The following is a 288,358-nucleotide window of genomic DNA, read 5'->3' as shown; positions in this document are numbered from 1 at the left end:
TCACAAGGACTAGGCTGTAGATTTCCTGAAAGTTTTCTATATAATAATGTGCAACTTAAAAATACTTGTTGCATATACTGTATAGGTGCTATACAAACATGCGTTTAATTATTAAACATTAATACATAAATTTAATCAATACAAATATGCATGCAAACATCATCAAATTAATAAAGCTAATTATGTAAGTACAATAATGCTGCACAATAAATAAAACTGAATATATTGTTTAAGAATGATAAACATATGAGCACTTAGCACATAGCGTATTAATATGTAAATTCACATTAACAAGCATATTTTTATTCAGGAGGTATCATAAGTCTTATAGTTTAACCAAATTTTACATTTTATATAATCCTGAATGAATTTTGTCATGGTTTGTATCTTGACTTACATGCAATAAAGATGAAAGTATAGTAAGCATATGTGAAATAATTTCAGGAAAATGTAGATGTTGTTAACTTTTTAAAAACTTGTATTTCATTGCCAAAACATTGATTTGTTCTTGGTGGTGCCAGAGATTAAAACTGTACCATGTGCTCTGTAGGTAAGCATGCCATCACTGAGCCATATGTCTCACAAAAAGCATTTTTTATTAATGTGCACTTATGACCACTCCACCGACAGAAATCTTCCCGGAGCTTGGTTCAGATTTTGAGTCTGATAATGCATAATGCCAAAGTGTTAAGATAATGGTCCATTTTATTTTTCATTTTTTTAAAATACAAATTTTCCTTACTATATTTTTCTTATCTCATCATGTAACTCAGATTGTATGTTTAATATCTTTCCCCTGTTGCTTTCCAGGGGATACATAAATCCATAGCAATTTTCAAACATATGTATCCAAGGTAATGATAAGTACAATGTAGGTACCAGATGAATATACAAAAGATTTGAGTCTAATTCATCAATGAGGTGAAATGAGGCAAGATAGATGAGTATAGGCATTGTTTAGGTCAGGTGCTTGAAAATTAAGTGTGTGGGTAACAAACATCAATAAGCAGAAAAATGAATTAAATCACCAACATTTCAACTACAATTTGGGACAAGGAGACGATCTCCCATGCCAAATGCCTGGAGACTTTTCTGCCACTTCATAGTGACAGAGTCCTCTCCAGACCCAGAGGATCATACATGAAAATGAAACTTGTCCCACATTTCTGTGACAGCTGACACCAATTTTCTCCCCTTGGGTTTGTCCACTTACAAAAATAGTATATTTTCTTTTAATAAGTGATTTATTAAGTTTGTGGGTATATTTTCCTTTTTCTCACACTATGGGTAAGAATCATTTAATCTTTTGCCTGTGGTAGGAGAATTTTCAGCTCTGAAGTAATGCTGTTACTTGTATTTTAAAAGTGAAACAGGACAAAGAATTTAAAGATTCATCTGGTCATTTCCTAGTAAGCAATTAAATCAGCATTCATGTTATCTAGGTGCAAAGATGAGTCTTCATCATGACACACTACAACAAGACTGGTTTTGCCCTTTATGTTCTTGATATTCTAGTTAATTTATTTGTTATCATTTTAATGGCTTTATTTATTTACTTATTTGATTCTTATTTATTTTGAGACAGTAACTATGTCAGCAAGTTTCCCAGACAAGCTTTGATCGTCTTTGCCATCTTTGTACTTGTGATTGCGATAGTATATTTACACTTTTATCATCCAAATTCCTATAAATAAATACTTTAATGAAATGTAGATGTTTTAATAAGTAAAACATCCTAGAAGCAAATTAGTGCAGGATGTTGTTGGACTTACTGAAGTAAGAATGGCTGACTTGTCGAGACAGAAGACAGATTCCCCTTAAAGCCAAAAGCAAGAATAAAATAATGCTAATTATTAAAATAACTGGACATTAGGTGTTTGAGCAACAAAGGAATTTGTCTGCCTTTTGTAAGTGCCCCAGCTCAAGCCAGGAGGAGGACCAGTCAGAAGCTTCTGAGATCCAGCAATGGTGGAACTTAGACATCTAAACATGAAAGCAATTCACCTACCCTCTTGGGAAGCACCCTGGCAGGAGCCAATAACAAAGCACTCAGCTTCTCCCATGAGCCTACCAGTGCACAGGATGAGAATCAAACATTCCATCCCTCTTCACCCTCGTTAACAACTGGGGACAGAGATCTGAGCATCTCTTGGGAGGATGCCCAAATGCAATGTAGTAAATAGGATGACTTCCTTCTATCTTCCCTTTGAAGGAAAATGTTGTTTTCACTGTTTTGTTTAGTTATGATTAGTGGTTTTTCTCAAATCAATATTCTCTTTTGATTGATATTCTAATGTTCTGTTTTTCATTTGATTTTGCTCTACCTAAATGACTGGAAAACTCTTGTGAAGATAATGAGATATACTATGGTACCTGTTACTGTTATCCTGGTATCCTGTTGTGAAGTTCTCTACCAATTTCACTGCATTGTCTCAATTGGCTTTGTTCTGTCTTGTTGTCTAAAATTAAAAAATAAAATAAAATAAAATAATTGAATAATATTCTGGCAATCTAATATATAGAACCCAAGATAGGATTAGAAAATAAGAGTAACAAATGAATTATTGATTATGGAATATTACACTTTACTAAGCAGACTTGAAAGACTTAATGTGCATCTAAAAGTTGTAGTAATATGTCCACTAAATTGAAATTGACTTGTATTGAGTCTAGAAGTGACATTGGAAATTTTAAAATAAGTTTTTGGATTTAGCTCAGCTGCATGAGCACTTGACTGGCAAGTGCAAAGTCATGAATTCAATCCCTGCTACCGAAAGAAAAAAAAAACTTGTTAAGGTATAATTTACATACTATGGAATTGAAACTTGCTCATTTTAAGTATATAGTTCAGTAACTGAGTACATTTACAGAATTGTAAACCCATTTCCTTGTTCTAATTTGAGAATATATCAGTCCATCCAAAACATGTTTTTTACAAAAAAAAAATGCATGTAATCTGTGACCAGAATCATGGAGAGCTAAATTCATTAACTGACAATGCCACTGTATATAAAGTCTCGTAAGGACTGAACCCAGGGCCCCACACCCCTTATTTCCAACTGCTTCCCTCTCTACACCCCAGCCCATTTTCATGTTTTATTTTGACACAGATTATTTCTGAATATTTTAATTTACACATGATGGGCTCAAATTTGTGATTCACTTGACTTAGATTCCCACAATACTTAGATTACAGGTGTGTGTTTTCATGCCTGGTGATATATTCTAGAATGTGGAAATGACTGTAAAAGTTTTCTTCAGCTTTCCTGATATACCACTCACACTGATGACACTGACTTTTCCTGAAAATGTTTCTTTTTGTGAACTTAAGAGAACTCTGTCAGTTAAGCATACAATATGAACTGCATTAGGGGAAAAACAGTCTTACATGGATTACTCATAGAGTTTGTGACTCCTACTTCTGGCCCTGGGTGATATCAGAACCAGGAAACATATGCCAAGGTAGGCCAGATCTAACTTACTCCTTTATTCATCAGTCCCAGAAAGTGACCGCAGGTCCACATGCTTGCAAGGCAGGTTCTAAGCCACTTTGTTAATCACTGACCTTAACTTACTTTTTCATCCAGCATCACCATCCCAAGAAAACAAAATAACAGCAAACCACAGGCACTATGGGCTGCAGTGTACCCAGAAGCCTAAGCAATTCATGACTCAGTGGTCAACAGATCCCAGTGGGAATTTGTTTTACTGAGAAAACCTTGAAAGTTTTGTGTCATGCTCCAGAAGCTTCATGGCTTCATTTGTTAACATGGTCATGGACTCCATCAAGTTGAATAGAGTCTGGTATAACTGTTGAAAATCCCTATATACATAGAAGCACAGCTCTTTCCCCACTGCTTCCAGCTTGCACCCTTGGCCTCATCTGGAGCTCATCAGCAGACTTGTGGTGGGCTGTGGAGCAAGGGAGTTAGTGATTGATCACTATGGCATCAAACATCATGAAATTGGAAATCCACTTGTCATCTCTTATGCTGAGGGCTCTTCTCACCTACAGAATTGCAATGGTGGCTTCTGTCTTTCTTTTTCCTCAGATTGATATAATGACACAGAAATGCGAGGTTTCGGCCCTAGTGGAAGTTCTGCTGAGGTTTCCATTGATGCATGGGAGGATCTTAGGAATGAAAAATGTCAGTCTTCAGGGGTGCAGCCTTACACAACCTCCAGAGATTTGGAGAGCAAAATGAATGATAGGGTGAATATCAGGGAGTGCTATGTATATGGCCTGAAGGTTTTCTCCACAGAAGGATGGACTGCAGATTTCTATCTGAACATGCCTAGAAGTTTCTGCCTCTTCTATACTTCACTGTCAAGCAGACATTTAGAAGTGAGTTGTATGGTCAGTTTGTACACAGGATTAACCATATTGCTCTAGCTTTGTGGCTGCCTATGTGCAAATGTGGTTATAAGGGTGTCATGCAAAATGACACAAGTGATTATTAGTTTAAATGTCACAGCTTTTCAGTGCCTTAGAGTATGTGGCTGTTTTTCTGAAAAAAACAAGATATTTTGCAAAAACAATGGATTTTCTTGAAATATGTGGAAAAAGATATTGTTGTTGGCATTTATATATGGGATTTGATAAATATTGTTAAATAAATATGGCGAGCTTAGAGAAAGGCAGGGGACAAATTCAGAATTAAAAGTGTTTTCATGCAATCATGAAAATTGAATTTTGCTGTGTACAAAACAGATGGCATTTTCTCAGGCAGGGTCCTATGTTATGAGTGGGTAGATTTTGAGAGAGGGTGACAGCTCACGTGTTAGCACTGAGAATACTACATTCTAGTGTGTGCAACTGACTGTTCAGTGAAAACTTCTCATCCCTACTTGGGGCAGTGAGCACATGAAGAACTGAACTTGTGTCTATACTGTGTATGTTCTTTAACATGCATAGGCAGTCCAACAATCAGCCAGTCAGCAGGGCAGCAAGAAGCCCCAGATTACCATGGAGAATCCATGTCTTTATGGTCCTCAGCAGACTCAAGCAACTCCTGAGAACACAGAGGAGATCAGCAGAGGAGACCTGTAAGGCCTAAAGTTCTTCCAACAGAATGGGAGGGAACCATGGTGAGTGGATGCTGCAGAGGGTATAGAATAGAAATAGGCCTTTTCCAACTGTGTGGGAATTTCATCATGGACCCCAATATCTGAACTGATAGTTCTCTCTGATCCAAGGCTCTGTTGCTTATGCTATTCTCCCCAGTTGACTGGACCATACAGAGATTTTGAAGATCAGTCTCCATCCTCATTTCATGTCATGTTAGGACTCACACTGGTTCCATACTCACACCCTTCTTTACCCTTGTTACCTTGGCACAACAAGGTTCTTTGTCCTTGAGTCTCCATCAGTTTGGTTCAGTGATGGGCCATAAGATCTTGAACTTCCTGGAAACTCATAGACCACAGGTCTAGCTTGTTCTGCCAATTGGATGTGCCAAAACCTGTGTTTTTGAAAAATTCTACTGAATGATTCTGACTCACTTAACAGCCCATCTCTTACCCACAGGTAAAATTCAAGAACTCTGGAGACCTCAGTCACACTGCAAGGAGAAGGAGGTGCCCAGTGAAGAACCAGGGTGGGATCCTTCCTTTCTGTCCTTGGTGCTCCACTATAGAGAATGAGAATATCAATCCAATAAAGCCTCAGCAGCTTTGGACTAATGGACTCACTGGCAATACAGAAAGAATGAAGAAACAAAATCTGAGGTGAGGAAACTGCAGAATCAGTGTGTTTGAGCCACTGGACCTGAGGACCTAGTGCTTGAACCTCTATTCTGTACAGGCATCAGCAGCACAGTAAGGGAACTTGCTCTGAGTAGACAGCAGCCTGACCTCTCAGGGCCCTCACTGGTTTTGGTGCTGAGAATCACAATGGGTAAGGGCTGTGCAATGTCTTGGAATGTTGTCCATATCTGGCTGTGCAACACTGGGGTTCAAATGGAAGTGTACAAGGCTCAGACCCCTGTATGAAAGACAGAATATAGTGGAGACAACAGCTGCCTCTGAGTTCAAGAAGCACAAAAAAAGACAGGCCAGACCCATGGGGGCTTGAATTCTTCCTTGGGTCCCTTGTGGGTGCTAAGACCTGGATTCAGCTTGTTGCTACTTCCTGTCATCAGCCTCTCCTGGAGGTCAAGCACTTCCTAATAAATAGCACCATCTACCCAACAGGAAGGAGGGGCTGTAGAGAGAAGCTGAGCTGCAGACCTTGCCTGGTTATTCTCTCAAGACACTGTCCAGAAAATAAAGGCAATTATGGGAATCCTCTGCTTTTCTGAGGGTGAGTGGCGTTGGACTTCTCTGCTGTGATTTTTTTTTTCCTGGATTCCATGAGGAACCCAAGTTTTGTGCCCCTCATGTGGGAACTGTCCCACAGCAGTTCTGTTCCACTTTGATACACCTTCACTGGAAAAATTTATGCTGTTTTTGAGCAGTTGGCCATCAAATGCTAGTGGAAATATTTTGGTGCCTTGTGAAACTTCATAACAAATATCTCATATCCTATAACCTCTAAGGCATATAGGTTATATCTCATATCCAAATATCTCATATCCATATCCTATAAGGCATGCAAACTTCCACATTTTCACTACCATTCCCACTTTCCCTTCAAAAAGTTATTGTAATTTACACATTTTAGGGAAATATCTTATTCTCTTTACCTGAATAGAAGATAATTTAATGAGACTTTTCATTGGTAAACAATATGGCAACATCTGATTGATACTCACATTATTAATAAAAAAAATCAGGTTAGTACTGTATTTTTTCCCCGTGGCCTCTACTGGAGTTGCAATTTCTCCTGATGTACTGTGACTTCTTGTTGTTAGTACTGGGGATTGAATCAGGGTCTCGTGCTGGGCTACATTCCCAGCCCTTTTTACATTTTTTATTTCATTTGAAGATAAGGTTATACAAGTTTCTAAGGTACCCAAGTTTTGATCAGTTTTGACCAAAGTTTGACCAAGTTTTGGTCACCATAGTCCTGCTTCAGCCTCCCAGAGCAGTGGAATTATAGGTAGGTGCCACAATGAGTTTTGTGAAATTTACATCCATGTGTACTTTCCCATTTTTACAGTTGCCCTTTTAGAAAATTCTATTTTGGATGAAATCTTGTGGTTATTTTTTGTTTGTTTGTGATATCTGTTTACCATTTTTTGCCTTATTCTGTTCTACAGTTGCTGTTTTACATTTACACTTAGATGAATCCATCAGCTCTGTATGAAGTGAGATCCGCTATTCAGGAGCTGACTAACAAGAGGATTCCTTTCCCACAGCAGGGCAATGGCTGACCATCTTTCAAAGAAGAGATTGACTTTGGGTCCTGTTCCCAAGGGGGTAGCCCCATCAAGACATTTGATTCAAGGTCATTCTATCCTACCACTCTTGTGAACAACCCAAGAAAGGCATTTGTTTTGTTTTGTTTTGTTTTGTTTTGTTTTTGTCTTTCTCAATTTTATCGGTACCAAGGATTGAACCCATGACCCCGTGCTTGCAAAGCAGGTACTTATGCCTCTGAGCTAAATCCCCAGCATGAGAAAGGCATTTGTGAACCAGATGAAGCACATGAGATGAATCACCCTGACTTTGCAAATTCTGCTTCAAAGAACATCTGATAGGATCCTATTTTGAGTCCAATGTTAATTGCCAATGCATGCATTAGGTTCTCTGGAGATCCCCTCAGCCTTCCAGAAACCTGCCTTGGGTCATGCCTCTGACACCACGCACATCAAGCAATCTCGTATGAATTGAAAACATGGTCTATAGTCCACAGAGCAAAAGCATAGCCAGGATTCCAGAATCAGAATCCAGGCATCAACCAAGACATCTTCCCAGATCCCATCCTGAATCATTCAGAGAAAACAAGACTCAGCTTTTCTCCAACTTCCCAGCTGAAGAGTCAGCTATCTGACTGGGGAATTGTGTAGCTTCTACCACTACCTAAAGGGCTCCAAGCTTACAGTACAGTGTGAGGCTGCAGCTTCTGCCCTACTCATATCACCTGAGTCTCCTCTATGCCCTGCACCCAGGGCTGTGTTGTGTTTTGCTGTCTGCCTTCCAGCCAAGATCTGGTTAAACCCAAGGAAACTGGCTCCATGAGATATGACAAGGGCTGGCAGAATTCCAGGAGTCAGAGATTTCCTACTCACAGCCTAAGTGTGAAGTATATCTCTATTGACCAGAGTCCTCATGCATTAAATAAAGGCCAATTCTAGGTGTCCTCTATGAGGAACTTCTGGTTTCTTCCTCATTTGGGCACCTGACAGGAAATAAGATCTCCTGAGCTGTGGGGGATATTCAGTGTTAAGCTTCATGTGACTTGAATGTGACCAAGAGACCAAGGAGTAACAGGGGCTGTCAACCAATGTTTTCCATGAATCACTGCTTCCCAGGTTATGATGTTTATAAATTGTGTAACTTCCTATAAAATTAGTGGTAAATGAACAGACACTGCCTTTTGAAATTTTGTGAATTGACTTTTGTTTAAATTGGGTCTTCTGAGACTGTCTTATAGAGTTCTCTGAACATTAGATATAATTATATGTGAAATTAGGTTGACATAAGAGAATAACATTACAGTTAATGTATATCAAAAGCTGTGAAGTTCATAAATTTCTGAAAAATGAGTAAAATTTGTATACTACTGGGGAAGGGCACATCTAAGCCAGAAGTAGTGGCAAAATTCTGCAATCCCATTTCTGGGGGATGATGTGACAGAAGGACCTCAAGTTTTAACCCATCCTGAGCAATGTAGACCTTAACAAAAGCCTGTATCAAAATAAAAATCAAAGATATCTAGAGATGGTTCTCAGTGTGAAGGTCTGGGACTTCATCCCCAGTAAGAAAAACCAATCCACCAACCAACAAGCCAGCCAACTGAGTTCCATCTATTGTCAGAAAACTTCAGAACTCTGCACAACTTGAATGGATTTTTCTTGGGAATCTAAAAATTTTTATTAAGTGGAAGTGTTTAAAATTTCATTATCTCATAACCTTGTAGATTTGAGGAAAATTTCTCTAGCATCTGCGATTTTTGTTGAGTTCATTGTAATACTTCTCTATAAGGGCCATGGTATAGGACCAACAATCTCCTGCTCAGGGGTATGAACACTGAGTAAAACGCAGACAGGATACCTATGTTTTAGTTCAAAGGAATACCTAGATGGTGCCCTTTGAATTAATATCAATCAAGTCCAAGGAGGGCTAAGACCTTGTGGTATCATGTCCCTGGCCTTTGTTAGGTGCACAGCTTGACTAGGGGGTGTGATGGTGTGGTGCAGGTAGTGATGGGGGTGAACTTCTTCTGATGCATGCAAGGCTCAAAGATTCAAAGAACTAAGCATTTTTGGAGAAGTAAACAATCACAGATTCTGGTTAAATATCAACTTGATTAACTGTTACCTGATACCACAGAGCTGATGGAATTTGGGCGAGTCAAAATCCTCAGCTATTGTAGTTCTCTTGCTTTGAGGAACCAAGACTTCACAGACTGTTTGCTGGTTTTTTACCTGGTCTTGACCTAGATACTAATTTGATCCCCATACCAGCCAAGGACCTTGCCATAAGACATGTATTCCTAGGACACTCCACTCAACCTAATTTTATGTCAGTTTATTAACTAATATCAATCACTGCCTGTGACACACCATATCTAGTTGGTTCTCAAAACTTACATTTCAGCTCCATACCCTGTGAAGGATTCCAAAGTCTAGAGAAATTTATTTAAACAGTCTCATTGAGTATTTAATTCCACAAAGATAAATATGTTTTCACTTAATTGTGTGTAGGGATAGCCTAAGGTTGGAGTTATCGTGAGGGTTAAATGAATTATGTAACCTTCTTAAATATTGAGTGGCACAAGGCAAATTTCATGTCTTTCATTATTATCATACACTAAATAAACAATGGATGTCTAAATTTTATGTAAAATTCAAATGATGGGGGGACATGGTTTTAGTATATTATTAAGAGTTAGTGTAGACTACCAACGCTGCCAGCCGGAAAGTGAGGACTGCTGAGCAGAGGCGTCTCTGGTCCGGCCCTGCCTGCCACCTCTCCCGCCTGGGGACCACACTACCACTGCTGCGGGCCTGAAGGAGAGGGCCCAGCCCAGCAGAGGGGACTCAAGTCTGCCCACTGCCTCCTCTGGCCAAGGAGCAAACCACAGCTGCTGGCCGGAAGGAGGGAGCTGGGCAAGGCGGCTGAAACCTGCTCTCACCTCGCCTGTGACCTTATGATCTGGAGAGCACTAGCACTACTGCCACTGCCTGGAGGAAGGAGCAGTCCTGATGAGGAGGTTTGAGACCTACTTAGGCCATAAAGGAACCCTCTATAAGCCTGGGGAGTTTTGCCATCCAAGGAGCTGGATTGTTAAAAAACTTCCAATCCCTGGGAGATTATGAGATCCTTGCTCTAGGGGGTTGGGGGCCCACTGGGCTTGCAGCCACACTGTACTGGGCTACACAGGATTTGGGATTGCCTGGACCACAGCAGGTGGCCTTCTATCCCTCAGGGGAGCTTTGATACCAGAAGGGGAAACTGTGCAAATTGAGGAGGCTTTAGGTCTACCTGAGAGGAACCTGGCAAGCCTCTTTTAATCCAGGGGCTCTGCTGCCCAAGGAGGGAGCTACTACCAGAGGAGTCCCAAGAGCCCAGGACATAAGAGTCAATTTACAACACGACCAGGGGAAACTCTGGAACAACACTTGAAACACAGTAATATAGGAAAATGACCAAATGAAAGACCAAAATGCAATCTCAAACATCCATCCAAGAAAGCCTAGGAGCCATGTACATAGAAGAAAATATATGCCATATACCTAAAATATCTGAAACAATAGTAACCGAAATAAAGAAGCAGCTCCAGGAAGCTTAAAAGGAATTCAAACTAGAAATAATCTATCAGGTAAAAGAAGAAATAATAAAAGAAATGAATGAGATGCTGAACATATCTAAAGAAGACACAGCTAAAAAACTGGAGGAACTAAACAAAAAGATAGAATCTCTGGATGACCACTATAAGAAATAAACAGAATATACAAAACAGATGCAAAGAGATATACAGGAAATCAAAAACTCCATTGAAAGCTGTAAAAACTGCCTGGATGAATGTGAAGATAGAATTTCAGACCTCGAAGAAAAGATTGCAGCCAGTGAACAGGAAAGGAAAGATCTTTAAAAAATAACAAGAAATCAAGAAACAGCAATTCAACACCTGCAATAACACAAAGCAAAAAAAAAAAAAACATAAGGTTGATAGGGATAAATGAAAAAGAAGGAGACAATACAAAGGATGTCAAGAGGATATTTAGAGAAGTAATTGCTGAAAACTTCCCAAACATGAAATTGGAAACTGATATCAGGATCAATGAGGCATATAGAACTCCAAATAGCCATAACCAAAGTAAAACTACACCCAAACATATAATAATCACCATTGCAGAAATCGAACAAAAGAATAGTATATTAAAAGCTGTCAGAGAGAAAAGACAGACCACCTATAAAGGAAAACCCATCAGAATCACAGCAGAGTTCTCAACACAAACAATAAAGGAAAGAAGAGCATGGAGTGAAGTATTTCAGACCCTAAAGAAAAATGATTTCCAACCTAGACTGATGTACCCTGAAAAACTTTCTTTCAAAATCAATGGAGAAATAAGATACTTCCATGACAAAGAACAGCTGAAGAAATTCACTATCACCAAGCCAATCCTGCACAGAATACTGAAAGACAATCTAGATACACTTAAGAAAAAAACACTTAACAAAGCAGACAATTGAATAGAACAGAAAGGTAAAGATGCAACAGCAGAAATATAAAATTTCACAAATAAACCAATATATAACAGTTATAAGCATTAACGTAAATGGTCTTAATGCACTAATTAAAAGAAATAGACTAGGGGCTGGGGGTTTAGCTCAGCGGCATAAGCACCTGCCTTGCAAGCAGGCAGTCGTGAATTCGATCCCTGGTACCAATAAAAAGGAAAAAGACAAAAAAAAAAAAAAAAGAAATAGACTGGCAGAATATATCAAGAAACAAAATCCAACCATATGCTGTCTACAAGAAACCCATCTAACCCAAAAGGGTACTCACAGACTGAAAGTCAAAGGATGGAAAACAATACTTCATGCAACAGGAACCCCCCCCCCAAAAAAAAGCGAGGGTAGCTATTTTGTTTGCAGACAATGTGAACTTCAAACCAATAATGATCAGAAGAGATAAAGCAGATCACTACATACCAGTTATGGGAAAACTTCAAGAGGAAGAGATAACAATCTTAAATATATATGCACCAAATTCCAAAGCACCCAGTTATATAAAACAAGTAATATCAAAAAAGAAAACCCAAATTAGCAGTAATACAATTATGATAGGAGATTTTAACACACCATTGACACCAATGGACAGATCAACAAGACAGAAAACCAGCAAAGAGATAACAGAACAGAATCACACTATGAACCAATGGAATTGATAGATATATACAGAGTATTCCACCCAACAACAACAGAATACACATTTTACTCAGCAGCACATGGATCATTCTCTAAAATAGACCATATATTAACTCACAGAACATATTTAAAGAAATGCAAAAGAGTTGAAATCATCCCCTGCATGTTATCAGATCATAGCGCTATGAAATTAGTAATTAATGATAAAAGATGCTGCAAAAATCCCACAAACACATGGAATCTGAATAACACACTCTTGAGTAATGAGTAGGTCACACAGGAAATTAAAGAAGAAATTAAACAATATCTACAAACAAATGAAAACACAAATACATCTTACCGGAATCTGTGGGATGCAATGAAAGCTGTCCTCAGAGGGAAATTTATTGCACTGAGTTCCTACATCAGGAAAACAGAACAAATACAAATAAATAACTTGATGCTACACATCAAACATCTAGAAAAAGAAGAGCAAGTCAAGCCCAAAGCCAAAAGAGGAGAGGAAATAATAAAAATCAGAGCAGAAATCAATGCAATAGAGACTAAGAAAACAATCCAAAGAATCAACGAATCAAAGAGTTGGTTCTTTGAAAGAATAAATAAAATCGATAAGCCCCTAACCAACTTTATTTTTAAAAGGGAAGAAAAAGCTCAAATTCATGTAATAAGGAATGAAAAAGGTGATATCACTAGAGACCAAATAGAAATACAGAAGATCATCAACACCTCTATCAAAAACCTCTACTCTCAAAGGTTTGATAACACAGAAGAAATAGACAGATCTCTAGAAGCATATGGAGTACCAAAGGTAGATCAAGAAGATGTAAAACTGCTGAATAACCCAATTTCTATTAATGAAGTTGAAAATGTAATTAAGTCATTACCTACAAAGAAGAGCCCAGGCCCAGACAGATTCACTGCAGAATTCTACAAGAAATACAAAGAAGACCTAATGCAGACACTCCTCAAACTTTTCAATGAAATTGAAAGGGAAGCAATCCTTCCCATGTCATTCCTGGAAGCAAATATTACTCTAGTACCAAAATCTGAGAAAGACCCAACTGAAAAAGAGAACTATAGACCAATCTCCCTAATGAACACAGATGCAAAAATCCTCAATAAAATATTGGCAAATAGGATGCAGCAAGTCATCAAGAAGATTATACAACATGACCAAGTGGGATTCATCCTAGGTATGCAGGGATGGTTCAATATACATAAATCAATCAATGTAATCCACCATATCAATAGAGTCAAAAGTAAGAATCACATGATCATTTCTACAGATGCATAAAAAGCTTTTGAGAAGGTGTAACATTCATTTATGATAAGAACCTTGCAGAAATTTGGAATAGATGGTCTTTACCTCAACATAATAAAGGCCATCTATGACAAACCAACAGCCAGTATCATACTAAATGGCCAAAAGTGGAAGGCCTTTACTTTAAAATCAGGCACAAGATAAGGATATCCCCTGTCACTGCTCCTCTTTAATATACTGGAAATACTACGCAGAGCTATTAGACATGAAAGAGAAATAAAAGGCATAAAGATAGGAAAACAAAAGTTAAATTATCACTATTTGCAGATGACATGATACTCTACATAGAAGACCCCCAAAACTCCATTGAAAGACTCCTAGATATAATAAATAAATTCAGCATTGTGGCTGGATACAAAATCAATACTCAAAAATCAATAGCATTCTTATACACTAACAACAAAATCACAGAGAGAGAAATAAAAGAAGCCACACCCTTCACACTAGCAACCAAGGAAATGAAATATTTAGGAATTCCTCTCACGAAAGAAGTGAAAAACCTATATAGGGAAAATTATAATACACTGAAAAAAGAAATTGAAGATGATCTCAGAAAATGGAAAGACATCCCTTGCTCATGGATAGGAAGAATAAATATTGTGAAAATGGCCATTCTTCCAAAACTGTTATACAGATTCAATGCAATCCCAATAAAAATACCATCAACATACCTCATAGATCTCGAGAAATCAATCCTAAAATTCATCTGGAGTGAGAAGACCTAGAATAGCAAGGACAGTTCTAAGTAGCAAAGGCAAGGCAGGAGGCATCACAATCCCTGACTTGAAGTTATACTACAAAGCAGCTGTGGTAAAATCAACATGGTACTGGAATCAAAACAGAGCTGAAGACCAATGGAATAGATTAGAAGATACAACCACAACTACAAACACACTCAACCACCTTACCTTTAATACAGGGGCCAAACAGGTTCACTGGAAAAACCATAGTCTTTTTAATAAATGGTGTTGGAAAAACTGGCTCTCCATTTGCCGAAAACTAAAACTAGACCCATGCCTGTCACCATATACTAAAATAAAATCTAGATGGATCAAAGATCTAAATATTAAAACAGAAACACTAAATCTATTGGAAGACAAATTGGGTAAAAACCTTGAAGACATAGGAGTAGGTAGAGAATTCATGAACAAGACTCAAACCACACGGGAAATACTTCCCAAAGTCATTAACTGGGATCACATCTTATTAAAAATTTTCTGCACATCAAGAGAAATCTCTAACATAGTGAAAAGAAAACCCACAAACTGGGAAAAAATCCTAGTGAGCTGCCCCTCAGACAAAGGACTTCTGTCTAAAACATACAAAGAATTAAAAAAAAAATCAGACGCCCAAAATTAAAAACCTCATCCAAAAATGGGCATCTGAGATGAATAAACAATTTTCAGATGAAGAAATACAAGTGGCAAATAAATATATGAAAAAATGTTCAGCATCACTAGTCATTAGAGAAATGCAAATTAAAACCACACTGAGATTTCATCTCACTCCTGAAAGAATGGCCAAGATCAAGAAAACCACCAACAACAAATGCTAGACAGGCTGTGGGGGAAAAGGAACTCTTCTGAACTGTTGGTGGAAGTGTAGACTTGTGCAACCATTGTGGAGGTCAGTCTGGAGATTTCTCAGAAAGCTGGGACTGAAAGCACCATTTGACCCAGCTATTCCACTTCTAGGCATATTCCCTGAAGAACTGAAAGCATCATACCACAGTGATATATGTGCATCCAAGTTTATAGCAGCACAATTTGTAATAGCCAGATCTTGGAAACAACCTAAGTGTCCATCAACTGAGGAATGGATAAAAAAGTTGTGGTATTTTTATACAATGGAGTACTACTCAGCTATAAAGAATGATCACATTGAGACATTTATAAATATATGGACGCAGCTCAAGACCATACTCGTAAGTGAAATAAATCAAACTCACCTGTATAATTACCGAATAGTTTCCCTAATATAAAAAACGATAAGAATACATGAAAGTACGTGGTAATAATGATTCCCAGTCACACTGGTTTGAAGCCATATAATGTTTTCACTCATTAATTGGAATGGTTTTGATTTGGGTTGTTTTATTTTATTATCTGTGATACTACAAATAACTATTTTGAAGAAAATAAGAGCGTAATAGCTAGCGCTGATTTAATATCATCCTGTTTTGAAGCCCCGTCAAGTTGTTGTTCATTTGTTTACATTGGTTTTAACATGTTGTATCTTATTATATCTTAATGTATGCAATAGTATAAGCAAATTTTTTATAGACAAAGAGATAATATAGAAATTGATGTTCAGTTTCTGCTAGCTGGTTCTAAATACCCTGCAATAATTTCATTCTCTTGAATGATTTCACACTGTCTTGATAAGTTTGATGCTATAGTATACGAAGTTAGACTCAAATATTTCAAGGAAAGAGTCACTATGGTAACTACTATTAACGTCAAGCTATCTGGGGGTGAAACAGAATGATGCTTAACTTTTTCAGTTTTGACCAGGGTTGTTCTATTGATATATTCTTTTTTTATCTCAATCTCCCCCCTTTTTCTTTCCTTTTTTTAAAAATTAATTTATTTCTTAGTATCTTTTAACCAAGGGAAAACTAAATTAAAAATAGTGCGATAGATTATAGTAACTTTTTTGTTTCCCTATTAACCTGATTTGAACCCCTGTATTGTTCTCCACATCTTGTTCTGACTGATTTTATTATGTTTTATATGTTTATATGTTTATATCTGTTTTGCTTAATAGTATCAAGTTTGAAGGTATAGGCAACCATTTAGAAGGCAGCCAGATATTCTATGATGCCCATTATTGTTTGACTATTATCTTCTTTGGAATCCTGTATGCTCTCCAATGTGGGTTTTATTGGTCTTCTGTACAGTTTTGTTCAACTCTTTTATACCAGCCAATATAGGCTACTCTTTTTAGGATAACAAGAGGCATAATGGTAACCATTGTTGATTACCTAGTAATCCTTTTTTTTTTTTTTTCCATTATATACTACGTCCATTCTCCTGCTCTAACTGACTCTGTTTTGCTTTGTCACATTGGGTTTTTCTTTGGTCCGTCTTGTTTTGTTTTTTTGTTTTTTGGCTTTTTTAATCTTTTTTTTTCCTCTTCAAAGAAAAAGTTATAAAAACTGTGGGAGTAATGGAAACTAAAATGTATGATTGTTAGCGTAAAAAAGAGAGGAAGGAAAGTGATCTAAAGGATATAACTGCAAGTATATTTAAATGTGTAGGATAGAGAACCATATTGCTGAGTTTTTCTTGGATCATTGAACAGAACTGACTGCAATCTCACTGTATTAATCTCCACTTTGTATGCTTTAATTTTGTAATCTGTCTAAGATGACAGTATGTGATCTATTAACTGGTAAATTCTTACTGTATATTTTTTCTCTTGAAATTCTGTATTACTTCTAGCCTTTTACTGTTTTGCTTCATTTAGTTTTGTTTTTCTCTTTAAATAAAAAAAAGAGTTAGTTTAAAATGACATTTGGTTAATTTCTCCAATTAGAAATGAAGTTCACTCAAGTATGACTTCTTTTGGTCTTTTTGTAGACAGAGTCTCACTATGCGGTTCAGGCTAGCTTAGAATTTGATTGTAGACAGACAGGGCTTAAACTCCCAGCATTCCTCCTGCCTCAGCTTTCCAACTATTGGGATTACAATTATGTGCCACCACTGCAAGATTGAACTACTACATTTTTTACAATTGATTTTGTTTCCAACCGACATTCCTTTTTTAAAAATAACATTACTAATGGGTCCAATTTTATTAATGACAGCTTGTGATAAAGTAATGTACACTCTTCTTTTAGTGACTTGAATAATGAGATTTTTCTCAGATTAAAAATCATGAGTATTTCAATGTTTTACTAAGTGTGAATGATATTTTCTGATGTCCACAAGAGTTGTGGTAGGACAATCCCCAGTGGCAGTAGAAACCATAGACAGTGGCTCTGCCTGCATTGTGCACAATGGCACCTGGGTGAGTGGTCACTTGTGGTTGCCCTCCTGGCTTCTTCCCTTGAAAAATGTTTGCCTTTCATGGATGTCTAGGTAACTAGACTGGGGCTTAGCATCACCCTTGTAATTCCAATATCTGCCTGCTGTCATTATCACAGATTTTGGGTAGTGTCCTGGTGGAGAGAACACTTGATATCATAATGTTGTGAACAGCAGATTATTCAGATTATATTTGGATAGAACCTAAGCTTACACACAGCTTCAGGGGCAAAAAGGTTCAGCACCACTTAGATAGATAGCAGGTTGCCTCCCTAATGTAAAAGCTAAATGAGTTAGTGGGACTCAAAATGTATAAAGCGTCCTGAGAAAGGGAAAGGGGGAGGAATTGTCTAAAAAAGCAAAACAGAGAACATTGTTAATAGTGTATCCGGATTTAAAAGCCACATCAGTCTTATCATTTTGTTTAGTTTGATTTTATTCTGTTCTAGTCTGTCTACTCATACTAGACTTGAGGGCACAGACAGCTATCCCATAAATAGCAGGATATACTATGGTAACTATCCTTAATTTCCTATTAACTTAAACTGAAGCCCTGTATTACATACGTTGTCTCACTATGACTGATTTTACTTGAAGCTGGTTTGTTAGACTGTTGTTTTGTCTTGACTGATTTTATTCAAATTTGATATGCTTGATAATATCAATAGAGGCAACTACTCTAAAGATGCAATAAGATACCTATTCTGGTTTGATTATTAACTGCTTTTGAAGTCCTACAATGTCTCTCCAAAGTTGTGTGTTTATTAAAATTGCTGTGTAATGCTATGCTCAATTATATTATGCCTGATGATGTAGAAAATTTTATTGAAAATAACAAGAGACAGCATAGTAGCTACTGTAGATCACCTAGTATTGTGGTTTTATATGTCTTTTCCATTTCATGTTTTTCTAGGAATTTTTTTGTTGTCTTGTTTTGATCTGTTTTTCCCTATAATACATAAAGGATAGGTATACATGTAGAGATTCACACATGTGTAAAATTTCTAAACAATTTACAGGAACAGATTATATAACGCATGATGCAATGAACAGATAGTCTGAAGAAGAAGGGACACTAAGATAACCAGTACTAATTCTGTAGCATTATGGAATAAAATCTAGCAATACTATTATTCACTGTTCAGAGTGATATTAGTCTAGTCTCATGTTTAGTTTCAACATATGTAAAGTTATGGACAGCTATTTTGAAGAAAGCAAGAGACATTATGGCAGCCATTATTGCCTTCCCTATTATCTGGTCTTGAAGACCTAAAATGCCTTCATCATCCTGTTCTGATTAGTTTAGTACTATATTGTTCAGTATTTATTCACTGTGTGTGAAGATAGGGGCAACTATTTGGAAGGAAACAAGAGACAATATGATAGACAGTGGAGATCTCTAGTGATCTTGCTTTGAAATCTGTGTTTATTAAGTGTTTCCTTATGATCTGTTTAGTTCTGTTTAATTTTATCCTCTTTAAAATAAAAAAAATTAAAAATGAATAAAGGCAATGCCAGGAGAACTGCTTAATGATTCAATGCCTGCAGGAGCTGAACCAAGCACAGTAATACCTGTTAAAGCATTTGTTAAATAATCATGTTGTGCACTAAAGTTTGGGATGAAACTCCAATACATTCTAAAAAAGTGTAGGATAGTGATAAACTGGTTATTCATTTAATGTCATTTACTCATTTGCTACTGTATCCCTGAGATAACTGAAACTATTAACAATGAGATGAGATCTGTGAACCAGAATACACAGATGAAAGATGGAAATGCAACATATAGAATTTATTTGTGAAATATTAAAGGAGTGGTTTTGGGTCTGTTTGGGGCTGTCACAGTGCAATGTATACTTTAACGCATTTTGTTGAAGATAGGCTTCTATTCAAATCTAATTTTAAGGGACAATTTAAGATGGGCTATAGACACATCTTCCATGACATTGCAATTCCAGGATGGCATGTTACAATTCATGAGAAGGTTTATAAATATGTGAAAATTAGATTATATATTACTGCCAGAAATTGACAGAAATAAACAATCATTATATTAGTTTTTATTGTATGTTTGTACCCTAAATTTCAGAGAGAAAATACTATATAAGACATTCAACATACTGAGTATTTTTAGAAGAGACATGGTTACTGTCTCCATGAATTACATGTTACACCCATAGTTAGTGAAAAATCTTTCTATTTGTCTAATTGATTGATTTATTTACTGTGCAGGATATGATTTATCTTGTGAATTCATTATATTTGGTTTAGATATGAATAAATCATAAGCTCAGTTTTTAATGCTGACAAGTGTATTCATGCTTTCCTAGACTGAACAGCAATTTTTAATCTTTTTCTTTTTAAGTAATGGTACATATAATTCCTTTTGTTACCTATTTTATATTGTGAAGAACGTATGCCAGTGCTTAAATGGAAAAAATTGTACACCTCAAAGTTAGACAGTATAATATTATATACGCACAGATTTTATACTAGTATCACAAATTCATCACACATCCATCGCACACATATTTGGCTTTTGTTTCTGTGTGTGCATGTCGGTGTGTATTGAAAAGATGTTTAAAACCTTATCCATTCATAAATTTTCAGGTAAATAATAGAGCCTTACTGACACAGTCCTTCTATATATTAGATTGCCTTGTTATTTCTAATTGTAATTGAAAGTTTATATCAATTAAAACTTGAATGAGAATATTAAATATCAGGCTGCACTGTGACATAGACCACACCACAAAATAATTCCAGTGCAGATCACATTAATTTTAGACACTATCAGGAATTAGTACAAGTTCTAGAAACCTCATTTCTTTTTATGCTCTGAGCCTATTACTCAGGAAAGTGTCCACTACCTATGTAGCATTGGCATTCAGTCAGGCTTAATCCAGAATCCCTTACTCCAGGGCTCTTAGCCACACTCTTCATATAGCAGAAAAATAGAATAGCAGAGATGAGGCAGAGCAGGTTGGCCCTAATCTCTAATATAGAGAGAGGGCCATTAACTTTGCCTTCCTGATTGCAATGAGAAACACTCACCAAGCTGTCCATCTTCCCAGGCTGGAGATAACAGTGTGACATTCTCCTCCTCTTTTCATGCCTGAGTTTAGTGCTGCAGGGAGGTGGCTGGTGCCTGATATATGGGTCTGTGATTCTGTGACTTTACCTCCCCTCAGACCTATAATTATTACTATATCTTGTAGCAGCAATGAGTGTGCTGGCTTGGGGAGTTGACATCCATTCTAACAGCTATTTTTCCCAGGTGATCATTGTCAACAACATTTACCATTTTTGTGATGGAATATCTTAAGAGAATACTAAACTTTTGGAGAGGCTATTACTTCTCCTGACAATTGCAGAGAGCCAGGTCCCTCATGAAGTGAAGCATGAAATGCCAAGTCCTGCATAAGAGAGACTGGAAGTGATCCAATCTCATTTTATTCACTGCTTTCCTTATTTTTTGTCCATATCTAGTCCCATCTTACTCTTTATCTCACTGCATGGTTCCAAAATTTATGTTATTAGAAGAGCAATGGAGGGAGACAAAAATATCAGGTAAGTATTTTAAGAGACACTAGTAAATATTAAAAACATAATTCTATAAATGTCAATACCCGTGGGTTAAGCTACACAAGTGTGTCCATCAATTTTAACTTTGTGATTTAGCCGAATGCCAACTAATATTGAAATTCTGTCAGGAAATATAACAAACTTCCACATATAATAATATGTTTTTGTAAATGGCTTCTAGGAGTTCACAGTCTACAAGTATTAAATTCTGGGTGTTTCTGAACCTGAGTGTACCTACTGTAGGCTTCATTTTGTGGAAAATAAAAATGAAATTGGACTCAAACTGGAGTAGCTCAACTCATGAAAACTGTGGCTTAGAGTAGGACTGGATGACTTATGGATTGGCTGAGGAATCTTCAGGATGGTTTCAGGAGAATTCATTGATCCTGAACCAGTCTGCCATGGAAGTACTAAGCAGGCTGGATGTTGCTTACCTTTCAAAATCAGATGAGATCAGGTATATTCAGAGTGGTGTGGCCATAGAGGCATGTCTGATGGCAAATTTCTGTAACAAAAAATATGGCCAGTCAGGAGAGGATGATGGTGAAAGATCTCAGACTATGGGTGTTATTGACAGTAGCCTACCCTTATCAAAACTGTCAGAGGCAATGGGAAGAGCAGATGCTTGATGTTGCAGAGGCTCCAATTGTGGTGGTACTGGTAGAAAGGAAGCCTCATTCACATCCTTCTGGAGTAACTATACTACCAGTATCTATAATCTGCTGATTAGCTTTGTATCTTTCAAACTAAAAAACTACATTAAGCTGATAATGACTCAGAGCTCCCAAGCAGTGCCTCCAGAGAAGAAACTGAAACCCAAATATGAGTGGAGCAGTCAGAAAGAGATCTTTATTCTTTTGATGGAGAATATTAGGTGCCCCAGTACAGGCTTCAGAGTCTTTAAAGTACTACACAAAAACAGTCTTAAAATACATGTGGAGATAGAAGGGATTGGAAATGACAAATTTTGAGCAAAATAAATGAACCTGTGGACACCACTCTTTTCAGTGTGCATAATACTTCAAATAGTGTGATGCTAGCATAAGCAGACAGATTCACAAGTAGGAGAGAGTAAAGAACTCATGTAAATCAACATATTTGAGTCACCTAATTTTAATAGAAGTTATTAAAGACACATTTTTAAGCTCTATATACCACATTTACCTGTGTTTTTATTTCTTTCCCTGCACTAGGGAAGTTTTCTGCTATTATTTCTGTCAAAAGAGTTTTTAATTTCATTTGTCATATCTTGTAATTTTTCACTAATTCCCATTAATTATATTCTATAATTTTACCTTTTTGTTTTAAAAAATTCTAAGATAAAAGAGGATGTAACAAAACAGGTCAGATCAGAACAATTTAAGCAACATAGTGTTTCACCACTAGACAACCTGACATAACAGTAGCTACCATAGTGTCTCTTTCCTTGAAATATTTGAGTATACTTTCCTACACTATAGTATCAAACATAACAAAACAGTATAAAACCATTCAAGAGAATGAAAGTATTACAGGGTATTCAGAACCAACTATCAGAAAGTGAACAATGGTTACTATATTATCTCTTTGCCCATAACAATTTATTCTATCATATACAATAAAATCCAATAAGATATAACATGATAAAACTGATGGAGACAGAAGAAGCAAAGCTTGGTAGGACTTCAAAACAAGATGATATCAAATCATCACTAGCTATTATAATGTCTTGTTTTCTTCAAAATAGCTGTTCATACCATCACAGACAATAAAATCAAATAACTCAGGATAAAACCATTTGAATTGATGAATGAAAACATTATAAGCCTTCAAAGCCATATAATGGTGAATCATGACTACCACATATTTTTGTATTCTTATCATTTCTTACACTATGGATAGTATTCATTATTTATATATGTGATTTTGATTTATTTCATTTATGAGTATGGTCTCGAGCTGTGTCCATTTGTTTATAAATATCTCAATGTGATCCTTCTTTATAACTGAGTAGTACTCGTATAAAAATATCACAACCTTTTTTGTTCAGTCCTCAGTTGATGGACACTTAGGTTGTTTACAAGATCTGGCTATTGCAAATTGTGCTGCTATAAACATGGGTGCACATAAATCACTGTGGTATGATGTTTTCAGTCCCTCTTGGAATATGCCTAGAAGTGGAGTAGTGGAAATAACTGGGACTTCCAATCCCAGCTTTTTGAGAAATCTCCACACTGACCTCCACAATCGTTGCACCAGTCTACACTCCCACCTACAGTGCAAGAGAGTTTGTTTTTCCCCACAACCTCTCCAGCATTTGTTGTGGGGTGGTTTTCTTGATCCTGGCCATTCTTTCAGGAGTGAGATGGAATCTCAGTGTGGTTTTAATTTGCATTTCTCTAATGAGTAATGATGATGAACATTTTTTCATGTATTTATATGCCATTTGTATTTCTTAATCTGAGAATTCTCTATTCATCTCAGGTGCTCACTTTTGGATTGGATCTTTGAATTTTGGGGGTCTGACTTCTTTGAATTCTTCATATGTTAGACAGAAGTTCTTTGTCTTAAGGACAGCTCACTAAGATTTCTTCCAAGTTTATAGGTATTCTTTTCACTATGCTGGAGATTTTTTTGACATGCTGAAAATTTTTAATAAAAGGTGATCACAGTTATTGATTCTGGGAAGTATTTCCCATGCAGTTGGATTCCTGTTCATGATTCTCTATTACCCTTAGTTCTTCAAGATTTTTATTCAATTTGTATTCCAATAAATGTAGTGCTTCTGTTTTAATATTCAGATCTTTGATCCATTTAGAGTTTAATTTAGTACATGATGATAGGCATGGGCCTAGTTTTAGTTTTTGGCATATGACCGGCGCAGCCCCACTGAAACAGGAGACAGGAGACGCTCTTGTGGATGACAGTTAACTGCTGGTTTATTTACGCGGGCTCTGGTTTATATATTTGGCCGTGACCAATCACAGGCTGCCACGAGGAAGCAGGGCGGGAATGGGACGCAGGCTCTGGCTACTATATCCAGCTGTGGCCAATCAGGAGTTGCCACAGAGTACGGAGTGAGCACGAAGTGCGCACGGGTTGGCTAATTTAAAGAGGGATGTAGCGCATTGCGGAAGCTGGCGTGGTCCTTAGTCCCGGGTGGGGTATGGTATGTTGAGCGCCTGTGCCCAACAGGCATATGAAGAGTCAATTTTCCAAACACCATTTATTAAAGAGACTGTTGTTCTTCCAGTGAACCTGTTTGGCCCTTTATCAAAGATAAGGTGGTTGAGTGTGTTTGTAGTTGTGGTTGTATCTTCTAATCTATTCCACTGATCTTTGGCTCTGTTTTGATTCCAGTACCATGTTGATTTTACCACGGTTGCTTTGTAGTATAACTTCAAGTCAGGGATTGTGATGCCTTCTGCATTGCCTTTGCTGCTTAGAACTTTCTTTGCTATTCTAGGTTTCTTCTTGCACCAAATGAATTTTAGAAGTGATTCCTCAAGATCTATGAGGTATGTTGATGGTATTTTGATTGGGATTGCATTGAATCTGTATAACAGTTTTGGAAGAATGGCCATTTTTACAATATTTATTCTTCCTATACATGAGGAAGAGATGTCTTTCCAACTTCTGAGATCCTCTTCAATTTCTGTTTTCAGGGTATTATAATTTTCCCTATATAGATCATTCACTTCTTTCATGAGAATAATTCATAATATTTCACTTTTTTGGTTGCTAGTGTGAAGGGTGTGGCTTCTCTTATTTCTTTCTCTGTAATTTATTGATAATGTATAGAAATGCTATTGATTTTTGAGTATTCATTTTGTATCCAACAACACTGCTGAATTTATTCATTATATCTAGAAGTCTTTCAATGGAGTTTTGGAGGTCTTCTATGTAGAGTATCATGTCATCCACAAATAATGATAATTTAACTTCTTCTTTTCCTATCTTTACCCCTTTTATTTCTCTTTTCTAATTGCTCTACCTAGTATTTCCAGTACTATATTAAAAAGGAGCAGTGATAAGAGACATCTTTGTCTTGTGCCTGATTTTAAGGTAAAGGCCTTCGGTTTTTGGCCACTTAGTATGATACTGGCTATTGGTTTGTCATAGATGGCCTTTATCATATTGAGGTAAAGACTATCTATTCCAATTTTCTGTAAAGCTTTTATCATAAATGAATGTTGGACCTTATCAAAAGCTTTTTCTGTGTCTATATAAATGATCCTATGATCCTTATTTTTGACTTTATTGATATGATGGATTACATTTATTGATGTAAGTACATAGAAAAATCCCTGCATGCCTGGGATAAATCCCACTTGGTCATGGTGTGTAATCTTCTTGATGATTTGCTGCATCCTATTTGCCAATATTTTATTGAGGATCTTTGTATCTGTGTTCATTAGGGAGATTGGGCTATAGTTCCCTTTTTGATGGGTCTTTCTCAGGTTTGGGTACTAGAGTAATATTGGCTTCCAGGAATGACTTAAGAAAGATTGCTTCTGTTTTGATTTCATTGAGGAGTTTCAGAAGTTTTGGCATTGTCTTCTTTTTATTTCTTGTAGAATTCCACAGTGAATCCTTCTGGGCCTGTGCCCTTCTTTGTAGGTAAGGACTTAATTACATTGTAAATTTCATTAGTAGAAATTGGGTTATTCAGCAGTATTACATCTTCTTGACCAAGCTTGGTACTTCATATGTTTCTAGGAATCTGTCAATCTCTTCTGTATTTTCAAACCTATGAGAGTAGATGTTTTCAAAATAGGTGTTGATGATCTTCTGAATTTCTATAGAATCTGTAGTGATTTCACCTTTTTCACTCCTTATTGCATGAATTTGAGCTTTTTCTTCTCTTTTTTAACAAGGTTGGCTAGGGGCTTATCAATTTTATTTATTCTTTCAAAGAACCAACTCTTAGATTCATTGATTCTTTGGATTGTTTTTTTAGTCTCTATTGCATTGATTTCTGCTCTGCTTTTTGTAATTTTCTCCCTTCTTTTGGCTTTGGGCTTGACTTGCTCTTCTGTTTCTAGATGTTTGAGGTGTAACATCAGGTTATTTATTTGTATTCGTTCTGTTTTCCTGATGTGGGAACTCAGTGCAATAAATTTTTCTCTGAGGACAGCTTTCATTGCACCCAACAGATTCCAGTAAGTTTTATTTGTATTTTTGTTTGCTTGTTAGTATTGTTTAATCTCTTCTTTAATTTCCCCTGAGACCCAATGATTACTCAAGAGTGTGTTATTCAGTTTCCACGTGTTTGTGGGAACTTTGCAGTATTTTTTTATAATTAATTTCTAGTTTCATGCTGAAATGATCTGATAACATACAAGTGATAATTTCAACTCTTTTGCATTTATTTAAGTATTTTCTGTGGAATAGTATATGGTCTGTTTTAAAGAATATCCCATGTATTGCTGAGAAGAATGTGTATTCTGATGTTGCTGGATGGAACACTCTATCATGTCCATTTGTTCACAGGTGTGATTCAGGACTGTTATTTCTTTGTTGATTATCTAACTGGTTGATCTGTCCCTTGGTCAAAGGTGTGTTAAAATCTCCTGTTACAATTGTGTTATTGCTAATTTGGTTTTTCATTTCTATTAATACTTGCTTTATAGAACTGGGTGCTCTGGAATTTGGTGCTTATATACTTAAGACTGTTATCTCTTCCTCTTGAAGGTTTCCCCTAACCACTATGTAATGACTTTCTTTATGTCTTCTGGTCATTATTGGTTTGATGTTCACATTGTCTGCAAACAGAACAGCTCCCCCCTCTTTTTTTGGGTTCCTGTTGCATGAAGTATTGTTTTCTATCCTTTGACTTTCAGTCTGTGAGTATCCTTTTGGGTTAGACGGGTTTCTTGTAAACAGCACATGGTTGGATGTTGTTTCTTGATCCAGTCTTCTGCCAGTCTGTTTCTTTTGTTTCAATGACACCATTTATATTAATGGTTATAACTGTTATATATTGGTTTATTGTTGACATGTTATCTTTCTGCTGTTTAATCTTTATCTTTCTGTTGTGTTTAATTGTCCTCTTTGCCTAGTTGTTTTTTCCTAATTTATCTAAACTGTCTTTCAGTGTTCTTTGTAGGGTTGGCTTGGTGATCATGAAGTTCTTCAGCTGTTCTTTATCATGGGAGTATCTTATTTCTCCATCAATTTTGAAGGAGTTTTACAGGGTAAATCAGTCTAGGTTGGAAATCATTTTCCTTTAGAATCTGAAATACTTCACTCCATGCTCTTCTTGATTTCACTCTTTGTGTTGAGAAATCTGCTGTGATTCTGATAGTTTTTCCTTTATAGATGATTTGTGTTTTCTCTCTGACAGCTTTTAATATTCTGTTCTTATGTTCACTTTCTGGGATGGTGATTATTATATGTCTGGGTGTAGTTTTATTTTGGCTATGGCTATTTGAAGTTCTATATGCCTCACTGATCCTGATGTTAGTTTCCATTCTCACGTTTGGGAAATTTTCAGCTATTACTTTTCTAAATATCCTCTTCACATCCTTCTTTTTCATTTATCCCTATCAATCTTATGTAGTTTTTCCTTGCATAATCTTGCAGCTATTGAATTGTTATTTCCTGATTCCTTGTTATTTTTAAAAGAACTTCCCTGTTCTCTAGCTGCAATCTTGTCTTCGAGGTCTGAAATTCTATCTTCGCTTTCATTGAGGTGGTTTTTACATCTTTCAGTGGAATTTTTGATTTCCTGTATATTTCTTTGCATCTGCTTCATGTATTCTGTATGTTTCTTATATTGTTCTTCCAGGGATTCTATCTTTTTGTTTAGTTCCTCCAACTTTTTAACTGTGTCTTCTTTAGATATGTTCACCATCTCTTTCATTTCTTTTAACATTTCTTCTTTTACCGGGAAGATTATGTCTAGTTTGAATTTTTTTTAAAGCTTCCTGGAGCTGCTTCTTTATTTCAGTTGCTATTATTTCAGGTATTTCAGGTGTATGGGATATGTCTTTTTCTATGTACATAGCTCCTAAGGTTCTTGGGATGGACTGGAGGCTTGAGATTGTATTTTGGTCTTTCATTTTGTCATTTCCTTATATTTCCGTGTTTCAAGTGTTCTTCCAAGGCTTCCCCTGGGCCTGCTGGAAATCCTCTTTGGTGCTCTCAGTTTCTGGGACTCTGGCTGCCCAGTTCCCCAGATTGAGAGAGGGTCACTTGTGGTGAGGCAGGCAGACCCAAGCCATGCTGAGCTGGTTCCTTATTTCATGTTATATTGGGACTCAGGTTGGTTCCATATTCAAAGTCTTCTTTACCCTTGTTATCTTTGCACATCAAAGTTCTTTGTCCTTGAATCTCTCTATAAATTTGACTCTGAGAAGGACCAGAAAATCATGAACTTCCTCACAACTCATAGACCATGGTCTAACTTATTCTGCCAATTGGATATAAAAGTTCCAAAATCTGTGTTTCTGAAAGATTCCACTGATTGCTGCTGATTGACTGAGCAGCCCGTCTCTAACACACATGTAAAATTCAAGAAGTCTGGAGCCTTCAACCACATAGCAAGGAGAAGGAGGTGCCTAATGAAGAACTAGAGTGGGATCCTTCCTTTCTATCGCTGGGGCTTCAATTTGGAGAATAAGAACGTAAGTCCAAGGAAGCTTCAGCAGCTTTAGACTCCTGGACTCACTGGCACTACAGAACAAAGAAATAAAACCTGAAGTGAGGATCCTGCAGCAGTAGAGCATGTATGAGTCCTAAAACCTGAGGATCTGGTGCCTCCCCCTCTTCTCTGTACAGGCATTGCCAGCAGAATGAGGAAAACTGTTTGCAGTAGACATCAGCCCGACGTCTCAGGGTCCTCACTGATTTTGGTGTAGAGAATCACTAATGGGTAATCACTAGTGGGTTATTGAAATGTCTTGGAATGCTGTCCTTGGCAGACCATGGAGTTGTGGAGTCCAAACAAAAGTATACAATGGTGAGACCTCTGTATGGAAGGATGAATGTCCTGGAAGAAGGGGCTGCTTCTGAGTCCTCGAAGCACAGAAAAAGGCCAGCCAGCCCCATAGGGGCTTGACCTCCTCCTTTCATTCCTTGTGAGTACTAAGACCTGGATTCAGCATTGTTGCTACTTCATGTCTTCTGGATATACAGGAGGTGGAACCCTTCCTAATAATTAGCACCATCCACACTCAGGAAGGAGAGGCTGTAGAGAGAAGCTGAACTGCAGACCTTGCCTGTCTATTCTCACAAGACAATGTCCAGAAGATGCAGGGAACTGTGGGAATCTTGTGCTTTTCTGAGGGTGAGTGGCTCTGGGCATCCCTGCTGGATATGACTAAGAGACTGAGGAGTAACAGGGGCTGTCTACAACTATTTCCCATAAATCTCTGCTTCCCAGCCTATGGTGTTTGTAAATTGTGGATAAAATTAGAGATAAATGAACAGGTACTGCCTACTGAAATTTCATGAATTGAGTTGTGTTTAAAATGGGTCTTGTGAGTCTGCTTATAGAGTTCTTTGGGCATTAGAAATAATTATATGTGAAACTGGGTTAACATGAGAAAATAACATTACAGTTAATGTAAATGGAAAGCTTTGAAGTTCATAAATTCCTGAGAAATGAGTAAGATTTGAATCCAACTGGGAAAAGGCACATCTAACCCAGGAGTAGCGGCAAAACTCTGCAATCCCGGTTATGGGGATGATGTGGCAGGAGCATCTCAAGTTTTAGCCCACCCTGATCAACGAAGCCCTTAACAAAAGCCTGTATCAAAATAAAAATGAAAGAGGTCTGGATGTGTTTCTCAATTTGAAGGCCTGGGACTGTATCCCCAATAAGAAAAACCAACGAATCAACCAGCCAGCCAAATGAGGTCCATCTATTGTCAGAAAATTTCAGAACTCTGCACATCTTGAACAAATTTTTCTTGGGAATCTAAAATTTTATTAAGCGGAAGTGTTTTAAATTTCATTATCTTGTAACCTTGTAGATGTGAGGAAAATTCCTCTAGCATCTGGACTTTTTTTGTGAGTTCATGAATTGGTGTAAACTACTGATCTCCTGCTCAGCGGTACAAGGACAGAATAAAACACAGACAGGATACATATGTTTTAGTTAGAAGGGACACCCAGATGGTGCCGCTTGGATTAATAACAATCAAAGTCCAAGGAAGGCTAAGACCTTGAAGCACCTTGTCCCTGCCCTTTATTAGGTGCACAGCTTGACTAAGGGTTGTGATGATGGGATGCAAGTAGTGATGGAGGCGAACTGCTGATGCAGGCAAGGCTCAGAGGTTCAAGACGAAAGCATTTTTGGAAAAGTATACACAAACAGTTCATGGTTGACTATCAACCTAATTATCTGTTATCTGACACCACTGAGCTGATGGAGTTGGGGTGAGTCAAAGTCCTCATCTGTAGGATTTCTCTTGCTTTGAGGAGCCAGGACTTGATGGATTGTTTGCTGGATTTGTCCCTGGCCTTTGGCCTGGGGATAATTTCATCCTCATGCCAGCCAGGGACTTTGCCACAAGTCACTTCATCCTAAGACACTCCATTCAACCTATTTTTCTCAGTTTATTAATTTGTATCAATCACTGCCTGCTCTGTACCATATCAAGTTGATCTTCAGAACTTACATTTTTCAGCTCTGTACCCTGGGAGTCATTCCAAAGTCAAGAAAAATTTATTTAAAGTGTCTCATTGAGCATTGAATTCCATGGAGATAAGTGTGTCTCCACTTTCTTGTGTGTAGGGATAGCAATATCCTAAGCTTGGAGTTATTGTCAGGGTTAAATGAATTATGTAACATGCTTAAATATTCAGTGGCACATGGCAAATTTCATGTGTTTCATTATTATCATACCATAAATAATCAATGGATATGTAAATTTTATGTAAAATTGAAATGATGGGATGTAGCTTTGGATATTGTTAAAAGTTAGTGTACAAAGACTTTTGATTAATTTCTCCAATTATGAATGAAGTTCCCTCAACTATGACCTTTTTTTCATCATTTTGTAGACAGAGTCTCACTATGCTGTTCAGGCTACCTTAGAACTCAGTTGCAGCCAGGCAGGTCTTAAACTCCCAATACTCCTCCTGCCTCATCTTTCCAAGTATTGGGATTACAAGTATGTGACACAACTCACAGCTTGAACTATCACATTTTTTACAATTGATTTTATTTTCCAAAAACATCCCTTTTTTAAAAATAAAATGGGTCTAATTTTATTAATGGCAATTTGTGATAGAGTAATGCACACTCTTTAGTACATTGATAAAGAGTTCTTTTCTAAGGTTAATGTTTTACTAAGTGTGGATGATATTTTCTGATATCCACAAGAGTTGTGATAGGAAAATACCTAGTGTCAGTAAAAACCATTGACAGTGGCTCTGCCTGCATTATGGAAATGGCACCTGGGTGAGTGTCCACTTGTGGTTGCCCTCCTGGCTTCTTGCCCTGAATAACGTTTGCTTTTCATGGCTGTCTAGGTCTCTAAGATTGGGGTTTAGCATCACCTTTGTGATCCCTATATCTGCTTTCTGTCATTATCACAGATTCTAGGCAGTGTCATGGTGGAGGGAACACTTGATCGCGTAGTGATGTGAGCAAGTGAGTCTTCAGATTATATTTTAATAGAACCTGAGCTTATTCACAGCTTCATTTCTTCCTCTTGCTTCTCATTTTCTCCATGCCACCTATTGCTGTGTTGTTCTGGGTCTATTTCAGTTACTCTGCCACTGTACCCATGTGGGCTCTGACTGCCCCTGTTGGCTAGTTTGGGGCTCTCTCTGAATGGTAATTTCTACTATACCATGGTGAAATATTTTTTGGTTTTTGCATAGAGCCGTTCTTGTTTCTCTATGTGACTTTTGGTTGCTTTATTTCCTTCTTTCTCTTTTCAATTTTTTTTTTACTTAATCGGAAACTGGACTTACAAATAGTATAAGAAAAATAGAATTCACGAAATCACCTTATCTTATCCCTCTCCAAATTGCAATTTTATTTCCTTGATTTTTGTTTGTACTTTGTAATGCATGTTTTCTACAAAACAAACAGAGGTGTACAAATGGTGATCAAAATGAGGTATAAAACTAAGGTCTTCTGAGGTCCTTACAGTGTTTTTTGTTTTTTTTTTTTTGAGTTGTTCATGCATAACCATGTTCTCAATTTCACTCCAGGTGCAAGTACTTTTAAATATTAGAGAGATTAAATGGCTCCCTGACAGGAGTGGTAAAGCAAGCGGAAATAAATAGTAAAAATGGAAAAGATAGTCACTGGTCTTTTAAATCACAGAAAAGAGGAGTGGCTTGTAATGGTGCCAGGAAGCTTCTAGATGTGTCTCTCAGGCTCTGGGATAATACTGCCAAGTCTCGAACGTCCAGTCAGAAGACAGTGTCCTAAGATTGAACCGCATATGTCTTGAGCCCATATGATTTTAGAAGATGTAAGGAGGCTGCTCCAGGAGCACTTACAGGTCACCTTGTGCCACCAAAAGATTACAGGCAGATGCTACAGTGCTAACAGCTACAAATGCCAGAAACTGACATTAGTTTACCCATCAATCTTTGTTTTGGAAGTTTCAGAACTTTAATGTGCTTCAGAGTTCCACAGTACTCATTGTAGACAGGTTCTGACTGTGTAGTTCTTGTCTCGGAGCTGAAAGAATCATCATGATTTCAGCTTCATAATCTTTCCTGATCCTCATCCACTGTAGAGGTTTAACATCAGAGCTGGTCTTGACTATATGGTTCACTGTCTCTGATAAGACAAAAGAATAAATAACAGATACAGTGAGCAGGAGACTTGTCATGAAATTCAAATCAGAGGAGAAGTGACATTAACCTGGGTTAGTCAGTGGACATTGAGAGGCAAAAGTAACCAAATGCGATGTTTTCAAAACAAATTGAAATGTATTACTAGCTTTAAAAGACAGGCTCAAATCACCACTAGAACCTAACAAGTTGATTACTAGTGGATTGTGGAGGAAAACTTTAGGGTACAGTTTGATGCCTTAAATAAAAATGAAAGACCATCTCAGAAGTCTTATATAAAAATTTTAATTAGCTCTAAAGGGGGAAAATTCAAATATACTTTGGGAAAAATCAGAACATCTCTTGAGCTGCAATTTACACAAGCCTTTTTGAAAACTGACATTCCACACAGCATACATGACCTTTATGTAAAAATGTTTAAAGACGCAGTAGACTAAGTTAATAGTCATCAGTATAAAGGAAATATATATATAGTGCCTTCCTATGATCCAGTGGCAGTCAGAGACCAGGTAAAGAACCAAGAGGCCATCATATGCCCTCCTATGAGCCAAGGGAGCCATGAGGGCCAGGAGGAGAATGAAGAAGACAAACTGTGGCCTCTCATTAGCCAGTGGCAGTTGTGGGTTTGGAAGGAAACCAAGAAGCCATGCTACACCTGCCTGTGAGCCATGAGCAGCCATACAGGCCAGGAGGACAAGCAAGAAACTGAACCACAACTTCCCATGAGCCAGTGGCAGTTATGGGCTGGTAGGAGAACCAAGAAGCCAAGCCATGCACTCCTGTCAGGCATCTGGGGTGTGGGCGGGGTGACAAGAAAAGCTCCCTGCCACCACCCATATAAACAACTAGCTGATTCAGAGGAACACAGTCTGAGATGATAGCAAGTGAAGTAAAAAAATCTTAATGCTAGAATTCTTTGATTGACATTACAGACCTAAAGGTGGTAATCTGAGCATCCATTTCGAGAATAAGCTACTATTAAGGATTTCCTCTGTTTTGTTTTCGAAATCCAACATTTTTCTCACTGTTTAGTTTTGTCCCACTTTTTTCAAATTCATTTTACTCCAAGATAAAAAAAAAACAGAAGAGGAAGAAAAAAAATACAAGAAAATTTCAAAGCACATCAGTCAAGGGCAACAACAGTACATACACTGTGCATTTTCATCCCCAAATCATTCACCCAGAGCACAAGACATCTGCATTTATTTGTCCAAACAATACCAGTGCTTTGTTCCATTTTATTGTTTTGTTTTATACTCTTAAAAACAAATTTTTTAAAAAGGAAAATACATGAGTATCCAATGTCATCATCATGTGAATGGTTAAAAAACATTAAAAGCATACACTGACTAACTTTAAAAAGAAGGAAAAAAAGCAGCTAGGAGTGTGTTTCAGTGTTAGAACACTTGCCAACATCCAGGAATGAGACCATGCATTTAATCTTCCTACAATGAAATGTAGCATTATGGAAATAAATTAACATAATAGAAATCAACAAAGAAAATGTAACCAGGGTTACAGTGACAACATATGTTTATGATAACTGCCCAAATAAGTCCATTGTTATATGACAATTTTAAAGGTTATTTTGGTTGCTAAAGTAAAATGATGTTTGAATAAATTTCCTGGATCTTTCTTACACCAGACATAGCTAAGATCCAAGCATAAAAGTAGGTAAATGAAAAATATGTGTTGTGTAATTTAATCAAGTTAATCACCTAGAATACAGGAATATCGAAAACATTTACTATATGTTAAACCAGCTTACTTTTATGTAACTAGTATTAGGTTTAACTATGAAGTATATGTTTGTTACAGAGGATTTTCTAAAATTATTTCTTCCTACATGATAAACAAAGAAGTGTACACACAAAAATATGTAACACACAAGTACAGTTTCATAAACCTTTATCCACATGTAATAAGAATGTGTAAGTATGAATAATTCTGTAGGATGATGGGGGAAAATTCCAATAAAGCAAAAAATTAAAAATTTACACATTTGTCACATAATGGGGGCTTTTCCATTCCTTATACAGGCAAAGCACAGTCTGGATACTCTGGATTCACACCTCAAGAGCAGTAGGGCGTTGAAGGCTGGGAAAAATCCCACAATTATTGCAGATATGTTCACCAGGAAAAAGGAGGGATTATAAGTAAGAGACAAACAAACTTGAAAGATGTAGGAGAGTGTGTAAAAACAGAGATAGGAACTGACCAGGAGAAGGATGTGTTTGGTTACTCTGGACTCAGGAGAAGATCTGGGGCTCATAGTAGTCCTGTGGATGTGTCTAATCTGCTTCCTATGCCTGTACAGGACAGAAAACATTGAGCTGCTGAGCAAAGCATGAGACCACAGACAAAGCATCAGGGAAGGACAACAGGGCTGTATACAATGACTGTGCAGTTTGGTCGTGACAAATACTGAAACAGTATCCATGATATTTTACGCCTGTGTGATTTTTCCTTGATCGAATTTCCAGTCATGTACATAACAAAAGTAACATTTACAAGGATGTACAGGAGCCAGATGAGGCACAAGTTGGAGCCAACATACTTGGACATTGTTGTAGTCAGAGGCTATACACAGAGAACTAGGATTAGGACATGGAGTTTATAATAGTTTTATAATGGTCACCGGAAGTTAACACAGGAAAATGCAGGAAATCTATCTGCAACACCAAAGACATAGATTATTTAGTCAAGAGCCTAAACCCCATGGCAATGTCCCACAGGAGTCCAGATAAAAACCCAGAGCTCAGGATAATGCCTCCTACGAGTCCAACTGGAGGTCCAGAGCCCACAAGAAGGACTCACGCCAGTCTCTTTTATGGATCCGTGCCAGGAAGACCCAAGGGTCAGTGGCGGAAGCCAGAAAGTCTATGCCAGCAGGACAAAGGAGTTATGCTAGTGAGATGAGGCTTCTACGCTGGAACCAAGAAGTCACACTCACAACAAAGATCAGGGCTATCCTGAAAGGCACCACAGTTGTCCTCAGCGACACGGAGACCTCGAGCTCCTCCAACCACAAGCACAGTCAGGTACATGCCAGGAAGCCAGCATGATGAGTTTATCCTGGAGACCAAGCACCACATGTCTTCCCCTCCAGAGCCAGGAAGCAATGCTCAATGTGAGGACCAAAGCTTCTCCAGGATGGAGTATGATAATTTTCATATTGGTTCTTCCTATCCATGAGCAAGGAATCTCTTTCCACTTTCTGAGATCCTCTTCAATCTCCTGTTTCAGAGAATGCTAATTTTCAATATGTAGATCTTTTACCTTCTTTGCTAGGTTGATTCCTAAGTATTTCAGTTCTATGGAAGTTATTGTGAAAGACGTTGCTTTCCTAATTTCTCTTTCAGTGACTGTTTTTGTGTTCAAGAATGCTATGGATTTTTGACTGCTGACTTTGTTATGTTGCTGAATTAATCTAGTAGAATTTTGGTGAAGTTCTTGGGGTCTTCTATGTAGAGTACCATGTCATTTGTAAATAATAATTTAACTTCTTCCTTTCCTATTCTTATTCCTTTTATTTTTGTCTTTTATCTAATTGTTCTGGCTAATGTTTCCAGAACTATATCGAATAGGAATGGTGATAATGGACATTCTTGTCTTGTTCTTGATTTTGGTGTGAAAACTTTTTTTTTTTGTCCATGTAGTATGATGTTGGCTGTTGGTCTGTCATACATTGTTTTTATCAGACCAAGATAAAGACCATCTACTCTGATTTTCTATAGGGTTTTATCATGAATGAGTGTTGGACTGTTGCAAAAGCTTTTTCTGCATCTAGAGATGATCACATGATTTTTGTATTTCACTCTGGTGATATGGTGTATTACATTTATTGATCATTTATTGAAACATCACTGCAACCCTGGGATGAATCCCATTTGATCATGGTGTACTTTCTTCTTGACAATTTTCTATGTTTTGTTTGCTAGTATTTTATTGAGAATTTCTGCATCTGAGCTCACTAGGGATACTGGCCTATAGTTCTATTTTTTGGTTGGGTCTTTTTCTGGTTTGGGTATCAGGGTAATGATTGCCTCTAGGGATGAGTTAGGGAAAATTGCTTCTTTTTCAATTTCATTGAGAGTTTGAGTGGTATCACCATTAAATCTCTAAATTTTTTGTAGAATTCAGCTACAAATCCTTCAGGACCTAGGTTTTTTTTTTTGTTGGTAAGTTTATTTTATTACATTTTCACTTTCACTAACTGATGTTGGGTAATTCATAATTTTTACATCTTGTCAGCTTTGGTAATTCACGTTTCTAGGAATCTGTTTATTTCTTCTGAATTACATACTATGCAAGTAAAAATTTGTGAAGCAGTTCTTGATGATCTGAATTTCCACAGCATCTGTACTGATTTTACCCTTTTTATTCCTCATTGCATGAATTAAGAGTATTTCTGGTCTTTTCTTGATAAGAATGGCTAGGAGTTTATCAATTCTGTTTCTTTCTTTCAAAGAAGCAATTCTTCAATAATTCTTTGTATTTGTATTGTTTGGTCTACACTGCATTAATTTCCACTGTGATCTTCATAATTTTTTTCCTTGTATGGCCTTTGTTATTGAATTGCTCTTCTTTTACTAGAAGCTAGGGATGTAACACTGGGTTGCTATTTGTGTTCACTCTGCTTTCCTCATATGAGGATTCACTGCTATAAGCTTTCCTCTTAGGACGGCTTTCATTGCATCCCACAAGTTATGATATATTCTGCTTGCATTTTCATTTGACTTTAGATATTGTTTAATTTCTTCTGTAATTTCACCTGTGACTGTGGTTCTTCAGGAGGATATTATTTAACTTCCAAGGGTTTATAGAGTTTTTGTGGTTTCTATCAACCTCCAGTTTCATTACCCAATGTCAGATAATATTCATGGGATAATTTGAATTCCTTAGAATTTACTTAAGCATATTCTGTGGGCTAGTATATGGCATATTTTAGAGAATGACCCATGTTCAACTGAGAAGAATGTGTATTCTGATGTTGGATAGAACTCTGTAAACATCTAGTACATCCATTTGTTCACAGGTTTGATTCATTTCTGTTATATCTTTGCTGATTTTTTGCCTAGTTGATATATCTTTTTGCAATAAAGAAGTATTAAGGTCCCCATTAAAAGTGTGTATTTGATATTTCATGTCTAATAGTATTTGTCTTATATAGTTGGGTGCCCTTGTATTTGGTGCATATATAGGTATGACCATTCTTTCTCTTGAATTTTCCCCCTAACATGTATGTAGTGACCTACTTTATCTCTTTTGATCACTTTTTGTTTGAAGTTCACATTGCCAGCAAACAGAACCCTTGCTTTTTTCTGGGTTCCTGTAATATGGAATATTATTTTCCACAATTGGATGTTCAGCTGGAGTTCCTTTCTGAGTTACATTTGTTTCTTGTAGACAGAAAATTGTTGGATCTTGCTTCTTGATCTAGTCTACCAATCTATTTCAATTGATAAATTGAGGCAATTTACATTGATGGTTAAAATTGGTATGGATTGCCTTAACTTTGCCATGTTATTGTCCTCTTGTTCTCCCATTTCAACTGTTATTAAATTGCCTCCCCTCCCTGCTAGTTTTGTCCCACTGTTGTTCTGGGAATTGTTTTCATTCTTATCTCTATCTAGTATGTCTTTCAGTAGTCTTCCTAGGATTGGTTTGGTGGACATTGATTTATTCATTTTTTCTTTGTCATGGAAGTATCTTATTTCTCCAATGACATTGAAAAGATAGTTTACAGGGTATATCAACTTGGGTTAGAAGTTGTTTTCTTTCAGGGCTTGACATATTTTACTCCAAGCTTGAGTTGAGGGTTTATTTTGAGAAGTTGGCTGAGGTGAGAAAAAGAGTTTGTTTTGCATTGCTTGTTAGAAACATCAAGAGATAACAAGCAAAATAAAACTCAATGGGAAATTAGTGAGCCAGAATGGGTTAATCTATGGCCCAAAAATAAGAAAAAATTAAGTTAAAAATCATATCAAAACGAATAAAAGGGACATTTAGAACCTTCTTTCACAGAACCAGAAAGCAATGGTTTAGTGCTAATAAGCAACACTTCCTTCTTTAAACATGACTGTTAATGTAAAAGGAAATACTTATTATGATGCTATTTCAAAACTAGAAGTATATTATAAGAAAGAGGAAAAGTGGCCAAAGTTGCCTTATGTTCAGCCTTTCTTTGCACTGAAGAAATAATCCTTCATTTTCAAATATACATGCAAGTTACTTGAAAACTAGACACCTCTCGACCTTAAGGCATCCACTATCACTGAGTCAGGGGCTGCTCCTCCTCCAAATCTGAAACCTGAGGACAAGGTTTCCAAGACAACCTCAATCAAAGCTTCATCCCAATTACAAAGTCTAAGACTCTCCCCACTTGCACTTTGGGTCCTGAAGGTGGCACTTCTAGGCCAGCATAATTAAAGCCTCAATAAATTTTATCTATCCTTAGTTGATTTTATTCATGATCTTTAAGGACAATATCCCTTACAGGAAGGAAGTCGGAAATTTAGAACTACCTAGAATTTTGTGTCTTTTTCTCTATGACTTAAAATAAATCAGGCATGATCTAAAAGTTTTCAGATGTTTCTAACAAGGTCTTTAGAGGAGTTACTCAGACATCTTAGCTAGGTTAGAGAGATGTAATGTTATGCTGAAAGCAAAACTGACTCCAATGAGACAATAAGTACAGACTTTAATCTGTTTATTCAAGGGATATTCTGTTTAAGTACATGAAGAGAAAAAAGGCTCTTAGAGAAATCTAAAAGAGTTTGAGATTACATGTAACATGAGCTGATAGCATTGGGAATTGGTTGATAGGCTAGAATAGATATGCTTTGGAACAGTTGAGAACAGCACAAAAACTTTGCTTACATGCTGGGATGCAAGACTATGGCCTTCCTCAAAGTCACACCACACTCCATCTGAAGTGTCTGCAGCTTACCTGTCAGGATGGCCATATTTAGCATTTTGCATCTAGGCTGCAAAGATATGGCCAATCTCTAAGCTATGCCACACTCTGCAAAGTCTTCAGATACTCTTCCCACATGGCCACATTTATAGCCCAGAACCTGATCTCATCTTTCTGCACCTGAGATGGTTAGGATTTAGTTCTTGTGCCATAATTGGAGTCACTCTTCTGTCCCTTCTCCATTGCTCTGCCCTTGAGAAATAACACAGTTCACAACAGTGTTTGACAGTAGGCAATTCTTTTCACCATGGCTGATAAATTGCAGAATAGTTTCCAAAATAGTGAGATTGAGAAGAACAAGTCACTAAGAATCAAGCCCTCCCTGCGAATCAGCACCACATGTGGGCCACTGGCAGGAGAGCCAGATATCAGCCTTTTCCCAGGAGTTAGTACCATTTGTGGACTGCAGTGGAAGAGAACAAGAAGTCACCAAGAAGCAAGCCTTCCCTATGACTCAGTGGTATGTGCAGGCCACTGGAAGGGGAGAGCAATTCTAGCCTTTTCCTGAGTCAGTTCCATTCAGACTGTGGAGTAAGAGAACAAGAAGTCACCAAGAAACAAGCTCTCCCTCCAAATTGGCACCATGTGTGGGCCACTGGGGGGAAGCTAGGTGCTAGCCTTTTCCCATGAATCAGTGCCATTCATGGACCACAGGGGAAGAAAACAAGTCACCAAGAAGCAAGCCCTCTCTATGAATCAGTGCCAAGTGCAGGCTGCTGAAAGAAAGCCAGATGCCAGCCCCTTCCAGCGCACAGGCTAGAAAGCAAGCAGAGCCAGCACTCCTCCACACACAGCATAAGCAGTCAGCTGATCCAGAGAAAACCAGGCTTCAATGATGGTTATTGAGGTGGAATACAAGATAATGCTTAATAGTGTTGTGTTTCACTGACTTTGCAAATCTAAAGCTGATTGCTCTGATCATCTATTCAGAGGATGGTAATATGCAGTGTAGCATCTATCGGAGCTCTCCTTTTGAGGCCACTGTTGATTCCCTACTGTCTTGTTTTGAAGTCTTGTATCATTTTCATTGCTTTGTTGGCTTGGTTTTATTCTGTTTTGTTTTGTTTGATTTTATTGTATCTGATGACATGGGCAGCTATTTTAAAGGTAACGAACTATATTACAGTAGCCATTTTGGATTTACTATTACCTTGTTTTGAAGCCCTTTATTATTTTATTTTTACTGGTTCTATTCTGTTGTTCTGATTTTTACTATGTCAAAGTATCTGCAGCTATTTTGAAGACAGCAAGAAGAATTATGGCAACCATTGTTGATTTCCTAATGTTTTGAAGTCCTGTGTCACTTAACACTCGCCGGTTTTGATTGACTTTGTCCTGTTTCATTTTACCTGGTTATATTCTCTTTAAAATAAAAGTTTAAAATACACAAACACAGAAACACAAAACAAACAAACAACTGAATGGTGAGATTTCCCACCCTTAGACCCAGAGTGAAAATGCTTTTCACTTATCTCTGAATATTTAAAATAAAATTGGTCTAGATTCAACCCTAGAACTCTCAAAAAAATAGATATACAAATTTTAGCCCAAGTTAATTTGTCTTTTGGTCTTTAGGCAGAATTGGAAACTAAGTTGTCTCTCCACTCAAGAATTATGTTGACTAGTTTTTATAGAACAGGGTCAAATGACTGATTTTTATAACAGATGATTTTATTGATAAAACAAAACATTCCCAGGGAACATTTTGAATATAACAATATTTTATGAGAACAAATAGGCACAGACCCAGTCCTCAGAGCTCTGCCTCACATCATGATTTCTCTTCAAAATATCTTGGACACCAGCAATTATCCTCAAAGATAATCTCTTTCTATACCCAAACTGGTCCTGTTCATCCTAGTAGAAATAGTTAAAAGTACCTTTACCAGTCTGTCCTATTAAGGAAAACTGTTGTATATGACTATCAAAATAGTTTTAACCATCAGGATTGACTGTCCAACTAACTGTATGGTTATCAAAGCAATGAGTGACCTGGCCAGGTAGCTAATTCTGATTAGATAAACTGTCAGTTTTCAAGGCCCATCTTAAAAGCTGTCTTTGCTTTCACAGCTGTACCAGATCTTATTCTTTTGATACTAGAGATTTAACTACAGTAAGTTTCAATGAATCTGTTTATAGTTACACAATTAAGAACTGTAAGAGTTAATACAGTTCAAATGGGCCAAATGTATTTGTGTGCTGACTTTAAAATTGCCTTATGTGTACTTGCTGGTCTAGTCTGTAAACAGCTGTTTTTAGTTCAATTTTTTTTTTCTTTTTGCAATTGTGGATTTTTAAACATTTGCCTGTAATATGTCAACTTATAAATAATTGTCATCAAAATTAAAGGCGCTTCCATGTAAGATGCCATCTCATCAAAATTGTCAAAATTGGTTTTACCAATGTAATAAATACTGTTTCTTGAGTACAATGACTCAAAAATCTTTCATTGGTTAAAAAAATGTTAATTAGTAGAGTCTGGTTCTCATAGGTCATGAAAAATTTGTTTAAAAGTTATACAGACATTCCTTAGGGTGGCAGAGCTGTTGGACTGGATTCCCCTCGGTGAATAAGAGGACTGCATAAAAAAATTTTGTGTGGCTCCCAGGAAAGGTGAATTGGCTTCTCCTTATACTCCTCCCAGACCCAGTATGGTTTCTGCCAACTCACAAAGAGTGAATTGGCTTGTCTCTTTTACTGGGCTCTGTATGGTGCAAGCCCCATAGGAAAGGCAAATTGGCTTCTTTTTGTACTCCTCCCAGACCAAGCATGAGTTATGCCAATTCATGGTAAGGGTGAACTGGCTTGCCCCTCTTCCTGGGTCCCCCATGGTTTGGGTGGTTCACAGGATGCAAAAAAAAAAAAACTCTTAAGACCTGGGGCATGTTGCTCAGTGCAAAAGCCCCATGTTTAATCCCCAGTAGAGTGGTGGGACAGAGAGAAACACAGATGATTTTAATCTTCTTGAGGCTTTATGTTTGCAGGAAGCGTGGGCCACAACTTTAATCCATTTGATTAATCTCTCTTCTCTCATTCTAAGGATAGCTCTAATTTTTCAGCAATCATGCTATATAATTACCATCATTCAACAGAAAGGTAACCACCATTCCTGTGCATTACCACAAATCAATCTAAGAGAATATACTATTCTCCTGTGGAACACCCACTCCTCTAATTGTAATCCCTAAGGTCTTGGTTGGCTTTTCCTCAGTTTGTAGAAGGTTCCTTACCTACATTCCATAGTGGTCTTATATGTGCAACAGTGTGGGTTGAACACAATAAGCAAATATAAGTACTCCAAACCTCAAACTTCATCTTTTGGTGGAGCAATGTTTAGATACCTGTATTGTGATGCCCTTTGTTTACCTTACAGCTCTACATTAAAGAAGGCTTGACAAATTTCACAATACTGCAGCCAACCAATCATTCACAGTTCTGTAAGTAATCCCTAATAAATAAACTCATTTACTTGTCAAGCTAGATTGTCTGAGACATTCTTTAGACTGTTATCACTCTCTCTACTGAGAGGAAGACACTTCTTTTATTGTCTGCCCTGGAAATTCATGGGTCATTTGGTACCTACTCAGGGCCCCAACAGACACAAGGATGAGGCAGAAAAATGTATCTGTAGGGGAAAACTCAGGGTGTTCATCCTTCATGTGGTATACAGTGGCATATTTTCTTAACTTTGATCTGTCTGGATAGGAGACCCTAAAGATGGAAAATAGACAAAGAAATACATGTGGTTTCTGAAAGTCTGTACCGGACTGCTGAAAAGCTACAGCCAGTATTGTATGAAGTCTATTATAGAAAATAAAATGTGTTATCAAGGCTAAATTTTTAACTTGGGAAATCTTGAGGCAGCCACCCTCCTCCAAGTGCTATTGAGTTGTTCAACTCATTTATGAGTCTAATTTTCTGTGTGCATTCAGGGATGTTCTCAAAACACCTAATAAACTAGACAAATACTGTAATCCCTTAAAGTCCATATGACATAGAATTCCAGAAGATATCCTGGGATGGCTATCTACCTCGAGAGGAGTGATAGTTACTATTATGGGTATCTGGGGGCACACACATGATCTCAGTAGTTGACAAAGTGGCACTAAACATGCTCCTCCTACCTCATTCTACCAACTGGCTGGAATATAGACATACACCATGACATCAAGTCCAAAAATTCTTTAGTGGAAACACTACTAAATTTTAAGTCACTGACCTTATTTCAAAGGGACATGTAGTATTCCCCACTTAATGAAATAAGGGCTTTCATTTTACTGATTCCTTTTTACAACCATGAAAATCCTGTGAGAATAGCATATCCACAGCTCAGAAAGTTCAGGTTAAAATTCAAATATACGGAGCTTTTTGAGAAAATTCTAAAAGGGCGGTTGTGGGTCAAGAGAACCACCAAGGAGACAACCTACCATGAACCAGTGGTGGTTATGGGACAGGACAACCAAAAAGACAATCTGCCCCTCCCATTAGCCAGCCATCATGTGGGAGGGGAGACAAGATCCTCCCATTAGGCAACTGGCTGATTTGGATGAACACTGGCTGGAATGACAAATTTAAGCTCAATCTAACAATATAAAATTTAAGTTATCTTCGTAGGATAACTTAAAATTTATATTGTTAGATTGAGTTTGCAGCCCTAAAGCCTAATAGTAGTCTGAGCATCTGTTTAAAGCACAGCAATATGCAATATAGCAACTATGGGTGATTTCCTTTGTTTTCGTTTTTGAAATCCAATAGTTTTGTTTCGTTCCATTTCGTTTTGCTTTATTCTCTTCAAAATTAAAAAAAGATTCTCAAAGAATGGAGATTATTTCATAACCTGAAAGTATATGGCAACTTACAGACGTCCTTCCATCTTTGACATATAACATTAACATAGTTTAACTTTTAATTAATTATTCTGCAGTATGCAAGGAAGACATTTATCCTTGGATACTTATTCTTCATATTATCATATGAAGTACATTGTAAGAATTAAATAATTTATGATAGCATTGCATGAGTTCTCTGCAGAATAAATTTTTTAAAGAGAATCCCAAGGACACATCTTTGAAGAATTAACTTTTTTGTGTTTGAGTCAGGGTCAATTCAATGTGGACTATAAAGCCAAGGTTAGCCTCAAACCTGTGGCTATCCTACCTTAGCTTCCTAAGTGTTGAGATTTACAGGTGTGAACCACCACAGCTGGCAAAATTTACTAAGTGCACCATTACTTTTCTGGTTTCACTCCAGAATAGATTCTTTTGTGACAACAAAATGAACATTTGATAATATTCAGAATTCTGATTATAATGTAAGGTTTCTCCTCAGTTCAGCAATTCGATAGATGTGATGCCTGGCTAACAACCTTAACATGCCTATTACCTTTCTATGGCTTCCTCAAAGATAAATCACTTGATGCCTAGTGAATTTTGATGCTTGGGAGTGTCTGTTGTGTATATATATACATTGTATTTTTAAATAACTGCTGCTCTGTGGTAGGGCTTGGGATGTTGATTATTGCTAGAATTTATGATGAAGTTTTAATCAACTTCATTGCTTCTGTGAATGATCACTCATGTAAAAATTCTACAGTGTTATGCAAGGTGTCAACTGCAACATACATAAGCAGCTGAAACCATCAGGCTTGTGTAAAGGCAACATGGTATGGAATTTAGAGGCAAGATCTTCTGCCCCAAACAAAGTGAAATGTGTCCCTTTTATAGGGATGGTGAGAAGGCAGGGAACATTATGAAGGAAGTTCATATGAAGGAAGATATGAAATATTTGTGGACAGTTTTCTAGCAATCTTGCATCTCAGTGAAACGTCTGATGCAAATTTTGGGGCATTTCCAGATGTTCCCAGGATCTGCCAAATTCCTTGTCCTATTTTATCTCTTTTCCTGTGCTTGTGAACGACGACCTCTGCAGGGTGCTGAATTAAATTCTCTGCAGAAAGCAGTGCTTTTGCTGGCTAGCAGGCTGGGCGACTGGGAGGATTAGGTCCAGCTGAAGACTTACATTCCCATCCTTAGTGAAAAGGGAAGGGACAGGACAGGAAAAGAGAAAGGAAAGGATAGGAAAAAGGAAAAGGAAAGGAAAAAAAGGGAAAGAAAAAGGAAAGAGAAAAGTAAAAGGAGAGGAAAGGAAGGGAAAAGGAAAGAGAGAAGAGGTAATGGGTGTCAGTCCTTATGGCTTTCTCCTGCACATCACATGAGCTGAGTGTGCAACCACGTGGGAGAAACATCTTGAAGAACAGGACTGTGTTGAAGAGAAGTTAGCACCAGTATCTATCTTGGTAATCGCTTGCTTGCAATCCTGTGAAAAACAAGAGAAAAGTCTGAGAAGGCATGGAAATCCAGATCTGGGGAGGAATTGGAATGGCTATATAAGTTGTTGCTGACATGGAAATGCAGAGGCAACAATCTTTGGATAGGGTAGGATTGTAGTAGTTTAGTAAAAAATGAATTAACATTGTTTTGGAAAGGTGTTTTGGATTGTGTGAAGCTGCCAGTCATAGGAATTGGGATAAAGGTTGTAGGTAAGAGGAAGGAAGTTGAATTTGGGTTGTAGTAAACCCAAGCAGGAGTGAAAGTATTTTATCCCTGAGGTAAAAGACAACTGCGCTGGAATTGCAGTAAAATTTGAGAGTAAGAGCTACAGAAAATGTATAATAAAATGGCCTATTATAAAGAGGGTAATGAGAAAGTCTAGAGAATTTTAGAATCTGATATGGTCCCAACTGATCATTTTAATATTGTGAATAGCCAGAGACATAAGGACTAGGAATGTATAGACAGCATTTAGCTTTTATAACAGCACAAGTATTCTTTCATGTTGTTACAATAACTAATGCCATTGATTTTGAAGTACATCTTGTCATTCATACATATATATATATATACACATATGCATATATACATATATATATATTTTAATTTAGAAGTGAGAGAAGAGTCACGATGTCTTTTACAGTGAAGAACTATTATTTTGGAGGGCCTACTGACAGATGACATGGGTTTTTTTTTTTTTTTTTTTTTTATGTCTTACATGCCTCTAAAAAGGAAAAGTGTAACGTGGCAGGAAAAGATCAGAAATGATATCAGACCAGGAAGGACACAAGGACACTCGGGCAGAATAGGCTCGACTTTTCCTCTTGAGTATATAGAGGAGGATCAGGCCTCTATTATATAGAGGAGATCTCTCAGTGAAATGTTCTCTAAGTTTTAAGAACAGGTACCAACCGGGTGCCATTTAACAGGTGAAAAAGAGTCCCATGGTTTATACATATATCTTGTTACTGTCTAAGATTAAAACCTACAGTAGTTACAACAATTTAATCAAGTCTTGATGTAACATATATAAAACAAAAATATAAAACCTTGACCACAAAAGCAAAATATCCTTTAAAGAAACATTATAAAGTGATTTATAAATGGCACAGTGACAAACAAGAATAATAATTATGATTATCTAATATATCAATTAAGGAATAAAAATGAACTCTTATCTCTTGTTAATTATTTGATATGAAAAAATTAAAGGCATCATGTTCTTATCACCAAGAGCAATTTGGGCTTCAGATCAGGCAGGAGAAAGAGATGTTTGAGCTTTTGCAGAAGGCAGGCTAACAGAGGCAGGAGGGTAGACAGTTTTCTATTTGAGAATAAAGAGGTTTGGGAGAAGGAAAAGAGAATTTTCCATCATAAGCAGAGACAGGTTATTGTCACACCTGGTGTGGCAAAATGAGCAGCTGCAGAACCTATACTGAATGTCTTCAGTTAAAGCCAAGGCCATCAGGGGACATGGGTGAGAGACCAAGAACAGGTGTCACTGCAGTCAACCACCAGGGGGAACCAGCTTCATAGGGGACTGTTGGCTAGTTTTCAGGGCACAGAAGAATTTTTTTTTTTTTTTTTTTTTTTTTTTTTTTTTTTTTGCCCCAAGGGATGAGAGACAAGAGAGCTGCAAAGCAGTCAACAGCAGAGAGGAAGGATTGCACATGCATGTGAAGGGGGAACTCTCAAAGGTGCAGAGCACATAATGCCCAGAAGGGCAATGAGCTTACCAGATCTGAAGCAGTCAGCATGACACGAGCTGGGGAGCTACCTGGGTTTAGATCATCTTGGAGGCAGAGTTAGGAAGAAAAAGGAGACTGGGGAGCTTACCTGATACGAAACACCCAGTGAGATCTGGCATGGCAGAAGCAGCAAGAGCTGAAGGAAGTGTGGTCTAAGGATACCACCAGATGGCCTTAGCTGGAGTACAGCTCCAAAAGAACGCCTTTCAAAGACAGTTTGTCTCCTTTCCGGGGTCTTGGCACCAAAACATAACATGTAAGCAGAAGAGATCAGGCTTGAGCAAAAACAGTATGATACGAAATTCACCGTGCCTGGGTTCAGGGAAAGGGCATGAGAAGACTTGTTCTGAAAAAAGAAGTGTGTCCCTTCTATAGGGGTGGAAGAAGGCAGGGGGCATTAGGAAAAAGGTTCCCAATGAACATCTGTGGTTAAAGTTTTCTGGCAATCTTGCACCTCTGGGCAGTCCTTTGAAGTGTACGATGTAAAATTTTGGGTATCTCCTGATATCCCCAGAACCTGCAAAATCTGTTGTCCTACATCATCTCCTTATCTGTACTTGTGGACGATAATCTCTGGCACTCAGCCGAGTTCCTTGCAGACAGTACTGCTTCTGCTAACAAGTAGGGGGCTGGGACAGTCAGGCCTGGCAAGACTTACATGATCATCATTCATCACATTTCCATGGTTTTACTGCAGTGTAGGTTATCTGATGTGTATGGAAGTGTGTGCCTTATTTTTCCAAACTGATTACACTTTTTAAGGTTTGAGGATATATTTTCTGATAGGTATTAAGGACTGAGTGAGTACTGTAAGATTTACCACTCTCATTCCATTTGTGAGGTTTCTCTCCAGTTTGAATTTTCAGCTGCATAGTAATGTCAGATTTTCACTTTAACAAACTGTTTTACCCAATACATCAGTAAGGTTTCTCTCCACTGTGAATTAGCTTATGGTTAGCAGCCTTAAATGATAACTCAAGGTTTGTCTTACTACACATGAAAATTATCTTTCCAGCAGGAACTGTCCAGTGTTTTCTAAGGTTCAAAAACAGACAAGATTTCTGCTGCATTCCTCATCTGTCTCCAGGATTCCTCAGTAGTCTCCAATGAATTCCAAGTTAAGAGCTGTCACAGAAGACAGCCTTATTTTTTTCCAGTATGGATTACATGCTTAGGCTTAAACACACACGAACAGCTTTGCTACACTCACTTTTTCCTCCTGGAGGTTGTGGTACACAAAATATCAAATTTGTTACATTTTTAAGGTTTCTCTCCAGTATGGATACTTTGATGCTTTGCTAGGGATGACCTATACCTGAAAACGCTGGCACATTCGTTGCATTTGTAAGGTTTCTCTCCAGTATGGATTCTCTGATGACTTGTTAAGTATGACTTCTGCCTGAAGACCTTACCACATTCATTACATTTGAAAGGTTTTTCTCCAGTATGAATTATTAGATGTCGTGTAAGGTAGCAGTTGTGACTAAATACCTTGCCACAGTCATTACATTTGAAAGGTTCCTCTCCACTGTGAATTGCTTGATGTTGGGCAAGGTGTAAAACTTCATCAAATACTTCCCCACAATGATTACATTTATAAGGTTTCTCTCCAGTGTGGATTCTCTGGTGCTTTGCTAGGTATGATCTGTGACTGAAGACCTTGCCACATTCATTACACCTGAAAGGTTTTTCTCCGGTATGAATTCGTCGATGCTGTGCAAGGTAACAATTTCGACTAAATCCTTTGCCACATTGATTACATTTGAAAGGTTTGTCTGTAGCATGAACTGTTTGATGCTGGTCAAGGTGTGAAATCTGATGGAATACTTTCCCACATTCATTGCATTTGTATGGCTTCTCTCCACTGTGAATTGTACAATGATTTACAAGATGTGATATCTGATTGAAGGCTTTGCCACATTCATTACATTTGTAAGCACTCTCTTTATTGTGAACTCTCCAATGACGTGCCAGAGAAGAGTTTAGACTGAACACTTTGCTACATTCATTACACTTGTAAGGTTTCTCTCCAGTATGAATTCTTCGATGACATATAAGGTATGAATTCTGATTGAAGACCTTTCCACATTCATTACATTTGTAGGGTTTCTCTCCAGTATGAATGCGATGATGACGTGCCAGGTGGGAACTACGACTGAACACCTTGCCACATTCATTACATTTGAAAGGTTTCTGTCCAGTATGAATTATCTGATGTTCTGCAAGGTGTGAGTTACAACTGAACACTTTACCACACTGATTACATTCATAAGGTTTCTCTCCAGTATGGATTCTTTGATGCCTTGCTAGGGATGTCCTGTGACTGAACACTTTACTACACTGATTACATTCATAAGGTTTCTCTCCGGTATGGATTCTCTGATGATTTGCCAGGTACGACCTGTGACTAAAGACCCTGCCACATTCATCACATTTGTAAGACTTTTCTCCAGTATGAATTGTCAGATGTTGTACAAGGTAGCGATTGTGACTAAAAGCCTTGTCACATTTATTGCATTGGAAAGGTTTTTCTCCAGAATGAATACCCTGATGATTTGCTAGGTGTGACTTACGAGTAAAGACCCTGCCACATTCATTACATTTATAAGATTTTTCTCCAGTATGAATTATCAGATGTTGTGCAAGGTAGCGAGTGTGACTAAAGACCTTGCCACATTTATTGCACTGAAACGGTTTTTCTCCAGGATGGTTTCTCTGATGATTTGCTAGGTGTGGATTTTGAGGAAAGACTTTGCCATATTCATTACATTTGAAATGTTTCTCTCCAGTATGCATTCTCCAGTGACTTACAAGGTGTGATCTCTGATTGAAGACCTTGCCACATATGTCACAAAGAAACTGATTCTCTCCAGCATGGACATTCTCATTCACAGTAAAGCATGAGCCATGGTTAGAAGATTTGCTACACTGATTCCATTTGTATGGTTTGGTATTAACGGACATTACTGGCTCTTGTGTGAAAAATAAAGAATCAAGAAAATCATTCTCATATTCATCAAAAGTATTTGTTTCAACAATAGGATTTCTTTGGTGGGATGAAACTGAGGAATTACTGTTGGTAGACTGTTTGGTGCAATTCCACTGATTAATATTCCTTTCAGTTTCAAATGGCTGTTGTTTAGGAAGATGTGACTGACAGTTTACTCCATGCCAATTTTTAGTATGTATCTTTCCTGTATCCCTTCTACTATATTCATTTCTATCAGTGAGATTTTCTTTGTGAGTCCCACATAACACTGTGTCAAGCCTTTTATCCTCTCTCCAGTGAGTCTTAAAGTCACGTATATTTTCCTGGATTTCATTGAAACATAATTCTTCAATGTGTTGGCCTTCACATTTTTCGAACACTACTGTCTGCAACACTTCTTCTGTATCACTTTTCTTTCTTGGTGGAAATTCCTTGATGACACATTGAGAAGTATCTATGAAATATAAGAAATCACTGAGTTCTGTTTAATTGTAGATGGCAAATAAATTCTGTTACTAAAACATGTAACAGTAATAAACCAAAAGCGATAACAATTGAACAAAATGTTAGGCTTTTCAGATTTTAGGAAAACAAAAGAAATAAGCGAAATTTGATTATACATAATTCAAATCACGTGGAGAAATGCTCAGCATGAAATAAAGTATGACCAAAGCACACACATTGCATAAACTTACTCAATGGGTACCTTGCTATTGCAATTATCAGTCCTCAGATTGGTAAGAAATACTATTTGTGAGTTAAGCATACTAGATTATGTTAGTTCTTTTTTTGTTTTTTGGTACCAGGGATCAAACTCATGACTTTGCTAGGCAGGAGCTGTGCCACTGAGCTATATCCTTGGCCCAGTCTGTTATTTCTAATGGAAGACGAAGGTAAATGAGACACGAAAAGGATCATCTCATCACAGAAAGTACAGAAGAGTGCTGTCTTACTAAACAAAAGAACTCTGAAACATTTACTATAATTAATTTTGTTCACCATTTCATAGCACTATTTTTAAAAATCCTTAAGGCAAGTTATCATTACTTCCAGTTAAGAACAGCATGTCAAGACATCTATGTTTCTAGTTCTGATTTATACACAGTACAAGTGAGAGAACAAGGATTTGACTCTTGGCCTACAGGCTCAAATATATTCTCAAAGATTCACAGGTGCAGTACATAAGAAAACAAGTCAGCAAATACAAGAAACATGGAAAGCACTATTTGCCATTGTTTTTGAGGATTGCATGTTGACTTTTCTGTTTTTTCTTTCTTTTCTTTAAAATAAAAAAATGTATACAATAGATATTGTGACTTGGAAGAAACTGTTCAAGGGAAGGGACAAACTGATGGGGAAAGAAAAATGGATAAAGGGAAAAAATATACATATATGCAGGATAGTTAAGGTAGTTATCCAACTAGCTTCTGTTACATCATATTACAGCAATATATGTGCACCCAGATTTATAGCAGGACAATTTGTAATAGCTAAATCTAGAAAACAACTCAAATGCTCATTGACTGCAGTGGATAAAAAAAGATGTGATATTTTTGTACAAAGGAATATTGTTTAGCTACAAAGAAGTATAATCTTGAGGCATTTATAGGCAAATGGAGGTAAATTGAGATCATACTCAAAGTGAAATAAATCAAACTCATGTTGGTAAATGTTATATTATCTCCCTAATGAAACAAAGACTGAAAGAATAATGGGATTCAAAATGTGCAAAGACATCATGATAATGAAAGGGAAAGAAAGTGCTCAAAAGGAAAGAATAGCTGGGATGGGGAAAGGAGAAAAGGAAGATGAGAAAAGATTATATGTATGTAGGTATATATGCATATCTATACAAGATAGATATCTATACTACTAATTTCTGTTAGTTCATCCAAAAGAACAGTTTGTGCTTTCATTGTCTGCTCATTTTTATGCCTAAATTTTGTAACCTTAACAACTTATTTCTAAAATAACAACATGCAATATATTAATCAGTGTTAATTTCCAATTTTTTAAAAATTCTGTATAATTTCTATCCTTTTTTCTGTTTTAGTTTTTAAAATAAAATAAAAATATTTTTAGTGGGAAAAAAGGACATTAAAGCAGATCATAAACTATGACCACATGAGACTTATTTCTGGAATATAAAGACAAGACAACATCAATTCATGTAATACACCCACATGGACAACATAAAAGGAAAAAATCACATAATCATTTTATATGATAGTAAAAATCATTTCAAAAAGTCAATACCAGGTGGTTGCTGTGATACACACATGTAAATCCAGCACCTGGGAGGCTGAGGCAGGATAATCACCATGAGTTTCAGGTCACATAAACCTCAATTCTGCTGGCTATGCACCTGCCATAATAAAAAGTTTTCTAGAAGAGGTTATTTGTAAACCCATGCTCACACCATTATTATTCACAGTAGTCAAGGGGAAGAAGCATCCCAAGATTAACAAAATATGATTATACATTTGCTGTGGCTTGTTCCCCAAGGGTTTGTCTCAGAAGCATGACCCTCCGTGCAGTGACGCTAGGAGGTGAAGGACCTAAAGATGTAGGGCCTAGTAGTAACCCACTAGCTCACTGGAAGTGCTGCCTGCAAAAGAGATAAACGCATGTCTGGCAGAGTGATTAAATTTGCATAAGAGTGTGCTGTTACAAAGTGCATTCATGATCCCAAATGCAGATGTCCTATCTCACCATATGATCTCTTCTGCACGTGATCCTGCCAAGATGCCCTACCCAGAGGATGAACAAATAGAGACACTTGATCATGGTCTTTCAGATACCAAAACTGTGAGTTAAATAACAGCCTTTTCTTTATGCATTTTTCAGCTTCAGTGATTTTCTTACAGCAGGAGACATCAGAGTAAAGTTCACATACCATGGAATATTAGTCCCTAGGAAGACAGAAACACTATTATATAAAATAAGATAAATCTGGAGGATATTATGCTAAATGAAGATGAAAGGAGAGTCATGAAAATACAACAAACAAGTCCATAGATATGAAACATCTAAGGTAGTCAGATTCATAGAACAAAAAGAAAAATGGAAGTTTCCAGTGGTAAAGGAAAGAATAAGATAGAGGAAAAGTGGAATTAAATACTCCTCCAAATGAACTGAATTAAATTCAAACAAGAAAAACACGGTACATTCAAATTCTACCAAGCTCATATAACACACAGTGGCACCTGGTTTCACAAACTTCATCTGTTTCATGATTTTGGGGAAGATGTCTTTGGTTTGGTTAAGTTTGTCATGTGATGTGAAGTATGTGAAGGGAAGCAAAATCTTGTCACATGATTTTGTTTGTGAATCAAATTGTGAACGGACTTCTAAATCATGGTATTTACTGTAATACAAAATTCACTAGACACAATTTTAAAAATATGTATTACAGGTAATATTAATGTATAAATTAATATACAGTTGTCAATATGAATGAATATAAACATGATCTTACCCAATATTAATATATTTGACTTCATAGATGTCACCAAAACAGAAGTAACCAATGAAGGAAATCAGTAAATGACCCATAGTGGAGATGGGTATGCCTAACACTACTATTAGTGACAGCAAAATGAGCAGAGAATAACAGGAGTAGCGAGTAAGAGCCAGAGAAGAACCAGGGACCAAGTGAACATTACAGGAAATTCAGATGGAAAGAAAGATGGGGAGGGCCAGGGATTTAGCTTTCTGGCTCAAGCACTTGCTTGGTAAATGCAAGGTTGTGAGTTCAAACACCAGTACCAAAAGAAAAAGAAAAAAAAAAAAATGGGGAACACAACAGATTTTATGTGCTGAACTTAAGAATGCAACTTCCAGAGCTTCAGACATTTTGTAGAAAAAGAAGGCAATACAAACAACAGTGGAGAAGAATTCCATGGAGTGCCAGAGATAGGATTACTTTAAAATACTATGAGATATTTACATATTAATCCAGTACAGTGATACCTGGATAGTCAAACAGCTCTACAGTTGGAACTGTTCACTACTCAAACAGCAAAGTTTAGAAAAAAACTACGTATAACTTTGCTCTGTAATCAAACCAAAAATCAATGTGAAGAAACACAGCCAAGAGTGAGTCATGGGTGACTTCTCACCAGGGGACATAAAGTGGTGACACTTTAGTGTAAGCACTGCTTTCACCGAGACAACAGACAGTTCTCATGTTAGTGCATTAAAGCATTCGTCACTGTCCTTGTTCTTTTGTGTTTTGTGTGAAATATCATAACCATGGCTCTAAAGAAAGTTAGTAACATCAACATTAAAGGTAACAGGAAAACTGTGAGAACAATACAAATCATTGCAAAATTTGTTAAAGACCTGGAAAAATGAATTTATAAGTGTAATTTTTGGACTATGTAACCAACTACTTGGCTTTCTATTATTTTTTATGGGAATCATACATTAATCTCTCGAATTGTGGTGTTCAAACATGAATTTCTAACAAAACTCATTTCACAAATGGAGGAATCACTGTATAACAAGATGGACACAACAAATTTATGTGGAGAAAACAATGATTAGAGCAAATCATTTGTTCAAAAAAAATGACAAATCACTAAAATGTAAATAAAACATAGCAGTTAAGTTTACTAAACTGATAACATACCATTGGGGGAAAAGATATTAAATAACAAAAAAAGGAATCTCTATCTAAAGATGTTTCTAAGACAGTAATTAAGAAGCCAAATATTGATAGTCAAGATATCAAAAGTTCCAAATTTAAAAACAATAAATTTAACACATAAAAGTATACTTTAGTAGTATATTCTATGTTAAATGGAACAAAGAAAATAATTAAAATTGTTCAAAAAATTCTGGAATAGTATAAATTTTATACAGATTCTTGGTGAGATATACTTACTTTGGTGAAGAAGAAAATCTTCTAAATATATAAAGCAATAGATAATACCTCTTAGAACAGTCTTATAAATTATAGATATAAAACAAAAAACATTACAAGTATTATAAAGAATATGGAACTGCTGATTATACGCATATAATTTATATTAAACACTCCATGGAACAATCTACAAGAAGCTACCAGGAACCTTAAAATGAATTACCACAACAACAACAACAAAAAAGACATGTCAGACCCTAGAAATTTGTACATCAAAGGTAAATTTTAGCTGTATATCAGCTACTTGGGAAGCTGAGGCAGGAAAACTGCATGTTTCATGTTAGCCTGGACAACTCATTAAGACCCTGGCAGAGAATAAAAATGAAAAGGGATAGGAATGTGGGTCAGTGATAGGGTAACCCTAGGTTCCATTCCCAGTATCACATAAAAAGTACTACAAATTTCACAAGCAAAATATGAAAGTTAAAGGGGGGGGTAACAAAGAGCCAAGGATTTTCTACACTTAAAGCCCAATAAGAGTACTAATACATAGTGCAGAAGGATTTGGGGCAATCTTGAGATGGAAATCTGTTCTGTCCACACACCTCATGCTAACAGTTTAATAAACTGATTATGTGATTCCCATACAGGACCACTGATCAAAAAAAGGACCTGTGTTTGGACTACCTTTCTGGCTCTGTGGAATAATAATCTCAGAAGACCTAACACGTTCCCATTAGAGTTCAATGCTGAATGCAAGGGCTGAATCACCACAGCAGGGAGAGACAGCAGAGACAGCTTTGTGTGGTTTCTGGGCATCCACACGTAAGAACAAGCAGCTGTGGTCTCCTGACTGGATCTTCCCAACACAGGGAATGGGGTTAAACACGGACACGGAACACGGTGTAGAGATCAGGATCATGGAGTCCACTGTTCTGAAGTTCATGGAGAGAACTGAGCAACAGATTGAATCAAGAATCTGAGAGTCAAAGCGGGGACAAGAAAAGAACCCTTCCCACATGACACCGAGTGAAGAATTAAGGATTTCCCAGAAACCAGTAACACAGGATCATCCATTTTGGCACACAAGCTGTCTTGCTCTCTGCGCTGCAGCAACACTGGCAGGTAAAAAAGAACTACAACCACTGAGTGACATGTAAAAACTGACAGCAGAGAAAACTCTAGTCTGTGAGTCACAGGAAGGAAATGTCTGTCCCACAGACCACTCTCTGAGGGCAAGCCCACAGAGCTGCAGCTTCTACTCTGCCCATATGAGTGCTTACCTGTGTTCACATCTCTGACATTTTCCCATCTGTCTGAGTTTCTGGATGCTTTCACTTGGCCATCCATGCTCCAAGGCTCTGCCTCTTGCTCCAACATGGAGAAAACACTTTGGTCAAAAGGAGAGATTCCTGTTGTAGAAAGAAAGGTAGGTGATGTGCTGTAGCTTTTCCACACTCTGGCCCCGTTTATTTGAGAAAGAGATTACACAATGATCTAGACAAGTATTTCACTGTTCTATGAATATATCTACCTCTCCTTCAAGGCCCAAAGATTCAAAACACAGGAATAAAAACAGAACTGGACATTCTAGGTCTGCTATAAGGCTTCATGCATATTTCCACTCTGAAACAACTACTGACATATCAAGCACAGCAGTGGGAGAACACCTGAAGAAAGAAGACAGCTAAAGTCCGTATATGGCACTGTGACGCTTCATATTTGAGAGGGAACTAGGCATCTGTCTCAATCACACAGTGCAGAGGATTCCACAGCGACACACAGGAAAATGCAAAGAGACACAGGGTAGACCTGACTTCTGAAAGGAAGTCATCCTCACCTAGGGAGACCAGGTTCATGTAGTTCTCCAACATCACCTCCCTGTACAGAGTTCTCTGAGCAGGGTCCAGGCATTTCCATTCCTCCTGGGAGAATTCTATGGCCACATCCCTGAATGTCAACAGATCCTGAAATAAAAAACATATATCACCATGGGGACATGGGGAAGAGCTATAATTTCCATGTATATAATGGAAAGGAGAGAAATACAATTGCTGATTCAATAGGTGCCTGAACTAGGTCCATGCTGAGGATGGATCCATACTTTGAATGTCTGGAGAGACAAAGTCAGTTTTACATGTTAATGAGGTAAGCAGTGCCACGTTGACTCTTAGGTTGCTTTGGGAGAGAATTGCTCATCATAAAGACATAGATAGTCATGACATTCACTCCCACTCCCAACCTCCAGGGAAAGGCAGGGATCTAAGGTTTCAATTGATCAGCAATGTCAACGATATAACCAATCATGCCTAGGAATGAAGCCTCCATAAAATCTCTAAGGTTCAGGGCTCAAAGCAGCAGTCGGATAAAAAAATGTCTGGAGGTCCAGAAGGTGAAGCATCCACAGAAGGCATGGATGTACCACAGTTCTTAACCCACAGCTTGCTCTGCACATCTTTTCCATCTGAATGTCCCATCTTTTTAACAATCTTTAGAAGAAATGCTAATGGCAAGTGTTTTGCTGATTCTCAAAAGCTGCTGAGGCAAATTATTGGAACCCAAGAATGGGATTATAGGAATGGGAATCCCCTTTTATGCGTGATCATTCAGAATCACAGGTTGAAGCTTGTGGGTGATACTCACACTTGGAATGGTCACACTCCAACTCTGCCCCTTCCTCCGACACGGAGCCAACACTCAGGTCAAAAGGAGACACTACTATCATTTGATACGGAGATACTTCTGTGGGAATGAGCCTACAACAGTGGAATCTAGGCTATTTTTACATAGACAGTATCAGAATTACACTGAATTAGAGAGAACTGCTTGCTTGGTGTGAAGAAAACTCCTCACATATCCAGAATGACAGCTTTTTGTGTAGCGTGTACAGGAGAAAATGAGTTTGCCTTTTAGTCCCTTTCTCTCCTTTACTAGGAGGAAGCATCTGGCCCATCACAACTGCACAAGATCTCTGGGCTGGGATCAGTAAAGAGGGAAAAAGAGGGCAGGGAAGACATAAAACAGCTGAGTTGGTTAAAATCTAACAGATACAATGACTACAACCTGGAAAACAAAAGTTACTTAAATACAGGAAGTAAAAAACAGTGAAAATAATCTTCCTCTCTTGGTAGCTTTCTTTAAACACACATATTCACGTGCACATATGCATGAAACATCTTACATTTCCATTAGTAAACATACCATGGCATTTAAGTAAAAGACACTGCCTGATCCATGAAAAGAAATTTGGCAACTGTTTTGAAGGACTGATGTTAGCAAGATAAAGGCGCGAAAAGCCCCAGATACTCCTTTCCTCATGGAAACAAGGATTCAATAACAACACAGCAACCAACTGCACACACTTAAGAGGCTGGAATCCTTCAGGCAAGCCCTGGATGAACAAAAATGAAGACGATGAAGGTTTTAAGGAACGTCTATAATGAGACACCATCATACGCATCTCAGAAGAGGAAGAAAGAGAGGGCCAATGAGAATTTAAGATTGCCCAAAATTTCTCGAATATGAGAAAGATGTACACACAAATTCAAGCAGCTTGGGGAAATTCAACTAGAATAAACGCAAGCAAACTACACCAAAACACGTAATGATGGTACAGTAGAAAGCCAGAGACACAGAAGAGTCTTGACAGCAGCAAGAGAAAAGGGGCTTCCCACCTGGGAGGGAGCCTCAAGGAGTATCTGAAGATCTCTCAGCAGGAACTTTTCCAGCTACAGCAGGGCACAGCAAATTCACAGCAATGATGGAAAACAATGCCAGTTACCAATCCTACACCAGGCAAAACTTTTCTTCAAAAACAGAGAAATTCAGAGTGGCCAGATAAAAATTAACAGTTCATTACCACTAAAACTTCCCTATAATAACATATTTTTTTTCTTCTCTCTCTCTCTTTTTTTGTAATGAGGTTCTTGCTGATTTGCCCAAGTTGGCCGCAAACCTGTTATCCTTCTACCATGGCCACCAGAACAGATGGGATTACCCCATGTGCAGCAGCTTGCCCAGCCCAAGAATTTATAAAGCTGAAATGAAAGAACAGAAAAACAAAGGATAAAGCATATAACACTGCAGATACATCACATAAGCCCTTTGTTATAAATGTGCCCAATATGAATGAGCTACATGACTGAATTAAGACATACAATGATTGAAGAGAGGAAAAAAGAAAACTAAGATTCAACTATATGTCATAAACAAGCTTCACTTTTGTTTAAAGGGTTCACATAGGCAAAAAGGGAAACGATGGAAAAGAAAATGCAAATAGAAACCCCAAGAGAGCAGGGTTGGCAACTATTTTTTATTTATTGATTTTTTACTCCTTTTTTATATCTGCCATAAAAGAGAAAAAGGACATTACATAACTATTAAAGGGGGCAGTTCTCCAGGAGATATGATTAATCACAAGCAGGTACCCAACATTAATCCTCTCCAATATATGAAGCAAATATTGACAGAATAAGACAGCACAATACTTGGGGGACATATCATGCTCCATATCACTATGGACAGCATAATCAGACAGAGGATCAAGAAATAAACAGGAGGCTTTGACAACACTATGGAGTACGCACCTCACAGACCTGTACAGAACGTTCTTCCCAACAGCAGCAGAAATTACTACCTCTAATACACACAAGGAACACTGACTTCTTAAGACTGTATGTTAGATGAAAACAAATGTTGACTAACTTTAAGAAACATAAAGACATTCAAATTTTCTTTGGTGCACAATGAAATGAATGTAAAAATTAATAGCTGGAGATACAAAATCCCTCAAATATGTGAAAATTTCAAATAATCAACAGGTAAACAGTATAAAAGATTTCAGAAATCATCTGTAACCAAAGAAAAATGAAAATATGTAAAAACTGATGAAGTGTAGTAAAAGCAACAGTAAGAAGTCTAAGGTAGTAAATTTCTATGTCCAGAACAAATGATAAACTCAAACCATTATATCTCAATCAAAAACAAAATATACTAAACTACTGTAAAAGCAAGTGAAAAATGAATACCAGAGCAGAGATAAATGACACAGCAGACACATTAAACCGTAAAACATGAACTTTCGAGAAATAGCAGCAAAAATGACAGGTACCTCCAGAAGCACAAACAATGGTGTCTCCTTATAGGACCCTGATACAGTGAGATGGGGTCTTAGGGCTTATGAGTGAGGCTGAATGTACCCATGGTTACAGGAAGTTAGTAATCCTGGGTCCAGCACTTCACAGAGGGAGACACAGAAAAACAAATGAGATCATTGCTTACCTGAATAAGAGCCATCTCTGACTCCTTTGTTTTCCTCTGCCTCCTCTTCCAGGCTACCCCTAAAGACAATTCTAACACATGTAATGTCAGCAATTGGGAACCTGAGGCAGATGAATCAAGGCCAGCCTGGGCTACAAAATGAGTTCAAGGTGACCAGGAACTGCATAGTGAGATCCTGTTTCAAAAAAAAAAAAAAAGTTAATCTTGAACATAGAAAACATACTGTTTAATGCTCACAATGAACACATTCCCCTTCAGGTGCACAGTCACACATTCAAAAGAGAACCTCACCATGTGGAATGATTGCCTACTGCACTGGTTGAGTCCAACCAGAGACTTCTTCCATATTTGTCAGAGTGTGCTTTCCCCTGGTAAAGCCCTAAGACCCAGCAGTAGTGTGGAAACTGACAGCAGTGAGTTCTCTTTCAGGAGATAGTCCCTGCCCTGACCAAACCCATGTATACCGTTTCCTCCTTATTCCTCCATGGAGCACTAACTGATCTCAGCTCTCAGAAATGCAAGGCACAGTCTAGATGCTCCGCACTGTGCACAGAATAAAATTAACCTCAAATATTACTAAGGCTGGGTCCCAGGCTGATCATGTGAATGGCACAAGAGACTTCTTTGCAAAACACCTCCCTCCGCCTGCCAATGGGAATCCTCCCTTGAACACCACCCAGCAGGGTAAGCCAAACCCACTTCCCACCTTCTGACTCAGCTCTCCCTTTGGAGCTTTGTTGTCCCCAGGATCCAGACTGGACTGGAAAGGATCAGAAAGAAACTGCAGAGCAGGCAACGTGGACCAGAGGTGGAGGAGGGTGTGATTAGGAAGTTAGCAGAAGGTGGAAAGGTCATAGAAGATGACCCTAGGAGACACTAGGCGACCTGGGAAGGCAGGTATCTGCCATCTGCCATCAACTAATGGGTGACTGAGCTGCAATGAGAGAGAGAACCAAGAGCCTATATTTAAAATATACGTGCAGTATCTAGCTAAGCCTCAGGAAGAGAATGGTCACCTCTACCTAAGATACTACTACAGAGGAAGCCGTCTTCAGAGGTCAGGAAGTCACATGGGGACGATGAAGGTAGAGATGCCTGCCACCTGTTGATGTCCCAGCAGAGTTGAGGTGATACAGGACATAGGATTCCAGGGCTCCTGGGGGAAGTCTGCAGTGTAGACGTAGACATAGTTATGGTGACAAAACCATGAAAAATGAAAAAGACTGTACAGAAAGGCTGTGGTAATGCCAAGAAGAGGTTCAGGGCAAGGCACAGCGTCACAGTCAGACCACCGGGCTTAGGAGATACAAGCAGAACACATCGCGTTGCTGTCTGACAGGGCTGTGAATCACCTCTCCTCTCCTCCAGCTCTAAGCTCCTCACTGTTCCTGCTCCTCTCCCTACTCTGCCGCCCTCATCTCCAGAGGGATCAACATTCTATCTTCTTTTTATTTTTCTCCCCTGATACTTTGTTGGCTTTTTCTTTCACTCCGTGGGAGTCCCTCAGCCATTCCCTACTTTGCCACCTGTTTCTGGGTCTCTCTCTCCTGACCCTTTTCCCGCTTCTCACAGGGAGAATGGGAAGCCGCCCCTGGAGGAACTCAGCTCCTTCTGAGATGCAAGAATCAGGACACAAGACAGGTCCAGGTCACCTCCCCTGGCCCGGCGGGGAGACTTCAAGGTGATGCCAGGGGAGCGATGCAGCCCCGTAGCCCCAGGAAGGGAGGCGCAAGCGAAGCCAGCGGTGAGGAGGACAGCGCCGGCCTCGAAGAGGGCAGCGGGCGACGCGGGCGCGGGGGGAGGCGTCCTCGGCCCTGGCGGGACGGACAGGTCCGGCCTTTAAGCGCCTCTGCCCACAGGGCCCACGACGCCCTCACAGCGCCGTCCGAATTTACCGAAGCGCAGGGGACAGAGAGGGGACCAGAACGTCCTTAAGAACCCAGAGCCTGACAGGGAGGAGCTGGGACCTGCGGAGCACAATCTGGCCAGAGGGAAACTCACACGCGACACAGCGACCTTCACTCCACCGGACGCACTTCCGGGTCTGCAGAAAACTGCGCGCGCAGCCGAGAAGCACGGACTGGGCGGGGAAGCGAGAGAGGTGGGCGGGGAAACACCAGCGGTGGGCGGAGAGACGCTGGCGGTGGGCGTGGCCTACAAGAGTGGTGGGCGGGAAGAAGCGGGTGGTTGGAGGGAAAACACCAGTGGTGGGCGGGGAAATGCGATCAGTGGGCGGGGGCGGGGGCGGGGCGGTGCCCCTGCTCCCTAGATGGGGTTCACAAAGTGCGGCTTCTTCTGTTGGGGTCCATCCCTCAGGGACGCTGGGTCCACTCCGCAGTGTGGACCCGGGATTTCCTTTAAGGAGGCCGCCTGGGGCTGGTACTGGTCGATTTTTGCTATTAAGATTAGTTAGACCGATTTAATTTAGAATGCCTGGCACTACCCGGCAGACTGGGAACTCGGGAAGTGGAAGCCGTGCCTGGGCTGACCTTGCACTTTCCCGCGGGAGCCAGGAAAATATCAGGCCCGGAGCGCGGGGCCGCGATCTTTAGTCGCCTCCCGCCGCGTCTGTCGGTCCCTGTCAGTCCGGTGAGTCCCGGCTGCTTGCTACTGGCTGGGTCCGCGCGTGTCCAGTGCTAGTGGCACATCGAGTCCTGCACCTAGACCCGCGGTCCTGCAGCCTGCGATGTAGACGGTGTAGAGGGTCTGGGCCTGGAAGCGGTTTTAGCAGAAGAGAGGTGTCTTCATGCCAACAGTTGGAAGTGCGGAGGGCGAACACACAGGAGAGAGAATGAGGGAAAAAACAAGACAGAGTGGGTGGGCTCAGAGGAGACACGGCATGATCTTGAAGATATGGACAAAAATGACTGTGGAATTAATTTAGTGCCTAGGTCATGGGCTGAATCCCTAAACGACCCCAAATGTTTTTGGGGGTTAAGGTTGTTGTTGTAGTTGTTTTTTCCCCAGACACAGTTTCTTGAAGCTTCACTAACTTGCCCAGGATGGACTTGAATTTGTGGTTCTCTTTGCCTCAGCTCCCACCCACCCCCAAAAGTACAAATGTGTGCTACCATGCTGGACTATTTTTTGTATTTTAACTTGTTAAATTAATATATAATATTGGTAGAGTTCCTTGTTTTGAATTATAATAAAGCCTGTTTATCTTTTGTTAATAGCTAAATCACTTTAAATGGGTAAACATAATTTGGCATACACTTATCAGCCCTGCAAAGACCTGTGATGCTATAGGCTGCTCTAAGCATAGAATATCACTTGGTATGTGGAACGTTATATCCCGTGTAGCACTTGTATCTAGAGGGCTTTGTTTTCATTTATATATTTCTTTCATTGTCCATAAAAATGTGAAATCCAGAGTGATTTGGTAGATTTTATATCCTCTGAAAGAAAATTTCATAAAACAGAGATTTATAAATCACCCTCAACTATCTTCCTTAGAATGATCTATCAGGATCCTCACAATAGTCAGATCGATCTTTTACCTTTCTCTCCTGCTCGCATTTTGTGTGCACGTAAGACCTGCCCTGTGTCCGATGGGTGAAATGCAGCTTTTGTTTTGTTTCGTCTCCACATTTAGGGATGTGGCCTTAGAATTCTTCCAGAAAGAGTGATGAGACTTAAGCAGTGATGGGAAGCCTAATTAGAAAGACACACATATTATAAGATATAAGAATCTCTCACTGCCTCAGAAATCAAAGTACCAGCGTGAAAATATTCAATTGCTGAAATAAACAATTTTAAAATCCTTAAGACAATGTAGCCTCTCTATCAGTCTCCAAGGCGTACCAAAGTTATCTACGTGACTTTATGTTGAGATACAGATTATGATCATGTAAGCAATCATATAGAATCTGATGAAAAAAATCAGTGCTTTGGTTCTTGCAGATTTCACCTGGGCTTACTATCTATTCTCTTGTGAGGGTTTTCGTGTCAACTGAGAAGTCAAATGTTCATTGGGCTCCTAGAGTTTGACAGGAGGGTTGCAGCAGCACATAGAAAACAAGCAGGAGGGAAGCCACTAGGGTTCCTGGGAACTCTGGCCTGATTTACTCTGAATAATTCAATGCCCCTGAAACAGTGGTTGTCTCTGGTTGTCTGGTAGTGATAATCGAATGATTTGGGGGGGGGGTGTTAAGTGACCAAATATATAAGAATACAGGGAGGTGGGATTTGGACATAATTAAAGGAAACTGACAGTCTTCTACCAGAGTCCTGCAAATGGTTCAAAGATAATTTTTTAAAAATACTCAATTATATTACCGTTGATTTGGGGCTTAAGGCTTCCCTGGCAGTAATTAGTGGTAGATAATAGATGCAGAGGTTTGGAAGGTGAATACAAGCCTTGTGTGGGTGTTAGATAAGAAGATAATGGGGACAGTGAGAAGTAATAGCTTCAGGTAACCAAATGAAATGGGGAAGATAAGAGAGTTGTATGAAGGACCCAGAAAGAGGTAAATTTGGGGATACGAAAGGGGACACAAAAGTGGGTGCCACCTCGTATATGAGGTCTGAAATTTTGAATGAGAAGCCAGAGAGATCATAGTATTGTGTTGAGGTCACTGCAATTAGACTTAATATGCATTAATTGGGGAAGAATATTTAGAGATGATGGAAAATGAAGACTACTGTGTCCACCTCAGCGTCTGACAGGGGGACAAAAGCATAATGGAAGTGAATATAGAAGTGAAGATAGCCTGGGTGAGATAATGATGGGCAGCAGAAAAGCAAAGGAAACATTTTTCACCATTCATTGAAATTCATTGCTGGCCTTAAAATAGACAAATTGCTACCAACATCTGAAACAGTGAGCTTAACAGATTTCTTGTGCTCCCTGAAGACTACAATGAACTGTTGAACATAAAGGTTATTGTGGAAAACTCAGGCATAGAGATGGGTCAGAAGTCATGGTGATCTAGTGTGGATTGTCTCTCTAACTTTTTTTTTTAACTTTTTGAGATTGAGTCTCACCATACAGTTCAGTTCAGGCTAGCCTTGAGCACACTTTGTAGCCCAGGCTGGTCTTGAACTTGCAGTGATCCTCTTGCCTCAGCTTCCCAAGTTCTGGGACTGCAGGGGTATTCCACCATGCCTGCTGTCTCCCTAACTTTTAAGTTGGTTTAAAATGCTTGTGGAGAGTTGGATAGTGGGAGCACGTTAAATTTGCACGAGTTGAACAATTTTTTTCATTAAGTTGGTATTCATTAATTATAACTTGAGAGGCTGAGGCAGAAAGATTGTAAGTTGTAGCCCATCATGGGCTTCTTAACAAGACTTGGTCTCAAAATGAAAAATTAAAAGGGGTTGGGATATATCTTCAAGTTATAGCACTTGTCCTCCATGCACAAGGCTCTAGGTTTAGACATCAGTAAGGATAAAAGCAAAAAAGTGGAACTTGTAATTTTTAAGTTTTTCATGCTTATATATGTTTTAAAAAACTCTGTAACATATGAATATGTTCAAAAATTCTTTTTTAAAAGTTAATTTTATTGGTACATTTTTGACATGCATAATGATCACATACATCATATATCTTAATTCTATTATTACCCATTCTCCTACCTTCTCTGCAGTCTTCCTTCTCCTATCCACTTATAACACTTTGTTTCTAATTTTTTCCTTCCCATATTTTGGACTTTTAATGCTTATTCCTTTCCTTCCCATCTCGCTTCTCTTGTTCCCCTTCTGTTTGAACATTTTCTTCTTACTTCTCCCAGCAATGGATTTCAACAAGTCAGCACTGGCTCATAAAATTCTTAAGGCAACCAATGAAAAGAGATCAGGCCTGGAATTTCTTCCAATACTGAATATCTTTTATCACCAACCAACCAACTTTTTAAAACTATTTTTAAATGTGCAGAGAACTAATGAAATACATGCTAAAAGTTAAAGTTAGTATATGGATAAGGTTGAAATAATAGAGAACATAAGTGTAAAAAGACATCAAGTAGAAATTCTACCTGCACAAGTACAATAATTGAAATAAAAATTCACTAGCAGAATAATCAGATTTGAGCAGACAGAAGAATAACCAGCAAACTTGAACACATAGCAATTTAAATTATGAAATCTGTGTTAAAAATAAAAATCATTAAAGTGAAGAGACCTGGCAGTCTTGCAAAACCAGATAAAGCAGGGTGTCATATGCATTGTGGATGTTCCAGACTGAGGAAAGGAAGATTATACTGGAAGAAATACTGATTGGAAGCTCCCCAAAGTGGATGTCAGAAGTGATTATAAACATGATGATTATAAACTTTAAGTGGTCAAAACCAGCTATGGTAAACCTACTTTCCACAGGCACCAGTGCCCCTGAACTGCTAATAATGTGACCATAGGCAGTCAGAAAATTTCAGTATTACCCAATTTGAGTGCTGTTTTTCATGACTTGAAGCACTGTTTGAGCCCCACTACAGAGGCAATGATGAAATTCTCTGTTTAGGGAGGTACACTTTAGTGCTAATTGTGCCTTTTAAATTGACCGGACCTAGGCATTTGAATAGAAACTTGTGTATATAAAATGATACAAATCCATCAATGAGTCAGCCAAGAAAATGTAATGAATACTGATAAAAGTACTTAAATCTACCTACATATATGTTTGCCTGTAAAGATAAGTGTGTATTGATGTTGAACAGAGTTGGCAGTTTTTAAATTTCATTAATAACCTTGGACTTATGTCATTTTATAAAATAATTTGGTAAACAAAGTCATCAGTGAGTTTAGAGAAGTTAGCTGAGCTAAATGCAATAATAGCAAACATAAGTCACCAGCTTAACAATGGATTAATGTTCATGAAAAGGTACCAAAAATATACAGGAGATTAAAGTTTCTATTAAAAATATGGGTGGCAAAATTGACCACGTCAGGGAAGAGTGTCAGAAGTACAAGACAGGCCTGATGTTGGTGAGCAGTAATTCAGAGATACCTTAAAAGCAACAGGAGAAGCACAAGGAGGCTGAGGCAGGAGAACTGCTGATAGTTTGAGGCCCACCTGAGCTACATAGTAAGTTCAAGGACAACCTGAACCGCATAGTGAAATCCTCTTTAAAAAAAACAAAAGTATATTATGTGAGATGAAACAAAAAGATGGAAAGGTATTCTGGCTTGATGAGTTAGAAGAATTAACAATGCTAAAATATACATAATACGGAAAAAAGCCTACAGGTGCTATACTATTCCAATTAAAACTCCAATGAAATTCTTTTAAGTTCTGGACAAAATAATCTTAAAATGTATATGGAACCAAAGAAGACTCTAAATAGCAAATTTTGATCAAAATGAAGAAAGCTGGACACGCCATACTATCTAACTTTAAATGACACTGCACATAATATTTAAAATATTGTGATATTGGCATAACAGGGATGCACAAGCAGTAGAGAATAAGGAACTCATATAAATCAACATATGTAGACTCACCTACTATTCACAGATGGTGTTTGAAACATATTCTTGAGTTGTAAGTACCTCATAGATCGGTATGCTTATTGCTTCCCTAAAGAGTTATTATTTTTGTCAACAGGTTTTTAAATGCCATTTTCTCTTCTGATTATTCACGAATTCCAGTTTATTTTAAATTAGTCTCATTTGCATTACTAAGCAGATGTTGGAGCCATCTGTCATGTTCTTTCATTGTTTTCAAGGTATCTCGGAGCATGTGATCACTGGGATCAGCCCTGTCTTCTTCCTATGACACTCTGTACTAATACCAGTCACTCCTACTGGCTATAATTTCAATAGCATTTTAATATCCTGAATTTCTATTTGGTACTCATTTAGGGAGTGGAATTCCCAACTAAACTGCTAAGTGAGTTGAAAATTCCTTTCTAACCTCAGGCTACCCTTACAACAACTTAAAAGTTGAAAATTCCTTTCTAACATCAGGCTACCCTTACAACAACTTAAAAAAAAAAGGCTAACTAACAAATTTCCTGTGGACCGGATGTTATGGCTGATACATTGTGTCAACTTGAGAAATTTAGAAATTTAACCAAAAGACTCAGCAGAAGCCAGCATCCCTACTTTGTAAATATCCTCAGCCTGTGTAAGAGGAGAGCACAGAGGTAGTGTGAGTGCTACACCCGCCCTGGAGGCAGGCGTAGTCAGCTTACAATATAATGGAGAAGAAGCTTGTTTTCCCCCATTTTTTCGTGGCTGATTTTGCTGGCTGCTGCCTTGAAATGTTGCTCTGGTGCCATGCCACCCTGCCTAAGAGCCAACTGATTATGAACTAAAACCTCCACAAACAGTGAGTGGAATAAACTTTTACTTCCTTCATTTTGGGTGTCAGGTATTTTGTTCTAGCAACAAGAGAAAAGTAGATAAGTAATTTCTTCTAACTATAAATCCACAAAGCCACCTGTTTTAAACAGATTTCCATGCTCTGCTTACGTATATAAGCACATTGGACTTATTATATTCACCAAAAGCTCTTTTAAAATTATTTATTTCCAATAAAGCATGTTCCTGAATTTCTTTTAGTCTTCAAATTTATTCTTCAATTTTATAATATAAATAACTTAGATTTGTATAAAATTCACTGGTTCCGTAACTAGTTCGATAGTTCATTAAAAATGGTAGAATCTTAGCATGCTTACACACGAAGGCAGGAGGATACTGAGTTCAAATCCAGTGTAGGGAAATAGGTGACATAGCAAAACTCTGTCCAAAAAAATGGTGGAATCTACTCATTCAATATTAAATACTGTCTTTCTTTCACATGGAAGCTGGTGTAAACTGGACCTTTGCTTGTATAGTTTAGCTTCTCACCTCTAAAGTAATTAATATATGAAAAGTAGATGGTCTTACAAAATTGCATGTCACCCATGTTGCCAAACTCTTTGGAATTCACTAGAACATATGACTCAGATGATTTTCATGTAAATTGTTAGCATAACATTTGACCTTTCCTTTAGAACTCTACGAAAATTTATCCCAAGGCACTGGCCTGACTCAGTATATTCTTACATATTAAATGATGTTGTAGACAAGTGGCCTAAAGTTTGAGAAAGCACTACATCTGAGTTCTGAGAACTTACCAGAGAAGAAAAGAATCTTGTGAAGCATTGGTGCTTTTTTTGACAGTCCCTCATGTTAGACTTGTGTTTCCCATTTTCTGCTAGTATTTTGGTTCAAGGGGTCAGGAAAATAGATATCTTTCCTAAAGACTTTGTGTTTCATAAAAGATTTCTAACTAGAAATATGTAACTAGTTTTCATAATTAGCAAGTGGGAAAAAAAGTTTTGAAAGACTATACTGTAAGTACACTGGTAGAGTGATAATTGTGTCTTATCGTAGGTGAGATTGCAAATTCATAAACATTTATCTCAGTTATGATTCCTTCTCCTACATATCCTGTGAACCAGAACTGATCACACATTGGCCGCCATCCCACCAAGTTCCTGTACATTTTATACTTTTTCAGTAATGCAGTCATTTAGAATCAGAATTTCCCCACAGGATTTGCTTTCTTGTGGGTTTCATTATGAAATGCTTTATCTTTTATTTTCTTAACACTTACTCATTTCTATTAGAATCTTTTTTTATTTCAAGAAATGTCTTTTCAGGAATATCATGAAATGCAGTGGTGATAACTGAAGGCAATAATGGGTCATGGTATTGGGGCACAAGTTAATAAATCTCTGCTGACTGCACAGGGCATTTTCACAGCTTTTTGCTCAGCTGAGCTTGTTTGCTTGGCCCAGATGCTCTTAATTTGGTGTAGTCCCAGCTTGGTGGTCTTAGAAATGGCTGGTCTTCACATTGTCCTCTATAGTCCCTTCTAACTGGTTATCAGTGCACCTCGCAAGATGAGCACACTTCTTCTGGAGAAACATGAGTCTCAGTTTCTCCTTTTGTATGCTCTTTCTCTTCTGCTCCCAGTATGGAGCATATATTAGCAGCTGCCAATGAACAGGCTGTCGTAGGTTGTACAATACGAAATCACAGACTTGCAGAAAGAAGTGCTTCAAAGAGTGGAAGTCTCACTGGAATCTGTCTTCCAGTGGGCTGGGTCCCTGGTGATCTTAAACTCGTTACAGCAGCAGGGAATCAAGCAGCTAAATTTTGGGACATAAAAGCTGGTGAGCTGACTAGAATATGCAAGGGTGTGAGTGCAGCCTCAAGCTGGTTGCCTTTTCCAAGTCTGAGAAAGCGATGTTCAGCACAGGTAGAAGAGACGGCAACATTATGGTAAGAGATGCCAGATGCAACCAAAAAAATGGGTTTTACAGGCAAGTGAATCAAACCAGTGGGGCTCATCATACCTCAGACCATTACCCTTTCAAATCTCAAGAAGAACTCACTTCTTTTGTAGATTTCCAGCAAAATTTTACTGTGGTTCTTTCAACATAATAATATATTAGCCTCAGGAGGAGCTATGGGTAGGATCATTAAAATATGGGAGGACTTACATAAGAATTATATTGCTTATGGATAAGAACCCAGAGCATCCAAGGCTTTCTTGAACCCAGGTAGCATCACTTGGATACTGCAGTCTGCTTTTTGATTCTACTGACTCCACTTTACTTGCTAAGTGCATAGATGACAACATCTACAAGTTGAATATGATTCAGTTAAAGACCTCTCCAGTGGCTGTCTTTGGAACTCTAAATTTCATGTAAAATCAAGTCTCAGTCCAGTTGACCACTTTCTACTCAGTAGCTCAAGCCATAAAGATGGCTACATCTGGAAGATTTCTGCACCCTGGTGTCCACCTACAGTGCTCTTGGGTCATTTTCCATCAGATCAGTCATGTCTGTGTACTGGTGTCCATCTCACTTCACAAAGATTGCTACCTGCTCTGATGACAACATATTAAAAATCTGGTGCTTGAGTAGAGGTTTAAAAGAATGATGAGAGATAATCATTCCATGGTAGGTTGGGCCTGCTAAAAGGAGAAAGACTCAAGAGATTGTGTAGTAGCATAACAAGCACCCAGAGCACGCCTGCCAAAGCTACCAAGCTAAAGAGCTTCCCAGCCTGGCCATTGCCTCCCCATCACGCACAGCCTGTGAACCGTGCTGGAGACCTCCTTCTTTAGATACTCCCACATTCTCCATTAAAACCCTTCCTGCCAAGGCTTGCTCTCCCATCTTCATTTGCTTCTGCAAATGAAGCACAATCTCCTCTTTCTCAGTCTATCTTTCCCAAGTCACTCTCATCATTCAAGATGCTACATAGAAAATGGGTGAACCAAATATCTTCTTCACCACTCATCAGTCCACCTGTTTCTGAGACCAGGATGATGTGTGCAAAAAAGCCCTTAATCCTGTGAGCCAGAAGTCATCCACAGCAGACTGTGGCTCTGAGTCTAGAAATAGAATTAAGAAGTGAGCAGATTCAATCTGTCTGGAGAGTATGAAACAAAAATGTGTGAAGAGTTATAACTGTGTGACTGAGCTTGTTGACCAAGTCAAAAGAACTTCACTTGGATCAGGGTTGCCTACTTGGTAACCAGCAAAACCTTTGTAAAGACTGGGTCAATCCAAACCAAGCAAGACCGAAGGAAATACCACATACTCTCAGAACCTCTCTGTCAGGTTAGTCTTTATGCTTCAGAAAGCTGTGCAATGCTGCCTCTTCCATTGGGACCATGTGAAGAAGGCACTGAGCTAGTGGGGAAAGAGAACAGCTCCGCAGAGAGTAAAACCTGGTTGTTGGCCAGATAGCCAAATGAAAGGCTGACAGCTCCAAGAAGCCCATCATACCAGACACCCAATCCTGGGAGACACAATGGAAAGACGTCACCAGGCCTGTTCACCATTCCTCCCAGCTCCATGAGGAAAATTGGTACATACTTTCGTAGAAGAATTTCTGTTAACCCAAACACTCGACAGAATTATATGATTCCTTAAGTACATTTATGCAATTACTTACCAAGTTCACATTTACCTTAATGGTGAAACAAATTATAAATGATCAATTTTTTCCATGTATTAATGGCATATAAGGAGGGTCTCCGAAGAAGTGACCTGCGAAGCAGATAAGTGGGTTTGAGGCATCTACATCCGCCTCCCCATTATGGCTGCGCTTGGAGAACTGTGGAGTTTCCAGCAAGTAGGCAGGCGCACACTATCCCTGGAGCCCAGCCTATTTGGGACTCCTGCACCTCACCATCGGTGTGCAGAGGAAGGGCTGGGGTGGCTCTTGGGTGCCTGCATCTGCCTCCCCGTGTATCTGGAGGACTGTGGATATCTCAGCAGGCAGGGGAGCATCACAGGTTCCAGAGGCTCCGCAGCCTGCAGTAAGTGCTCAGTACACTCTGCCCAAAGTCCAGACTGGTCAGGACCCTCCAGGCTTCTGGGTGCAGTGAAGTGAATACGTGGGTTTGAGGCATCTACATCCGCCTCCCCATCCCAGCTGCACTTGGAAAACTGAGGAGCTTCCAACAAGAGGTGGGTGCACAGTGTCCCTGAAGCCCAGCTTATCTGGAACTATGGAGTTCTAAACAGGCAGAAGAGGGCCATTGGTTCTACAGGCCCAGTGGCTTGGGGTAACTGGGTGGCAGAGTCTCAAGAGCTGCGAACATAGAAGGGGATTTCCAAAAGACCCTGAGGAAGCTTTCAAATAACACTTGAAACACAGAAACATAGGAAATGACAAAACAAAAGACCAAATTACAACCTCAAACCTCCAGCCCATCTCAAGAAACCCTAGGAGCGATGTATATAGAAGAAAATATATGCCATTCACCTCAAATATCGGACATAATAGCTACTGAAATTAACAATCAACTCCAGGAAGCTTTAAAGGAATTCAAACTTGAAATCAAGGTAAAAGAAGACATGATAAAAGAAATGAAAGAGATTCTGAATATATCTAAAGAAAACACAGTTTAAAAATTGGAGGAACTAAACAAAAAGATAGAATCCCTAGATGAGCAATATAAGAAACAAACAGAATACATAATGCAGATGCACAGAGATATACAGGAAATAAAAAACTCCACTGCAAGTTGTAAAAACTGCCTCAATGAAAGTGAAGACAGAATTTCAGACCTTGAAGGCAGGACTGCAGCTAGTGAACAGGAAAGGAAATAACTTTTAAAAATAACAAGGAATCAGGAAACAACAATTCAACAACTGTAAGACGATGCAAAGAAAAATAACATAAGAATGATAGGGATTAATGAAAAAGAAGGAGACAACATAAAGGATGTCAAGAGGATATTTAGAGAAGTAATAGCTGAAAATTTCCCAAGCATGAGATCAGAAACCGACATCAGGATCAGGGAAGCAAATAAGAACTCCAAATAGCCATAACCAAAATAAAACTACACCCAGACATATCACCATCCCAGAAATCCAATGCAAGAATAGATTACTGAAAGCTGTCAGAGAGAAAATACAGGTCACTTATAAAGGAAAACCTATCAGAATCACAGAAGACTTCTCAGCACAAACAATAAAGTCAAGAAGAGCATGGAGTGAAGTAATCTAGATCCTAAAGCAAAATGATTTCCAACCTAGACTGATGTATCCCGCAAAACTATCATTCAAACTTGATGGTGAAATACGATACTTTCATGACAAAGAACAGCTGAAGAACTTCATGAACACCAAACCAACCCTGCAAAAAATATTGAAAGACAGTTCAGATACACAAAGGAAAAAAACCGCTAAGCAAAGCAGATAATTAAACTGAACAAAAAGATAAAGATGCAACAGCAGAGAGATAACATGTCAACAATAAACCAGCATTTAACAGTAATAACCATTAATGTAAATGGTCTCAATGCACCAATCAAAAGAAACAGACTAGCAGAATGGATCAAGAAACAAAGTCCAACCATATGCTGTTTATAGGAAACCCATCTAACCCGGAAGGATACTCACAGACAAAGTCAAAAGATGGATAAAAAATACGTCATGCAGCAGGAATCCAAAAAAAAAAGCAGGAGTAGTCATTCTGTTTGCTGACAACATGAACTTTAAACCAAAAATGACCATAAAGGACAAAGAAGGTCACTACATACTCGTTAGGGGAAAACTCCAAGAGGAAGAGATAACTATCTTAAATATATATGCACCAAACTCCAGAGCACCCAGTTATATAAAACAACTATTAACAGAAATGAAACTCAAATTATCAGTAACACAATTGTAACAGGAGACCTTACTACGCCATTGACACCAAGGGACAGATCAACCAGAGAGAAAATGAGCAAAGAAATAACAGAACTGAATTACACCTGTGAACAAATGGATTTGATAGACATATACAGAATGTTCCACCCAAGAACATCAGAATACACATTCTTATCAGCAGTACATGGATCATTCTCTAAAATAGAACACATATTAGCTCACAGAACATATTTAAACAAATGCAAAAGAGTTGAAATCATCCCTTGCATGTTATCAGATCATAGCACTCTGAAATTAGAAATTAATGATAAAAGATACTGCAAAAATCCCACAAGCACATGGAAACTGAATAACACACTCTTGAGTAATCAGTGGGTCACAGAAGAAATTAAAGAAGAAATTAAACAATACCTAAAACAAAATGAAAATGCAGATACAACTTACCGGAATTTGTGGGATGCAATGAAAGCCGTCCTCAGAGGAAAATTTATTGCACTGAGTTCCCACATCAGGAAAACAGAATGAATACAAATAAATAACTTAATGCCACAGCTCAAACACCTAGAAAAAGAAGAGCAAGTCAAGCCCAAAGCCAAAAGAAGAGAGGAATGCATAAATATCACAGCAGAAATCAATGCAACAGAGACTAAGAAAACAATCCAAAGAATCAATGAATCAAAGAGTTGGTTCTTCGAAAGAATAAATAAAATCGATAAGCCCCTAGCCATCCTTATTTTAAAAAGGGAAGAAAAAAGTCAAATTCATGCAATAAGAAATGAAAAAGGTCTAATCATTACAGACCCAATAGAAATACAGAAGATCATCAACACCTTTTTTGAAAACCTCTACTCTCAAAGGTTTGATAACACAGAAGAAATAGACAGATTCTTAAAAACATATGAAGTACCAAAGCTAGATCAAGAGGATGTAAAACTGTTGAATAACCCAATCTCTGTTAATGAAATTGAAAATGTAATTAAGTCCTTACCTACAAAGAAGAGCCCAAGCACAGATGGATTCACTGCAGAATTCTACAAGAAATACAAAGAACACCTAATGCCGACACTCCTCGAACTATTTAATGAAATTGAAAGGGGAGCAATCCTTCCTAAGTCATTCCTGGAAGCAAATATTACTCTAGTACCAAAACCTGAGAAAGACCCAACTAAAAAAGGGAACTATAGACCGATCTCCCTAATGAACACAGATGCAAAAATCCTCAATAAAATATTGGCAAATAGGATGCAGCAAATCATCAAGAAGATTATACAACATGACCAAGTGGGATTCATCCCAGGAATGCAAGATGGTTCAACATACGTAAATCAATAAATGTAATTCACCATATCAATAAAGCCAAAAGTAAGAATCACATGATCATTTCTATAGATGCAGAAAAAGCCTTCAATAAGGTCCAACATTCATTCATTATAAGAACTTTACATAAAATTGGAATAGATGGTCTTTACCTCAATATAATAAAGGCCATCTATGACAAACCAACAGCAAGCATCATACTAGATGGCCAAAAACTGAAAGCCTTTACTTTAAAATGAGGCACAAGACAAGGATGTCCTCTACCCCACTCCTATTTAATATAGTACTGGTCATATTAGCCAGAGCAATTAGGCAAGAGAGAGAAATAAAAGGGGTAAAGATAGGAAAAGAAGAAGTTAAATTATCATTGTTTGCAGATGACATGATACTCTACATAGAAGACCCCCTAAACTCCATTGAAAGCTTCTTAGATATAATAAATAAATTCAGTGATGTAGCGGGATACAAAATCAATACTCAGAAATCAATAGCATTCCTATACACTAACAACAAAATCACAGAGAGGTAAATAAGAGAAACCACACTCTTCACATGAGCAAGCAAAAAAATGAAATATTTAGGAGTTACTCTTACGAAAGAAGTGAAAGACTTATACAGTGAAAATTATAATACACTGAAAAAGGAAATTGAAGATGATCTCAGAAAATGGAAAGAAATCCCTTGCTCATGGATAGGAAGAACAAACATTGTGAAGATGCCATTCTCCCAAAACTGTTATAGAGATTCAATGCAATCCCAATAGAAATACCATCAACATATAGATCTAGAGAAATCACTCCTAAATTTCATCTGGAACCAGAAGAGATCTAGAATCGCAAAGGCAATTCTAAGCAGCAAAGACAAAACAGGAGGCATCACAATCCCTGACTTGAAGTTATACTACAAAGCAACAGTAGTAAAATCAACATGGTATTGGAATCAAAACAGAGCCGAAGATCAATGGAACAGATTAGAAGATACAACCACAACTACCAACACACTCAACCACCTTATCTTTGATAAAGGAGCCAAGCAGGTTCATTGGAAGAACAACAGTCTCTTTAATAAATGGTGCTGGAAAAACTGGCTCTCCATTTGCCCAAAACTAAAGCTAGACCCATATCTATCACCATGTACTAAATTAAAATCTAAATGGGTCAAAGATCTGCATATTAAAACAGAAACACTAAATCTATTGGAAGACAAATTGGGTAGAAACTTTGGAGACATAGGGGTAGGTAGAGAATTCATGAACAGGACTCAAACCGCACGGGAAATACTTCCCAGAATCAATAACTGGGACCACTTCTTATTAAAAAGTTTCTGCATGTCAAAAGAAATCTCCAGCATAGTGAAAAGAAAACCCACAAACTGGGAAAAGATTTTAGTAAACTCTCCCTCAGACAAGGGACTCTTGTCTAAAACATACAAAGAATTAAAAAAAACTCAGACCTCCAAAATTCAAAGATCCAATCCACAAATGGGCATCTGAGATGAATACGCACTTCTCAGATGAAGAAATGCAAATGGCAAATAAATACATGAAAAAATGCTCATCACCATTGGTCATTAGAGAAATGCAAATTAAAACCACACCGAGATACCATCTCATTCCTGAAAGAATGGCCAGGATCAAGAAAACCAAAAACAAATGCTGGAGAGGCTGTGGGGAAAAAGGAACTCTCCTGCACTGTTGGTGGGAGTGTAGACTGGTACAGCTTTTGTGGAGGTCTGTCTGGAGATTTCTCAAAAAGTTGGGATTGGAAATCCCATTTATTCCAGCTATTCCACTTCTAGGCATATTCCCAAAAGAACTGAAAGCATCATACCACAGTGATTTATGTGCACCTATGGTTATAGCAGCACAATTTGTAATCGCCAGATCTTGGAAATAACCCAAGTGTCCATAAACTGAGGGATGGAAAAAAAAGCTGTGGTATTTCTATACAATGGAGTACTACTCAGCTATAAAGAAGGATCACATTGAGATATTTATGAATAAATGGGCACAGCTTGAGACCATAGTCATAAGACCATACTCATTTATTTAATCAATCTCACATGTGTGAATACCGAATAGTTTCCCTAATGTAAGTAATGATTCAAATATATAAAAGTATGTGGTAATCATGATTCCCCATTATGTGGCCTTGAAGCCTTATAAAGTTTTCACTTATTAATTGGAAAGGCTTTATTCTGGGCTTCTTGATATGGAAATATTTGAAGCTATAGTATATGAAGTTACATTCAAATATTTCAAGGAAAAAGATAGACACTATGGTAACTACTACTAAATCGGGTTATTTGGTGGTGAAGCACTAGGTTGCTGAAACAGTCATGCTTTGACCTGTATTGTTATGTTGTTATGTCCTCTTTTATGTCAATATCTCCTTTATTCACTAAAAAAATTATTTAGTTTTTTTATGGTTTTTTTAATTAAGGGGAAAATTTTAAAAAATTAGCAGGAGATATTATAGTAACTTTTTTTGATTTCCTATTAACTTGTTTTGAAGTCCTGTAATACTCCCACTATCTTGTTTTGACTGATTAGACTCTGTTTCATTCTGTATGATAGTATCAAGTTTGAGGGTATAGGCAACTACTTTGAAGGCAATAAGATTCACTAAGATGCCCATTCTGGTTTGACTATTATCTCCTTTGGAACTCCTGTAATGTTTACCATGCTTAAGTTTTATTGGTCTTGTTCTCTGCTGTTTTGTTCAACTTTATAATACCTAATGAGATAGACAATTCTTTTTAAGGAAGCAAGAAGCATTATGGTAACCATTGTTGATAACCTTGTACTCTGTTCTTACATCAAGTACTATGTCTATCCTTGGTTTTGACTGACAGCTTTGTTTTGCCATATTTGACTTTATTCTCTTCCAAAAATGTAATAAGAACTAAGGAGTAAGTAATAAAACCCAAAATGTGTAAATTTTGTTGTAAAAAAAAGAGAGGGGGAAAAATGCTTTAAAGGATACAACTACAATTGTGTTTATGGGTGTTAAATAGCTGACCATATTAATGTTTTTGGTTGGATCATTGAACACAACTGTTGGCAGTCTCACTGTTTGAATGTTCACTTTGTATACTTTGATACTGTGACTTGAGCAACTATCTCTAAGATGATAATGTGTAATCTATTAACTGGTGATTTCTTACTTTTTTTTTTTTTTGTCGTTCTGTATTACTAGTACTCTTGCACCGCTTTGTTTTGTTTTGTTTTTTCTTTTTCCTTTTAAATAAAATTTAAAAAAAAGAAGTGACCTGCATTCATTGTATATCAATCATGTTAGGTGTACTGTACTATAGAAGTTGATTTTTGACTCAAGGCCTTATTTTTCAATTCACAGTGGTACCATCACAGGTAAAAAGATAGCTACATAAAATTTTCATTAAAAGTTATTAGGGTGGGTTTGGGGATGCAGGCCTAAATTCCCAACATTCAAGAGACTGAGGCAGGAAGATCACCATGGGTTTGAGATCATCCTGGGCTACACGGTGGGTTCAAGGGGAACATAGAATAAAAGTGAGACCATCCTGTTTGAATAAAATATTTTTAAAAGGTACTAGGTCAGATGTTGAGCACAGAGAAACACTGGGGCCCCCTGCAGGTGCATATGGGCGATTTCATATGGACAGTCCATGGAACTATCCTTTATCTTCCACAGGGAAAACGGAACACCTTAGATGGGAAAAGCACTGATGGAGGCCAGCAGTGCTTTTCCCATCAGTGAAACAGGGAAGCAGTTTTTGAAGCTCTGTGGGATCCACAATGACATATAAGGGTGGGAGTTGAAGAAGTAAGGAGGTAGACTAAATGGTGTTAATACTGTGGCAGGTTCCCCTTCCTCGGCTTGGGGAGTACTTAATGCAACCTTAATACATGAGTGCCAACGAGTTAAAATGGGCATGATGCCCATCAGGATGGACAGAGTGGAGCACAATGGAAACAGCCTCTCTAATCTCCCGGAAGCACAGCATTCTCATCATTCTTTTCACTCCTCTCCATTTGCGCCATTTGGAGGTCATCTTTGTGGACTGCAGAGTGGAGCAATTCTTCATTTCTATGGCATGAAACAGTTCGAGAGTTTGGAAATCCATTTAACTTCTCTTATCTCAAGGCCTGTTTCCACAGATAGAACTCAAATTGTATCTCCATTCTCTTTTCTCTTTTTCTCAGAGAAAATGACAGGGAACTGAATAGTTGTTGCCTTTGTGGAAGTTCTGCTGTGATTTGATGCCAGAAGAGGATCCACTGTGTCTTAAATAAAAAATGTCAGCCTCTGAAGAAGCAGTTTCACAGAATCTCCAGATGACTCAGGGACAAAAAGAAATAGGATAAATATCATGGAGTAACGAGGTGTGGTGGATTGATGCCTGGTGGGCAACTTGTAACACTCAGCTGACTGAATCACCATGGTGCTGGATGTGGATGGCCCACCTGAGGATTGTTGCCAGCAACATTAAAAGGAGACCTAGAGAGGAAGAAGTAGTGTTGGTGGTTCTGCTGTTGCTGTTGGTTCTCCTGCAGGGACTTGTCAAGCTTCTTTCCTGATATGAACTTGCTTGTTCTCATCACCAGAAGAGCTTGGAACTTTGTTATCCCTGAGAATCTGCATTTCACTTTGGGGGAGCTCTGGTCTTTACTTGAGCATTGCTTCCTGGTTCTGGAGAGTTAGATGTGTGCTGCTCAATCTCGGAGAAAAGCTCGTCAAGCTCCTTTCCTGACCCGAACTTGGCTGATCTAATCATTGGAAGAGCTCAGGACCTCATTCTCATTGAGGATGGCTGAGGTGCTTTTCAGGGGAGCTCTGGTCTCTTCTTTGAGCATTGCTTCCTAGCTCTAGTGCAGGTCCCTTAGTGTACTGGCACAGATCTTGTATCCCACTGGCACAGATTTTCTGACTTCCACTGCTGACCTTTGGGCCTTTCTTGCACAGATCCATGAAACAGACTTGCATGAGTCATTTTCATGGGCTGTAGGTCTGCAGCAGGACTCATACAAGACATGGCTGTGGGATCCAGGCCCTCATCTGGATTCTTTGGAGTCTTTCGTGCATGGGCAGATTCCCTGAACTTTCTGTATTTGATTCTTTGTGTGACTATTATAAGATAATTCTATAAATTATGTATCCTGTATTAAATTGTTTCCCTTAAAAACCCTGATAACAACACATGGGTATGGCTTGCATGCTTTCTCTAGGTGAAGATGGTTGTAGACGATCAATACCTGTCTGGATGTCCCTGGAAGATTCTGTCTATTCTGTCCCTCACCGTGAAAGAGGCTTTTATTAGTAAGTTGCCTGGTTCTGGTTTCACACAGTGTTGTCCTCCACATGCACCCTGGTGGCTTCTCCTTGGTGTGGCTTTGTGTGTACTATTATAGAGGTCCCAGGTGACATATCACAAGTACTCACAAACTTAAGTGCAATCCCTTGTCAGAGGATGTGGTTTTTTGAATGAGATATTACTTTTAAATATAATGGGTTTAGCAGACTGGGATATAGCTTAATGACACAAGCACCTGCATGGCAAACGCAAGGTTCTGAGGTCAATTCCCAATACCAAAGGCAATAAATAATAAATGAAATGGGTTTAATGAAAGGACTTGTCAGATATAATTTTGGCTGTTTACATATTGGTTTTGATAAATATTATTAGAGGCTTTGTGTTTGGAACAGGTGGGCTGCAGTTGTAGTTCTTTTGATTAAACAGTCTTCTCTAGGAGGTGTTCTCCAATTCCAAAAATAGAACTAATTTTTTACCCATAGTGCTATATGAGTTATGGCCATTTAATGGAAAGATAACCACTATTTCTCCTGCATTGCTTCTACCACACAACCCATCCCAAACCACTTCAGTTTAAAATCCCAGTCCCTTAGGATCTTGGTCTGCTGTATCTCACAATTTGTAGAACATTCCGTACTTACATCCCATAATGGTTTTAATGTGAAGAGTGAATTGAACACATTACGCAGATTAGGGAGAGCAGTGCTCCAAACCTTAACCAAAGTAACTCCGTCTTTTCTTTTCGTGGAACACTGTTTAGTTACCTGATAGGTCCTGCCCTTTGTTCACCTCACACAGCTATATTAGAGATTTGGCAAATGTTTTAATACTGAAGCCCGCAAGTCAGCCACAGCTCAGTAACCAAGATGACCCCTAATAAATTATTTAATCACCTATTTTGACTCGTGACAGGGTGTTGGACACTTGCTGTACATCTCTCTAGGAAATTCATGGCTCATCGGGTGACTGGACAATGACCGAACTGATACAAAATCAGGCAGGAAACCGCATCTGTGGGGGAAACCTCAGCGTGTGCATCTTTCTCCATGTGGTATGGGTTGGCACGCTTTCTGGAGCCTACTTCGTGGGTACAAAGATGCCACAAAGATACTTTACTGAACCAGAAAGTATACTGCAGTTTCTGAAAGGCTGTATTGGATTACAGAAAATATGTAGCAGATACTGCATGGCCCATATACTGATGACAAGGCATGCAACTGAGGTTGTCATCTGACTGGGGGAATCCGTGGGGTAGCCACCCTTCTCCAAGTGGTACAGAGAGGTAAACCCACGCGTAAAGCTGTGATCTTCGCTCTGCAGAATGCACTTCCGGGTTTGCAGGCAACTGGACAGGTAGCCCAGAAGCACGGACAGGGAGGAGGGGACACCAGTGGTGGGCGGGGCCGGGGCGGGGCTTGCGCCCAGGTCTGGTTGCTACTGTGCAGCTCCTCATACTGGCATACTGGGGGTGGGACCAGTCCACGGAGCTGACCTGGAATCACCTTTGAGGCCGCGTGGTGTCAGTGCTGAGAGGTTCTTGATGTTAGCTACCTTGCACGCTTTGCCATTGGTTCACCCACATATCTACAGGAAAGTAGGCTTGGCAATTTTTGTAGTGCTACGGCCATAGTCATCCACAGCAGTGTAAGTAACTCCCAGTGATTTGATTTAGCCAAGCTAGACATGTCTGAGGCATTTGGGGGACATTAGCACCCACTCAACTGAGAGGCAGACAGACACTTCTTTTACATATTTTCTGGAAATTCATGGATTATCTGCTGCTAAAACAGCGACCCAATAGATACAAAGATGAGGCAGTAAAAACCATCAGTGGGGAAAGCCTCAGGGTGGTCATCCTCTTTCATACGGTATGCATTTGCACATTTTCTTAAGTCGTCTTCTCCCTAGGTTCAAGGATGCCCTAAAGATGCATCCTAGGAAATCTTCAATTTCTGAAAGCTGATTTGGATTATCAAATAGCTGTAGCAAGTATCACATGGACCTATTGAGTGATAAAGCAACTGAAGTAATCTACCCAGGGAAAATCTTGGTGTAGCTACCCTTCAACTTGTAGAGTTGCACATAACCTTAATGATTTTGCTGTGTGAGTGAAGGGATGCTCTGAAGACATCTAATGGACTAGATGTCATCTAATCACACATGGTAACCCCTGAAATTGTGGTGGCTAACACTGCATGGCCCCTGCTATGTGTGATAGTTAGGTGAGGCTGAGCTGTCAGACCAGCGTATGTGTGGGATGGCCATATACCTGGAGGAGAGTGGTAGTTACTATTATTATTGTGTACAAACCCCCCTCTAAATACAGATGTCCTGAGAAGAGCCTAAAGACAAGTGTATATTGACCAAAACATTGCCATTTGGTAATGTGCAATATGATGTAAAAGATGTACTGTGTAAGATCACAAGGTCATGGGTAAACCCTGCTTGCTGCTGCTGCAGCAGTGGCTGAGATCCAAGCCAAGTAAGAGTAGAAGAAACAGTACTGGGGTAAAACATTAAAGTACCAGTTCTGGGGTAGTACATGACCAGGAAAGTGGATGTGGTGGTGGTCCTATGTCACCATGAGCTCAAACTGGAGTTCACACCTAAACTGGTACAGGAATCAAGTCAGGCCACAAAGTTGGATGTCAGATAGGAGAAGCAACACTTTAGCCATTTGCAGGACACTCTATGAGTTCTGGTGCATAGTGCACAGGTGCTGACTTCTGTCCCCAGATATCAAGGAAGGGGCAATGAGCTTGTACAACATGGCAGGAAGAGGTCATGAGAAGCCCACTGTGGCACATCTGTCCTGGCAAGTTGTGGAGTCTGGTTTATTTTTTGGTCTAATTGGCATTAAAGCAGAAAAGCCCCTTTTATTCTATTTGTATTTTTCCAACCTGCCCCATATAATATGGCCTCCTCACTTGTTCGCTGATGCCCGCAATTCACTTCGTGGTTCTTCATCCAGACCTGCCACTGAAGAATCTGGGTATTGACACTCACGGGTAAAAAAAACTTATGGGATGTGTGTGTAAACAGAGGACAGGAGCATTCCCTGGGGGTATAAATGGTAAAGACATTGATACCATTTAGCCGTCTTGTGGGCCCTCCCCAGGTGGTGATGCTGCATGCTGGACTGCAACATAAAAACAGTCCCTAGAAGGATGGCGTTGATAGGGTACACAAACTAATCCCAAGTCCTTTTCTCTTGATTATTTTTTTTGGCTGATTACCATACAGCCTTATAAATTCAGTAGCTTAGCAAAGGTGATTAGAAATTTCAGGGATGCTGCACCATGCAAGTTGTCCTCTCCCCTGTAAATCAGACCTCATAAACTCAATTAATTGCCAAGCTGAAATTGTCTGGGTCATGTTTTGTACACTCAGTTTCTTTCTGGAAAATTCATGGAACAGCAGATAACTGGTATCGTAAATCACTCCCTTCCATATACATACATATATTTGTATTGGGATTAAACACAGGACACATGCAACAGAAATGCTTTACTGCTGAACTACATCCTCAGTCCCGTTTTAGTTTCATAGGGACTCACTAGTTGCTTGCTGCCACCAAATGTGCTCCTGCTGCTTAACTCTACCAAGCTGGGATTACAGACATATAGTAGAACATCAAGTGAAATTACTGTTAAGGTGAACAATGTTTAATAAAAGGCAGTATCCTGATTCTAAATGGAAATGGACAGGAGTATTCTTACTTCGTGAGGTAAGGCCTTTCATTTTATTGATGCCTTTTTAGAAACCACCATGAAAAAAGCTTGTAAGAAAAGTACATGAACACATTTCAAAGTTCAGACTGAAATTCAAATATAGGTTGTCTTTCAAAAAAAAATCTCAAATAATAGTGCATTTTACAACCTGAAAGTATCTGGCCATTTACAAACGTCCTTGCATCTTTGATGAATATCATGATGATAACTGTTTAACTTGGGATTACAGTATTCTGAAGTATGCAAGATACAACTTTCATGCCGGATACAGAATGACCTTTTCTTTATATACATTCTATGACATGGAGAACACTGAATTTTGTTAATTTACAACTGCATTACATTTGTAAGGATGAATTCTTTGCAGTATGAATTCTTTGGTGACAACTGAGGGCAAAGCTTTTGAGGCATGAATTTATAAAATGTCTTACCCCATTAGTGCTCTGGTGCATAAGGTCAAATTTGACTAAAAATTTTAATACACGCATTACATTACTAAGGTCTCCTTGCAGAATGAAGTTTCTGATGATGTGCTAGAGATGAATATAGACTGAATATTTTGCCACATTCTAAGGTTTCTTTCTAGTATGTCTTCTTTGATGACAGGCAAGGTATGATTTACATTTAAAGGCCTTTTCACATTCATTACATTTGTAAGGTTTCTCTCTAGTATGAATGCTGAGATGTTTCGTAAGATGTGAATTAGTACGGAAAATTTTACTGCACTCATTACATTTGTAAGGCTTTTCCCCAGTATGAATGCTGAGATGTTTTGTAAGATGTGAATTAGTACGGAAAACTTTACCACACTCACTACATTTGTAAGGTTTTTCTCCGGTATGAATGCTGAGATGTTTTGTAAGATGTGAATTAGTACGGAAAACTTTACCACACTCATTACATTTGTAAGGTTTCTCTCCAGTATGGATTCTCTGATGATTTGCTAAGTATGACTTCGCACTAAATACCTTGCCACACTGATTACACTTGTTTGTTTTTACTCCAGTATGAATTTTCTGATGACGTGTAAAGTTTGAACTTTGACTGAACAATCTGCCACATTCATTACATTTATAAGGTTTCTCTCCAGTGTGACTTCGCCGATGTCGTGAAAGTCGACAAATATGATTGAAGACTTTTCCACAATCATTACATTTGTAAGGTTTTTCTCCAGCATGTGTTCTCCAATGATTTCTAAGGTTTGGTTTTTAATTGAAGACTTTGCCACATATATCACATACAAATTGTTTCTTTCCAGAATGGACTAGCTGATGGATAGTAAAGTGTGAGTCTTGGTCAAAAGATTTACAAGGTTTTGCACTAATGGGCATCCCTAGTTCTTCTGTGAACAATAACGAATCAATAAAATCATTTTCATATTTATGAGAAGTGTCTGTTTTGACACTAGAAGGATTTCTTTGGTGTAATGAAACTGAGGAATCATTTTTGATAGACTGCTCAGTGTAATTCCACTGATTAACATTCTTTTCTCTACCAAATTCCTGCAGTTCAGGCAGATGTGATTGAAAGTTTACTCCAAGCCAATTTGTAATATGCTTCTGCCTTAGATCCCTTCTACCATGTTCATCTCGTCTATCTGTGAGATTTTTCTTATGAATTGCACAGAATCCTGTGTCAAGTCTTTTATCATCTCTCCAGTGACACTCAACATCAGGTGTATTTGTCTGAATTTCTTTAAAGCACAAGTCTTTGGTGTCATGATTCTCATGTCTTTCCAACATTACTGTCTGGAATATTTCTCCTGCATCACTGTTCTTTTGTGGTGGAAATTCCTTGATGACAAATTTAGGAGACATATCTATGAAATATAAGAAATCATTGGGTCCTGATGAATTACAGATAATCAATTCTGTTACTGAGACACATGCTATTTCACCAAAAGAAATCATTATAATTACTTTGTTATTCAAAGTCACTGCAGAAACCCTGTGAATTTTGTTCATTAAGTTATGTTGAAATAATCTTTGGTCAAAATCCTCATACTACATAAAATAATTCAATGAATATCTTGACAGTTCAATTATCACCCCAAGATTGGTAAGAAATAAATGTTTTTGGCTTAAGAATATTAGTTTATGTTATTTTTAATAGAAGATGGAGGTAAATAAAACATAAAAAGTATCCTCATAAGGAAAGAAGGCTGATCAATGTTATCAAAGGAAGGAACTTCACAATAAAATAGCTATGATTCTTAGCTTAAAGCACTACTTTGTAAAACACCTTGAGGGAAGCTATCAATAGTATTGAATTTAGGACAGCATGTCCAAACATTTGTTTCTAACCCTAATTTACAGAGACTATAAATAAGAGAAACAGGATTTCATTCTTGGTCTGCAATTCAAGACAACATGTTCAAAAAGCACATAATATAACAAGTTCCGATAAATACAAAAAGCACAGAAAATAGTATTTCAAAAGACAGAAGATGGAGTTGTGTGCTAATAGTGTCACTCAGTCATTGCTCACAGTGTTATCTTGGTGATCAACATGGCAGGTATTGACTAGGATGAGTCCATGTCTTTCTTTAAACTGCGCAGTTAGGGTAGGAGTCTTCTGCAAATTCTAGTATGTAAAAGAACAGATATACATCAACAAGCATCAGTGTAGTGCATCTAGATCAAAAAATCACATGTAAAAAAGCCAGCATGGAAAGAAAACCATGTAAGGAGTACTTTGTCCTCATAAATATATGGGACTAATTGCATTAGGGTTGGTAATATTCTTACTTTGTAAAGGAGAAACAGGCAAAGAAACTGACATGAAACTATCCCATTCTTAATTCTGGGAATGAAAAATCAGGTGTGGGAACAGAATGGAAGAGAGTTAGCAGGGTAGCAGTGGGATTGTGGAGAAAATTTACTCTCCTAAATTTAGGAGAAATTTACTCTCCTAAAATATCTTTAATGAAATTTATTAAATTGGGGGCTGGGGATTTAGCTCAGCGGCATAAGCACCTGCCTTGCAAGCAGGCAGTCGTGAGTTCAATTCTTGGTACTGGAAAAAAAAATTTATTAAATTGAACAACCTGTATGATCTAGGTAGATATTTAACATAATCTTAATCATATACTATAAAAGATTATGTGAAGAAATGTTCTAAGCAGGACATGAAAGCAAAAACTTTGATCTACTCAAGAGGAGAAGATGGTGAATTAATTCTGTTACACACAGAAAATGAATTTATCTTTCATCAAGAGTAAACTAAACTTGGAAAACAATGGATACAAAGTTATGATTCTGTGGCTAAGGAGATTGAGACAGCCTTCAAAACAAGCCTAGTGTGCAGTGTATACTTACAGTAGCAAAACTAAAAAACAACAAAAACAAAAATAAAAGATGAAAAAAACCCTTATCAGCTATTGAGGATTGCAAAGCCCTGCCATAGCACGGCTCAGTGATCAAGAACAACCCAAAGCTGATGATTTGCTTTATCACTTGTTGCCAGGAGGACAATAATGGCCCAACTTTAAGTCACAATACCCACGTCATTCACATCATAGATATTTCTCATCACAAGAAGGGTGAGATCAGGACAATAAAGTGTTTAAAAGACAAAAAGTCTGATCATCTATGTTTTATCATAGTTTATATTAGCAACACTGTTCTATTTTATTATTAGCTATTGTCTTTAATACTCTGCCTAATTGTAAGTACCACTTGATTTTAGTTCTGTATGGAGGGGAGAAGGCACAGTATATATAGGGTTTGGTATAGCTTACAGGTACAGTTCCTCACGTGGGGCCTTGGGATGTACGCAACACAATAATGGAAAATTCTGTAACCCACGATAGGGTTGAAATATACTAAATGCAAAATAGTACTAGAGAAAGTCCTAAAACTAAAAGGTTTTACATATAAAAGAGTTACAAAATTGATAAAACTCTTAACTAGATTAATTGAGAGAATGAGCAAAACGCAACTCAGTCATAAAGAGAGGAGGTTTCATAACCAGCAAGTTCTATGCACATAAAATAGTATTGCACAGCACATATGATGACCCACAAACAAGAGATGAAATTGTAGAATTACATGAGCATGAGTAAGTACAAAATCTAACCGAGACCACAAGCACTGAAATTGAATCAGTGACCAGGAACCTCCCAAAAAAGAGAAGAACTGGACCCAATGTCTTCAATGGAGAATTCAATGAAACATTTAAACAAGAACTACAGCAACATTCATCTAACTCTTCTAAAATATTGAGAAATAGGGAAGACCACCATACTTGTTCTATGAGGTAGCATTTCCTTGATAGAAAAGTCCTATCACAACAATAACAAAGAAATGAAAGAGCAGCAGTATCCCTGATAGAATTTGGCATGAAATCCTCAACAAAATACTATCAAAACACATTAAAATGGATCATAAACCGTGATCACCTGAGATTGATTCCTGGAAAATAAAGATAACACCAATTCATGCACTGCACCAAATGAGCAGAATGTAAGAAAAAAAAACCCACAGGATCATTTCAGTTGATAAGAGAAAAATTAGTTGAAAAAATCAGTACCAACTCGGTATCATAGCATAAACCTAGAACCTGAAGATGTAGGCAGGAAAATCACTGTGAGTTTCAGGCCATATGACCCAACTACTCTGCTAAGCATGTACCCCTGATAATGGAAAAGATATTGCAGAAGAGGTATTTGTATACCAACATTCATATTAGTATTATTCACAGTAGCCAAAGGGTGGAAGCATGCCAAGAGCATTAACAAAATATGGCTGTGGTTTTGTTGTGGTTTATTTCTCCAAAAGTTCATGTTTCAGAAGTTTGGTCCTCCGTGTGATGCTGGGAGGTAAAAGACCTTAAAGAGGAGGTGAATAGTTCACTGAGGATGCTGTCTGCAGAAGGGACTAATGCAAGTCTGATGGATGACTGAAATCTCTGAGAGTGTGCAGTTATAAAGTGTATATCTGACCTCAAATCCAGATACCACATTTCTTCTGCACATGACCCTGGTAAGATACCTTCACTAGAGAATGAAGAAATAGATACACCAAATCCTAGTCTTTCAGATCCCAAAATGTGAGCTAAACAAACTCTTCTTTATACGTTATTCAGCTTCAGTGATTTCACAATAGCAGAAAAAAAGGCATAAAGACCACATACACATCTTAAAAAGACAGAAATGCTGTTATATGAACATAGGTAAATCTGGAGGATATCACATTCACTGAATGCAAACTGAATAAGGAGAGTCATGAAAACACAAACATACCATTTCACATATATGAAATATGTAAGATAGTCAATTAATGGGAACAAAAAAGAAGAATGGCAGTTGCCAGTGGCAAATAAAGATGGAGGGATAAGTGGATTTAAATACTCATGAAAATGATGGGAATTCAATTCAAGCAACAAGAAAAATATAGTATGTTTTAATTATGCCAAGCTCATACAACATAGAAGTGGACAAAATTTTTAAAAGATATGATCCAGGCCCCTCCTGCGACTCCTGCTCTCTCCCCAGAACATCTCCAGGGACCCGGGAACTCCAGCCAGAGGCACGCACTGGGCTGGGCTAGACCTGGCCCCTCCTGCAACTCCCGCAATCTACACAGACAACCTCACAGGACCCAGGAACTCCAGCCAGAGGTGCGCACGGGGCCAACCCAGAAGCGGGCCACCCCCGTGTCCCACAGTCCTGGCCACCCACCTCAGGACCTAGGAACACCAACCACGAAACATGCCACCACAGTCCTACCACTGCCATCAGGGACCCCCCCCCCCAACACACACACACCTCCTGGACCTAGCATTGCTGTTGAACTTCAGCTCCCACATCTCCCCCCAGAACCTTGGACTGCAGTGGATTAACCATGCAGTATCAAGGGGAGACTCAGTAAGAAGAACTCAGTAGGCTTTCATCAGTGAGGTGAGTTTGCCCCTAAAATAGGAATGGAGTTTGCCACCTTCAGTGGTTAAACAGGAGCAACAGAGAAGTCCCCTCCAGAAGGAAGCCATAGGTGAGTTTGGCAAGTGGGTGGATGAGTGCTTCCTCCACACAGAAAATATCAGGTAGGTTGAGAAGAGTGCCAACAAGACCTCCCCCAACATGGAGAAAATTAAGTAACGTAAGGGACACCCAGAGACACATAGGGTCTCAGACGAGACAAACACTATAAACAGGGAGATCTGGTGACTCTGAACAACTGGAAGACATAAAAACAGCAGGCACTAGGGATAATTTCCATCAGTACTCCTAGGCTTGTAAGCCTACGTAAAACATAGGGCTCATCCAACAGGCCCTGCAGGGGGATTTAGGTGACTGGCCCCCCTCTTCATTGTGGGACCTAGCAATTGGATAAACATCAAACTTATAGTGGGACCCCAAGATACACACTACCAACAGTTGACACTAGTGGATTGAAGGACAAAATATTAACCCAAAAGGGGAAAATGGAAAAACGAAAAAGCAAAATGCAGTCTCAAACATCTAGTCCACCAGGAGCAAGTATAGGAGACATTGAAATAGAGGACTTGAAAAGTAACACACCAGATATCTCTGGAAAGATAGCAAGTGAAATAAAAAAAATTCATGAGGCTATAGAAGAAATCAAATTAGAAGTAATCTCATATAAAAACAGAAATAATAACTTTAGTAAAGGTATTACTCAGTGCAGCTAGAGAATAGATAAAAAAGTATAGAAGCAGAAGAAACAGATTGAAACCTTGAATGAACAATATAGAAAACAAGCAGAATTCATGAAACAAACTCAAAGAGACATCCAAGAAACAAAAAATTCTATTGAACGCTGGCAAAACTATATAAATGAAGCTGAGGATAAAATTTCAGGCCTTGAGGACAGGATCACAATTAGTGATCATGAAAGGATACAACTTTTAAAAATAACAAAGCAACATGAAATTACAATCCATCAGCTTCAAGATGATGCCAAGATAAACAACATCAGACTAATAGGCATTAGTGAAGATGCAGGATTCATTGCAAATGACATAACTAAAATATTCACAGAAGCAATTACAGAAAACTTCCCAAACATGGGGAAAAAATCTGATATGCAGATAAGTGAGGCATATAGAACACCAAACAATCACAACCAACAAAAATCAACACCCAGACATATAATAATTAAGATCCCAGACATGTAGCATAAAAACACAATAGTAAAAGATGCTAGAGAAAAGACACAACTCATCTATCAAGGAAAGCCCATTAGAATCATGACAGACTTCTCAGCACAAACCCTCAAGTCAAGACGAGATTGGAGTGAGATATTTCAAGTCCTAAAAGAAAACAACTTTCAACCCAGCCTGATGTCCCCAGAAAAACTTTCACTAAAATTTAATGGAGAAACAAGATACTTCCATGACAAAGAACAACTGAAGAAATTCATGTCCACCAAACCAACCCTAGAAAGAGTGTTGGAAGACATACTAGATAGAAATAAAAATGACCACAATCCTTAGAACAACAACAGAAAGAAACCAACAGGTAGGAGAAGCAGTTAAACAAAGAGGAAAAGTAGAAAATAACTGGAACATAACATGGCAAAGTTGAACCAGTACATATCACTTATATCCATAAATGTAAATGACCTCAAAGCACCTATCCAAAGGAATAGGTGGATAGAATGGATCAAGAAACATGATCCCACAATATGCTGTATACAAGAAACACAGCTGACCCAAAAGAAAACTCAAAGCTTAAAAGTAAAGGATGGAAAACAGTATTGCATGCAACAGGAACCCAGAAAAAAGCAGGGGAAACTATTCTATTTGCAGACAATGTGAACTTCAAACCTAGAATGATTAAAAGAGATAAAGAAGGTCACTACATACTTGTTAGTGGAAAAATTCAAGAGGAAGAACTAACAATTATAAATATATATATGCACCATATACAGGAGCACCCAACTATATAAGACACATACTAATGGACATGAAAAACCAAATACACAAAAATGTAATTATAACAGGGGACCTTAATACCCCATTGTCACAAAGAGATCGATCAACTAGACAAAAAGCAAAGAAATAATAGAACTGAATCATACTTGTGAGCAATTAGACTTAGTAGATGTTTACAGAGTATTCCACCCACCCACATCAGAATACACATTCTTCTCACCTGCACATGGGACATTCTCCAAAACAAACCATATATTATCGCATATATTATCCCAAAATTAAGTAAATGCAAAGGTATTGAAATTATCCCATGTGTAATATCTGACCATAGCGCACTGAAATGGGAAATTAATGGCAAAAGAAACTGCAAAACCTGCATAAATACATGGAAATTAAATGACAACCAGTGGACTACAGATGAAATTAAAAAAGAAATAAAGCAATACCTACAATTCAATGAAAATGTAGAAACAACATACTACAATCTGTGGGATGCAATGAAAGTAGTCTTAAGAGGGAAATATATGGCAATAAATTATCATATCAAGAAAACAGAATGAGCACAAATAAACAACCTAATGCTACATCTCAAGCTTCTAGAAAAGAAGATCAAGTTAAACCCAAAGCTCATAGAAGAGAGGAAGTTGTAAACATTAGAGCAGAAATCAATGAAATTGAAACTAAAAAAAAAAAAATACAAACAATTAATGAATGAATCAAAAAGCTGGTTTTTTGAGAGAATAAACAAAATTGACACTTCTAGCTACCCTTATCAAGAAAAAGCAAGAAAAAACTCAAAGTCATGCAATAAGGACTTGAAAAGGTGGAAATTACTACAAATCCAACGTAAATTCAAAAGGTCATGAATACCTATTTTGAAAATCTCTACTCACAGAGTGGAAAAACACTGAGGAAATAGACAAATTTCTAGAAACATATGAACTACCAAAGCTCAACCAAGAAGATATAGCAATTTTGTTTGTTTTATTATTTAAAAAAGAGAAAAGTCAGAAAAGAAAAGCAAAAAGCAAAAGGCATAAACAACAGCAGATTCAAAACAATAACAATAGAGGTCTTCAAGACAGAATGAAAGAAATTTAACAATGGTTGATATGTTGCATATTGTTCATTTTTTTCAAATATAGAGAAGAATATTAAAATACAAAAACAGAAAAGAAGTGTAGAACAACATTGAATTAAAAAATTATGATTGTAGAATCTCTAGTTGTTACATTTCTCATTGTCATCTTAAAAAAATAGTTGCCAAAGTCAAAATCGAAGAATAAATAGTGGCTAGATACTCAAACATTGATAGTACAAATCTTTCTGTTCAATGTTCCAACAGAGATTCGTAATATAGTCATCTATCTTACACACTATACATACCATTATACTCTTTAGAGCACTTCACTTCCCTTTTGCTTTCACAGTATCTATTATACTTTTTAGATCCCATTATTCTGTCAGTTTTTATTGTTTCTTACACTAGAGAGACAATGTGATACTTACTCATGTGAGTCTTATTTCAAAAATGATATTTTCAAGTTATATCCATTTACCTATAAAGGCCTCAAGATCAGCCTTTTTATAGCTGATTAGTATTCCATTGTATAAAAATACCACATTTTTTTCATCCTCCCTGCAGTTGATAGGTATTTTGGTGTTTCCAAGATTTAACTATCACAAATTGTGCTGCTATGAACATGGGTACACATATAACCCTGCTACATGACCTTTTCAATTTTTCTGGGGGAAATACCCAGGAGGGGAATAGCAAGATTGAATGGAACTTCCAATCCTAGCTTTTTGAGGAATCTCCATACTGATTTCCATATTGGTTACACCTGTCTGCACTCCCACCAATATTGGAGAAGAGTTTCTTTTTCCCGCATCCTCGCCAACATTTGTTATGTTTTCTTGATGGCAGCCATTCTTTCTGGGGTGAGATGAAATCTCAATGCTGTTTTAATTTACATTTCTTAAATTACCAGTGATGGTGAACAGTTCTTCATATATTTATTTGCCATTTGTATATTTTCATCTGAGAACTGTGTGTTCATCTCAAATGCCTATTTTTGGAGAGGGTCTTTGAATTTTGGAGGCTTGACGTTTTTCAGCTCTTTATATGTTCTGGATATAAGTCCTTTGTCTGAGGAACTGTTGGCTAAAATTCTTTTCCATTACGTGGGTCTTCTTTTCACTTTGTTGGTAATTTCTTTTGACATGCAAAAACTTTTTAGTAATGTGCGATCCCAGTTGTTGATCCTTTAAAAGTATTTCCCATATTGTTTGCATTTCATTCATGAATTCTCTCCCTATCCCTATGTCTTCAAGGTTTATACCTACTTTGTCTTCTGCTAGATTTAGTGTTTCTGTTTTAATATTTAGATCTTTGATCCATTTTTACTTTTGTTTAGTGTATGGTGATGAGCATGGGTCTATTTTCAGTCTTTGGCATGTGGAATGCCATTTTTTTCCAACACCATTTGTTAAAGAGGCTATCCTTCTTCCAGTGAACATGTTTGGTCCCTTTGTCAAATCAACAGAGCCAAAAATAAAAATCACATGATCATCTCAATAGACGCAGAAAAAGCTTTTCATAAAGTCCAACAACTGTCCATGATAAAAACCCTCAGAAACTCAGAATACATGGTGTCTACCTCAATCTCATAAAGGCCATCTATGACAAATCAGCAGCCAACATTATATGAAATGGACAAAACCAGAAAGCTTTTATACTAAAACCAGGAACAAGACAAGGATGTCTACTATCACCACTCCTCTTCAATATAGTTCTGCAAATACTACCCAGAGCAATCAGATGAGAGAGAGAAATAAAAGGAATAAAGATAGGAAAGGAAAAAGTTAACTATCACTATTTGCAGATTACATGATACTGTATAGAGAAGACCCAAAAACTCCATTAAAAGACTACTAGAGGTAATAAACAAATTTAGCAGTGTAGCTGGATACAAAGTCAATGCTCAAAAATCAATAGCATTCATGTATACAAACAAAAAACTCACCAAGAAAGAAATTAAGGAAATATCACCTTTAACAATAGCATCTTAAAAATGAAATAGTTAAGAATCAACTTAACCAAGAATGTAAAAAAACCTTTATGCCAAAAATTATGCTACTCTAAAAAGGAAGTTGAAGAGGATATTAGAAAATGGAAGGATATTCCTTGCTCTTGGCTAGGAATAACCAACACTGTGAAAATGGGCATAATCCCAAAACTATTACACAGATTTAATGCAATCCCAATCAAATACCATTGATATACCTCACAGATCTAAAGAAAACACTCCTAAATTTCATTTGGAAACAGAAGAGACTTAGAATAGAAAATGCAATTCTGGGCAACAAAGGCAAGGCAGGAGGCATCTCAATTCCTGACTTGAAACTGTACTAAAAAGCCACAGTGATAAAATCAGCATGGTACTGGCAAAGAAATAGACCTGCGGACCAGTGGAACAGATTAGAAGATGCAAACACAACTACAAAGACACTCAGCCACCTGATATTTGACAAAGGTGCTAAACATGTTCACTAGAAGAAGGATAGCCTCTTTAATAAATGGTGTCAGAAAAATTAGCTTTCCACATGCTGAAGACTGAAACTAGACCTATGCATATCACCATGCACAAAACTAAAGTCTAAGTGGATCAAAGATCTAAATATTAAAACAGAAACACTAAATCAACTGGAAGACAAGGTAGTAGTCTTGAAGACATAGGGGTAGAGGCAGAGAATTCATGAATAAAATGCAAACTGCATGGGAAACATTTCAAAGAATCAACAACTGGGATCTCATATTACTGACAAGTTTCTGCATTTCAAAAGAAATCACCAACAGAGTGAAAAGAAAACCCACAGAATGAGAAAGAGTTTTAGCCAACAACAACCCCTCAGAGGAAAGACTTATATCCAGAATACATAAAGAACTGAAAAACATCAAGGCCCCCAAATTCAAAGACCCTCTCCAAAAATGGGCATCTCAGAGGAACACACAGTTCTCAGATGAAGACATACAAGTGGAAAATAAATACATGAAGAAATGTTCACCATCACTGGTCATTCAAGAAATGCAAATTAAAACAGCGCTGAGATTTCATCTCACCCCAGAAAGAATAGCTGCCATCAAGAAAACAACTGATAGCAAATGCTGGCAAAGCTGTGTGGAAAAAGGAACAGTGCTCTGTTGTTGGTGGGAGTGTAGACTGGTGTGGCCACTACAGAAATCAGTATGGAGATTTCTCAAAAGACGAGGATTAGAAGTTTCATTCAACTCAGCTATTCCCCTCCTGGGTATTTTCCCAGAAAACCTGAATAGGTCATGTCACAATGATGTATGTGCACATATGTTCATAGCAGCACAATTTGTAATAGCTAAATCTTGGAAACCACCAAAATGCCCATCAACTGCAGAGTGGATAAAAAAGATGTGGTAGATTTATACAATGGAAAATTACTCAGCTATAAAAAGGATGGTCTTCAGGCCTTCATATTGAAATGGAGACAACTTGAGACAATCCTCATAAGTGAAATAAATAATCATATTTATAAATATCACATTGTGTCTCTAGTGTAAAAAAATAATAACTGTAGGAGTAGTAAAACCCAAAATGTGTAATTGCTATTATAAAACAGAGAGGAAAAGAAAGCGCTCTAAAGGATTTAATTGCATGTAAGTTTAAGTGTGTAAGATAGATGACCGTATTACTCAGTTTTTGTTGGATCATTGAACAGAACTGTTTGCAGTCTCACTGTTTGAATCTCCACTTTGTATGCTTTTGTAACTTAAAGCACTGTTTCTAAGATGACAGTATGTAATTTATCAACTAGTGATTTCTTATTGTTTTTTTTTTTTTTTGGAATTCTGTATTGTTGCTACCCTTCTTTCTGTTTTGCTTTTTTTTTCTCTTTAAATAAAATTTTATAAAAAGATGTGGTATTTTGTACAGTCACAAAGAAGGATAACCTGTACACTTTTATAGGTATATCAACACATCTTGAGATCATTCTTATAATTGAAATAAATCAGACACATATGTTTAAACATTATACTGTCTCACTAGTGTGAGAAGCTGTAAGAAACTATATATAATATATATATTCATATATATATATATCATAGTTAAATTAAGATAGTTATATTACTGATTTCTCTGAGTTCACTGAAGAGAAAAATTTGTGTCTGTATTGTCTGAACAATTGAATGCAGATGTTCTGTTCTAGAGATGACTGATTTGGGGATGGCAATGTGCAATGTGTGTACCATTGTTGCCTCCTGATTGTTGTGTTTTGACATTTTTCCCCCTTTGAAATAAAATGGATTTTTAAAAGTAGCAATAAAAATATCAAAAATAAATTCAGTCATTAGGCTCAAAATTGATCTTGTGGGGAAATTTGATTTGATTCTCATCAAATTTAGTTTTCAATCAGAATTGCAGAGAGAATTGAATTCGTGAACCAAGACGCCACTGTATTTTTACTGGGATTCCATTGTTTATATATCAGTTTTGGAAGTATGGCCATTTTGACAATGTTTGTTTTGCCTATTCAGGAATAGAGTATGTCTTTCCATTTTCTGATATTCTCTTCGTTATCCTTTTTATAGTTTTCAGTTCCTATATTGGATTTTAATTCTTAAATATGTATTTAATTTTTCTTGAAACTACAATAAATAGTATTGTTTTATTTAAAAATGTTTTATAGGTAATGTTAATGTATGTCAGTATACAGTTGTCAGTATGAATGAAGAGAAACACGTATCTACCCCAAATTAACATACTTAACTTAATGTTACCAGAAGGATACCGGTAACCAAATGGAGGAAATAAGTAAATAGCCCACAGTAGAGATGGGTTTACCTAACATCACCATACGTGACAGCAAAATGAGCAGAGAAGCAGTCAAAAATATAAGTAATGAATAGGAGCTAGAGAAGAGGACAACAATAGAGATGGGCTCTCAGGGACCAGGTGAACATCACAGGAAATACGGATAGAAGGAAAGCTGGAGAACACAACAATTTCATATGCTAGACTCAAAAATACATTTTTTCAGAACTTCAACAATTTCATACAAGATCAAGGTGACATAAACAACAGTGGAAAAGAATTCCATGAAGTGCAAGATGTGGGATTAGTGTGTTATAAAATATCATGAGTGTGGGATTAGTGTGTTATAAAATACCATGAGATGGCTGAATATTAATCTAGTATGCCAAAATACACAGAATAAATCTACAAAGAAAGAACAAAGAATTGAAATTAGCATTTTTTCTTCAAGAAAAAACAAACCAGTAAAATACAAATAAAACCCAGGACTTAAGTTTATATAATTGACAGTATTCAGTAGGGTAAAAAGTATTAAATAATGAAACAAAGGATGTCCTTGTAAAGACATTTCTAGAATTAAGGGAGGAATAAAACAAAATTATAGTGTGAAGATATTAAGGTTCTAAATTTAGAAACAATGATTTAACACACAAGTGTAATTTAACAGTATGTTCTAAGTTACATAAAGAAGTAAACAATTCAGCTTGTTGAAAAACTTCTATAATTATGTAAATTTTATACAGACTCTTGAATTACACTTTCTACAGTGAAGAAAATCCTCTAAATATAGAACTAATAGATAACCCCTGATAGAACAGATTCACAAACCACAAATAGGAACTAAAGAAAACAACAAATGCCATAAAAAATGTATAACTTCTGATTAAACACAAAAAAATGGTTCATTTATAATACATGGTGAGGCACAAGATAAATGCAGTTTTTTTAAAAAGTACAGTAGACTTTAAAAATGTAAGGCATCACCCAACTTCACAGTTTCTCAGTAAGATACCTGAAAACCATATTTTCTTAAGTTTGAACTCACACTACATTCAACAAAAGCCTGAGCAAATGTTTCTTGTTCTAAATGAATAATGGCACCCAAAAGGAATCAAGGGTGGCTTACTGCAAAGTCTCATGCATGTGAGAAAATGAACATGAGAAATGTGTTGCAAAGGAATTTTTCTATGCTTGCAAAGGAATTTTTCTAAACAAAACCAGTGCGGGCTCAGAGGAGATCACTGTCACCGTATGTGGCCAAAAGTGTCGCTGTGCCACAGAAAGACAATTTCGTGACAGAACTCAAAAACCAGAAAGCAGCTAGAAACAAGACTTGGTAAACAGTGTTTGTGGTATTTGTTTCTATTGCAGCAACTGAGTGAGGTTTCCAGGGGCAGGTGGCCAGTGGCAGAATGCTATTCAAGTATACCAGGGAAATCGTCCTCTCTCCTAAATTGTTATATAAATGCATTCCAGGGGACAGTTCACAAGAAGCTACCTGTAACCTCAAAGTGATTACCACAGCAGAAAAGGATGACAGGTCAGACCCTAGGAATCTGCATGTCAAAAGCAAACTTAATTGTGTGTCAACTATTTTGGAGATGGAGGCAGGAGGACAAGAACTTCAGTGCTAGCCTGGGAAACTTAGAAAAAGCCTGTCTGAGAATAAAAACAAAAGGGGCAGGGATATAGTTCAGTGGTAAGGTAACCCCTAGGTTACATCCTCGGTATCACCAAAATAAAGCAAGTAAGTTTCACAGGCAAAATAGCACAAACAATAAAAAGAAAAATGGTAAATCAGGAAGACCTCAAGTTTTTCTGCTATCACCTATTAGTAAGAATAGTGGAAAAGAAAAAAACACATTAATCCATAGAACAGAAGTATTCTTAGGAGACCTTAATATGGAAATCTGTTCTGTACCCACACTGAATGCTAAGAACCTGAAAGACCGAGTGTGTGCCTCCCACAGGGACTGCTAATCAAAGGCTGGACCTGCCTTTTGACTATCCTTATGGCTCTGAGGAATAACAATCTCAGAAGACCTAACTCGTCCCCATTATACAGAGCTGAGAAGTGTTCAAAGCTGAATGCAAGGGCTGAGTCACCATAACAGGGAGAGACAACAGGGACAGCTCAGTGTGATTTCTGGGTACCCACATGTAAGGACAAATAGCTGTGGTTTCCCATCTCCTGACTGGATCTTCGGAACACAGGGCATGGGGTCAAACATGGACATGGAACATGGTGTAGAGACCAAGACCATGGAGCCCTCTGCTCTGATATTTATGGAAACAAAGCAGCATCAGGTGGACTCAAGTATGCAAGGGTCTAATGGAGACTCAAACAGTCCTTGGACTCTGAGTGTAGCATGAAAGGCAAGTAAAAGAAACAATAGTGACACTTGTCATTTGGGTGACAGGTGACAACTGCTAGTAAAGAGTGTGAGTGCCAAGGGAGTAAGCTTCTTTTCCTACAGAACTGTACTAAAGTTTCCCAAATGCTGTTTAATGGTGCAGGTTCCATTCTGGCTGTCTGAGAACACTCTTACCTGTGTTTGTATCTTTGACACATTTCCACTCATGTGGATTTCTTGATACTATTACTTGGCCATCCACCCTCCAGGGCTCTCTTCCTTGCTCCAACATGGAAACAATATTCAGGTCAAAAAGAGATATTCCTGATTGTAAAAAGAAAGACATGTGATGTGTAGCTTTGCCAGACTCCAGTCCTATTACTGGAGAAAGAGATTTTAGAGTGATCTAGACAAATATTTCACTGTTCTACAAAAATATTTAGTACTCTTCCAAGCACCAATGATTCAAAAGCAGTGGTATAAGAACAAGGAACCATGTATTTTAAAAATCTGTTATAAGCCTTCATGTATATTTCCACTATGGAACCATGCGTGACATATTCATCATGAAGAGAATGGAACACTTGAAGAAAGAAGACAGTTAAGTTCAGATTCCACACTGTGAAGCCTCACAGTTCAGAGGCAACTGGGCATCTGTCTCTGTCAAACAATGCAGAAAATGCCATAAAGACCAAGGGGATATGAGGGTACAAAGTAGATCTGACTGCTGGATGGAAGTCATCCTCACCTACAGAGATCAGGTTACTGTAGTTCTCCAACATCACCTCTCTGTAAAAAGTTCTCTGAACAGGGTCCAAGAATTTCCATTCTTCCTGGGTGAATTCTATGGTCACATCCCCAAATGTCAACAGGTCCTAAAAAGAAATAAATATTTTACCACGAGGAAATGTGGAGAGTTATAATCTCCATATAAAATGAAAGATAGAGAAATGTAAGGGTTAATTCAATTGAAGTGAGTAAGTTAGATCCATGCTGTCATGTCAGGAGTTTCCAGATCAAGCTCATTTTGAAACTCCCAAGTGATATAGTGTTCTATGAGAATGAGCTAACTGGTGCTGGGAGGTTCCCAGGTCACTTCAGCAGATGTTGGTCATCATGAAGACCTAGGAAGAATTAGTAATGATATTCAGTTCCACCCCCAACCTCCAGGGAAGAGAGGACATCTAACCTTTGCACTGATTAGAATGTTAACGATATAACTAACCATGCCTATGGAATGAAGCTTCTATAAAAACTCTAAAATACAGGGTTCAAAGGAGCAGGCAGATGGGTGAATATCTGGAGGTTTCCAGAAAGTAAAGCAACCAGAGATGGCATAGATACACTATGTTTCTTATCCCGCAGCTCACCCTATGTGTCTTTTCCCCCTGGGTGTCCATCTTTTCAATAAACTTTAGAAGAAAAGCTAATGGTAAGTGTTTTTCTGAGGTCCTAAAGCAAATTATTTGAAACCAAGAATGGGGTTGTAGGGATGGGAGTCCTGATCTCTAGCTAATCATTACGAACCCAGACAGAAACTTGTGCTTGGAGCTGTCATCTGATGTGGGGTCACATTTGTGGATCTGAGTCCTATCTTGTGCCACTGTATGTTGGAAACTTTTCATTTGTAGAAGGACTCACAGCCAAGTTAGACTTAAATCTCAGAGGCTTTGGACTTGGACTTTGCAGTAATGCTGACACTGTTAGGACTCTAGCAACTCTTAGAGATGCACTAAATGTCTTTTGCATAAAGGAGGTGCATGTGTTTTGGGGGGATGAAAGGCAGAATGTTACAGTTTGTGTCTGGATGGCCTCCCAAAGCCTCATACAGTCATGGGGGTGAGCTTCTAGAGTTTGTGATGATTTATGGTCCAGTGCTGGGATTATGGTTGTGAATGCTACACCTACCCTAGGGTGGATGTAACCTACACACATTATAAGGAATGGAAACAGTCTTCTCTGTGCTCTTCCCTTTTTGCTCTTCTTGCTTTTGCTGTCTTTTGCCACCACGAACTGTTGCTCCTTGTCCATGCCACCCTACTTTGGAGCCAGCTGAGTATGGACTAAAATCTCCATAAACCATCAGCTAAATAAACCTTTTCTTCATTAACTTTGGATGTTGAATATTTTGTCTCAGCAATGAGAGAAAAGTAAACAAGACAGCATCTGGTAACAGAGAAGGGGGTTTATTGCTGTTACTAGACCAGACCATGTGGTTCAAGAGCCTTTGGGACTAACTTGTGGGAAAAATTTGGAAAATTTCTGAGATGTCACCTAAAAGTACAACATTGGAATGCCTTAAGTTATTCTGTATGGGAGATTCTGGTCAGAGCTCAGAAGATGATCAAACCAGTAAAGACCAGGCTCAGGAGGTTTCTGCTGGGAAAAGAACATTGGTTGCTAGAATCAAGACGATATATGTCATGGCTTGGCAGAAAGTTTGTCTGCATTTTGTTCATATCCAGAGACTTTGCCTGAGGCAAAGATTGAGGGGAGTGGAGTAATTAAACTGATGGAAGAAATTTCAAGGCAGTCAAATGTTGTGGCAGTGGTGTGGCTCTTGTTGGGGACTTTTAGTCAGATTTATGCTGCAAATCAAGAACAAAGAGTCCAGCAGATGATGTAAAATATTGTGAGTTTAGCTGATAAAGTAGCTCCAGTAAAGCTGTAGATTGCAAAGACAGAGCTGAGAAGACACTGACTGCTGAGAAGGAACAGGAGAATACAAAAGATGGTCTGAGGGCAATACAAGAAGTAACAAGTTGCAGCCACCCATGCAGCTCTTGAGGTTCTTGGAGTGAAGGACTGCGAGAGGATGAGAAAATAAAGAAGAGACAAAGCTGGGGTCAGGTGGAGCCCTTGCCCTCCTGATGGGAGGAAAGGAACTGGCCCCTTACTGTAGGGGTGTTTATTTACACCTTTTAGCAATTTAATGTCACATGACACCCTGTTGTCCTAGAAACCTCCTGTTCAGATTGTCTTGGGGCTAGGTATTCTCTGGGCTTACACAGTTTCTTCACATGGCTTATCCTGGGCTCTCTGTTCTTGAGGTGGTCATGCTCCAGCCTTGCACATATGGTCAATTTCCAGTTTCAACAGCTCCCAACAGCACATCTCCACCCTTTGCAGCTTCAAAACTGCAAAAGTTAAAGACTGCTTTGAAGAGAAAGCTGAAGAGCACCATGTTCCACAATGGCAGCAGCAGCCATACCAAATTCCAAAATGGTGGCAGCTGCACCAGTTGCAGAATGGTGGCAGCCTAGAGAATTTTTTCCTCAGAAGTGGATTATTAGGACCCTGCATTTCAGACCCTTGACCACTACAGCCAAGAGACAAGAAAGCTTGGATACTGCTTCAGCTGACTGTAGACACTGGCATTATCCATGTGGCATTGGTTTTAGATGCCTGCAGAATGCAAGAGTTCTTAGCTTCCACCCACATTTCAGAAGGCCTGGGAATCCAGGCAGTGTGCCCTCGATAGGGTAGTCTGTGAAGCTGTCAGGGTGAAGCCAAAGATGCAGTGGAGACCCCAGAAGTTTAGAGAAGCCAGGAACATGAATCATTTGATAAAATTTGCAAGGAGGGAGCAAAGTGAACCTAAGAGAAAATTTTGGGAGCCACAACCATCAGAAATGCCATAAAGGCAGAACCGTACAAACCCTTTGGAGCTCATAATTTTCCACATATTGCTTCAGATATTCTACATGGAACTACAGGACTTAATGTTTTCCCTGTTGGATGTTGGCCTTCTTTTGGTCCCATTCTGTTGTATCCCTGTTTATATCCTTTGGAATGGTAATATTTATCTTATGCCAATGAACACTGGAAGTGTTTAACTTTTCATTCATACAGGGGCTCATGGTTAAAAGTTTGCCTTAGATCTCAGAGGAGACTTCAGACTTGGACTTTTCAACAATGCTGAAACTCTTAGGACTCTACCAACTCTTGGAGATGCACTAAATGTGTTTTTCATAAAGGATATGCAAGAGACTGGGAGGCCAGGGGCAGAATGTTATGGTTTGTGTCTGGATGCCCCCTCCCTCCAAAGCCTCACACAGTCATGGGAGGACGCTTCTAGAGTTTGTAATTGATTATGGTTGTGAGTGCTAGACCTGCCCTAGGTTGGTTGTGACCTCCATACAATACAAGAAAGAGTCTTTTATCTATGCTTCTCTCTTTTTGCTCTTGTTGCTTTTGCTATTTTCTGCTACCATGGACTGTTGTTGTTGACCATGAGCCACCCTTCCTTGAAGCCAGTTGAGTATGGACTAAAACCTATACAAACTTCAGCTAAATAAACTTTTTCTTCCTTAACTTTGGGTGCTGAGCATTTTGTTTCAGCAACAAGGGATAAATGGAATCTAGGCTATACTTAGTGTCAGGGTTACATTGAATTAGAGGGCATTTCCATACAGAACTGCTTGCTCGGTATGCAGAGAAAAATCTTCATACACCTGGAGTGACAGGAGAAAGAGAGTTTGTCTTTCCTATGCAGGGATATGATTGTGTCTCATTATACTTTTATGTAAAAGGTTATAGTACTCTAAATCACGTATAGATTTCTCATTTTGTGGAAAATATAAGAAATGCACAAATAAAAGACCACAAACAGGTTTTTCTCTTATGAAATTGTTAAATATTATGTTCAATATTCTAATTAATATGCAGTATCTACATGAGCTAAAGGATGAGTCATGTATTCATACTATGAAATGACACAGTTCACAGTAGATTTAAAGAAAGATTAGAATCTAACAATCATGATAATGACAGCAATAGTAATGGCTAAAGCTTTTGGACACTTCTAGGTACTCTATATTATTATAGTTCCTTAACATATATAAATCATAGTAAAACATAATAGCCCACAACAGAAATCGTTCCTTCTTATCATGGGGAAAACTATGTTTACAGACACTAAAGGGCTTACTTCAGTTTGAAGAGCTAAAAATGGCAGAGGAAACAGCTGAAACTAAGTGCCCAGGAATCAATGTGAAAGCTAAAAAATTAACAGTTAAGTAGCAGATATAGCATCAAAAATACATCAATATTAGGTTTCCTAAATTAGATATCTGGAACCAAGTTCACGATAACATCATGGGTTAACATAACATCATGCACACACAGTCACCCATATTAAAAGTTTCACACTGCTACCAGTGCATTAACAGGATATGGTATAAATTTAAGAGAAAAAATTTTTATAATATAGTTCTTACCATTCAAAAACACGAACTTAGGGTTGGAATGTAGCTCAGTGGTAAAGCACAAGCTTAGCATGCAAGAGGCTCTATGTATGAATTTCAACAATGAAAAATATTCAAATAAATGAATATTTAAAATAGTGAACTTGATTTTTAAAAAATGGAACTGCATATCCACATACTCATGCACACACATTACACTTAAATTAACAAATAGGTGTCTCTCTCAAAGATTCTTTTGAGTGGTTTTTTATGAGAATAAAACCGAACAAAATAAAACAGAATAAAGCCAAACAACATAAAACAGTGAAAGCAATACAAGACTTCAAAACAAGGCAAGTGAGCTGTGGGCATGCCAGGGAGAGAAAGAGTCAGTGTCTCCTGAGAAATAGCCATGTTGGGGGAACTGACCAAGAAAGCATCCAGCCATCCTTTCTGGTAAACTGCAGTGAGAGAAAGCCTCAGGTGCACCAAGGAGAGAATAAGTCAGTGTCTCCTGTGAGCCTACCAGCAGGTTGGCTGAGAATCAAATGTCCCATCCTCCCCTCCCCATTAGTAACTGGGTGGTTTTGAGGACAGCCAGAGTTGATAACAATTAAAGCACATAAAACAACAAAATGCTTGTATTGTTTGGTTAATTACACTGACCTAGGACCAGAGCATCTCTTGGGAGGATGACAGTATGCAATATAGCAAATATGGGGGATTTCCTTCTATCTTGTCTTTGAAGGCCAATATTGTTTTGCTTTGTCCTGATTAATTGTTTTGCTCTATTAAATATTCTGTTTTGATTGTTTTTCTTTCTTTTTTGGTACTGGGGATTGTACTTATGACCTCACACTTGCCAGAGAGGTGCTTGTGCCACTGAGCCAAACCCTCGGCCCCTTGATCAGTTTTATAGTGTTCTGTTTTTGGTTTGATTTTGCTATACGTGATTGAATGGACAACTATTGTGAAGATAACAAGATATATTATGGTACCTATTATCGTTATGCCAGTATCCTGCTCTGAAGTTCTGTACCAATTTCACTGCATTGTCCTGATTGGCTTTGTTCTGTCTTGTTTTGTTGTGCTTTACTATCTTTGTGATAAAAAATGTTTTAAAAAAAATCAACAAAAATGACAAGTGCTTCATAGAACTATGACCAATGCAGCTTTCTCACATGACCCACCTCACAGGTCCCAGTGAGATGGACTCATAGTGATGAGGAGGCTGAGGGAGGCCCAGGTGAGTGTAAGGAAACACAGCAGGATACAGGATTACATGAAGTTCACTGTCCTGTGTCCAGCACTTTGCAAAGGAGATACAGAACAAGCAAATAAGATCCCATCACTTTACCTCAGTAACAGCCATTTGTGATTACTTTTCTTTCCTATTCCTTCTTTTCCAGGTTTCTTCCTTATGTTATATGAATATTTGAAGGTTAATCCTGAATGTCAAAAACATAACAGTTTAAGGCTGAGAAGGAACTACACATCTCCTTACTGGTAACAGAGCCACATACATGTAAAGAACTTCACAGTGTGGAAAGATGGGTCCTCTGCTGCCCACTGCACTGAGGTGAGGATGCAGTACCATGAAACTCCTATAGGAAGCCCAACCAGAGGAGCCAGGCTGCAGTGAGTTCTTCTTCAAGACATAGTCCCTGCCCAGACTGAATCCATGCATACCACTTGCCTCTCATTCCTGCACAGGTCAAAAGCTAATCTCAGAAAGAAATGCAGGATGATTCAGGGATGACAATGCACAATGTATGTACCATTGTTGCCCCCTAATTGACGTGTTTTGAAATTTTTTGTTTTACTTTTTTTTTCTTGTTTTTTTTTTTTCTCTTTGAAATAAAATGTATTTAGAAACAACAACAAAAAGGCAGAAAGACACAGAGACAGGCAGAGGTGGGGTGGGGGTGGGGGCAACACACAGTCCAGTGGCCAGTGCTATGCAGAGAACAGAATCAACTTTAAACATTACTACGGTGGTCTACCAGGCTGCCCTTGGGAATGAGAAGCTCTGGCAAGGGGCTACAGGAGACTTACTGGCACAACACCTCAACATTCCAATGGGAAGCCAGCGTTGAACACTATCAAGGGGGCAACCCAGCCCACCTCCTACCTTCTAGCTCTGCTCTTCCTTTGGCTACTTATTCTCCTGACCCCTCTTCCCGTTTCTCACAGGGAGGATGAGAAGCCGCCGCTGGAGGACCACAGCTCACCCTGGAACGCAAAACCCTGAGGTCATAGGACAGATCCAGGTCACCTCAACCGTCCTGGAGGGGAGAATTCGAGGAGAGGCCTGGGCCTGGGGCGGGGGAGGGGGACACGGAGACCCCAGAGGGGAGACTCAGAAGAGGCCGGATCCCCTTGCGGTGAGGACCGCGCCGGCCGCAGAGAGGGCAGCGGGCCAGGCGAGCACAGGAGGAGGAGGGAGGCGTCCGCGGCCCGCGCGGGATGGGCAGGACCGGCCTCCAGCACCTCCGCCCCGCAGGACCCATGTGGCCTTCACATCGCTGTCCGAATTTAGTAGGGTGCAGCGAGCGGGGCGGGGCCTTGAAATTCTCTAGGGACCTAGATCCTGACAGGGAGACGCTAGGGAACTCGGAGCTGACCACCTGAAGAGAGGGAAACCCAGACCCTGCAGTTCACCCTTTACTCCAGAGGACGCATTTGTAGGTCTGCAGGAAACCGCTTGAAGCCAGTAGGCACTGACGACCTGGCCGGTAGACGCGAGCGGTGGGCGTGGATACGTTAGCGGTGGGCGGGGAGACGCGAGCAATGGGCGGGGAAACTCGGGCGGTGGGCGGGGATACGTTAGCGGTGGGCTGGGAGACGCGAGCAATGGGCGGGGAAACTCGGGCGGTGGGCGGGGATACGTTAGCGGTGGGTGGGAAACGTGAATATTGGACGTGGCCGGGGTCCGCCCTCCCCTGTCCGGTTCTCACAGTGTAGTTTCTCCTACAAAGGTCCAACCTTTCAGGGATGCTGGATTCACTGTGCAGTGTGGACCCGGGATCTCCTTTAAGGAGGCCGCATGGCATAGGTACTGGGCGGTTCTTGTTATTAAAATTAATTGGGCCTATTTAATTGGAAATCTGTGGTATTGCCTGGGAAAAGTGCAAACTAGAGCCTAAACAGAAAATTGTGCTCTTTTCTTTCTAAAATTGCATGTCAACGTAAGCCAATGACAAAAATTATACAAGGAGACATGGTTGGTCGTGATCTTGTATTGTTGGGCATTGAGAAATGCATAGGCACATCTAGATGTACCATGGACTGTCTTCATACCAAAAGAAGATGTACTTGAAGATCATGTTTTAATGTGTACAAAAAATTGAATTCTGAAAAAGAAAAATACGAGGAATCCTGCTGTGTCTGATGGTATGATGAATGCAAAGCTAAGTAACACACTGGTGTATTTTCTGGTTTAAAACTGTTAAAGATTTAGAATAGAAAATAAATTCCTGAAACAGGCATGCGTGGTAAAGAATGTTTTATTCCATAACCGGTTTTCAAACATGGGAGTCAACTTAATATCTAACAAGAGGAAGTTGTTTAAAATCAGTACTCTGCGAGGTTTGGGCAGGAAGATCACAAGTTCCAGTCCAGCAAGATTTAACAAGATCCTATCTCAAAAAATGGACCGGAGAAGTAACTCAGTGTGAAGGCTCCAGTACTAAACAAAACAATAGATCCTGTTGTATTTTTAATGAAGAGAGTATTTCTTGCATTATCATTAAGATTCCCAGGCTGAATTTGTAGCCCTCCTGCCTCCTGTCTCTGCTCTCCACAATCAATCCCTCAGAGTAGTACTGACTTTAAAATGTGCTATGATGCTGGGCTAGTCTTTTAATCTGTTAAATTAATATAAAATGTTAGTTAATAGAACTGTGGGGCACCGGCGGCGGCTGAAAAGATAAGAAGTATGAAATATAAATGATCTTTATTTTGAGAATGTGGGGAGAGACACCCCCATCCCCTGGGGCGTGGCATCCCCCCTCCCCTTAGCGATCTCTCTGTGGAACACGTGGAGTGGAGGCTTATAAGTAGCCTAGGTTTGGGGTGGAACCTAAGGGGGCATTAGGGATGCACAGGTAGCCCATTGAGTTTGTTGCCATAGGTAAATTACTGGAGCTCCTTGGTTCCTCCTGAGGCTTTACCAGCTACAGTGTCCTGTCTGGGCCAAAACTCTTTCATTAGTAAATTTCCCCATTGAATCATTTTATTAGTGGAATAAAGTCCATTTGGCTTTCATTAATGGCTAAATATCTAACTTTAAATAAACTACAAAATTACAATTTCCATTATATATGGACATATCAGCCTGAGGAGACCCGTTACACTGTGACTAATGGCATATCAAACATTACTTCATGTTTAGATCATTATATGTAGCACTTGAATGTATATGGCTTTTTCATTTGTGTATTTCTTTGAATGCCCACAAAAATGTGAAATTCACAGTGAATAATTGGACTTTATATCTTCTGAAAGAAAGATTTCATAAAACAAAACTAGGGATAAATTTCCCAAAATTATCTTGCACATCCGTGAAATCAATCCTGAACATTTCCCTTCTGCTCACTTTTTTGTGCACAGGTAAACACTGTCCTTGGGTCCAATGGGTGAAATATCATTTTTGTTTAAGGGTCTGTTGACATACGTGTTCCTTGTGGCCATGGAACTCTTTCAGAAGTGGGAATGCCTGGACCCTGCACAGAGAACTGTATACAGTGATGTAATCTCAGGGAACTACAGGAACCTAGTTTCCCAGGGTAAAAATGACTTCCTTCCAGAAGCCAAATCTATTGTATTTCTTTGCATTTTTCTTTGTGTATTCATGGAATTCTCTGCATTAACTGAGACAGGTGCCTGTTGTCTCTGGAATATGAAGCTTCACTTACTCGTGTCTGGATTTTAACTGTCTTTCTTCAGGAATTCTGCCCCTTATGGTATTGTATTGGTTACTTTTCTCTTGTTGCAGAGATAAAACACCTGGTACCCAAAATGGAGGAAGGAAAGGTTTATTTAGCTCATAGTTTATGGAGGTTTCAGTCCAGACTTATCTGGCTCCAAGGCAGAGGAGCATATAGCAGAGGACAACAGTTCATGGTGGCAGAAGACACCAAAAGCAACAACTGCTAAAGGAGAGGAGTGCAAGAAGGAACATTCTTTCTGTCCTGTGTATTGTTTGTAGGCCTCTGGGTGTAGCACTCACAGCCGTAATCCCAGCATTGCACCATGAATCAGTCACAAACTCTAGAAGCCTGCCCCCATTACTGCATGAGGCTTTAGGGGGACATCCAGACACAAACCAGAATAGATAGACATATCAGTAATGATTCCAGAGCTGAAGTATAGGTGAAGGATTATGCAGATTTACAAAATATCCAGTTCCCTTGTGCTTTTGTATCATTGGTTTTGGAAGAGAGCGAGATATCTGCATAGAACTGTAAATATTTGTCCAGATCATCTTCCAGCTACCTGTGTTTTTGGTTGATTTTTTTTTTCTGAGAATCTCCAATATGACTTTTCCTTTATTCTGCCACATTGAACCCCCTGATGACTTTCTTTAAAATACTTTATACAATAAAGGCTGCCACTTTCTTCAGAGTATATAAATCATCATGTTTGACTTACTTCGCAGCTACAATGGCACCCATTGTTTTGAATAATTTTAGATAACATTCTCTACATCATTTGAATGCATTTCTTGCTGATCCTAAATAAGGTTCAATAAAGTGAGTATTTTTGAGTAATTTGCACCTGTGGCATTTCTTCATGAGTTAATAGTTCGTCGACAATCAATTCTCTAAATTTTAGCATAGAAATCTTATGAGTGTCCTATTGACGGTGTGTATAATGTACATTTACAACTGCGATCCCACAAATTAGCTATAGTACAAATTTTAAAATACCATTTTAAGTCTCCCTTAGGGAAATGTAATAGGATGGTGTCTAGTCTGCTTAATTAATACCATTCTTTACATTATTGTAATAAAAGCCAACATCAGTTTTATGTTTCCAGGTTTTCCTTTGACTGATGCATGTGTATGATTTTTACAAGTGATTAACATACACACAGTTCTTTTATGAATCCACTTGAAAGATTTTACATCAGAATGATTTTTGAAGTTTATGATTTTGTTGTGTTTTTACTGTCTCTGATTGAATTATAAAATTTTAAATTTGGCTATGTCATGCTGGAGAAATGTATTTGTTTCATCAAAGTGCTAAGGATTTATTCAAATAATAGCTATGCATATAATGTGTTGCTCAAATAATGTGCCAATAAATTTTCAAAGCAACACCATCCAGATTCTCATGGATTGAAGAGTTTGCATTTTTTTTGACATAAACATATACCATAGGTGTAACATTAGGTAAACATATTTTATATGGAGTACTTTTTCCCCTTATTTGTGCTGTTTTCATACTGGAGAAACCATGTGGTATTTACATGTGTGTCCAACTTATTTCACTTAAGAGTATGGCCTCAAGGTAGCTAGAAATTTAGCTAGAAATGTCTCAGTTTATCCTTATTTATAACACAGTAGTATTCTGTTGTACAAAAACTCCACATCTTCTTTATCCATTCATCAATTGATTAGAATTTGGGCTGTTTTCAAGATTTAGCAACTACAAACTGTGCCACTATAAACATGAAAGTGCATATATCACTGTGGTATGATGCTTTTAATTTTTTTCAGAAAGATACCAAGGAAAGTGGAATAGCTGTGTTGAATGGAACTTTTAGTCCTGAGTTTTTGTTTTTTGTAGTAATTGGTTTCAGGACCTCATGCTTGCCAGGCAGGTGCTGTGCTGCTGAGCTACATCAACCCTAGTCCTCATTGTTTATAAATTTCCAAACTGCTTTCCACAATAGTTGCACCAGTCTACACTCCCACCAACACTGGAGAAGGGTTCATTTTTCCCCAAACCCCTGCCAGCATTTGTTATTGGTTGACTTCCTGATAATAGTTATTCTTTCAGGGATGAGATGGAAATCTCAATGTTGTTTGACTTTGCATATCTTAAATAATCAATGATGTTGAACATATTTTCATATGTTTATTTACCTTTTCTACTACATTTGAGAAGTGTATAGTCACCTCAGATGCCTAGTTATGGATACGGTCCTTAAATTGGGGAGGTCCTTTTTTTAAGTTCTTTATATGTTCTAGATAACTGTCCTTTGCATACGGAAGAGCTGGCAAAAGTACTTTTTTCCTACACTGTGTGCTCTTTTCATTCTGTCGCTGGTTTCTCTTGCTCTTCGAAAGCTTTTAATAAGATGAAATCCCAGCTGCTGTTGATTTGTGATAGTTTCTGTGTGAGTCGGATTTTGTTCATGCCTACACTATTGTCTACAAGAGTTCTATTTATTCTATCTTCCAGCAGCTTTAATGTGTCTTTTAATATATAAATCTTTGATACATTTTGATTTTAGCTTAGTGCATGGTGCATGATATTGGTACAGCAACATTTATTAAAGAGTCTATGTTTCTTCCATTGAAGGTGTTTGACACATTGGTCAAAGAAAATGTGGTTAAGCATTTCTGGAGTTGTTTCTGTATCTTCGAATCTGTTCCATTGATCCTCAAATCTGTTTTGTTGTGTTTTATTTCCCAGTACTGTGCTGTTTTATCACAGTAGTTTTGGGGTATAATTGCAAGTCAGTGATTGTGATGCCTCCTGTTTTGACTTTGTTGCTCAGAATTGCCTTCACTATTTTAGGTTTCTTCTGGTTCCAAATAAGTTTTAAGATTTTTTTTTATTCTATGAGATAATGCTGTTGAAATTTTGATTGTGATTGAACTGAATCTGTATAGCAATTTTGGAAGTATGGTCATTTTCAGTATATTGGCTATTCCTACCCAAAGGTAAGGGAAATCTTTCCATTTTCTGATATCTTCTTCAATCTCCTTTTTTCAAACCACTGTAGCTTTTAAAGTAGGGGTCTTTTACTTCCTTTGTTAAATTGATTCCAATGTATTGTGAAAGGTGTTTTCCTTCTGTCTCAGTGAATTTGTAACTTTTGTACAGTAGAGATATTGGTTTTTGAGTGTTGAGTTTGTATCCAGCTATGCTAAGTGAGCTGGTTATTAAATGTAGAAGTCTTTTGGTAGAGTTTTGAGAGTCTTCCATGTAGAGTATCGTGTCATTCACAAGTAATAATAATTTAACTTCTTCCTTTCCTATCCTTATTCCATTTATTTTTTTCCTTTTCTAATTGTTTTGATAAGGTTTCCAGAGCTATATTGAATAAGAGTGGTGACAGTGCATATCCTTAGTTTGTTCCTAAGCTTTAGAATGAAAGCTCTAGTTTTTGTCTATTTAGTGTGATTCTGGCTATTGATTTATCATACATGTATTTTATCAAACTGAGGTAAACATCTATTCCAATTTTCTGTACGGTTGTTTTTTTAAAATCGTGAATAGGTATTGGACTTTGTCAAATACTTTTTCTGTATCTATTGAAATGATCATTTAACCATTTGTCCAGGCTCCAATTTATGATCATTTTGCCTCAGCCTCCCATCATGCTGAGGTTTACTACACCTGTCTTCCATTTTATTCTTATTTTTTCATTTTAGACGGTGTCTCACTGTGTAGTGCAGGCAGGCCTTGAATTCAATACATAGCCCAAGCTGGCCTCAAAACCATGAGGACCCTCCTGCCTCAGCCTTCTAGCACTGGGGTTACAAGCATGCACCACTAGACCTGTATGTACTACTACCTTTTAAAAAAATTGTTCTTCAAACTTGGGAATGTTGGATACCTTAGTGGTTAGTTATCCACAGCCCTTCTTTAAGAATTGGTAAATAACTTATTTTATGTTGGTAAATGACTTTATCTTACAGGTAACACAGCTGGAGCTCAGCAATGATTGCTCCACCATGTTCAATTCACCAACTAGACACAGACACAGGGATTAGAATCCTCTTTTTCTCTGCTTCTGAGAGTACCAGAGTGAGTGAGTGACCAGGAGGGCTAGGAAGCCAATAACCACAGCTTTTTTTTCTTCTTGGTAATTGCTTTTGTATCTATTTGCATGCTCTTCTCTATTCTTGATTATTGTTTTAGTGTTTTAAATAATCCTAGTATGTAGCAGTTTAACACCTCTAAACTAACCACTAAGTTTTTCCCAACTATGAGTCCCTACTTTTCATTGGTTATGACTCTAGAGTTCCCAGGCTCTGCATTGCATGAAAAGGAAATAATTTTTTAAGCCCCTAAACTTAGCTATATAAATTGTATCTTCTGCAACCTTGAAGGATAGTGTATGGCACAGTGTGTAGCGATTCCACTAAGCTCAAAACGAAACATTGGAGGGTACAGAGGGTTGTGGCCCACATTTCACACTGGACATATTAAGAGGATGTTGGCATTACCAGGACTTGTAGTCTCCACTGCAGTTTTTAGAACACCTGGGGACACAGTGACAGTCAAAACCACAGCCAACCATCTGGCTGCCTGAGATTTAGCAGATTGTGTGCCAATATGTAGGTGGATAGTGCTTCTGAGTTTTCAGTCTATGGGACTAAGGCTGTGGCCAATGGCGGGACTAGAGCCAGCCCTTCTCACTAACAGAAATTCAGCAGTATGCAGGCTATGCCAAGTGTGTGTATACTTGGCCTGGTGTGTTCTAAATATGCACACCGTTGCGTGCAGCAAAGGCCCAAGATTCAGCCTATATCTGAACAAGGGAAGCCAAAGAACATAGTAGGGAAAAATCAAAACACCAAATTTTATGCTGTTAAAATGTCACAGGAACTGAGTGATCTGTTAATCTTATTCCCGTTGTTTTCAGATAAGGCCTTCTGTGACCCCCCCCAGGAAAGGGCTGCTTTTCAGTGAGGTGGGTGAGATCCCTGAGTGCTATGCCCTCTCCCTGTCTCTATCACATCCTCATCCCTCTGCTGCATAAGCTTTTCTGGAGGTTTGTGCCAGACTTTCCTTGGGCCAGTGGGTGTGGTGGGTGACTCAAGTATCCTGCGCTGTGATTGTTTAGGGTTTTCAGATTTCCCAAGTAGTCACGTTCATAAAAACAGCTCCTAGTTAAAGAACTCAGGGGTTGTTAAAAAATTTTTATGGAAAAATGATAAAATTTCATAAGATGATAGGAAGTAGCAGTAGTTAATGCATTGCATACTATTACCTTTAAAGTAGTACTCAAAGTATAAGGAATGGGCATAAAACATTCTCCAATCAATATTAGTGCAAAGCTTCTTTTTCTGTGAACTAAGTATAACTTTCATTTTTTTCTCTTCCTTTCTTTCCCCTTTTCCCCATCCTAGCTCTTCTCCTTTAGAATTTCTTCTCATTTTACAATATCTATTGTACATTGTAGACATTATTTACTCTTTCAATTTTTCAGACTAGGGAGATAATGTGATATTTACACATGTGAGTCTTGTTTATTTCACTAAAGAGTATGATCTCCTGTTGTATCCATTTACCTATACAAGTCTCAAGTTTATCCTTTATGCTTTCTTTTATATGAGAAACCTAACATAAATAAAGTACAAAATAAAAGATGAACAATACAAAATAGATGACTATTTGTCATATGTGAAGGAAACAAGAGATGGGGTAAAGGATATGAGATAAAAAGAAGAGGATTAGGGGGCTGGAGGTTTAGCTCAGCGGCATAAGTGCCTGCCTTGCAAGCAGGCAGTCGTGAGTTCGATCCCCGGTACTGATAAAAAGGAAAAAGACAAAAAAAAAAAAAAAAAAAGAGGATTATGAAGTTTTGTGCATATGCACCATGCTCCTAAAAGAATATGATCATCATGTAGTACGAACATCCAAAAAAACCCTTTCTACATATATATGAAGTGTTCCAAGCAAGACAGGGAAGAGGAGGGAAGGGAAAGCAAGGACATGAAAAAATAAGGTATGTCATGTAGATGTACCAATTCCATACGATGAATGTATTAATTATGTACTATAAACATGTACCTGTAAAAACAGTATGTGTGTGGTTTTATAACTATGTAAAAATTATTAAGTCTCTCCTTCACTCTGCTCTCTGTATCTAGATTTAGGCATCCCCTCTTACCAACATGAAAGCTAACTTGAAAAGTAGCTCTGTGTGCATGTGTGTGTGTGAAGGTGGATCATATATAAAAGAGAAGGAACCAAATTAATAATTAGTCCCTTTAATTGACAAAAAGATTAGTTTGTATGATGTTATCTTACATTTCTTAATTAAAATAACTATTTAGAAAACATAAATTGTGGCTCAATAACACTATAGATTGAATGGAGTAGCACTGACTTATGTCTGACTCCAAAAGTATGATAAAATCTTGGTGGTATGTATCTGTAATTCTAGTACTTTGGGAGGCTGAGGCAAAAAGATGATGAGTTTGAGGCCAGCCTGTGTAATGTGATGATGTTAAGAAGACTATGTCTTGGGCTGGGGATTTAGCAGAGGCATAAGCACCTGCCTTGCAAGCAGACAGTCATGAGTTCGATCCCTGGTACCGATAAAAAATGAAAAAGGCCAAAAAAAAAAAAAAAAAAAAAAAAAGCAAGACAATGTCTAGGGGCTGGGGATTTAGATCAGTGGCATAAGCACCTGCCTTGCAAGCAGACAGTCATGAGTTTGATCCCTGGTACCGATAAAAATGAAAAAGACAAAAAAAAAGACTATGTCTAAAAAATGTGACTGGGGAAATAAGGAAAATATACTTTTAATAGTAGAATTTTAAGATTTCTCTGCTTACAACCTGGTCATGGTTCACTGCTTGTTGGATGAGTATTGCTTTTAACTTTTCACCACTAGGAGGAGTCAACATTGAAAACGCACAAATGTTAAGCCACCTACACAATTTTCACACACACACACAAAATTTTCTTTTTTTTATTTAAAGAAAAAAAAAAACAGTAAAAGGGTACAAGTAATACAGAATTCCAAAAAAATAAACAGTAAGAAATCACTACTTAATAGATTGCATATTGTCATCTTAGAAATAGTTGATCAAGGTACAAAATTAAGCATACAAAGTGGACATTCAAACAGTGAGACTGCAAACAGTTGTTTTCAATGAACCAAAAAAAAAAAAAAACTTAGTAATTGGCCATCTATCTTACACACCTAAACATACTTACAGGTCTGTCCTTTAGAGAACTTTCTTTTCCTCTCTTTTTTACAATAACATTTACACATTTTGGGTTTTATTACTAACCACAGTTCTTATTACTTTTTTTGGAAGAGAATAAAACCAAATGTGACAAAAGAAAGCAGAGTCGGTCTAAGCAAAGGATGGACGTAGTACATGATGTAAAAACCAAATACAAGGTAATCAACAATGATTACACTAATGTCCCTTGCTACCTTAAAAAGAATTGCCTATATCATCAGGTATAATAAAATTGAACTAAACAGTACAGAACAAAACCAATAATACCTAAACATTGGAGACATTACTGAAATTCAAAAGAAGATAATAGTCAAACCACAGTGGGCATAATGGTGAATCTTATTGCCTTCAAAGTAGTTGCCTATACCCTCAAAATTGATAATATCAAACAATAGAATAGAGTAAAATCAGTCAAAAAAAGATGGTGAGAGCAATAAGGGGCTTCAAATTGGTTAATAGGAAATCAAAAAAGTTACTATCCTGGTAATTTTTAAAAATTTTTTTCCCTTAATTAAAAAATACTAATAAGAAGATAAAAATTTTTTTAAAAAGGGATACTGAGATAAAAGAGGACATAACAACATAACAATACAGGTCAGAACAGAACAATTTAAGCAACATAGTGTTTTACCACAAGAAAACCCGACTTAATAGTAGTTACCATAGTGTCTCTTTCCTTGAAATATTTGAGTATAACTTCGTATACTATGCATCAAACATATCAAGACAGTGTGAAACTATTCAAGAGGATGAAAGTATTACAAGGTACTTAGAACCAGATAACAGAAAATGAACAATGGTTTCTATATTATCTCTTTGACTATAAAAAAAATTTGTTTATACTATCACATATAATAAAATTCCATAAGATACAACATGATAAAAGCATTGGAGACAGAAGAACAACAATTTGATGGGACTTCAAAACAAGATGATACTAAAGCAGCACTAGCTATTATGATCTTGTTTTCTTCAAAATTGCTGTTCATATCATCACAGACATTAATATCAAACAGCCTAGAATAAAACCATTCCAATTAATGACTGAAAATTTTATAAGGCTTCAAAACCATATATGGGGACTCATGATTACCACATACTTTTATGTGTTTGTATCATTTCTTACACTAGGGAAACTATTCGGTATTCATACATGTGAGTTTGATTTATTTCACTTATGAGTATGGTCTTACGCTGTGCCCATTTATTTATAAATATCTCAATGTTATCCTTCTTTATAGCTGAGTAGTACTCCATTGTATAAAAATATCACAAATTTTTATCCATTCCTCAGTTGTTGGACACTTAGGTTGTTTCCAAGATATGGCTATTAAAAATTGTGCTGCTATACACATGAGTGCACATATATCACTGTGGTATGATGTTTTCATTTCTTCTGGGAATATGCCTAGAAGTGATATAGCTGGAACACATGGGACTTCCAATCCCAGCTTTTTGTCTCCACACTGGCCTCCATAATGCTTGCACCAGTCTACACTCCCACCTAAAGTGAAGGACAGTTTCTTTTCCCCCACAGCCTCTCCAGCATGTTGGTGGTGGTTTTCTAGATCCTGGCCATTCTTTCAGGAGTGAGATGCAATCAGTGTGGTTTTAATTTGCATTTCTCTAATGAGTAATGATGATGAACATTTTTTCATGTATTTATTTGCCATTTGTATTTCTTCATCTGAGAAATGTGTATTCATCTCAGGTGCCTATTTTTGGATTGGATCTTTGAATTTTGGGGGCCTGAGTTTTTTAAATTCTTTGTGTGTTTTAGACAAAAGTCCTTTGTCTGAGGGACAGTTCACTAAGATTTTTTCCCAGTCTGTGAGTTTTCTTTTCACTATGCTGGAGATTTCTTTTGACATGTAGAAACATTTTAATAGGAAGTGATCGCAGTTATTGATTCTGGGAAGTATTTCCTGTGAAGTTTGGGTCCTGTTCATGAATTCTCTACTTACCCTATGTCTTCAGGGTTTTTACCCAATTTGTCTTTCAATAGATTTAGTGCTTCTGTTTTAATATTCAGATCTTTGATCCATTTAGATTTTAATTTAGTACATGGTGATAGCCATGGGTCTAGTTTTAGTTTTCGGCATATGGAGAGCCAGTTTTTCCAACACCTTTTGTTTAAGAGACTGTCCTTCTTACAGTGGACCTGTTTGGCCCTTTATCAAAGATGAAGGTGGTTGAGTGTGTTTGTAGTTGTGGTTGTATCTTCTAATCTTTTACATTGATCTTTGGCTCTGTTTTTATTCCACTACCATGTTGATTTTACTACAGTTGCTTTGTAGTATAACTTCAAGTCAGGGATTGTGATGCCTCCTGCCTTGCCTTTGCTGCTTGGAACTGTCTTTGCTCTTCTAGTTCTCTTCTCACCCCAGATGAATTTTACGAGTGATTTCTCGAGATCTATGAGGTACGTCGATGGTATATTTATTGGGATTGCATTGAACCTGTAAAACAGTTTTGGGAGAATGGCCATTTTCACAATATTTATTCTTCCTATCCATGAACAAGGGATGGCTTTCCATTTTCTGAGATCATCTTCAATTTCTTTTTTCAGTGTATTATAATTTTCCCTGTATAGGTTTTTCATTTCTTCTGCGAGAGTAGTTCCTAAATATTTCATTTTATTGGTTGCTAGTGCGAAGGGTGTGGCTTCTCTTATTTCTCTGTCAGCAATTTTGTTGTTAGTGTATAGGAATGCTATTGATTTTTTTGAATATTGATTTTGTATCCAGCTACATCACTGAATTTATTTATTATATTTAAGAGTCCTTCAATGGAGTTTTGGGGGTCTGCTATATAGAGTATCATGTCATCTGCAAACAATGATTATTTAACTTCTTTTCCTATCTTTACCCCTTTTATTTCTCTCCCTTGTCTAATTGCTCTGGCTCATATTTCCAGTACTATATTAATAGGAGCGGTGATAAGGGACATCCTTGTCTTCTACCTGATTTAAAGGAAAGGCCTTCAATTTTTGGCCATTTAATATGATACTGGCTGTTGGTTTGTTGTAAATGGCCTTTATTATATTGAGTTAAAGACCACCTATTCCTATTTTCGGTAAAGTTCTTATCATAAATGAAGGTTGGAACTTATCAAAGGCTTTTTCTATATTTATAGAAATGATCATGTGATTCTCACTTTTGGCTTTATTGATATGGTGGATTATGTTTATTGATTTATGTATGTTGAACCATTCCTGCATGCCTGGGATGAATCACACTTGGTCATGGTGTATAATCTTCTTGATGATTTGCTGCATTTGCTTCTTGATGATTTGCCAATATTTTATTGAGGATTTTTGCATCTATGTTCATTAGGGAGATTGGTCTGTAATTCTCTTTTTAGTTGGGTCTTTCTCAGATTTTGTTATTAGAGTAATATTTGCTTCCAGGAATGACTTAGTAGGATTGCTTCCCTTTCTTTCTTTTCCTTTTTTTTCTTTCATGGGTACCGGGGATCGAATTCACGACTGCCTGCTTGCAAGGCAGGTGCTTATGGCGCCGAGCTAAATCCCCAGCCCTGGATTGCTTCCCTTTCAATTTCATTGAAGAGTTTGAAGAGTGTCAGCATTAAGTCTTCTTTGTATTTTTTTTTACAATTCTGCAGTGAATCTGTCTGGGCCTGGGCTCTTCTTGGTAGGTAAGGACTTAATTACATTTTCAATTTCATTAATAGAGATTGGGTTGTTCAGCAGTTTTACATCTTCTTGACCTAGCTTTGGTACTTCATGTTTCTAGGAATCTGTCTGTTTCTTCTGTGTTATCAAACCTTTGAGAGTAGAGGTTTTTGAAATAGGTGTTGATGATCTTCTGTATTTCTATAGTCTGTGGTGATTTCGCCTTTTTCATTTCTTATTGCATGAATTTGACCTTTTTCTTCCCTTTTTTTATAAGGTTGGCTGGGGGTTATCAATTTTATTTATTCTTTCAAAGAACCAATTCTTTCATTCACTGATTTTTTGGACTGTTTTCTTAGTCTCTATTGCATTGATTTCTGCTCTCATTTTTATAATTTCCTCTCTTCTTTTGGCTTTGGTCTTGACTTGCTCTTCTTTTTGTTTGATGTTTGAGGTGTAACATCAGGTTATTTATTTGTATTTGTTCTGTTTTCCTGCTGTCAGAACTTGGTGCAATAAATTTTCCTCTGAGGACGGCTTTAATGCAACGCACACATTCTGGTTGTTGTAGTTGCATTTTTGTTTGCTTGTAGGTATTGTTTAATTTCATTTTTAATTTCCTCTGTGACCCACTGATTACTCAAGACTGTGTTATTCAGTTGTGTTTGTGGGACTTTTGCAGTATCTTTTATCATTAATTTCTAATTTCATAGTGCTACGATCCGATAACAGGCAAGGGATAATTTCAACTCCTTTGCATTTATTTAAACATGTTCTGTGAGCTAATATACGGTCTATTTTCGAGACTGACCCATGTACTGCTGAGGAGAATGTGTATTCTGACGTTGTTGGATGGAACACTCTGTATATATCGATCAAGTCCATTTGTTCACAGGTGTGATTCAGTTCTATTTCTTGGCTGATTTTCGTCTGGTTGATCTATCCTTTGGTGTCAATGGTGTGTTAAAGTTTACTGTTATAATTGTGTTACTGATAATTTGGTTTTTTATTTCTGTTAATTCTTGTTTTATACAATGGGGTGCTCTGGAATTTTGTGCATATATATTTAAGATAGTTATCTCTTCCTTTTGAAGTTTTCCCCTAACCACTATGTAGCGACCTTATTTATCTCTTCTGATCATCATTGGTTTAAAGTTCACACTGTCTGCAAACAGAATAGCTACTCCCACTTTTTTGCGGGGTGGGGGTGGAGGGTTCCTGTTGTGTGAGGTATTTTTTTCCATCCTTTAACTTTCAGTCTGTGAGTATCCTTTTGGGTTAGATGGGTTTCTTGTAGACAGCATATGGTTGGAATTTGTTTCTTAATCTATTCTGCCAGTCCATTTCTTTTAATTAGTGCATTGAGACCATTTACATTAATTCTTGTTATATGTTGGTTTATTGTTGACATGTTATCTTTCTGCTGTTGCATCTTTATCTTTCTGTTCTGTTGAACTATCTACTTTGCTTAGTGATTTTTTCCTAAGTGTGTTTAAACTGCAATCTTTGTAGGGGTGTCTTGGTGATCATGAAGTTCTTCAGCTGTTCTTTGTCATGGAAGTGTCTTATGTCTCCATCAATTTTGAAGGACAGTTTTGCAGGGTACATCATTGTAAGTTGGAAATCATTTTCCTTTAGGATCTCTAATACTTCACTCCATGCTCTTCTTTATTTTTTGTGCTGAGAAGTCTGCAGTGATTCTGATAGGTTTTCTTTTATAAATGATCTGTCTTTTCTCTCTGACAGCTTTAAATATTCTATTCTTATGTTGGATTTCTGGGATGGTGATTATTATATGTCTGGGTGTAGTTTTATTTTGGTTATGACTATTTGGAGTTCTGTATGTTTCACTGATCCTGATGTAGGTTTCCGATCTCATGTTTGGGAAATTTTCAGCTATTACTTCTCTAAATATCCTCTTGACATCCTTTATGTTGTCCACTTCTTTTGCATTTATCCCTATCAACCTTATGTTGTTTTTCTTTGTGTCATCTTGCAGTTGTTGAATTGTTATTTCCTGATTTCTTGTTATTTTTAAAAGATCTTTCCTTTCCTGTTTAGCAGCTGCAATCTTGTCTTCGAGGTCTGAAATTCTGTCTTCACTTTCATCGAGGTGGTTTTTACAGCTTTCAATGGAATTTTTGATTTCCTGTGTATCTCTGTGCAACTGCTTTATGTATTGTTATATTGTTCATTCAGTGATTGTTTTTATTTAGTTCCTCCAATTTTTTAACTGTGTCTTCTTTAGATATGTTCAGCATCTCTTTCATTTCTTCTTTTACCTGTGAGATTATTTCCAGTTTGAATTCCTTTAAAGCTTCTCAGAGTCACTTCTTTATTTCAGTTGCTATTATGTCTGCTATTTCAGGTGTATGGCATATATTTTCTTCTATGTACATCGCTCCTAAGGTCTCTGTGGTTGGGCTGGAAGTTTGAGATTGTAATTTGGTCTTTCATTCTGTCATTTTCCTATATTTCTGTGTTTCAAATTTTTCACCTGTTATTCCAAGGCTTCCCCAGGGCCTGTTGGAGATCCTTTTCTATGCCCTCTGCTCCTGGGACTGTGGCCACCCAGGTCCCCGGATCGAGAGAGGTTATCTCAGGGTGTGAGAGGCCAGCCCAAGCCCAGCACCCGGAACAGATTGTGCCCACTCACCCAGAACTCCAGAGTCTCCAAGCACAGCCAGGATTGGTGAGGCCACCCTCGGTCCGCCCAGGATCTGCCGGGCTGGTTCAGTGCACTGGGAAGCCACAAAGATCCCTCTCTTGGCTGAGCGAGGGTCCCAGACTAGCTGGACTTGGGGGAAAGTGCACGGGGCACTTACACCAGGCCGCCCAGCCTCTGGAACTGATGGCGCCCGATTGCCTGCTCAGAACTCCAGAGTCTGCCGAGCACTGCTGGGAGCTGGGAGGCTGCTGCAGGCCTGCCCAGGACGTGCCATGGTGGTGTGGCACACACCCAAAAACAATTTTCAAACCTACCAAATCTACATAGCTAAAATAATTTTTTGTGACCAGTTGTGCAAAGGATACAGGATTTTGTAAATGTAAATTATTAGCATCATGTTTTACCCTTCTTTTGAAGCTCTTGGAAAATTCCTGTCAAGAGTTTTAGTCTTTGTATTTGCTCATATATTAAATGATGGTGTAGCCAAGTAGCCTGAAGTTTTAGAAATGGACTTTTGTTTCTAAGACCGTGTCAGAGAAGCAGAGACTCATTTAAGGTATTGATGTTTTGCTGCCAGTTTCTCCACATACCAAACTTCAGTGTTTCTTGCTGTCTTTTAAATGAGATCTAACTTGTCTCCAGGTCATATAGAATAAAGGGGCTTTGCTAAAGACAACAACAGTGTCTTAGGTGATACTGGTTAGAAATTTGTCATTGGCTTTGGTAACTAACAACTAGAAAAAAGGTTTTTCAGGAACACTTGACTGTCCCAAAGACTGCAGTGTAAAGGTGCAGATGGGTGACAATTGTCTGTGTAGTGTGGTCATAGTATCACAAAGGCATATTCCAGGTCTGATCATCCTACCACCACCAGTGAGTGTCAGAATCATTTATCAGCCAAAGTTGTGGCCACTGGAAGACAAGTGTGTTATTTCAGTATTAAAGGCAGAATTGAAACGTAGGTAAATAGATCAGCAGTATGGGTAAGTGAACATCCTGGGAAAAGTGATTCTTCTGGGTTTGAAATGGGCCAGTACCAAAGATACATGAAAGAAAATTCCTGAAACTTAATTTCAGCTAGGATATTGGAGTGATCCTTTGTCCTACACTTTACAATCTCTTTTACTAATGCAGTTTAGTATAACCCACAGACTCTGACTGCTATTTTTTGATGCAAGTGATAATGAACCAGGGACTTTAAGTGATTAAGGACTGTAGCTTAACGATAAAACTTTTGACCAGCTACCTCACTGGAGTATTTATGACATGAAAAGAACTTGACTGTGATACTCCACGATATAATAGTGCAGAACAAATCTAGTGGTATACCTGAGTTACAGTATAGGATTCAATGTTGCTTTCCTTGCTGGGTTTTCGAAGTATATAATGGAGACAGTAAATATGCTGAACATGGTGGTGGTGGTGGTGGTGGCTAAGCTCTAATTCTGACAAGTATGTATAAAATAACTGGAATAAATCATTTAAAGTGCTATTGCTGGGGGAGGACACTGCTAGGAAGGTTCAGGTGGTGCAGGGTCTGTGCCATCATAACCTCCAATGTGTATTTTGAATGTACACTTGTATAAGAAACAAATTAGGGCACAAAGCTGGATGTCAGACAGAAGCCAGTCTCAGGACATGTGCAGCTTGCCCTGCATCTCGTAGAGTGAAGCTATGGCTGACTGCTGTCTCCAGATGTGAAGGGAGGGGCAATGAACCTTCCTCACAAAATAGGAGGAACTAATGAAGAGCTCATTCTGGCACATCTTTCCAGGTAACATTTGGAGTCCAGTGAGTTGAATGGTGTCTAGTTGGCATGCTTAACACAAGCCTTGCAGAGTTTCGGGATAGTTCTTTAACTGCAACTACAGGACTATGTTGTTCTCTGGCTGCTTTGTGTTTGTACTAGGATTATTTTACTGTTTGAAGTTACTTGGAAATCTGTGATTCCACTAGTTGTATGTGGAATGTAAGTATCTGTCAGCTAGCTCTTAGATCAAAGAGACAAATACCAGTGTCCTGACATCTGAGTCACCACAGGGCTTCAGAATCGGTAAGACAGAAAAACAAAAAGCAGATGTTAACCATGTTGAATGGGAGGATGCATTTCTGGTAAGAAAGTTTTGTATGGTTAAGCTCTTGTTCTACCCAGTTCAAAAAAGAAGAGAACAAAACCAGAGTTAAGTACAAAACACTGTGTGGAAGAACCTTATGAAAGTTTTTCGGTCTGTTTGTTTTTGCTATTCTTGGTTTTGCTACATCTGTGAGCTAATCTTTCTAAACCTTTGTTGTTCAAATATGGCTAGAAGGACAATGACATGACTTCTCAATCTCAATTTCCCCTCCAATGTGGGACCAGGTAAGACCAACAATCTGCATTCTACTGACAACTGAATAGAAATAATTATCAGTGATGTTTTTAGAGCAAATCTTATAAGGGAAGAATACACAGAAAGCACAGGAGAATCAATTTGACTCTTAACAGACTTGGCATTGGAGAATCTGGACTTTGACATTCATAGGTAGAGAATCTTACACTAGGGGTGTATTGCATAATCAGAGCACACCTTTCACAACACAAAGTTCACAAGGCTGCAAATGGTAAAGGGAGTGATACGTACTGTATCTTGTATCACTGTATAGTTGTTCATTGGTACAATTGGTACCCTCACTAGGTACCGAGACCGTGTGCCAGACTGCAGGACAAACGTTGTGCACTGACAGTGCTTGCTGAGACCAGCAGAGTTCCTCAGAAGGTTGGGATGGAAATGGAGCATGTGTCACGAAACTCATTACAAGGGCTTTTTCTCTTGCTTTAATGCTGATTGTCACAAAATCATATAAGTTCAGCAGCTTTGCAAAAGGGATAAGAAACTTCAAGAGTGCGCAGCATACAATCTGTCCTCCACTCTATTAACTACCCTTAAAAAACTCAGTTAGTTGTCAAGCTGTGCTTGTCTGAGTCATGTTTTGTATCCTCAATTTCAAGATGTTTATTTCACATCTTTGTGGCAAATTAGTGGAATAGTAGATGACTGACATCCAAAATCCCACTCAGCTCCATATATATGGATTAAACACAGGCATGCAACAGAAATGCTTTACCATTGAACTATGTCCCCAGAGTTTCTTTAGTTTCACTGGGTCTCATTAGTTGCCTAGTTGGCAATAAATGTGCTTCTGTTTCGCTCTACCAAGTAGCTGGGTTTATAGGTATGCACAGTGACATTAGGCTAAATTATTCTTTAATGCAAACAATATTTAATTATGTCCAAAGGAACATGGACAAGAGTTCACACTTCATGAGGTGAGGCCTTTCATTTTACTGATGCCTTTAGATATCACCATGAAAAGCCTGTAACAAAAGCATGTGAACACATTTCAAACTTCAGATTAAAGTTTAAATATAGGTCATCTTTCCAAAAAAAACTCAAGAGTATTTTATGACCTGAAAGTATCTGTACATTTACACATGTGCTTGCACCTTTTGACAAATATCATGAGTGTTAACACTGTTCAACTTGTAATTACACAAGTTTCACCTTGGACAGAGACTGACTTATTCTTCAAATTCCATAAAAAGCAATACATTTTAAGATTTGGTTAAATTTACCAGTGTTGTATCATTAAGATTTCTTTTCAGTACAAATTCTTTGGTGAATCCTAAGGACACATTCTTTAGGAATGAACTTTTTGTATTTTTTTTGAAACTGTAGCCCAGGCCAACCTCAGACTTATGGCTACCCTCCTGCCTTACCCTCTCAAGTGCTGGGGTTACAGGCATGTGCCACCATGCCTGACAACAATGACCCTTCTAAGGTCATTGTATGTCTGGTTTCACTCCAGAACAAATTCTTTTATGACAAAATTAACACTTGATGAAAGACTCACTGTATTCATTGTATCTGTAAGGCTGCTTTCCAGGTCACCTCTTCCATAGTTTTGATGCTTGGAAAAAAATCTTACTACATCCACTACCTTTGTACGACTTTCTCAAAGATAGAATACTTAATGGCTAGTGAATTTTGAGGCTTACAAGTCTCAGTGGTACATACATTATTGACTACTGTTCCTCTGTAGTATGAATTGGGATATTATTGCTTGACTTCATCATGGTTTTGCCACTTGCCTTGCATCTGTAAGGTATCACTCATGTACAAATTCTCCAGCGTTACATGTGATGTGTATTTGCACATTCATCTCATTTCCGTAGTCTCTCTTCCATATAGGTGATATGAAATGTGTTAAAGTGAGGACTGAAGACAAGATTTGCCAAACTGATTACATTTTTTTCAGGTTTTCCTTGAGAATTTACTGTATGATGTGGTCTGAAGCCTGAGTAAATAATAAAAGACCTGACACACTCTTGTTCCAGTTGTTAGGTTTGTTTCTGGCTTGAATTTTTTGAATACTAATGTTAAGATTTTCACCTGCAGGCACTGTTACACTGGTAAAGTTTCCCTCAACTATGCATTGTTAGTTATGTATTAAAAGACAACTCAAGGCTTGCCTTATTTATTCTATGTGGAAATTATTTTCCCAGCAGGAACTGTCCAATGTTTTTTAAGGATCAAACAGCGCCTGATGATTCCTGCCCATTTGCTTGTCAGATTTCTTTCCAGGTTGGTTATGTCCGATAAATTCCAAGTTAGGAACTGTTATAAAAGCCCTTGTCACTTTTTCCCAGTATGTGTTATTAGTCAGACTTATACACTAACACCTTCGCTAAACTCAGTGAATTTTAAGACTTTTCAACTCTTGGAATGCTTTGGTGCATAAGTGTAAAATTTGACTCAAGATCTTGGCAAATTCACTATTTTACTATGGTTTCTCTCAAGTATGACATCTCATATGACGTGCTAGGGATGAGTTTAGACTGAACACCTTGCTACATTCACTGCATTTATAAGGTTTCTCTCCAGTATGAATGCTATGATGACGCACAAGTTGGGGATTGCGACTGAACACCTTGCCACATTCATTACATTTGAAAGGTTTCTCTTCAGTGTGAATCATCAGGTGTTTTGCAAGATATGATTTACAACTGAACACTTTACCACATTCGTTACACTTGTAAAGTTTCTCTCCAGTGTGGATTGTTTGATGCTTTGCTAGAAATGACCTGCGACTAAACACTTTACCACATTCATTACATTTGTAAGGTTTCTCTCCTGTATGGATTCTCTGATGCTTTGCTAGAGAGGCTCTATGACGGAACATTTTACTACAGTAAATACATTTGTAAGGTTTCTCTCCAGTATGAATTCTCTGATGATTTGTGAGGTAGGACTTGTGCCTGAAGCCCTTGCCACATTCATTACACAAATAAGGCTTTTCTCCAGCATGTACTCTCAGATGTTGTACAAGGTAGCAATTGTGACTAAAGACTTTGCCACATTCATTACATTGGAAATGTTTCTCCCCAGAATGAATTCTATGGTGATTTGCAAGGTGTGACTTATGACTGAAGACCTTGCCACATTCATTACACTTGTAAGGTTTCTCTCCAGAATGCATTCTTTGATGATTTGCTAGGTTTGACTTTTGACTGAAGACCTTGCCACATTCATTGCATTTGTAACATTTCTCACCAGAATGGATTCTCTGATGATTTGCTAGGTAGGACTTCAGACTGAAGACCTTGCCACATGCATTACATCTGTAAGGTTTCTCACCAGTATGAATGGTCTGATGACGTATAAAGTTTGATTTCTGATTAAAGAACTTGCCACATTCATTACATTTGAAAGGTTTTTCTCCAGTATGGATTCTTTGATGGTTTGCTAAGTATGACTTTTTACTGAAAACTTTTTCACATTCACTACATTTGTAAGGCTTCTCTCCAGTATGCATTCTTTGATGATTTCTAAGGTTTGTTTTCTTATTGAAGACCTTGCCACACATATCACATAAAAATTGTTTTTCTCCAGCATGGACTACATGATGCACAGTAAAGCATGAACCTTGCTTAAAAGATTTGCCACACTCGTTCCATTTGTTTTTTTCTCTTTTAAATACCTCAATTTCAGGCAGATGTGACTGAAAGCTTACTCCAAGCCAATTTTTAGTATGTTTCTGTCCTAGATTCCTTCTACAATGTTCATCTCTTCTATCTGTGAGATTTTCATTGTGATTCACACAGAATGCTGTGTCAAGTTTTTCATCTTCTCTGCAATGACATTCAAAGTCATGTACATTTGTCTGGATTTCTCTGAAGCACAATTCTTGAATGTCATGGATTTTATGTGTTTCCAACCTTACTGTCTGAAACATTGCTCCTGTATGTCTTTTCCTTTCTGGTGGCATTTCTTTTATGACACATTTAGGAGAAGTATCTATGAAAGATAAGAAATCATTGGTTCTGATTAACTGTAGATGGTAAATGAATTCTGTTACTAACATACACATTATACCAAAAGAAATAATTACAATCGAGCAGTTATAGAACTCTATAGTTTTTACTTTTAGGAAAACAACTGGAGACATGCTCCAGTTGCAAAGTATGACAAAAACAATTACACTGCATAAATTAAGTGATCATGAAATTTTCATTGCACAAATTGGTAACATACACGTTTTTGTGATTATAGCACACTGGCCCATGGAATCTAATGGAAGATGGAGGCACGCAAATGAGACTTGAAATGAATCTTATCATAATAAGGACAACAGGTTATAGCGAAGGTACTTTTAAGTACTTACTATACAATAGTTACTCTTAACTATTTTGCACTATTTTGTAAAAAGCCTTGAAGATAACATTACTTTTCAATTAAGGATAACAGGGTAGTATCATTTATTTTCTAACCCTAATTTACATACAGTATGAGATAAACAGGATGTGATTGTTGGCGTGTAGGATCTGTCAACATGTTACCAACGATTCCTAGCCACACAGACAGTACATAACATAACAAGTCACAAGAGATACAAGAAGTATGGAAAGCAATATTTCAAAAGAAACAGAGGCGTTTCATTTCCCTTTGCTGTACCAGTGTCACTGAGCCATTCGTTGCTCAGAGACAACATTATCCAAATCATCAACACTGCACACATGGATTTAGGTGGTGTCCTGAGAACATCTAAAGGATGAGTATCTTTCATTACCCTGTGAGGTTAGTATGGGAGTCCTCTGCAAATTCAAGTGTACAGAAGAGATATAAACTAGAAGCAGCAGTACAATGAATCACATGAGGGAAGCCAGCCTGGGGAAAGACAGCAGCAGTTAACAGGTGAGACAGAACAGCCTGTGCTGGTGAGTCTATAGGGCTGTAATTGCACAAGTGAAAACCAAATGCAACAAGTGGCATAAGACTGTCCCATTCTTAAATACAGGAATGAGAGTTCAGGTGTGGGGGCAGAGCAGCAGAGAGTTAGCAGGTAGCAGTGGGATGGTGGGGAAGAAAGCAGATTTACATCTCCTAAAGTTCCTTTAATGAAACTTATCAAACTGAATGATTTGTATACTCTAGGTATATGTTTAACCAAATCATGTTTGTATATTATAAGAGATTATGGGCAAAAATATTCAAAGCAAGACCTGAAAGCAAAAACCTTGAAACAGCTAAGAGACAGTGTACTAGTTCTGTTTCCACTTAGAAATGCAATGTAACTTTTGTCTAGAGTACAGAAATCTAGGGAGAAAATAGCTACAAAGTGATGATTCTGTGGCTAACTAGACAGAGAAACCTTTGAAGAATCAAGTGTAGCATGAAGGTTATCCTTAGTCACATTAGCAAAACTGAAAAACAAAAGAAAAACACAAAAATAAAAATGAAAAAAGCTATTAACTATGGAGGATCCTCAGGCACTGCCATGGTATGGCTCAGTGATAGAGGACAACCCAAATCAGATAATTTGTCTTATCATTTGTTGCCAGAAGGCTAGTGATGGCCCAACTTTATGTCACAATGCATACATCATTCATAGTAGACAGGCATTTCTCACTGTAAGAAGAGTGAGAACAGGACAATAAAGTGTCTAAAAGACAAAGAGACTAATTGCCTATATTTAGCAGCAAGGTTTTGCTTTGCTGTTAACTATTGCCATTAATACCATACTGTACCTATTGTAAGTAAAAGTTTATCTTACTCATGTATGCACAGGAAAATGCACAATATATTAGGATTTGGTACTATTTGCAAGTACAGTTCCTCACCCGGGGTCTTGGGATGCATGCCACACAGTAATGAAAAATTATTGTAACCTATAATAGGGTAGAAAAATACTAAATGGAAAACAGTACTTGAGAAAATCCTGGAACTAAGGTTTTACATATGAAAGACTTAAAAAATGGATAAAATTCATAGCTAGATTAACTAAGAGAAAAACGGAAAACTCAGCTAATATCACAAAAAAGAGAAGGCACCTTATAAAAGTTGACTATGCAAAGGAATAGTAACAGAATTGTACAACACATACGATGACCAAGAAAAACATAAATGAAATTCTGTAATACAGAAACAGAAAACTCTGGAAGAGACCAGTAGCAAAGATATTCAATTTCAGTCACAAAAATCTCCCAAAAAAGAGAAAGACTGGACCCAGTGTTCTTAATAGAGAATCATTCCAAACATTTAAAGAACTAAAGCAATCTTCTTCTAACTTTTCTAAAATACTGAAAGCGGGAAGACACCACACTTGTTCTGTAAGACAGCATTATCTTAACAGAAAAGTCAGACCACGCCAGCAAACTAAAGACCAATACTATCTCTGCATACATTTGGTATAAAATTTTCAAAAGAATACTATTAAATGTACATTAAAATGGTTTATAAATCATGACCACGTTAGATGTAATCCTAGAATATAATGAACATTAATTTATGCAATGCATCACCATGAGCAGAATGAAAGAGTAAGAACCACATGATTGATCATTTTAGGTCACAGAGAAAAATTATTTCAAAAAGTCAATACCAGCTGCATCTGGTGGTATAAACCCAACACCTGGGAGGCTGAGGCAGAAGAATCACTGAGTTTTATTCAGGCCATATAACCCCACAATCTTGCGAGGCATGTACCCCCATAATGGAAAACATTCTTCAAGAGGTATTTGTAAACCCAAGCTCCTATCAGTGTTACTAAAAGTAGCCAAGGAATGGAAGCAAGTCAAGAGGATTCCTGAACTGCACTTGTGAACAAATGGACTTAATAGATATATACAGAGTATTCCACCCAACAACAACAGAATATACATTCTTCTCAGCAGTACATGGGTCATTCTCTAAAATAGACCATATATTAATTCACAGAACATATTTAAATAAGTGCAAAAGGGTTGAAATTACCCCTTGCATGTTATTGGACCATAGTGCCATGAAATTAGTAATCAACGACAAAAGATGTTGCAAAAATCCCACAAACACATGGAAACTGAATAACACACTCTTGAGTAATCAGTGGGTCACAGCGGAAATTAAAAAAGATATCAAGCAATACCTACAAACAAATGAAAATATAGATACAACTTACCGGAATCTATGGGATGCAATGAAAGCCGTCCTCAGAGGAAAATTTATTGCACTGAGCTCTCACATCAGGAAAACAGAACGAATACAAATAAATAACATGATGCTTCACCTCAAACAGCTAGAAAAAGAAGAGCAAGTCAAGCCCAAAGCCAAAAGAAGAGAGGAAATTATAAAAATCAGAGCAGAAATGAACGCAATAGAGACTAAGAAAACAATCCAAAGAATCAACGAATCAAAAAGTTGGTTCTTTGAACGAATAAATAAAATTGATAAGCCCCTAGCCAACCTTATTTAAAAAAAGGGAAGGAAGAGCTCAAATCCATGCAATAAGAAATGAAAAAGGTGAAGTCACTACAGACTCAATAGAAATACAGAAGATCATCAACACCTATTTCGAAAACCTCTACTCTCAAAGGTTTGAAAACACAGAAGAAATAGACAGATTCTTAGAAACATATGAAGTACCAAAGCTAGATCAAGAGGATGTAAAACTGCTGAATAACCCAATTTCTATCAATGAAATTGAACATGTAATTAATTCCTTACCTACAAAGAAGAGCCCAGGCCCAGATGGATTTACTGCAGAATTCTACAAGAAATACAAACAAGACCTAATACCGACACTCCTTAAACTTTTCAATGAAACTGAAAGGGAAGCAATTCTTCCCCAGTCATTCCTGGAAGCAAATATTACTCTAGAACCAAAACCCGGGAAAGACCCAACCGAAAAAGAGAACTACAGACCAATCTCCCTAATGAACACAGATGCAAAAATCCTCAATAAAATATTGGCAAACAGGATGCAGCAAATCATCAAGAAGATTATACACCATGACCAAGTGTGATTCATCCCAGGCATGCAGGGATGGTTCAACATACGTAAATCAATAAATGTAATCCATCATATCCATAAAGCCAAAAGTAAGAATCACATGATCATTTCCATAGATGCAGAAAAAGCCTTCGATAAGGTTCAACAATCTTTCATGATAAGAACTCTACAGAAAATTGGAATAGATGGTCTTTACCTCAATATAATAAAGGCTGTCTATGACAAACCAACAGTAAGTATCATACTAAATGGCCAAAAATTGAAAGCCTTTACTTTAAAATCAGGCACAAGACAAGGATGTCCTCTATCACCTCTCCTATTTAATATAGTATTGGAAGTACTAGCCAGAGCAATTAGACAAGAGAGAAAAATAAAAGGGGTAAAGATAGGAAAAGAAGTTAAATTGTCATTATTTGCAGATGACATGATACTCTACATGGAAGACCCCCTAAACTCCATTGAAAGACTCTTAGATATAATAAAAAAATTCAGTAATGTAGCTGGGTACAAAATCAATACTCAGAAATCAATAGCATTCTTATACACTAACAACAAAATCACAGAGAGAGAAATAAGAGAAGCCACACCCTTCACACTAGCAACCAAAAAAAATGAAATATTTAGGAATCACTCTTACAAAAGAAGTAAAAGACCTATACAGGGAAAATTATAATACACTGAAGGAAGAAATTGAAGATGATCTCAGAAAATGGAAAGACATCCCATGTTCATGGATAGGAAGAATAAACATTGTGAAAATGGCCTTTCTCCCAAAACTGTTATACAGATTCAATGCAATCCCAATAAAAGTACCATCAACATATCTTATATATATAGAGAAATCACTCCTAAGGTTCATCTGGAACCAGAAGAGACCTAGAATATCAAAAGCAATTTTAAGCAACAAAGGCAAGACAGGAGGCATCACAATCCCTGACTTGAAGTTACTACAAAGCAACTGTGGTAAAATCAACATGGTACTGGAATCAAAACAGAGGTGAAGACCAATGAAATAGATTAGAAGATACAAGCACTACTACAAACACACTCAACCAACTTACCTTTGATAAAGGGGCCAAGCAGGTTCACTGGAAGAATGACAGTCTTTTTAATAAATGGTGTTGGAAAAACTGGCTCTACATTTGCCAAAAACTAAAACTCGACCCAAGCCTATCACCATGTACTAAATTAAAATCTAAATGGATTAAAGATCTAATATTAAAACAGAAACACTAAATCTATTGGAAGACAAACTAGGTAAAAGCCTTGAAGACATAGGGGTAGGTAGAGAATTCATGAACAGGACTCAAACTGCATGGGAAATACTTACCAGAATCAATAATTGGGACTACCTGTTATTAAAAAGTTTTTGTAAGTAAAAAAAAATCTCCAGCATAGTGAAAAGAAAACCCACAAACTGGGAAAAGATCTTAGTGAACTCCCCCTCAGACAAAGGACTTTTGTCTAAAATATATAAAGAATTAAAAAAAATAAGACCCAATCCAAAAGGGCATCTGAGATGAATACACACTTCTCAGAGGAAGAAATACAAATGGCAAATAAATACATGAAAAAATGTTCATCATCATTGGTTATTAGGGAAATGCAAATTAAAACCACACTGTGATACCATCTCACTCCTGAAAGAATGGCCAGGATCAAGAAAACCAACAACAACAAATGCTGGAGAAGCTGTGGGGAAAAAGGAACTCTTCTACACTGTTGGTGGGAGTGTAGACTGGTACAACCTTTGTGGAGGTCAGTCTGGAGATTTCTCAAAAAGCTGGGATTGGAAGTCCCATTTGTTCCCGCTATTCCACTACTAGGCATCTTCCCAGAAGAACTGAAAGCATCATACCAAAGTGACATATGCACACCTAGGTTTATAGCAGCACAATTTGTAATTGCTAGATCATGGAAACAACCCAAATGTCCATCAACCGAGGAATGGATAAAAAAGCTGTGGTACTTCTATGTAGTGGAGTACTACTCAGCTATAAAGAAGGATCATATTGAGCTATTTATCAATAAATGGGTGCAGCTTGAAACCATACTCATAAGTGAACTAAATCAAGCTCGCATCTGTGAACTCCGAATAGTTTCCCTAGTGTAGGAAATGAATCAAATATATAAACGTATGTGATAACCATGATTCCCCATTATATGGCCTTGAAGCGTTATAAAATTGTCACTCATTACTTGGAATGGATTTATTCTGGGCTGTTGGATATCATGGTCGGTGACGCAATGAACAGCCACTTTGAAGAAAATAAGACATAATAACAGCTAGTGCTGATTTAATAACATCTTGTCTTAAAGCTGTACCAAACTATGGTTCTTTTGTCTCCATTGATTTTATTACGTTGTAACTTGCTGGACTTTATCATATGTGGTAGTATAACCAAAAATTGTTATAGGCAAAGAGATAATATTGAAACCATTGATCATTTTTTTCTGTTAGCTGGTTCTAAATACTCTACAATGCTTTCATCCACTTGAATGGTGTTACACAGTCTTGATATATTTGATGCTATAGCATATGAAGTTATATTCAAATATTTCAAAGAAAAAGATACTATGGTAACTACTATTAAGTCGGGTTATTTGGTGGTGAAGCACTAGGTTGCTGAAACTGTCATGCTTTAACCTGTATTGTTATGTTGTTATGCCCCCTTTTATCTCATCCTCTCCCTTATTCATTAAAAAATCATTTAATTTTTTTAAAAAAGTGTATCAACCAATAAAAAATGCTCCCGGTTCTGTAGGGAAAAAGAAACCCTTTACAACTGTTGGTTAGAGAGTAGATTAGTACAAACACTGTGGAAATCAGTGTAGAGATTCCTCAAAAAATTAAGATTAGAGATCCCATTCATCCTAGGTATTCCCCTTCTGTGTATCTTCCCAGAAGGATTGAAAAACATCACACCACAGTGACATATGTGAAACCATAAGGTTCAAAATATACAATAGTCACTGTGAAATGGAAGGAAACTGTTCAATAAAAAGAAGAAACTAAGATAGGGGAAAAGAGAAAGGATAGAAGGGAAAAGAAAAAAATGCAAGTTAGTTATAACATTAGTGTCACTTAGTTCACTGAACAGGAAAGATTGTGCTAATATTGATTGAAGTAATTTTTATGCCCATATTTTGTACTTGAGTGACTAAAGATAATGTTGTGTACTTTATCAACAATTATTACTTTTTCATTATTTTGTTGTGAAAATTTGTTTTACCTTTTCTCCTTAATATTAATAAATAAAGTAAAAAAAAAATAAAAAAAAAAAAAAAAAAGAGGATTCACAAAATATGGCTGTGGTTGTGTTGTGGCTCATTCCCCACGGTTTGTTTCAGAAGCCAGGCCCTTAGTGTGGTGATGCTGGGAAGAGAAGGACCCTGAAGAAGTAGAGCCTAGTGGGAAGTAGCTCACTGTAGGTGCTGCCCCCGGAAGTGACTAACGCAGGTCTGGTGGAGTAAGCAAATTCTTACGAAAGTGCACTGTTATACAGGGTCATGCCTGACCCTTAAGGCAGATATTGTGCCTCACTGCTTGATCTCTTCTGTACATGCTTCTGCCAAGATGCTCTCACTAGGGGATGAACAAATAGGGTGACCCTGGTCTTTTAGGGTCCAAAACTACGAGCTAAATAATCGTTTTATTGTCCATTATTCAGCTCCAGTAATTTAGTTATAGTAGTAGAAAACAGACTAAAGCCCATATATAATGGAATATTACTCAGCCTATGAAATGGCAGAAATCTTATTCTATAGAATACTATTCAAAAATCCAGAGGATATTATGCTAAATGAGAGTCATGAAAATAGAAATACTGTACAATTCCAAAATACATGTAGCACTAAGAGTCAAATTTATAGGAACAAAAGCAAGAATGGCAGTTGTTTGGGGCAAAAGAAAGAATAATATGGAGAGAAAAAGGGATTTAAATATTCATGGTAATCAAATGAATTAAATTCAAGCAACAATAAAAATATGGTATATTCTAATATTGGCAAGTTCATAAAAATATAAACCACTGGACTAAATATAATATTCACATATATACTAGCAGACTCACTCTGGACAGGAAAGGCTGATGCTCCAGTTCAAGTGCCTTTCTCATCCAGATGACATACAGCGCATATGTCAGAGTATTAAAACTTTTGTCATTGTGCTTTTATTTTTGCGCCTTATGCATAAAACAGCATAACCATGCCTTAAGAGAAAGTGATATCAGCAGTAAAAATTAAAACTGAGAACCGCGACAGGACGATATTTGTTAAAGTCATAAAAAAAAGAATTTAAGTGCAATTTTCAGGCCTCAGAACCAATTACTTGGCTGTCCATTGTTTTTTATGGGAAACATATAATCAGTTCTCCAACTTTTCATTGTTTGAACACAAATTTCTATGGAATTCAGTTCAACAACTGAAGTATCACTATATATCAAGATGAGCACAACGATTATAATATGGCAATTGTTGCTGGTGGGGCTGAGGCGAAAAAGGAAACCTAATCTACTAGGGTGGGAGTGTATAATGGTACAACCACTGTGGAAATCAGTATGGAGATTCCTTAAAAAACTAGAGGTTCCATTCAATCTTCTCCTTGGTATCTTTCTGAAAGAATTAAAAGCATACCACACTGATACATGCACATCTATGTTTATAGAAGCACAGTCTGTAATAGCTAAATCTTGGAAACAAATGTCGATCAATACATGAATGAATAAAGAAGATGTGCTCTTTTATATAATGGAATACTACTGTATCATAAAGAAGGATAAGTTTGAGACATTTCAAGCTAAATGTCATACTAAAAGCTTGAGGTCATACTAAAATGGAATAAATTGGACATGCATGTAAATACTACTAAGTACCAAAATGTATAATAGATATTGTGAAACAGGAAGAAAATGTTCAAATGGGAAGGGGAATAAGGAAGTGATCAGAGGAAAGAAAGGAAGGGAAAATTTTAAAAAATCATGAGAAAAAATGGAAACAAGAAGGAGAGGAGAGCTTAAAGGGAGGGTAGGGGAATGAGAAAAAAATCAGATGTGTCATGTACAGGCACATATTCCCTATAATGAATATGACCATTATGCATACCTAAAATGTACCAATAAATTTTTAATTATTAAAAAAAAAAGGAATAATGGAATTTGTTCCAGGGAATAACAAATCAGAAATATGTAAATAAAATCCAGCAAGTAAATTTTTAAAATTGAGAACATACTATAAGGGGAAAAACTGTTGAATAACAAAAGAAGGAATGCCTGTCTAAAGATAGCAAAAAATGATAGTTAGGGACATCAAGTTCCAAATTTGAAAACAATGAATTTAACACACAAAAGTGTACTTTAAAGGTATGTTCTAAGTTATATGAAACAAAACTAGAAACAGTAAGACTGTTCACAAAATTCTAGAACTGTGTAAATTTTGAGTTTTATTTTCTGCAGTGAAGAAAATCTTCTAATTAAGTAAATCAATAAGACCGTCCCCAACAGAATAGTCTTACAAATTGAAGATATAAAACAAAGAACATTACAAGTATCATAAAACATATAAAGCTGCTGATTATACACACAAAAAGGTTCATTTATACTATGTGGAAAGGTAGAGAAAGGAAGAACACTGTCTTAAGTGATAGTGCATGTTAAAAGGCATCATTCAACTTCATAAGGTGTCTAAGCAAGATGCAGGAAAAGCATATTTTTGTAAGTTTGAACTTCACTACAATGAACAAAGGCCTGGGCAAAGGTCTGCTGTTGAAAATAAAAAATGACCCACACAGGGAATAAAGGGTCTTTCACTGCAAAGCCTCATGCATACGAGGCCATGAAGTTGAGAAATGCGTTGCTAAGAGATTGCTCTATGCCACTGATTGCGGGCTCAAAGAAGTTGCTGTCACTGTATGCGTCAAGGTAAAAGTTAAAGTAATGACTGCAAAATACAGATGTTCACAGAAATGATCTTAGCTGCCATCTTTCTGTGAAGAAGCCAACTACTTATTAGGAAAGGAGCATACACGAAACCAATCACTCCCCGGCTCTGGCTGGTGTTAGGAATGCTCCCTTCCAGTCACGTAGGCCTGCAGGCTCCAAGTCACTTTTGTCTGAACACAGAAATTAAGAAACAAACCAACTGGATACAGCTTGATGTTTTCTCCCTCACCTGCCAAATGCCGTCTCATACAAGATCTTTCATTTTTGGTGATATTCTTGCTTCACCGTTTGGTGCATTACTGGACTATGCTCATTTCTGCTATACTTATATATCGTCTTACTTTCATCTTTTAAAAACCATTATGTGGCTCTTATTAGTTGGTGTGGATCTGAACCCCAAATGTCTGTGGCCTCAGTCTGTACGAGGTACCTCACTGTTACAATATGGCCAACATTTTCACAGTGCCACAAAAAGACAATTCTGTGACAGTCCTCAGAAACTAGAAAGCAGCTGGAAACAAGACCCAGTCAGCTGCTGACTGAATCTGTGGCGACAGCTCAGCATGCTTTCTAGAGTCTCAAATGTCCTGAGACATGCTGCTATAGTTTGTGTCTAGATGAACCCACAAAACTTCATGTGGTCATAAAGCTTTTACAGAGGTGTACAAATTTAGTGTGTGATGCTGGGATTAAGGGTGTATGATTAGTAAGTGATCCCACTGATTGGTTTGGCACAGTTCTTGCTAGGATTAAGGGTGTGAGTGCTACACTGCTCTAGGGAGAGAAGTCTGCATAAAATATAATGAATAGAAACAGTCTTGTCTCCTTCCCACTTGCTTGCTTTTGCCAGGTGACTACATACCTGTGGAAAAGCAAACCCTACTCCATGATAGTGGAGAAAGTAAATAATTTCCCACACACCTCTTGTCATGGTTTATGCCAGTGGCCCCCAAGCCTCGTGAATTATGGATTCGACCACATCTAGCATATGTGACTGGTTCATTGTCTAGCACTTGGATTAGTGGTGGGAGTGGTACACCCACCTAGGGGTGGAGTCAGAATATGACATAAGGGCAGGAAAAAGATGTCTCTCTCTTGGCAGTTTCTGCCTTGCTGTTTGCAACCACCATAAACCGCGGCCCAGCCACGCCACACTGCCTTGGAGCCAACTGAGTATGGGCTGAAACCTCTAAGAACTAAGAAATAAACCTTTCCTTTCCCAACTTTGGGCATCAGGTATTTGTCTCAGGGACAAGTAAAAAGTAACTAAGACACCTCTCCCACCACTGAAGTTTCCCAAACACAGTGTCATTGTGCAGCTTCCCCTCTGCCCATCTGAGCTCTCACCTGTGTTCACACCTCGGACACACTCCCACTCATTCTGGTTTCCGGATACTTTCACTTGGCCATCCACCCTCCAGGGCTCTCCCCCCTGCACCAACATGGAGACAACACTCAGATCAAAAGGAGAGATTCCTGCTTAGAAAAAGAAACGTATGTGACCTGTGGTGCCTTTTCCACACTCCAGTCCTGTTTACTTGAGATATGGACTGCAGAGGGACGCAGACAAATATTTCACTGTTAATTAGGGATATCTAATCTAATTCTATTCCAAGAACCAATGATCCAAAAGCACAGGAAAAAGAACAAGGAACTGGATGTCTAAAGGTCTGCAATAAGGCATATTTCTAGTCTGAACCAACAATGACATATCTATCACAAAAGGGACAGAACACCTGAAGAAAGAGAATAGTTAAAGCCTAGATGTTGCATTGTGAAGCTTCACATTTTAGAGGCAACAGGTTTCTGTCTCGGTCAAACAATGCAGAGGATTCCATGAAGACACAGGGGAAAATGCAGAGTCAAGAGCAAGTCTGACCTCTGGAAGGAAGACATCCTCACCCAGGCAGACCAGGTTCCTGTAGTTTTCCAACATCACTTCCCTGTACAGAGTCCTCTGAGCAGGGTCCAGGCATTTCCACTCCTCCATGGAGAATTCTATGGCCACATCCCTGAATGTCAACAGACCCTAAAATGAAAAACATAATTCACCACAGGGAAATGGAAGGAATTATGATCTCCACATAAAATGAAAAAGGAAATGTAAAGGCCAATTCAACTGAAGTGAATGAGCTAGATCTATGCTATGGACAGAGCCACAGTTTGACTCTCTAGAATGATAAACATGATTTTACATGCTAATGAAGTAAATGGTGCCAGAGGTTCCTAGCCAGCTTCAGGACAGGAGCTGGTCATTATGAAGACTGACCTAGGAGGTATTAGTCATTACATTTACTCCTACCCCAACCTACTGGGAAGGTAAGGGGTTTAAACTTTTGACTGATCGGCAATATTAGTGATAGAACCAATCATGCCTATGTAACAAAGCCTCTAGAAAAACTCTGAAGTACAGGATTCCAAGGAACAGAAAGATAGATGAATGTCTAGAGGTTTCTACAAGGTTAAGCATGCATAGAAGGCATGGACACACCATGTTATTTACTCCACAGCTTGCCTTATGCATCTTTTCCATTTGAGTGTCCATCTTTTAACAAGCTTCACAAGAAATATTAAGGGTGAGTGTTTCGCTGATTTTCACGAACTGCTGTCACAAATTCTTTGAACCCAGAACGGGACTGTGGGAATGGGAATGTCCATTTACACCTGATCATTCAGAACCGCAGGCTGCAACTTGCATCTGTTGCTGTCATGTGATGCGGGTGTACTTCTGCAGGTCTGAGCCTTCACAGCAGAACTGAGGTTATTTCTAACTGGATGGTGTCAGAAACAGAATAAATTAAGAGAGAATGCGCTTTAGGAATGCTTGTTCGGTATATGGAAAAAAATCCCCCTGAATCTGGAGTATTTTCTATGTGGTAAAGATAAAGATGAAGTGAGTTTTTCTTTCCAACATATTCATACACAGGAAGGTAGTTTCAAGCACACTATAACTCTGTAATTGTGTTCATTATACTTTTATAATGAACAGGTTGTAATACTCTAAATCAAGTGTATATTTCTCCTTTTGTGGACAAACAAGAAGTGCACAAAAAAAGGGTGCAGGCTTTTCTCTATGAAAATATTACATTATGTCCGACACACTAAGTCATATTCAGTATTTATATAAGCTAGAGGATAAGTCATGTGTTGAAAAATGAGAAGGTCCACAGTAGCTTTAAAGAAAGATCAGAATCTAAAAAGCATGATAATGACAGCAATAGTAATGGCTAAAGCTTCTGGACACTTCTAGGTACTGTGTATTATTCTACATGATTCATGCGTTTATTTCAAAGAAAAACAACAGTCCACAAGAAAAACATTTCCCCGTTACCATGGAGAAAGAAAACTGTTTACAGACACTAAGGGACCCCGCCTGATGTTGAAGAGCTAAAAATGGCAGTGCACATATGTGAACCAAAGTGCCTAGCAATCAGAATGAAAGCTAAAGAATTAAACAGTTCAGCAAAAATAAACTGACATTGTGTTTCCTAAGTGAGATAACTGGAAAAGGGCTCAGGAAAACATCATGAATCTGTAATAAAGTTTATTATTTCTGCAAGCACACATATGTGTGCATACTTTATCTTTCTCACATACCTTATCTTTCTGCACTGACAGGATAGTACAGTACACATTTAAGGCAAAGGAAAATACTGAAGATATAGTTTATAACATTAAAAAGCATAAACTTGGGGTTGGGACTGTAGCTCAGTGGTAGAAGATTTGCCTCTCATGCATGAGGCCCTAGCCACAAGATCCAGTACTGCAAAAGAAATTTAAATAAATGAAGAAATAATAATATGATCTTCATAAAAACCAGGGAACTAAATATCCATATATTCATATACACACACTACATTTAAATTAACAAAGTTTTAAGAAAAGTCTCTTTCAATGATTCTTTTTTATCACCACTTATGTGATTATATACGGACAATGAAAATGAAAAAAAATACATTATAAAACACTACGTTTATGAGGATGTTTAAAATGGCACAACATGAAAAATGTATGCAGTGGAACTTGAATTCCAAAGTGTACTAAATATTTATATCAAAATACATTTACAAGTTTATCAATTAGTTATTATCAAAATGCCAATGAAATTTACTAGTTTAATAAAACTCTAAGATTAGGATTGTTTTTGAAAATGTGTGGTGCTGAGATTAAATCTAGGGCTTCATGCAAGCCAGGGAAGAACTTTATCTCTGAGTTACATCCCAGCCCTGAAATTTTTAAATAAATATAATTAATTTAACAGATTAACAGAAAAACTTATGTATTGTAGAAATACATGCTGAAAAGAAGTGCTGAAAAATTTAAAAGTACCCCCAAAATATATGAAAACATAAAATCACCAAATCATTTAATAACATATTTTATCAGACATTGTGACTGGCAGTAAACACTGGATGTACTTCTTCCTAGGGAAGGAGAAAAGGGGGCTCATCTCTATTGCACAGGATGCCTGAGCAGGGATAGGTAAGGAGGGAAAAGGGGAAAACAAGAAGGCAGAAAAGACATGAAAGAGTTAAGTTCGCTAAAAATCTAACAGATAACATGGATACAACTTAGAAAAGGAATATTACTTAAAACAGCAAGTAAGCACAGTCAAAGTAATTTTGCCTTAGTGATTCTCATTGAACACACATACACATGACATATACACATGGAACATCTTATGTTTCCATAAGCAAACATATCATACCGCCTAAGGACGCTGCTTGATTCACGAGAAGAAATTATGCACCTGTTCTGAAGGACTGAGGTAAGCAAGATAGAGCAGCATGTAGCTCCAGATGTTACCCTCCTCATGGGAACAAGGATTTAATAGCAACACAGTAACCAAGTTTCTTGTAAGAAACTCAGAAAACATCTAAGCCCTGTAGAAACAAAAATGAAGACAAGCAAGGAACACCATCAGATGCAGTTCAGAAGAGGAAGAAAGAAAGGTATAGAGAGCCTATCTGATTTAAGATTGCCCCAAATTTCTCCAATGAGAAAGGCACACAAATCCAAGAAGCTTAGGAATATCCAAGAATAAATCTAAGAGATGTGCAGGGAACAATATCATAATGCAACCATGGAAAGCCAGAGACAAAAATGAATCTGGACAGTGGTAAGAGAAAGAGTGCACTGCCAGGAGAGCTAGGTGATCTCTTGTTGGAAACTCTGCCAGCTACATGCAGTGGATGGTACATTCACGGTGTGGAAGGAAAACATTGCTAGTTAACAATACTAACCAGGCAAAACTGCCCTTCAAAAACAGAACAACTGAGAGTGGCCAGATAAAAAAGGAGTTCATTACCACTAAACCTGCCTGAAATAAACTTATTATATCTTCTTCATTCTTTTTTTTTTTTTTTTGATAGGGTCTTGCTCATTTGCCCAGGCTGGCCTCACACCTGTGATCCTTTGCCTTTGCCTCCAGAGTAGATGGGACTGCTCTTATGCAACAGCTTGCCCAGCCCACGAATTTCTAGAGCGAGACCATGAGGCTGAAATGAAAGAAGAGCATAAAAATGCACAAAGCTCCAGGTAAAGATATGAAAGTCCTTCACTATGAATAACTGCGCCCAGTTTGAATGAAATAAATGCTGAATTAAAAAACGTACAATGTCGGATATGGTGGTGCACATCTGTAGTCCCAGCATTTGGGAGGCCAAGGAGGGAGGATTGCTGCAAGTTAGAGGTCAACCAGGGCTAAGAGAGTTCAAGGCCACCTGAACTACACCTGAATTTTCTTTAAAAAAAAAGACATGCAGTGACTGAAGAGAAGAAAAATGGAAACTGCAATTACACACTGTAAACAAGGATTCACTTCTGTTGAAAGGACTCACACAGGCTAAAAGTGAAAAGATGGGGAAAAAAATCCAAATGGAAATGCACAGAAAGCAGGGTGGCTACTTTTATATTTTAACACACAGCCTTTAAGATGCAAACTGTCATTAAGAGAAAAAGAACCATTTTCTATAACTACAAATGGGGCGGTTCCCCAGAAGACGTAATTACAAGCATGGACCTCACATTAACATTCCAAGATATGAAGGAAACACTGACAGAATTAGCAGCACAATACCTGGGGGACACTTTGTGCTCCACATCACTTACGGACAGAATAGCCAGATAGAGTATCAAGAAATAAACACCACCACACCAGCTATCTGGTAAACCTGTACAGAGCATTTTACCCAACACAGGGGAAACTACTAACCCTAACACACACCGGGAACATGTATTTGATACACCACAGGCTAGGTTTAAAAAAAAATCATTAATGAGTTTAGAAACTTCAAATTATTCTAAGTTTCTTCCTGTGTACGATAGAATGAATGCAGAAATCAACACTCGAGGAGATACAAACCCTACAAATATGTGAAAATTAAACTCCGTCTCAAATAACCAACATTTTAAAAGTGAGAAAAGATTCCAGAAAACATCTTTAGTAAAAGTAAAATGAAAACAAACATGCTGAAACTTACAGAATGTAGTAAAAACAACACTAAGAAGTGTATGTGTTTTATTCCCAGAACACAGGACAAACACACCAATAAACTTTACATTTTAATCAAAGAAAAAAATAATATAAAGGAAAAAGAAAATGAATAGAGATAAATAAGACACAGGGGACACATTAACCAACAAAACCTTAACTTTCTGAAAAGACAAAAAAAAAAGACAAGTAATTTCCACAATCATGGCCAATGAAACTTCTTGATATGAAACAACAGAACTTCCTGGGACCACGGACATGGAGTCTTAGTGGAGATGAGGGAGGCTGAGGACAGAAGAAAACACAGAAGGCTGCATGATTCCACTTAGCAGTCCTGTGTCAGGCACTTCAGAGAGGAGGGCCACACTGTCAAGCAAATGATACTTTACCTCCATAACAGCCATTTTCGAACCCTTTTCTCTCCCCTTTCAGGCTTCTTTCCTAGGTAACGAGAGTCAAAAGCACAGTTTAACGTGCAGAATGAACATATTCCCTACCAGTAACACAGCTATATACACAGAACGGAACCTCACCATGTGGAAAGATGGGTCTTGTGCTGCCCACAGTGCTGAGATGGAGATGCAGTGATATGAAACTCCTACAGGAAGCACAAGATACTTCCCTGACACTTGTTCAGAGCATGCTACCCTCCTGGTGAAGCCCCAACACCCAGCAGCAGTTGGGAGCCAGCTGCAATGAATTCGCAGTCAGGACAAAATCTCAGCCTGTACCAAATCCAGGGATAGCGCATCCTTCCCCTCCACGAATTGCAAGCTGACGCTAGCCCTCAAAAATGCAGGACAATCTGGGTGGCCAGTACTGTACACTAAATAAACTTTAAATATTACTAAGGCTGAGTCCTAGGCTGATCATGGAAACAGGACTCCTGGGAAAGGAAGAGTTGTTTGCAAAACACCTCAGCACTGCACCACTTGGGAGCAAGCCCAGGCCCGCTCCCATCTTCTAGCTCTCTCTTATGCTCTGGAGTCTTGTTGTCCCCAGGATGCAGAGTGGACTGTGAAGATCAGAAAGAAACTTGCAGGGAAGGCAACATGGTGAGGACGGCGCCAGCCGCGGGGAAAGCAACGGGCGACCCGGGTGCAGGGGGTAGGCCTCCGCGGCCCGAGCCGGGTGGGCAGGACTGGCCCAGAGCGCCTCCGCCCCGCAGGGCCCATGCGGCCCTTACAGCGCCATCCGAATTTACTGGGGAGCAGGGGGCGTGGCAGGGCCTTGAAGTTCTCCAGGGACCTAGATCCTGACAGGGAGAGGGGGGAACCACGTAGCGCGGACAACCTGGAGAGAGAGAAACTCACACGCCACACTTGGACCTTCATGCCACAGAACGCACTTCCGGGTCTGCAGGAAACTGCGCGCGCAGCCGATAAGCACGGACTGGGCGGGTAAACGAGGACGGTGGGCGGGGAAACATTAGGGGTGGGCGGAGAGGCACGAGCACTGGGCTGGGAAACACGAGCGCTGGGCGGAGAGACGGGAGTGGTGGGCGGGGAAACACGAACGATGGGCGGGCCCGGGGCGGGGCCCGCACTCCGGGATCAGGTTCACTTAGTGCAGCTTCTCCTGTTGGGGGTCCGATCCCTGAGGGACACTGGGTCCACTCCGCTGTGTGGACCCGGGATTTCCTTTAAGGAGGCCGCCTGGGGTAGGTACTGGTCATTTCTTGCTATTAAAATTAATTGGGCCGATTTAATTTAGAATGCCTGGCACTGCCTGGCAGACTGCCAACTCGGTCGCCGAAGTGGAAGCCGTGCCTGGGCTGACCTTGCGCTTTCCCACGAGAGCCAGGAAAACTTCACGCCCGGAGCGCGGGGCCACGACCTTCAGTCGCCTCGTCTGTTGCTCCTCTTCGGGTCCAGTGAGTCCTGGCTGTCTGCTGCTGGCCAGGTCTGCGCGTGCCCGCGCTAGTGGCGCGTCGGGTCCTGCGCGTGCACACCGGGACCCGCGGACCTGCAGCCTGCGGTGTAGATGGTGTAGAGGGCCTGGGCCTGGAAGCGGTTTTAGCAGAATAGAGGCGTCTTCATGCCAACAGCTGGGAGCGTGCAAGACGAGGAAGGCAGAGCGGACAGAGAGGAGAATGAGGGAAAAAATGAGGGACAAGTAAAGCGGGTGGGCTCAGAGGAGACACTGGGGAGGTGGAATTGGGGACACGGAAGACAGAGAGGCGTAGTGCTGGGAAAGAGGTAGCAGGTGACCAGGAGAGCAGTGGCCAGGCAGGGAGGCGACTTTCAGGGCTAGGAGACCAGAACTGAAGGGCGCTTCATTTAAAGCGTGCCTTATGCTTTCATAGGTAAGTGTTCCTCCCTAAAATCTCATGTGCTCACAAATGTGGATTAGAAACTTCGATGAAGAAGGAGGTGGCAGCGTTTTCTTCCTGATCTTTGACTCATTGCATGGGAGGGGCTGCTCGAAACTGTAGGTGCACTAGACTACTGGTGATCCCAGAGACCTCCATGGAGAAATACACCAGTGAAACACAGCAGTGAATACAGCAAACTTCAATGGCTGGTGAGTCATTTAGGTTCAGACATCTCTCAGGGGAGGGCAATTGACCAGAGCTATTTTGGAAAGGGACCAACTAAGCTCAGCACTCAGAGCAACTGCTGGCTCCATCTAGTGGTCAAACTGTCAGGAGGCGCGTGGATTGCTGCTGGCTGAACAGATATCCTTCCAGCCTAAACTTCAGTGGAAAGAAAGGTGAAGGCCTCCTGGGATTATCTACTTCCCCCACCATAAAGTTAATGTTGGCTTGCTGGGGTTAATCAGTGAGGATATGTATTCTGCTCCCATTGTCTACCAGTGACACTAGAGACACACTTTGAAGTGGGCATTTTCTTTTCTCTTTTTTGTTTTTTCTTCATTGTTTTTATTTTTGTAAGAGTGTGAATGTAGTTTCTAGTTTGTTGTTGTTGTTATGTTCTAGTTTGTTGTTGTTATGCTCTGTTCTTGTTTTTGTTTCTTCCTTCTCACTTTCCTTCCCGTCTTTTGCATCAGTTTCCTAAAGTTTGTGTGATCCACCTTTGTCTTCCAACCTTGTTTAATGCCTCTTTTTCTTCTATTTCTTTATTTTTTCCCATACTTCCTTTAAAATTTTCTCCCCAAACAGTAAAATTGCCATATTGAGGACTTACTGCATAAAAAGTTCTGGTTCATTCTAGATTTTGTTGTATAACCATAAATAAAATTTATATAGTTAAATGTAGAAAATTATTATTGCAAGTTTATATTTTCTAGGCCAGGTTTGTTCCTTTTAGTATTGCTGATTCTACCACTTTACCCAAAATGATAAAATTGTTCTAATCAGCTGTTCTTCCTGGTAAACCAAGAATGAGATTGCTTAAGGATCATAAAAAATACTAGAGACCAGTACCAAAGAATGAGATGCAAGTAGGTAGTAACTATTTACCTTCAATAAATTGAAGAGGTAGGATCTTGCAGCACACTCAAAATCCAAATCTGTTGAATCTGTTTTATGGTTTTCATTTCTTTTCTATGTTGAGCATTCATGGAATATCCTGGAAGACATCTCTGAAGAGTGGTCATTTCCTAAGGATTCTAAATACTAGCAGTAATGCTGCTCACCATAGGTAATTTACAAGCATCAACTTGGAACTAATGTAAAAAAAATGAAAGAAGAGTAAATGACAAGAAACTTAGGATGTGCCTCAGATGTCCAGCTCACAAAAGGCAAACACAGGAGGCACTGAGGTAGAACAATCTAAAAGCCACCCACTTGGACTCTAAGCTGGTAACAGCAGAAGTGACAAAGCAAATGAAACAGACTCTAGAAAAAATCAGATCAAAAATAATTCTAAGGTATCACAGAGATGGTGATCATAATAAAAGACAGAATTAGTAACTTTAAAACACATACTAATAAAAGAAAAATAGAGGACCTTATGAAAATGATAGAAACCATGAATGCTGAACATAGAAAATAAATAAAAACCATAAAAGAGATTCAACTGATATCCTGGAGATTAAAAACTCCATTGAAAATATATGTAGCAGAATTAGCCAATGTAAGGACAAAATCTCAGATTAGAAGCTGGGATTGCAGTTAGCAATGATGAAAAGATTTCTTAAAAGTAGCAAGAGAAATCAATCCAGCAGGTTCTAGACTATACAGAGAATAACATCAGACTGACTGGAGTCAATGAAAAATCAGGGATATTGCAAATGACATAAATAACCTGTTCAGATATGTCATGGTAGAATACTACCATGACAGGAAAAGAATTTGACACACAGATAAGGCATAAGTCATGATCAAATAGCCATGATCAAAAAAAATCTACAATAAGGCATATAATAATTAAGATTCCAGAAATTTGACAGAAGAACAGAATATTAAAAGCTGTTAGTAGAAGCAAATCACCAATAAAGAAAAAACCCCTGGCAACACAGTAAACTTCTTAGTGCAAACTCTCAAGTCTAGGAGAACTTGGAGTGAAGTACTTTAAGCCCCCCAAACAAAACAACCTACAACCCACATTAATGTGGCCTGCAATACTACCTTTCAAAGATTGATGGAGAAATAAAATACTTCCATGACAAAGAACACCTGAGCAAACTCAAGAACATCAAACAAGCACTCAAAAATGTTTTGAAGGACATTCTAGAAATAGATAACAAGGAATACAACTCCATGAACCCCAACAGAATTAATCCACCAGGCAAGGAAAACAAACAGAAGGGAAAAACAGGAAGCCAACAACAGGAAAATAACATGACAAGGATAAGTCAATGTATATCCGTTATAACCATGAATGGTAATTGTCTCAATTCAACTATCACAAAAACAGACTGGTAGAATGGATCAAGAAACAAAATTCAACAATATGCTGTACATAAGAAACACATTTAGTTCAAAAATAATTCATAGAGTGAAAGTCAAAGTATGGAAAATAATATTCCATGTGACAGGAACCCAGAATAAGGCCGGGGTAGCTATTCCATTTTCAGAAAAAGTGGATTTCAAGCCAAGATTGATTAAGTGTTACAAAGAAGCTTACTACATCTTTGTAAAGGGAACAATCAAAGAGGAAGCAACAACAGTCCTTAATATATATGTGCCAAATACTAGTTTACACAACTATACAAAACAAATATTAGTGGACATGAAATATCAAGCTCTAACACAATTGAAATGGGGGACCTCAATATCCCCTGTCACAAACACATCAACTAGAAAAAAAAATTAACAATGAAATATTAGAACCAAACCAAACTTAACAAATGGACTTAGTAGACATCTACAGAGTATTCCACCCCACAACATCAGAATACACATTCTTCTGTGTTGCATATGGAACATGGTCCAAAATAGACCACATACTAGCTCATAGAACATGCATATGTAAATACAAAGGAATTGAAATTATCCCATGTATTTTATCAGACCTTAGTTTAGTGAAATTGGAAATCAATGGCAAAGTAAATCATAAGAACTTCATAAACACCCTCCTGAACAAATCTTTGACATATGAAATTAAAGAAGAAATTAGGCAGTTTCTATAATGAAATAATGTCATTACAACATACCAAAACTTATAGGAAACAATGATAGCAGTCCTATGAAAGAACTGTATACTGGTGAATATTGATATCAGTAAAACAGCAAGCCCAAATAACAATTTAAGGTTCAAACTCAAGTTTCTAGAAAAAGAGCAAGTCAGCTTGTATGAGGGAGTAAATTTTTCAGATCAGAGCACAAATTAAAGCAATGGAGACTAAGAAAACAATATAAATAATTAAAGAGTTGGTTCTTTGAAAGATTACATAAAATCAACAAACCCTTAGTCAACCTTATTAACAAGGGAAAGAAATGATTGAAATTCATTCAGTTAGGAAAGAAAAGGGTAAAATCACAACAGATTCTGCACAAATGCAAAAAATCGTCTATACCTACTCTGAGATCTTGTATTTCAATAAGATGGAAAATGCAGAAGAAATGGAAGGATTTCTAGATACATATGTATTACCGAAGCCAAACCAAGAGTACATAAAAATCTAAATAAACTATTAATGAAATTGAAGATGTAATTACAAACCTACCAAAAAAGAATAGCCCAGATCCTGATGGATCCAATGCTGAGTTCTACAACAAATTTAGAGAAGACCTAATACTGCTACCTTTCAATTCTTTGAGATTTAAAGGGAAGTAATATTCTCAAATTCATTCCTGAAAGCAGGCATTACCCAAATACCAAAACCAGAGGATGTCCAAGAAAGAGAATTACATGCCATTCTCCCTAATGAATATAGATGCAAAAATTCTCAATAAGATACTGACAAACAGTGCAGCAAATCAAGAAGATTATACACCATGACCCAGTGAGATTCATCCCAGGAATGCTAGTATATTTCAACATATGCAAATCAATAAATATAACATACCATATTAACAGGCCATTAACAAAAACTATATGGTTATGTCAATAGATTCATAAAAGGTGTTTGACACTTATTTGTGATAAAATCCCTACAGAAAATTAAAATAAACCGTCTTTATCTCCTTCTGTGAAAGGCCAATTATGACAAACCAACAGCCAACAACATATCAAATGGACAAAAATTGAAATGTTACACTCTAAATTCAGGAACAAGACAAGGATGTCCATTGTTACCCTTATTCAGTATAGTTCTGGAAACCTTATCTAGAACAATTAGACAAGATAAAGAATAAGTATATGAAAGGAAGAAGTTAAATTATTATTTGTAAATGACATGATACTCTGCATAGAAGACCCCAAAAGCTCCACCAAAAGACTTCTAGATTAAATAGCCAAATTTAGCAGCATAACTGGATACAATGTCAACACTCAGAAAACTAGCTTTACTGTACATGAAAAATGAATTCACTGAGAGAGAAGTTAGGGAAAAAACACCTTTCAAAATGGCATCCAATGGAACCAGGGAGGTAACTTAGTGGCACAGTGCCTACCTGGCAAGCGCAAGGTCCTGAGTTCAATTTCATATATTTAAAAAATGGCACCCAAATAATGAAATATTTAGGACTCAGTCTAACAAAGAAAAGATCTCTATATTGAAAACTGCAGTAGTCAGAAAAAGGAGATTGAAGAAGATATCAGAAAATGAAACATATTCCTTGCTTTTGGGTAGGAAGAACAATATAGTGAAAATGGCTATAACTCCAAAAGTATTATATTGATTTAATGCAGTTCTGGTAAAAATTCCAACAGTGTATCTCACAGAATTAGAGAAGGTATTCCTAGAATTCATTTGGAACCATAAGAGATCTAGAATAGCAAAGGCAATTCTGGACAACAAAGACAAGGCATGAGGCATCACAATTCCTGACAGGAAATTATATTACGATGCTACTGTGATAAAACCAGCACAATCTGGCAAAAAACATACCCAGGTATCATAGAATAGATAAGATGATGAGAAAACAATTCCAGACATACTTAGCCACCATACTTTGAGAAATGTGCCAAATATCTTCACTGGAAGAAAGATGGCCTCTGTAATAAATGACATTGGAAAAACTGGCCTTTCACATACTGACGATTATATCTAGACCCATATGTTTCACCATGCACCAAACTAAAATAAAAAATGAATCAAATATCCAAATGTTAAAACAGAAACACTAATCTGCTGGAAGATAGAATAGGTGGAATTCTTGCAGACATTGGTGTAGGCAAAGACTTTATGAACAAAACCTTGATCACAGAGGACCTATAACAAAGAATTAGCAGCTGGAATGTAATCTTATTAGAAAGATTTTTACATCAAGAGAAACCTCTAACAGAGTTAAAAGAATAACACACATGTGGGAAAAATAATTTAGTCAGCTGTTCCTCAGACAAAGGAATAATATCTAGGATATATAAAGAACTCAAAAAATCAGACCCTCCCCCAATTTAAAGACCTAATCCAAAAATAGGCATCCAAAATAAATATACTCTTCTCAGATGAAGAAGTAGAAATAGCAAATAGATATATGAAAAGATGTTCAACACAATTGGTCATTTGAGAAATGCAAATTATAATAATGCTGAGATTCTATCCCACCCCAGAAAGAATGGTTATTATCAAGAAATCAACCAATTACAAATGTTATATTGACTATGCAGAAAAAGGAACATTTCTCTACTGTACATCTGGGTGTAGATTGGTGCAACCATTGTGGAAATCAGTGTGGATATTCTCCAAAGAACTAGGAAAAGAGTTTCCATTTGACTCAGCTATTCCCCTTCTTAATATCTTCTGGAAAGAATTAAGTCCATACTACAGTGATACATGTATACCCATGTTTATAGCAGCACTGTTTTTAACAGCTAAATCTTGGAAACAGCCCAAATGCCCTTCAATAGATGAATGGATAAACAAGATGTGGGTTTTTTTTAATACAATCTAGTACTACTCTTTTATAAAGAAGGATAATCTTGAGACATTTCTAAGTGAATCAATGTAACTATAATCTTAATTGAAATGAGTTTGGTATATATGTATAAATACTGAATTTCTTCTCTGGTATGAGAAAGCAAAAGTGTAAATAAGGACTAAAATATATAATAGATATTGTAAAATAGGAAGAATATGTTGAACTGGGAAGGGAAACTAAGGTAGGGAAAAGAAAAAAGTGATAAAAGGAAAAATCAAAACAAAGCTTTTGTAAATAAAAAAATCAAAACAAATAAACAAAGCTTAAATATCACATTGTTTTTCTGGTATGAGAAACTGAACGGATAAATAATAATCAAAATGTATGATAGACATTAAGAAATACACAATGTTCAAATGGGAACAGAAACGAAGGAGGTGGAAGAAATGAAGGATGGGAAAAGAAAGCAGAGTAAAAGGAAAAAGTACAAACAAAGCTTTTATAAATAAATAGAGGAAGAGTGATTGAGAGGAGTGGAAGAAAAGGAGAAAAAAATAAGAATGATCTGTCATGTATAGGTATTCTGTATGGTGAATGTGATCATTATGTGTATCTAAAATGTGCCAGTATATTTAATTAAAAATAAGTATGGCTTCACTCTGGAAAGATACTGGCAGTTAATAATCTACTCACCTGTGACTTCATCCCTTGCCTTTACACCTACAACACAGAGGGAGTGGGCCAAGGATAAATCATAATTAAACCTAGGCAGCATCTGGAAGCATTACATCTTCCATTATATTCAGCCAGTGAGGAGCCAGGGGAAGGCATCTGGGTTGTAGGGGATACACTGTTCACTGTAACTGCGTTGGCCATGACTTCCTGCCTGGTATGCTGGCCCTCACTCTTTCACGATGGTGAAATGAAGCTTTTGCTGCACTCTTGGTACTCAGTCTGATCTGTCCGTTGCCCATCATCAAAGGTGAAGGAGCTTGATCTTTACACTTTCAGACCATCATAATTTTAAGATGTTGGAAAGATGTTAAAATAAAAATCAAATAGTAAAATTCCAAAAATACATTTGCTCTCATTTTTCCCTGTGCTAGATTCTACACAGGCTATTAAATGTATTTTTTTTTCTCTTTATGTGTTGTATGATTCTGGAAAATGGAGCAGTAGAAAAATTACAAAGAAGATATGAGTTACTATTCTACTGAAGATTATGAAATGATAATGGTGTGATCTATATGGCATTAATATTGTTGCCTGAAGTTTCTTCTTTATCCTCTTAATCTGAGCCAATGGTGGTGGTGTTAAACCTATTGCCTGTATGCTCCAGTGGGCTGTTGGAACAATTAAGAGCTCTAGAAGTTTGCCATTACTGCTCTATAGTTTTCATCTTATGCAGACAAAATGAGTGGTGCTAAGATATTCGTAGCACTATTCTGTTTTCTCCAGATCTCCTGAGGCCAGAGCAACACAAGCATTCTCCTCTGGTAAAGATCTTTGCATCTTTTTACACCTTTTCTTCCATCTTTCACATCTGCATTGTTCTAGTTGTTAGTGAACACATCTGCCTTAATTTCTGAATGTTTTCTACCATCCCCTTTCTAGCAGTGAGGCAGGGTTTCTCTATAGCCTGAGTATGTTTGTCCGGTTAAGGAATACAAAATCTTCCAAACTTAAACAGATTTTTAAAATGTTTCTTCCCAACTTTCAGTAGTTTATTCTTCATTTCACTATAAGAGGCAACACAGAAACACAAATGCCCACATGTATTTCCTAGATATAGTAATGGCTGTTTCAGCTGATTGAATTTGGAGTCTGCATGGAAAGGCAGAGAGCCAACCTAGTTCTTGTACACTGTCCTGTTCTTGTCAGTCTGAATCAAAAGATGCTAGAGGTCAATGAAATGAATTTAGTACCTACTTACTGCATTTATTAATCATAATGTTTTATTAAGTCCTTTGCTCAAGGAAACATTTGCTAAAAGTGAACTCTGAAGAAATGAGTTGTAGACATTTCTCAAAGACAATTCTCTGTGTTTCCTGTGTTTTAGTGAGGTAGAGTAAAGATAAGTAATAATAAAGTAAAAAGCAAAAGAAAAAGTCTTAATTTTAAAATTGAACTTCTATTATTTAGTTCATTGAAAAAAATATATTAAAACTTGGTGGCTTGAGGACACAAACTCACTTAAAATAATTCTGAACTTTCTTAAGAACACAATAACTCTGAGCCTGTGCTTTTGATCTGTCAGTAGGCCATTTATTTCTTCTGTAAAAAGGTCTTTGAAAGTCATGCAGGAGAAAATAGAACTCCCAAATTGCTGAGTGTCATATATGTGAAGTTGTGTCCCCTGAAATCAAAGAATGAATTCCAAGGAGCAATGGAGATTAAGAGTGGGAATAATTTATTGAGAGAGAGAGCTCCTGAGAGACAGCAGAGGACCTAAGGTGGGGTTGCTATGGGGGTTGTTTGTTAGAGTAATTTATACAGCAAAGTCACAAAATGAATACAACATGAGTGAAACTACAGTTGTCCTATAGGCTTACAAGTATAGCTGTTTAGCTATTGCTCCAATAGGGAAATAGGTCATGAGTGCATGGAAAGGGTAGATGGGAAGAACATAGGCATTTTTGCTAATGGATGGGTTCAGACACAATGGACACCCACCCAGGCAACTGATACATAGCTGGACTTCCAGACCAGGTGTTGCTAATTACAGCACAATTTCAAATTACTGCTTATCCCTTAGTGCAACATGCAGGTCTGGCCATTCTGTCTTTATCTTGAGGACTCATCTTTTTCAGATGCACCTTCAGCCACAATTGTGATGTCTTTTTCTGCTGACTTCCTGGAGAGCCCAGACCCTCTCTAATTAACATCTATCTAACTTAGTAGCCTATAGTATTTCTACCTAGCTTAGCTGTCTATAATAAAAGGACCACTACCTTTCTTCTGTAAATTGAACTCTCATTCCGTAAATTCCAAAGTTTCATGGATCACCACCATCAGCACCACAACCACATAAATCTGTGAAAAGTTTTACAGATCACCACCACCACACAACCACAGAAGTGTACTCACCCTGCTAAGGCCCATCACACAACTCTCTCCCTCTTAAGGTCTCACATATCCAAAATATAGGGTCCTATGAATAATACAGTTCACTCATGTCACAACATGTCTAGCTTCTATGTGTTAGTCATTTTTCTATTGCTGAGACAATATCTGGCCTATGTGTCTCAAAGGAAGAAAGATTGATTTTGCCTCATGGTTTTTGAACTTTCAGACCTTAGCTGGCTCGCTCTAGGGCAGAAACATCATGGTGGAAATGCATAGGAGAGGAAAGCTGCTTCTGTCAGAACACCTAGTAGCAGAAAGTAAGAGAGCCAATGAGGAGACCAGGGACCAGACGCAACCCTCAAGGGCATGCTCCCAGGACACACTTTCTCCTACTATGTCCAATCTTTCAGTAGTTTATTAAGCATTAGATGAAATAATTGAAAGGTTAGTGTCCTCGTGATGCAAAAAGCCCCTTCTGCAGACTAAATATTTCCCTTCCCTCTAGGTTGTTTATCCTTTCTTTGCATGACAAACCAAGATGACCCCTGGGAAAAAGAGGAGGAGATAAAATAGACCTGGGAAAGAAAAAGAAGTCCCTAGGCTACCACAGTTGTTTTTCTGACAAGCTGTCATATCAGTGTCCTTTGGTTCAGTGTTTGTATTAATCTATCTGGCACCCACTAATTATAGAATTAATTATATATGCTATATATTTTTATTATTTGCATTTAGGTGCTGACAAAGTGGCTTCATCAACTGGTAAGATTGGCTTTTCCAGGGTGAGCAAGTTCTTAAAGAGAGGAGTTGGTTTCCTGGAATGTGTGATTCATATGAAATTTTACCTATATGCACTTGTAAATAAAAAAATGAAAGCAATAAAATTTAGAATAAACAAATCAGAAATTTTACTGTATGATATCCAGTACTGACTATATCCAATGAGGTATATCATAATTTTATTTTTTCTAAATGAGTAGATTATTACTGTTCTTACCACAGCAAGAAAATATGAGTAACTGTGAAATAAAGAATATGGTAATTTGTTTCATTCTAGTAGTTTATAGTGGATCTATATATAATGTTCTCATCATCATACTTTGAATACATACAGTAATATTAATTTAAATAATGGTGCGCTTCAGGTCTTTGAACATGAAGGATGAACTTGGTTTGCCAGAAAATATCTCAGAGAAGCAGAGAATCTGGTTAACATTTGTGCCTTTCTTCCAGTTCCCCAAGCTGAGTCCTCCACATTTGCTGCCCCCTCAAGACTTCAGAGATTATGCAATTGTAAGAGCCTCCTCTATACATTTCAGTAGTCTCTTTGGAGATAGAAGCTTTCATGAAGCTTAACTGCCTTTGGTAATTAGCACTGGGAGGAAAAATTCTCCAGAAACTACCCTGGTTCCCCAAGCCTTGTCTGTCATTGCCAATACAGGTGAAATGATAATTGCCATTCCAAGGAGAGCAGAGATCACTGATTCGCACACTCTTATACCAAGGTCTTGATTCCTCCTTGCCTGCAATGCTGACTGTTGTGTTACAAGTTGTCCCAAATATTTTTAATGACTTCATTTAGTCACATGTATGTGGGGAGAATGAAAGAAGCATCAGAATATCTAAGGGCACAGCTCGGTGGAATTTTACAAATGGAACACTGCTCTCTATGCATAGAGAAATAGAATTTTATCATTTAATCTGAAGCTTTCTTCTGTCTCATCTAGTATCCCCAGAGTTAGAGTTCTCTGGGACCTGTATGTAGAAATGGAATAAGTTAGATATGGGTTTACATCTATTTTACTATTTAAAGTATTTGATCAATTAACATCAGTGAAAAATGTTCACATTTGCTATTTACAATTGATGAGCTATTTGGGGGAATTTTTCTTTGTTATTTAACATTAATGATGATACAATTTTCCAATGATTATGGGGCTCTATTCATTAAATATCAAGCAATTAATTAAAATATTATGGTGTGAATGGGCATAAGGTTGGTTTTCAGTTGAGTTCTACTGTGAGTAATAAATAGTGCTATCTGTAGACTTACATGTAGTGGGTCTTTTGGTGATCCATGTATGAGTTTCTGTTGAGTAAATTAATAGAAATGAATTATTGCAAACATAAAATTATACCTTATACTTTTGATTTTGGTTGATATTGCTGAACAATTTTCCAAAATATCTGACTCATTTCGATATTGCTATATGTGTATATCATATTGGCTTATCCATGTTCTTACTAAAACTGATTATTTCTTGCCATGTTTATTTTAGCTCTCTGGATGATAAAGATGGCACCAATTAGTGATTTTTATTTCCTGATTAGTAATGTCATTGAATATATTCTGTGTGCTCATAACCCACTACTTATTTTTAAAATTTCATCTAAAATATTATTTCATTTTAATCCTCTTGTGTAATCTACTAGAGTCATTAATGGTGGATATACGTGTTTCCATATCTCTGTTTTGTATCTTTCTCTTTCTCTATCTCACTCTTCTCTCTCTGTCTATATGAATGCAATTATGAATGTGTCTTTTTATGAAAATGCCCATTAATTGTAACACAAGAGAAATTTCATCCATAGAATTACTTATTTTAAAGAATTATTTCTTAGCAGCACAATTTGTAATAGCTAAATTTTGGAAACAGCTAAAAGGCCCATAAACTGCAGAATGGATGAAAAAGATATGGTATTTTTATATAATGGAATATTACTCAGCTATATAAAGGGATGATCTTGAGACTTTTCTAGGCAAACGGAAGCAACTTGAGATTATACTCATAAGTGAAATAAATCAGATTAACATTGGTAAATATCATATTGTCTCCCTAGTGTAAAAAATAAATAATAATAAGCTGAAACAGTAATAAGATCCAAAATGTACAAGAGGTAATGTAATAATGAAAGGGAAAGAAAGTGCTCAAAAGGAAAGAACAACTTGTAGGGAACAGTATGTATGTATATTTAAGAGTGCACGATAGATAAGTTTTTGATAGTTCATCAAAAAGAATAGTTTGTGCTATCATTGTTGCACTGACTGTTCATTTTTATGTTTAGATTTCATAGCTTGAACAGCTACTTCAAAGATATTACACAATATGTTAACTAGTGTTGATTTCTTACTGTTAATTCTTGAAATTCTGTATTATTTCTACCTTTTTTCTGTTTTGCTTTTTAAAAATAGAAAAGAACTATTTCTTAGATGAAATAAGTAATTTTTGTAAAACACTTATATTTATCTTAAATATTTATAATTGAAATCCATTCAAAATTGACCTGCTATATGATGTTTAGAAGGAGTATGGATTTTTGTTCTTTCACTGTAATTAAGAAAAAATTCAGGATTGACTGAAAATTTTGGATTTTGCTTTCTTTCTGTATGCTGTCATTTCTCCTCCAGCTTAACACAGCCTTTTCCTTAATGATGGCTTTCTCCAGAATATGCTGAATATTGTCTTTGCCTACTTTTCTTTCTTGAGACTTGGCAATCCCACAAGAGCATACCACTAAAATTGTTCTGGTATCAAATCTCTACAGTAAGCCAAGTTGTTACTCAAAGAAGTGGATATTATAACAATTTAAATGAAATTTTAAAAGGAAATTACAAAATAACTTTGAAGCATTTGGCAATAGGCATTATCTTGTTTCAGATTATCATTGGTGTCCCGGACAATGTCTTCCTTCTTTACCATTATATTTTTCTTTTCCACAAAGAGAAGCAGAGTAAAGTCCACAAATGTGATTCTGAGGCACGTTGATAACCAACTTCTTAGTTCTTCCTAGAGAAGTTCCTCATACAATGGTAGCCTTTGGGCTGAAACAGTGCTTCAGTGTTTTGGCTTCAAATTTGTCTCATATGCTGACAGAATGGCAGGGATGTGTCAGTTGGTACCAACTGCACATTGAGCATCTTCTTCCAGAATATCACAGCCAGCCCCTTGGACTCTTGTTGGAAAGACTTTAAAGTAACAGCTAAAAAGAATGAGGACTTCTCTATTCACTTTTACTGGATCTTAAACAGTGGCCAATTTAATTATTCCTCTGTTCACATCATATTTTTCTGGAGAAGGTTTTCAGCAGAAACACTAGAAAGAAAATAAATGTGGGGTTCTGTTGTCTTGTTGACTATGGGATCATCATTAACTTTGTCTATATAGCATTAGTAATTTTTCTTTTTTATTAAATTTTATTTAAAGAAAGACTAAACAAAACAAAAAATAGGTAGAAATAATACATACGTTCAGAGAAAAAAATAAACAGTAAGAAATCACTAGTTGATGTTTACATATTGTCATTTTACAAAGAGTTGTTCAAGATACAAGAATGGAACATGTAAAGTGGGCATTCAAACAGTGAGACTGCAAACAGTTCTGTTCAACTGTCCAACAAAAACTTAGTAACATGGTTGTCAATCCTATACACTTAAACATACATGCAGTTATCCATATCTTCATTTATATTTAGCTTAAACAAACTAAAGCAGGTTAAAATCATTATGAAGAAAGAATAATGGTATTGCTGGATTTCACATCATGACACTCTATGATCAGCACTGGGTATTGTAGTATTTTTTTAAAATTTAATTTAAAGTAAGACTAAACAAAACAGAAAATGGGTAGAAATAATACATAATTTCAAATAAAAAAATAACAGTAAGAAATCACTAGTTGATGATTACAGATTGTCTTCTTACAGATAGTTTTTCAAGATACTAAAGTGGAGCATATAAAGTGAGGATTCAAACAGTGAGGTTGCAACCAGTTCTGTTCAACTATCCAACAAAAACTTAAAAATATGGTTATCCATCCTATACACTTAAACATACATGCAGTTATCCATATCTTCAATAATGTTGAGATTGAATAAACCCAAGCAGGCTAATATCACCCTGGACAAAGAATAATACTATTGCTGGGTTTCACATTATGACACTCCAGGATCAGCAATGGATATTTTAGTGTCTCTTTTTCTTCAAAGTATCTGTTCATTTCATCATGTGTTATATGATCAGCTCTCGAACTGTTTATAGATTCTTCACATGCATGAGTATTAACATGTATTTCTATCCCTTCTATATTACAGGGAGAAACAAAACAAAGCATGACAAAACAAAACATATTCCTATAAACACATGAAATGAAATAAACATACAAGACCGTTGTACCAATTGTTCTACCATAGTTTCTATGTTGTCTCTTGTTGTCTCCAATAGAATTGGCTATATCATCAGACATAGTATAATTGAATATATCAGTACATAACATTAATAAAAACACAACTTTGTATATAGTATAGAACTTCAAAAACCAGCAGTTATCCATCCAGAATGTGTATCGTTGAGTCCTGTCATCTTCAGTGTAGTTGCCTATACTCTCAGAATTGATACTATCAATCATATCAATTTTGAATAAAATATTCTCTGACTCATTTCTGTTATGCTCTTTTTTTGCCATCAGTTGTCTGCTTATCTTCTTCATTCTGTTTTCTGCTCTACTCATTGAGGCCTCTCTGCCATTGTTCCTAGAATCCTAGTACTTTTCTCTCTCTCTAGAATGCCCTGGAGTATTCTCTGTAGAGTTGGATTGGTGGTTGCAAATTTCCCAAGTTCCTCTTTGTCTTGGAAGCATCTTATTTCTCCATTAATTTCTAGAGACAGTTTAGCAGGGTATATCAATCTGGGATGGAAATTATTTTCTTTCATGGCTTGGAATATTTCACTTCAGGCTCTTCTTGACTTAATGGTTTGTGTTGAGAAGCCTGCCGTTATTCTGATGGGCCTTCCTCTGTAGGTTATCTGTTTCTTGTCTCTAACAGCTTTTAATATTCTGTTCTTATATTGAATTTCTGGGATCTTCATTATTATATGCCTGGGTGTAGCTCTGTTTTGGTTGTAGGTGGCTAGAGATCTGTATTCCTCATATATCAGAATATCATTTCCTTTTCCTATGTTTGGGAAGTTTTCCTTAGCTATTTCTGTGAATAGCCTTTGTAGTTCTTTTGTTTGTACCCCTGCTTCTTCATTCACATTCTTTATTCTAAAGTTGTAGATCCTCTTGTCATCTTCTAGCCTTTGTATTGTTACTGCTTGTTTCCTTGTTATTTTTAAAAAGTTTTCCCTTTTATACTCCCATGTTGCAAAATTGTCCTCCTGTTTGGATAACCTATCCTTAGTTTCTTTCAACCTGATTTGTCATCTTTCCATAGAGTTTTTAATTTCCTGGTGATCTCTTTGAATTTGCTTCATGTATTCTGTATTTTTATACCTGCTTCACCAAATAGTTCTCTCCTGTTGTTTGCATTTCTCCCTTCTTCTGTCTGTGTCTGCTTGGGGGTGCTTAGTATCTCTCTTATTAATATTCTTATATCTTGCTTCATTTGGCTAAATATTTCACTTTTGAACTCGTCTATGAGGTCCCCAGTATATCTCTTTATGTCCACTGGTGCTGTGTCTGATATTGCATGTTTGCTGTTCTCATTCTGCTTTGTATTTACCAGTCCTGGGTCAATGTTCTCAGGGTTGTGACCTGGGGTCTTTTTGTTATTCCTTCCTCTTCCCATCTTTTTTGCTTCTTCCAGGAGGCCCCAGTTTCTATCTTCATTTGTTACAATTCTTCTGAAGCGTGCTGGCTAGATCACCCTTCACACTGCAGTGTGCTAGTGAGTTGCAGACAGAGACAGCACATGCATGCCCCTCCCCTCCAGATCAGTCAAGCTGCTGTGGCCTGCACTACTGTTTCTTTATGCTGCCTCCCCTCCAGACCAGACAAACCTCTGGGACCCCATTGGGCCAGTGTGGTTTAGAATGGGACACCGCTGCAGGGACTTGACCTCGGATAACCTATTGGGTCTTAGCCAGGGCACGTAACTCAGGCCTAGTTCACTCCACCAATCCCATTGGTGGAGTTGACTGAAGTCACTGTTGCCCCTTATACTTGCCAGTCCTGCCTGGTTCCAGAATGTCATCCTCTGGAGCCCCCCTATTTATGGAATGGCTCCACTCCAGTCACCCACCACAGCTCTCTGCCCACTCAGCTCTCCGCTCGGCTCACTGACCCCCTAAACTCAATGTAACTGCACCTCCAGTGGGTCAAAATGGCGGGACCTTGGACAGCTTGGCAAGTCACAGCGGGACCGTGGCAAGTTGGGGTGCGACCCTAGGAAGTCATGGCACGACCCCAGCAAGTCATGGCATCAGCCAGTTGTGGCAGGACCTCTGATGGTGGGCAAGTCACCTTAATTTCTTCTTGGGATGAGAGAATTCATCTCCCTCTGTTTGGGGCTCCCCACTCTGTATTATGTTGAATTCTAAGTTGACTATCTCAGGGAGCTTCTCTAGCATTAGCAATTTTTCCTGAAGTTAATTTTTCTGTGATCATGATCTGGACCAGTGGCAGTATGACTTTCATCCTGTATACAAATAAGCAGGAGGTACAACACAAACGTATCACTAATGCTTACCTCAGATCCCCGAGTCCAGAGTTACCCAACACATTCTTGTGTTGGTGAGCACCGTCATATCTTTTTACACTCTCTCCACTATCTTTTAGACTTCTGTGGTATTGTGGTCAGGGGTTGTGTGGAGAACAAGCAGAATCAGGACATGGAGTTTATAATATTATTTTATAATTGTCACTGGGAGTTAACACAAGAAAATGCAGGAAACCTATCTGCAACCCCTACGACATAGAATATTTAGTCAAGATCCTACATCCCACAGCAATGTCCCACATGAGTCCAAATAAAAACCCAGAGCACAGGACAATGCCTTCCTTGAGTCCAACTGGAGGTCCAGAGCCCACAAGAAGGACTCATGCCAGTCTCTTTTACGGATCTGGGCCGGGAAGGCCCAAAGGTCAGCAGTGAAAACCAGAAAGTCCATGCCAGCAGGGTGAAGGAACTGTGCTCATGGGTTGAGGGTTCTATGCTGGAGCTGAGAAGTCATACTCACATCAAAGACCAGGGCTGTCCTGAAGGTGCCACAGCCATCCTCAGAGACACAGAGGTCTCAAGCTCCTCTGACAACAAGCACAGTTGGGTACATGCCAGGAAGCCAGCAGGACAAGTTCATCTTGGAGAACAAGCAGCACACATCTTCCCCTCAAGAGCCAGGAAGCAATGCTTGATGTGAAGACCAAAACTCCAGGAAAACCAATAGCTTAAACAGCAATTCATAGGAGAACCCACAATGCAACAATGCCTCAACACCTCAGTGTCCTCCTTCTCATTTTCCACCTATTTATGCTAGCAACTTTTCTCAGGTGGAGCATCTTCACTCAAGTGTCATGCTGATGTAATCCAGCTGGCATTAAGTTGACCACCAGTTCTTAATCCATAACATATGGCTGTCGTATATATTCTCAGTTCATGGTTGGAAAGCACTGGTGTAATTTCTGTGTGGTTTCAGACTATCAGTCCCTTTCTGATCATAAGCCAGAATTATTCTATATTAGGCACTACTTTACCTTGATAAAAAAAAGTACACAACCTCACTAATCTTTTCAGAAATATATGTATTGTATGTTTGGCAGTGCTTTCTTTTGTTTACTCCTTATTTTTTTTTAAATATCATCTAAAAGTACAAAGAGAAGCCACATAGTTCTCATTGGTCAATTAATGCGATTTCAACTCACTGAAATTAGTATTCATATGGGAACGATGGACATGGGAAATCAGGTTGACCAAATTCAGGTGTACACTGTTCTGTTCTTCATGACCGAATCAAACATTGCTTGAGGCAATTTAAATGGACATAATTCACTTTCTCAATTAATTAAAATATTTTCCTAAATCTCTTGCTTCTGGAAACAAGTGGCAAAAGAATACAACACTAAGAAATTCATACAAGACATTGTTCAAGGAGAATTATGTGTGGGTTTACTGTGTCTTACACCAGTTACCTAGGCTGGGTTTGCAAATTATCATTTGTTCATAGTTTCTTTCATGAATGAAACAAAGAATGGTAGAGGCAGTGTCAAGATATCAGGCAGAAATTAGATCTCCTTAATGTATACAGAAATGAAAATACATCAAAGGAACACTGATATGCGAGATGAGAAGATTGTTGGAATTCCACCGGGCTGGGTCTTCAGATACAGACAACACACCACGGCACAGGGTCTTCTGCTCCACCTGTGTCTGATGCAGTGGTCCTTTCCCTCCTCTTAGAAGGCAGGAGAGGGCCTCAGCTACTTAAGCTGAATTAAAGGACTCCTAGGAGTAAAGACGAAAGCCTTTAAAATAAAGTGAAGCCTTGGATCCTGAGTGGGCTGCAGGAAATGTGCCATGTACTCTTGCACTGTGAATGTTGTTTCCTAATGTTCTATGTGACTCACTTCTCTTATAACACTTTGTTCATAACTCAACGTGAAATCCAGGTTCTAATCTGTCTCCTTTCACTGATAATGCCAAAGATACCATGTCCTCCATTTTGTCTCCATCTCAGGCTCCATGTCTCGCTTGCTTGCTTTCACTCACAGTTTTTATCTCTTTTGGGCCACTGCCTAAATGCAGAACATCCCACACACATACACTCAAATCTCCTCACAACCATTTCATTAATGCCTTGTACACATACATTTTCCATGAATTTCACCCACCATGGGCATTAGCACATTTCTTACTCAATCTGTACTCCCATGAGCCACTTCTTTCCCATGAATTCATGATTAATTTTCTGCAGGCCAATTAGGTACTATGACTTAGCCACTCTCTTCATCATAGGGACAAAATATCTAACATCAGTGACATTAAAAAAAGAGGGAGATCTATTAGGCCCATAGTTTTTGAAGTTTCAGTTCATGTGGGTGGTATACAAACCAACAGTGTCATGAAAAAATGGTCCAGTACTCGTCAAGCAGAGAGAAATGAGAGGGGCTTTTGAGAGAGAGACATACCCTTCCAGGTCACTGCTCCAGTGAGCAGTCTGTAATCAGTATCTGCCTCATAACAGCAAGTCAGCTAGGAACTTATCAGTGGACTATTTCACTCATTACTATTGTGCCCCATGAGTCAGTTACTTTGTAGCTTTGGAGAGGAGGCATTCCAGATCTAAATCATAACAGCTTAAATCTTTACTATTCCTTAAAATCTTTCTTTTGTATGCTGAAATGTGGATATATGCTTTAACTCCTATGGATGTTTACAATCTTTGTCTTTTTTGCCTCTAACTTCTTGTTTATGCTGCTCTGACTTTCCTTGGCATTCTAGGTTCCACACCAACATCTCGTTCCTGTGTGCACTCTCTTCACTGTGTTCTCTTTTGTACTCTTGTGTTTCACATCTGTGTACCATCATTACCCCCAAACACTGCACTCTTACACCAGGTATTTGCCTAGGCTGGAGAGTTCAGGACAGTTTTTAAAACTTTCCTGGAAAATGTTGTCTTTGCAAGTGGTTGCAGGATTGCAGGGATTAGAATTAGGGAAAAAGGGCTCACCCTTTGAAGTCCTCACCTGAAGCTTTTGAATCAACATCAAGAGCGCAAGTATACCGATGGCTACATAAAGAGTAGATCTCTCTATGAAGACATATACACTCGCTGTGGTCATTTATGAGGGATCCTTTCAGAATGCTCGCTTTTGGACCATGCATGGACATTGTGTTTCTCACTGATGTTATTAGTAGAGGTTAATATTGGTAAAGGAGATTTTTTCTGTGAATTCACAATAATCCCTTTGTTCAAATGAGTGTCAATTAATATATATATATATATATATATATATTATATATATATATATATATCTGTGCAGAAACATTCAATGATTTCCAAAGTGAACTATGAACTTTCATTTCATTTCTGTACCTTTGAAAATGTATCACAGTTGTGTGGTCTCAATCTGTTTCCCTGATAGTAGCTCAGTGACAGTACTCAATGAAATGACTTGTGTGAAATAAGTAGATTGTGGTAAGAGACTTTTCGGGGAAGCCAGGAGGACAAGGAGACACACATGGCTCATTGTTATCCTCCTCTTGTCAGGCCTCAGCATTTTCTGACCCCACCTGTGAGATCTGTCTGCCCTCATGGATCATGGACAAGTAGGAGCCTCTCCTCACTGCACTGTTCTCTTCAGAGATGCTAGCAAGAAACTTGTAATTGTGGTTGACAGTTGTCACCTCGGGAAAACTTTTGCAAATCTCAGCTCCTTAGGCCTACACACCCATTGCTGCTATGGGTGAAAGAATGATTATCTGTCTGATAGGAGGGAGGTCACAGACTCAGTCTCAATTACTTTCTCTTTATGTGTATGACTATATGTGCATGCATATGTGTGTGTGTGTGTGTGTGTGTGCATATGTGTAGAGCAGGAACAACTTTGATGCCATGTCAGATATATCTTGAAACTGCAGAAGAAGAAAGATACATTTTATGATGATAATACTTAAAAGAAGGAAACAGGAGCAATAAGTGACTTTAAATGAAAAAATATTAGGGACTGATCATGTCCTTAATCACCTGTGTGAGGGTGCAATGAAAGATAAAAGAGATAGGGACTGTAATGTGGAATATCATGTATTTCAGAGGGTCAGAACATTTATTAGCCTAAGGTGAAGACTATCTGGACTTATATTTTTTAATTCAACATTGAGCTTTCTAGGGTACATATAAGGTGATCCAGGCAATGGTAGAGTGGAGGGCACTGATGTGAGCAGAAACAAAGCATTCTTATATGAATAAGCCATTGATTAATGGGAAACTTGTTTTTCCTTGGGTAAATATTTATTTCTATAGGATTTCTTTGTGAGAGTCAGAGAGTCCTCAGCTGAAATTCTGTCTTGCCTTCTGTGGCATCAGAATGCCATAGGTTATTGAAAGCTACACTGTGACCAGTGGCATAGGGAGGGCTGTTTCTGCATGTCTACTGCTGCCTCGTCAGGTAAGGCACGTAGGCCTAGGACACACTCAGACTTTTAATATAGAAAGCCAGTTTCTGGATTTGTAGTTCTCTCAGGGTGGTCTTCAGCAAAAAATTACTATTTATTTGATTTCAAATATTTTACAAATAAATTTCTTACATGCATTTGTTTTCCATGATTACCTTCAAACTATTACCACACAATACCAGCCAATTCACCCTTCCCATAAGCTGTGCAAACCAGGAAGGGCCCAAGAAGAGAGAAACCAGTTCACCCTCCCTGTGAGTCAGCAGAAACCATGCTGGTCTGGGAGAAGTACAACAAGAAACCAGTTAACCCTTCCTGTAAGCTATGTGAACCATGTAGGGCCCAAGCCAGTTCACCCTTCCTGTGAGCTGACTAGTGTGTGAGCTGAGAATCAAAAACTATCCCCTGACCCATAAGCAACCCACTGGTTAGGGGGACAGACTGAACTGATAGCAACTGATGTACCTACCCACCCAGCCCATAAGCAACCTGCTAGTTGGGGATAAGGCTGAGTTGATAGCAACTGAGGTACAAAAACAACTAAATGCTTGCATTGTTTGATTAACTTTGCAGGACTAAGACCAGTAGTCTCAGCATCTATTAGGAGAATAATTGTGTGCAATATAGCAAATATGGGGGATTTCCCCTGGTTTTTTTTTAATCCAGTATTGTTGTCACTGTTTTGTTCCAATTTATTGTTTTGTTTTATTTAATGTTCTGTTTCAATTGGTCTTATTCTGTTTCATTTTATTTGATTTTACTATGTCTGATGGTATGGACAACTAGTGTAAAGATAACAAGATACATTGTGATAGCTGTTGTCAATTTCCTATTATCTTGTTTTGAAGTTTTGTACCACTTACATTGTTTTGTTTTGATTGGTTTTATTCTGTTAGGTTTTATTCTCTTTAAAATAAAAAGTAATAGTATAAATATTTTAATACTAAATTTACTGAGACATGAGATTATTATATGCTACTTTTGCCTCTGCAGTTAAAAGAGGTGCTCAAAGTAGAGGCAGTTAGCTTCTGGCATTTATTATTTTTCTTTTCCTGAAGTTTATATACATTTCTTTGGCAGACTCTATATTCTTAGGAGTCTGAGAACAGAAACCTGATGGCTTGGGATGGTTTTCTGATTAGTATGTCACAAAGTACAAATCAAGCATCAGGCAGCCTGGCCTGTATTCACAAGATGGTGAGAAAGATTCAACTGCTTAGATCTGTGAGTTTGTTGGAATCAGTTATTGCCTTTGGAAAGATTCAAGGATGTTAATGTTTATTGATTTATTCACTTTAACACTGAAGTCCTATTATGAACAGTTAGGCAAGAGAAAGTAACGAAGTATATCATAACTGGGGAAGAGGAATTCAAAATGTCCCCATTCCACAGATGACATAATCATAGACTCCATCAGAAAGCTATAACTCATTAAAAATTCAGCAAAATTATCCACCATAAATCAATACACCTAAGGCAGTAGCATTGCACAACACGGATTATCTGAAAAAATCAGTGCAGGAAGTACTGCCTTTTCCAGTGTCTTAAAAAGTTATGCAGGAGTAAATGTAACCATGGAGCTAAAAGACCTCTACAAGGAGAAAATATTGATGAGCAAAATTTAACAGGACACAAAGCAGGGAGAGACATTCTGTGCTCCTCATTTGAAAGAATTGAAAAGAAAACCATCAACAAAGTAACTAGGCAAGCTACAGAATGGGAAAAGGCACTTTTAAGTACATATATGACCAGAAGTAAATGGAAAAAAACATCAAAGAAAACCAAACAGCTCAATAGTGAAATAAAACTATTTGTTAATAATTCAATTTAAAACAAGAGAGCTAAGTGGAAATGAACAAAGAACCAAAATGTGCATGAAAAGTGCCTCATCTCAGTAATCAACCAGGGAATTCAAGTCAAATCCACAGTGAATGGCACTTCTCTCAAACTTGCATGGTTATGATCAGAAAGACAAATGGTAGCACGTGCCTGTGAGGTGGCAGAGGAGATGGTTTTCATGCACAGAGTTGATGTCCTAATGTAAATTAGTACTAACCCTGGGGAAGTCTATATGGATGTTTCTCAAAAATGAAGATGAAAACTACCATTTCATGCAGCGATCTTATTATGGATTTTATATCCAAAGGAAATAAAGCCAATTACGTCAAAGAAACCCTTGAAATCCCGTGGTTATTGTCGTATTGTTCAGATGAGGATACAAATGTTAGCAAACCAAATTGTCCATCAACTAATGAGTGGTAAGCAAGATGTAATACCTATCCCTATGAAGGTAAAATCCTGTAATTTGTGACAACATGGATGGAAAAGGAGGGTGCTGTGTTTAGTAAGATGAATGATGCCCAAAAGAACATGGACCACAAGAGCGACTGCAGCACAGTCTGGTGAATCATGAAATCTCTTCTGTTGAGAACAAAAAGTTGGCTTACTAGTAGACCATAGTAGAATGTACCTAGATTCTGGTGCTGTACTGAGCTCACTTTTATAAAGCTCTCTCTTTCTCCTTATAGTGCATTTCTCTTTAGACGTCCCAGTAGCATGGGTATAACATTGGTAAATTATTTTCCTAAAATATTCCCATATCATCATTTCCTAGTGGATTTATATTTAGTGATACACTAATAGTCCACAATTTTTTACTCTCTTTTCCTCTGCACATGAAAGCTACAACAATGCTGTACTGTATGGATTTATAGGTGAAGAAGGAACTTGGTTGGCTCAGAAAACCTCGGGGAAGCAGAGAATATAGTCACCACGTGTGCCTTTCTGAGTCTTTCAGATTTGCTGCTCATTTCAAACTTCACAGATTATGCAAACAACAAAGTCCTTCATACATTTCAGTAGTCTCTTTGGAGATAACTTCTACAAAGTTTAATTGCCTTTGGTAATTAACACCTGGGGAAAAAGTTCTTCAGAAAAATGCTTGGTTCCCCAAGCCTCTCCTGTCATTGCCAATACAGGTAAGATGTTAATTGCCATTCCAAGAAGAGCAGAGGTCACTGATTTATAAACCCTTATATCAGGGTTCAGCTGCCTTCCTTGCCTGCAATGCCTGCAAGGGATTTTCATTTTGTATGAGACTTTCTCACCTTGTGGGGTCTTGGTTAAGGACAGTTCCTCCAGACTTTTTTAGAATTCAAATTGGACATGGACTCTGAATAACTGTTCAGATTTTTGCACTGTGTTACAGTTGTGAACTGGAAGAAGCAGTGACCTACATGAGGAATGAATTGATGCAACTTAATGTAAAGGACTGGCCTCCCACATCTGGAAAAGGAACGAGCATGCTTCTAACTCTTCATTCTGGTGGAAGCCTGGCACATCCTGGTGAGGTTTCAGGTTAGGCTATCAGTGCAGAGGTCTTTGTAACTGTCCAGTTTCTAAAGTGAGGAAGAGCAGTTCATTTCCTCTTCTTTTTCTTTTTTTTTCCTCTGTTGCATTTGTTAATATGATAGGAGTCAAATGCTATCTCAAGAGAAAAAGCAACTTAAACCACATTTAAAATGTGTTTTACAGAAATCTGAATTAAAGGTTCTGAACCCAAATTTATTAAATTATTAATATTTGACAACAAATTCTGTGGTTTCCTGGAGATAAAGGCCTGGGAACATGTGCCTGAAAACTGAGGCAGTCAATAGGTCCTGCAGAAGCTGTACATTGTGCTACCTGGTGTCTTTGCAGGGTTACCATTTGAACAAATGAAAGTTTCCTAATAATGCTTTGTTCTTCCCCTTCAGTTCCTTCTGAAAGCCCTCTTCTGTCTCCCATGCCTTTGGAGATCAAGAGAGGTGGCCAGAGGGAGGAGCTCTAAAATTCTAATACCATATGTCAATTGGACTTGAGAAAAAAATAGGAAAAGAAAAAGAAAAGAAAATAGGAGAGGAAAAGGAAAAATAGGCAAAAAAAGAAAAGAAAATCAGGGAAAAATAAAAGTTGAAAAAATGCTGGCAAAAATAAAAATGGAAACAGTAACAAAAGAAAATAAAATTAGGAACATTTAAAAAGGAGCAAAAGCTAACAACAACAAAATTCAAGGCAGCAAGTTAGTCTAAACTAGAATAAGCTTATCGGGAAAAAGGAATCTGCGTCAGTATTTTTTTATAAAGTCTCAAGCACACACATAGGTAAACTAAAACTACAATGCTTAAAGGAAATTCTCCAATCTGTCCCTTAGTTTCCTCACTTTTTCTCTTGCTCTTTCTCAGAAAGATTCTTTGATTAGTGGTTTAATTTTCTGTTTAACAATGTGATTGAAATCAGTGATAGTTCTTGTCTTTGGAGGTATGTCTTGCTAAAGATTCTGGCATGTGAGAGTTGGGATTTGGTTCTTATGCTGCAGGATGATTTCTTCTCTATAGCCACTGCATCCCAGGGCAGGGTTTCTGGGTTGGTGAGATTCTCCATCCTTGTCGCCCTTGAGAGTGAAGCTGACCTTTACTTCTCTGTGGGCTGTATTCTTAAAAACTGGTCTGGATTTGACCCTCAGATTCTTGAAGAAGAAATGTAAATGTTTTATTTCAAATTTAGTAGCCTTTGTACCCTTAGACAGAACTCAAAATGAACCATTTTTACTTCCTCCTCTCTTGTAGAATGCTGCTTAATGAGGCAAAGTGGCTGATTCTTATGGAATAGATAAAACAAAAATATACCTAGGGATTCTTTTGAATTTCTAAGTTTTAAACAGAAACAGGTCTTTTCCAATAAGATAAACTATCAAACTACATTCCTGCTCTTAATAACAGTCTTTGCTTTCATGGGTGTAAAAGGTTTTTTCCCCCTTCTGATTCTTATTATAAGACACCTCTACTAATTGATGATGTATAGGCAGAGTTCTTACTAATCTTCTCATAGTTACAAACCTAAAAACTATAAAAAGATTATTGTAGTTCAACATGGCCAATGTAGCTAAGACTGCACTCAGGCTTACAGATAACTGTTTTGTGGGTTTGTATGTTGGTCCATCTGTCTGTTTAATGTGTGCTAATTAAAGCACTTCAGCTGCATCATTTAGCATAAATAATTGACTTCAACAATGTTTTTTATTTTTACTTTTTTGGTTCTTTTTGAAATTTCCATGGAGAAACCATTTATATAGGCATTTGAGGAACTAAACTTATTTAAAACATTACCAGATGAAGACTGACAAGCTTGAGGCTTACCTAGGAGTAAAACACTTAAAGTTTGATAACATGAAGTTTACATATGGCTTAGATTAATATGTGTGTTTCTGTGGGTTAATTTTTAAATGTACATTATCTTCCAAAAGTTCTACTTAGCTTGGTTTACACATAAACACTCAAGACATCATCTTGTGTGCTTGTGGTTTATATTAGTTTAAATTAGCTTAAGAGTAGGCTTATTTAAATCCATTGATAAGAGTAAAAATGTCTTTAAAGTTAGAAACATATTTTCTTCAAGATACTGTTAAAAATCAGTTTTATAAGTGAAACCTCTATTATTGTCTGTGTACAATAACTTAAGGGTTTGTCTTGGTCAAAGATAATATATATGGTTTTCAATAAGTTATCTGTTATGATAGGTCATCTGAAGTAGTTGATTTTGGCTATAATCAAAAGACTACTTTTTCTCTTTAAAAAATCGTATGGCTTTCTAAAAATATTAAGATGCTCTTGAGTAAACTTGCAAAACTAAATTTAATTGCAAAGATTCTATATTTTACTAAAATAATTTTTGTTTTCATTTTTAAGCTTTTGGTTACTGAAAGGTGAGCTTTCTGAGAAAAAGAGCACTTAAAAATTAACCTATAAAATGTGTTCAATAATCAGTCTGTGGTTAATTAAATAAGAATTATTATCTAAATTTATGGCATAACATATATCAGGCATATATATGTATGCATCTAAAAACAAGCTTTGCTCTGTGTCTAAGCTTTAAAGTTAAGGTTGTAGAGATAAGGCTATGTAAGCTTAATACATACAAAATAACTACTAGATGCTTCCTTTTATACAATATTTGTTTATATTTTAACATATAACGTGATCAAAATTTGACATCTGTTTAAATTTGGTCCTGACATTTAAGTTCATTTGTGTCCATTGAGTTTGACTGCACAAGAATTATTGTTACCATAGAAATGAGGTACCTTTGTATATTGGGCAATAAGTTTATTTGTGGCCATTAACATTGTTTCCAAAACTCATCAGAGGTGTAAAGATGACTTCCATGTTTGTCAACATAGTTATACCTTATAAAACCGGTTAAAGAAATCTGAAACTTGTCATATGAGTAGAAACTAAATATATATATTTAGTTTATATATATATATATATATATATATATATATATATTTCTGCATAGTTGTGATACCAATTATTGCTAAACTCATGATATATTAAATTTTATATTTGTATTTCCCAAGTGTATGGGCTTTCAAAGATACAAAACTGAGAAAAAAGCTTCTTATTACACTCATGACTTATGTTGATAATTTTTTTTTTAGGTTCAGACATCTAGCTTTCCCTTATTGGTGTTTCAGCTATTTGTGGTGAAGTGGGCATGTCAGAATGAAATAGCCAGCTAGACGATGAGAACACTTTTTCATGCTGACATTTAGGTGATTGTTATGTAATTATGTTATAACAGTTAATGATACCCAAACATTAGGCAGTATAGGCAATGTCACTATAGAAATTAAAAACGTAGAGATTATTAACTTATAAAACACATCTCTAAACAAGTACATTCTATTTAAATGGCACTCTGGTAGCAGAAAAATAGTTAAACATAAATTAGGTCAAAGTTTACTTATGTCATTTAATGGTTTGTAATTAGATAAAGGTAACTGATGGAAAGGTTATTTTACACTAAAATGGAGAATAAAATATTTCAGATAGAACAATGCCATCATGATTGTTATGATGAAATATTGTTCTATGTAAAATATTATGTTATGGTAAACTACTATTGATGTCAAGTTTCACTGTGAAACTTAAGAATTGTTATCTGTTACTCTTCTATAAGGACTTGACTTCTAAGATAACCATTATTGATGAAGTCTACTCCTCAGGCAGGAGTCAATCCCATGTTTTAAAAGGCAATGAAATTTGGCAAATGGACTGACTCACTATAAATCTTTTGGCAAACTTAAATATGTTCCTCACTTGGTTGATAACTACTGTGCAGGACTTGGCAGCCCTAGAAACCCACACCAAAGCAGAGTCCCTTTAATCTGCATCAGTTAAGAGTGTCAAAGAGTCATCATACAGCCCTATGTTCCTGATCTAGAAGTCACCCACTGGGGCAAAGATTTATTATTTGTAACTCAGCTATTAAAATAATAAAAAAGAAAGGAATATGATGAGAGGCTTTATCCATGGTATAATTATGTAAAGCACTCTTTACATTTTTTAAAAACATGACTCAGCCTCACAGCAGTGACAAAACACTTTATCTGTCCCACAAGGGCTGGGCCCTGTATCAGTGCTCACATTGGAGAAGGGCTATGCTTCTGTTTATCACTAGCTGAGAAACAGCCCCATTTAGGGACACAGGAGATGGCACATCCTCTCTAAGGATGGGCAACAAGAAGAGAAGAGTGAATCTGTGACCCTCTACAGCATCATCCTAGAACCTGCCTGAGGACACATTAACAGTTTACCAGCCTTCTGAGCCCTGGGATTTAAGGCCTGTGCCACCATGCCCAGTCTGCTTCTATTTAATCACCTACCTGAAGTAAGTGTGATGATATATTGGGAACATAAACTCCTGTTTTCCATATAGTTACCTGGGGTGACTCTGAGCTTCCTCTCCTCCAGTGATATCTCTTGTACTAACGGAGCCTGGCTCTCCCCACCTGGCCTGTTGAGAAATTATATAGATCATGGTTGCATGGGGTACTGTATTGGTTGGCGTTTCCTACCTCATGAATGGTGGCACTGACCCCCAGTGCGCTGGCAGCTACTGTACTCACAGCCTCCACCATCCCAATTCATGCCATTCACACCGCCCAAGCCATGTATGGATATTTTCAAAATGTTACTTCTAAGGTCCTAATTCAAACCTATACTGACAAAGAAACTTTACAAAGACTTGTTGCCTTGAGGCAGCTGTTGGATGACTTTGCAAACATCAGCTAGCTCTTTGGACACATAATTGACTCAGCTTCCACTATGGCTACCATTCCTTGGGCATCACTCTAAATCCATTTAATCATTGGAAATCCTGGGGTGAAGACCAGCATATGCTCCACGGTGATTTTCATGCTCATGTTTATTGGGGCTCTGACCAAGATTCTCAACTGCCTGTATGAGGAATATGTTGGAGGATGAAGAAAGAACAGAAACAAATTTAGTAATGCATAAAGGGAGGTCTGGGAAGTCAGTGCCTCAATATGGGTAGAGACTATGACAATCCAAGATAGCCACTTTTTATGGGGTGCACACAGTAATTGAAAGGATTATCGGATGATTTACAGCAGGGTGATGATCTTAAACTGAGAGGATCTTGCTCTGGAGCATCTTTACTCTTAGTTTTAGTCTTAACAGTTTTAGTCTTAGTGTTACTGTTGGGAGAGGATGGCCCACCCCTAATGAGAGAATGAGAAATCTCAAAAGTGTGATACCAATAATCCTAACCCTCCATTCATCTCGTAGAGAATAATATAAAACTAGTCACTGTGAATTTGTGGTCCCCAACAGATCACCATGGAGCGATTTCCACTCTCTAATGCTGACTAGAAGTCTAATTGTATAAACTTCAACTGGAAGCTCATAGTATTACTTTAGATTATCTCAATGGCATAGCCTATTGGCTGAGTCCCCAAAGCTGATTTTTTGGTCTCAACCTTCACATTGCAGTTCTTATGGCAATTGTAATAATTGTCTTTCTGCTTTTTCTTGCAGTGCGAAGAGACCTCTCTACCCTATTTCAGTGAATACTGTGTGCTAAAGACGGGGTGACCAATCTCCATGAGCCCCTTTACACCTCCTGACTTTTGTGTGCCCTTCTTTCCCAAACTCATGTGTGAAACAGAAAAGCAGGATCTGTGAGAGTGTTGGCCAGAGATATCTATGAGAGGGATACACAGAGGTAAGGGATTTTTAGAGCCACATGCCCCAGACTTCATGGAATGCACGATTAGAGTTTAAAAGATAGCTGACAGGCCCATAAGTCTAAGTCGGAATTAAATGCATTACCTTAAGGAGTGAATTCTCTGTCCCTCAGCCTCCCATACTCTAATTTATTACTTAGACTGGCCCTTCGGTCAGTCAGCTAATAGAGCACTCTGACCTTCTCCTGTCCTTTCTCTTTCCCATGCAGAATACCTGCACTGATACTCTTTGCCTTTTATCCTTGCTTCTTTGTTCTGACACTAAGTCACCGAAGCTTTGATTGAGGGCTTTCCTCGTGAGGCCCTCTCAGCTGTGCATTCTCAGTTAAGCAAAGTATCTCTGGGTCTTCTTCAGGTTTAAATTGGACATTGAGTCTGAGTAATCTTTCATATTTTGTGCTGTGTCATGCACAAATTCTGTGAAATCTTTCATTTTTGGCATTGTATGGGAGTTTTTGGAGAACTTTCCTTTATTATTGAATACTACCAACAAGACTCCTAGCCATTGCTTTATAGGAGTTCCTTGCTTAAATATCAAACAATTATTTAAATAGTTTTTATATTGTTAATGTCATGGAGTAGGTTTTAAGTTAAGAACTCATCTGTGTAATAGATATTATTAATATATAGAGGTATGTTTTGTTTTCCTCCGTGATCCTTGTGTGAATTTCTGTATATATATATTATATATATATATATATTTTAAATTTTAAATAATTTAAACAATAAAACAAAACAATAGAAATGATAATAGGGTTTTAAAACAAGCTGATAGAAATTAGATATAGTCACTATATTGCACATTGTTATCTTCAAAATAGTTGCTCAGATTATAAGATATGGGCATGCAAAACGGGTCAAACAATATAGCCAATCACAGTTTCTTTCCCTGAACTAGCAGGTTCAATAGTACAGTTATCTTAGCAGTTATGTATATATAAATATTTTTAACCTTTCTTCTTTTCTTTTTCCCCTTTCCAGTTGTTTCCTTTTGAGAAATTTCATTTTTATTTCATAATATCTATTGTACCTTTTGGATCTATTTTAATCTTTCAATTTCTTACATGAGGGAGACAATAGAATGTTTACACATGTGAATCTGATTTATTTCACACATGATAATGGTTGTATCCATTTACCTATAAAAGCTTGTAGTTTATCCTTCTTTATAGCTGAGTAGTGTAAAAATACCACATCTTTTTTTATCCATTCTTTAGTTGATGGGTAAATTTCTGTTAAGTACATTCGAAGAAATGAAATTATTGCAACATAAAATTTTACTTACAAGTTTACATAGATCATAGCAAAGAGTCTTCTAAAATACAAGTAACCATTGCAAAACTCCAACAAATACACATGCTGTTAGTTTATCTGTGTTCTTACTGAGCTTGGTATTTCTTGCAATATTCATTTTAGCTTTCAGAATGATATATGATAGTAGTGGTTTCAGTTGAATTTTTCTGACTATTAATATCATTGAACTTATTTTATAGTTATAGCTACTTTTTGAAATTGCAGCTCAGATATTTTGCCATTTAATCCTATTGTGTAGTCTCCTGCAGTCCTTTATGATGGACATGTGGGTTTCTCTATGTGCTTCTTTTCCATCTTCCTTTCTGTCTCCTCATTATCCTCATTATCTAACTTGTCTGTGTATTTGTTTACAATTACGTGTTTTTTTGGAAAATAGCTATTATTGGTGTCTATATTTTATTTTGTTATACAATCTCTATAATGACTCATATTACTCAAAGGAATGATTGTTATAATAATTTAAATGAAAGTTTCTAAGGAAAGGACAAAATAGTTGCCAAGGATTTGGCACGAGGAATAATATTCTTGGCACAGACTATCATTGGTGTCACGGGCAATTTCTTTCTTTGTTACCATTACTGTTTTGTTTTCTACACAGAAAGGAGGTTAAGGTCCACAGATGTGGACCTGATTCTGAAGCACAAAAAAATCTGAAGATTTTTATAGCCAACTCCTTAGTTCTCCTTTCTGGTGGAATTCCTCAAGCAATAGCAGCCTTTGGGTTGAAGCATATTTTCAATGATATAGCATGTAAATGTCTCATGTATGTTGAGAGAGTGGGAAGGATTATGTCCATTGGTACCACCTGCCTCTTGAGTGTTTTCCAAAATGTAATCATCAGCCCCATGAACTCCCACTGGAAAGATTAAGACAAAGCTCAAAGGTATATTGAATTTTCCCTTGTCTTCTTCTGGATCCTAAATATGTTGACCAATTTAAACCTTCCTCTCTGTACATGGTATTTAGTTACAAAAGGGTATGACAGAGTCATCAAGAAGAAAATAGAGGATACTGTTGTCTTAATGATATGGGGTAGTCATTAGCTCAATCTATATAGCACTAGTAGTTTTCCCTGAAGTTTGTTTTTCTTTGCTTACTGTCTGGGCCAGTGGCTCTATGATTTTCATCCTGTATAGATACAAGCACCGGGTCCAACACATTCATACCACTAATGTTCCCTTAAGGTCCCCTGAGTCCAGAGCCACCCAGAACATCCTCCTACTAGTGACCACCTTCATATCTTTTCACACTCTCTCCACCATTGTTCAAATTTCTATTGCTTTAGCTCAGAATCTCAGTTCGTGGTTAGTGAGTGCTTGTGTTCTGATAACTCTATGTTTTCCAACTATCAGCCCATTTCTGATCATGAGCCAAGACTCCTCTATATTTAGGCACTGCTTTGTCTGGACAAAAAACACAAAACCTTTCTAATTTTTTCAGAACTGCACAAGTTATATGTTACGACATTACTTTCTGTGGTTTACTCTTCACTTCTTTTTATGAGTAATATAGAATATGAAGAGTTCAACTAATATATTTCCAGCTCACCAAAGGCAGGAACTCCATGGGAGTAATTAATGGATGTTAGCAGAGCAGATTGAATCCCTAGTGGTGCACTCTCCATATCCATCTGAATAAAGTGTTGCTTAAGGCTATCTAAGTGAATTTATTCTATTTTGTGGATAAATCAAAATATTTTGCTAAAATTTTTTTTTGTTTATGGTTGCTGTTGGCAAAAGTGAGTACAAGAATGTGATAGGGAAAAGATAATGTTTAAAGACAATTCTCTGTGTGTTTTCTGTGTCTTCTGGAGTGTTATTTGTACTGGTTTTGCCAATTACAGTTTTTTATATACTTGTTTGCATTAATAAAGAATCTTGGATGATAGACATAGTGTCAATGTTCAGGGCAGAAAATAAGAGTTTTGTAGTGTAAATGGAAATAAAACACCAGCTAAGGAACAGCAATACCAAAGGGGCCAAGAATTTTGTAGTTCTGGAGAAAATAGATTGGCTCCTTGGTGATTTTGTTATCGAATTGGAAAACAGGAAGGAAAGGAATACACAATGTTTTGGGCCCCGTCACTGTTTGGTACAGGGACAATATCCATCATCTTAGACTGGCTGAGAAGTTTCCAAATCCTCTGCCTAAATCACAAGCATTCCTAACAGTGAAGCTGAAATCCTTGGAAAGTTCAGTGGGGGCATGGATCATGTTTGTACTGCAGTAAAGGCAACATGTTCTGCTGCACTGAGAACATTGCGTCCTACTATTTAGGGTGACTTGTTGCTCTTCAAACCCCTTGTCCATGGCTCATTGTCAAAGCCAGCTTTGAATTTACCCCTTCCCACTGAGCATGCCTCAGATACCATAGCCTCCATGCCTAACTGCCTCAACCACAGACTGCATTTTTTAGACATGTGATGGTATCCAGGTACTGGATGTTCTAGGAAGGGAACACAGTGCACATGTGTTCATTAGGATGCCTGTCCCAAATCTTCAGGCTTCAAAGATAAGAGTATGAATGTTGCCCATACTCAAAGGAGACATGACCAAAAAGTCTGAAATGAGGATGCCATCCCAGGAAGAATGTGGAAATGGAACTTTCCAGTGTAGAGGGAGAGTATGTCTGCATCAGGCACAGTTGAGGCACAAAACTTTGTGTGCTTCCCTGTTTCCCACTTCCATAACAAAACTGCTGAGGCACTGAATGCTGCAGAGAAAATGCTTTCAATGATCTCGTTGCTGGGGAGTTTAAGAGCATGCCCCTAGAGCTGCTCAGCCCTTGTGAGGGTCACCTGTGTGTCACAATGGGAGAAGACAGAATGGCAAGAGGAAGAGATCACAAGTGAGAGAGAAGGCAATAGAGCAGGAAAGGTCTGCTGTTGTCCTCTTAAAACAGCTGCCTCAGGAGAATGAAGCAGGAGCTCATCAAGAATACTATGATCATTCCCCATGCCAGACCATTCCCATGACCAGTAACCTGCAATGAAGTTTCTCTTCCAAAACACCATAGCACATCTTCGTATCACCACACCACTAACCCGGCTCTTCTGTAGACATCTTTGCAAGATGAATCACATCCATACCAGACTTTTGGGAAAACCACCCACTCTGGTCACAAAGAGTGAAAGGCCTTATGACTGGATCTTTATATGAGAAGCACATATTAAAGGAGAAAGAATTTTGTTTGGCTTATAGCTCACAACATAGTCAAGGAAGAAATGTCACAGCCGAAATTCATGACAGAAAGGTGTTAGAGAAAGTTTTGGTGGAAGCAGGCTGCTCAGCTCTTAGTAGTGACAACACAGATAATGTGGAAAGCCTAATGGGGTGATGAGAGAACAGACCTAGTCAGGCTCTCCAGAGAACTACTTCCTGCTACTGGGCCCCAACTTTTATCAGTCCATTCAGCAGTGAACTTTTCAATGGGTTAGTGCTCTCTCATAATCCATTCAGTTCTACACCTATATCTTCATTCACTCAATATGAAGATCAACGTTAACCTTCATACCTTACAAAATAAAAAAAAAAAAAAGAGTGAGGGATAAGCACCCCAGAATTAACCATAGGAAAACCAGAAACATACGAAAATTCTGTTTTCAAAAAGGCAAATCAGTCTCAGACTTCACAAACCCTAAATCCACTTGAATCCGGAGCTTTCTTGATTGACACAAGACACTGAACCTCCAGAAGACAGGCAGTTTCTGGTCCAATCCTGGGAGTGAAATGAGGGTTTCCTATAGACTGCAAGCAGAAGATGAGATTTAACCAGGAGGTGGCGCGTCAGCAGTCAGAGCCAGTGGAGATACATTCCTGTGAGCACAGCTTCAGTCCTATCTAGAGAAAAGGGGATCAGTGAGTGCTGCATACAGCATCCAAACTCCCACCTATGCAAGCATAGGCTTCCCTTTCTCTGTTGTTTTTTCACCCTCTCATGAAAAATTGTGACCTCATCGGAACCTGGGATCACATGAAGCCAGTTTATTCAAAGATCTGTGAGAGAGAAGAAATGAAACAATTTTTTAAATGAGAAAAGACGTCCTATGCAATGTTAAGTGTTTTCTCTGACAAACTTTGTGCTAACAGTATGGATACTGATTGGCAATTTCACTTGATGTTCAAAATTTTTAACAATGTATAACAATAGCAGAGATGTTATCATTGATCTCCTTCAAAATTTGTCCCTTTGCTTCCAACACACTTTCCTCATGTGTTTTACTCATTTCTAAAGCAATACTGGGCATATGCTTTCATAAGAGTTTTCATGAGATTGGCCAAAAGTTCGTTGACTATAGCTGCTTGGTGAAATCCAATGAAAAGTTAGATTCACAAAACCATGCAGTGTGTACATATCCATTTTCCTCCCTGGGTTGGGCACCATGCCACTTCTCATTCTTCCCCACAGTCAAAGTGAACACAAAGGGTAAACAGATTGAACTGATTCAGCACATTGAGGCAGGCATGGTATTACAAGTAAAGATACTTTATTAGATGTGATAGTATAAACAAAATGTTTTATGGACAAGGAGATAATATAATAACCATTGTTCATTTTGTGTTAGTTGGTTCTGAATACCCTGTAATACTTTCATTCTCTTGAGTGGTTTTACATTGTCTTGTTATGTTTGAGTCTATAGTGTATGAAGATATACTCAAATATTTCAAGACACTATGGGAGCTACTATTATGTCAGGTTGTCTTGTGGTAAAACACTATGTTGCTTAAAATGTTCTGTTCTGGAAAAAAAACAAGTAACGATACTTACAGAGAGGGATTCCAGAAGGGCTGCAGAAAGCATCAAATCCATTGTATAAGCATCTTCATAATGCAGGATATTATTAGTGGGATGAATGGGACTATGTCTTTTATCCTAATAAAATTTCTAAAATAATTAAAATATTCACTGTATTTTTCATCATAAGTTATACCCCCATGTGGTTTAGTATTTGTCTGATTTAATCACAGGTGTAGAGCTAGGTGTAGTGGCACATGTCTGTATAGTTCCAGCACTGGGGAGGTTGTGACAAGAGGTTTGACAAGAGTCTGGCTACTCATTATGTAGCCATAATGAGTTCAAGGTCCACTGGGACTACATAGTGAGACCCTGTGTCAAAATACCTAAATACATAACACTTTTTTACAAATGTACACACATACATCAGATTACATGACTTATTATATATTTGCTATATATTATTATTTGCATTTTCATGCTGACATGAGACCTTCACCAACTGGAAAGATTGTGTATCATAAGCAGTAGTAAATTCTTCACTTTTTTTTTTTGTGTGTGTGTGGATGTGATAGGATTTCACTACATAGTTCAGGCTGGCCTTCAGCTCACTGTGTAGCTCAAGCTGGCCTCGAACTTGTAGAGATCCTCCTACCTCAGCCACCACAATGCTGGAATTAGAGGTGTGTGCCAAGGAAATTCTTAAAGGTAGAAGTTGGTTTTTTAAGAATATAATCTTTATATGAACATTTTCCTATCTACAGTATAGTTTAAAAGTTACAAAATAGCAAATATGTAGGACAGACATTTCAGAAAATCTAATGTACAAGCAGAATACTATAAATAATAATGTATCATAGTTAGGAGTTTAGCTGTATGAGTAGATTACAGTTCCTCTTACTACAGTCTTTTTTTATTTTGAAGGTAGTAAAATAAAACAGAACAAAGCCAATTGAGACAGTGTAGTGAAATTGGTACAGAATTTCACAGCAGGTTCCTCGGATAACAGCAATAGGTATCACAGTATTTCTTGTTATCATCACATTAGTTGTTCTTTCAATCACGTATAGCAAAATAAAATGAAGTACAGAACATTATAGAACTTATCAAAACAGAATATTGACTAGAACAGTACCATTAATCAGAATAAAGCAAAACTGTAGTAAAAATGTTTGCCTTTAAAAAGATGGTAGAAGGAAATTCCTCTTATTTGCTATATTGCATATCATCAACCTCCCAAGAGATATTCAGATCTCTGGTTCCCATTTGATAAAGGAGGGCAGGGGAAGTGGGATGTTTGATTCTAAGCCCATGCACTGGTAGGCTCACTGTTGCTTAACAGGGAGACAGGCTGATTGCTTGGTTTCCCAGCATTATAAATTCCAGCATGGTGCGGATCTCAGGAGATGCTGGTGGTTCTCCCCCTGGAGAGGCTGTAGCTGGCCACAACACAGCTGCTTACTAGAGAGGTGAGCTGGTTGCTTGGTTTCCCAGCATCCTAAGTTCCAACATGGTGTGGATCTCAGGAGATGCTGGTGGTTCTCCCCCTGGGGTGGCTGCAGCCTGCCACACCACAGCCACTTACCAGGGAGGTGAGCTGCTTGCTTGGTTTCCCAGTGTCCTAAGTTACAACATGACACAGATCTCAGGAGATGCTGGTGGTTCTCCCCCCACACCCGGGGTGGCTGCAGCCTGCCACACCACAGCTGCTTACCAGGGAGGCGAGCTGCTTCCTTGGTTTCCCAGCGTCCTAAGTTCCAACATGGCCCTTACTACATTCTTACCACAGTGGGGAACATGGGTAACTATGATACTTAAAGATCTCTAGAGTGGCACCATAAAATGATGACTAGAGAAATAGAATAGGAAACAAAGCAAGGAAAGAGATTCTGTGTTCACTGATTGAAAGAATAAAAGAACCTAAGTAAACCATGAACAAACTGAACAGACAACCTATAGAGTGGGAGAAAGTATTTTTTAGTTTAATAAAGGAAAGTAGATATTAATTAAAAGAGATAAAGGGCATTCTTCTATGAAAAAATAAAATAAAATTTCATGACAAAATAATTAGAGAATCTCAATAATGATTACATTGTAGCATGTTCTTAAGAGAATGGCTGAACTGTTAAACAGAGTTGAACTCATAAACAAAAGTGACTTCCTTGTACAAAGAAGGAATAAGCAAATAAAAAGACATAGCTTTCTTTTCCTTGAACAAATGCAAACTAGTAGTATAAATGAAACAAGTTAGCATGCATGTTGTTATTACTGAAAACATGGTACAGATAATTTGAGAAATTACTCAGATTTTTTCTATTTATGTATCTTTTATTTTGCCTTCTCCTCCTCCTCCTCTGTTTCTGTCTCTGCCTCTGTCTCTTTCTCTCTCAATACACTTATATAAATGTGTATCTTGAGTTTCTTTAAAAAACATTCTATGCAAAATTTAAGCTTGTGTGTCTGACTTATTTCACTTAATATTATATTTTAAAATTGCACTGATTTGCTTATCCATGCCTCAATTTTCTTGCTTTATTGCAGAGTAGTAGTGCTGTATTGTGTGGAAATTCCTTTTCTTTATACATTCATCTTTTGGATAGACATAAAGGCTGTTCCCAAGGTGGGTATTATGGATTGTGCTGCTATAAACACTTTAATATGTTATAACCCTTATGTTGACCTTAACACTTATGGGAAGCTGCCTAGGAAGGAGATAGCCGTGTCAAATGGAATTTCTACTTTTACATTTGTGAAGAATTTCCACACTGATTTCTGTGCTGATTGTACTACTTTATATTCCCACCAACAATGTAAAAGAGTTCTTCCTATCCTTGCTAGCTTTCTTATTTGATTTTTAATGATAGTCAATTTTCCTGAGAATATATTATCTGAGAAGTTTCAATTTGTATTTCTCTAGTGGACTGAGATGTTGACCATTGCCTATTTTTGATTGGAATTTTTAGTTTGGGGGAGCTACAGTTTTGAGGTCTTTGCATATTCTACATGTTAGTCATCTGACTGAGGAAAAGCTGAAACAAATTTTCTCCAGTATTTAGTTCTCTTTTCACTACGTTTGGGTTTTTTTTTTCTATGAAGAAACTTTTAAAAATGTAACATTTTATTTCTTGGATTGTTTCTTCTGCTACTAGTGTTTTCTTCAGAAGGTACTTGTTTACACCTACATCTTCAATTTTTTTACTGATTTTATCTTCTAGCAGGTTAAACATTTCTGTTTTGACATTTAGATCTTTGATCCATTTTGATTTTAATTTAGTACATGGTAAGTTATGAGTCTATACTCAATCGTCTGCATGTAGATATCCAATTTTTTTAGCATCATTTATTAGAGGATATCTTTCCTCCAGGGTGCTTTTGTCCCTTGGTCAATGATCAAATAGCTGGATGTATCTGGTGTTGTTTCTGCTTCCTCTATTCTGTTCCATTGCTCAATGTGACTATTTTTATGCAAGTACAATGATATTTTAAACACAGTTAGCTTTGCAGAATAAATTCAAATTTGGGGTGGTGATATCTTCTCCTTTGCATTTGTTACCCAGGATTGGATTTGCTATTCTTAATCTTTTCTGGTTCCACATGATTTATTGGTTTGTTTTCTAAACTGTGAGAAATAACGTGGGTATTTTGACTGGAACTGTTAAATCTGTAAATCAGTTTTGAAAGAATAAAGGCATTTTGATTTTGTCAGTTCTGGACTATCCAAGACCAGTGGTGGTCTTTCCATTTTTCAGTATTGTCCTAAATTTCCCTCTTCAGAGTGATGTAATTTTCATGGTGGAAATCTTTGACTTCATGTATTTTGTTAATTTCCAAGTACTTAATTTCTCATGATGCTATTGTAAATGGCATTGTTTTCCTCATTTCTTTCTCAGTAGTTAATTATTACTGTATAAGAATGCTTTGTTTTGTTGTATCCTGCTACATTGTTAAATGTGGCTACTAATTGTAGAAATCTTTTATTAAAACTTTTTATAAGTTGTAAGTAGAGGATTGTGTCATCTTCAAGGAATGACATTTCGACTTTGTCCTTGCCTATCAACATCCATTTTATTTCTTTCTCTGGCTTGATTGCTCTGGCAGAGGTTTTGAAGACTACCCTGAACAGGAGTAACAGTGGTGTAAATCCTTGACTTCTTCCTGTTTTTAGAGAGAGTTTCCAGATTACCTGCTCCTATTTAATATGATCTTGCCAAGGATTTGTCCATAAGTGGCTTTTGCTAAATAATGATTTTCCTTTCATTCATGTAAAGTTATGGGGGAAAAGCTACATTTAACTCCTGCCATCTCTAAGCATATAAAGTCTCATTTTATTATAATTGTGATGATTCACTGACAATCATCCTCAGTGATAAGATTCCAGGGAAAAGACCCCTGAGACAATCCCAGAGGTAAGGTCCTTCTATATCTATTTACTTCGTGTTTTTAATCATTAATGGATTTGATTTTGTCAAAAGTTTTCTATGTTTCCATTGAGATGATTATGTGGTCTGTATCCTTGTCTCTACTTATGTGATGAATTACATTTATTGATTTGCATATGTAGAACCAAACGTGCATCACTATGATAAAGCCTACTTCATCATGGTGCACAATCTTTTTGAAAACTTGTTGCACTCTGTTTGCCAGCACTTTGTTGACGGTTTTTGCATCTATATTTACGAGAAGGTTTGACCTGTAGTTCTCATTTTGTTGGGATTAGGTCCTGACTTTGGAATCAGGGTAGTGCTCACTTCCAAGAATGATTTTGGGAATACTCCTTCCCTCCATATTTTACTAAAGGGTTTGTGGAATTTTGGTGTTAGTCCCTCCTTAATGCTGTAGAATTTTCCAGAGCCTATCTCAGAGAGGCAGAGAGTTGAGTAAATGTATCTTTCTGCCAGTTCCCCAAGATGAGTCCTCCACATTCGTGCTCACTCCAAACTTTACAGAATATGAAAATGTAAGCGCCTTCTCCCTTCATTTCAGTAGTCTCTTCGGAGATAATTTCCAGAAAGTTGTAATTGCCTTTGGCAATTACAGCTTTGGTAATTATCACCTGGGAGGAAAAGTTCTTCAGAAACCCCCCTGGTTTCTCAAGTCTCCCCTGTCATTGCCAATACAGGTAAGATGATAACTGCCCTTCCAAGGAGAAGAGATCATTGATTCACAAACCCTCATATCAGGGGCAAGCTGCCTCCCTTGCCTGCATTGCTGGCTGTTGTAATCGTCACTCTGAAGCCACCATCCTACAGAAGGAAGAATTCAGGCGAGTGTTTTACATTGAAAGGCAGAATCAGTGAGGAAAGGAAATCCCAGCAAGTGCTTATGTTTGGAATGGGATCTGAGGTAGAAACATACCCAGTGAGAAGATGGGTCATGGAGAGGAAAATTCCTTAGATTGACCTAAGCCACCAAAGACACGAGAATCACAAGTCTGTGCTATTTTTTTTTAACAGTTTCTAATGTAGTTTAGTGAAATTTGTGCTGAGGACGAGTATCGGTGACACATCAGGATTATAATGAAAAGTTTTACATGCTTCAGGATGGTAGAATTTGCATGTTACTATTGTTCTCATAACCTTACATGAATGAAAGGCCAATTAAGCAATTATTAGTGATTCTTATCATCCACTCATGCTTATGAAAAAGATTCAAACAGTGTTACAAGTGTTACTTAATTATGTACTGAAGAGTGTATATCTCAAGTGATTTCTGGACTAAAAATAAATACCTAAAGCTCTAACTTTGTTATATATGTACTTAGCAAAAAGAGTAATCATCATCCACAGAAAACACCTGTGTCTGGATGATTACGGTGAGAGTGCTTTCCCTCATCAGTTTACAAAAGCTACATTTAAGCAAGAAGCAAATTTGGTTATCATGTTTTACAGACAACAACTTTTGGGGTCAAATAACTTTTGTATTAATTTTGAGATTTGAAAATGTTCTATATGCAGCTGAGTTAGAGGATATGGCTCAGCAGTACGGCATTTGCATCGCATATGTGATGCCCTAGGTTTGATCCTCAAAGGTGTCAAAAAGGTCAGAGTTATAGAGTCTTTTTTTCAATGAGATGATCCAGCCTGGAGCCTCGCACATGCCACAGAAGCACCCTAGCAGTGGGCTACATCCTCAACCTTGATATAAATGTTTTTCTGTATTGTGTTGTCACAGTAAGTCTCATGAGATATATCCCCTACAAATTTTCAATGTATAATAAAATGTTAGCTCTATAGGTAGCATCCTAGGGAACTCTGAAAGCTTTACATCTCACACACAGAGGACTTTGTGGTTGGTTTTTTTTATTTAAAGAGAAAAAAAGGAAATAAAAATTTTTTAAAAAGCAGTAAAAGGGTACAAATAATACAGAATTTCAAGGAAAAATACAGTAAGATATCACTAGTTAATAGGTTACATATTGTCATCTTTGAAATAGTTGTCCAAATTATAAAATTAAAGCATGTAAAGTGAACATTCATACAATGAGACTGCAGACAATGCCGATCAATGCTCCAACAAAAGTTCAGTAATATGGATTTTCATCCTACACACTCAAAATACATGCAGTTATATTCCTTAGACCACCTTCCTTTCCTCTCTTTTTAATAACAATTACACTTTTTGGGTTTTCTTACTCCCACAATTCTTATTATTTTTTGGAGAGAATAAAACCTAACGTGGCTAAACAAAAGAGAGTCAGTTAGAACAAAAGGATGGGCATAGTACATGATGTAAAAATAGAATATCAGGTGATCTAAAATGGTTACCATTGTTCCTTTTGCTATTTTTTTTAAAAAAGTTGCCTATATCGTCAGGTATAATAGAATTGACCAAAACAGTACAAAACAAGACCAATAAAACCTACAGTGGAGAACTTACAGGATTTCAAAAGAAGATAATAATCAAACCATAATGGGCATCTTAGTGAATCTTATTGCCTTCAAAGTGGTTGCCTATACCCTCAAACTTGATAATATCAAACAAAATAGAATATAGTAAAATCTGACAGAACAAGATGGGAAGAGCAATACTGGGGATCATATCAGGTTAATAGGAAAACAAAAAAGTTACTATAATATATCCCGCTATTTTTTAATTTAGTTTTCCCTTAATTGAAAAAAAAGTAAGAAAAAAATAGATTAATTTTTAAAAAGGGTGAGATTGAGGTAAAAGAGGACGTTGTATTAGAACAACACAGGTCAGAACCGAACAATTTAAGCATCATCGTGTTTCACCCCCAGATAATCTAACATAATACTAGTCACCATAGTGCCTCCTTCCTTGAATTATTTGAGTATAACTTCGTATACTATAGCATCAAGCATATCAAGTCAGTCTGAAGCTATTCAAGAGAATGAAGAAATTACAGGTTATTTAGAACCAGTTAACAGAAAACGAACAATGGTTTCTGTATTATCTCTTTACCTATAAAAAACTTTACTTATACTATCACATATAGTAAAATATAGTAAGATACCACATGTTAAAACCAGTGGAAACAGGTGTACAACAGCTTGATGGGACTTCAAAACAAGATGATATTAAATCAGCACTATCTTTTATGATTTGTTGTTTTCTTCAGAATAGCTATTTGTACTATCACCGATACTAAAATCGAACAACCCAGGTTAAAACCATTGCAATTAATGAGTGATAACATTATATGGATTCAAGCCAATATGATTGGGAATCATGATTACCACATACTTTCATGTATTCTTATCATTTCTTACACTAGGGAAACTATTTGGTATTTATATGTGTGAGTTTGATTTATTTCACTTATGAGCATGGTCTCAAGCTGAGACCAATTTATTTATAAATATCTCAACGTGATCATTCTTTACAGCTGAGTAGTACTCCATTGTATAAAAATACCACAACTTTTTTATCCATTCCTCAGTTGATGGACATTTAGGTTGTTTCCAAGATCTGGCTATTACAAATTGTGCTGCTATAAACATGGGTACACATATATCACTGTGGTATGATGCCTTCAGTTCTTCTGGGAATATGCCTAGAAGTGGAATAGCTGGGTCAAGTGGGACTTCCGGTCCCAGCTTTTTGAGAAATCTCCAGACTGACCTCCACAATGATTGTACTAGTCTACACTCCCACCAACAGTGTAGGAGAGTTCCTTTTTCCCCACAGCCTCTCCAGCATTTGTTGGTGGTGGTTTTCTTGATCTTGGTCATTCTTTCATCCTTTTTTTTTTGTCTTTTTCTTTTTTATCAGTATTAGAGATCAAACTCACGACCACACACTTCCAAGGCAGTGGCTTATGGCACTGAGCTAAATCCCCAACCCTGACTTTGTGGTTATTATTTGAGAACTCCTATTGTCCTTTCCATCAATCTTCTGAAACCACCTTTGCACCCTTGGTTTCTGTGTCATTGGATGTGGTAGACCCCACATACTAGTAAGAGCAATGACTATTTGTTCTCCTTTGCCTGCCTCATTTTTTTAGTCTGCATAATATTCTTAAGCTGCATCTAGATTATCACCTGTTTACAATTGCACTCTTTGTTTTTCTGTATGTACAAAGGATGGATCATATTTCTTGTATGTACACACAAATTATCTTTGTCTATTTATACCTCATGGGTAAGGTAGAATGCTTCCTCATCTTAGGTATTGTGTTTAGTGCTGGAATCGACATGGTGGGTCTAATATCTCTTAGCTTTTATTTCAACATGTTTTGTATAAATACCTAGAAGAATAACTGCTTGTCAACATGGAATGACTATCTTCTTTGTGAAATATCCATGCAGTTTTCCACAGTCCCCACTCTTTCTCATTCTTATTGACCATATATAAGGTTCCAAATTCCCTATACTACAGGCACACTTGTATTTTTATTGTATTTTTATTGTTCTTTCTAGTACCTATTGTGACACATGTGAGTTCTTAGGCCACAGTGTGGATTGGGTTTGGATTTACGTACTCATTCCTGATGATGAGCATAGTTTTGTATATGTGTGGATCATCAGTGTGTGTATTTGAGACATGTCTACACAAGCTTTGTGGCTCATATCATCACTGGAATATTAATTTCATGTTTCCTGATCACTTTTTGTAGTTGAATTGTTGTTCATTTTCATTCATCTGTGATTTCAACATCTACAATACTTAAGAGTTTAGTTTCTCAAGATTATATCCCATTTGTGTCTTGTATTTCAAAATTCTTCAACTTTTTTCCTTACTGACAATTTTACGACATTCAAACAATAAGAAATTAATGTGGACATGAAAAGACGAAGATAAAATTTACTTTTGATCTACTACTATTTTATTACATACTAATACTTCATTCCTAATAGGTTTATAGCACAGTAATATTACACTTAATTGCTAGAGCATTGAATGGCCTAAAAGTTTTATTCTTGCAATATCAAGAAATGAATCTTTCTATTACTAAATAATGTTGATACACACTTATACATACTTAATTGCCTATGGCTCATTTTTGGGGATGAAACTGTAACTAAGGCTTTCTGCCCAGCCTCTGAAGATTCAAGTCTTCATTCTTTCCCTAGATAGGTTGAAAACTTAGAGGCATAATTTAACTTTCTGAATCTAAACAATGTGTGTCTTTATAAGATCTATGCCTGAGTATATAAAATAACATTATGAAAATTATAGAAAGTATACTTTGTAGGACATTGTGGCAGTGAAGCATTTTGAAAGTGATACTTAAAGTTTATGCATTCAAATTTATTTATTTATTTTTATTTTTATTTTTTTGGTATCTGGGATCGAATTCATGACCTTTTGCCTGCCAGGCAAGTGCTTATGTTACTGAGCTAAATCCCCAGCCCCTTATGCATTCAAATTTAGAAAGCACAATTATCTAAGTTAACATCTCAGGGACACAGTTATCTAAGTTAACATTTCAGGGAGCACACGTTAGCTTCCTGTGGATAAGATCACTGCAGCTCACAGCTCACATTCCCAGTGGGATACTCAGGCCTAAATATAAATGTCAGTCAATGGAAATGAGCAAAATACGTTCCAAGAATTTGCAACTGAAATGATTTTCATAATTCACAATGTGATTGGAAATCTAGGCAATTTCTATCATCTTTAGCATTTGGTCCACTTCATAATATTTCTGTCAGAAAATTTCCACAGATGAGATCCTCAATCCTCATTAATCTCCAATAGTCACTCTGTTTTTTAGTGGCTCCAACACAACTCTATTCAGCACCAAGGAACTAACTGATACAGGTTGAAGCATTTCATTAAGGACTTTGAATGCAAACTTTTGCACTGGGGCCACTTCTGTCTTGAGGTTCTCATCGTCATGAACCATAGGTATTAGTACTCAAAGCCTCCCAATTACATTGGGTTGCTCATTTTAATTTATTAAACTCTGCATTATTTGAAAACACAATTTTCCTATATCTCTGGGTGATAAATCCAGGAAGACCACACAAATCCATGAAGATTTAAGGCACTATTTTGTTGGTTTCCGTGATGAAATCAAAGGGTCAGTAGACCTGAAATCACTGTTTTTCTGGGATGCTTCCCATGTGGGAGCTTCATCTTTGATGGTGGTTCTGTGACTTTCATCCTGTTCTGTAAACACTACATTCTACTGTCTTCAGTTCCCCCAGATATATTTTCTGACTTTACATAATAACACGTATGTGGGACAAATGAATGAATGAAGCATTACAATGTTAAAGACACAGCTCAGTGGAATTTCATAAATGGAACACTACTCTTGATGGAGCAGATAGAACAAGAATCAGTTTGTCTTTAACCTGCAGCCCACTTCTGTCTCATCTAGGTCACTATCCCTAAAGTTATAATTGTGTTGGGGATAAATATAGAAATTGAATAGGTACATTTGCAGTTACATGTATTCTAATATTTAAGATTTTAGAGCACTGATGCCTGCTTGGTGTTTCATAGAAATGATATTCATGAGTATTTTCACATATAGTATTTACATGCATTCTATGAAACTTTTGGGGGAAGTTTCCCTTGTAATTTAGCATTACTTGCAATATTCCTTGACAGGTAATAAAGTATTCTATTGCTTAAATATCATAGAAGTAATGAAGTTATTATTATAGTGTTAATGGGGATGGAGACTGTGGTCAGTTTAGGATTATTATGAATAGTGCTACTATATAGAGTCACATGTAGCTTGTCTTTTTGTGATGCATGTATGAATTTATGCAGAACAAATGCAATGAAGTGAAATTATTGTAACATAAGTATATAATTATATATATATATAGTAAGTTCAGTTAAGTACCACCAAACAATGTTCTGAATAATTGTACCATTTGAGATGTTCAAACAAAAATGCATATTCTTAGGATACTCATGTTTTTCTCAAACCTGATATATCTTGTCATATTCATTTTCAATTTCTGAATGATGTATGATGTTATCAGGTGGTAGTTTATTTCAAGTTCCTTATGAATAATGTCATTGAACATATTGGGTATATTCTTAACACACTAAAGAACTTATTATTGTCTTTCTCTGAAAATAACTTAGTTCTAATATAGCATGCAATTCCCCCCATAGTTAATTTTTCCTAAGAAATACTCTGTCTGATAGTAAGTTAATAATTTGTCCTCAGGCATTTTATGTATATCCAAAATATTTACATTTCAAATCCATTCAAATTGTTCAGGTGTATCATGTGGATAAACAGTGAGGTTTTCCTTTTTTCACAATGACTAAGACAAATTTCAGAATTTATTGATAACTTTGGCTTATGTATCCTTGTGTTTATGCTGTCTCTTGTCATTTCTCCCCCAGGTTAATATCACCTTACCCTTAATGAAGACTTCCCAATGAAATGCTTAAAATTCTCTTTATTTCCTTGTGCTTCTTCAGATTTTTGCAGCTCTACAAGAGTACAGCACCAAAATTGTTTTGGTGTCACATCTCTAATATGAGCCATTTAATGCCGAGGAATGAATGTCAACATAATGTAAATAAAATTTTTAGAAGGAAATGATGAAATGCATTCCGAGGATTTAGCAATAGGAATAATCTTCTTGTCTCAGGTGATCATGGGTATCATGGGCAATTTCTTCCTTCTTTACCATCACTTCTTCCTTCTCCACAAGGATAATATTTTAAGGTTCACAGATGTGATTTTGAAGCACTTATTTATAGCCAATCTCTTTATTCTTTTCTCTAAAGGAGTACCATACATTATGCTAGCCTTTGGGTCAAAGAATTCTTCAATGACTTTTTGTGCAAATTTCTTGCATTGGCTGAGAGAGTGGGCAGGACTATGTCAGTTGGTACCATCTTCATCTTGAGTGTTGTCCAGAACATTGTGATCAGCCCCATGAACTCCTGTTGGATAGATGTTAAAGGTAAAGTGTGAAAGTATGTTGGCTTCTCCATTAACTTCTGTTGGATCCTAAACATAATGTTTAATTTAACTATTCCTTTGTCTCTATGGTATATGTTTGAAACAGGTTACGGTGGAAACATCATAAAGAAAATCAGTGTAGGGTTCTGCTGTCTTGTTGACTATGGGATAGTCATTTGTTCAATCTGTATAGCCTTAGTAGTTTTACCTGAAGTTTCTGTTTCTTTGTTTACCCTGTGGGCCAGTGGCTCTATGATCTTCATCCTGTACAGACACAAGCAGCAGATTCAGCACATTCACACCAAGAATGTCTCTCTCAGATCTCCTGAGTCTAGAGTCACCCAAAGCATCCTTCTCCTGGTGATCACCTTCATATCTTTTCACACTCTCTCCACCACCTTTCGCATTTCCATGACTGTCATTCATAAGCTCAATTCATGGTTGTTGAGAACTTCTGAAGTAATTTCTTTGTGTTTTCCAGCAATCAGTCCCTTTCTGATCATGAGTCAAGATTCCTCTTCATTTAGGCACTATTTTTCTGCACAAGAAACACACAACATCTCTAATGATCTGATAGTACTTCCTGTTGCTCTCTCTTCATTTTGTAAGAAGGAATGCAGAAATACAAGGAGAGGTCATTGATCTTTCATATGTCAACTATTGGTGTTTAGCTCCTTGAATGCTCCTTGAATAATGGGAATGAGAAAGCCAAATCCAGGTTGTGGGACACAGTATTCTCTCCATAAGCCATCTGAATGAGGTCTTTCTTGAGGCAATTTAATTGAATTTAATTCACTTTATTGATTAATTAAAAATATTTCCCCAAATTTCTTGCTTCAGGAAATATTTGCAAATGTACATAAAATTAAGAAACTGGTAGAAGACACTACTCAAAGACAATTCTGTAGGGGTTTACTGTGTCTTATGCTAGCTGTCAGGGCTGGGTTTGCAAGTTACCCTTTGTACATGGTTTTTTTACTAGGGAAGAACATTGTATGACAGAGGCAGTGTCAACACTGATGGCAGAAAATAGATTTTCTTACTGTGTAAGGGAATACAGTATGATTCTAACCAAGGAATATTGAAAGCAAAATGAAATTAGATGTTCCAGTTCTATAAAATGGAATGGCTCTTCAAGAACTTTCTAAGAGAAATGGCAAACAGGAAAATGCCCAGGGTTATCTCCACCTGTGTCTAATGCAGTGACACTCCTCCTCATCTCAGAAAGCTCAAGAATTCATCAGACCTCAAGATAGTTGAGGGAAGTCTAGACAGTAAATCAGGAAGCCACTGAACATTAAGGAAAGGCCAGATCATGCACAGCCCACAGTACACATGCCATGTGCCCCTCCACTATGAATGTTCTTTGCTAATATTCTGGGTGACTTATTTAATTTAAAAGTTCTTGTTCATAACTCAAACTCAGAGCTAGCTTCCAAACTGTCTCTTATCACTGAGCATGTTATAAACATCATGTCCTCCACATGGAACTCCCTCAAACTCAGACTGCAATTATAATATGTGTGTGGTGTCCAGATGCTGGGGATTGGAAGGAATACAGAAAGAACACACATGTTTACTTGGTTCCCTGTGTCCCAAAGCAAGCTTCAAAACACCAGAAGAATGGCATCAAACTGAAAAGACAGATAACCAAAGTGACTGAAATCAGGAAGCCACCAAGGGAAGCATGTGGAAATGTGACTTCCCAATCCACAAAAATAATCTTCATCAAACAGTTGGAGTCTGTTTTCCATTTCTATGATGACATCTCTTGGGCTTTGTCTGCTGCAGAGAAAAAAAGTTTAATTTATTGTTTGAGAGTTTAAGAGCATGTGCTTATATCTGCTAAGTTCTTTTGAGGGTCTTATTGCAGAACATGGTAAGAGATGATATAATGGCAGAAGAAGAAATCATAGGTAAGATCAGACCCAAGCAAGGTCCAATTGTCTGGTGTTGCTGTCATATAAAACCTGCCTCACGATCAGTAACTAGGATCCCATAAGGACTACTGTGACCATTTCAAAGGCTAGACCACTCCCGTGACCTGTAACCTTGTCTTCATAAACATTATAGTACATCTTATCATCACTACACTAAACATCCACCTTTCAATAGACATACCTTTGCAAACTAAATCACATTGATTTTAAAAATTCTTGTTCATAACTCAAACTCAGAGCTAGCTTCCAAACTGTCTCATATCACTGAGCATGCTATAAACATCATGTCCTCTACATGGAACTCCCTCAAACTCAGACTGCAATTATAATATGTATAATATAAAAATCACAACAGATGATACTGTTGGATAAATTGTCTACTCTTATCAAGAAGAGGGCAATCCTTTATATCTCAATTTCTGTTACTAGGAAGAAATACCCAACAGACATATTTATTTTTTTATTTAAAGAGAAAACAAGTACCGATAAAAACGAAAAAGACAAAAAAAAATAAAGAGAAAACAAAACAAAACAAAACAAAACAGTAAAAGGGTACAAGTAATACAGAATTTCAAGAAAAAAATATACAGTAAGAAATCACTAATTAATAGATTACATATTATCATTTTAGAAACAGTTGTCCAAGTTACAAAATTAAAGCATACAAAGTGAACATTCATACAGTGAGATTGCAGACAGTTCTGTTCAATGATCCAACAAAAACTCACTAATATCGTTTTCTGTCCTACACACTTAAATATACATGCAGTTATATCCTTTAGATCATTTTCTTTTCCTCTGTTTTTTACAATAACAATTACACATTTTGGGTTTTATTACTCCCACACTTCTTATTACTTTTTTTTTGAAGAGAAAAAATAAAAAAAACCAAATGTGACAAAGCAAAATAGAGTCACTTAGAACAGAAGGATGGACATAGTGTATGATGCAAAAACAGAATACCAGGTGATCAACAATGGTTACCATTATGCCTCTTGCTATCTTAAAAAGAGTTGTCTATATCATCAGGTATAATAGAATTGAACAAAACAGTACAGAACAAGACCAATAAAACCTACATTGGAGACCTTACAGGACTTCAAAAGAAGATAATAGTCAAACCATAATGGGCATCATAGTAAATCTTATTGCCTTCAAAGTGGTTGCCTATACCCTCAAACTTGATACTAACAAACAAAACAGAATATAGTAAAATCAGTCAGAATAAGATGGCGAGACCCATACAGGGGTTCAAATCAGGTTAATAGGAAAACAAAAAAGTTACTATAATATATTCGCTATTTTTTTAAATTTAGTTTTCCCTTAATTAAAAAAAAAGAAAAAATAAATTAATTTTTTTGAAAAAAGTTTTAAAAAAGGGGGAGATTGAGATAAAAGAGGACATGGCAACAGAACAACACCAGTCAGAACCAAACAATTTAAGCATCATTGTGTTTCACCACCAGATAACCTGACATAATAGTAGTTACCATAGTGTCTCTTTCCTTGAAATATTTGAATATAACTTCATATACTATAGCATCAAACATATCAAGAGAATGAAAGTATTACAGGGTATTTAGAACCAGCTAACAGAAAACAAACAATGGTTTTTATCTTATCTCTTTGCCTATAAAAAATTTTGTTTATACTATCGCATATATTAAAATAAAATAAGATACAACATAACGGACACATTTAAGGAAGGAGCAATTTAGTTTGGCTCATGGTTATGGACCATGCTCATATAACTCCAAGATAGAAGTATTGTGCTGAAATATATGGCAGTAGGACATTCCAGAAAGGTGTTACGAAGAAAAGCTGCTGACCTCATAGATGCCACAAAACACGCAGTGTAAGAAAACTAGGGATGAAGGGACTAGGAACTAGCTGTATCATTCAGAATCGTGCTCCCAACTGATCTATTTCCTCCAATCTGACTTAAATTCCTAAGAGCCCTCTGAGCTATGAACTGGTCAATGGATTAGCCCATTGGTGAGGTTACCTTCATCATCACGATCTAGTTCTTGTAGAGCCATTCCTTAATGTAAGTTAATGAGTAACATGTATTTTCACACCTTACAAAAGTCAAATACAAATTAGCAGGGCAAAGACATCAATCAGTGTGCCTCTGCAAAGAAAGTAAGAAGTAAATTCCTAGTTAGAAAAACCAAAGCAGTGTCAGACTTGAAAAAAATCTAGACCCACTTTAAACCAGTGCTTTCAGAAGTCACCAAGAAGCAGGCCATCTTTGTGAATCAGTGCCATGCATGGGCCGGCGGGGGAAACACCCAGACCCCAGCCTTTTCCCAGGAGTCAGTGCCATTCACAACTGAGGGAGAAGAGAAGTCACCAAGAAGCAAACCCTCCCTGCAAATCAGCACCATGCACTGGCCACCAGGGGGAGAGTCAAACACCATCCTTTTCCTATGAGTCAGTGCCATTGATGGACTTTGCGGGGAAGAGAACAGGAAGTCACCAAGAAGCAGGCCCTCCCTGTGAATCATTGTTATGCACAGGCCAGGCCCTAGCCTCTTCTGGCATACAAGCTGGCAAACAATAAAAGCCAATGCTCTCCCCTACTCTGTAAGCAATCAGCTGATCCAGAGAAACAGAGGCTGAGATGATAGCTATTGAAATGAAATGAATGTGATGCTTATGATGTTTGGTGTATCACTGACTTTGTAGGTCTAGGGTGGTTGATCTGATCATCTGTTTAGAGTATAACAATATGCAGTGGGGCGTCTAAGGGGCATCTCCTTCTGAAGATGAGTGCCATTGTTAAGTCCCTATGATCTTATTTTGAAATCCTGTATCATTTTCCTTGTTTTGTTTGATTTTATTATATCTGATGGCATGGGCAGCTATTTCAAAGATAGCAGGCTACATTGTGGTAGCCATTTTGGATTTACTATTGTTTTGAAATCCTTTATTACATTTATCATTTTATTATTTTTGGTCCTATTCTGTTCTGTTTGTTTAATTTTTGCTATGTCTGAAGATATGGGCAACTATTTTTAAGACAAGAAGAACTATGGTAACCATTGTTGATTTCCTATTATTTTATTTTGAAGTCTTGTATAACTTACATTATTTTGTTTTGATTGACTTTGTTCTGTTTTATTTTGCTTGGTTTTATTCTCTTTAAAATACAAAAAATATCATTGTTCAAAATATGCTATGCTCACACCTCAATGTATGCTTGCTAAAAAACAAACAAAATACTCATTGCTTTCATGATTACCACAAAACGGTGAAATTTCAGAAGAAAACACATTCTCTGCCCCAATCTGCACATGAAATTAAAGTGTGACATAGACTGCAGTCATAGGAGCAGATTGATCAGAAGGGGCTTCTTGGGCAGGCAGAGCCATTGAAGAAACATTGCTGTGAACACAGACTCAGCATTACAGAGGTAAGGAGAGCAGTGAGCACTGTACCCAGCATCCCAAATCTCCCTCCACAGATCATAAGTTTCCCTTCCCTATAGGTTGGTCACTGTCCTTCTGATGACAAACCATGACCTCCCTGGGCACCTGAAAGCTCCGCATACAGAGAAGCGATAAAGTAACTTTGTAATGGATATAAGTGGTCTTTAAGTGTTTTCCTGAAAAACTCCATTCTAACAATGTAACTCGTTGTTGACATATATGTTGAATATTTTCATTTTAAAAAGTATTTTTTACAGTAAAAGCATACTGTTGTTAATCTCCCTCAAAATACACCCCCATTTCAATACACTCTGATCTTTTGCTTTCCCCAGATTCTAAAACAATTCTGGTTATCTTCTTTCATGAGTGTTTTTATGAGATTGATCAAAATAGAGTGAGTGCTGCTACCCAGGGAAATCCAGTGGAAAGTTTGGCTTAAAAATTATTATGGTGTGTCTGTGTCCCCTTTGCTCACTGCATATGGTATCCTACAATCTCTGACTGTTCCTCAAAGTCAAAATGACTGTGAGTGACAAATATTTTAACTTGGTTCAGGATACTGAGGTAGCCATGAGTGTGCAACTACAAACAATGAGAAAAGTCTTCCAGAAACGCTTCACATGGTGGCATAAACCATGGCATATATGTGTTGAAAGTGAGGGTATTTTTGGTAAAATTGATAGGAATGCACCTTCAACCGTAAGGGTTTTTTTTAATTTAAAGATTCAATGTATTTTTTATCCAGCCTCAAATATTCTTTCATTCTGTATTTGTCTGATTTCATCACAGGACTAGTCATATTTGCTATGTAAAACTATTTGCATTTTTTCATGCTGACATGAAGGTGTCACCAAGTGGGAAGATTGCCAGCCCCAAGATACAGCAAATAATTAGATGTAGAAGTAGGCTCCACAAAATGTGACTTTCATATCAACATTTTCCTACCTAAGGTGTTACCCAATCACAAATATGCAGGACAACCAAGTCAGAAAAGCTGATGCACGAGAGGAGGACTATAGTAATGAGAATGCATTGCACTAAATGGGTAGATTAGAACTCCTTTTCCCAGGGAGGAGTATGACTAAGTATGTTACATGATGCATATGTGAATTTGTTCTGTTCTAGTACTGTTTATGAAATGTAAGATATGTATCTTCTAATAGCATGTACATCTTGAACATATACAGCAAAGTCTTTATCTATAAACTGGGCAAGACCCTTGGATCAACAGATTCACAGAGACGTGTAACTGTTCAGCAGAGGCATTCTAAGGTATTCCCCAATCACTAATCATCACAGAACTGTTGAAGTAAAAGTGCACGAGAATGAGCAGTTCTTGAGATGTTAGAACAAAGACATACTTAATTAGGTACTAAATCTTGTTAACTAAGAGAACCATTTGATCGCTAAGATTGGCAGTTTATTGTCCTTGAATCCTTTGTGCGAGATTCATTTCCCAGCTGTTGCGGCATTCTCTTGTCTTCAAAGACTGGGGACATGATCTTTGCCAACATGGTCAGAGAGCACTGCAATCAGCAATTTCACCCTTCCACAGCCTGATCCCCAGCAGGGATCCATAGGGCGTGTCCATAGGGCTCTATGTCCCAGCCACTCCTTTATCACTAGAACAAAATACCTCACACCCACAAATTTTAAAAAAGAGAGGTTTACTGTGGCCCATAGTTTTAGAAGCTTCAGTCCATGGTCAGTGGGCTCCACCAACACAGAAACTGTATGGACAAATGGTCTGGTGCTCAGCAAGCAGATAGAGAACAGAAAAGCTAGGGAGAGAAATGTACTCTTCCATGAGACGCCCACAGTGAACAGTCTCAGACTAAGCCTAACGGCAAGTTATCTATAGATCCACCAGTGGACTAACCCACTCAGGAATATGGTGCCCCCATGAGCCAATCACCTTCCAAGCACAGCAAGCTGGAAAGTGGGGATATTCGTGTTCTAAACCGTAACACCTGAAATCTTTAACGTCTCTTAAAACATGCCTTGTGTAATCTCACACCTGGCTATGCACTGTAATTCCTCCTGGATGATAAGTGATTTTAGCCTTTTTTGTGGTTGTTGCTCATTTATTCTGTTGTCTCTTTCCTTGAGATTCTAGGATCTCCCCTAACATGTATGGTCCCTGTATGCCTTTTTTTACTGGGTCACCTTTTGCACTACTCTGTTTCATGCCTATGCAGGGTAATTACCCCCAAACCCTCCACTCCTATCCCAGGTCTTGTGTTTGTGCAAATAAATCTGATGATTTGCAAAGTGAACTACTAGCATTCTTTTTATTTGTACTCTGGTGTGGGGTGTCATTCCCTTTCTTTGCTAATAGCTTAATGACAGCGACTCTGTGAAATTGCTTATGGAAATAAGTACTTGTGTGGTAGGAAACCTCTCAGGGAAGCCAGGAAGACAAGGAGACACACATGTCTCATTAGTACTCCACTTGTTAGGCCTCAGCATTTCCTGTCCTTAAAGTATGAGATCTGTCAGCCCTCCAGGATCATAGACAAGTAAGAAACTCTCCACAATGCATTGTTCTCTTAAAAGATGTTAGCAGGAAACTTGTAACAGGAGTTTGCGTTGTCACCTGGAGAAAAAGTTTCAGAAGTGCTCTCAGATCCTTAACTCTGAGTACTCCTTACTACTATGGGTGAGATAATTGCAGGTCCGGAGGCAGCGGAAGTCACTTGTCCCTCACTTTTTTTCTTCTCGGTATCTCTGTGTGTGTGTGTGTGTGTGTGTGTGTGTGTGTGTGTGTGTGTGGCTATGTGTAGAGCAGGAATAAATTAGATACAATATAAAATATATCTTGAAAGTGCAAAAGAGCAGTTTTTGATGATAATTCTTTTCTTTCTTTTCTTCCTTTCTTTCTTTTTTCTTTTTTCTTTCTTTCTTTCTTTTTTTTTTTTTTTTTAGACAGCTTCTTGCCATGTAAACTAGGATGTTCGTGCATTCACTATGTAGTCCAGGCTAGCCTTGAACTCATGCCAATCCTCCAGCCTCAGCCTCTATGATGCGATTTCTTAACTGAAAAGAAGGAAACAGAAGCAATAATTGATTCTAAATGAAAAATTAGTTTTTATTTGACTTCAAGACACTTTACAAATAAGTCTCTTCTTACATATATTTCTTTTACATGGTTACCACAAATTGTCACTGCAGAATACTATTAAGATATAGAGAGTCTATATCAATGTTTTTGGATCATTGAACACAGCTGTTTGCAGTCTCCCTGTTTGAATGTCCACCTTGTATTCTTTGATACTGTGATTTGAGCAACTATTTTCAAGATGATAATATGTAATCTACTAACAGGTGATTTCTTACTGTTATTTTTTTTTTTTTTGTAGTTCTGTATTACGTGTACCCTTACACCACTTTGTTTTGTTTTGTGTTTTTCTCTTTTTCCTCTTAAATAAAAAAAAAAGATATAGAGAGTCTGCCAGAAAAATATATAGTCACATTTCAGGAAAAGAAAAAATTGCATAAATATTTTAATACTAAATTCAGTAATGTATCATGAGTTTACCACAAAGAGCCAAATGTGTATGAAACAATGCTTCATCTCAGTGATCAACCAGGACATTCAAACCAAACCTACCATGAATATCACTTCTCCTTGGTATGGTTCTTGTCAGAAAGATAGATAGTAGCACATGCAGGTGAGAATGTGGAAGAGACAAATTCCTTGTACAGAGTTCATTTTATAAATGGTAACAATTCCCACCATTGTGCAAGTCATTATGGACATTTCTCGAAAATGAGAACCAGCATTCAGTGCAGTGATCTCACTGTTAATTAAATCTCTAAAGGGAATCAAAGCAGAATATCAAAGAGAGCTTTGTACTTCTATGGTTATTGCAGGATTAATCAGAAGAGGGTAGAAATGTTAGCAAACCAAGTTGTCTATCAACTAATGAATGGAAAAAGAGAAGTGATACCTATTCCTATGAAGATAAAAATCCTGTCATTTTTGACATCGTGGATGGAAAAAGAAAGCACTGTGGTTAGTGAGATGAATGATGTCCAAGAGGATGTGGACCACATGAATCTATTTATATGGGAAAATTTTTTTTGTCTTTTTGAGTCAGACTCTCTCTATGCAGTTCAGGCTAGCCTTGAGCTCACTTTGTAGCCCAGGCTGGCCTCAAACTCACAAGAATCTCCCTGCCTTAACCTCCCCGAGTGCTGGGATTATACGCATGAGCCACCATGCCTGGCTTATATGGGAATTTAAATGCTTTATAGAAAGAATGTAGAGTGAAGGATACTACAGGCTTGGGAGAGTGACTATGAGAAATTGACAGAGAAAAATTAAGGAGAGAACATGAAGTTATGATCAGAAGAAATAATTCCTGGTGTTCTCCTCTAAAATGGGTCAGGTATAGACATGGGTATTATAGTGTATATTTTTCAAATACTGGAGGAAGCAGTTGTGAGGGTTTTACCATAAAGAAATGATCATTATTTAAGGAGATATGGTATATACCCTGATATGCACACAATCAAATGTACACATTGAATTGAAACATCACATGATCCTACAAAGATGTCAGACCTTTATATGTCACCTATAGATAAACAAATACAAACCTGCATTTCCTTCTTACATTTACCTTGTGTGTTCACACATGAGGTGTGATCAACTATGTGGAGAAGATTCAATAAAAGTGTTACATTAAGAGATGCTTTGCTTTTAATCAACTTGCACACATTCCCCCATGCTTTGAAAGCACTCATTCCATCTTTTTTTAATACCTCTTATTGCAAAAAGTTTCAATTTGAGCATTCACTATAACAATCACTCTTCATATAGAACACTTATTTCAGGAAAAATCTGAAGAAATTATCACCTTTCATAGATATCTTCTATGTATGGGTAGTATTATGACCTAAGTTGTATTCTCCTAGCAGGCTCCAAATATATAATATGTTATCATGAACACTAGTGACCATAGTGTATATGGGTCTCCAGAACTCACTCATGGTATAATAGAGCATTTGTGCCCTGCAATGAACCTACTGCTACTTTCCAAGCAATGTGACTTCCACTCACCGCCATTTTGCTCTCTGCTTCCATAATTGCATACAATACTTTTTATTGTTGTAGCTTTGTTATGTGCTTTGAAATTAGAATGTCTTGTTCCTAGCTTTCTTCATCTTTTTCAAGATGGCTAGGGCTATTGGAGTGTTTTAGTGGTTTCATATGAATTTTAGAATTGCTTTTTTTTTTTGCTGGTATAAAACACTATGGAGATTGCGATAGAAGTTAGATTCAAGCCCTGATCCCTTTGGTTAATATGGAACTTTTGATAATGTTGATTATCCTGACTCAGGCTTATAGGATCATTTACCATTTATTTATGCCTCCTTTAACTTCTTTCACCAATGTGTGATAATTTCTTGTATGTGAATCTTTCCCTTCCATTGAAAATTTAGTCCAAAATATTTTTTTATTTTTTATTTAAAAGAGAAAATGACAGAATTTCAAAGATAATAGGAGGTTAACAATGGTTAATACATTGTTTATTGATTTTGTAAAAGTAATTGTTCAGATTATATGCATGAAAACTTGATCAAATGATATAAACACAAACATTTCTTTTCAGTGAACTGATAGAAATTAGCAGTGTGATTCTTCTCAGCTGCACATGTTTTCTAAAATAGACCCTAGACTAGCCCACAGAACTTGATTAAGCAAATATAAAATAATTCAAACAATTCCATACATATTATCTGACCATAGAGCAAGGAAATTGGAAATTAATAGCAAAAGAAACCACAAAAACTCCTTAAATACGTGGGAATTAAATATCAGCCCCACCTAAACAACCAATGCATTGCAGATAAAATTTAAGGGAAGAAATTAAATATATCTACATTTAAAAGGGGATGTAGATACATCCTACTAAAATTTGTGGGATGGAATGAAGCAGTCCTATGAGGGAAATTTATAGCAGTGAATTCTCACATCAGGAAAACAGAATGAACACAAATAAACATGTTAATCTTGCACTTCAATCTTCTAGAGAAAGAAGAGTAAGACAAACCCAAAGTCCATACAAAGGAGGAAATTATAAAGATCAGAGCAGAAATTAATGCAATGGATAAAAAATACAAAGAATCAATGAATTGAACACTTGGTTCAACCCAGGTCCTGATGGATTCACTGCTGAGTTCTAGAAGAAATTTAGAGAAGATTTAATGCCAGTACTTGTCAGACTCTTTAATGAAGTTGAAAGGGAAGCTATACACCCTAACTCATTCCTGGAAGCAAATATTACCCTGATACCAAAACCAGAAAAAGACTCAATCTCTTTACTGAGCATTGATGCAAAGTCCTTCAGTAAAATACTGGCAAACAATGCAGCAAATCAAGAAGATTGTACACTATGACTGACCAAGTCAGATACATCCCAGGAATGTGGGAATGTTTTAACCTACACAAATCAATACATGTAATAATATCAATAAATATCAATAGGCCAAACACACAAAAAATAACATGATCATCTCAATAGATACAGAAAAATTTTGTTTGATAAAGTCCAGCACTCATTCATGATAAAAACCCCACAGATAATCATGGTCTTTATTTCAATCTGTAAAAGCTATATATAACAAACTCAACAGCCAACATCTTACTAAAAATAGACAAAAACAAAACTTTCACTCTAAAATCAAAAACAAGATGAGGATGTGAACTCTCACCACTCTTATTCATTGTTGTTCTGGAAGCATTAATGGGAGCAACTAGAAGAAAGGGAGAGAAATAAGAGGAATGAGAATAGGAAAAGAAGAACATCATAGCTACATAGAAGACCCCAAGATCTCCACCAATGGGCTCCTAGAGTTAGTAACAAATTCTGTAGCATAGCTGGATACAGAGACAAAGAAAGTGGTATGGTTGAAAGAGAATAGGAAAAAGAAAGAAAAAATGTACATATGCATGCACAAAGTAGTTAAGAAAGCTATACTACTCTTATTAGCTTATTTAAAATCAAGATTTGTGCCTATATTGTTTGAACAGTTTTTCATGCCTATGTCTTGTAAAATGAGCAATTACTTTGAAGATAACAATACTCAATGTACAAACCATTGGTACTCTACACCAATCTTGTTTTAAAATTTTTTGCCATTTTAAAATCATTGTTTTCTTTAAAACAAAAGAAGTAATTAGTAGTATAATTATCTCAGCTTTGTGTGTATGTGTGTGTGTGTACTTTTTTCTTTTGTATACCTTCTTGTCTCCTTTCCCCCATTTCCATTGTTCATTCCTTTTGAGCAGTATCTTCCAATTTCACAGTTTCTACTATATATTTTGGATCTTATTCATTGTTTCAATTTATTACAGTAGGGAGATAATACAATGTTTACATGTGTGAATCTGATTTATTTCACTTATGCATCCATTTAAAAGACCTATAAAAGTCTCAAGTTTATTCTTTGTACCTGAATAGTACTCCATTGTGTAAAAATACCACATCTTTTTTATCCATTCCATAGTTGATTGACGTTTGGGTTGTTTCCCAGATGTAGCTATTACAAACTGTGCTGCTATAAAAACGTGTGCACATACATTGCTGAGTTATGATGCTTTTAATTCTTCTGGGAAAATACCCAGAAAGGGGATAACTGCGTCAAATAAGAGTTCTAATCCTAGATTTTTGAGGTATCTTCACACTGATTTCCATAGTGGTTGTACCAGTCTAGACTCCCATCAACAGTGAAGAAGTGTTTCTTTTATCACATAGCCCCACAAGAATTTGTTATTGATTGGTTTCTTGATGATAGGAATTTTTCTTGGGGTGAGATGGAATCTCAATGTTGCTTTAATTTGCATTGTTCAAAATGCCAGTGATGTTGAGGATTTCATCATATATGTATTTGTCACTTACATTTCTTCATCTCAGAAGTGTATGTTTATTTCAGATGCCCATTTCTGAATTGGGTTGTTGAATTTGAGGGGTATGATTTTTTTCAACTCTTTATATGTTCCAGATAGAAGTTCTTTGTCTGAGAGACAGTTGACTAAGTTTTTTTCAATACTCTGGGTTTTTTTTTTTTCACTCCGTTGGTGATTTCTTTTGATGTGCAAAAGCTTTTCAATAAGACTGAATCCTAGTTGTTAATACTTGAAGTGTTTCCTGTGTGGGTTTGAATTTTGTTCGGGAACTCTCTACTCTTTTTTTTTTTTTTTTTTTTTTTGTCTTTTTCATTTTTATGGGTACGGGGATCGAACTCACGACTGCCTGCTTGCAAGGGAGGTACTTATGCCACTGAGCTAAATCCCCAGCCCCTCTCTGTCTACTCTTATGTGTTCAAGATTTCTACATACTTTGTGTTCCAGGAGACTTAGTGTTTCTTGTTTATTATTTAGATCTTGGATCTATTTTTACTTTAGTTTAGTGCCTGTGACAAACATGGGTCTAGATTCAGTCTGAAGCATGTGGAGAAACAGTTTTTCCAGCACTGTTCATTAAAAAGGCTGTTGTCACAGTGAATGTGTTTGGCCTCTTTGTCAAAGATAAATGTGTTGGTAGTTGTATGTATCTGTTATCTGCATCAGTTGTATCTAATCTGTTTTACTGAGTTCCATGCCAGTACAATGCTGCTTTTATCACAGTAGTTTTTTAGTTTAATTTGAATCAGGGATTGTGATGCTTCCTGCCTTGTCTTTGTTCCTCAGGATTGTTTTTGTTGTTCTAGGTTTCTACTGATTCCAGATGAATTTTAAGTATGTTTTCTGTAGTGTTTGAGGTGCGTTAATGGTATTTTAATCAAGATTGCATTAAATTTCTATAACCATTTTTGGAGTATGGCCATTTTCACTATTTTGGTTATTTCTATCCTGCACAAGGAATATGCTTCTATTTTCTGATATCCTCTTTGTTCTCCTTCAGGATACTGTCATTTTCAAGACAGAGATTTTTGCTTCTTTGTTAGATTGATTCCTAAGTATTTCTGTTTTTTTTTTTTTGAATGATTTTATGATGAATGTTGTTTCCCTAATTTCTCTCTCAGTGAGTTTTTTATTTGTGTACAGGAATGCTATTGATTTTTGAGTGTTGACTTTGTATCCAGCTACACTGTCAAATTTGCTTATTAAATCTGTACATCTTTTGGTGGAGTCATTGTGGTCTTCTAAGTAGAGCATCAGGTCATCTGTGAATAGCAACTTAACCTTTTGGTTTCTACCTTTATTTTATTCATTTCTCTCTCATGTCTAATTGCTTTGGCTAAAATTTTCAGAACTATATTGAACTGCAATAGTGATAGTGGACATCATTACCTTGTTCCTGATTTTAGAGAAAGTTTATCAGAAGGTTTTTCTGGGTCTGTTGATATGATTGTGTAATTTTTGTCTTTGACTCTGTTGATATGGTGTATTACATTTACTTATTTGCATATATCGAGCCATCCCTGCATTCCTGGGATGAATCCTAGTTGGTCATGTTGCATAATCTTCTTGATGATTTGCTGAATTCTGTTTGCTAGTCCAAATATTTTATTTTACTTGAGACTATTTAATTGAGATTGATATGTTGATTTGTTTCAGACATTTGTATTGAGAGCACAGAAAGAGTTACGATTTTAAAGTTATGATTTTTTAACCTTCAACTTTACTTCATTAAAATATCCTAAAGATTTTAAGTGTACATAAAATGAACACACACACACAATTGGTGTGTATGTGTATGTGTAAAATGGTGTACTCTGGGAACAGACATAATATTATTCATAAATTCTCAGTTTGGATTATTTTAAATATTTCCCTCTGTAATTGCTCTTTTAGTACTTCTGGAAGGACTTTAAACAAAAAAATCGTGATAGACATTCTTGTAAGGGTCCTGATCTAGAAGAAATGCTCAAAGTTTTAGGTTACTGTAGGGGCTGTGGTCTTGTCATATACAAACTTTATCATATTGAAGTTCACTGCCTCATTTTGCAGTTGGTTGAGTTTTACTCATGACTCAGTTTTGCATTTCTTCAAGGGATGTGTCCCAAGTAATGAACAAGCACCCTTATCCAAAATGAGTTCTGGTCTTACACTCAGGTATTGGGAACTGATCTTTAGGCCCTGGAATGCGTTGCCTGGCATGTGTTTCATTGCTCATTTGTCAGGTTGCCTACTAAATGTTCTAAAATTGTGATTTATGGCTGTGGCTTTGGGATACATCCTATTCACTGAAACCCCTCAAGGAACTGCTGAGTATGACTATTCCCAGTGTGATCTGTGTGAGCTGCTGGGGACTCAAGGTCAGATAGGTGATGAAACTTTATGAAAACTGGAGCACCAAGGCTTCAGGGACTTCCATGCTTCAGCCAGGACTGAAGAAATTCTGGGAAACAAATGCTTCCTTGACTGTGCAGGGAACAACTAGAAGCTCCCTTATGATTCTTTTCTTCATAGTGACCCAACAGCTTCTTACCTTGCCTGATTCAAACCTATAGACTTTCCCTGTATTAAATCAGAACCCTGAATAATTAGTTTCTTGATAACCTCCAATGGATTACTGACCTAAAGATGATTTTGAGAATGCCTATCCTTGCAGTCAGTGGTGACAGCTGTGAGGTTCGACTTACCTGAACTGCTCTCGGTGGCATCTCTGTGGCATGAAAGCTATCAAAGAAGAGGGGAAGAATGGGCTGATGTGGGATTGTACATTAGTGTTTGCAAAAAGAAAGTATGTATTTTGTCTCTGATCCTTTAAATTTCTTCATTAATTATACAACCAGTAAAAATTCCTACCAAAGTTCACCAAAAGCAGATGCAGTGAAGTCTGTGGAACTATCCAATGCAGTTCAGTTGAGAGAGACAGTTCATTTGGAATTAAAATGGTAGTAGAATCTGCCTATTAGAAGCAGTCTTCCTGGCACGGTTTTGAACCTCAGTTTTATAAACCTCACTATTTTTCCTTAGGGTATTTCCTGGTTAGAATTTCAATTAGTGTTCCTATGATGTCACTGAAATATTTTTTTAAAATATTTAGATCTCAGCGTTTCCTGGTAGTTGTACATTCTTTCATACACTAGCAGTAACTCCTAATTCTTCCCCTTCATTCTTTCTATATGTTGAATATTTCAGAAGTAGTGCATCATCTGGTTGTAAACTTGATGAATGACTTTATTTTGCCAGAAAATATCTCCTGGAAGCTCAGAATGTAGTCAGCACAGCTGCATTTTGCCAATTGTCCAAGCTGAATTTCCAAATTTGCTGTTTCCCTCAGACTTCAAAGATTACAAAATCATAAGAACCTCTTCCATACATTTCAGTAGTGTCTTTGGAGATAATTTCCAGACAGATGTAATTGCTTTTGGTAATTAGCAACTGTGGGAAAAAGTTGTTCAAAAATATTCTTGGTTCCCCAAGCCTCCCCTGTCATTGTCAGTGTGAGTAAAATGATAATTATAATCCTGAAGAGGAAGGAGGTCACAGATTGCAAACCCTTATATATCAGAGTTCAGGTGTCTCCTTTCCCTGAGATATCAGTCATCATGATCTTTACGCTGGGGCTCCCTTTCCGTAGAGGGAAGAATTCAGGTGAGTATTTTGTAGTTCAGCCTGAGAGGCAGACTTAGAAAGGAAAGAAATTTGGAATAAGAGCTTATGTCTGAAAAGGGGTTTTGAGGCAGAAACACATCTATGAGGATGTGGGGAATAAAGGGAAATGTTCCTTAGTTCTGAGCTGAGCTACTAAAACACAAGACAGTCTCACTGCCATTCCACTTTCTCACAGTTTCTAATGCAATGTATGAAATCCTTGCTGAGCATAAGTGTCAACCAGTAGTCACAATTATAATAAAGTTAGGTTTTTCTATGCTTAAGGGTGGTAGGAGTTACGTGTAGCTGTTTCCCACAACCCTACATGAACAAAAGGGAAATTAACAAGAGCACTACTATTTATCATATCTTCAGATTTATGAAAAAGAGTAGAAGAGAGGTTTAAGTACTACTACTTCTGTGTGTAAGCCATGCATCTGAAATAATTTCTGGAATAAGAATGGGTTTTTAAAATCTAACCGTTTGTATGTATTGCACTTAGCAGAAAGAGTAATGGTCACCTACTGAAGACACCTATGCCTGGATCATTATGGTGAGAGTGCTTTCTTTCTTACATGAATTTAGAGAAGCTGCATTTACAGAAAAGCAAATTTGTAGCATTATTATGTGTTGCAGACAGCAGCCATTAGAATGAAATAAAATTTGTAATGCTTATGTGGTTTAAAAACATTCTTTGTATATTTGGTTGAGCTGGGGATATGACCAAGGGGCAGAGCATTTGCCTAGCTTGTGTGATACCCTGGATTTGATTTTCAGCAGTAGTAAAAAACAACAAGACTCTGTTCTATAAGTTTCTTTTTCAGTGAGAGTTACCTTGGCTAGGCTACAAACATTCTCTGCAGGGCTATACCACTAAGCTACCACCTCAGCCTCAGTGGGACTGATTTAAATATTGATCTTAATTCAAAAAGAGATCTCACGAGATGTCCCCCTTATCCATTTTTACAGGTACAATAAAGTACTCTTGAGTAAACAAGCAGTGTCATAGATATCTCTAGAAACTCTGCTTCTTACTTCCCTGGGTCCTTGTTCTGGTTATTTGGCAACCCTCCGTTTCTTGTCCCCTTGTGCCCTGTAACCAACATTTCACTCTTAGTTTCTATGACATAAAGTGGTTTAAACTTTATACAAAATTAAAACTATTTCTTCATCTTTGCTTGATTTTACAGCATATAATATTCTTAAACTGCATCCACGTTGTTGACTATTGCAGAACTGCCTTCTTTCATTTATTTTCCTGCTTGTAAAAAGGCTGAATACTATTTGCTAGAATGTGCACACAAGTTGTCATTAGCTGTCATTACCTTCTGTGGAAGGTAAGATGTTTATTCATCTTGGGTGTTTGGGCTATTGCTGCAATTAACATGAGAGTTGTAATAACTAAGAGATTCTGATGTCAATTTTTTTGAGCAAATACCTAGAAAATCGATTGCTAGAAAGATAGCATGACTCTCTTCCTTGTGAATTATTCATACTGATTTCTACCAAATCTGCACTGTTATGCATCCCATGTAGAGAGTTCCAATTCCTCCAAATTATGGCACCCTTTTTTGTTATTATTTTTCATACCTGCTGTGACCCATGTGATTCTTATACCATGCTGTGGTATGGCTGTGTATTTCTCAACTTATTACTGATGATGAATATGGTTTTTCACATGGGTGGGCCCATTTGTATATTTCTTTTTGAGAAATGTCTGTCCAAGTTTTGGAATGTCTGTCCTGTTCATTGGAATATTAGTCTCATTTAATTTTATCACTTTTTTCAACTGAGTTTTAGAAGCTTGCTATCTTATGATTTCAGCATCTACTACAATGCTCAAGATTTTAGCTTCTCCATATCCATTGTATGTAAGTCCCTCATTTTTTTAGTATAATTTACCAATCATCTTTCTTTGGTGATAGCTTTCCTGAACTCACATAGGAAAAATTAATGAGTGATCAGTAACTGGCAATAAGTCAGACCTTATCTACTACTAAATGCTTAGTAATATTTCCATTCTTGTAGCTTTGTAACAGTAATTTATCATGTAGAGTACTGGAAGCCATAAGAATTTTCTTCATGTAATGTTAACAAATGAATCTTTCTATTACCAAACATTTTTACATAAACCTTGTATGGAATAAATCTTACCTCCTTATCACTATTTGTTTTATGGCTAAAATATGAATAGGAATTTCCATCCAGGCTCCTCAGATTTAAATCTTCACTCTTCCCTTAAATAGGGTGCAAACTTAAGGATATCTTTCAGACTTTCTAAATCTAAATTACTTTTGTTTACAGGATTTTTTTCTCGGTATAAAAAATATGATTATGAAAATTAAGGATATTCTAAAATTTGGAGCACTTTGGCACTGAGTCATACTGTAAGTGCTACTTAAATTTTTACACTTAACTTTAGTAAGTGTCCTGACAAAAAGATTGAAGTTAATATTTGTCTTACAACATGGTGAGCTTCTCTTGATATGAGCAGTGTGGCTGATAGCTCGTGTTTCCTGTGGATCCTCAGACCAAAATACAAGTATCAGTCATTGGAAATCAGCAAAATGGCCTCCAAGAACTTGCAACCAGAATGATCTATATATCTCAGGGTAATGATGGAAACAAAGGAAACTTCTATCATCTTTACCAATTTTCCAGAAGTATTCATACCTAAGTGCTGAAAGGTTTCACTAAACTGATGCTCAGACTTCAAGAATAGTTAATAATTAATGACCCTATTTTATGCAAGTGTCTTCAAGACATATCACTGTAGTCAGTTCTAAGGCTGGGAAATGTAGCCTGAAGGATTTCTTCAAGGATTTTGGATTCTAACTTTTGCACTAGAATCACCTGTATCTTGAGGTATGTATGACATCACCAAGAGCTCCAAGAACTTCATGTATGTAGTTCTCCCAATTACAATGGGTTGGTAATTTAAACAACTGAACTCTATTATTTTTAAACTTGCTTTTTCTATGTGTATAAATACCAAGGATAAGCAAAACCATAAAAAATCTATGAAGATTTCAGGCAATATGCTTCTGGATTCCATGACAAAAACCAAAGAGTCAGTGGGCACAACATTGCTGTTATTCTGGGACATTTCCTGTTGGGGATCATCATGTGTGATGATGGTTCTGTGAGTTTATCCTGTACAGAAAGGACTGGAAAGTTACACATATTCTAGTGTCAAAACTTCTCCAAGATGTATTTTCTGACTTTATATAGTATCATTTATGTGGAAAGAAGGAAAGAGGTATCAGAATTTGTATGGCATAGCTCAGTGAAGTTTTAGAAATAAAACACAGCTGTCTACATAACAGATCAAAATATTTTTATTAGCTAGAAGCTGCCTTGTCTCTGGTCTAGGTCAGTATCATAAGGCTACAGTTCAGTTGGATACACACGTTGAAAACAACTACATACAGTAGGTTTCTATTTACAGTATTGTGGCATTTTACATATTAGATCACTAATACCTGTTTGACATTTTCTAACTACAAACTGAGTGAATTCTTTCAAGTTTGGCATTTGCATTCATTGTATGAAGGTATCACAACACTTTATCATTGAATATTACTCATAGGATTCATTGTCATTGCTTTATAAAGATTCCCTTGCTCAAGTATCAAATAATCAATCAAGTAATATTTGTAATGCTTATGGTCATGAGTTGTTTTATTTGTCTATGACTCTTGTGAATAATAAATAATATTAGTATATAGAGGTATACTGTTTCATGATAGATGTTTGAATTTCTATTGTGTAATTTCAAAGAAATGAAATTCCAACCTACAATTTTATGTTACAAGATTATAGTGATACTTACAAAAATTTTTCTAAAATACTTCAATCCATTGCAACACCACCACAAATGTACATGTTCTTGGTTTAATCACATTCTTGCATATTTTGATATTTCTTGCCATTTTTATTTTTGTTTTCCATATGACTTATTCTGCCACTTTGTAGTAATTTTATTTGAATATTCCTGTTATTAATGTCACTGAACATATTCCATATGTGTATTACCACTAAAAAATGAGTTTCTTGAAATTTCAGTTCAAATGCTATACTATTTTATTTTCTTGTATAACCTACAAGCATCGTTGGTGATCAATATGTATTTACCTCTATGTCTCACTTTTTTATCTCCCTCATCCTCTGTTCCCTGCTGTCTGTCTCTTTGCATGCTATGTGGTGTCTTTGTTTGAAAATAGCTCTTAATTTTAATATGATGTACCATTTTATCCGTTGAGTTAATGTTTCTAAGAAATATTATGTTCCTCACAGCCAAGAAATAATTTCCCATAAAATATTTGATATTTATCTTTTATATTTACATTTGAAATCCATTCAAAATTGTTCTGTTGCATGATGAGTATAAACATTGATTTTTCCTTTTACACTATAATGTAAGATAAACTTCAGGATTTACTGCAAATGTTGGATTTTGCTTTCTTTCCATATTCTGTCTTGTGTCCTTTCTCTCTCTGTTTAAGGCCAACTTATCCTTTATGATCATTTTCCCCTGAAATGTGCTGAAAATTCTCTTTAACTCCTCCAGTTTTTTGAGATCTTCACAGTTCACAGGAGGACTCCTCCAAAATTACTTTGCTGTCTATTCTTTTATATTGTCTTTTTTTTACAATGAGCCGCGTTACTCAAAGGAATGATTGTCTTAGCAATTTAAATGAAATTTTAAGAGTAAATGACAAAATAACTTCCAAAGATTTGGCAGTAGGAATAATCATCTTGTCACAGACTATCATTGGTATCATGGGCAATTTCTTTGTTCTTTACCATTATATCTTCATTGTCCACACTAGAAGGAGGTTAAGGTCCACAGACGTGATTCTGAAGCACCTTTTCATAGCAAACTGCTTAGTTCTTCTTTCTGGAGGAATTCTTCAAACAATATCAGTGTTTGGGTTGAAACTTATCTTCAGTAATGCGGTGTGTAAATTTCTCTTGTACGTTGAGAGAGTGTGCAGAGGTGTGTCAATTAGTGCCATCTGCCTCTTGAGTGTCTTTCAAAACATCATCATTAGCCCCATAAATTCCTGTTCAAAAAGTGTTAAAGGTAAAGTTCAAAAATATATTGGCTTCTCTACTCGATTCTGCTGGATCCTAAACATGGTGGTTGGCTTAATTATTCCTTTATATGCATGGTATTCATCTGTAAAAGGTTATGACAGAATCATCAAAAAGAAAATAAATCTAGGATACTGTTGTCTTGTGGATTATGGGGTAGTTATTCGTTCTATCTATACAGCATTAGTAATTTTCCCTGAAGTTTGCTTTGCTCTGCTTACTGTCTGGGCCAGTGGCTCTATGATTTTGGTCCTGTACAGACACAAGCACCGGGTCCAACACATTCACACCACTAATGTTTCCTTAAGATCCCCTGAGTCCAGAGCCACCCAGAGCATTCTCCTACTGGTGATCACCTTCATATCTTGTTACACTGTCTCCACCATTATTCGAATTCCTATTGCTTTAGCTCAGAATCTCAGTTCATGGATAGTGAGTGCTTCTGATCTAATATCAGGGTGTTTTCCAATGATTAGCCCCTTTCTGATTGTAAGCCAACGCTACTCTATATTTAGGCACTGTTTTGCCTGCATAAGAAACCTAAAAGCTTTGTAATCTTTTCATAAATGTCCCAATTGTATATTGTGACAGTATTTTTGTTTACTCTTCACTTCTTTTTGTGAAGTAATACAGAACTACAAGGAGAGGCCATGTATCTTTCATAGTTCAACTAATGGATTTTCAGCTCACCAAAGGCAGGAACTTGCTAGGAGTAATTGATGTTGATAAAGCAGGTTGGACCCCTTTGGTGCACCCTTTTCTCTTTGGATCTCTTTGAATTAAGCGTTGCTTTTCAATATTTAAATCAACATCATATTTTTCATGTATTGAACAAAATATTTTGATAAGCTTTTTGTTTTGGAAGCTTTTAGCAAAAGTGAATACAATGAAGAATTAAGTAGAAGGACTTTTGAAAGAGAGTTCTCTATGGGTTTCCTGTGTCTGATGGACATTTGTATGTGCTGGTTTTGATCATTGCTTTCTTTTATGGTTGTTTATGTGAAGGACCTCAGATGATACAGATAGTGTCAGTGTATAGATAGAAAAGACTTTTCCTATCTATGTGATAATAAGACTCCAGCCAAGGAATAACAATACCAAAATTGTAAAGAGTTTTGCAGTTCCTGAGGAACGACTCAGCTCTTTGAAGATTTTGTCTCCAAACAAAACAAGCAAATTCATGACATTTTCTGCTCTATGTGTATCTGACGTAGTGACTATGTCCATCTTCTCAGAATTCTTAAGAATTCCCCAGATATACCACAAGAATTTCTGAGTGTTATGGTTTAAGAACTGGTGGTCAGCTTAACACCAGCTGGATTATATCAGCATGGCACTGAGCAAAGATGCTCCACCTGTGGAAAGTTGCCAGCATAAATAGTTGAGAAGGAGAAGGAGACTGTTAATGTGTTGATGCATTATTGCATTGTGTTGAGGCATTGTGAGTTCTCCTACGAGTTGCTGTTTGAGCCATTGGTTCTCCTAGAGAAGCCCCTAACTATAACACTGAACATTGCTTCCTGGCTCCAGAGGGGAAGACGTATGCTGCTTGGTCTCAAGGTTGAGCTCGTCACGCTGGCTTCCTGGTATGTACCCAACTGTGCTTGTCGTTGGAGGAGCTCGGGGCCTCCATGTCACTGAGGATGACTGTGGTACATTTCAGGGCAGCCCTGGTCTTTGTTGTGAGTGTGACTTCTCGGCTGCAGCATAGAACCCTCATTAAACCAGCACAGCTCCTTCACCCAGCTGGCATAGACTTTCTGGCTCTACCACTGACCTTTGCGCCTTCCCAGCATGGATCTGTAAAAGAGACTGTCATGAGTCCTTCTTGTGGGCTCTGGACCTCCAGTGGTACTCTTGGGAGGTGTTGCCATGAGCCCTGGGTTTTCCTCTGGTCTCATGTGGGACATTGTTGTAGGATGTAGGCCCTTGACTAAATATTCTATGTCTTTGGTGTTGCGGATAGATCTCCTGCATTTTCTGTGTTAATTCCTGGTTACCATTATAAAAATAATATTATAAACTCCATGTCCTGATTCTAATTGTTCTCTGCACAACCCCTAACTACAACACTGACTGTGAAAGAAAAATCTTTGAAAATTTCAGTTAGGAGCATGGATCATTTATGTGCTACAATAAATGTGCCATGTTGTGCTGCACCATGAATATTGTGTCTTTGTATTTAGGCTAACTCCATGGTTTTAAACTGTCTTGTACATGCCTTAATGCCAAAGCCAGGCTTTATCCTGTCTTATCCCATTGACTGAGCCACAGATACCATGGCCTCCATGTCTAACTGCCTCAGTCCCAGATTGCATTTATTAGACATGTGGTAACATCCAGGTTCTGGGTGTTGTAGAGAGGGCAGAAAGAGCACATTTCATTAGAGGCCCTGCCTAAATCTTCAGGCCAGGAATAAGAATGTTGTCCATATTCGAAGAAGTGGCCAAAGAGGCTGAATTCAAGAGTTTCTTTAAGATTAAACTGTACTTAGACTTTGCTACCAATCTCCTCAGATTCAAATCCTCACTCTGTTCCTAAGTAGGGTACAAACTTAGAGACATACATTAAGCTTTCCGTATCTGACCTGTGTTTTTACAAGAAGATTTACACCTGAGCATATAAAATACCATTGCAAAAATTACAGAAGTTACATTATAAAGGGCATTGTTTCAGTGAGTCATACAGAAGTGCAATAAGGCTTAAAGTTTATGCAGTTGAATTCAGGGAGCAAGCTGCCACAATTATTTAAGTTAGCATTTCACATATCACACAGTGGCTTCCTGTGGATAAGACCAGTGCAGGTCACACCTCACATTCCTGTGGGATACCAGGCCTAAATATGAGTGTCATTCAGTAGAAATGAGCAGAATGTCCTCCAAGAATTTGCAACTGAAATGGTTTATGTATTTCACAATGTGATTGGAAACTTCGGGAATTTCTATCATCTTTAGCATCTCAGAAAAAGGCAGATCTGTTTGTGATCCTTAGTTGGTTTTTCCATACATGGTCCTGTGCTGTGCTCTGCTTATAGCTTGGTGCTCCAGGAAATAAGGCTCTTCTCCTGAGTGTAAAGCATAATCTTCTGCAAGGGATCAGTGGCTCTCAGAGGCTGTGCATTGTTATGCAGATCACCACCATCACAAAGGCTTAGCCTCAAGATGTCGAGCCCTAAAAGCTGACTTAATATGAACAAGCAACATTAGACTCTTTTATCTTGCAGAGATCTGGTATGTTTTTAATAATATTCTCCAGGATAGATGGAATACTCCAGAAATTTCTTTGGAGTTATCTATGAAGCATAAGTGGATTGAATGCTTTGAACAAATGCTTCCTTCTCTCTCTAACCCCTGTCCTGCCCTGCCCTGCCCAACCTTATTCTCTTGAGAAATGACATAGTGCCTTTTCTGAGAGTCTGATCTCAGATCTTTTATACTGACATTACTAATCATGAAGATAAATTCTCTATCTGTGCTATACAATGTAAGGCACAAGATTGACAATACTGCATTATACACTTAAAATTTGCTATGAAGGTAGAGCTTTTGTCACAGGAGGCAAAAGAAAATGAACAAAATTAAGGAAAGTATGAAGACAAACAGGCAGTTTATACTGCTTGCAGGATCCAGTATTATCTTCCTTATGAATCTGATTTCTTCAAATATTGGTAAAAACTGATTCTTCTCTAGAAAGCAGAAAAGCATAAGCTCCAGCCCACAGAGGCCATAGAAATGGAATCTAGGCTACCTGAGTGCCAAATTGAGTTCAGCCAGCGGCAGTGGATGTTCCCAGTTCAGCCAGCGGCAGTGGATGTTCCCAGAGCAAAGGCACAGTTCTCCATTATTTGACGTGCACTGTGGTCTGCACAGCTGAATGAGAAATTGGATTCCAGATTTAAGTTCCAGGACTGTAGCACAGAGTGATGGAACAGAACAAAGAGTTCTTTAGGGTGGGAGAAGAGATTTAAAGGAACAGAGATCAGCCCTGCTCTACTTCCTACATCCAGTCTAGGCCACTCTATCATGCATCCAAAACCAACTCAGCCCCTTCACTCTTTTGGGGGGGTCTCTATTTGTTCCATCTCTACCTTATCCTATCAAATATATTATTTGGTACAAGTCTATTTATTTCCTACATAACCTAGACATCAGGTGGGTCTAGGATCACTTTTAGAGAGCTAGACTTCAACTCTACCAATCAGCAGCCTTAAAAACCCACAAGTATCCTGTAGCTTTTGTCAATTTCAAAGGACTTATAGTCTCTGATCTATAATGTGCTCTATACAGGATTCTCTGTACTATGTCTTTTCTTTAAATTAAATTAGTATCTTGGTTACTTTTCTCTCTTTGTTGAGACAAAATTACCTGATGCCCAAAATTAGGGAGGAAAGTTTCCTTTAACTTAAAGTTTACGGAGCTTTCAGTTCATACTGAGCAGGTTCCAAGGCAAGGTAGCATGGCTAAGAGGCAGCTGTTCATGGTGGCCACAAGCAGCAAGAGCAAAAAGGGCAAAAGGGAAGAGCTGGCTTCTTTTCCTGTCTTATAATGTATGCCAGCTACTTGCCCATAGGTGGATATAGCAATCACATTGCCAATCCCAGCTCTAGACAATGAATCAATCACAAATGCTAGATTCAGCCACCTCCATAACAGCATGAGGCTTTGGGAGGACATCCCAAAACAAACCTTAACACTCAGCCTCCCTTCTCATACTTCCAAAGAAACCATGTTCATACAAAAGAGTCATTAAGTAATTTCTCCTTTTTTAAAAGATACCATATGGCTGATAAAATAAAGAGATGCTATCCAGTTCCACAACGGAAGAATCTAATAACTTCAGAGTAATTTTTTCCACATCCTTCTTACATTGAAAGATCATACTTCTGCCTATGCAGTGCCCCCGCACAGCTATCCTGCTATTATCTATCTTGCCGACATTTCATACTCTCCATGTGTGGGTGGGCGGGTGGTGCTGGGAATTCAATCCAGGGCTGCACATATACTAGGCAAATGTTTTGCTGCTTGAGCTACAACCTCAGCCTTTACATTCTCCATTTCAATGGATCAATTTTGCTCTCCCAAACCCATCCCCAATATGTACACTTAAATACATCTGAATTTGGAGAACTGTGTCTTTCACACAATCTAATCCCTTAAAAGAAGTGATTTATATATGGCAATATGATATGATTTTGTTTTCTTTGATATTTTAAGATTTTATTGAAGTATGGCTGACATATAAAAAGTTTGAGGCATTTAATGTATACAGCCTGGAGGAAAATTTGCATTACACAGTCAACAACATAAACTAATCTAACAGCTCCAAATATTTGCTACAACCTTCATTTTATTTTTCAAGTTTTGTTGATTTTCTTTTGCCTCCTGTCACAAAAGCTCTACCTTCATAGCAAGTTTTTAAGTATAATGCAGTGTTGTTAATCTAGTGCCTTACATTGTATAGCACAACTATAGAACTTGTCTTCATGATTAGTTTTGGTATCCTTTGATCAATACCTTCCTGTTTCCCACTCCCTCCAAAACATGGTAACTACAAATGTGCTTTCTGCTGATGTCAATTTATTTTAGATTTCACATATACTGTAAGTGATACCATACAGTATTTGTCTTTCTGGCACCCATTGTATTTCAATTTGTATGTCTTCTAGGTTAATCCACATCGTTGCAAATGACAGCATTTAATTCTTTTTAAAAGCTGGATAATATCTTGTATATGGGTGTATCATGTTTTCTTTATTCATTCATTTGTTGATGAACATTTAGTTTTTTCAGATCACTCAGTTATGGCCATAAACATGGAAGTGCAAGTATCTCTTTAACATACTGGGTTCATTTCTTTTGGCTCTATGCTTGGCATGGGATTGTTAGATCACATGGTAGTTTGTTTGAGGACCATTCATAGGTATCCATACTGCTGTATCAATTTACATTCTCATGAACAGTACACAAGGTGTCCCATTTCTCCATATCGTCTCGAAACAATTGTTGCCCTGAGATATTCTTTCATTGTTTTCAACCATACTTTTTTACTCTCAAGAACTGTGAAAAGTTTGAGGTTTTATCCTATTTATAAGCTAGCAGGTTAGCTTGTTAAAATTTCACAGACCCTGGGAAGATATGAGACTCAGAGTCAAGAGACAAAGGACTTTGTTACTGATAATACAAAAGCACCTGGTCTTAAGGGAGGATCTAGGTGAAATGTTTCTCTGAATGTTCTGCTTTTTGTGTTTGCACAGGATGAAAACATGCAGTCATTAGCTTAGATCATGAATTGACAAAAAAAAAACAGGAGACATTAACAATGCAGAAATAGAGATTGCATGGTTTTCTAATTAGTCTTGAGGACATTATTTGAAATCTTTTGTTTGTGATGACTGTGCTTCTCTATTAGACAGTCACATACATAGGTAAAGTGATATTAACCAGCATGTTCAGAAAAAGGCATAGTATGCTAAAGAAGCTTACAAACATATGAGCTTTCATTTTAAACACTACCAACTTAGGTATATGATGATCTAAAATATACCTAAAGGGAAGGGAGCAGCAATGGAAACACCTCTGATCATTTTATGAACACTGAACATAGAAACAAATTCTTAGGCTTAAGTTTGTATCAATTTGGGCTCATAGGAGGGAAAAAACGTTCTTTAAAAGTGATTTTATTGTTTTTTGAGGCAGTTTCACTCAATAGTTTAAGCTGGTTTTGAACTCATGAGGTAGACCAGGCCTCAAATTTGTGACCCATCTGCCTCAGGCTCCCAAGTGTTGGGATTATACATGTGAGCCACTATGTCCAGCTCTTTTAAAGTGGCTTTAAAACAGTATTTTACCTATACATTTGAAGTTGGAAATTCCATAAGGGCAAAAGGAACCATAAATAAATTTTAAGTGACTGTAATTCTACTGGTCATTTTGAAACTACTACATGTATGAATGACATATTTGTTACATAATTTATGTAAATAAACATTTACTGTTTCCAATTGTAGTGTAACAAAATATTATGTAATTATATAGTCATATATATACGTATCCAAAATATCGTTAAATGATGTTAATGTCACTAAAAACTAAACATTTTCTTTCAGAGTAAAAGAAACCCACAGAAACCTAAAATATAAAGTGCAACATAAAAAGTGATAAGAAACAGGGAGATAGATCTTTTGCAAAAGCAAAGGTGATAAAGGAGACAGTGGGGGGAGAACGAAGAAGAGATAAAAAAGAATTAAGATGTTAAGTGCATGTTCCGACTCTCCACCATGAACATAATCATTATGTACTGCAAACATGGACTGATAAAACTAAGCGCCTGCCTCGCAAGCAGGCAGTCATGAGTTCGATCCCTGGTACCGATAAAAACGAAAAAAGACAAAAAAAAAAAAAAAAAAAAAAAAAAAACAAAACTAAAACAGGGGCTCAGGCAACTCTCATTTTCCCGGGCTGCTTAAAGGATAAAAGAAGGGATGCGGTGACAGTCTTGAATACCAGCCCCAGACGCCTGGATTTCACCCACGGAACAAAGCAAGTCGCCCTCCTCAGGGGCTCCGTATAAAGTCGGGGAGCCCGGGGAGCCAAAGACCGACAAGTTGAAGCCCTCACACACTCGGAGCCTGCTGGACCGCCTGTATTACTGCTGACGCACGCGCAGAAACCGTCTCCTGTGCTCCTCAGGAACTGGCTTCACCACTTCCCATTCTTTCCTTCATTGGTTAGCAACAACTGCTAGTCTCAGTGGTTGTTAGTGGCAACGGAGGCGGGCACAGTTTTGGTAGCTAGGATACTTTCCGCATTTCCGCTTCCTTTCTTCTATTGTAGACTCCTGCAAGCCAATCTCGTTCGTCCGACCAATGTTAAATGGGCAGTAGGCGGGACTTTACGTATCTGGACCAAAGAAACGCGGTCTTTTGGTCGTCCAGCCCCTGTGAAGAGGCTCGGGCGCCCCCAAGGCCGCCTTTCCTCCTCTTCGTTCTGCCCCTCCCTAACCCCGCTTCAGCACAGCGCTGGCCGCAGTCTGACAGGAACAAGACAGAGCCAAGATGGCGGCGGCCGACGGAGATGACTCGCTCTATCCCATTGCGGTGCTCATAGATGAGCTGCGCAACGAGGATGTTCAGGTGCGGAGGCTATGGGGGACTTAAAGAGGACTGGGCAGAGGGGCTCGGGGGCTCGCGCGGCCCTGACTGAAAGGGTTCGGCGTTCTTTGGGAGTGGCGAAAGGGGCGATGACCAATCAGCGTCCAGCTCTCATTTCTCCAAGTCCGCAGACTCGATGAGACGACCTCCCGGATTGGGGATCGGCTCGGCGGAGGGCGGGGGCAGGGCGAGCCTCGAGGGTCCGGAGCCTTGTGCCAAGCGCTAGCTGCTGTAGGGACATGGAACGCGGGGCCTAGGAGGGGTCGGCCGGGCTGTCGGAAAGCAGAGGCCTTGGTAGTTGATCGTGGGTTCTCAGCGACCCTGGCGAAAGGGCAGACGCCTGATTTGCTCCGAGTTGGGCAGGGGACTGTTGGTCGGTGGGGACCTGGGTTGATGTTGGAATTTTTGCTTTTTCTATCGCTGGGCCAAGTGGGGGACCGAGTGGCGAGGGCTGCCGGCCTGGTTCTTGCTCGCCACTCGCCTGTATTTTGTGTAGATCGCTCCAGAGGAGGGGCACGCGAAAACTTCCCTCTCGAGGGCACAATTAGTCAAACCTGGGCTGATTTATGATCTTCCCCTTTCCCTTGCCACTGTCTCACATATGCACACACTCAGACACGGGTACGGCAGTTTGCTGAGGGGTCACCATTTGTGGCGACGGGCTTGGATGCGGGACTGGCTGGAGTGGATTTAGGAAGAGTTCAGGCAGCAGGTCCATCTCCCACCTGCCCTGTGACCTTGTGCTCGTTTTTACATCGCCCTGGGAGTCTGTTTTCCATGAAATACGGGCTAAGAATAGTCCCAGCTTCACCGGGTGGGGTGAGGAACCGAACCAGTAAAATGGAAAGGCGTGCGGCCATCGGTAAGGGCCCAGTAAATATTAGCTGTAATTATTGAGGTTGGCGATTGGAAAGGTCCAATCCTTCCTTTAGGCCTTCGTTTCTCCCTTTATAAAATTGTCTGGGGCACACTTCTAAACCCGGTGAGCCTAGGCCCCGCCTCCTAGGGTGTGAGTGTGACTTGGTTCTGGTCTCACTGCGGTTGCAGTTGTTGGTACTCCTGGCCTTCCACTTCTTGCTGATGGCTGTGGGAGCGTTATTTGCTTTCTTTAAGCCTTGACTCCCTCTTCCTAAATGGGGATAATTATGTAGTTTCATAGGACCGTTGTTTATTCACCTGTCCTGTATTGGATGTGATGCTGTGAAAGTAGGGATGGTGCCTAAACAGTGCTAAATACAATCTTAAGAAGTGTTAGAAAGGAGGCAGATGGGATGTCGTGACAGTAAATGAGCAAATGCTTACTCGGCCTCCTTCCTAGGCTCAGTCCTAGGCACTAGAACAATTTTCTGTAGTGAGACAGAAAATTAACAAGGCCTTGTTGGGTAAAATATATTGTGAGAAGAGTTTAAAGTTAAGGAAAAAAATAAGAGGAAAAGGCAACACAGTTGCAGTTCTAGAGATCAGAGATGGCACAAGTGCCCTGAGCTAAAATCAAGGCGTGGGAAAGGCTGGGTTCCTTTGTGGAGCTTCTTGGGAGAAAATCTGTTTCCTTGCCTTTTCCAGCTTTTAGAGGCCTCCACATTCTTTGGTCCACCGCTCCTTTCTCTACCTTCAAAGCCAGCACTGTTGTCAGGTCTGTTTTCCCCAGTCACATCTGAGCAATCAGGAAAGGCTGTCTTATTTTTAAGGATCCCTGTGGTTACTTTGGACCCACAAGGATAGATAAGCCAGCATCATCTCTCCATCTCAGGGTCCTTTCTTGGCTGAGTCTCCTGCAGATTTGTTTTGCAGTGTAAGCTAGATACTCACCTTCAGGGGATGAGAAGTGGAGTATCTTTGGGGGTGTGTGTGTATGATCTTCTAATCATAGCTGCTGTGATTGGAAAGTAGAGCCTGAGGATGAAGTCATAGGAGGTTGAGGATATTGAAGTGTTCTGTTTTACTTTAATGTGACTTTCTTTTTGTTCACTTTATTGCTTATAATTTTATTATATTGAGGTCAATGAAGGAACATTTACTCCACAAACATTTAAGGAGTGCTGATGATATGCTGGGCCTTGCTCTGGGTGATGGGGCAATGACAGTATACTGTAGGCAGCAGTCTGCCTCTGCCTAACTCACTTTCTTGTGCAGACACCATGTGGAGGATGGCAGATGGTGGAAAGTGCTCTAGAGAAAAAGGAGGCAGGGATGGATCCGGAGAAGACTGGCGAGTGAGTGTTTCAGAGTTTGGGCTAGGGTTGTCAGTGCAGCTCTTAAATGATGAAGTGATGTTCCAGCAGAGAGCAAGGAGCAGGTCTGGGGAACAGCATTCCGGGCAGAGGAAGTAAGGTTAAGGGTCATGAGGCCGGATTTTGTAGCACAAAGTCTGGAAATGGGAGGAAGGCCACAGAAATCAAGGGAATGAGCTGTTTATCATGGGAAATGAATCGAAGAGGAACCCAAGGCCGAACCTTGTGAGCTATTGTTTTAATGGGGAGATTGACAAACAGCTGCCTGCCCTATGCTTGCTTTTTCATTAAAGTTGTTTTTTTGTTTCTGTTTTTATTTTTAATTCAGACACTGCTCTTTTGCTGCAAAGCAGCATGGTCTTGTGTAATTTTAACAGAATGGTGTGGTCTTGAAGCCCACAAAGTATTATGTGGCATTTTTGTCCCTTCTACCACTCTTTCCCCAAAAGGGCTACTCCTGACTTAAACCATCTGTGTAAAATTACTGGGTTCTTGTTTTATATAAGCCGCTATACAGAGGCATATTTTGTACCCCTTAATGCATTCATACAGGTTCGAAGGAGGTTCTGTGCTTTTCCATACTTTTTCAGATGCAGAAACTGAAGTACCATAAGAGTAAACTTGGTCAGGCCCTTGCTGCTGAGATATGGAGGAGCCCAGAAAGAAAATCAAAGGAAACAGATCCCAAGGATGGAATAGAGTTTGTATGGGACAGACACTTGTGAACTGTACCCATATGCCAGATATTTTATTTTACTTTATTTTTAAGAAGCAGAGATTTGATTTTATTTAAGGAGAAAAAGAAAAAAAACAAAAAGGGTACACATTATACAGAATTTCAGAAAAAATAAATAGTAGGAAATCACTAGTTAATAGATTACATATTGTCATCTTAGAAATAGATGTTCAAGTTACAAAATTAAAGCATATAAAGTGGACATTCAAACAGTGAGATTGCAAACAGTTCTGTTCAATGATCCAACAAAACTCAGTAATGTGGTTATCTATCTTATACACTTAAATATACATGCAGTTATATCCTTTAGAGCAATTTCTTTTTCTCTCTTTTGTACAATGACAATTACACATTTTGGGTTTTATTACTCCCACAGTTCTTAATACTTTTTTTGAAGAGAATATAACCAAATGTGACATAACAAAACAGATATTTTAACTGTGTCTTTAATGAGACTGTTGAGAATACTAGAGAGAACGTGAGCCGTGAGACCCCATAGTTGTGATATATTTATTTGGCAAATATTTATTGACTATATCCTATGTGCCAGACTCTGTTTTAGATCCTAGATAAATATAGAGAGCAAAACAGCATAGCTGCTGCCCTTGTGGAGTTAGTAGTACTCTAGTGGGAGAAGCAGGCAGATAGATGTACAGTGTGAAGTCAGGGTGCTGATGTTAAGAAAAACAAGGCAGCAACAGGGAATAGGGCAAGCCTAGGGCTGATGTTGTAGGAGGTTAGGACTGGCTCCTTCGAGAAAGTGGTGTTAAGACGGATGAAGAGCAGTTTGGGCAAAGGAAAAAGTAGACACAAAAGCCATGAGTAGTACTGTGCTTGATGCCTTCTGAGAGAGTAAAAAGGTGGCTGAAGCAGGGTGAATGACAAAGTGGCATGAGGTGAGGACTAGATGACATTAGGTTAAATGAGACCTGTGAGTGCCAGACAAGGGCTTTAGCAAGTCTGGGGCTGAGGGAGTCCCTGGAAGGCTTGGAGCAGAGGAGTGACATGTTCTGATTAAATTCCAAGGGATCCTTTTGGGTGTCATATAGGGGATGGGCAGGAGTTGCTAGTCTCAATGACAAGTTTGTAGCAATGTTTGCATGTAGATGGTGGAGGTAGTTAGATGCATCAAAAAGGGCTGGTGGGAGGTACAGACAGGTTGGGTATGGTGCGGCAAGTGATGTGAGAGTGGGTAAGAATGACAGGCTTGATTACACCCTCACCAGGTTGTGCCCTGTGTGCCTCTGGAGCAGCAGAAGCGCTTCCATTTCTGGACCCAGATTTTCACCTGCAAAACTGGCATCTGATTATGAAGATGCAGTGGAATCAGCATGCTAATTGGCACCTCAGTGTAGGCCTTCAGCAAACGATGAGCAGTTTCAGTCATCCTGCTATCTGTACTTTTATACTTGAAAAGTGACATAGAGGTTGGTGCTAAGGAGCATGGGTTTATTTCTCCACATTTTACCAGATTCACTAGTGCTTTCCTTGCCTAACCATCACACTTGCATGATGCAGAGACCAGATTACAGTGTGCAACGCAGGAGTTCTGGGCAGGGTGATGCTATGGGTGGAGGCCAGTGATGTGCAGTGTCCTGCAAGGCTCAGGACAGCTCTACAGCCCCAGTGTCAGCAGTGCTGAGCTTGGGGGACCCTGCTATGTCCTGCTGCATAGTGCGAAGTATTTCCTGTGTATTAATTTGATTCTCACAGAAGTTTTGTGAGATAGATACTTGTTTCCTTTCGATTGGAGTTTTAATTGTCAAATTTTACACATATAGCAGAATAGAGAAAATAGTACCAGACACCTAGGTACAGTATTTATTTTTTCAAAACTTTGCTGCATATGTTTTATCTGTTCTTCCCCATTCTCCTCTTGCCTTTTTTCCTAAAGCATTTTTAAAATAAATCCCAGGCTTTGGACATTTTCTTCTGCTTTATTCAGTGCATACCTTTAAGCACAACAGATACGTTTTTTCACACCACTTCCTTATTACACCTAACAAAGTTAGTAGCAGTCTCTTGGTAGCAGTCCAGTACTCAATCCATAATCATACTTCCCTGATTCATATAGGTGTTCTTTTTACAACTTGGTTTGGTTTAAATTAGATTCCTGATCTGGCCATGAATCTTCACCTTGAAATCCTATTTGATAGATAAAGATACTCAACCAGTCTCATACTACCTAGTAAGTGGCAAAACTAGAATTTAGCCAAGGGCACTGGGCTCCATGTTGTATCTTCACCCTGAAATGTGGCTTTCTGTGGAGAGAGCTCACTTGAGAGGTGATCCTGAAAAGGCAGTGTTATGGTGGGGGCAGGCTTCGAGTTCTGGACTGGCTGTTTTACAAGTTACTCGACCGTTTGGTATGCTGGTTCTTATTAAATGAGAAAATGGATTGAAGGCACATCTGCCAGCATTTTGAGATGAAATTTAACAGAAGTATGGTCAGTGACACGGCAGAATTCCCTTGTGTCCACATCTTGGAAGCATGATGTTCCAGGCTCCAGCTTCTTTTTTTGAAATGCCTAGGGATCTGGTGGCAGAATGTAGAAATAAGGATTTGCAAGAGGACAGTTCAGTTCTAGACTTGACACAAATTCATTGGGTGACCTTTGTTTCCCTTTTCCTTGCCTCAGTTTCTTTATCTTCAAAGTAAACTTTGTTTACCCCTTAGTTTTGTTGTAAGGCAGAACATATCTAGATACCTAGATTTTAATCTAGCACATAGGAAGGACTCTAAATTCTAGTTGTGTTTTGGAAAACTTTAAAACTTGTGTACATATATATGTATGTAGAACTTTGTGTGTATATAAATTGTAAAATAAGTTTAGGTGATCCTGGTTTTGTTGGCAACATGCATAGCATGATAGGAGCCTTGTGGACATGTGCCTCTGCACCCATCAGACTGAATGGTCGGTTGACCTTGGCCATCTCGATGTCATACAGTTGCTTTACTCCAGGCCTTGCACATCCATAGAAAACACAGAAGTGTTGTCTTCTGTCTGTTTCATGGCAGACCCAGGGGTCAGGGCGATTCTCCCAGAGGTGGTGGTCGCTGGATAGTCGGGCTGCTTCTGGCGCTGCAGTGTCTCTGATTTCTGGAAGGTAGTGACATACAGAGATGCTTATTGTTGCTGTTGATGCCTTTCAGCTGTACTGTCTTGGCTTTCAAAGCCTTTGTTTTTGGCTTTGACAGGGAAATTTCCTTCTCTCAGTGCTATCCTGGTGGAAAACCTTTGCCCTTGATGTGCCCAGTCACTGTTAGATCTAAATTCAGGAATGATACTTTGTAGCAGACCTGTTCCTTCTTTATTCCAGAGATAAGCTGGCTTCCAAGTGAGAAAATAGGCATATCCCTAAGTGTTCATGGTACCTGGCAAACTGTGAGGGTTTCTTGGTGCTTAATTCCCAGGCAGATAGGGAAATCACGTGATTTTGCGTTCCCCTCCCTTACACATTACTTTTTTTTGTTGTGCTTAAGAAACGTGTGAGAAGTAATAATATCAATACATGGAGAGCTTCCTGTATACGGGTTCCATGTCTGCGCTTTTCAGTGGTGCACTGAGCCAGGCCTCATTGTGGTTCCCATTTTGCATTGAGGCAGCTGAAGCTCTGAGTACCTGGCACTGGTCCAGGCAGCATTAACTACAATTGGTAAATAGATTCCAGTATCTTAAAAAAAAGAAAAATATTTACTTTTCAGAAATAGAGATCTGATGACCATTTTCACTTTGCAGGCCTAGTAAACTGTTTTCAGATGAGCGCTTTTCCACATTAAACCCCCCCTCCCACATACACACACACATTATTTTCATTTAAAAATGCCCTTCATGGAATATGGAAGGACATATGGACTTTGAGGCTTCAAAGGTACTTATGTCACTATAGCACACAGTGCATACCCCTCCTGGCCGCATGATCAGCCACCAACTGTATTGAGCAGTCACTGTTTTGAGTGTATTTCTCCAGATTCTTTTTTCTCCATGTATGGTGACATCAGTATTATCTTTATTTTATAAACATTAGTCCTGTGAATATTCACTGGTCATCCATTCTATGCCAGGCCCTGGGCTAGTTCTTGGAGCAGAGTGAGGAAGACAGAGTCCATTTGTTTTGGTTTGGCTGCTGTCAGATGAACCATTGTGACAGCCACCTATGGGATAAGGAGTGTGGGGATGGCTCAGCAGGCAAGTACCACATCGTGCCTGGCCTTGTGAGGCAGAGTGAGGCCTCAAGCTCTCATTCTGCTTGTGAAGGGAAGATCTGGCACATGTGGGGTCGGGCTACACATGTTGGTGTCACAGGCGGCTTTGTGGGTTGATGCCAGTGAGTCTTCTGAGTGCTGGGGTCCTGAAGATACATGCAAGGAAAGGGTGGTTTTATTGTTAGGTCTTGGGCTTGTGTGAAAGTGCTGTGGATTGCGTCTGATCAAGAGACAGATTTCTTTTTAAACTGGTGATACTAATAGCTGTTTTATGCCACAGAGAATCCAGCCCAAGATTCATTTAAACAAATAAAGTTCTCCCTCCACCACCATTCATGCAACAAGTTCAGCAGCTCAGGAAGGTCACAGAACTGGGTCAGAGCATGCCATTATTGACCTTTCCTGTGGTCACAGGATTACCACAGTCTTTGCTGTCTTCATCAGCCACACTAAAAGCAGGGCCATCTCAGGACAGGGAGGTTCCTGCCATCCTCCCTTTTATCTAGGAGGGGTCTTTCCTGGAGCTCCTCAGGACACTTCCCTTTAGGTCTCTGCAGAGCAAGGCTGTGTGCTGTCAAGCTGAGACCACGTTTGGCAGTGAGTGATAAGAAAGCTGTAAGAAACAGGGTTCACATGAGCTTAAAGTTTATTTCTAATTGATTATCAAAAACTGGTGGCAGGCCACACTTCTGTGACACTCAAGGAGTTTGGGTCCCAAGCTTGACCACTGTACTCTGATTGCTCTTTTCTTTCCTACCCTGCTTGTAGCATAACACCATAGGGATCATTTGCCCTTATTATTTGGCCATCGTGAAAGAGAGAAACATGGGTGGATAAGTGGCCATCTACCATTTTGTCCTTTGGGATAACCCAATCAAAGTCAGCATGCTGTCAGCAGGGCCGGGTTCTGTGGTCATTGTTACTGATTTTCCCTGGTGCTGGTGTCCTTGAAGTGTGTCACTGTGTCATATAACCTGACATTAGCTACTGTCATGTCTTCACAGACAAAGAAATCGAGTCCCTTAAAGGTCCAAAGATCACTCAACACCCACAGCTAATACCCAGCCTCTCAAGCTTTGAACCTAGGTGCTGTGACTCTGAAATACCAGGCCCCTTTCTTAGGCATTCACAGTTGTGTCTCCCTAAAGAAACCAGTGAACAGGAGACTGGGGATTTAGCTCAGCAGCATAAGGGCCTGCCTTGCAAGCAGGCAGTCGTGAGTTCGATCCCTGGTACCGATAAAAAGGAAAAAGACAAAAAAAAAAAAAAAAAAAAAACAAAACAGTGAACATCAAAGTTGGAATGTTAAGAGAGCGGTTAACATTCTAACTAGAGAGGAGACCTGATTCCTAGAGCCTGTCCCTTGGGAATCTTCCCTCAGTGACAGTGTGATGGAGTAGTTGACCCAGACTGCCTGGGTTCTGCTTGTGCTGCCTCCATTGGTTTCCACCAAGGACAGATTCTACATGTTGGCATATTTTGGGCAGTGAGGATTCTAGAAACAAAACCTCAGCGCACACTTGGTTCTCAAATTAAATGTGTTGTTTGTCCATGTCAAACACATAGAAGCACACAGCAATCCGTTACTGTTGTCACTGGCTGTGATAGTGCATGCCTGTAATCCCAGCACTCAGGAGGCTGAGGCAGGATGATTGCCACAAACTTGAAATCAGCTTGGGAGCTAGTGAATTCAAAGCCATCCTGACCTATGTGGCAAGACACTATCTCAAAAAACAAACAAAATTGCTGTTGTCATTGGGTTTGTGATTATTGTTGTGATTCTGGCCACTCTCATGAGCTGCTGCCCCCCTATGACAGCCCTGGCGTGTAACCCAGTTGAGAGGCAAACCCAAAGATTTAACCCTGAAGAAAAGGAGTATCCCAAACAGCTATGTCAGTATTCCCCACAGTATTTCATTGTGAAAAATTACAGACATAAGGACATTGGAAGACTAGTGCAAAGGACAGTAGAAAGCAGTCTGCAAGCCAAATTCAGCCGCCGCCTGCCTTGATTTATACGTCTGGTTCTGAGGCAGCTGTGTTGAGTGTTTGGGACAGAAACCCTATGGTCGCCACAGCTTGCAAGTATTTCTTGACAGTTTGTAGAAAGTCCTGTAGACCTCAGCCAGAACAGGGAACACCTGTGCACTTACAAGCCCGGTCCACTGAGCAGAGTGTCTACCAGGTTTGGTTGTTGTTTCGGTGGGCCTGTCTCTGTACATCTCATCTCATGGCTAAAAATGAGGTGAAGGTCTCCTAGTATTGAAGCTCAAGTGGTGTTCGAGGCTGATTGTATGAGAAACTTGGTGAGTGGATTTCTCACCAGAGGTTTCCTCAGATGGTTAACTTTGTCTGTGACCACAGAGAGACACTTAAACCTGACCAGAGGACCCTACTTGTGCAGGACATCAGTCACTGCATGGAGCCCAGGAGAAGGTCAGTCAGGGAACCTGCTCTTTACCTTGTCCTGGTCACTCATCTTTTGCCACTTCTTCAGGAGGAGGGTGCCCCTGTGTGACCATCACAGCTCACTCACCAGCTCCTACGCTTCACTGCCACCTAAGGGCTCACTGTGTTCTTGAGACAGCCTGGGTGCTGGGTAGGAGATGGGGCACTCAGGGTAGCTGGCTTTGGACCTTGGCTCTCTCAGTTCTGGTCTAACTGAATGTCTGCTTTCTGCAGACATTGGGGCAGAGAGATCTCAAGTTAGACCTGTTACCTGCAGACATTGGGGCATAGAGATCTCAAGTTAGACCTGTTACTTGTTTCTTTCTCCAAGGCTGCTACAACAAGTCATGAGAAACCAGGTGGTTTAAAGCAACATATTATTAACCTTTGACAGTTCTAGAGGCTAAACGTGTGAAATGAAGGTGTGGCAGGGCTGGAGATCTGTCCACGTACCTCTGTCCTAACTCTGGGGCTGCCAGCAGTGCTTGGGGGTGTTTGGGTTGTGGATGTGTTGCTCTGAAGTCTCCCTCCATCTTCCCTTGGCAATGTCTTCCCCATTTGTCTCTTAAAGAGACACTGTCATTGGATCTATGACCAACCCTCTAATTAAAGGTTGTGTATTGGAAAAATAAACTGCCTGCTTTTCCTCTGTTCCCAAAAGTTTTGTTTGCAATAAACAAAATTCTATGGCACTAAACAGGTATGAGGCTTTCTCCCCACCAGCAAACAAGCAGTCAGCTGTCCAGCAGCGGACACCAGCTGTGTGTCCTATAATCTGGTTGTCTATCAGTAAACGATGTCAGATCCCACAGATTGTGGGTTCAGTCCTAAAATGCTTCCTCCCTGGTGCCCGCTTTAGATGCCAACTGTGAGCTCCAGGTTGTTTCATTAACGCTTCTGGCCTGCTACAAATCAGAGTAGCTACAGCACCCTTCTCAGGTTCAATTAATTTATTCAAATGCCTCATAGGACTCCAGGAACTACTTGACTTATTTGTAAAGGATGTTTCAGAGGAGACTCACATGACAAGGGATAGGAGAAGGCTTGTCGTGCCCTCTCTGGGGGTGTTGCCCTCTGTGTTGAGCTATCTGGAAGTTTTTGACACCTTCCCTTTTCAGGGTTTTGTGCAGGTTGCCTTGCACAGGCACTGCCCAAGCAGGGCGACCGTGCCAGAATATAATGGGACAAACAGGGTGTGACCTGACATTCGTAGACTGAGCCAGGAGCCAGGAAACCTCAGAAGACCTGTTTGCTTCCGCATTCTTCCTGGCCTTTGTGCCGCACCCTCCCTTCAGGTGTGGTGCAGGACCCTTTCCAAATAGGTGGTCTTGTGGTTCAGTATGAGGCATGGAGGGCCAGGGAATTCCACTATGGCCAGCTTAAGACCAAGGCTGGAATCAGTGTTTCTGTGGCTCTCATGAGGAAGAGAAATTCTGATTTCTGTGATGTGACCTGCCTTGAGGTGGGAGTGTGAGCCAGGAACTGTGGATGAAAATCAAAATATATGTATGAAAATGACAGGCCAGTATTCAATACACTGCACTGGTGGTAATACCAGTAGTACTGGTAATGCTACTCTTGTTTTTATAGTAATATTTTCATTCTGTTTGTTCTTTCGTCATCATTGCTAGCTAGTAGGAACTGCGTTTAGAGGCCTGTTCCGTGCTATCATAACTCTGTGGTGCCAAGAAGAAACTATGGCACCCAGAGCCATTTTTCCTCTGTGTAAGGGTCAGAAAACAGCTCCAGTCTCACAGGGATGCTGTGAAGGTTAATGCAATCAGGAGTGTGAGGGCCTAGTGTAATTCTGTCTCAGGGCAAGCATGCTGTAAGGGTGGCTTCTCTTGTTAAATGCAGTGCATAGCTGGTCAAATGGTGCTCCATGCCAGAGGAGGATAAAGCAGAGAGCAGAATGTTTTGGGGAACAGGCTAAAGTCTTAAAATGATCTTAGCAAATGCAACTGAGTAGGCATCTGGTTCTGTAAGACCCAGAGGATGCTCTGACTTTTCCACTGATGTCATTACCATTTCCATTGTTTAGTGGTTCCCTTGGGGTCACAGAATCACTTGGTAGGCGTTTACCAAGTTAGCACTGACTGTTCACACAGAGGCAGCAAGGCTTCCAGGGACTGACCCGACTGTCTCCAGAGCTGTGGCTTCTCCCAAGTCCGGGATACCTAACCTTCTCCCCTCCTTTCTTGTTCTTTCATTAGCTGCGCCTCAATAGCATCAAGAAGCTGTCCACCATTGCCTTGGCCTTAGGGGTTGAAAGGACCCGAAGTGAACTCCTGCCCTTCCTGACAGGTAAGGAGATGACCTCCCAAGGCCCACATGCAGCTGGGTTAGTGTGGGGTGGTCCTGCCATCATATTCTGGGTGCTTGCTATGGGCCGTGGATCGGGACAAGGATCCAGAGGAGGGAGTGCAGTGCCCCAGGAGCCGGCCTGGGTCAGTGATGGCGAGCTCTGACATGAGTGCTGTCTGTTCACCTCCTCTGGTCTGGGTGATGGCTGCAGGCCCTAGCAACAGGTTCTGCATAGAGACCTGGTCCATTCCTATTGCATCTCCAGCTGTTAGCTGCTGATTTTAGACATCATCATTTGTTTCATCGTCCTGTCTTTCCATTTTTCAGGTATAACACAGAGATAATCATCCCACCCTACAGCATTAATGTGACCAGGAAAGATCAGTGGTCATTGCTAACACTCCCTTGCTTGCTGTGTGCTGGGCGGCGTTAGACTGGTTTTGGTGAAGTTAGCTCACGTGAAGTGACTGTAACGGTGCCTGCGTGCCTTAACATAGGCCCATAGCGGTTCTCCTGTGTCTCGCAGCAGCACCCAGAGGCAGCTGGCACTAGTAGTTGAGGACACTGAGTTGTCCCAGGGAAGTAATTCATTTACCTGAGTTGAGCTATTAGGCATGACTGAGAGGGGATATTTCCAGCTTCAGACTTTCCTAAGTTAATGACTAATAAATAGTTCAGGTTTGGGTCCCTACTATCTGATTTCAAATCCAGGCTTCCCCATTATTCAGGGATGTGCCTTTGGGCAAGATGGTTCACATCTGCCTGTTTTAGATCTCCATGGGAAAACAACAACCCAGTGCAAGCTCATGAGCAGATTAAATAGGCGAAGGGGAGTCCTGTTAGAGCTTGTGACAGTGCCTGGTAGATGCTAAGTGCTGCTTGTGTGTTAGCTGCCCACTGCCTATGATGAGGTATGTGAAGCATTCAGTGGCATATCTGTGGTTAATACTAAATCCTCTAATCACTAGTCTTATTACCACTTTGTATTTATTCATTATGCTCTTTAAGATTGCAGCTGCAGGTTAGAATACTCTGTCACTAGTGAAAGTGTATTCATATCCAGTCATCTCCCTTGGACCTAGAGGTGATCCTGGAGAGGGAGGAGGCCACGATTGTTACCCCAACCCTATCTGACACTTGGGGAAACTGAGGCCTGAAGAGCTTCACTAATTTGCCCACAGTGATAAAACCAATAACTAAGGGGCACATATAACTAAACTAACTAAACACGACTGAGCAGTGAGTGTCTATACCCTTGATGCTGAGTAGCTGACCCCAAGCCATGTGGCTTCCACTGCTGAACTGCCGGAGAGATGTTAAAGCTTTGGAAGGCCCAGTGGACAACTTCTGGAGCAAGGAGCATGGCACAACAGACTAGTGGGTGTTTACACAGTGGGACGGGAGAGGAATTGGAGTTGGAGGGACCTGCATTTGAAAGAAGACAGCTGCAGGTGGCTGCTGGAGGGTACACGGAGATGAGATACAGAAGAGCAGACCTTGCCTATGTATGGAATTGGTGCTAGGTGGCCTGAGGAGGAGAAGCACCAAGGCAGGAAGTCTGCTTGAGACCGACCAGCTGTGGCTGAGAGCAGATTGTGGAGTCAGCTGGCCTGCATTCAGCCCTCCCTTGCTGTGCTTTTTTTCCTCCTCTGTGAAGTAGTATAACGCATATGAGATTCGTGAAGATTTACTGAGGTTAGCACATAAATATTATCGTAGAATGACATGTAACTTTGTAATGTTAATAATCCAGATAGAAAGAACTGGGGGGAGGGCACAGTAGGATGGGAGCGAGGGAACTGGTGAAGAATCCAGAATTTAGAGATTGCTTTGAGCTGTTGGAGTGCCAAGTAATGTCATGATACTCTTTCTGCACTACTGGAGAATGTTCAGAATAGCAAGTGGCAGATCCTGTGTCTTGGGAGGAGTACTGTTTCCCAATGAAAAAACTAAAAAACCCTTATGAAGTCTTACCTATGTGATATTCAAGAGTCAGTTTTATGAAAGGAAAATCTCTATATTGTATTAGTTTCCTAGGGACAAAATGCCACAGGTGGTGGCTTGAACATCAGAAATTGATGTTCACAGTTCTGGAGGCTGCAAGTGAGATGGAGGCATTGGTGGGGTGTGGTTTCTCCTTGGCTTGCAGGTGGCAAAAACTGGAGGTCAGGAAGGTTTAAATGCAGTTGTACATCAAGGACTCAGTAAGACCAGCAGTCCTCACTGCCTTGGGTGAGGTGGGACTGGGACCTGGGAGAGACGTCTTGATTAGGCTTGAATAGGCGTAGTGTGGGACATTCACTCTTTCAGCCACCTCAGCTTTGCTCTTGCTATGCTGGGCTGTGGCTGGAACTGGGGCACACACGAGTGAGTCGGGAGTGCAGGTGACAGGTGACTGTCACGGCCTGTGAGAAGGACTTCAGCCTGGGAGCACAGGGAAAATAAACTAAGGGAAGGGCCCGGCTTGGTGGAGGGACATCCTGGACATCCTTCAACAAGAGGCAGCTGAACCAAGTATGAAATGATGTAAAGGAATTTCGTAGCAATCGAAAAGGAAGTTCCTGGCAGAGCCAATAGTGCTGAATAAGGGGAGGAGATAAGAAAGGGTAGAAAACAAGAAAGCTCTGGTCACCACATGTTCCACTGCCTGCCCATTATCGTGCTTCTCACTAGCGCCACCTTCAGGAGCAGAACTGGGCTCAGCGGGGTGGCATTGCTCACCTAGCAAAGGGCAGGAGTGGGATGTGGGCCCCATCTCTGTGCTGGCCACGTGGCAGCCGGGAGCCTGAGTGCTGACAGTGTGAGGGAGCATCGTAGAGCCTGTCTGCCTGAGCACGGGTCACTGAGGGGCTGAGCTTGTCCTTGGTGTGGCCCGAGTGTAACTGAGCCTGTCTCAACCCCACAGATACCATCTATGACGAGGATGAGGTCCTCTTGGCGCTGGCAGAACAGCTGGGAACCTTCACTACTCTGGTGGGAGGCCCGGAGTACGTTCACTGCCTGCTGGTGAGTCTGGGAGCAGGGAGGCCCCATACTGTGTCAGACTTTGTTCCCACCAGGCACGAAGGAGAAAGGGTAGGAAAGGCTGGAGATCATGTGAGAACAGACGGGCCTTAGACGTCAGGTTCTCCCTGTGCGTCAGTGTCCATCAGTACCATATACTATGTTTGCACTTGTCTTCTGTGCTGTTCCCTGGGCTGCACCTGAACACTGCCAGGCCCAGCTGGCTTTCTGTATGGAGGGCTTAGGGCTTGGAGTCAAGCTAGACTCTGTAATCCTGGTGAGTAACTTCTGAGAATTAACGTACCTCGTGGTATCTTTCATAAATTGGGGGCCATAGATGCCCTCCTGTGTTACTGACTTAGGAAGCCCACAGCCCAGCACTTGGTGTGCGCTGAGTGCCAACAGTTGTTCGCTGTGACTGTCATTGTTATGCCACTCTTTTGGGTCGTGGAGTCTCTTAATAGAGGAACCACCTAGAGCTGCCAGAGTTGAGCAGCCTGTCAAGGTCACATGGCTAAGAAATGGCTCAATGGTGGTCTGTTTGACTCTGACAGGCCCAACCCACACCCTGAGTGTCCCTGTCTGTGGGGTGATTGCTAGAAAGATGGAGGTGGTTGGGTACTCAGAGGAGCTGGTGTTTGGATGAAGATGAGGGAAAGACTGTGGCCTGGTTTGGGACCCTGGTGTGCAGCTGTTACTGGCCCCTGCAGGTTCCTTTGCCTGTCTTTGCCACAGAGTCCACCTTTCTATGATGAGGACAGGACTGCTTCCCAGGCTTCAGTGGGGCAGACCAAGCACCCAGCGTGGAGCCTTATGGTGACCTGCTGTGCACAGCATGCAGGTGTCAGCTAGTGTCAGCATTGGGCATTGCACTTTAAAAAGCCAGAGACAGGCGAGGCATTTTCCTCGGGAGAGGACTGGACTGATTTTAGGGTTCGTGGACCCCAACAAAGCTCTTTTGAGGACTTCTCAGTGCAAAGCTCTCCAGGAGGCTCACTGGGCACAGGATAGGATGGGAGGAAGAGGGAGTCTCAGAAAGGAGCCCACAGTGGCTCACTATGGCTCCAGAGCTGAGGTAGGGTTGGGGGAAGGCGCTGGCCGGTGACTCCTTGTTCTTGCTGCAGCCACCCCTGGAGTCACTGGCCACAGTGGAGGAGACGGTGGTGCGGGATAAGGCGGTGGAGTCCTTGCGGGCCATCTCTCATGAGCACTCGCCCTCAGACCTGGAGGCCCACTTTGTGCCACTTGTGAAGCGGCTGGCGGGTGGTGACTGGTTCACCTCCCGCACCTCAGCCTGCGGCCTCTTCTCAGTCTGCTATCCCCGAGTGTCCAGTGCTGTGAAGGCGGAACTTCGACAGTGAGTGCCTCCCCACCTGCTTTCGCAGCTAGTCCCTGGCAGCAGCCCTTCTGACTCTACCTAGGTCCCCAGCATCCCAAGCTCCCTAGCACTTGCAGGTCACCTCGGGGTCCCTCTTGGGGCCCTGCCCTTGTCCTGGAGAGTGATCTGTGGACACTGCGACTGCCTCAGTGCTCCTTCCACAGACTCCTTCCCCTACTGGTCATTAAAAGAATGTTTGTGTAGAGGGTCCTTAGAACAGAATCTGGTACATAAGACATTCAGCAGATGGTGTCTGATGGCCTGCGCTGGTCCAAAGCCCTGGGCAAGTATATGTTCTTCTCTGACATCTGATTGAGCCAGATCCTGAGCTGTTACTCTCCAGGCAGCCCATGTGTGTAGATCCCTCCACCTCTAACTGAGGCGTTCATCGCTGGAGAAGACCTTTGAGGGTGTTTCAGTTGACTATTTTATGTGCTCATACTGATAGTTTGGAGCCTCTGACATTGACTATAGGTGGATTTTGTGTACGTGAGTTCTGAGGGTCTCACACCTGTTACCTCATTTGAGCTGCACCTTCTCCCTGGCTGCTTTTGATGTCAGCCCCATTTGTACACCAGGGAGACTCGGGGGTCATCACTAGTACAAGGTCAACCAACCTGAGCCAGCTACTCGAGTTCCCACTATGGTCAGTGATGCTCAGTGCTCCTCCCCACTGTGTTGCCTGCTACCTCGGGGTCCTCCTGAGCCCTGTTTCCACCTCCAGGTACTTTCGGAACCTTTGCTCAGATGACACCCCCATGGTGCGGCGGGCCGCAGCCTCCAAGCTGGGGGAGTTTGCCAAAGTGCTGGAGTTGGACAATGTCAAGAGTGAGATCATCCCCATGTTCTCCAACCTGGCCTCTGATGAGCAGGTGAGATTGTATCCAGCCCCTCCAATGTCCTCTCCCTCTGGTGGGCTTTACCCCGGAAAGGGAGCCCCAGAGCTCAGCCAGGCCTTGGTCAGCTTTCTCCTGCCCCATTCTCCTTCCAGGACTCTGTGCGGCTGCTAGCCGTAGAGGCATGTGTGAATATTGCCCAGCTGCTGCCCCAGGAGGACCTGGAGGCCCTGGTGATGCCCACTTTGCGCCAGGCTGCTGAGGACAAGTCCTGGCGTGTCCGCTACATGGTGGCCGACAAATTCACAGAGGTAGGCCAAGGGCTTTTGACCTCTGTAATGGAGACGCTGAACCTTTCTTGGGGGAAGAGGTAAACCACACACAGGAGCTGAGGTTTTCCGTTAGAGCAGCACAGCACTTAGGAATTAGAGCAGTGAGATCTGTGAGTGTACTGCTGGACTTCCATTGCTGTATCGTTAGACTGTCTTTGCCTCAGATATCTGAAGACACAGCTAAAAATCACCTGAACAGTGAGCAGAGCTATCGCTTTTGTTTCTTCCTTTTGTTTCTGAGGAAGCCAACGCTTGCTAAGGTGAAAAGCCTTACCTGGAGTCATGAAGTGTTGCTGGGTTTGGATCTCTGGGGGCTGCCTTTGTCCATGCCTTGGCCTCTGTTTCTGGTGCCTTTTCTTTGGCCTCATTAACCTAGAGGGGCTGCCAGGGTTTCTTACTCACCTCACCTGTTTTCCCTTTCTACAGCTTCAGAAAGCAGTGGGGCCTGAGATCACCAAGACAGACCTGGTCCCTGCCTTCCAGAACCTGATGAAGGACTGTGAGGCTGAGGTGAGGGCCGCAGCCTCCCACAAGGTCAAAGGTTGGTGCTGGTGCCCAGAACACAGCCAGGTGGGTGCGGTGTCCAGGGGGCCAGAGGTGGGATCAGGACTTCACATCTCACTTCTCCCTGTCTCCCACACCCACAGAGTTCTGTGAAAATCTTTCAGCTGACTGTCGAGAGAATGTGATCATGACCCAGATCCTGCCCTGCATCAAGGTAACAGCTCATTGGGAGGAACAGAGTGAGTCTGAGGCTTCCAAAGGAAGGGGAGTCCAGGTGTTGGGACAGCCAGAGCCAGACTAGGTTCCCAACCCTGAGGGGCTACGCAGCACTGCAGTGGAAGGAATTGGGAGTCCTGGCTCTAGGCAGAGTCCACGCCCTGGCGCTGACCTTGGAGGGGGAGCTGCTTGCCCTTTAGAAGGGGCTGAATCTCCTCGCCCACAGAACTTGGGCCTGGGGCAGGGGCTATTTAGGCCTGGGAAGGGGGCAGGAACTGAACCAGTGTGCTGTGGTTCCTGTTGCTGAGCTGCCCCTGCTGCATGTGTGAGAAGGGCAGGTGGTGGCCGTTTTCTCAGGCCTTCTTCAGAGCTGGTGTCTTGGTATTCAATTGCTGCTGCGGGAGTTCCCTGACCCTGGGTCCTCTCTCTGGCTTCTTCCTCTCAGGAACTGGTGTCAGATGCCAACCAACACGTCAAGTCCGCCCTGGCTTCGGTCATCATGGGCCTCTCACCCATCTTGGGCAAAGACAACACCATCGAGCATCTCTTGCCCCTCTTCCTGGCTCAGCTGAAGGACGAGGTAAGAGGTCCAAGAGGGTTCTCAGCTGTGTGTTCCTGGAGGTGACACGGGTAGGCTCCTTCCCCGGGTTGACCAGGAGTCTCCTACTCTCAAGAGACACTCATATCTTTACTGAATGGATTATGGGTACAACTATCTTTGTGATTAATGATCCTTTTACCTGCCCAGGTTTTGTGTATCCTCATCTCTGTACTAGTCCTTTTCTTGATTCTTGGGTTTCTGAAAAAGAAAAAGCAAGACGATTCTGATTCTCAGAGGGCTTCTGAGATTGGTGGTGGAGGAGTATGTGGGAAGGCTCTCCCGTGGGTCCGCTGAGTGCTGTGGGTGCTCTGATGGGTCCTTGAGCTCTTTAGTGTTCAGAAAAGGGTGGCCTCATAGAGATCCCAAAATACTTGGGCTTAAACAAGACAGGATTATTTCTCTCACATCAGACCTACCCTGGGGGATTAGCCTTGCTGACCTCAACTCTGTGTGGCTTGAGGTGATTGCTTTAGTGTTTGCACAGAGGTGCCACACCATAGGCCTGGCCCTCCTAAGGACAAGAGTCATCCTGTCTTCTTACAGCACCCATTGGCCGGAGCCAGTCACATGGCCACAAGGGACAGGAGAGTTGCTGGTAATGATTGGAGGGGCCAAGGGTGAGCTCCAGACAAGGACTTAGGCTTTGAACCTGTGGGAACGTTGTGGAACTGGGTGTTAGAAAAGATCCCTGAGGCTAGTACAAAGGAAAGATAAAGAAAAGTGACTGGACTGCTCAGGAGGACCAAGGGAGGATTCCACAGGGGCTGAGAGGGCCAGGCTGACCAGTGATGTATATCTGAGTCTCTTTTTCCCTGATGGAGCGCTCTCATAACAGTAGCTAGTTGTAGATTTGAACACATACGTGTGCAAATTAGCTTGTATTCCAGACAGGTGAAGGTCACACCGGCAGTCCCCACTCCAGGTGTCTTTCTTAAGAGAAGGGAAGATGGATAAGAAGCTCTTACTTAGGATTATGAAGGATTTGGGGGTTTTTCTGAAGTGAATCCATCTTCAGGGCGCTTCTAGTGGGCTCAGGTTCCAAAGAGCCATTAGTTACGGGAGCCCAGGTAGAACAAAGCAGAGGGTTGTGTTAGATGTAAAACTTAACTGGGAGACATTTTTTTAAAGTTTTGCTTTGGTAGGAAGGGGACATTGGGATGACTCCTGCTGCCACTAGGACAAGGAAGCTTTTGTAAACTGAAGATGCAGCATCCCTTGTGAGGAGAGCCAAGTCAGCTTGCAGTTGAGTCATCTGTGTTGGTTTATGCAGCATAGGTGAACAGAGTTGTGTAAATACTGCGTGCTAATCAACTGCCGCTGGAGCTCCTAGGTGAACAGTGTTGCACAGATATTCCAAGGAAATGAGTGTGACAGAAAAATAAGACAGCAGGTTGATGAAGCTCACAATTCCTCCCCTCTTCGAGTGTCCTGGGCTCAAAGAAGCAAATCGATTCAGTACAAGGAGGGCAACTGTACAAGGAGGACTTCTTCCTCTGGCTTTTGGATAAGCTGGCAGAATATCAGCTGCCTTCCATTCTTCATGGTGAATCTTATTTTGATAAAAAAGGGATTTATACTTTTCACAAAGGAATTGTTGGGGGGAACTCTTGAGGAATTTCACAATGGGAATTCCAAGTAAGGTTCCCAGTGGTTGCTTATTTTAGTCACTGCTGTGTCTGGATCGGAAGAGCACTGTTAGGTGGAATAACCTAGAACAACTCACAGACCTCTGGGGTGTTGGTTACACTCACATATCCTTCCAGCACAGTGCAGGGACACAGATTGAAAACAGTAAAGGAAGAGTGTATGGGAGAGACCAGCTGTGTTGTCAGTTTCATCTAGGTGGACTTTTGCGTACCCTGCTTACTTCCCTCAGGAACCTGAAGGGCAACACAGATGGAGGGAGGGTGGCCAGCCAGAGACTCACCCTAGCCTTGGGCCAGGGTTTCTTTGGGTGGTGGCACAGACCTGGCTCACCCTTGTGGCTGAGCTCCACTCCTTCAGAGGTCAAACTGACACCAGGCAGCCCAAGGCCCAACCATAAATGACAATGATGACATGGACTGTCCACTCTGGTCCGAGGCCAGGTAAACTAAGATGCTCGAGGGCCTTTGGAGAAGTCCTGTGCTGCTCATGGGCCAGACCTTTCTTTGGAATGTGCAGAATTTGAATAGCTGAACCTGTTGTACATTTGCTTACTTGGTCATTGACTTAGTTCAGTACTTACTTTTCCACACTGCCACTCAGAGGGAGATGTAGAAGAGGAGTAACTTACGGCATCTGCCATTGAGGAACACTTGACAGAGGATAGGGCTCTAGTTTGCGTAATAAGAGCTAATCGCATATCTGTTTCATAAATGTCTCTGTGTGCTTTGTAGAAGTAGCTGGGGTATGTTTTGGTACACACTGAAGCAGAACTCATAATGTTGCTCATCAGAACAGTTAAAAAACGTGTCTTCAAAGGGAAGGGACCTGATTTTAAAAAAAGAACTAGATGTGCTATGTACATGTACCAGCTCCCACAATGAATGCATGTACTGCAAACATGTACTAATCAAAACTAAAAAGAACACTCCCCCAAAAAGTGCTTTCTCTCAGCAGACACAGTTCGGGCTGGAGAATGCTGGTTGCTGGAGATGTGGGATGCATGAGGCATACTCCTAGGGCTCCAGCTGGCAGAGTCCCATCATGTGCCAGGTCCTGCAGCCCACTTCACTCTTAAGAGCCCTGCCCACCCTTTGCAGCTGGGTGGATGTTTCATGTCATAGATTGATGCCCAGTGAGGAGCTCTTGCTATCTGAGAGCATAGCCAGGATCAGAGTGGTGTCTGCACATGTTTTTTTCCCCTTGCCATGCTGCATTTTTTCCCTGTGATTCCTCCAAGTTAGAATGGCTCAGCATATGTTATGATCCTGCACTGTGGTTTATAACGCTCCCTGCTTAATCTCTTCCCTGCTTCCTGTGTGCCTCTGCATGTTTCCAGGCCTGGACTGGGTGTGGGTGAAGGAGAGGCTGGATAGGTGAAGCAGGTGAAGTTGAGCTCGTTTCATCTTGTTCCGGGATGGGGTGCGTTGCTTTCTCTCAGCTCGCCTGTCATCTCCTCAGTGCCCTGAGGTGCGGCTGAACATCATCTCCAACCTGGACTGTGTGAATGAGGTGATCGGCATCCGACAGCTGTCTCAGTCCCTGCTCCCTGCCATTGTGGAGCTGGCAGAGGATGCTAAGTGGCGGGTGCGGCTGGCCATCATCGAGTACATGCCCCTGCTGGCTGGGCAGCTGGTGAGTGAGGAGGCCTGGGGACATGGAGGCGTGGTGTAGGCCATGACAGCTGCCTAGGACGTTGGAAGAAAGGACACAGGAAATTGGTCCTGAGAAGACAGGTAGAATTCAGTAAAAGGATGGAGGGTACCTTAGGTGAGGTTGAGAAGCATCGTGTCTCTGGCGTGGGTATAGTTTTGCTGGGATCACTGGTACAACTCCCTGCCCACTCTTCTTTGAGCTCTTACCTTCTTTTCCCCTACAGGGAGTAGAATTCTTTGATGAGAAACTCAACTCATTGTGCATGGCCTGGCTTGTGGATCATGGTGAGTCCCCCAGGAGGAAGTGGAGCAGGAGGGGACAGCTCCAAGAAGGATGTGCAGATGGACTGAGGCCCTTGCCCTGCTGTTGGATGCCCACATGGACCTGTTGCCTTGCTATTGAGAGCTCTAAGAAGTACTTGCTGGGAGGGAATGTAGCAGATCACCCAGGGCTGCCTGGTGTAGTGAGTCAGAGGGCTGCCGAGCAGTCTGTGTGATTTCTGCCTTCCTCTCGGTCAAAGCTTACAGAAACCAGTGCCACCCTTCAGCCTTACAATTATTCTGTGAAACATGAGCTTTCTCATCCCAGGGTCTCGGGAGTGGAGTAAGAACTACCCATTGTTTCCATTCGAGTGGTGGAAAATATTAGTTAATGTTCATCTTTACCACGTGGTGTGTGAAGTACTAGGTGCTAAATAATTAGGGTGGCCAAAACACTTCTCAGAACCTGTTGGCCTTTCTGTGTAATGAGGCCAACAGCGGAGCCTTGAAAAGATGCTGTCTGAAGAGAAGGCACTACATAAAGTGTGGGGTGCTGGTTTGGTGTGACTTGGTTTTGGCTGAGTTTATTGGCTTGCTGGTGGCCCACCACAAGCTGAGTAAGTGACAGCACTTGTGACTCTTAACTCCTATGCACCTCAGTCCTTCAACCCCGAGTCACCTCCCCTCTCACTCTCTCCTTGGTGCAGTCTATGCCATCCGTGAGGCAGCCACCAGCAACCTGAAGAAGTTGGTGGAGAAGTTTGGGAAGGAGTGGGCCCATGCCACGATTATCCCCAAGGTCTTGGCCATGTCTGGAGACCCCAACTACCTGCACCGCATGACTACGCTCTTCTGCATCAATGTGAGTGTCTGTGCCTCCTTGGGAAACAGGAATGTTTGGGGAAGAGCCTCTGCTGAGAGACCTGGCTTGGGGTGGAGAAATGGTAGGGACCCAGGGTGCCAGGAATGAGTCCTGGGGAAACGCAGGCCACAGCTTGAGGTTCCCCAGGGCAAGGTCACAGGGGTGCTGTGGGCAGGGACTTGCCTTGGGAAAACTCAGGCCGGGAGACAGCCTACGTGAGCAATGATCTCCAGAGCTTTCCCAGACCTCTCTGCTTATCTGCTAAACAGATGAGCACATTCATCTCAGATGGAGTGGCAGAGCTGTGGCTCTAGAGTCAGACCTCATTTTAAATTTCGGCTATGCCACACACTAACTGTGGACCGTGGGGAGATTACCCGATCACTTAATAATGCTTAGTGTTTCTCACCTGTGCTGGATTTGCTTTGGTGGTCAGAATAGCCAACTTAGTGAGTTGTGAAGATTAATCAATCTTGTTACATACAGAGAGCTTGAAACAGTTACGCTATGCAAAGGAAGTGCACTTATCTGTGCACTTCCATTATCCTTACAGTTATCTCAGTACTACCAATATAAATCACTCACAGAAACAGAAATTAAAGGATGAGAGTTAGAAATAAATGTAAGTGTTCTAGTAATTTCTTCCCATGGTGTTGCATTCAGGAGGGATCTCAGGTTAAGAATTAGGGCCCGTCCCCAAGAGAACGAAGGAAGTCCGAGGACAGAACTGGACGTCCCAGAGTGTACAAGTGGTGTTAAGGGAGTTGGGTGCTTTCCGAGCTAAACCACCCTTGGGATGTCAACATGGGCAGATTAGCCTGATATGCAGGAGGCCTGGTGGGAGGAGTGGAGTGTGGGACTTTACTGTAAACTTCACATCATCACCTCTGTGCCACTTGCTGGCCTCCAGGTGCTGTCGGAAGTCTGTGGGCAGGACATTACCACCAAGCACATGCTGCCCACAGTCCTGCGTATGGCTGGGGACCCAGTGGCCAACGTCCGCTTCAATGTGGCCAAGTCCTTGCAGAAGATAGGCCCCATCCTGGACAACAGGTGAGACCTGGGGGCCCCCTCACATGTCAGCAGGGGCTTGTTGGGGCCATCTCAGTCTCTAACTTCTAAAGATACAACCAGGCTCTGAGGCCTGGGACTGTTCTTTGACTGCCCTGCCTACCCAGGTTCTGCTTTCTCCTTTACAGTGTCTTTGTTTGAACTGTAGACCGAGAATTTATAGACTTGCATGAAAGAAAAGGCAGCAGCTCTTATAAACTAGCAAGGAATCATTAGGAAATGGAATTAACAAGATTTTATAGACAGTACGATTAAAAAGTACTGTGAATGCTGAAATTAAAAAACAAATGTTACAGAGACACTTGTCATTGATTCCCCTCAAAAATCTTCCTTCTCATTTCAGGTACAATTAGTCCATCTTTCTGAAAGAGTTCTGGAAGTTCTCTTTCATGTTTGTTTGTTTGTTTGGAAGCAAAACCAGGCAGCCTCTGTGTAGCTGAGCCATGTTCCTGGCCTCATGAGTGTTTTTAGTTGTATTTTCATGCTGCCTCAGTGTCCTGAATTGATTGTTTACCTTTCTGGTCATTTTAACTTTGGGAAAGAGGCAGAAGTTACACGATGCCAGCTGCAGTGAATGAGGCAGATGAGAACACACTGTCGTTTTTTATGGCCTGCTTTTCTGTTGACTGGCACTTGGCATCAGCATTCTTTGTAATTTTCTTATCACTTCTCATAAGAATGTGAAAGACTTCCAAAAGTATTTGAGAAAATGGCAAGAATGAAGGGATACTGTGTTTGAACAAGGGAGAGTATTCCAAGAGGGATTAATGGCAGTGTTACTTTTACCGTAATGAATTTTTGAATTTAAACATTTACTGTATATTTTGGTAACACTGTATACATATGTATAGCACATATACATATATATGTGTGTGTGTATACTTACATGTATGTGTGACAAACATCAAATAGCTAGGAATAAGCTGAACAAAAGATGTATAAAAACTATAGTGTTTTCAGAAACTTAGGTAGTATGTATGTAATAGTTCCTGAATTCATTTTTAAATATGAGATAATCTATTAAATATCAGCAGATTTGTTAGTGAAAAATTGGCTGATTCTGGAAATAACATAGGAATACAAAGACTGAATTAACCAATGTGTCTTAGCTACTCTTCTTGTTGCTGAGAAAAAAAAAAAAAAAAAAAAAAAAAAAATCCCAAATCTACAAGTTAAGGAAGGAAAGATTTGTGTTGTAGAAGTTCCAGTTCATAATCGGCGGGCTCTAAGGCACGGTGGTGCAGCAGATAGGCATCACAGAGGAGAAACAGTTCATGGGGGGCAGAAGGCAGCAAAGCAATTAGGGATGACCACAGCTCCTTCTATCTTATCCAGGCTACTTAGGGCCAATAACACTTATACTCTTCATCCTAGTACCCTTGATCCTAGCACTGCACCATGAAATAATCACAGCATCACACACTCTAGATCCAGCCACCTCTGTGAAAACCCCACTTATGACCAGATGAGGCTTTGAGGGGACATCTAGACACAAGGCAACCTAAAGAATAGAGTTGGACAGCGTCTTCTCCCTGATACCAAGATTTTTAATGCCACTGTAATTAAGATAGCAAGATTTCAGCACAAGTAAATTCACATACACCTAGGGCACAGTCAAGGGTACAGAAATGAACCGAAGAACACATGAAAGCAGGCACCATTACAGTTCAGTGAGGAGGTGCTCATGTTTTCCAAAACAACTGGATCACTTCCTTGGATGTCCAAATAGCAAAGAAATTACCTCAGTGCATAAGCCAGTTTGCCGTGACCGAATGTGGCTCCTGAGGTTCTTGGAGTCAAGGACTGTGAGTGGATGAGAAAAGTAAAGAGACAAACCTGGGGTCTGGTGAAGCCCTTATCCTCCTGATGGGAGGAAAGGAACTGCTCAACCAGTGCAGCTGTTTATTTATATACTGGGAGAGCTGATGTCAATTTCAGCCCCTCTGCCTAGCAAATTGTTTTGCCTGGCAGGCCTGGGCCCCTTTTGCCTTCTTGGTGCTGAAACAACTTGTTTATGTAGCTTGTTTTGGTCTCTGTTTTTTCTGGGCTGTCCTTGCTTTAGCCCCACACATGTGATCAATCTCCAGCTTCAGCAGCTCTCTACATATTCCTCTTTTTGTTGTTGTTGGATATGATGGGTGATCAGTGGAAGCTGGAGGAGCTGTGTTGGAGAGCTGTGTAGATCTTTTATTTTGAGTGCAGTCCAAAGATTTTAAATCCTTGCATTCTGCAATTAAAACTGTGCAATCTATTAATCTGTGACAGTAAGTCATCTACCAGTGTAGCTGGTAATTGTCAAAAGATATTAATGATTTGAGTTTTTTTTATAACTTATTACTTTAGCATTGTTTTATGTACCTCTAGTAGTTGTGCATTTTCTGCAGAATGTTCAAGACCAAGGTAAGGTGACACCTGTTTTAAATACAAACTGTTTTTGTTGTCTGTCAAGGTCAGTTGATTCTTCAGGAATACCTTGGAATCAGCTATAGCATCTCTTTGTTCTTCTGTCAGTGTCAGCCATTCAGATGACTCATGGCCATTGATTGACCAAGTTGCTTTCTGTGAAAGCTTGGGAGATTTTTGCTCCTGGTGACTTTCCTTAAACACTGATGATTACTTTCCTCAGTGGTCTCACAGTCTTCTTTATCAGAAGACCGGGGACTCACTGAATATAGAATAATGCAGCAGAGGTCCTCTAATGTCTTGGGTCCTCATTGACCTTGGAGGGCTAGGGCAAACTATTGGCTGTTGTCTTAGCCTATCTGTTTCTCTAATTGTTGGCCACCAGACCTCAGTTGTTGAACATTAGAAGAAAAGATTGACAACAGTATAATGTAGTAGAGGCAGTGTCATCTTACCTAATTATCAAACGTCTTATAAAATAGAACCATTATTTTTTAACAACCATGGCTGTTTTAACATTTGAATACCTGTAGAATACTAACAAACAGTTACATATTTTACATAGAAAACTAGAAATCAAACCATGAACAACATTGTAGCATAAAAACCACGATGACATTTTGTAACACACTTTTCATTTTTCATTTCAAATTTTCATTTTGACATCAAATTTCTCCTTTTTTGGCTAATTAGCCCTATCTAATACATAAAAGGTTTTACCTAACTTGTTGATGTTTAGTGGGATGTAGATCTCGTAAGCATTTGTTGAAGGCAGAGGTCTGGATCTGAACCTAAATTTTATCACCATAAATAATCCCTGTTTTACATTTTTTGAAGACCTGTACATCTGGAGACATGAATACATAAATATACAATGAGACTAATAACAATTATTTGTCATAACCAAATGAAACCTTTGTATCAGAGCATCTTTAAATCAAAAACCTTATTATTTCTTTTGATGATGACCAATGTGAATATATAACAATAATATATTTTATAGCTTTAGCTGGGGTGTCTTCCTTAAGGAGATCATTGGGGCCTCCAATCAATGAACAGAAGCTGGTCAAAAATGTTACCAGGCAGCTGCTTTCTTATTCATCAATTTAAGCTCTGTTTGACAATCCCAACCTCAAGGCACTTTTAATTGTCTTAATATAATTTTTGATGACTTAAGAAAAACCCAACTACAATAGTCAACGATTAAGTTTTTTAAACAATGAGAGATTCTCAACAGCAAACAACATGTACTACATCTACATAACGATCTTTGCATCATTTGGATCAGGCAGCAGCCCGGTGAAATTTAGACCAGGTGGAAACATGTTTTGTAATTCTATAACTCAGATAAACCTTGATTAAATGATCTATAAATGCAAAGGGAAAAGGAAAACTGCTGATCTCAAATAAAAAGAACAGCTCTTCACAAATGGACAAACATGGACAGATGATCTGTACAGATTAAACAGACATAGAAACAGATGCAGAGTTGCTGGTGTCCACAGGCTTTCCAAGTCCCAGGGGGCTATTTCATGCCCCTTTGCTGAACTAGCTCGCTTCTTACACCCAGTGTTCCTGGGGCTGGAACACCTGTTCACCTGTAGCACCCTATGTCCTTGGGGTATTTCTCAGGTGCTGTGAACCACTTGGGCACTCCTGTACAAGCACTTGTGCATTAGCTTCACACATCTGAGCAATCACTAGTTCAGTGATTTCCATCAACAGCTTAACTATCTGGATAAACAGACATAGATAAATGTCTATCTGGATAACACATACATACATAAATTTACAAACTTCTTACATAATCAGAGTGCACTCAAATATATTTTAGCAAATGGAATTACACAAATTTTTTATAATTGTAGAATTTGTAATTTTAAATAGACTAGTCAGATTTGTTGTAGGTTAATTAGCAGAAAGCTCTTATCAAAGAATTTGAAAAAGACAAAATTTTATCTTACCATTTTTGTCATAGGACAGCATACACTTCAATCATCTATTTGGACCTTTTTTTTTTTTAACCATCTTCTGAGCATTTTGGGTCAATTAAGGTTGGTTCTAGGCTTATCCTTTTCTATTGATTCTGATGTGATCTCAAAGGCATCACTGTCACAGGACTGAGCGTCTTGAGATGTGGAATCAACCCCTTTTCTGGGTTTGGGTCCATGATACAGCCAGACAGCATACACTGGCATGCAGATAGGTCATTTAGCTTTTCCTGGAAAAAAGTAAGTGTACCCTTGATCCCACATTAGCACTGGAATAGATGTCCATTTTATTTTATTGCCCAATATGAAGATCTTTTCAGTGAACTCTGTTTAGCCTTTATTTGATTGTATTATCTATATGCTGTGGTAGTTACATCTTTATTAGAGTTTAAATATTTTAAATGGTATATACTGCCAAGTGAAATCAATTATGAGGTGAACTTTCTATTTTGTTTTTTGAAATTTAAATTGTGAGCTCATTTAATCATTTTTAGACCTGAAGATTATAAAGATTTTTTGTGGTAAGGTATAGAGCAAATGGAAACTGCATTTTATATTTAGGTACCGTGGGCTCTCCCATGACAGGCAGGTGGTCCTCCTGCTCTGAGCTGGAGGCCCTGCTGTTATTGGGGATCTGAGCATCAGTGCAGTGTAAATTTTTAATTGATAAAGCATGTGCACAGGCAATGGGAAAACTACGGTGGTTTGGATGGGCCATAGCCATGTTCCACCTCTCTTAACAAGTATTGGAAGATCCAAAAATCCTTAGATACCCTTTCTTTATTTATAGATTTTCCAATTTTTGTCAAGGGAAGACTAACCAATTGAGCAATACAATAATGAAGGGAGATTTGAACTGTGTTTCCAGGAGATTGAACCATAACCCTGATTTCTCCTTCTGAAACAAGCAACATTCTTTACTTTCCTTGTCTGGGCCAAATTCCAGGCACAGTGGAGGTTTTGTTGTACTCTCCCCTGCTCGGGCTCTGTGAGAAGTAGTGAGAGGAGCAGAAAGTAGCAGTTTCATTAAATAACCCTTTAAAATCTGTAAAGTTCTACCTGGATTTGTGTGGGTTTGTTTTTTATCTAGTCTTGCTCTTAAGTGTTTCCTACCAAGTATATAAATTTATAGTTTCTTCTTCTGGAGACAAACTAAAGAAATTTAGCAAGCTGTATAGTGTCAGTGTATTGAAAACTAAAATTGTCTTAAGAAAGCAGAAAGGACCTAAATAAACATAGAGTTCCATTAATCGTGAATTTGAAATAAGTACCCTTCTAGTAAACAATTTTGAAAAACAATGGAGTTTGAGAATTTACATTCCCAGATATCAAGACCCACTACAAAGCCATAGTGAGACAGTGATATGCTAGAGCCAGCCTATGGTCAACTGTGAAAGCCAAATGTTGAAGTTTTAAAGGTTAGTTGTTCTGTTGGTTATTTGAAATTGTCTTTTGTAAGAGCATTTGGTAAACAGAAATCAGCAAACCATGAATCAGGACCACATAACCTCTAAACCATTAGGAGCCTGCCAGGCCAAGGGCCAGGCCATCTTGGGGAGCTGTCTGAGCTGTCACACTTCTGCTTTTTGGCAGGGCTGCCACAGGCCCTGCTGGAAGTTTTTCTTTTGTTAACAATTTTGCATTTACATTGAGTGGCCCAATGATACCACTTTGGACAGATAGTTGAAGGTTTTGCTGAATGGACAATTAGTGGCTCAGTGAAAGTTATCAGGGTGGCGGTCATGCAGCCTCTTTTCTCTGCTCCGGAATTAATTCTGAAATGGTGCCTGGAGTCAGTTCCATTGTAGTTGTCTCAAGAAGCTTAGGATTATTATGACCCTGTCTAAAGCAGATCCACACAAGGAATGTAAATATTGAAATCAAGCATACAGCAAACAGGTCCTTATACATTTATGATTCTTTTGGATAAGTTTGTCCCATAGTTTGACAGCTGATATAATCAATATACCCCCCGCCCCACCAGGGAAAGGAGTTTCTTATGGGCCCTAGAGAATAAGGGAGTTTTAATGTGCCACTCTTTACACCTGATGAAGCCAACATCAAAATACTGCAACAACATCAATACACTGCAATGATGACCATTGACCTATACCAATGCACTTTTCTGCCTCAGTTGCATGCACATGAGAAGTGTCTGCTCACCATCAATCTCTTACCCTGCCCATGTTCTGGCGCTGATATGCTGTGGCCCAATGTGGCTCCTGAGGTTCTTGGGTTTAAGGACTGGGAGAGGATGAGAAAAATAAAGAAGAGACAAGGCTGGGGTCAGGTGGTATCCTTCCTTACCCTCCTGATGGGAGGAAAGGATCTGCTCAGCCACTGTAGCACCTTTATTTATACACTGGGAAAGATGAGGTCAATTTCAGCCCCTCTGCCTAGCAACCCACTGCTTGACAGGCCTGGGCCCCTTGTCTTCTTGGTACTGGACAACTTGTTTACTTAGCTTGTTTTGGTCTTTCTGTTTTTTCTGGGCTGGCCTTGCTTTAGCCCCATAAATGTGATCAATCTCCATCTTAATGGCTCCCTACACCAGTTAACTTGAAATGACAGAGTAGATAAAAGAAGACTTCTAGAAGGAAATGTAGAACTATCATCTTCACTTGGGTAGACACAGATTTGCTAGAGAGCAAAGGAAGAGATGGAGAAGGTAGTCTTAAGGAAAATGAAGAACTGTTTATCACCAGACAACACTGTATGGTGAAATAGCAAGCCACTGCCTGGGGGAGGTACTGCAGTACACGTTTCTGATAAAGGACTCTCCCAGAATACATGTCTGAAAATAGTATAACGAATCTTGAGAAAGATGGGCAAACACCTGGACAAACCCTTCAAAGTGGGGCTCTTCACATGGTTGGTATGCGATGACAAGGCACTTGAGACCATCAGCTATCAGGAACCCACCCTCTGTGAGGCATTGCGGCACCTGGAGGGCTGCATGGCCCCAATGAAGGTGACAGTGCAGGGCTACTATGCACTCACCTCAGTGGGAGCCCCAGTAGCCGAGCCCTCTGGAACTGACAGTGAAGCCTCATGCGTGCAGGACCCATGCCTGGGTCAGTTCTGAGAAAAGAGCACTCATTTCTGTTGCGAGAGTGTTCACTGTAGCTTTGCACATAGCAGCCATGTGACGGGAACAACTCTGACGCCTGTCCACAGTAGAGTGGATGAGTTTGGGTTGATTCATATGATAGGAAACCACTCCACAAGTAGAAGAGATGCCTGCTCTAAGCAACAACATAGTGACCCACAGGCGTTCTGCTGAGCGAGAGGCCAGGCCTGAGGACAAAGCCCCAAGGGTCTAAAGTTCAGAAGTGGGCAAAGCCAGTCTGGATGGCCATGGGAGAGTGGTGGTTCTGTGGGGCCAAGGGTGCAGGCTGCTACCTAAAAGAGATGTGTAGTGCCTAAAGGGCTCCTTTCCCTGAATTCCGAAGCCCCATGCTTCTGTTTTTTTCTCCCAGAGCTGCCTTTGTGTCCCAAAACAATGGGCCATCAGTGCAGGCAGGTTTTTTGGGCCCCTTCTATGACCTCTCACCGGTCCGGATAGTGCCTTTCTCCTGATCCAGTCTCAGATGAGCAAGAGGTGGAGTGATGGTCCTGTTTCATCACTGTGTACTGTTGGCCGCTGTAAACATTCATTCAGACAGCTAGAGGCCTCAGACTTTGGGCTCTGTCTGCCACACTTTGCTTTCCTAGAATGCTCTGAGCCCCAGAGAGGGCTCCTTGTTTGTCAGACTGACACCCTTGGAGTAATTGTCCCGAAGGCCTCAAGGAGTTCTAATTCTGGGGTGTGTGCGTGTCCATCTGTTCATTTGTCCCGGGCTCCCAAGGCTTCCCTCACTCTTGTTGTCTCTCTGTCTCTGTGCTCTTCTCACTGAGGGACCCCTCTGCTTAACCTCTGTGGCTCCTTGCCCATCTTGGCTCACTGTCTCCTCTACTTGTGTCCTTCCAGCACCCTCCAGAGTGAAGTCAAGCCCATCCTGGAGAAGCTGACCCAGGATCAGGATGTAGATGTCAAGTACTTTGCCCAGGAGGCTCTGACAGGTAAGGCCTTGAGCATGTAGGGCCCTGCAAGAACGTGGTCTGCAGAGGGGCCTGGGCTGCTCTGAGGACACGATGCCATAATACTTGGGCCCCGGCAAGAGCCATGGTGCTGAGTCACCCATTCCTGTCTCTCCCTAGTTCTGTCTCTCGCCTGAAGCCGAATAGGAAGTCGACACCAACCTCTGATGTTCACCCTCCAACCCCACGAAACAACTCCCTCAGGGAGACGGTGGGGACTGTGGACTGCCACTCCCTGTGCATGGTCTGACCCCAGACCCCTCTCCCCAGCACGGTTCCTTCTCTCCCCAGCCTGAGAAGATGTCTCATCCACTTCCCTAGGGGCTGGGGAAGCACAAGGTGGGGCAGGGCAGACACCCTGGGAGGAAGGTGCTGTGCCTGCCCCGCCCGTGGTCTGAAGAGATGTGAGTGTTCCAGGTCACTGGTTCCTGCTGCTGTAATGGGGATCCCTCGCCCTTCTATTATCCACTTCCTTTTCTCCCTCCTCCCCCTCAGCGGTTTTTTGTGTCAGTTGTGCTGTTTTTATTTTATTTGTTTTCTCCCCTTTTCACAGAAATAAAGGTCTAGAAAGAATCCTGTGGTTCTTGGTCATGCAGGATGGAGGAGCATATACCACCGCAGGGCCACAAGCTCTGTTCTCCCAGATACTTGCCCTGGAGCTGTCCCACTGGGTGTCCCAAGAGTTGGGAGGGCCAGGGATTTAGCTCAATGGTGTAAGTGCCTGCCTGGCAAGCACAAGGTCATGAGTTCGATCACCGGTACCAAAAAAAAAAAAAAGTCGGGAGGATTCTGGGGTCCTGTAGCAGTGCAGCTGGCCTGCAGGAAAAAGGGTCCTTGTCTTACTTTTCTCTCCTTGTTGAGAAAAAATACCTGATGCTCAGAGTGAAGCAAGGAAAGGTTTATTTCTTGCAGTTTTGGGGGTTTCTGTCCATACTCAGCTGGCTCCAAGGCAGGGTGGCAGGGCAGGCAGCTGTTGATGATCACTGCAAACAGCAAAGCTAATAGCAAAAGGAGGGAAAAAGCTTTCTTCCGGCCCTTACACTGTATGCTGGCTCCACCCCTGGGCAGGTGCAGCATTCACACCACCACTCCCAGCACTAGACAACTAATGGAACACGAGGCTTAGGAAGGCCACCCAGACAAAAATGTAACAGTCCCCAAGGCATCTGTGTCCTGTAGCCTGTGGAACAGCACTTCTGCAGACAGCAGCAGAGCACGTGGTTGAGAGCAGAGGGATCAGTTTTTTGTGGGTGGCAGTCGCCTAGACCTGGGGCTCCATGAGCAGCAGGAGTTAGGACCTTCTTGAGGGAGGCCCCCACAGGCTCACAGTGTGCAGTTGGGGCTAGCTGCTGGCTTCCCACGCGTTGCCATGGGTGAGGCCCTGTCTCGGAGTCCAGGACAAGCAAGGTTATAAGGGTGCACGGCGACGAGACTGGAAAGCAGAACCATTTGTTCTCAGCATCAGTCTTCCTTTTCTTAATGTAGAAGCTCTGAATTTTAGGTGGGTTCGAGAGTGCCCAGAGTCAAGGCATTTCCCCCACGGTTTGCGCTTCCTTTGGCCGTAGCATCTGGCATCCAGAGAGCCAAGGTTACACTGCTGTCACACCATGGAGTTGAGACAGGCAGGGCAGCTGAATCACACAGCAGGGCTTTTCAGCTGGGGCAGAGGTGAGCTGAACCTCCAGCAGTGTCCTGCCTCCAAGCTCTCTGGCTTAGTTCCCTACAGCTTGAACATGAAGTCAGGGGGAGGAGCAGGAAGCAAATTCCAGCTTCTGAACCTCCCTTGGGCAAGGACAGGGCAATTGCTGGCCATCCAGGCTGCCGAGAGGTTTCTCAAGATTTCTCCCAGGCCTCTGATGGGAGTCTGGCCAGGCTGACTGCAGGTGCTGAGGGAGCAGGGCAAGGATTGCTTGAGTTACATCCTGTAATTGGCTGTTCTTTGGGTTTTCTGGTTTTACAGATCTCTGTTTTTTATATATATATTTTTTTTTCTAGTGGCATAATTTAAAAATACATACATTGTAGCAGCAGGAAGACCTGTTAGTGTGTGGCATAGGTGAACCTGAGGCGGAGGTAGGTCTGCCGTCAGCCTCCCTCCATGTCCCTGAGGGCAGCCTCCTGGGATCCCCTACACCAGCACCCCAAATGTGGCTCAGGCAGAAAACACTGTCTTTTTAGAACAAAATGTAAAAGAAGAAAAAAAAAAACCCTAATGTAGCTTCCTCACAAGATGACCTAGATGAAAAGTGATACACTTTTTCTACCAGTGTGAATTTTTGTTTGTAGAAATTTATCTTCCTAGGAGGATCAGAGGAAGACTGTATAGCCAGAAACTGCAGACTCCCAGAGGCAGCCTAGGGCAGTGACAGTGAACTTTTGAGAGTTTTTCACACCACAGCCTGCTTTTGCAGGTGTGCCAGTCATTCCATCGCCACTGGCCTAGGGCAGGAGAGCACAGCCTGGGGTGTCTGGCATTCTGGCACCTGCTCACGGCCAGGCTGGGCCATAGGCTCCTCAAGGGCCAGGGAAGCAGGAATCCCTCAAACATAATTGCCGGTGTTTGTAACTTTGCCAGGTTTCTGGACGTCATCCCTTTCTGTGTTCTACCTGCCAGTGAAGGTGTCCATGGTCCTCACCAGTAACTGGCTGGCTGCAGTATTTGCCATTTGTCACTGGTACTTTGTTCCTGTAATTCCTACAGGAGCAGGAACTGATCACAGGGACGTGCTTTGATGACTTGCCTTGGGCTGGGGTTGCCTCCCTCTGCTGACTTCCTCTTTGACCTGGGGTCTCCAGGACCCAGGACCCAGGCCTCTTTGGCCTCTGCAGGCCCATGCTCATGAAGCCAGCTCTGGGGCGAGCACTGGGCCTGCCCTGAGATCTCAGAGCCTCACACCAACTGATTTTTCAGGAGTCGCTCTGCGTTTGGCCTTGTTGTATTGAAGCTACTGAAAGAAATCATTTATGGAGAAGCCTGTCCCTTCTGTGGTGGAAATGAGGTCATTCACCAGGGTTTGCACAAACCCTCTGTTAGTGGTGGGATGGGTCCTTTCTTGGGTTACTGAACTCCAATCCTGCTTCTCCTTTCTGTCCTGATTTTAGACTTAGGTTCTTCCCGCTTCATTGGACGCAAAACTCATCCTGGATCTTAGATCTTGTCCTAGGCATTTTGGGCTGCTATATCAAAATACCACACACTGATACTGGGCAGATCAAATAGCTTATGAATAGCAGAAGTTTATGTCTCATAATTTTGGAGGCCAGGAAATCTGAAATCAAGGTGCTTGTAGATGCTAAGTCTGGTAACTGAGCCTATGAGTTCAAGACCAAGCCTAGACAATGAGATTCCATTTCAAAACAGGCGAAATGCTTGCAGGTTTGGTATCTGATGCGAGCTCACTTTGGCTCATAGGTAATGCCTTCTGGGTGTGTTCTCACTTTGTTGAAAGGGCACATGATCATCACTAAGCCCGTTTAATGAAGGCACTGATTCCCTTCATGAGGGTGCCACCCTCACAACCTGATCATCTCCCATATGAATCTCACAACACCCTCATGATCTGTGCAAGCCAGGTGTCTTTTTCAAGGGATGGTGCCAGTGTCCAGAGTCAGGACGCAGAGGTCTGAGCTGTGTCACCCAGTCCCTTCCTACTGTGTGTCACTCCATTCCAAAGTGAACAAGATCCAGTGTGAGCCCTATTTTTTACTCCCATAGGTGGACAGAAAGTGGGACAGGAAAAGTGGTCCATTTTCTGAGCCTTCTGTTAGCCATCCCTGAGGGCTTCGCATTGAGAGGGAACAGTTCAGCATTTCTCCAGAGGCTATGGCTCTAGGACCCTCATAGATTAAGGGTCCCCTTCATGTAGAAATTCGTGCAGAGTCTAGGGTCAAACAGGCAGAACCCTGAACTTGCAAGGGTCCACCTTTGCCACCTTCTTGCCTCTGTATCGATGCTGATAAATGTGGGCTCAGAACTCCAGTGGGTCTTCTTTTTCTAGGCAAATGACAATCATATTAATATTCTGACTTTATATCTTGTCTGTGTTCCTTCTCTATGCCTTATTTTTAGTGTGGATAAAATCCTTTTTTTTTTTTTATTTTGTCTTTTTCCTTTTTATTGGTACCAGGGATCAAACTCATGACTGCCTGCTTGCAAGGCAGGTGCTTATGCCGCTGAGCTAAATCCCCAGCCCCTAAAATTCTTTTTTGAGGATACAGCTTTACAGATTTGTGGTCCTCACTTGTATCAGTCAGTGGTTTTCTACTGTGTGCAGATGTTCTCTCTCCTCTTGGAGTACAAAACTGTCAGTAGAATTACGCTTCCTGAGGCAATGGCTTCCTCTTTCCTACACGAGCAGGGTTTCCACAGCACCTCTACAGCACTCTTCAGATCAGCCCTGGCATGGAGGTTTAGTTCAAAGACCTTGGTGTGGAAGGCAAAAGAGAAAGAAGTTGGGAGGGAAACTGTTCTATAGGGATTCTGCCTTTTCGCTAGGCTTTCTCTGCCACAGGGAATGGCAGGGCTTTAAAGTAGTGGCCTGAAAAGAAACAACAACAATAATAACAGTAACAAAAAACCAATAGTTACAATCCTTTGGTGATAGAGGAGAAACTCAAGCAGTTAAATGAACAAGCAGATGATTAATTTGTGGTCCTTAATCCTAAATTGTAAGAAGTCTAAGGATTAAAAGGTAGGATGATGCATGGGCTGAATGAATGAGACCAACACAAGCAATAATTATTAAGGAAAAAAACTCTAAATCTTAAGAAAGTTAACATTTATTTAAACTATTTTCAAAAAATATTTGTAATCACGTTATAACTGGTTAAGTGAACAACTGTTATTTTTAGGTTGACACTACACATTTGGAAACTAAATGTGTAGTTTGTAAAACTAAAGATACATTTGATACATGGATAGTAACTCATAAGTGCTCTCTTCTACATAATATGCATTGCATATGTGTTGGGAGCCGCGTCTGTGATAGCTCGCCTTGCGCGGCGGACGTGCGGCCTGTGGTAAAGAGCAAAGCCTGAGGTAGATTACCCCTCCCATCGAATATGTTAGTTTCCTGCTTACCGCGTAAACAACCCGCTCAACAATATAGTCTGCCTGGCAACTGATGATGTTAGCCAATCAGCTTGCCTTGCTTACTTTAACATGATTGGACACTGTACCCGTATATATACCGGTGCCACCCCTGGGCGGAAGAAGAAGCCAGGTAGAAGCCCAGAAGTAAAAGCCCAAAAGGAGCCGCGGAGAGCGGACCGGTAGAGGCTTTGGGGCAGACTGAAGCACAAAAGGAGCCGCGGGGAGCGGACCAGAGGAGGCTTCAGCTGGGAGAACCCAGGGCAGGCTGTACGGAGAAGGAAAATAAAAAGAAAAGGTTGTCCACTACCAGACTTTGTCGTGTGTCCTTCCTGCCGGCCGGGAGCGGACATCGACATTTGGAGGCCCGCCCGGGGACTGATCACCCCCGAGACGTGGAAGTGGACAACGCTCCAGTACAGAGCTGCGAGACAGGTGAGTTGGGGATAAGCCTGGGCTCTGGGTGGCGCGCACCTACAGGGCTTTTAGACTCCCCTCAGGCTCACGCGTAAGTGGCGGATTCCTTGGGCCTCACGCGGTGAGTAACATATTAAAAGATGGGAAACATGTTAGGTAGCAACACTAAGAGCGAGGGTGGTTGTGGAGAAAGCTCTCAAGAGCTTACAAAAGTACGCAGGGTATCTGAGCAGGCCCAGTCGGGGAGCTCCCGAGAGGGGTCCGTCAAGGGGAACAAGGATGCTAAGGAGGAGGACGGGGCTCTAGCCTCGGAGTCGTCTGACTCCGAGGACGAGGGAAAGTTGAATGGCAAGGAGGCCAAAGAGACCAGCTGTCAGGAGCCTAAATCGCTCAATAAGGAGTCGCAGGGTTCTTTTCCAGCGTTGCCCCGCGAATTGCGCTCTGCTCAACCTGGTCTGCGGAGGAGTAGAGAGCTCCTGAGCGCTCCCCGGCGCGAGAGGGAGGCGATTCCTCGCCACGAGGCGGCCGCCTGGGAGCTCTCTCCCCTTTCGCCAGAACAGGAAGTGATGCACGGGCCCCCATTTTCCGCCCAATCACGGCCGCTGTCTTATGCTCCGCCGCCGGCGGGTCGGTATTTTTACAGGCGGCTTTGGCAGGGGGGACGCTTGTCTCATGAGGTACATCCACCTGGGATAGATAGTGGCCCCTACGGGATATTTCCTGTACAAGTAGCTATGGGCCAGGGACGCAATGCATGGGAGCCTTTTGAGATAAAGCAGATTAGAGAACTTAAAAATGCAGTTACAACCTTTGGGCCGACTGCGCCTTACACCATTGCCATGCTGGAGAATCTGTCTTCTGGGCCCCTCACCCCCGCGGACTGGATTCAGCTGGCAAAGGCGTGTCTGCCCTCGGGCAGTTACCTGGATTGGCGAGCCTGGTACGCAGAGTTCTCTGCAGAGCAGGCTGAGAGAAACGCCAATCGGGGAAACCGGGGGTGGAACAAGGAAATGCTTATGGGAGAAGGTCGGCACGCTGATGACCAGACCCAGTTCCCCGGCGCTCTCTGGCGGGGAGGAGATAGAGAGCCATCCGCTCCGCCCTGGAGCTCTTCTCCAGAAGCGGCTCCCCACCGAGAGGCCGCTACAGGGAACCCCCCCTTCTCTCAGCCGGCACAGGAAGTGACGCCCCGTTCCACTCTGTCGCGACCGCCGTCCTATGATTTTCATGGGCGGCTACTCTGCCGAGCAGGCTGAGAAAAACGCCGGTCGAGGAAACGGGGCTGGGGATTTAGCTCAGCGGCATAAGCGCCTGCCTTGTAAGCAGGCAATCGCCAGTTCGATCCCTGGTACCAATAAAAAAAAAAAAAAAAAAAAAAAAGAAAAAGATAAAAATAAAAAATAAAAAATAAAAAACAAAAAGGGGGAGTAGGCCAAGGCCTGGCCCCAAAGGCACGATTATCCATGGCACTATTCACACACAATTTTTTAAATTTAAATAATGATAATCGCTCCCCAGCTGTGGAGCACTGCAACCCTTCCCCCAACCATAAAGGGTGGGTGAAGTGGAAAGATGTCCTGACAGGACAATGGATGGGCCCGGATCCAGTGGTCAGCTGGAACCGAGGCGCGGTTTGTGTTTTCCCACAGGAACCGGGACGAGAACCACTGTGGATACCGGAGAGACTGACACGGGCAACAAAGCCCTCGACTGAAGATCAGACCTGCCCTACTGGAGATCCATCACAGACCAACCAATAAGATGAATAGAAATAGCGGTAGCCCGAAATGGACAAGAAGATCCTCAGGCATATGCATGGCTTGCTCAATTGGCCCACGACCGAGTCTAGATATGGCGGGCATCCCTCATTCTCCTCCATAAGGTGACAATACACAGCAGGGTAGGTGAGTCAATGACGGGTAAGAGCGTGCCTCCCCAGCACGACTCGACCTAAGCCAGGCCCTACCCCATCCTGCACGTAAGCCGCTGGACTGTTAGATGCTGCCCAGGTCTAAATTTCTCTCCGAGGGGATTTTCTTTACGGAGAGGAAATGAGTGCAAGCTTGTGTGCATCCAGGTTCCGTCCAGTTTGTGCCTGGCCCTAGAAAAAGGACGAGGGCCTCAGGGCCTTGGCAGACCATGGCATGGCCAACCAGGGTCTAAGCCAAGGACCTACGGTGGACCTACACATAGGGCATAAGCCTCTGCACCCAGTCCAGGAAGGGCTACGATGCGCACATTCATAAAAAATAAAATAGGGGGAGATGTTGGGAGCCGCGTCTGTGATAGCTCGCCTTGCGCGGCGGACGTGCGGCCTGTGGTAAAGAGCAAAGCCTGAGGTAGATTACCCCTCCCATCGAATATGTTAGTTTCCTGCTTACCGCGTAAACAACCCGCTCAACAATATAGTCTGCCTGGCAACTGATGATGTTAGCCAATCAGCTTGCCTTGCTTACTTTAACATGATTGGACACTGTACCCGTATATATACCGGTGCCACCCCTGGGCGGAAGAAGAAGCCAGGTAGAAGCCCAGAAGTAAAAGCCCAAAAGGAGCCGCGGAGAGCGGACCGGTAGAGGCTTTGGGGCAGACTGAAGCACAAAAGGAGCCGCGGGGAGCGGACCAGAGGAGGCTTCAGCTGGGAGAACCCAGGGCAGGCTGTACGGAGAAGGAAAATAAAAAGAAAAGGTTGTCCACTACCAGACTTTGTCGTGTGTCCTTCCTGCCGGCCGGGAGCGGACATCGACACATATGGATCTTAAACATTAACAACTGGTCAGGAAAGCGTTTAGCATGTCTGCTGTTTATATTTAGTACCATTCATGTTGGAGGGAAAACCTGTCATTTAAACATGTATATATGAGTCAACTTAGAACTCAGCTTAATACAACATGGGGAGCCCCGAACAGGGGAGGAATCCTTTCGTCCCAAGAAGAAACTTAGGTGAGAAAAACCAATCAAACATACACTCCTGGCTGGCCGTGCCACTGTGCAACCCTGAGCACCTTTGGGCTGCCGGTGCGACAAGACATCCCCATGCCGCAGCCTCCAGCCATCGCCTCCAACTGTCACCAGGGTCCCGCCAGAGGCTGGGGGAGTGAAGCAACTTGGAGCCCACTGGCTGCCCCACCCCCGCAGCTATCACCTCCCCGGATCCAGGCTGTGTCCCAGAGAATGTGAGGAGGAGGGCATGTTGCGGCGTCATGGGCGCAGGATTGGACCTGCTGGGATGACACATCACTGCTTTTGCACTTGCTGCTCGTGCGAGGACTCGAGCCCACGGTGCCAGTGCTAAGTGGGCCCCCCGCTGCCAGAGCACCTCTGAGGTCCCTGGGTGGGCGTGTATGTCTTTGCGGAACCAGAGCCCTATGGAGCTGCCACCACGAATAGAGCCCAGAGAAGCTGCTTTTGAAAACACCTCTTTAGACAATAATCAAAAATACAGAACCAGAACTTCCCAGTTTCCTTCTGTGATCGACCAGCTTCGGGGAATTGGGCCTGCCTGCCTGAGACCTGAACTCTGGACTGGGCGGCCTGGGGTGAGTGTCCCTGCACCATCCCGAGCCCCAGGGAGGGAATTTAAGATACCTCAGATAACAGCAAATTGGGGAGGGCAGCAAAACCCTAGTCAGCACGCTTTGGGAAGACCCTAAGCAATACGGAGAGGGCCAGAGACCCCCTGGCCACACCTATCTGAAAGAAACTAGAAACATGACAAGAAATAGAAATTAAAAAAAACCTCTAGCCACTGACCCTGGAAAAATAAGCCCAGGAGAGATAAATATAGAAGAGAAACAGTGCAGTAATCATGCAGTATTAGACACAGCATCAGTGAACATAAAGAAATACCTTTATGACCTCACAGACAAATTTAAAACTGTACTTCTGATCCAAGTGAGGCAACATGTAAAAAGATTAATTAAAGAAATGATAAGCTCCGCCCAAGAGAACACAGATGGAAGAACGGAGGAACTCAGTAAAGGAAGAGAAACCTTTGATGAAGAATATAGATATAATTAAGGAAAACTTCCCAAGCATAGGAAAAAGAAATGATATCCAGATAAAAGAGGCATACAGAACTCCAGCCACTTACAACCAAAACAGATCTACATCCAGATATACAGTAATCAAGATTCCAGAATTACACCACAAGGACAGAATATTAAAAGCAGTTAGAGAAAAGCAGATTACCTACAATGGAAAAATTATCAAAATAACAACAGACTTACCAACACAAACTCAAATCAAGAAGAGCCTGGGGGGAAATAGTCTTAAGCCCTGAAAAAAAAAATAACCTCCAACCAAGACTGATGTACCCAGAAAAACTCTCTCAAAATTAATGTAGAAACAAGATTTTCCAAGACAAGGAGGAACTGTGGGAGTTCAGGCCACCAACCCAACCTTACAAAAAATGCTGAAGGCCATTCCAGAGGGAGAGGATTCCAGCAACAGTGACAGAGAGGCCTCAATGATTGGGGCAGACAGTGGAATGAAGGAGTAAAGTGGACAAATAGTAAAGTGACAGAAGAATAAAATAGAAATGAGACAAAGACGGTTAGCTAAAATCTTTAATACAGATAGCCCTGATACACTATCAAAGAAAGAAACACAGAGTAGATTAGGAAGCAGGATACCTCGAAATACTTTGAATAGGAGATACACTCAACCTGAAAAAGGGTTAATAAACTGAGAGTCAAAGATGAGAAAACAATGCTGTATGTGACAGGAAACCAGAGAGAAATAGGGACAACTTGTCCAGCAACCACAGATAGACTGGAGAGCTATGACACTTTTGGGCAGTGTAGAACTACACAGCTGGAAGGAAGGACAACCTTGTGACTTTAGTAAGTAAAAGAGTACAGCTCAAGATCAAGCTCAGGGGTAGAAAGGTTTAGCAACACTCAGATAGATAACAGGTTGGCCCCCTAATCTAAAAACTTAAAGAGCTAATGGGACCCAAAATAAAGCACCCTGAGAAAGGGAAAAGGGAGGGACTGTCTAAAAAAGGAAGGCTGAACACATTGTTAATAGTGTATCAGGATTTAAAAGTCACAGTAGTCTTATCGCTCTGTTTAGTTTGATTATCTTTTGTTCCCGTCTGTCTACTCATATTAGATTTGAGGGCACAAAAAGCTAACTCAAAAATAGCGGGTTTTACCACAGTAACTATCCTTAATTTCCTATTAACTTACACTGAAACCTGTATTACTACATTGTCTTACTATGACTGATCTTATTTGAAGCTGTTTTGTTAGGCCATTGTTTAACCTTGACTGATTTCATTCGAGTTTGATATCCTTCATAGTATCAAGTCTGGGAGTGGAGACTACTCTGAAGATGACAAGATGTAAAAGATATCCATTCTGGTTTTGATTATTAACTGCTTTCAAGTCCTACAATATCTTTAAAGTTGTGTTTTTGTTAGAATAGCTATGTAATGTTATGTTCAGTTATATTATGCCCAATGATGTGGACAGTTCTATTGAAAATAACAAGAGAAAGCATAGTAACTACTGTGGATCACCTAATATTGTGGTCCTATATTTTTTTCATTTTATGTTTTTTCTAGGAATTTATTTTGTTGTCTTGTTTTGATCTGTTTTTCCCTATAATACAGAAAGGATAGATATACATGTAAGGATTCACACATGGGAAGAATTTCTAAACTGTTTATGGGAACAGATTATATCATACACAATGTAATGAGTGGATGTTCTGAAGAAGAACTAAGACACTAAGACACTAAGAAATCCAGTGCTAATTCTGCAGCGTTATGATATGAAATCTAGCAATACTATCATTCACTGTTCAGAGTGATATTAGTCTAGTCTCTTATGTTCAGTTTCAGCATACGTAAAGATAAAGACAGCTACTATGAAGAGACTGAGAAACATTATGGCAGACATTATTGACTTCCCCAAAATCAGGTCTTGACTTAAAAAGCCTTCATCATCCTGTAATGATCTGATTAGTTCTATAATGTTCAATATATATTCAATATGTGTGAATTGTGTGAATAGTTGTCTCCAACTATTTAGAGACAACTATTTAGAAGAAAACTAGAGAAAATAAGATAAACAGTGAAGATCTCCAGTGGACTTGCTTTGAAATCTATATTTCTTTAAATTGTTTCCTTATAAATTGTTTTGTTCTGTTTTGTTATGTTTAATCTTACCTTCTTTAAGATAAAAAACAAGTGTGTTGGACTGATAACCATATTTCTGAGTTCTTGTTGGATCATTGAGCAGAACTGTTTGCAGTGTCATTGTTTGAATATCACTTTGTATGCTTTAATTTTGTAACTTGAACAACTATTTCTAAGATGACGGTACGTAACTTATTGACTGGTGGATTTCTTACTGTTTATTTTTTTTAAATTCTGTATTGTTTCTACCCTTTTAATCTTTGTTTTTCTTTATAAAAAACCATGTATATACTGGTCTACAACTATCAACTTGAACCAAATAAGCATTTTCTTATGATAGAAATAAGACACATTTGTACATTAGGTGGTAAATCTATTACTGATCATTACTCCTGAACTTGTAAGAGGTCTAAAGCTGTGCTGATACCTTATATAAACCTGTTAAAGAATTAAAAATTTTGCCTCAGAAGTAAGGGGTAAGTTTGACATGTAAAGAACCTCTGTGTAGCTGTAATATTATTTATTGCTAATTTCTTTTTTAGATATGTTTGTGTCCTGCAAGTGTACAAGCCTTATGCAAAACTTAAAAAAAAAAAATACCTTGTCATTTTGGTGGCACGTAAACTAAAATTATACTGGTATGTGGAGGACCAACTGAACAACTCTTCTTGAAAGAAGAGCAGGTATCTCCATTTTGGCTAAACCTGGCCCTATTTCCATGTATTGATATTTATGGAGCTGGCTAGGACTTTTCCTCATCCCTTCAGTTGGCTTTAAGCCATATAAATCATTTTGGCTGAGGTGCTGGTGTGGTCTTCAAAGCAAGGCGACAGCCAGTGTTTCCCTGCTCTCATAACTCCCAGAAAACATGTGAGCCAGACTAAAAGGAGGACCAGGCTCTATACTGTGGGCTGAGATTGAGCTCAAGATAAGAGGCTATGTCTTCCGGGGCATAAAAGATCACACATCAGAGCTGAAGCACCGAAACCAGAACATTAGATACTGTCTCATTGTATTATGCAGATTATTCCTGCATACCCTTCTCTTTGCATATTGCAGAGGTGCCTTCACGTCCCCTGCCTAGCCCAGCTCACAGTGCTCTCCTATTTTCTGCCATTGTCACAGTCTCTCATACCCAAGACATTCCCTTCTTCACATATGAATAAAACTCATTTTCAGTCCTGGGTCAAGGCCGTTGTTCCAGTTAGCCATCACTCTACCTGGATTTAGGACACTCTTGGCTCCCCACTACTATGATTTTTCCATGGGTTTACAAATATAAAATTCCCAGACCACTATAAGGACCAGGAAGGGCTCACTACAGTGGTAAATGTTCTCAGATTTGTCTGTGTGTTCCTAATTGTGATAGACATGCCTTAAACACATCCAGGAGAGTCCCTCCAGTGACCAAAAGAGCAAATATTAATCCCCTGGAGAGCACATCTGAAACACACGTTCTACCTAACAGAACTGTAATTCTCAAAAGTAGATCTATTATGTTTCTTAGATTACTATACTAACTAGGTTTGCTCTTACCTTTGTTTTACATTGTCCTTGTAAAACATGATAGGTGTCTGTTAATGTTTTCAGGAGAATGACTTTTAGTAGGATTTTAAGATAATAGTGTATCTGCTGCAAGACAGAGTAACACTGCCTCCAGGTATCCAAAGGAATCGACCTAATTAATGATAAGATCCACTGGTCCCAGTTCTTGAGTGGTGTAACTGTCTTGCATGTTCAACTACCAAGGCTTGGAGACTAAAGCTTTAGAAACATGAAAAAATGATGGCCAGTATTTACCTTTGCCCTTCTGTGTCAACCAGGACACAGGAGATGACAAGACCCCTTTAAATGGGCCCTGGAGCTGTGGTAAGTAACCCAATTGCTCGAGCAGAGAACCAGGGCCAGCCCGCCAGTGTGCCTTCAGCGGAGGGTGGTTGTGATAGGGGAATGTCCTCAGAGCTTTCAAGGGAAGACAGATGGTAGGCAAGAGCCCTATATATCCTGACAAATAACACAACTGGGCCAAGAGGCTCTTCATAGGGCCCCAAAAAGTAATTCTAGGGGAGTCTTGTCTGATCTTAATGGTAAAAGTAATTTTGATTCCCTCACCCAGCAATAAAGTGTAACCAGAGAGTATGGTAGCATGGGTGTGAAAAGAATTATTGTCCATTTCTCCTTAAGATTAAAGGATAAAATATCTCAAGGAAAAATAACAGAGAGACTACAGTAGGAACAAAAGACAGGCACACTCCTAGACCTTAAACCTTTTACTCATCAGTATCATGATCTGCGCTTGCTTCTGAAGCAATTGGAAGGACTTAAAAAGAGGTTTTTACTAAACCCTGTGACTCTTCTCTGGGACCTAGAGATACCCAACAGGTAACTACAAATAAAACAAAGGCTTGAAATTCATTTTACCTTAAAAGTTTAGATACACATACATAAGTAAAGTTTACCAGCCCTACATTTTCATAGCGTATCTCATTACCCTTCAAGACACAGCGCACCAGGATAAGTAACTAAAAGAATTTTCAGGACTGAAGAACTGTCCGGTTGCCAGCTGTTGGCCAACACTCTTTACCTCCAACAGAACCTAGCAGTCTGTAGCCATTATCCTAACTGGAAGTCCTGTGTACCTGGAAAAGCAAGGCTAATGTAACCAGAGTTACCTGAGACAGTTATGTCATTAGAGCAACTTCAGCTCTCAATCCGGATTCCTCTGGAGCTACCAAACAAGAACTGAAACAATGGTAAGTGGGCCACGGCCCAGTACAATGCTCCATGGGACAGGTCCCTTCATGTGAGTCGGCTGGTCCGATTGTCTTCATCAGGGGGTGTCCCTCTAGCTGGTCAAGCTGGGGTCTTTTCCTAGTTAAAGCTTTGCCTATAAATTCATACTGTTGTGGGGCTGGGGATTTAGCTCAGCGGCATAAGCGCCTGCCTTGCAAGCAGGTAGTCGTGAGTTCGATCCCTGGTACCGATAAAAACGAAAAAAAGACAAAGTCATACTGTTGCTTTAGTTTTAATTAACATTTATCACTATGCCAAAAACCACGCTAGCTAATGATAATGAGCCATTTGCTGCACACAATTGGTAAACTGCCCCCCACCCCCATCCTTAATCTGGTATCTATCAGATCTTAATTACTCTCAACAGGTAATACTCTGGTGTTTCCTCGGAGTCCCCATCTTAGGGTGTTTCCTTATCCAGTATAATTGGTTTGGTAAAATGAGAAGAGCAGGTAAAAGGGAATTCTGGGGCTGATTTTAGGGTTTCCTTGCCCTCTAAAATCAACTGAGACACAGGAGATGATGGGACTCCTTTAAACGAGTCTGCTTTATATCTGATTTTCTCAGATATCATCAAATTCATCTCTAAGTACATAGAAACCAGAGGAGCCTCAGGCCACATGGTAAATGGAAATTGAAATGAGCATGGTGTTCGTTCAGGTTGAGCTCAGTCTTGAGAACAAAGCAACAGTCCTTCCTTTACTGAAATGCTCCATCTCTCAGGCAGCCTAGTACAAGAATGTCAGTCATTGCAAAGTCCTGTTTCCATGCTACATCACAGAGCAATGCAGCAATCCCAGTAAAATCTTGAGTCAGTTTAAAACTCAGCAGGAGTGTTGCTTTGTCCTGGCAGTAAAAAGGACAGGGAAGGCCATAGACCAGATGCAGAGGTAAGCGTTCTGCCTAGGAACCTGACCACAGGGGATCACTGAAGTTGCTAGCTGGGGAAAGGCTGGGTGGAACTGGGACTCAGCTGCAAACAGCAGTGCAAGCTGAGAGAAGTGCAGAGTCTGTGGCAGAAATTCAGTGGGGAGCCCAACTATATGCAGAAGGAGCCTCAGTGTCCTGCCAGCACCCTGAAATCACCAGAAATTTCCAAACATGGTGTCCTTTGTGTTTTTGTTTTCCTGATTAGGTAAAGAAAAACCTTGTATGATAACTAGAAATAAAAGGGATATGAATAGAAAAGGAAGAAGTAAAACTTTACATAGTAGAGTCCAAAACTCCCTCAGAAGACTCTTAGACCTGATAAATTAATTCAGCAGAGTACCAAGACACAAAACTGCCACAAACATATAAAGCCAACAAACAAATAAAAAACAGTATTCATTTTGATGGAAGCAGAAGAGACCCAGAAAAGCAAATCAGTACTGAGCAAAGAGAACAAAGCAGGGCCTATCACAAGCCCGGATTTCAAAGTATGCCACAGAATTACAGTAATGAAAACAACCTGATAGTGGCCCAAAAATAAAAATGGAGACCAATGGAATATAATAAAAGACACAGAAACAGCCCTGTGTGCTTTTAGCCATCTGATCTTAGAGAAAGAACAAATGCTGGAGACAGCCTGTTTAACAAATAGTGCTGAGGAAACTGGTTATCTATATGCTGAAGAGTGAATCTAGGCTCATACCTCACCATGTACTAAAACCAAAATGGATCAAAGACTTACATATAAAAACAAACACTAAATTTGCTGAAAGATAATATATATAAATCACTTGAAGAAATAGGCCTAGTGAAAGACTTCCAGAACAGCCCTAGTGGCACAAGAAATAACAAGAATCAACAAACAGGATCACATTAAAATAAGAAGCTTCTGCACAGCAAGGGAAACAGTCAACAGAGTGAAGACTCAACCTGTAGAATGGGGTTTTTTTTCGTCAGTTACTCCATGGACAGTGGAATAATACTTGGAATATATAAAAACTCAAAAAACTTGGCCATCCCAAACAAAAGAGCCAGTCAAAAAATGGGTAACTGCAAGCAAATACACTTTTCAAAGAAAAAAAGTACAAATGGCCAATAAGTATAGGAAAAGATGTATAGTATCTTTGGCCATTAGGTAAATAAAAATAAAACACTGAAATTGTATCTTAATCCAGTAACAATAGCTATCATCAAGGACTCAAATGCTGAGGGTGTGAGAGAAACATTATGCATTGTTGGTGAGATTGTATACTAGTACAAAGACAATAGAAATCAGTATGGAAATCCCCCCCAAAACTTAAAACAAATTCCATTTGATGCAGTTATATCCCTCCTGAGTGTTTACCCAAATTAGTCATCATAATACAACAATATATATTTTGCTTCTCTTATACAAGAAACCAAAAATATAAATAATTTATAGAACAAAATAAAGGAGATATGGTAGTAAAAAGAGATATAATTTTCTGGAGATGAAAGTGGATGTGGGGAAGGGGACAGACAGGAGGTTGGGTGATAAATATATAGTAGGAGTAAAACAAGGAATTTTAAAAATAAATTAACGGAGACATGTCAACATAGAAATCTATGACAAGAAATAAGTCTGTAGAAAGACCACCAAATATAATTGTAAATATATCCTCAATATTACCAATTAATGTAGTAGAGAAAAATATTCTTGAAAATGTTAAATATTCTTTAATTATATCTACTTGGGTACTCTTTCAGGAGATATAGCTAGGAAATAAGAATCAAAGTAAATAAGTGACAAATATTCCACCTATTTAATCAGTTAAACAACTAGAAAGACGGGAAATGCCAAATAAAATGCACTTTTCAATAAACAGTTTCAAAAATTTTAAATTACTATTACTGTAAACTTTAAACTTTACATATTTTTGGTACAATTTGCCAATATTATTGCCTGATGAATAACAACCATGATCTGATTAGTATGGATGTACACACCCACATATATGCACATATATAGACACACATGCACACAAGTCTCATGTACTTAGTATATACGTATACACATGCACCTGGGTGTATACCATCACCACTGACTACATGAGAGTGGGGGAAGGAAAAAATGAAAAACAGAATTTTTGTCAAAAACATACTATCTACATGTTCCTCAGACCTGGGGTTTTCCATACCTCATCCAGGCAAAGCAAAACCCGGATGCATGGGAGGCGCTGCTCAGGAACAGAAAGAGGCTGTGAGCTGGGGAACTTCATCCGGCAACTATTACAGTTGGGTTTACCAAAAATCAGTTGGACTTATATAAGAGACAAAAAACTTGAAAGATGCAGAAGACTGTAAGAACAGACATAGGTATTGACCAAGAGAAAGGATGTGTTTGGTTGCTGTGGACTCTGGAGAAGATGCAGGGCTGGCATTAGTCTTGTGGATGTGTCTCATTTTCTGCCTGTACCTTGTGCAGGATGGGAACCATGGAGCTGCTGGTGCAGAGCATGAGCCCCACACACAAAGCATCAGGGAGGGAGAGCAGGGCTGCATTCCATACAGGATCCAGATGGGGCATAAAAAGGAGCCAACATACTTGGGAGTCTTCACTTTAAGCCCTGTCCACCTGGAATCCCTGGGGCTGATGATGATGGTCTGGATGACACTCAGTAAACAAGTGCTGCCAATGGACCCACCTTTGCCCACTCTCTGCAGATAGAGCAGTAGTTTGCACCCCACATCACTGAGGGAAACTTGCCAACCAAAAGCTACTATTGTCTGGGGTATTCCTTTATGTAGGAGACGTATGAGGTTGGCTACAATCAAGTGCTTAAGAATCAGGTTCGTGAACCTTCACCTGTACCCAGCAAAGTAAAGAAACAGATAATAGTAGACAAGAGAGGAATTGCCCAGAACTTCAATCACAGTCTGTGATGAGATCAGTCCTACAACGATTTCATTGGCTGCCATCCTGCCTGTTTCCTGCCTTCCAAAACATAGTACCCTGCTAAGGGAAGATGAGGCATGGGCTGCTTGTACTGGACCATGAGGACAAATAATCTTCATTAGCCAGTGATTTTCATAAGAACTACGGAATATTTCCTTTACTAAGCAGATTCCAAGTTTGGGGTGGCTTAGAAGACTTGATTTACATGTTTAGAAATCATTTGTGATATAAAAATCCCTACCATGAAGGCAGAAACTGTGATAACTCTCTTCATTATCTTTAAGGCAGGCACTAGTATCACAAAACAAAAAGAGAAGAACTTAGGCAAAGAGAGGTTAAGCACCTGTCTGAATTCATTCCATTTTAGCCAGGGCTGAGTCTTAACTCTGGCTGAATGGAACAGAAAAGTATGGTGAACAACCACACTTTCCTAAAAGCGGTGTAGCTAGGTTCTTTAGTAACCCAGCTCTACATTTGTTTTTTTATACATCTCTGTGACCTTCTAAACTGATAGTACTTTGTGATTTTTGTTGTAACAAGGTTCTGTTTGCTTGCAAATATTCATTTTACTGGCCAATGTAACTTATGTGTAACCATTTAAATATCTTAATAAATATGACTTACACAGAATGCTACCAAATGACTCAATTAGTGTTCTCTTTGGAAGCAAGCACAGTGGCACCGCTATCTAGGAATTATTTGGTAATCTCACACCACATACTAATGTTTGGCACATAAAGCACCAACATAAGACTATATGGTAGAAACAAAACGATCATTGAGTTCAGATGACAAATGATTGTGCTAAAGTTAGGTAACACTAACAGTGAGACAAGATGGGTGAATTACCCTCCAAGTGCCACACATGCTGACTAGCACATATGCTGCACGATGGCTTGTACACTTCACATCTGAAATAAGCCCAGCCTGAACAACTAACTCAGTGACTTAGCAAAAACTTGTCTCAAAAAAAAGAAACCTTGAGGATGTAACGCAGTCTGATGTGCCCACATTCAGTTTCAAGTACTGAAAAGAAAAATTTGAGCTAGATTTTGGGATCAAATGTGCAGATTTAACAGAGTATTTTTTAAAAAACAAGTTAGAATTCCTGCAACATTAAACAGAATTTAGAACTTCCCAGGTTTCCTGTACAACTCCAAGCCTCTTCCAGTAGCAAATTCTCTTATCAGAGCAGAATATTCATTACAGTAAGAGCATTTTTCCAACAGGTGAAGACACAGTGATACACAGCTAACAAATGTTGGGAAACCATAATAATTATATTAACTTGTCCTTAAATGGTCTGTAGGAGATTTAAGATGGAAGTAGCCTCATTATAAACACAGATTATTAATATTGTCAGGATTGATACAAATCCTGGCTGCCTTGAATGTGTCAGACACTCAGAGTTTGTGAAATCTTTCTACTCAAGCAACTGCCTTCAGACATACCTCCTGCACTGAACAAGGTGATTCTTGTAGATTCTTCCTACACCATAAAAAGCACAGGGAGATTAAAGGAGCACTTGGAGTTCTCATAATAGAGACTGAGAAGCAAACTGAATAGACAGAAGCAGACCGAATTTGGAAAATCCACACACCTTCAAATTCAGGTTTCATTGTGACTTGGATTAATGCACATAATCACCCAGTGATGATCACATTAAGTTGGGATCCATCAGGGATTAGTGGAGGATAGTCTAGGACCCTCATTCCTCTTTACAGCTTGAACCCATTCTTCTGAATTTTCTGCTTCCTGTGTGACTTTGATATTTACCCATGTTCAAGCCAGGATCTCTTGTTTTGAAATGATACTTCAACCAGACATTTTTTGTTTATGTGTGGTACTGGGAATTGAATGCAGGGCTTTCACAGTGAGTATATCGTCAGGATCTAAATTTATTTTAGATATTTTTTTTTCTAAAATGCCTAGGCTGGACTCAAACATAATCTTCCTGATTCAGCATCCAAGAGTGCTGGAATTATGGGCATTTACCACCATGAACAGCTCACTCAGTCTTCCTTACCAACTTGACCTCCCAGAATCTTAATATGGGCTTCCTCTAGAGATTCTGCCTCTAAGACTGCAATGAAAATATTCTCTATTAAGTTGGTGATCACACTGCAATGATCTTTATAACCAGGACAATCATGGCAAGGAGACAGTGAGTCCTGAGACATAGATTTGTGAGCCTATGACCTCCCCTGCCCTCAGACATGCAATCATCATTTCATCTGTAGCAGTTATGGGTATGCAGACTTGGGAGTTGAGAGCACTTCTGAAAACTTTTTCCCCAGGGGGTAATTTTCAACAGTTACAGGTTTTTTGCTAGCACCTCGTAAGAGAACACTGGCATGTGGAGAGGTCTCACATGTCCATGATCCCTGAAAGAAGACAGGATCCACAGGGAGGAGGTAGGAACTGTTGAAGCCTGAAAAAGAGCTATGAAGATTTAGTGGACATGGTTGCTGCATAAATGGTTATATTACACTTCAATGGTTTATACCACTGAAGGTGGAAAATTAATAGTTACCTCAGTTTATCATTTTCTCAGTTTATCATTTTCTCAGCTGTGTTTGATGCCACTGCTATTGCCAGTTATTCCACTTTAACCAAACTGACATACCTGTTCTAACCAGTTGTTCTTCCTAACATACCAAGACTGAGATTGCCTTATGGTCATAGAAAATATTATAGGCCAGAGCCAAAGAACCAGGCGCTGGGCCAAGTAGGCAGCAACTTCTCATCCCCAATAAATTGAAGACATAGGATCTTACAGCAGACTCAAAACTGCAAACCTGAAAAGGTCACGTCACAGTGATATATGTACACTTATGTCTGTATCAGCACAATTTATAATAGTTAAATCTTGTAAACAACCAAAATGCTCATCAACTGCAGAGTGGATGAAAAAGATGTGGTATTTTTATATAGCAGAATATTACTCAGCTATAAAAAGGATGATCTTGGGGTCTTCATATTAAAATTGAGGTAACTTGAGACTATCCTTATAAGTAAAATAAATAATAATATATATAAATATCACATTGTATCTCTAGTGTAAAAAGTAATAAATGTAGAAATAATAAAACCCAAAATGTGTAATTGTTATTGTAAAAAGAGAGGAAAAGAAAGTGCTCTAAAGGATATAACTCTATGTACATTTAGGTGTGTAAGATAGATGACCATATTACTAAGTTTTTGTTATCTTTAAAACTTAATGGAGGAGTAAGATGCCTCCATGACAGAGAATAGCTGAACAAATTTATGATCACAAAACCAGACTCCAAAATGAAAGACACTCTATAGAGAGATTTCCAGGATTACAACTCCATTTACCCCCCAACAGAATTAATCTAGCAGCAAGACAAGTAATTAAACAGAAGAGAAATAAATGGAATCAAACAGGAAAATAGTATGACAAGGATGTCAATATATATATTAGTCGTAACCATGAATGTAAATCATCTCAATGAATAAAAAAGTGAATTGGCAGAACGCATCAAAAAACAATATCCAACAATATACAAAGCTCTCATTGAACTCAAAATGAAATTCATAGAATTCAAACGATAGAAAACACAACTTCATGCAACAGGAACCAAAAAAATTTGCAGGAATAGCTATTCTATTTGCAGACAAAGTGAATTTCAATACAAGACTGATTGGAAGAGATGAAGGACACCACACGTTAAAGTAACAAAGAGGAAGAGATAACTATCATAAATATATATGCACCAAATATCACTACCAAGCTACATACAATAAATAACACATATGAAAAATAAGCATTAATATAATTCTAATGGAATTATTAGAATTATAATTGTTAGCTGTGTATCACTTTGCAATATTCCACCATAACAAATAGATCAACTAGCCAAAAAAGATCAACAAAGAAACATCAGAGCTGAGCCAAACCTTTGACCAAATGGACTTAGTAGTCTACCTAGTCCAAACTACAGAGTGTTTCACCCTACTAAATTAGAATACATATTTTTCTCAGCTTCACACAGGACTTTCACCAAAAAGACCAGACACTAGCTCATAGAACGTGCTTAAGTAGCTGCTTGGTGCCACCTGCTTACCCCACCACAAAGCATTTGTTCTCTGCCATGATCCTGGCATGGCACCTTTGTCCTCCAGCCCTGCTTCTCATCTCTTCCTTTACTTCTATTTCTGTATTTGCCCCAACCTCTTTTAAATTTTCTCCCCTGGGAGTACAATTGCCATATTGAAGGTTTACTTACTACATGCAATTATCTGGTTTATTTTAGGGTTTGATATGTAACCAAAAGTCTGTTTCATATGATTTTTCTTTACAGAACAGGATAGTTTAAGCAACACACTGTTTCACCACAAGACAACATGATATAACAGTAGCTACCATAATGTCTCCTTCCTTGAAATAGTTGAGGATACCTTCACACATAATAGTATCAAACATAATAAAATAGTATAAAACCATTAAAGACAATGAAAGTATTACAGGGCATTCAGAACCAAATAACAGAAAATGAACAATGGTTACTATGTTATCTCATTGTCCATTAAAATTTTGTTTATACTACCATATAGGATAAAATCCAATAAGGCACTACATGATAGAACCAATGTAAACAGAAAAACAAAAGTATGGTGGGACTTGAAAACAAGATGACATTAAATCAGCACTAGCTATTATAATGTCTTGTTTTCTTCAAAATAACCATTTATACCATCATAATTAATAAAATCAAACAACCCAGGATAAAACCATTCCAACTAATGAATGGAAACAGTATAAGGCTTCAGAGCAATGTAATGGGGAATCATGATTACCATAAAGTTTTGTGTACTCTTACTATTTCTTACACTAGGGAGACTATACGGTATTTATATATGTGAGTTTGATTTACATCGCTTATGTGCATGGTCTCAAGCTGCATCCACTTATTTATAAATATCTCAATGTGATCATTCTTTATAGCTGAGTAGTACTTCATTGTATAAAAATACCACAACTTGTTTATCCATTCCTCAGTTGTTGGACACTTAGGTTGTTTCCAAGATCTGGTTATTACAAATTCTGTGGCTATACACATGGGTGCACATTTATCACTGTGCTATGATGTTTTCAGTTCTTCTGTGAATATGCCTAGAAGCAGAATAGCTGGATCAAATGAGACTTCCAATTCCAGGCTTTTGAGAAATCTCCAGACTGACCTCCACAGTGGTTTCACCAGTCTACACTCCCACCAACAGTGCAGGAGAGTTCGTTTTTTCCCCACAGCCTCTCTAGCATTTGTTGTTGGTAGTTTTCTTGATCCTGGCAGTTCTTTCAGGAGTGAGATGGAATCTCAGTTTGGTTTTAATTTGCATTTCTCTAATGAATAACAATGATGAACTTTTTTCATATATTTATTTGCCATTTGTATTTCTTCATCTGAGAAGAGTGTATTCATATCAGATGACCATTTTTGGATTGTGTCTTTGAGTTTTGGGGGTTTGATTTTTTAAATTCTTTATATGTTTTAGACAGAAGTCCTTTGTCTGAGGGACAGTTCACTAAGATTTTTTTTCCCAGTTTGTGTATTTTCTTTTCACTATGCTGGAGATTTCTTTTGATATGCAGAAACTTTTTAGTATGATGGGATCCCAGTTATTGATTCTGGGAAGTATTTCCCATGCAGTTGGGTTCCTGTTCATAAATTCTCTACCTACTCCTATGTCTTCAAGATTTTTACTCAATTTGAATCCAACAGATTTAGTGTTTCTGTTTTAATATTCAGATCTTTGATCCATTTAGATTTTAGTTTTGCATATGGTGATAGGCAAGGGTCTAGTTTTAGTTTTTGGCATATAGAGAACCAGTTGTTCCAGCACCATTTATTAAAGAGACTATCATTCTTCCTGTGTACATGTTTGGCCCCATTATCAAAGATAAGGTGGTTGAGTGTGTTTATAGTTGTGGTTGTATCTTCTAATCTATTCCATTGATCTTCAATCTGTTTTTATTCCAGAGTCATGTTGATTTTATTACAGTTGTTTGTAGTATAGCTTCAAGTCAGGGATTGTGACGCCTTCTGCCTTGACTTTGCTGCTTAGAATGGCCTTTGCTATTCTAGGTTTCTTCTGGTTCCAGATGAAATTTAGGAGTGATTTCTATAGATCTATGTATGTTGATGGTATTTTCATTGGTGTTGCATTGAATCTGTATAACAGTTTTGGGAGAATGGCTATTTTCCCAATATTTATTCATCCAATCCATGAACAAGGGATATCTTTCTATATTCTGAGATCCTCTTCGATTTCTTTTTGCGGGGTATTATAATTTTCCCGGTATAGATTCCTAAGTATTTCATTTTTTTGGATGCTAGTGTGAAGGTTGTGGCTTCTCTTATTTCTCTGTCAGTGATTTTGTTGTTAGTGTATAGGAATGCTATTGATTTTGAATATTGACTTTGTATCCAGCTACATTGCTGGATTTATTTATTATATCTAGGAGTCTTTCAATGGAGTTTTGGGGATCGTCTATGTAGAGTATCATGTCATCTGCAAATAATGATAATTTTACTCCCTCTTTTCCTATGTTTACCCTTTTTATTTTGCTCTCTTGTCTAATTGCTCTGGCTCTTTTTCCAGTACTATGTTGAATAAGAGCATTGATAAGGGTCATCCTTATCTTGTGCTTGATTTTAAAGTAAAGGCTTTTAATTTTTGGCCATTTAGTATGATACTGGCTGTTGGTTTGTCATAGATGGCCTTTATTGTACTGAGGTAAAGACCATCTATTCCAATTATCTGTAAGGTTCTTATCATGAATGAATGTTGGACAGTATCAAAAGCTTTTTCTGCATCTACAGAAATGATCATGTGATTCTTACTTTTGGCTTTATTGATATGGTGGGATACATTATATATATATATATATATATATATATATATATATATATATATATGTTGGACCATCCCTGCATGCCTGGGATGAATCCCACTTCATCATCGTTTATAATCTTCTTGATGATTAGTGGCATCCTTTTTGCCAATATTTTATTAAGGATTTTTGCATCTGTGCTCATTAGGGAGATTGGCCTGTAGTTCTTTTTTTTTTTTTTTTTTTTTTTTTTTTAGTTTGGTCTTTCTCAAGTTTTGTACTAGAGTAATATTTGCTTCCAGGAATGACTTTGGAATAATACTTCCTTTTTGATTTCACTGAAGAGTTTGAGGAGTGTCGGTATAAAGACTTCTTTTTATTTCCTGTAGAATTGTGCAGTGAATCTGTCTGGGCCTGAGCTCTCCTTTTTAGGTTAGGACTTAACTGCATTTTCAATTTCATTAATAGAAATTGAGTTATTCAGCAGTTTTACATCATCTTGACCTAGTTTTGATACTTCATATGTTTCTAGGTATCTGTCCATTTTTTCTTTGTTATTAACCCTATAAGAGTAGAGGTTTTTGAAATAGATATTGATGATCTGTGTTTCCACAGAGTCTGTAGTGATTTTGCCTTTTTCATTCCTTATTACATGAATTTGAGCTTTTTCTTCCCTTTTTAAAATAAGGTTTGCTATGAGATTCTCAATTTTATTTATTCTTTCAAAGAACCAACTCTTTGACTCATTGATTCTTTTGATTGTTTTCTTTTTTTTTTTTTTTTTTTTTTTTTTTTGGTCTTTTTCTTTTTTATCGGTACCGGGGAGCGAACTCGCAACTGCCTGCTTGCAAGGCAGGCCCTTATGCCACTGAGCTAAATCCCCAGCCCCTTTGATTGTTTTCTTAGTCTCTATTGCATTAATTTCTGCTCTGATTTTTATAATTTCCTGCCTGTTTTTGGCTTTGGGCTTGACTTGCTCTTCTTTTTCTATATGTTTGAGGTGTAGCATCAGGGTGTTTATTTGTATTCGTTCTGTTTTCCTCATGTGGGAACTCAATGCAATAAATTTGTCTCTGAGGACTGCTTTCATTGAATCCCACAGATTTTGGTACGTTGTATTTGTATTTTCATTTTCTTATAGGTGTTGTTTAATTTCCCCTGTAATTTCCTCTGTGAGCCAATGATTT

At 39.0% G+C, this 288,358-nt stretch overlaps 3 protein-coding genes, 1 long non-coding RNA gene and 7 pseudogenes across 6 annotated transcripts; 7 read left to right on the top strand and 4 right to left on the bottom strand.

Moving 5' to 3' along the window:
• Positions 1-35,164: 35,164 nt before the first annotated feature.
• Positions 35,165-35,724, bottom strand: Cavporv1r-ps686 (vomeronasal 1 receptor cavPorV1R-ps686 pseudogene; annotated as a pseudogene).
• Positions 35,725-46,625: 10,901 nt separating this feature from the next.
• On the bottom strand, positions 46,626-63,378 carry LOC100732646 (zinc finger protein 665-like). The gene is made up of 4 exons (XM_063252267.1): positions 61,352-63,378; positions 57,912-58,038; positions 57,355-57,483; positions 46,626-51,658 (listed from the first exon to the last, which is right to left on the bottom strand). The coding sequence occupies exons 1-4, from the start codon at positions 61,364-61,366 to the stop codon at positions 49,476-49,478; spliced, it is 2,454 nt and encodes an 817-aa protein (XP_063108337.1). The 5' UTR covers positions 61,367-63,378; the 3' UTR covers positions 46,626-49,475.
• A 1,282-nt stretch (positions 63,379-64,660) lies between these two features.
• On the top strand, positions 64,661-73,403 carry LOC134476679 (denticleless protein homolog; annotated as a pseudogene).
• Positions 73,404-85,416: 12,013 nt separating this feature from the next.
• On the bottom strand, positions 85,417-149,591 carry LOC100733486 (zinc finger protein 160-like). The gene is given in 13 exon segments (XM_013147820.3): positions 85,417-86,371; positions 86,374-87,618; positions 102,091-102,219; positions 102,644-102,770; positions 109,427-109,708; positions 109,844-110,112; positions 125,536-125,676; positions 130,383-131,882; positions 143,139-143,267; positions 143,694-143,820; positions 144,283-144,562; positions 148,674-148,725; positions 148,818-149,591. Coding segments are annotated over 11 exon segments (4,080 nt in total). The 5' UTR covers positions 144,337-144,562; positions 148,674-148,725; positions 148,818-149,591; the 3' UTR covers positions 85,417-86,294.
• A 212-nt stretch (positions 149,592-149,803) lies between these two features.
• On the top strand, positions 149,804-181,031 carry LOC106026665 (uncharacterized). 3 transcript variants are annotated; one of them, XR_010048483.1, is made up of 5 exons: positions 149,804-149,944; positions 150,590-150,807; positions 160,454-160,480; positions 160,952-161,011; positions 164,810-164,894. It is a non-coding gene; the product is annotated as an uncharacterized LOC106026665 (long non-coding RNA). The 3 variants fall into 3 exon arrangements; XR_002790094.2 differs by lacking the exons at positions 160,454-160,480; positions 160,952-161,011; positions 164,810-164,894 and adding exons at positions 174,816-174,952; positions 180,487-181,031; XR_001200249.3 differs by lacking the exon at positions 160,454-160,480 and having other exon boundaries at positions 160,952-164,894.
• Cavporv1r-ps687 (vomeronasal 1 receptor cavPorV1R-ps687 pseudogene) lies at positions 163,321-163,910 on the top strand (annotated as a pseudogene).
• Cavporv1r-ps688 (vomeronasal 1 receptor cavPorV1R-ps688 pseudogene) lies at positions 167,063-167,274 on the top strand (annotated as a pseudogene).
• A 1,467-nt stretch (positions 181,032-182,498) lies between the features above and the next one.
• On the top strand, positions 182,499-183,440 carry Cavporv1r-ps689 (vomeronasal 1 receptor cavPorV1R-ps689 pseudogene; annotated as a pseudogene).
• Positions 183,441-198,728: 15,288 nt separating this feature from the next.
• Positions 198,729-199,732, top strand: Cavporv1r-ps690 (vomeronasal 1 receptor cavPorV1R-ps690 pseudogene; annotated as a pseudogene).
• A 29,300-nt stretch (positions 199,733-229,032) lies between these two features.
• Ppp2r1a (protein phosphatase 2 scaffold subunit Aalpha) lies at positions 229,033-262,597 on the top strand. The gene is made up of 15 exons (XM_063252274.1): positions 229,033-229,243; positions 241,097-241,187; positions 244,093-244,193; positions 245,315-245,547; positions 246,293-246,440; positions 246,560-246,715; positions 247,163-247,277; positions 247,384-247,454; positions 247,902-248,036; positions 251,163-251,336; positions 251,581-251,641; positions 252,325-252,479; positions 253,390-253,532; positions 261,915-262,006; positions 262,145-262,597. The coding sequence occupies exons 1-15, from the start codon at positions 229,166-229,168 to the stop codon at positions 262,159-262,161; spliced, it is 1,770 nt and encodes a 589-aa protein (XP_063108344.1). The 5' UTR covers positions 229,033-229,165; the 3' UTR covers positions 262,162-262,597.
• A 16,938-nt stretch (positions 262,598-279,535) lies between these two features.
• Cavporv1r-ps691 (vomeronasal 1 receptor cavPorV1R-ps691 pseudogene) lies at positions 279,536-280,434 on the bottom strand (annotated as a pseudogene).
• Positions 280,435-288,358: the final 7,924 nt, after the last annotated feature.

Source organism: Cavia porcellus, unplaced genomic scaffold, assembly GCF_034190915.1.
Source record: "Cavia porcellus strain 051 isolate PalLab524CR breed Dunkin Hartley unplaced genomic scaffold, mCavPor4.1 scaffold_7, whole genome shotgun sequence".
In the NCBI taxonomy this organism is placed as follows: Eukaryota; Metazoa; Chordata; class Mammalia; order Rodentia; family Caviidae; genus Cavia; species Cavia porcellus.
The sequence above is the reverse complement of the archived record's forward strand: the minus strand, read 5'-3'. Positions and strand labels throughout refer to the sequence as shown.

Excerpts from the sequence above, each read along its gene's own strand:
- LOC100732646 (XM_063252267.1), bottom strand. Across the intron at positions 57,484-57,911 it reads CATGAACCTGGTCTCCCTAG|GAATCTCTCCTTTTGACCAA; the intron begins GTGAGGATGACT and ends TTTCTACAACAG. Across the intron at positions 51,659-57,354 it reads TGTCAGAGATGTGAACACAG|ATACTTCTCAATGTGTCATC; the intron begins GTAAGCACTCAT and ends TATATTTCATAG.
- Ppp2r1a (XM_063252274.1), top strand. The coding sequence starts at position 229,166 with ATGGCGGCGGCCGACGGAGATGACTCGCTCTATCCCATTGCGGTGCTC. Across the intron at positions 245,548-246,292 it reads GTGAAGGCGGAACTTCGACA|GTACTTTCGGAACCTTTGCT; the intron begins GTGAGTGCCTCC and ends TTCCACCTCCAG. Across the intron at positions 248,037-251,162 it reads TGGCTCAGCTGAAGGACGAG|TGCCCTGAGGTGCGGCTGAA; the intron begins GTAAGAGGTCCA and ends TCATCTCCTCAG.